General features: G+C 43.5%; 2 protein-coding genes across 3 annotated transcripts; one reads left to right on the forward strand and one right to left on the reverse strand.

The window, feature by feature from the left end:
* Positions 1 to 23484: 23484 nt before the first annotated feature.
* Positions 23485 to 140721, forward strand: SERINC3 (serine incorporator 3). The gene is made up of 10 exons (XM_086932557.1): positions 23485 to 23620; positions 53396 to 53557; positions 89290 to 89483; positions 103399 to 103478; positions 103696 to 103833; positions 114974 to 115143; positions 118647 to 118737; positions 126685 to 126853; positions 130135 to 130362; positions 137600 to 140721. Exons 1-10 carry the CDS (start codon positions 23582 to 23584, stop codon positions 137736 to 137738), a joined length of 1410 nt encoding a protein of 469 aa, XP_086788683.1. The 5' UTR covers positions 23485 to 23581; the 3' UTR covers positions 137739 to 140721.
* Positions 140722 to 159559: 18838 nt separating this feature from the next.
* Positions 159560 to 223474, reverse strand: TTPAL (alpha tocopherol transfer protein like). 2 transcript variants are annotated; one of them, XM_086932559.1, is made up of 5 exons: positions 223453 to 223474; positions 194299 to 194751; positions 179965 to 180158; positions 178349 to 178459; positions 159560 to 162346 (listed from the first exon to the last, which is right to left on the reverse strand). In XM_086932559.1, the coding sequence occupies exons 2-5, from the start codon at positions 194735 to 194737 to the stop codon at positions 162071 to 162073; spliced, it is 1020 nt and encodes a 339-aa protein (XP_086788685.1). In that variant the 5' UTR covers positions 194738 to 194751; positions 223453 to 223474; the 3' UTR covers positions 159560 to 162070. The 2 variants fall into 2 exon arrangements, with proteins under 2 accessions (XP_086788685.1, XP_086788684.1); XM_086932558.1 differs by lacking the exon at positions 223453 to 223474 and adding an exon at positions 223284 to 223381.
* Between the last annotated feature and the right edge of the window lie 64884 nt (positions 223475 to 288358).

The raw sequence follows: 288358 nt of genomic DNA on the forward strand, positions 1-288358 counted from the left end.
ACTCCTTACTGCTTACTATCAGAACCACAGCTTATTATATGGAGTTCCGCAAACTGTTGAAAACCTGGCTGTTTTCACAAGCCTTTGCTGAGTGAGTAGTTCTTCCTTTACATCTGTCCTTAGCGCCAAGAAACCGCCTGGTCATCGTGCGCTCAATGAATTCCTTTCAACTTCAACTTCAATGATGGCTCTTATCTGGCTGCAAGCACAGAGGCACTGCATTTTGGTTCCATGCTACTTTTAATCGTCACAAAGGAAAATAAATTCTCACTCTTTCAGCCCTTTATGAGCTGCGAAAGAGTTACCTATTGATAGCTAGGAAGAAGGAGCTACAGCATGGTAGGAGCCCTGCACAATGTCGTTTATGGGGCACTTTCATCTATTAAGAAGGACATCCAGGCTCTTGCAGAGAAACAGCCCTGAATGTGTTAATGAATACCATGCTGTGGACCTCTCCTGGGAGTACGACCATGTGTTTATTTCTTCCATTATGTAAGTTTCCGAGTGTTGATGTATTGTCGGATCAGTGGACAGATGCCAGGGATGCCATGATATGCCCAGGATCACACAGTTTCTTAACAAAGTAGACTCGAGACTATAGCACACTGCTACTTAATGCAAGGGCTATACATTTACCATCATGTTGCATTTTGCTGAATATACCTTGATAGGGGCACTTCTTCCCTCCTGCAGATACTACACAGGCCTTTTTTCAACACCGCTTTTGCATTGACTCTAAAAACTCCCAATCTTGCCAAAAAAGGAGCAGAGAAATAAATTAAACAAGCATTTGCAATGCAATCGGTCTCGCATTTTGCAAAGTTAGAGCTATTGGTGTTGTAAACGGTAATGTTTTTTACTTATCTTTTTTGTTTGCAGTGGAGTATTCATTTAGAAAATAAGTGCACGCTGTACCAAACAAGCGCATTGACCGAAAAAGGGCTTTAATTAAATGAGATTGCCACACAGATTTTTTTTTTAATTTGTTTTTATTGTTGCAGTTAAGTATCTCAGTACAGCATAAACAGTCCGCCGACGTGGCCTCAACATTCAGCCACGAACAGCTATGTGTGCAACTTTTTCTTGCTATATGAAACTGGTACACATCAACATGACCTCGGTGAATCAGTGCATTATAATCATGTACAGGCTCCTGCAGGCTGAGCGGTGATGGGACGGTATCGCCATAGGGGCGATAAATAAGATCAGATGGGCACTCTCATGCCGCAACAGCGCCGGTTCTGGATCTGTACTGTGCACATAACAGTGGTACCAGTGAACAGGGGGGTAACAGAACTGTGGGAGGGAAGCATGTAGGCGCTAGCAGGGTCTAAGTAGGGGGATGATGGCGGCGGGTGTCGAGGGGGGGGGGGGGAAAAGAAGCCCGCGGGTGGCCGGACATGCGAGAGGTCGCCTAGGACGTAGGGGGTTATCGGGGTCCGACTCTGGGGTGACTCACTTCAGGTGAAGGCTACCGGTCTTCTTGGGTGGGGGGAGGGGAAGGGTCAGGCGGGTCACCAGCCTGCGTGGACTGGCGGAAGCTGTGGAGGAGCATGGCCCATTCCATGGAGATGGGAAGTTTGCGCGCACCCTTGGCTTCTTCTTCCCTTAAAGCGTCTTCCTCCGCTGCCGCCCATTTGCTAACCGCCCCCTTCCATTGTGCTATGGGGGGACCCTCTGGGGATCGCCAGCGCATGGTTATACATCTATTGGCTAGTAGGAGCGCTAAGGACACGAAGCGCCTCTGCACCGGTTCACGCTTAGAGATGTGGAGGATGCCTAATGCACTGGACTCCCAGGTGGCTAGTGTAGTGAGACCCGTGAGTTCCCGTAGTGTGTTGTGTACCCCCTGCCAGAAAGGTTGAAGATTGGGACAGTCCCAGAACATGTGTCGGAAGTTCGCAGCCGGGAAACAGCATCTGGGGCACAGGAATGGCGTGGAGGGGTAGAACGTCTGTAATCGCGCTGGGGTAAGATATGCCCTGTGTAATATATAATATTGAATATTTTTGAAGCGGGCGTTCCTAGAGACGCGTTTAGGGGCCTCGAGAGAGATTGCCACACAGATAATGGTGGAAAGTAATAACCCTCTGTAAAATATATGATCCTTGGTCAGTAGCAAAGCCAGTTTTAACCCGGTCAAAACATGAAAGTGTCGATCTAATGCCATTTTGATTTTGTGGTTTTACATAGTGCAAACTCTTTACATGAGTACTAGTTGCTTTACTCATTCCTCAGACCCTCCAGAATAGTGTGGCATTAGTTAGGGAATTCTGCAGCACACTATTTCATTTGTTTCGCCAATTTCGCGGCATCTCGTCTTAGTGACATTCAATATTGTGGAGCTCTGGAGCATTCCCATATAACCCCATCAGTGTACAACTACTGCCACAGTCTTGTGCTCACCCTGTCTGCACATTTAAATACTGTCAATGTGGTGCAATGTCCTCCTTTGCGCTAAGTGACAGTGTGCATATGTTGACTTTCCTTCCAGAATTTAAAGTATATGCCCATTCTTAGTATTATGAAAGTTGCTGCTCAGTAACTGCTATTCAAACTTGTAAACTTAGCCATACCTTGCATTTGCCTTCCAAGTCAGTCTGAATGATGGTGGAAGTTATGCGTTAAATGCTTACTCATCAAGATTCAGTATGGATTCAGTTACACTTCGAAACTTCTGGATACTCTTTTCCTGCTCTTTATACACGTAGTATTGATTTACTAACAGAGGTACTAGTCTGTCTGTAAAATAACTGCAATAGTATAGAAAGAAAATGCATTCCTTGACTTACATTGCCCCGTTGAATATTGTCAGAGGCAGGTATAAGGCACAGCGTCTCTGAAGCTGCATTAAAAATACGCTATGTTGGGGTCGTGTCTGGAGTGGTGTTTGTTCGCTGTGAGCATTGCTATTGGGTTTAGCCCCCCCAGGATGTTCCTTTCGAGTATTATCCACTCCGGTATGTGGTCCTGCGTGTTGGTAATCCTTGTTTAGCTAGGCAGGCTGTCTGCATTACTACTGTACTGTATTAGAAAATCTTCTAAATAAAAACTTTTTGAAAAAAAATAAAAAATACGCTATGTTAAATGTTTTTGCCACTTTCCTCCTGGAAGTACAGCTCATGTTTTTAGAGGATCGATACACAAATCCTTGCTAAGATGCTGACTGGGTAGCAACTCAATATAGAGCTACTTCACGATGAACATAGGGCACAAGTTCAAATCCCCCAACTTGTCCCATTTAGGGAGGGGGTGAGTATGTTGCCCTAGAGTTTTGTTGCATTGCTGCGTGTTTAATGTGGTTCACCAAACAGATGAATTGCTACAGTACCCTAAAGCAAAATAAATAAATAAAGAAATTGAGATCTGCTTAAACCAGGCAATGAAGCAACTTAAAATCTCCGCATGCCAAATACCACTGCCATGAAATTATTGTAATCTGAAACAGCCCCACTGGTGCTTTGCATCACCTACAATTCAACAATCAGACAGGTGCAGGTGTGTAACTCAGAACAATGCTGGTGCACAGGTTCATGCGACTGTCACTGTTTAATCACCAGGAGTCCCAATGCCCTTAGGTGTCAGGGGAGGTGAGCAGTGCTCAGCACCAAACTCTAATCTAGCAAGTGTCTCTCCAGCAGCGAGAGCAGACGTGCCTCTATTAACAGCAGCCTAGGAAGAGCCGGCAGCACGGCACCCACAGCATCGCAAAGCTTCAGCCTCCTGCACAGACTACCTTAACCAGCTCAGTGCCATGCACAGAGCAGTGAAACCCATTGCACTTCAAGGTGGGCTGGCCATGCTGACGAAAATCCCATATACAGGCACAGCGGGAGTGAAACTGCAGCTGAGCAGCTGCCACAATTAACCCACTGAAGTTAGGGCACATTGGTCCTTGGCTCTCCAACATTACCTCATGATCAAACCCACCCCACCCTCATCAGCCCACGGCTCTGCGAGATCATCACGACTGAAAATGAAGAATATTGCTGTGCTGCTCTCCTCCGTTTCACTGCCACTGTTGCCGGGACCAGGTCCAATGTGTCGAATAAGCACAATCACTTTCAAGAACCTACCCGAAACAAGTAAGGCCTATATAAAACAAGTTAAAAAAGAATGTGCAATTATTACTAACGCCGCAGTCCTTTACTGTAATACAGTTTAATTTATGATTGTGGGGCACATGTGAACTTGCAAGAGATTCTTAAAAACGTGCTCTCTGCGTCCCCAGAGCACAAAACCCATCAGTATTTTATATACTTCCCAAAACTTGCTGGCTGCATCGGGAAATTCTTTCATGTCTGAAATATTTCTTCGTTGGAATCTTGCCCGTGAGTCACAGCAGAGAGAGGTTTCACAGCAACAACGGGGAAATATTGGTTGACGATAGGCTCGGCAACAAAAACAAGAATGGACCAGACAGAAAAGCTGAGTCCGGTGTGGTTTGAATAGTCACCTGTGTGCCGGAGTTTACAGAGATAGAGTTAGGAATATCCTATGGTCCATCCCCAAGTTAACAGGTGCGAGCGGATGAAAACTGTAGTTAGGCGCCGCTGCTTCCATACTACACAGAAGTTACTTTCGGATCAACAGCCAACAGAAAGCAAGATAAGAACAGCAATGCCACAGTTAAACGAATCGCAAGCGGTATGACAAATTGCACGGAGTTTCACCCAACATACAGATTACTTTAGGTCTCACTGAGACAGCGCATGCAGCTCATGCGCTGCCAAGGCGAGACTTAAAAAGGAAATGCTAAGAGCACCCAGCATGGCAAGATAAGAGGACAAGATTAAAAACTGTGTCTCCTGGTTATACTTTTCCAACTAATCCAACAAACCACACTGACATGGCAGTCAGATATTGACAGCAAGACTGAGGTTATACCTGTCTGAGAGAAATGTCACTGTGTTGTGGACGTTGCCAAGCTTTTAAATACCGGCCTTGATTTACTAACCTTCCACGTAGCACAACGCTGCAAGGCAACTTGCTGCTCTGCATTGCGTGAAATGATAGAGATCAGAAATATGCCACATCTACTAAGATATGGCACACTTCTCCTCTCTTATAGTGTTTACTGCACTTCAGCTAGCTTAACACCAACACAGGCGCCCTTGCACCAGGGTTGCCTGCCTCCAAGGGTAACCTTCATGTACAAAATATGATGCCCAGACACAATGTAATTTTTTCCCAGTTTGAATGCGTGCTGCACAGTGCAGCATGCATGCAAAGTCAGAAAAGGAAGGAAAATGAAAATACTTCTCCTTCGGTGCGCCAACTTGAAAAGGGCGTCGTTTTCTCATGCTAAACCTAATCTACTTTATTTAGTAAATTGGGTTTAGCGTGAGAAACCTTGGGTGGTTTCACATATATCTGTACATATAAATAGAAAGCAGTTTTAAAAGTGATCTGGAGGTGATCTATGAGTGACTAACGTTTAAAGTAAACATATACAGAAAGTCATGTTACAAATGAATCGATTAAATTTTGATTTCAGTCCTGTTTAGTATCAGGTCCAGGCCTTTGCAGACTCTATGAATAACATCTAATGGCCAATTCTTCTCTGGAAAATGTATTAACCCTAGGTTGAGTTATCGGACTGCTTTCCACCAGTGCCTGAGAGCAGCCTTGTTTTCAGTCTTGAGCTGCAACATGCTTTACTGCTTCAGCTGGAGAGGAAGGAAAAGGTCTATAGCTGCAATTTAAAGATGTGTCAGAGCACATGGAGAGCAACAGGTAGTTCTCCTCAGAAGTTTCTCTTGCTGGCTAGCAGCGTTTTTTGCTTCTTATGGGGTTTCTTGTATGCTGTTTTTTGGGGGCTCAGCCACCCGCTTCTTATGGGGTTTCTTGTATGCTGTTTTTTGGGGGCTCAGCCACCTGCCCAAGCAGCCGCAATGCGGTCTAGAGTAGATTAGTAAAATGAAAAACATTCTTCATGGTCTCAGTCACTGACGCTGACAACACTGTGAAGTCCGGTAAGCATGCACACAGTACGTTGCCACTGAGGCCCCAAGTGGACTATATGATACCAATTCCACATTCTCTCTCTCCCTGCAGCCAGCACTGCAATAAGAAAAACAATGTTTAATTTGCCCACCACTTAGTTCATAGTTGTAGCTCAGTTCTTATTGGGGAACGCGTTATTCAGTAATGCTGTCAAAGGTGGATGTATTCGCCTAAACGTTAACATATGGTGCTAGAATACACACAAGGTAATTCACCAACTCGAGGTTCTAAAGTTTGCAGTGGCGATAGCAAGCCAGGCGTAATACCATTCCCTGTGTATGGCTTACAGTATTGTCTTTCCTCAATAGGTAGCCGGTAACTTTCCGAGAAAGAATATCACACGCTTTCCTAAAATTAACTCAATTTGATTGTGACTGTTATACTTTGACTGACAGTAGCTTATGGTTTTACCTAATGTTTTTGTTCTGTAGTTATTCTTTTTCCCCTTGGCAGCGTGACTCTCCACTGGTGATGACTGGCTCACCGTTGTCTCCTGACTGCATGATGCAGCGCTGCACTCTCCCTCGCCCAGTGGACTCGAGTTGGCCACCCTGGACTGCTTGGACATAATTCATCAGCGTGGCCAATAATATAGCTCCTGTGCCGCCTTACAAAGCGGGCAACCTGGACAAGTCTGAGCCTCATCATGCTTTACACATCGTGCTTTTGGACTTGGTGCATTTCTTTTAGGTAACACGTAAGTTAAAAATCTCTGCTTAGCCTCGTGGGCCGCCCAGCTGGTATTTTGCTTCTTCTTTTTGTCTGTGCATCCAGATATATAATATAACAAGTAACATTACACCTACAGCAGTGAAATCTTATGATGTTACCACCATTGGAGTCTTGTGCTTCTCTAAACTCGAAGTGTACTTGCCTGTATAACCAATTCATGTCAAGGCGTGTGCATCCAAATTGCAAACCTGTCTTGAGATTCTTAACATGGTGCTGTATGTGTGGAAATGCATTGTCTTTTCACTTTTTTAAGCAAAAGTTTGGAGTGATATTTGGCGATGCACCTACATGCGCAGTCTGGTTCCTGCCGTGGTTGGAGCGGACAGAGACCCTATACAGAGGAAAATAATTAAAGGGAACATTGGTTGGCATGTATGTCTAAACTTATCTCTTAAAACATACATGCAAACATTTCAGAAAAGGAAAGTGGCAGATTTTTCAAAAATAATCGGGAAAATGCATTTCTCCAATTGACTTTAGGTGAGTCCTGAATGTGGTTTACTGTCATGGATGGGACAAAACATGAATCTACCTTTTTACCTTACCTGTCAGGAGCACCGAGTAAATGCTATGGCAGGCAGAGAGAGCATGACAAAAAGTATTCACTGGCCTGCAGGAGCATATTTCTGCCAGTGAATAGTATGAGTCTACAGAACAAGGGGACCCGTAAAGGTAGCGAGGGACCTCGGGTAATTTATATGTTTTAGAGCTAACAAAGGTCCTAAGCTTTTGGTAGATATGACATATAGTAATAAACACAGACTTACGATCAAGGCTATGTATCTTTTCTCCAACGTCCAGCCGGACAAGGAGATTTTTATTTTGAAGATTTAGTAAGTATGTACAAGATTTAAGAAGTGGAGCAAGCCACTTTTAACTGGGCACAAGCCTGTACCGAGTCAGAGGAAAAGGAAGAGCAATACATGGGGGAGAAAAAGAATAGAATAGCAGGCAAACAAGGTGGAGAAAAGCGGTGGCTTATAGTACAATGAAGTATTACATAAGCTCAAAAACCGACAGTAACTGCAACACGTATTACAAGATTGAAAAAGGAAGCAGAACTGCACAAACTGTCGATGTTACGTTTCGATCCCTATCTCAAAAAATTAAATTGGGATCATCTTCAGGACTACAGTGAACATTTTGCCTGAGTCTATTTTAAAACAAGCCGGTATCCTTCACGGAGGTGCATTCAAGGTGTTGGGGGACCAGGCGATTGGATGCATCAGTCCATCTGGGGCGCCAGGCGAGTAAGCGAGGGCTGCCTCCTGACGCTCCTGGGATATATAGCGTGGTTCAGGTAGGGCAATAGTGAGTTATCTTGAACATGTGGACTGAGGCGAATTGTGCCGCCTGGCGTTGCGTAGTCCCGCACAATGGGGGGAACGTTCCGTGATAGGAGCGCCGTCGGGTAGCAAATGGGTCCCAGATTCAGCGAGCAATGGAATTCGAATCACATGGTGCCTTGCATTATTGGTCATCATTTCCAATGAGTACAATAGTCGCAATTATTTGTCCTCGTGCTCGACACCGGATGATGTGGCAAGGCATACCTCACTATGGCCAACAAACAAGACAGTGAGTTTTGCGCAATAGAAAGACATAACAATAAACCAATAAACTTGCTGGCAGCAGCAGGCAACCGGGCGGTGTTTCCCCAAGAGATCCTTGAGCAGGGGGCAGGGATCAACCTTGTGCATGGGGGAAGCTCTCTCAGCCTTTGAGAGAGGTGGCATCACACATGGGTTGGGAGGACGTGTAGTGCATGCGCAAGGCGGTTAGTGTTAGCAACTCAAGCTGCATCTTGTCAAGTTATATCTATATTTAGAGTCCCAAAAATACATTATGCGACTCACAGTCAGCCTGCTCATCAACATCCTCAGATATTTTTCTGTGCATACAGTGTTTCAACACACACAAAGTGTCCGCAAAGTGATAATACATGCCAATGAGGAGTATAAGTTCCCCTGTTTTTTATTTAGATCTCCTTTCGTGTCTCGGAATGTTGGCATGTATAGTGTCCACATACACCCTGTCCTGCCAAGTATCACGCATCAGGCGTTAGACTAACATATTTCTGTGTGCTACTCCACATTTTCACACTGAAATGCATTGTCATGCATGTCTGTTGTGTCTGTCACTGAGTGGCAGCGCCTCTAGTTCGCTGCTGGCAGTTGCCCGCCCTTGGTGTGCACTGCGGGCGCTGTGCTACTACAGGCCTTGAGGCTCCCATTGTGAATTAAGGCAGGCTTACACTCAACTGCAGACCAGTGCTACAAATATATAATTCATAATTGTGATCATCCCCCACACCATGCTCTGACTGACAGCCTGACGGTGACATCATCGGGTACTGTCTAATGACTAGTACCGAGACAGCCGTACAGTCAGATACCTATACCTGGTGCTGTGGGGGACGTCACATCATGCTGGAGCGGTAAGGCGGTTCTGGGCTGGCAGGTTTTGGAGCAGCACTGCCGTGTAGCTCAGTCAGCGATTACTAACTTTATCCCCGGCTGCCCCGCAATTATTACAGCCCACTCGAGGGAGACCAACTAAGTCTGTGACCCGGGTTGCAGGGCCAAGCAGTCGCCAAGACAGTCTCACTGGATGGCCCCGCCTGGGAACTGGAGACAGCCAGAACATTGCGGAGGTACCGGATCGGTGCTGGGCTGCAAACCTCAATTGCTGCCTCCCATGGTGTCTCGCCACCTTGCCTCTACGAGCTCAACCTGCCTGCAGCCAGCCCTAGCAGACCAGAGCCCACCCGCCTGCACCACAGTCCAGACTGACACAGACTCATCTGAGTCCGGGCCGCGGCCCAAGACAGTAAGTTCAAGCCATTGTGAGTCTCTTATGTGTTTGTTTGTAAGAGAGTAATGATGCCAATGCCAGCGTGTGATCACATCAGGCAGCTACAGCTGGTGCTTGCGGGTTTTAAAGTTGTTACTCTAGGAGGTTGACATAGGAGGATGGATCCAATCGACCGGCGAGATTGATTTCAGGAATAAGTGTTATGACTATGTGGCACTACCATGGAGAATGTTTTGAAAAAATGTGTTACTGACAGCCCCGCCGGGCAACTGGAGCCAGTTCATGTTGTTCTTGTGATCTCTCTGGCATTGGCCGTCCCCGTGCCCTGTTGGATCGGGTCACTCACTTGATGTCAGAGGCACCGTATCTTGATGCTCTCCTGATTTTGCCGGCAAGGAGGGGGGCCCCAGCACAAAAGCTGATGTTGTGTTTCCTTTAAATTAATTGTATACCTCGTGCCTCTGCACGAGGAATGTATTTTGTATTGCTACACACTATTTTGATTCAATTGTAAATTCCATTCTTTGGTTGTTCTTCCTGACAACTAGTATTCGTATTTGCGGTTAGCCAGGGAGAAGGACTGAAGAAGGCTTATTCTGTTATTGTTCATTACTTAGAATAAATCCTTAATCAACCGGATTTTGGTGTCCATTACTTAACAAAATTGGTGACGATTTGAACATCGACATCAAGAACCCACAAATATTTTTTTTTATGCATTTCTGATTTTCTCTGGAATTTGTATTTTTAAATTCTTTTTCTTTGGATTTGATCCTGTGGATTACTGGTGATTTTCTACAAGTGCTCATCTTCGTGGTAAGATTTTGCTACAAAAGAAGTTTTTTCTTTTAAATTTTACTTACTTTTTCGTCAAGCATTCTTCAAACTTGGATTACAGTGCGAGCCGATAGAATCAACTGTAATCGTCAGCATTACTGTGCCCTGATGCGCATTGTTTGTCATTACGCATGCGCTCTTCATCATCAGAGGTCACGTACGATGGTAATTACGTGCCACCATTTTGAATTCCTCAAGTATCGCAAAGCTTGCATAAAAAAAGAACTTCAAGCAGTAACACTTGATCAATTTCATTCGAGGAAAGTGCATTTTTTTCCTCCCATCAGTAAGACTTCCTTTACCTGTTTGAAAATTCAGCATTTCGCAATGGTACTGTTTTTATTTATTTAAAATAGTACAGTTGTCTGCTCAGATATATATATATATATATATATATTCCTTCTACTTCTTTCTTTCATTTTGTTGTTTTGTCTTATTATATTTCAATATGGCAACACAACAGAATTTTACCATTCAACCTCCTCAACCTTTTTGGTCTTCAGGAACTGAGCCCTTCATAAAATGGTTGGAATGGAAAGCTTATTTTTTAAACTTTATTAAAGATATTGACTTGGATAATAAAATGTCGGCAGATAGGAAAAAACACTTTTCTTATATTCTATTGGCCCAGCAGAATTAAAAGCTTATGATCGTATGCAAAAAGGAACTGTAAGTGGAGACATTAATGAATTTCTTGCCATACTGAAAGACTTTGATAACCACTTTGCACCCAAAGTTTGCATTGGAATAAGAAGATATAAATTCTTTCATAGGAAGCAAGAGTCCAATGAGACTATTGATGATTACGAATCAGCTCTTAGACTTATTGCTGATGACTGCAAATTTGATCATTTGGAAGACCAGTTAATAAGAGATCAGGTCGCTATGCACACCAGGGACTCGTCTATCCAAGATCGTTTATGGATAAATGGTGATTCAGATTTGAAAGATATTTTAGCTCTTGTAAGAAAAGCAGAACTTTCTAGCTGCAGTGCGAAAGCTTTAAAAAGTGATGATAAAGCAGATGATAAAACTGACATTACAGTCAGCAAAATTAAGGATAAATCTGCTGACAAGAACAAGAAATGTAACTCTAAGTCGTTAAAACACGATTCATCAAAAAAGAATGGAAAGAATGAAAATTTAAAATGTTATCTCTGTGGTAGTAGTTCACATTTACCGTCTAGCAAATGTTGTCCTGCTTTAAAACAAAAATGCTCAAATTACAATATTGTTGGCCATTATGCTAAAGTGTGTCACAGAAAAAAGTCTGTAAAAGTGAAATGTGTTGATGACGAGACTACCTCAGAAGAGGAAGATCATTTAGTCAAGAAGCTCTCTTCGCATACAATCACAGATACTGAAAACACTAATAATAGTGATTATGAGTCTAGGGAGTTATTCTTGTTAAATATTATTGATAAGAAAGGGGACAACAAAAAGAAACCATTGTGTTTTTTATCTTTAGGAGCTGTTATTGTTCAAATATATGCAGACTCTGAATCTCCGTACACTATAGTGAATGAAGAGGTTTGGAAAAGTAAATTTGCAAATAAAGTAGGCAATGAATTACTTCCTCCTGATATTCATCCAGAAGGATTTTCAGGAGAAAAGATAGATATGGTAGGATATCGATCTCTTCTCTTTAGATTCAAAGGAAGGCAATCATTTGGCAAATTATATGTGTTAAAAAAGGGTCCTTCAGTACTTGGGTGGAAAGATCAAGGCAACCTTGGTATGATACTTAACCCAAATAGTGATGATCTTGGCATGTTTGTAGATGACAATACAGATTTCTGCAAGAAAATTTTGAATTCATTTCCGAAGGTTTTCAGTAAGGACATTGGTAAGTTAAATGATTTTAAACACCAAATAGTGTTGAAACCTGATGCTTGTCAATTCACAAAGTTAGGAGCATACCTATTTTATTGAGAAAGGAAGTGGATCTTGAACTTGAAAAACTTGTTAAAGATGACATAATTGAACCAATTGAATCGTCACAATGGATTTCTCCGATTGTTGTCGCACGTCGCAGCAATGGTAAGTTGAGGCTGTTTATTAATCTGAGACATTTAAATAACAATGTAGTTGTAGATAAGTTTCCTTTACCAGAGATTTCTGAAATGCTGAGCCTAATCAAAGATGCTAATTGGTTTTCCACAATAGATTTATCTGCGGCCTATCATCGAATTTCTCTCAGTGATGACAGTAAACCATTGACAGCTTTCATAACTCCTTCAGGGTGTTTTCAGTACAAACGTTTACCTTTCGGTCTCGCCTCTGCTGCAGCGATTTTCCAAAGAATAATGCATCAACTTTTTAGTAAGTTTGATAAGGTACGTTGTTTCCAGGATGACATCCTAATTTTTAGAAAGGAAAAACAAGAACATGATGGTATCCTCAAAGAGGTTTTAGGTATTCTGGAACAAAAGGGTTTGACTGTTGAACCCACAAAATGTAAATTTGCAGTGAAGTCTATTACGTATTTAGGACATGTCATCAGTGGAGAGGGGGTCTCTACTAATCCTGCTCTAGTAGATTCAGTGTTGAATGCTCTTCATCCAAAAAAATGAGGATGACGTGCGTTCTTTTGTTGGATTTGTAGAGTTTTACTCAAAATTTGTGTGGAATTTTTCAAGTAAAATTTTTAACATACATCAGTTACTTAAAAACAAAACCAAGTTTATTTGGTCTGTGGAATGCAGTAAAGAATTTGAAAACATTAAGAAGGAAATTTCCGATGCACCAGCCTTAAGTGCTTTTGACCCTGAACTCGAGAACTATATCACTGTAGATGCTAGTAACAACGGATTGGGTGGTGTATTTTCTCAAGTAAATCAAGAAGGGAAATAATTCATTATTGCTTATGCCTCTCGTGCTCTTTCACCCACTGAGGAGAAGTTCTCAGTAATTGGGAAAGAAACATTAGCTTGTATCTGGTCTCTTGAACATTTCAGAGTATTTGTTTGGGGTAGACCGTGCATTCTTAGGACAGACCATAACCTTTTGGTAAGATTGTTGACCACAGAAGGAGTATTCAATGCTTCTCCTAGAATTGATAGAATGTCCTTAAGATTACAAGATTACATCTACAAAACTGTTTATGTCCCTGGTAAGGAAAATGTGATGGCAGATTTTTTATCACGAATGCCAATTAATCTGACATACAGTTCTGATCATGCATGGAAGAATATTCAAGTTGCATTAGTTCATGAACAGGGATTACCCAACATTGATAAAAATGAATGGGAAAAGTTTTGTAAGGAGGATGGTGTATTACAAAAAAATGTTTTTTTTGTTACCAATGGTTGGCCCTCCAAATGCAGTTTACCCGATGATTTTAGACAATTGCGGGAAGTCCGTAATTAACTTACCATATCAAATGGAAATATCATGAGAAATGATAAAGTTATTCCTCCGACTAAACTTAGAGAAACTATAGTTAAATTGTGTCAAGAAGGCCACGGTGGTATAGTTAAAACAAAGCAAACAATAAAAGAGTGAAGATTGGATCGATGACAGTTCTAGGTGGTTATGGCGCTTTTACACTATGTAGGCAAATTTTGTCATCCTTACCCACTAATAATCCGCAGATTTTAAGTATATGAACACAATCCTATCACACCAACCAGAATTATTAAACAAACAGGTTATTCAATATTTCAATACACAGCATTAATACACGTTGAGTCGAAATTATGGTTCATTTAATTTTAGGTTTTCTCCAAGTCCAGCCAACACGTGTTTCGTCGAATGGGCAGGAACCCACGACTTCGTCAGGGCTGGGAAAAAAACATACAATATAGAGGATATTGGAATTGTGAGATACACTATCTCAAGTTCATTATTTTTACATGAGTTAGTTACGATTGCCTAAAAAAGCAAGTGAGAGATAACATTGTTTCATGTATATCTCTGGTCATTTGAGAAGTGTTCGGGGAAAGTAGAGGAGGTGGGAGAGTGTAGTTTACTCCCATAGATAAAGTGTGAAAATCTCTCATGTTCGAGAGATAGAGATATGCCCCACAGTCTGTGGAATTTGTTATTAAATTTGTTGTGCTTAATTCACCAGCATAGTGCTATCCCAAGTGTCTAATTTTCACTATTGTGCATCATTCAGTGATTTCTATAAGTGCTAGTGCCGGATCTATTTTTCCGTCTGTGTCCATGTTCGTGGATCAATTGGTGATCGTGATTTATTAGAGGCTGAGTGTATATACTCAGGCTTACCTGATATCGTTAATTCGTGAGCTTTTATGCCTGGAATATCCAAATTATGGTGTGACATTTAGTATTTTATTATGCGGTCAACATTACAATACGGTGAATTTAAAATAACTAAGTATACCAGCTCCGGAACATACCTTCTAGCTGGTTATACTTCCGGCCCAGCCTCACATGGCATGGGTGATGGTCTATTATTTGACCTCGCTCTTTGTGTTCTTCGGGCTCTATAAATGCACATAAAAAGAGTATCTATCTTTTGTGAAGCTGTCATATACATGAGTAATTCCTATCTCTTGTCAATATAAATTGGTAAAGGTAACGAGCTTACCCACTGATAAGCCCAATGTGTGTTCTCCGTGTAATATATATATTGTTTCCAGATCCTGAATTGGAGATATCTGGAATCGGTATTCCTCCAGTAATATTTTATGCAGGAATCAGTCTCAACCCCGCTGTTAAGGGTAAGAAAATAAGGCTAATTAGGCATTGGAAACGTGTATATTTTCCCGAAGTTTTAGTTCGTATCTATCTTAGCCTCCGATTGTTTCTAATCGGTTCGAATCTCACCTTCCGTATTCGAAGTCCAGGGGAAAGATATTTACTCCATATGCAGCACGTTCTTCCTTGTTTTGGAAATCCGCGTCTCTGACCCGGAGGTAGATATACCCCGGGTTATTATTCCTGCATGCACGCTAGAACTATCACATTTTCTATTGTATCCTATTCGGCCATATTGGAATGGTGTTTATTGCATCCAAACGCATCACCATATTCGTGTATATGAGGATTATCGGTATTCTTAAACCTTATTCAGTCCACTATGACTTGAAGTAATTAAATATTCATCCTAAAGACATGTTTAGGATTATTGCAGTATTTATGGATTTAATGTTTTTTTAAATCTGTTATATTTCGATCGGCCTTTCATTCATTTCGTTGAAAGTTAATGATGCTCATAGATCTTGTTAATTCTGGTGATAGCCAAGGTGATTGTATATTTATCCTAAGATTACGATAGGATTTATAGTGTTAGTATGATTATTACAAAGGTGCTCGTTACCCGGTGATATAAAGTTTCAACTGTGGGGCCAAGTACATGTAAATCAGTGCAAAGTACATACATTGTTGATTTGTATACAAATAATCATGTCATATATATTCAGCATTGTAGGTAAATATTAACACATGTCGTTAATATTGTAAGAGCATTTTGTCAGGTCAGGTATTCTTATAAAAATCATCTACAGGGTACATTCATTTGTATATTGCTCTATAATTGTATACAGTATAGTTCCATTTAGTCTATAGATACATATCAGATCAGATACTGTATTTCAGTTACCCAGATAATAATGCAGTTCCTGATCAGAGTTCATACCGTACTCTACCGCACGCATGATTAATATCCATGATGCTTCTCTGCGTCTCAAGGCCAATTCCCTATTCCCCCCTCTGGAGTCATTTTTTACCTGATCTATTGCACAAAACCCCATGGTTTTGTTCCTGCCTTGTTTAGGACATTGATTAATATGTGTAGCTGTATTATATCTTGCATCTTGATGTTTTATAGCTCTTACATGTTCAAAGATCCTTTCTTTAAGGGGTCGTTTTGTACTTCCTATGTAGAAGCTGCCACATTTGCAAGTGATCATATAGATAACAAAGCAACTGTTACAGTTAAGTAACTCTTTGATTGTAAATTCTCTACCCATGTAGTTACGAAAAGTCTTAGTTTTATTCATTGCCATGGGACATAGTTTGCATGTTCCACATTTGTGGAATCCAATACTTTTTTGTGTCAACCAATCAGGAGCTGTCTTGGACCTTGTTGGGTAGGTTGGACTTACCCACAATTTTATATTTCTCCCTTTTCTGTATGTTATAAGGGGATGCTTGGTGATATGTTGGTTTAGGGATTTATCATTATTTAGAATCCACCAATGTTTCTCCATGCTGTTTCTTAGTGTGATCGCTGCATCATCATAGTTTGTTATTAATCTGATTTTGGTGTTTGTAGTGTCTTCTCTCTGTTTGTCGCGTAGAGTTGCTTCTCTAGGTGTACTGTCTATTCTGTGCTCAGCTTTGGTAATGATATCTGTATTGTACCCTCTAGATCTAAACCTTATTCTCATGTTGTTTTTGCATTCATAAAAGTCATCGTCTTTACTACAGTTCCTTCTTGCTCGAGTTCATTCACCAAAGGGAATGGATTGGATCTGATGTCTGGGATGTGCACTACCAGCATGTAAAAGAGCATTGCATGATGTCGGTTTTCTGTATAATTTGCTCTGTATTTTGTTGTCCTCTATGAATAATGATAGATCTAGAAACTCTATTTGTGTTTTGCTTATAGAGTGTGTTAGGTGTATACCCATCCTATTCGAGTTCAAATATTCACAGAATTGCATAAGATTGTCCATGTCTCCAGCCCAGATTAAAAGACAGTCGTCAATGTAGCGACCCCAATATATGATGTGTTCACTCCATTTTGTGCCCTCAGGGCCCCAGATCCACTCCTCCTCGAACCTGCCCATGAAGAGGTTCGCATATGAAGGAGAAAACCTGGAGCCCATGGCTACTCCTTGCTTCTGTCGGTACCATGTGGTCTCAAATAGAAAAACATTATTCTGTAATATCAAGTTCATCATGTCGATCAACATCTCAGTGTGAGCCCACTGGGATGCTGGCCTTTTGTTAAGAAATTTTCTGGCTGCTAAGAGACCCAAGACTGTTCTAATGTTTGTATATAGGGAGGTGACGTCTAAGCTTGCCATAATCATACCATCCTCCCATATAACATCCGAAAGTATACTTAAGATGTGCTTAGTATCCTTAATGTATGCTGGCAGATTTCGTACCAATGGTTGTAGGAAATTGTCTACATATTGAGACAATCTCTCAGTGGGGCCCCCTATACTGGAGATAATAAGTCTTCTTGGTGGACATTGGGCGTTTTTGTGTATTTTGGGCAAAGTATATATGCAGGGGAATCTCGGTTTATCTACTTTTAGATATGTTAGTTCTTCCCTGCTGATGAGACCCTCCTGCCACCATTTATCCAAATGTGTGTTGATGTTAGTTAATAATTGTCCCATTGGATTTCCTGTCAGTTTCTCATAACAAGTTTCATCTCTCAATTGTGTGAGTATTTCAGTATTATAGTCTACTGTATTCATTACCACGATGTTACCATCTTATCCGCCTCCTTGATGGTAACATCGGGTAAATTGCACAGTTCAAAAAGTGCCTTACGTTCGTCCTTGTTTAGGTTGTCCGAAAACTTCCTATATTTGGTGTTGTGTTTTAAGTGGTTGTATAGGTCTTCAGTGACTAATTTGTGAAACATATCAACGCTGTTACCACTAGGTAAAGTCGGGGTCCATCGTGACTTGTTGTGTAAACCACTAGAGATGGTAGTGTCAGGTTCTATATCGTGATCATATAGCAATTCATCTATAGACATATGGTCTCTGTCATCATCTACTATAGATAATAGTATTTCACAATCTCTGATCTCCTGAATCGTTGGTATTGTACGAGTCACACTTACAGGTTCTGTTTCTATGCTTTTATTCATTTTTTGCATACAGTCAAAATGTTTCTTCAATTTTAATTTTCTGGTAAATTTAAATAAGTCCACCATGGATTTGTGAATATCCCCCTGTTCTTTAGGGCAGAAACCCATACCCTGTTCCAGTACAGTAATCATATCCGGTGATAATGTTTTGTCACTGAGATTCACCACTTGCACACCCTTGTAGTCATTTACATTATCTGTTATTTCCTCCAAGATCTCAATCTCATTCCCTGTCTTCCTGCGTTTGGATCCCCCTCTTTTTCCCCTCCTTGTCCTTTTGTTATATTTGCCTTTTGTCTTGATTGATCCCTGTCTCCCCGTTTCTTTCTTTTCACCTCCCTTAAAAAGGCACTACATTGTGCGGTGTCATCAGATGAGATTCCCTCATTTTCACTTGGAAGGGTCTCCAGAGATGTCGATACAGAACTTGCTGGGGTTAGGTTCTGAGCTTGTTCTGTAGTACCCTTTGTACCTTTGTCTATCAGATGATCGTATTTTCGTGCATAGGTGAAGACCCTACCCTGTTTATAATCTATCTCATCTCTCTTAATCTTACGAGCTTTACGTTGTTTTATCTCAGTCTGATGTTTCTCTAATATCCCTTTTAAAATTTCATAGTTTTTTTCAGTGGCTTCTGGGAGGTTGAGTTCCTTAATTTCCAGTTCTAATTGTGCGATTTCCCCCTGAAGTTTTTTAACCACATCGATGCTAGGCATTTTCCCCTGCTGTGCTGGGGAAGATCCAAAACAATGGTTTCATGACGAGCTCAGCTCGTCATCAGTGTACCAGCAGTATACTGCATGACGAGCTGAGCTCGTCATGAGTGTTGAAGGTGTTAACTTTACGAGATGCATTCTCAATCAAAATGTTCATCAAATTATTCGAATTGGAAATCAGCTCCTTTTCCCAGGCCAACAGGAGATCCTCATCAAGATCGTCATAAGTCGGTAATATTTGTGAGCGGAGCCCCCTAGGAACTCTCTTAAGACGTACATATTGTTCTAAGGTAGCTCCATCCCACCATTTCGAATTCTCAGCTATTTTTAATTTCTCTAGTCTGATAAATTTTTCTCTTAATCCTTCATTTTTCTTATTAACATTCCCACTTGCTAAAGAGGTTGTGACTGTCTCACCTCTTGCTAGACTGTCAAAAAGCTCTGCTGCTTCTTTGCCTCTATCCATTACGTTTGCTATGATATGTATATATCTATGCCTCTGTAGCTGCCCCACCAATCTGAAAGTTATGAAGATTGGATCGATGACAGTTCTAGGTGGTTATGGCGCTTTTACACTATGTAGGCAAATTTTGTCAGAAACACAATGTTAATCTATATTGTTGGGTGCCTAGGTATGGGTTGCCATCCTTACCCACTAATAATCCGCAGATTTTAAGTATATGAACACAATCCTATCACACCAACCAGAATTATTAAACAAACAGGTTATTCAATATTTCAATACACAGCATTAATACACGTTGAGTCGAAATTATGGTTCATTTAATTTTAGGTTTTCTCCAAGTCCAGCCAACACGTGTTTCGTCGAATGGGCAGGAACCCACGACTTCGTCAGGGCTGGGAAAAAAACATACAATATAGAGGATATTGGAATTGCGAGATACACTATCTCAAGTTCATTATTTTTACATGAGTTAGTTACGATTGCCTAAAAAAGCAAGTGAGAGATAACATTGTTTCATGTATATCTCTGGTCATTTGAGACGTGTTCGGGGAAAGTAGAGGAGGTGGGAGAGTGTAGTGTACTCCCATAGATAAAGTGTGAAAATCTCTCATGTTCGAGAGATAGAGATATGCCCCACAGTCTGTGGAATTTGTTATCAAATTCGTTGTGCTTAATTCACCAGCATAGTGCTATCCCAAGTGTCTAATTTTCACTATTGTGCATCATTCAGTGATTTCTATAAGTGCTAGCGCCGGATCTATTTTTTCGTCTGTGTCCATGTTCGTGGATCAATTGGTGATCGTGATTTATTATAGGCTGAGTGTATATACTCAGGCTTACCTGATATCGTTAATTCGTGAGCTTTTATGCCTGGAATATCCAAATTATGGTGTGACATTTAGTATTTTATTATGCGGTCAACATTACAATACGGTGAATTTAAAATAATAAGTATACCAGCTCCGGAACATACCTTCTAGCTGGTTATATAAATAATAATAAAAGAGTGGTACTGGTGGCCAGGAATGGATTTATTTATTCAGAGGTTTATTAGAAATTGTGTCTGGTGTGCTAACTCAGATAAAACTCTTGTTACTCTCAAACCTCCTATGGCTGAACCAATAATTACAAGATCACCATTGCATACTGTGGCCATTGATATAATGGGACCTATTGGCTCTCAGAACAAATATGTATTAACTGTGATTGATCTTTTCTCAAGGTGGCCTGTTCTGAAAATTGTTGAGAAAGTTAACTCTGAGGAAGTTATTAGATTTCTGGACTGTGTTTTTGTTGGAGAGGGACTTCCTGCTCTACTTTTTAGTGACAATGGTGTCCAATTTACTTCTAAAATTGCTAAGGAATATTTTGATACGGTGGGAATAAGGCATCGTACTACATGTTTATACAACCCAAGTGGGAATGGCATGATTGAACGTTTCAACAGAGTTTTAAAAAATGCTATACAATCTGCCATCAGTAATAACTGTGATTGGGAATTGCAGTTTTTCAAGTCAATTTGGATGTATAGAACTTCTCCACATGACGTTTCAGGAGTGTCACCATTTGAAGTCATGAGAGGGAGACCTGTTCGTACTAAATGTTATCAAGAATGGATGTTTAATGTTCACAAACCTGGTGTACCCATAGATGTTTTAAGGTCTAGAATTGAGAACAAACACCTTAAAAGCAAAGAGGTGTATGACCTGAAACATAATGTCAAATCTTGTGACGTTAGAGTGGGTACTTGGGTTAAAGTCAAGAAACCTTGGAAATAACCCATCGCACAAAGGCACAAAAGTATAGGGTAAATGACCCATTGTACATTACAAACTAAAGAGTGGGTACACAGCCCAATGTGCCTCTCAAACACAGACCAAAACGTGGGTACACTGTCCAATCGCGCTTTTAAAACTGAAAAGTGAGTACACTGCCCAATGCGCATTTCAAACACAGGCCAAAATATGGGTACACTGCCCATCACGCATTTTTAAGTACAAAAGTGGGTACTTTTGTGCCTTTGTGCAATGGGGTTGTCTACCCTATACAGTTACTGAGGTGAGCAGAATAGAGTGAGTGCTTGGGTATTTTCATCTCCCTGTTGCCCTTCACTGTCTCAGCCCTGCACTATTTCCTCTATTGTGCGGTGTGTAGAGACGTGGTTGGGTGTTGTACTTTTTGGGTGTTACACCTTTTGGGTGATATACCTTTTGGTGTCTCTTTTCTCAGCCTTGAGTTACGCTACTGCCTTGCACCTTTTACTCACATTACATTTTCTGTTTCTATTCCGTTTCTCTTTTTCCTTCACTCTTATGATGCTATACTAAAATGTTTTACATGCAATGTTTCAATTATTGCTATTAATTGGGTATTTTTCCAAGGGAAGGGGGTGTGCTACCTTGTCTGTTTGCACTGTTTCACCCTCCCCTCACTCTAGTCACTTTCCACTACATATTCTTTCTTTCTTCCCTGTCACTGTACGTTCATTCTTTCTCTGATATTTATTGTGCGCAAAGTTGCAAGTATCATCATTTGTACGTTCTTGTTGCAATGTTGCAAATTATTGTTGTTTATTGTGTCCAAGGGAAGGGGATGTGTTATACCTTGATTCCTACAAGTGCATCTCCTCCTTAGGTGCTCAGCCAGAATGCATGTGATGACTGTGTGGAATGTTAGAATGCCTGATGACAGCAAGAGAGAGTGGAATGTTAGTGTGCCTGCTTGTGTGAAGAGAATGACAGTTGAAGAGAGTGGGCTGAGCAGCAACCATGCTGCTCCTGGTGGGATCTCCATAAGACCTCTATGAAACCTGTAACATACTACTGAACTATCCAATAAACCTTCTACTTGAAATATACCTCCTGGCTACCTCTGGTCATCTTTGAAATTTACCTTACAACATTCTTCCTGACAACCAGCATTCGTATTTGCGGTTAGCCAGGGAGAAAGACTGAAGGAGGCTTATTCTGTTGTTGTTCATTACTTAGAATTATTCCTTAATCAACCGGATTTTGGTATCCATTACTTAAAAGCTGGCAATCTGAGCTTTGTTTTTCTGTGGGCCTGGCACAGTAGGTACCAGAGGAGTGTGTTGTTGGGACCTCACACATCCTGTTTGGGCCGTGCCCCATAAGGCAGAGATGCCCTGGATGGAGTGATGCTCTAAGCAACATCTTTAATTACGAGAAAGGAGCCAGGGGGCCTAGTCCCAGTCACCAAAGGCTGGAAACAATGATTTTCCCGGCCTGCCCTGCAACACAGATGTCCAGGCAGGTCTGTGATGTTTTTGTGCCTCAGTTGGAGCCTCACATATCCCGTTTGGGCCAGGTCCCATGTTATTTATCTGTTTACCTCATCCTCATTGCTTGATTTTGCTCATTGTCGTAGAAATGTTACTCTTAATTACACTGAAATTATGAAAATGTCACACATAGCAATTTGAAACCTTGGTAGCTATGGATTTAATCACCTGCTAGAATCATCGCACAAAATAAGCTACTTTTCATGGACAAATGTTATCATAATGCACTTAACATTTTAAGACTTTATTCATAACAAATTCGTACGTATTGGTAAATTGGGACTATCAACCTTTAGCATCTCTGAAATGCAAGTTTCTTTAGAACTTGTAGTGTTTATTTCGCAACAAAGCAGAACTAAATTCCCCAATCCAAAAGGGCATCACCGTCTTCACACGAAGCCTAATGACGTCCTATTATTGCAGTACCTTAACTGAGCTTATTGTGAAAGAATATACTGCGAATTTTGTTAACTTTTATAGATGACCATCAATAAAACGCAAGCTACAGAGGACTTACATGTAGCAAATATTTTCAAAAATGTAATCAAAATATTTATGTTTGTGCTTTAAAATATAGAACCAAATTTAAAATTACATTTCCTTGATTACAACTTACATTTAGAAATCACAATCTAGCACACACTTGAAAATTATATATTCCTTTTTAAAATTACCGAACGTGTATCGAAATCTACTATGTAATTTGAAGATGGCGTTCAGCTAAACAGGAAAATGACGTCCCGTCTGGGACATTCCTCGAAAGGGCATTGTCCCTCTTCTGTGTCTACACAGCACGGAAGGGTTTGTCGACATTGTGACGGCGTCAGCTGGGGCTAGTGACAGGCGTCGCCGCAGCTCCTCGTACAGAGTAAACAAAGAGCCTTCCAGTCTGATCCGGGGCAGCCATGGGGGCTATATTGGGTATCTGCTCCGTTGCCAGCTGGGTAAGAAACATTCTGCTAAAAGAGGGAGAAGTGAGAGTGTGCCAAATGTAGAGACCGCCTTCCCTAGAAGGGCTACAGGTGTTTACACTACAGAGAAATCATTATATCTTGCGTGGGTAACTTGATTTCAGTACGATCTCGGACTATGCAATGTACAATTTCTCTGTAAATTTCACAAACTAGCTTTCCAATAGTGGTAACTATAAGCAGGGCGGCACCGGATTCCAGATTTTTCTTCGCCAGAGAGAGAGAGAGTACCGGACATGACCCCAGAGCAGCTTCCTTGGGATGGGCACTCATTTAGCGAGGTTGGGATGAGCTGTCCACTCAATTTTCTTGCTGTTTTTTTTCTCATGTACTGTACCATCACAGACCTATAGGACGGTCAAACCGCCCATTAGAAACCAGTGAACAGCAGGGTCTTCCTTAACCTTCCCAGCTGTTGTTTAGGAAATAGGAAACACTTCTTTCTATGTAGTTTGCATAACGAGGGCTCCGTCCTCCTCCCTCTCTTTACTCTTCCATAGATTTCACAGAACTCGAAGAGCACAAGGGCGGGCACCTACCATTAATTAACAGTTTGCCACCTGTATTGCTAAGTAGAGACCTTCTCCCATTTGGGAAATGGAAACATATACTTTTTTGGTCTTTCCTTATCATCTTGTGAGATCTAATGTATCTGAAAGCATTTCATTGTCTCAAGCACAACATCACTCGTTTGGCGAACGTTGCCTGTACAAAAGCGCATAATATATCCTAATAATCAAAACGACTCAGTAAAGTTCACAACATTATTCATTTTAATATTTTCTTTGTGCATCTGGTTGGGTCATCTGCTTTAAAAATAATTTCTCCCATGATTGTGAAATCGTCTCAAACATACAAAGACTACTTCCGCCTGAATTTCTCATTGCAGTGTAGTTTAAGGTTATATTACAGTATTGGTTGTTTTTATTCACATAACTCCTCTTCGCATAATAATTATATGACAGTGTTGAATACATTAAGCACACACAATGCTGGCCGGCCTACAGAGTAATCATAGTACCTGTTTAGTACTTGATTTCAACAATCAGCTACTATACCGTGACAGATTAAACTTTGAAGAGAACATGCTAGTGCCCAGCACCACTTGTCATGCATTTTTTTTTGCTTTCGTTTTAGCTGCGATGTGTTTGTTGTAATCTGAGATTTATGCAGTGGTTGTTTGATTATGTGTCATGTTTGTGAAATACATAGCCATGTTTAAAATGTTGTGACTTAAGGAGCTTACAATTCAATTGACTATTTCTATAGTACAAAACAAACAGACTTGTTTCTTATTTTAGTTGATATTATAACGAGACCAGATGGAAATCATTATCAACCCCATATAAATTATTTGTTCATTTATGAATTACATTTTTGTTCAGCTAGAAAGCAGTTTTTTTAACTTAAACAAGTTAAGGCTAATAGCTGTGTTGATATGGAAAAGTTCCCGGCATAGTAATGGACATGCACTTCTACCCTAAGTGCCCCAGCTGCATGAATATCTGGTTCCCTGGTTCTGATTTTTAGTAATTGCCGAACATGTACCATGTATGTATGCCATGACCTAGACCTGTCTCACAGTGAAGTGGTCTTGTTAGACCAGGAGGGGTGCACCATGCGCCATCCTGGGAGTGGTAGATGGCTTCTGCCCTCACCTGGAGTTGTGTCAAGTGTACTGTGATTGCAACATACCATTTTGTGTTTCCCAGGAACCAGTAGTGTGAACAGTCCTTTTTACCCGTGCCACTGGAGTGATGCCCAACAACCTACTCAAGTAAAGTTCCTTGGCTGTGTACTTAACTCATCCTTGCTCCTCTTGGATTGTGGGTAGTGCTGGACAGTGCATAATACTTGCATCGTCGTGCTAGGATGTGTGGCACTGTCGATGGTACATAACATGGAGGCTTTTGGGTTCCATTGAGAAAGCCCTGGGCCTGGGGTGGCTAATGAAAGTGAGGATTGCAATCCCCAGATTGTAGATGTAGATTGCTGACATCTCTGATGACTAAGGTAGGAACACACACACTGGAGGAAGGGGAGCAGGGCACCCTCGCTGCACATCAAAGCTATATTTGATTCCAGGAAGAATTACTGGTCAGTGGGACCTGGACTCATTGTTAGGTAGATTGCGAGACTGATGAGGTTAATACAGCGGACCAGGGAATCTTGATCGACAGGAAGGCTTAGGCCTTTTTTACCTTTTTGAAGCATATTTCAGTGGAGGATGAGTTGTGGGTCATTAAGGTTTGAGTCATTTTGACAAAGGACAGGAAAGAGGAGAGAGCACGTCCAAAAGAGCTTGCACACAAACCAAATTTTAAAGGGTCAGACTCTAAACAACATATCTGTCTGGATTTGGACTATAAAGGAGAGAGACTTTGTTCAACAGCACTGTTCATCAGGAGAAAGTAGGTCATCAAAGCGTCAATGTACTGCAACCTGAGCAGAGGACCAAGGTCTACTAGTGGCAAACTGAGAGGCGCCTGGTCCATGAGGGGCCAGTGTTGCTAGAAAACTATCTGCTCTCTGGCGGGAGGCGGTAACGCACATCAGGGTTAATGTGAAGTTGTGGCCGGTCGCCCGAAACTGGAGACAGAGTTGGGGCCATCATCCATGTCCAGGACTCGTGTATACTGGGGGCGGGGGCACTGGTACTGTTGTGGAAATTGCTTGTTGCTCCTGAACCTGCTGTGTCCGTCCTTTGTTGCAACTGAGACTGTAGGTGTCCGTGACCCATGTATGCTAGAGTCAGGCCACCACGACTGTTAGGCCCATCAATCTGTGCATCCAACGACATTGTGGACATTACCTGTTCCTGTGACCTCTGTATGCCAAGAGGGAGCTTCTTGGACAATTGTGGCTGTCACCCATGTCGCAGGAGTTTGTATAACTGGAGGAGGGACTCGGATGCAAGGTCAGAAGTGGTTCTGCAGCACTACCCCATCTCCAACAATTTACTGGCTGCAACCGCGAAATTCCTGCCACGTGCCTCAGTCCACTTAGCACACAGGAGGATTCGGTGCGAGCTCCATGTAGCTGGAACGTAGAAAGACATGCCCCGGATTTTTAAGACTGTGATTGGGTGAGTCTGGTGCAGGGCTGCAGGCTTGGGTTAACGCCTGTTGAGCTGCAACTTTCCAGGCCAAAGCCACACTTTGATGCTCCTCTGTAGTGCGGCCAGTACCCGTGGAGTTACTTCTGCCAGAGACATGTTGGTAAGCTTGGAGAAGAAGAGAAGGAGTGGACCCACAGGGGAAACACGACCCAGATCAGTGCTAAGGCTTTAGCTTATAGAGACATTCTGTGTGACTTATTAAGTGTGCTATGATTGCATGCAGAAGAAATACTGTTTTCCTTACCAAAATAAAGTATTGGACTTAACTGTTTTTATTGGGGGCACTGTGGGTATTCTGAGTTATGAACATACGCATACCTACACTTACCTTCCACTGAGGAGCCTTGGACTACTTGAACCACGCCACTACCGAGTTTTGTGGGCTAAAGGGCCCCATAGTAAGCCAAGCCCTGGGAAAGCAGGACCCACATGCCACAACCTTCACTGATGATCTCCGTGACCCCTGCTCACCCCATGACCTTTTGAAAGGATTTCTGACAAGCAGATTATAATTCAACAGTACATGTAAATAAACCAATATGTAGTGGCAAGAATGTAACACACACATAAAGATCGTACATGGGTATTAAATGCTGGAATAACTGCTTTAATATGAATTAGTGACTTTCAGGTTACACACAATCCGTGGAGTTAGCTTTGTTGGGTTATAGAGGTGTTGTGATTTGAAACCCTCAAAATTATATGAACACAATGTTATATTACCTCTTTCTGGCGATTCACATTTTGGAAGATAATACATTCCATCTGTTTTTTAAAGAACTTCCTTCTCTTAGGGCAGTAGGAAAATAATAACCACCGACCTGGGAGAGATGTTTTTAAAACCACCCACCTCACCATACCACAGATTAACTCTTCCTCTACTTCTAAAACACTGATTATAAACATTCATAAGCAACCCTTCTTGTCTAACTCTATAGCTAGGATGCCATAATTACACTGTTCCAATTAGGAAGGCCTCTGATGCATATGTAGTCAATATACGCCATCCTTGCTCTCATAACTATGTCTGTAGGACCTATAAATCGAATTGCAGCAGCACCAATACCTAGTATGTATGGTCATATATTTGGTGGACTTTCAGTGTTCTGGCAACTCTTATTTGTTTTGTACCCCCGGACAACAATACCACGTCGTCCCTCTTCCTTATCAAGCGCATTTCACAATAACAGGTGTGCTAAGCTTCTGTCGTGGAGGTAGCCTGTGAGGCTGCAAAGCAGAGCAAGCAGGGGAGGGTCTCGTAGAAACAGCCCATGGGCGGATTTGCAACAGATCAGCATGGAGACCGCACTGGCCTGCCATTGACCCTAGCATGGTAATTATATGCAGGGCCCCTCTTTGGATCTCAGAGATAAAAGAACAAAACTAAACCCTTCTTATTCAGTAATCTAGTGTGGCAAAAGTCAAAAGCAAATATTGCAATGATGATAAATGCATAGAAACAAAAAAGTAAGACCCAACAAAATAAAAAAAAACTTTATAACAGAATCCTGTTATATTTTAAGCTGTGAGAATATTGTACCCAGACCCACATATCTTTGCTATGATGTTTCTGTGACCTCAACCCTAGCCTTTTTTTCCAAGTCCATTAGTTGAGGAACCCTATTTAGCACTAATCCCTCAGAATCCCTCCAACATGGTAGTATTAATTTCTAGGTATAAGGAAACAGTGGGCTTTTTATAATGTATTTAATGTGTTACACTGTTTATGCAAAGCATAAAGCTTTTTCCCTCATCCTCTCCTCTGTCCTGTGGAACTATACAAAATTAAATTCTAAGATGGCCAGCCAAAACTGTTGGCTTTGCATATTTTATTGCAAATTAACAAGCATTAGCAAAGCCAGTAGTTGGCAAACAGCAAGCACTGACAAAGCAAGACTGATTGGTTTTGGCAATGCTTACTTAATTTGGGAAGCTTTAGTTTCATTCTTAACCAAGAGTGGTGATCGTTCCAAATAAATCTGTTGTCTTTCTATAAATTAGTACTTTGGCATTGCCCTGATCATGCTAATGACAACAATGTTGTACTTCTTGGGCATTGAGTCTTCCCATACCTATTATTGTGCTGTCTCTCCAAAGAGGGCAACGTCGTGTATTTGTGAGAATAATGCCATTCTGGAAAGGTTGTCTGAAGGCTGTACATGTTTACTAAGAGGGCATTCCTTTTGAAGTCTATGGAGAGAGCTGACTTGGTGGAGCCGGACAAGGAGTTACTTGTATTTCATTGCACACTACTGCAGTTGCTGTAATCTGACTGTGCGTATGAGCTTCCTCGGGCATTAATTTCCTCTTGTTTGTAGCGTTTTCTTTAGACCAGTGCATGTGTGTATCAGTGTCTGTTCCTTAAGCTGTCCATCTATCCTCTGGTCTCCATGTGCATGTGTCTAAAGGTTTCTCGCCATGTCCGTGCTCTACCATGTCATCCAGCACCTCAGTGTGTGGCTAAGTTTCAACATTTGTCTATGTCCCTTCATCTGTTGCTATGTATTTTAAGGCTTACTAACTAGGGAACTAGCTTACTAACTAGGGAAAATGCGAGATTAAAAAAACAATTTACCTCCGTTCTGAATCCACTGATGTTCCTGTCAGAAGTGTCTTCGGACGATTCTAAGCATAAGCTCTTTTTCAATTATAAAAACGTCTTGATAATGGAGTTCATGCAATCTTCTCTATAGTTTTAAGGGACGTTACCACCAAATGAGACTGATAACCTCGAAATTATCATTATTCATGTAGGCACTACCAAAATATAAACCTATGTCCTCGATAAAGGAACATGCTTCAGTGTCCACTGAAACACTTTAATACGATTACAAAAAGATCAATGCAGTGCTAATCATTCATAAGCTTTTTTAGATGCTTTTAATGCTTCCACTAAGAACTGAATCAACTCTAAGTGCGGCCTCGGCTAGAGACTCTAAGAGGATGATGTTGAAAGAGAGAATGGAGGTGTGACAGAGCGCAGTCGGTGACAGATAGCTGTAATTGGAAAGAGACAATGAGAGAAGTGACCTGGTTTTCTGGTTGGGCTCACTAAGGAAGAATACCAGACTTGCTACCCTTGGAATAGTTTCCAGGGTGTCAGCCTGTGGGGAAGTTGATGGATTTGGGGCTTAGAAAAGGCAGGGCCCAGGAGAGAGAGCGAGGGCTGAATTCACTGGAGCACTGCCTCAAGCTGAGCAACCACAACTATCTAACCCAAAAACACAAAGATATCTGGCTGCGGCGCTGCCCATGTGCTGGTGAGTTGAAACACTTGAATTGGACCATAACTGTGCATAGCTTTATCTCTGTAAGGTTTTCCACCTCACCTCATTGTTGTTCACCATGTGATGAATTCTGTTTAGAGTGCTGATAACCTGTGGTGGATGTAGGCATAGTATGAAATGGGCAGTATGGGATACATAAGTACTGCATGTAACTCAGATGCTAGAAACTGAATCTTCTGGTGGGTATGTAGGAGAGGGCTACCGGAATGAGTGAGAGCAGAATCAAGATTGATTGATAATTTAGAAAACATAATTGAAAACAGGCTTTGAAATGAAATGGCAGCTTTTCTTGGCTAGGGAAGAAGCAGATGACTGTTAAGCGTTTGGAAACCCAGTAGGTTTGATGGTCGCAGACAAAATCTTAGTAAACAAGCATTGACAGCCTGTAGAGCTTGCCTTTTCGACTATTGGTTTTGTCAGTGCCTTTTGTTGATGATGTGTAGCATGAGCAAAAAAACGGCACAATGATGTGAACTCCTACATTCTGGAGTATTCATCATTTATTGGTCATGTCAATGTCTGTATCCATGTATTTGTAATGACATATGCAAACACATGCATCCCAAAGCATTTAGGTGCACAAGTAACAATGCAGGAGTCATTTTATTTTCCGTTCCAAGATGGCAGATACCATATGCAGCACTAAATAAAAATTGCATTTATACTGGTGTGAAAGAACGTTTTGAAATCTGAGCAGTCCACTAGTAAATTACAGGAGGAGAGGGTTAGGGAGAAGTCAATGAGGGATTGAAGAATCAATGTGAAGTGGGCACGGGTGCAAGTGAGGAGCTTCAGGTGGGGGCAGGATGGGAAAATAAAAAATAAAAGCCGGGGTGTACATATGGAGTGGAAAGGAAGAGGGAGCAGTGGTCTTGGAGGTTGGACACACAAGACAGAGAGCAGGAAAACATTTGAAATGTCATGGAGTGCTTAAAGAGTGCTTATAAGCAACATAGACAACTAGGGTTGGAACCAACACAACAGAAAAAAAAGAAAAATAGTACCTTCATAATAGAGATAGCAGCAGAAGGACACAACAAAATGAATAACTCAGTGCTTGGTCCATTCTCCACACAAAAGAAGAGGAAGTGAAACTGACGCACACTGGCCAACTAGGAGGCAGCAAATAAGAGTGACAATGAAGCCAACGAAAGGTAAGCAAGGAGCAGGCTCCACCCCTTATACTAAACAATATCTCTCGCAAGCTACAGTGCATGCGCGCTGTCTTGGGGAGACCTAAAAAAGTGTCCTCTGATTGTGAGCAGTGTAAAGATAAACTTTTATCCATTTAGACAAATGGTAAATATGTTATGCTCCATGGGAGATGCAAATACAAGAACAGGAAGGAAAGCATTTACATAAGAAGTAAGCAAATGAGAGTGGAAAGAAAGCCAACCAATGGTAAGTAAAGGGCTAGCTCTAAGTTTACTGTAAGTTTGTGGCGTGGTACACAAGATTTCTTTTGACAACAGTGAGACCTACAAAGAATACAATATTTAAGACCAGGCAGTCTTCATTATAGCCCTTGTTTTGTTGCTATGAAAAAAGATGTTGCCCTACCTTCTTTTTTTAAGAAGCCACTAGGAGGGAAGTGCAGGCATGGGAAGCAATGAGCGCACATGAGAGGAAGATACAAGTAGGCAATGTGAAAAGGAGAGATGGGCGGGAATGAGATGTGAGAGGGTGACATATGAGGTGAAAAAGAAATGCAGAGGTGATGAAGAAAATGGCGAAAGTGAGATATGCGAGGATGTTGGGCGAGCAGCAGTGAACGAGAGGGCAGTAGTTGTAGGATAATCCTGCAGGCTGTTTAATGCAAGCACTTGAGTGGAGATGGAAGTGTCACTAGCAATAGATGATATATGAATACTGCACTGGCTGACCAAAAACATAAAAAAACAAGCATTTACAATGCAATGGTCTCAGACTTATTAAAGGTAGAGCTATTGGCATTGCTCATGACATTTTTTTCATTTTTTTTTCAAACATAAATAAATGGTATTGTCATTTACAATGGCAATAGGTGAGCATTAGAGAGTAGTAGAGAGTAATCGCGGACACAGAGCCACAAACACACAGAGCCACACACACACACAGAGCCCCCCACACACACACACAGAGCCCCCCCACACACACACAGAGCCCCACGCACACACACAGAGCCCCACCCACACACACAGAGCCCCACACACACAGAGCCCCCCACACACACACAGCGAGCTACACACACACACACACAGCGAACCACACACACACAGCGAGCCACACACAGACAGAGCCCCACACACACAGACAGAGCCCCACACACACACACAGAGCCCCCCACACACACAGAGCCCCCCACACACACAGAGCCCCCCCCACACACACAGAGCCCCCCCACACACCGAGCCCCCCCCACACACACAGAACCCCCCCCCACACACACAGAGCCACCCACACAGACACACAAAGCCACCCACACAGAGCCACCCACACAGAGCCACCCACACACAGGATGACAACACTGCTGCCTACTTCAGTGCAGTTCTATATCTCGAACCCTAGCACTATTTCAGCTTGTGGCAGCGCACCAAAACCTTGGGCTCCTTTCATCAATTAAGTCGCCCACTGTTACCACAAAGGGTGATTAAAGGAAGGATGCAGGATTGCACACCAGGCAGTGGGCGCGCGCGGAAGAAGCGAATTGGCAATAAAATGCACAGCATCAACTAATGGTAAACATTCTTACATTTGGCACAAGTGGATAAACATGTCTCACTCCCGTTCTATCTGCAGTATTGCAAGCCCTTTCGTGACAGTAATACCATCGTGCATTAAAAAGTAGCTAGATAATAATGCTAATGAACCCAACGTGGCACACGATACTCAATAACATGTTAAGATAAAGCAGTCGACCTAACCACGTGATGTGGTCCTCACATGCCACATAATTCCTGTAGTCCATGCCACAAACGCCCTCATGCTACAATCCTCAGTGTTGTTCATATAAACTTATTAGCAAGTCGTGCCTTCTTTTCCTTATGCAGCACATTACTTCATCGTCACCTATCAATGAAAGTATCATCAGACTCTCCCCTTAAACGATAGCGGATAACAAACTTTACTAACAGGCATGCATACACAGATTTCAAGTTTGTGCTAGGCAAATGCTGACCTGGCCGTTTACACACAGCATTCTTCTTTCTCTCATTACTAACCTAAACAAAATGGGCAGCGTACAAGCAAGCATAATATTGTGCTTTCAAGGCAGACAGGAGATTGAGCTCTGTGGACATCTCTATTGGCAGGGGGCGTCACCCTGAGGCTGCATTGCTGTCGCTTACCTTGCTGTCGTCCATAGGGCCCTGAACTCTGCGCTGCTACGGCAGCTGCCGTCTATAAACTTCCCACTCACAGCCGCTGAGTGCACCTGCACAGACCCACTTTGAATGTTCCAGAAGCCTGCCGGCCCCTGCCTCTAAACCGTGCGAAGTCCTTCTTCTCTCTTTAAAAGAATACCCCTGCTGTTTGTTTACAATCTGACACAGCAAGAAAATATGTCCGGCAGGAAGCAGGATGCGCGCAGGTAATTCTGGGAGTGTGAGTCTTTTCTCTCTTCACTAAAGTAGAACGAACATGAGGGGCGTAGTTTTGAACTGCAACTCCCAGCAGCCAGCCAGAGAAAAGCGGAAACCAGCGGTGGCTGGGAACGTTAGTTCCCTAATGCTCTGTATTCTATATTGCGAGTAGGCAGATAGAGAGAGGGCTCACGCTTGCTTCAAAGAACGGCACAACACTTGGCCAAAGCTCCCCCGCTCTAGCCGTTGGAATTTGATTGGGAGGGCTCTTGATAATTCCTCATAAGTTAATTAAAACATGCAAGTGTTTTAAATATCATCATTCTTTCCAGCTGTCAGAAGCTTTCCGTTTGTCATACACATAGCTCAATTCACGGTCAGCGAGGGTTGCTAAGTTTTCACGGGGCGGACACGGGAAGGGGCTGAAGTGAAACGGGGGCTGGCATGGGAAGGGGCTGAAGCACCACCATTTGAGCCAATGCGCTGCCAAATAATTAAATAAAGAAGCCACGGAAGGCTTAATAACCGCCACCACGTTTCTCCGAGGCGAAGCAAGAATGCCTCGGAGAAACCAGCGTCATTTTCAGATTCGGGGGCATGGTTTTCGTTCTCTCCTCTTCCCATTGGCTGGAAGGTAAAATTCCAGCCAATGGGAAGAGGAGAGAAAGAAAACAAGTAAGAAGGTAAAAAACACTCCCCGAATCCGAAAAAGACGGGGCTTGAACGGAGTGACGTCCCTCTCCTCCAATGGCTGGCCTCCGTTTAGGAAGCCAGCCAATGGAGAAGAGGGGCGGGTTCAAGCCCCCTAACTAAAAAACATTAAATCTTCGGACCGAACTGCGCAAGGGCAGCCTACGGTCCTCGACCTAAAAAGTTGCAAATTACTTCCTGAAAGTAGTTGGTTAAAGAAATCCAGTGGTTGAAAGGAATGGCGCCACAACTCACTTTATTCATATTGAAAGCAGTATGTCAGGTTGCTTGCTGTGCTATCAAACCGGAGACATTAGAATACGCCCAAAAATACACAAATGCTTATTCTTGCATTTGTGCTTGGATCTATATGACCTCTTCAGTCGTAAGGCTTAGGAAAGTCCATATTGTGCTGCAGGCTTTAAAATCCATCTCTAGCAAAATGGCCCTTTGTGCACAGGCTTCTACTCACCTCTTTAGGTTCCAGGGCTATGGCAAGTTTTCAGGATGGTTGATCACTTGCCGTCATTGTGGCAGTTGCATAGCTATCACTGGTGCAGCATGTGCTGCGTCACCGGGGCCCAGAAGTGTGATGGACCAACTGCAGCCAAATTATGTTTTTTTCTAACCTTCGTACTGGGCTAAAGGTGGAGCCATTTTCCCTGTTTGCAGGGCCCTTGTCACCCCGGATACACTACTAGGTTCTAGAATGGACAAGGATTTTTAGAGAGTCAGAAATTACAAGTACAGTTTGATTCAGGAATGGCCAAGAGATATTATAATTTCAATATATTTCGGATATTCTGTCCATGATTCGGAGAATGAAAATGATGTTGCTTTGGCAAAAAAAAAGAAAACAATCTTTGCTATGCGTAAATTATACTCTCTTGCTTTCTACTTTAGATACCACATTGGGCATTAGTGGTATGCTTGTTCTCAGAATAGAATCATTTGCCTTCAGCCATATGTGGTTTTGGTGTTGGGTTCTGGAATGCCTCACTGCATCATCCTAAAAACGTGGTGGTATCCTTCATGGTGTATGAATACTAGATCCAAAAGGTGATTGTTTTGGTGTTTTCACTTGTCTAGAGCTGGACATGGCAACTGTATGTTATAGGAGAACATTCACATCGAGTACCAAATATATACTCACATGGCTACACAGTGTGTATCTTTTTTGTGAATTCTCTGGTTTATGTATGACAAGTGATACTTCTCAACTTAAAATGTCTATACAAGATCTGCGGTCGTGGGTCAAGTACCTTCCAAAAATGCTTGGGTATGGTGCATAGCTGCCAAAGTTTCAGATTGCTATGTGTGACATTTTCATAATTTCAGTGTAATTATGAGTGACATTTTAAAAACAAGCATTTACAATGCAATGGTTTTGCCTTTGTTAAAGTTAGAGCGATTGGCATTGCTCTTGACATTATTTATTATTTTTTTTTTAACATAAATAAATGGCATTGTCATTTACAATGCCACTAGCTTTATCTCTCGCAAATGACACACACCAACACCCACAGAGAGCCCCCCCAACACACATAGAGCCCCCCACACACACACACCCACACAGAGCCCCCCCACACACACAGCCACACAAAGCCCCCCACACACACCCACACAGAGCCCCCCCACACACACCTTCTGGCCCATTATCTTTTCTCCTCATCAAAATAACTGCCACACCCCTTTCTTTGTTCTGAAAATGGTAGGTAGCAAGCCATTTCAAATCTAGGGGGCTGTGGCCTAAAGAGAACTTTCTGAGGGCATGGAAAGAACAGCAGTCTCCTTTTTCATGGATGAGCATTCCCTAGCTCGGTTCTTATGCTCCACCTGTCTTTCTTTGATACTTCCTCCATTCTTTCCATAGTGTCAACAGTGGGTCAATATGCTTTGTCCTTTCTTTCCATAGCATCATGGCCGCTGTTGGATTCGATACCAAGTACAATGCAACGGTTTTGCCTTTGACAAAGTTAGAGCTATTGGCACTTTAAATGACAAATTGTTTATTTATGTGTTAGTTTTGAAAACAGATACATAAATGGCATGGTCATTTACAATGCCAATAGCTTAATCTTTTGCAAATGCGAGACCTATTGCATTTGCACCCACACCCCCACACACACTTACAGCCACACGCACACAGAGCCACACACAGAGCCCACCCTCACACACACACAGCCCTACACACAAACAGCATCACACACACACAGCATCACACACACACACACAGCATCACACACACACAGCATCACACACACACAGCATCACACACACACACACAGCATCACACACACACACACAGCATCACACACACACACACACAGCATCACACACACACACAGCATCACAGGGGAGCAAAGAATTATGTGACAGTGGAGCAACGAATTATGTGACAGGGGATCACATACAACAACGTGAACCAGGTTAAAGAAGATGTCAGGAGCTAAGGCACATAACCCCAACTAGCCCTTCGGTTCTCAAAAACAGTATTCAGAGGCTCGGTACCTCTTCTCACAGAGAAAACACTATCTGCACTCACTGTATCAGCTTCCTGGGTTTAGGGCATGACTCAAAGGCAACGGTGAGTTGTCAAACTCATGAAGGAGAGTCACATGGGGACAAATTCTGTAAGAGTGACAGATAAAAACAAACATGTGCCTCGAATCAGAACCGCACATTCGTCAAAGCCAGGATGGCAAACCCAGGTTCCCTAAAGGGGTAATCATTATTTCATTTTCCCTGGGTATCCCTCAAGTCCTGAGCGCTACTTACCAAACAGTTCACCCAAACTCGCTGGTAATAGCTGGTTTCACTGTTCCACAATCTCTAGTTATCAACTGGGAACTCTCAAAACTCAGCCCGCTGAGATCCGTGTACTTGTGTCGCAATCAGGAATCAAAATCTAAAACAACAAGCTTCAACTAATACAGAGACAGACTCGCATGCATACCACAGTCCACAACAGAGTCCGTTACACTCAGACAGAAAGACAACCTCACAAACACCTGGAAGCATGGTTTGTGCACACAGCATAAGGAACAATGCAGCCCAACATGCTCGCAAGAGTATATGAAGAAATTAAATGACACATGTAGCCAGACAAGAAGCGACAAACCGACAAACAAGATCAGTAGACCCGAGTACACCACAACTCGTTCACACGATAGACCCAAAATTGCCGCACACAATATATACATAAATTCTTGCGCACATTATAAGATAGGTAAAATAAGTATCCTGGTAAACGGACAACAGGCCAACCCGCACATCGCCAAGCACAACCTTGGGCTCAGGGAAATACTTCATGCCAGGTACCGACAGAAAACGGCACAGAGACACGCGATCGGACAGGCACACAAAAACACGAAGAGGCAGACACACACTGGGAAAGGCACAAAGTCAAGGAAAGACAGGCAAGGAGAAACGCCAACAAACGGACACAGAAATATAAAATCAAGCAGGCACAATCCACAAACTGGCACATAGAGACACATTCCGACAGTCATACAAATAAAAGGACAGACACATAGAGACACTGCAACAGAATACACATACAGCAGCAAATACACAAAGATGGACAAAGAACTGCTCGTATAGTTAGTTAACTCCTGGGAAGCCCATGATACTAATATAAGAACGGAGTGCCCTGCCTTCCCTTAGATTGTGGAGAACAGCAAGTGAATTTTTAGTTCAGTGATCTCAAAGACAGGAAGACCAAAAGAGAGAGGACATTGACCTACATCACACGAGGAGAATGAGCGTATCACTCGTATCCGAGTTAATCCAGGCAGTGCTTTATGGAACTTGCAACGATGTATCTTCCTCTTAGAAAATGCGAGATGTTACTCAACGCCAACTATTCTGCGAGAGTCTTTGAAGCGCTGCGTTCAGTAGGTGATAAGGATCTCTTGAGTGGAATGCAGCAGAAGCAAGAGCCCTGCGCCGCCCATAGGGCCCTCTCCAGGCCGCTAACAATGGCACTGTGTCCGCGCACTCCACAGAAGGGCGTACGCGAGGACAGCCAAGCCTCGGGGTCAAGGCAGGAATTTGACAAGGACGTGCCGCACACTCCCGGCCATGGCAACAACTTGGATTCTGGATGCGCACTGTTCATTCTGGTCCACACGACAAGAGGCAGCTCCATTATTTCTACTAGTATCAGGATTTTGGGATATCCCATACGGACAACCAAACACAATCACTCTGGGGCATGACTCAGGTGCATATTGCCGTCCAAAAGGTAGCGTGATCTACGCCAGAGGTGTTTGCAGTACGGCAAAAAATTATCAGACCAAGGGCGAAGGTTGGAACAGAGCCAACACTTTCACTTGCACATTCTAGGTTCCCAATGCGAACAGAAGTTTTAAAGTAGATAGAAAAGCATTTCCTACAGCAAAAAGTGAATGCGTGCTGCATAGTGCTGCATTCAGTCATACAGAGAGCCTGAAATTGGACACGAGGAATTGGCAGCCGGTCTTCTAGAAGTCAACGCTCTCAGAGCGAAGTTCAATATTTGATGATGTTCGTGTTGCTTGTCGGTGCTGTTGCCTTGTTCAACCTCTTGGCACATTGGCTGAAGTGTTTGCAAAGTATGGAGAGGTCTCAAATTACTATCAAAACGAGTTGAATACCAAATACACAAACAAAAAACAGGTGCTGCTCCATTCCTGCCAGTAAATAATGCAACCAACCCACTTAAATAGGTGTGGTTTGGCTGTGCGCATACCTGTGAAGGGTATGTTCTTAGTGGCACTTAGATGTTTTTTATTGTGACATTTCCCTTGTACGTACCTCAAGTGTCCCAGTCCTTGGTGTTCTATTGAGAATACGTAGCTACACCCACTTTACCCTTTTTGTCTGTGGAGACCACATTTACTACGAACGGACACACGGGGAGCGGGAGGGGGGTACGGGGTCGGGAACGGACACACGGGTAGCGGGAGGGAGCCTCCCCTAGCCCCAAATAAAACAAATCGACTCACCTGCACCTTGCGACGGCGGCAATCTCTTGGCCACTTCTCCGGTCTCCCTCTTCGGCATTGGAGACCGGCAACGTCGACGGCGGCAATCTCTTGGGCACTTCTCCGGTCTCCCTCTTCGGCATGGGAGACCGGCAACGTCCTCCGCTTCTCCCGGGGCTCCGAGCCCCGCGTGGGCCGCCATACTTCTTGCCGTCTTCCTTCTTCCCCCGGGCTGCGGGGGGGGGCGGGCACTTCCGGCCGGCCGCGCTAGGATTGGCCGGCCGGCTAGTCACTTCCGGATCGCCGCGGGCAGCGCGGCGGCCCGTCTCTAGCTCAGGCAGGAGGGCGGCGAAGTTTCCCGAGGAGTGGGCTCCCTCCTTGCAGATGCGCTCGTGTGCAGTGTACTCAGTCCTGATGCAGTGCAGTGTGTTTTGTGCAGTCACTGGATGCGCCACTCTCAGGGCGAGCCTCCGATGGTGGCAAAGCTGCGGCCAATCGCAGCGCGGCTCCAGCGATGACGCTGCGGCTCGAGAACCACTCGTAGCGCGGCGGCACTGAGGGGGCTCGACCGCCTCAGCCAATGGGAGGGCAGCTCCTTCGTTCTTGCTCTCCGCGGCCCCGGCGAGGTATAAAGAACAAATATATCAGGAAGCCGAGGTCATATGTTGAAAGCTGGTATTTATTTAAAGTTAAGTAATTGAGCAGTACTCTACACGAGGTCCTAAAGTTATTCTCGGCCCCGGGCAGCGGCGGCAATCAGGGAGGCAGCGTTTGCACCGTAGTAGGAGGCGGCAGAGCGCTCGGGGTGCCACTAGTGCCTTACCAGATTCGGGGGCGTTCCCGAGGGCTTTTGGCTGACGTAGCGTGACGTCGCCAAAAGCCAAAAATTCTCGGGAACGCCCCCGAATCTGGTCCTGCATTGACGGGCAGGCCAGTCTTCCAATGGATAGCCTCCATTTATGGAGCTAACCAATGGTTGACGGGGGCGGATTCCAAACCCTATACTATACTCATTAGTTTTTTCTAGCGAATGCTTACTTCGTAAGCATTGGCTAGGCAAAACCTAACTATGAGTGATATTCTCTTGTGAGCAAAGTCAAGCAATGAAGACGAGGGAAAAATATAAATAACAGAAATTACACTAGTTTGAACAATGAAAAACTCTAAGAAGATCATCTTAAAACTGCTGCAAAGCACCTGAAATTGAAGGGCACTAACCTAGTGCCCTTTTAACCTGATTGTACTGGTAAACAAATGTGTAATCATGATATTAAACATTAACAAGTCTTTCACAGGCAGTACTTTAGTAACACCAGTTGCAATGCACCAATGATGACAGTGGCTCCAAGTCTACCTCACCCACACCCAAAATGAGTTCGAGTAGTGCGGTAACGCACTAGCTGAAACTACAGTGAGGAGACAGACTGCGTGATTGTAGTTTAAGGGCAGGCAGGCAGGCAGGCAGGCAGCTTAGTTACTAAACGTGCTCTAAATAACACCATATTTATTTTAACTACACAGATCTCTTGTACTCTCAAATAAAACTGCAGACTGGTTAAAAGCTTACAGGCAAGGGTGGACTTCCTTTTCCTCTTTACATTGCATCAAAAATGACTCCATTCACGATCTGTGTATTTTTTACATTTTCATGAAAGGAATACCTTTGTGATAAGAGTACAACTCTTAGATTTAAAGATGCAAATTAGGTGGCCAGTGGTCAAATGAAGTGGACTTGTGTTTTAGCACTCTACTCCTGACTCCCAGAATCAGCATCCCCACAGTGCTGTGCGCCCCAAACATCACAACTGAGGGGTAAAGCTTGAATGAATACCACATATGCAGATTTGTGAAGCACTGCCCACTGTTTTTCTGTAGCTGTGAAAATTAGCCCTGGAGTATTCCAGAACTTGGTACGGCAGATGACATTTTGGGCAGGCCACGGGTGGACAGAGAGGAGATCTACCCATATTCTGTGGTCACCTAACAGGAGCTTCACTAGAGGGCAGCCGGAGGAGTCAGATGGACCGCAGAACAATGCAGTGTCCAAGTGAGGGGGCCCTGGAGGATACAAGATCTGACGATCTCATGACTGCGCACCAGCCGAAAAAGTACATTCTAAGCATAGAAAGTCAGTGCAACTAAGAGATGATTACTGTCTGTTCAGGTACTTCTCTGCAGTTGGGCCTCGTGGTGGCTGGCCCGCTAGGACTGGAGGAGACTGCCGTGGCAACCAACACAGCATGTTTCTGGCACACAATCTGCTTCACAGGACTCTGACGACAGGACTCTGCTGCTGAACCACTCTGACGGCCCGGGCTGGCGTAGTTCATATTCAGCAGCCTGACTGCTGGTGCCAGTGGGGTCCGCCGGGTCTATGAGATCAATACCGCCGTGGTGGTGGTGCAAGTGACCACTTGCTCAGCCATTGTGCCCACAGGGGTTCCAGCGGCCACGGCGGACCGTAACTGAGCCGCACAGCTGTGCAGCACTGCATGCAGTCTCCCCCCCGGTGCCCGATCATCATGCGGCGGCTTGCTGACTGACCCTGAGTGACTGCCAGCAGGTGGTCGATCATGCTGTGCCGGCGTCCCGCCGATCCAACAACACGGCTGGGCCGGATTTTAATACAAATTATTGCCCCTCTTGCGCAGGCCTAGGAGCATCGCATGACTCAGACATTCTCAGAAGTAAGACTGTCTAAGGGACGCCGCGCGGACCGGACGACACAGCTGCAACTCCTCCAGTCGAGTCCCTGGTCCAGTCACGCCGCTTCTGTTCACCGACTTCACTCATACTGCCTCACTTCCTGTTCCAGGAGGATGTGAGGCCGGATTTCAGGCAGCAGCCAGGCAGATTGTTAGTAACATTGTAGCAAGCACTTAGTCGGAGAGAGGCAGAGCAGATCTTTAACTGTTGAGCTGCTGCTGCCGGCATTGAATGAAGTCTGCTGTGGCCCGGAGAACACGCTGTTAGGGCCGGCGCGCGCTCGCACCTGTCGTCAAGTGGGCAGCCATGTGGTCAGTGGCAAAATGCGTGATAATGCATTTCAGTGCGGTGATGCGGGAACACCACACTGAAATGCGTTAGCGTCACACCTGATGGGTGATACTTGGCAGGCCTGATGGTGCAATTGCAGACTTCTGCTTTATGTCTGATTCTGATTGTCTCCTATGTTCCTCCTGCAGTCAAAAGCCATGCTCCTAACCACTGAGTGAATCACAACATCAGTTTGATTAAACACTTTAACACAGCTACAGATGCATGCAGATCTAGGCTGACCTGCTTCCGCCCACCTAATGTGGTGTTCGTCCCGTGGTCTTGGATCACAGTACAAACATATGCAATCAGTAATTCAGTAGACCTTCCACTTCGATATTACACGGGCAGATTGTTTTCTAAGTAATCACCATACGGATTCACAACTTCCAGATGGCACAGGCATGTTATCCAAAACTCCAGAGACCCTCCTTCTGTTCTCTTCGAGCATAAAGGCAAAGCCAACTAGTTTCACTGGAATCAAGGATGGTAGCAGTGAATGAATTCAGTAGAACAGCAATTAGCAGAAGTCCATGGGACAGCAAAAGCAGCTGCCTGCTTCTGATGTGTCTGAAAGTACTTAGTTTCTGTTTGTCAGATTGTGACAGAAATAAGGAGCCTGCACTGCACATGATCACTTTATTGATTTGGTCCTAAACTACTAACTTGTACCGGTTGGGGTTATGGGGTACCAGAGCTTCAGTTATATTATTTGGTTGCCCAGTGCAGCTATGCGCAGACGTGGTACCATCCAGATGCCATATCTCAGACCGGAATCCGATCTAGTCCTCCCTGAAACTCTGGCTACCATCTTTCCTACAGGCCTACCCAGAGACCCTAAAGATATCCAAACTGTGTCTATCACCAGCTGGGCATGGGAGAAATTGAGGCAAATAACGAATACACCCACCCTCTACTCTTCCTCGCTTCCTCTCCCAAACGCTATATGGTTGCCAATTACAGGCAAAAAAAGTATTCAACGTACATGCACTAAATTTCAGTTTACTAAGTTGGGCGACCTATTTCCAGAGGGGCATGTGTTCGAGTCTGACAACGAGACCCAATTCCCTGACTCAACATTTATGGACAAGTTCATTTTATTGCATATACGGTCAGCATTACGTACTATCTCCCCGGATTTCCCTCTTGAACCTCCTTCTTTCCTTCCACTCACTATGGTGATAGACAGTGATAAGGGTATACATGTCATATCCAAACTTTACAAGACCTGCTCTGACATTATCCCTCTTAATGACGCAAAGATCCGTGGAGACTGGAAAGCAGACTTTGGGAACCAAATTACAGTTTTAGGAGGCGTTCTTGCGCCGGAATGCCTATTTCTGGCGCAGGGCTTTACAACGTGACGCATCTCTCAGATGTGATATGCGCCGCTACCATCGAGACGCAAGCGAGGAGCTCGACCGTTTGCGCCACATCGCCGATCCTCTACTGCCGAGAACCCCCGAATCTGAAGATCGGAGTGTAAAAAACTTCAACCATTGGAAGCCCCGGCTCCAGAACAGATGTTTGTGTGCTACCGGCCTTGAAAGAAACTGAACTCCAGGATCGTGCCCAACTTAGGAACCTTCTGGAACTTACTTGTTAGCTCTCCAGAGCAGAGCGCCTTTCCTCGATACCAGTTGAGATTCCTTTTCCAGTGCCTCTTACCTTGTTTCCGGCGTCTGGCGGATCACAGCCTTTCAGCCGGTTGGATTCTTGTCCCCTCCCTCTATTCCTTGTTCCTTTTTCGCCCTGATGAAGGTGTAGCCCCGGCTGGGGCAAAACACACTGAAACGTGCGTTGGCGTTTTTCGTGAAGGGGAAGCTGGATGATACCTACCCCTATCCCCCTTGCCATGATGAGCTGTACTATTCTGTCTCAGGACCATCTTGTGGCGTTTCTCTATTCTCTGCCTTTGTGAATGTGGTGAATTGTGTGATTGAGATATGGAGTTGTGTGTTGAGTGTTGGTAACATGTGAAGGACTGAAAGTGTAGTATGAAAGAGGAGTGTGGGATTGGATATTTTGAAATACCCTGGTCTTGATGCACTGACCTGTATTATGTTAAGTACCTTATCCTTTTGAAATAATTCTTAAAAATTAATAAAACGTTATATTTTTGTACTACTTGGCGTTACTGACCTTCCCTGCACTTAAATTGCTCCTGTGATAGTGAGTGTGTTTTTCTAAGGACCCCTCTTTGGGGCCTTGTTTCATTAGTCGGGGCAGGTAGTTCTTGTTGTAGGCATCTCTCAGATGCATCATGTTTTCAATACCCTGTACAATGGCGCCTCTTTTGCGCCGCCGCTGCGTCACAAAATTGACGCAAAAGAGTCGTAAAAGAGGCTCAAGGGGCTTGTAAATCTGCCCCTTAATGTCCCGCTCAGAGCTCGTCAGTTTGTAATAGAAAGTACGCTTTTTTGTCAAACTTTCTTAATTGAGTTTTTCCTAGGGCACAGCGTTACACAAAGGTAATAATACACAACAAGAGTGTCAAAGGTAAACATTAGAATGCCAATAGTACATACAGTTTCCACTATGTAATGACATTTTCCTTGTAAACAGATATTTCAGTGAAAGCGCTGTCATCAAATGTTCCGTCTCAATGAATCATAACAGTTGCCCAACAAAAATCTCCCCCCCCCCCCCCCGAAAACCCTAAACTATAAACCATGAGTAAGGATAACGGTGCTGTGTACTGTGGTGAGTGTGGATAAACCAGGTAGAAGGAAGCCTCTCTATAGGACTGCGGGTACCTACAGGGTCTCCAGCAGCACTCCTATGGTATTATATCTGAAAATGGAAGAAATTTTAATCGCAAACAGAAGAACTAAATAGTGAACAAATGCAATTTGTGAATACAGGGTGCTACCCCTGGTATAGATCTGTATGGTGCTACACCACAACACTCCCAGTATTTTTTCTCACCCAGTTACAGTCGCTAAGAGCCCTTTGGCAGAGGCTTGAATTGGGCACAGGTGCAGATTACATTCCACACAGGTTTGGATGCTCATTCATTTTGCTTTTTCTTAAACCCAGTCACTTCTCCTACACAGCCAGGCAGATTTCTTTCCTCCCTTGGCCAGCAGGAGGGCGGGTGGGCGGATAGGAGGGCAGGTGGGCTTTTCAGGCAGGCAGGCAGTAAGAGAGAGCATGAGCTCTGTCAGCAGAAAATGCAGACTTCAGGTGTTGTCCTCTCACCTCTGGTATGCTGGCTGTTAGGTGGACCATAACCCTTGTCACACAGCAGTCCTTCAAGTACTCTGCAGAGCATTTCTTTACTTGTTCATGAAGGTCTTGGAATTTGAACTACTAAGAAGGGTAGTTTGGGTTTCATTTTTATACACCTGTTCCGTACCAGTGATGTCGATCCAGTGTCTCAACCTTTAGAATCGGTTTGGGTTTGTTCTCTTTTCAAGTGTCCTTCTCAGGCTGCTCTCCAGTCACAGCCTCTGTATAAAGTGATGCTTTTCACAGGACTCAGGACTGGGGAGGTCTTCAAGCAAGAGCACCCACAACATTGACATAATGAAGTGTGAGTTTTTTGCCCCAGTCTACCAATGGCTTTTCTAAAACTGTAATCGGGGAGAGGCAAAAGCACAGGCATGACCTAAAATGTCCTCACCTTGAACTACAAACAGCAGTCCCATCCTTTATGCCTTTCTTCAATCAAATGGCCATGCTCTGGAAGAACTAATCAGCAGCGCTTTGCTAACAACAACTTCATGGAATTTCAAAAAGTACCCTGTCTGCTCCCTTCTTACTTCATTGTCTGGATCTGCACCCTCCAACCACAGGTATGCAGGCAATACACTTCCACTGACTGGGGACACTAAATCCTCCTCCTCTTCCTCTACTAACTTTAGTACCCTAGTTAAAACACGCAGAAAGCCTTACTTCCAAACATGTACCACACACACTTGACTTACACACAGAATGCCATCTCGAGGTTCGGGGTTTCACTTAACAAAGGAACTTTACACAAGAGGGTCCGTACAGCAGACTTTCAGTGACACAGATAAAAAGGACAGCCAACCATAAGATCGGTAAACGCTGTTGGTTCCCACCACCCGTTTTAAGTGCTAAACCGAGGACGGGAACACTAGTCCTTGATCCAGTATGAGGACCTGCTGAGTGTATCCCTCCAAGTCACAGGACAGGGCCTGGGCATCACATTGTCAGGCTTTGACCTAGACCTCTGCACACACATTACAGTGATTCCAGGGCCAAAATTGAAGTTAGGATACCAGTTTCACATGCACCCAGAGCAGGGGTACATGCTAGCCAGCTTTGCAGGGGACATTCCCATTCCAACACTGAGTCGTAATTTTTCTGCTTGGCACTCCTTAGATCATTTGACTTCAAAGTGCCACACTGCAGAAATAGAATATTTAGCAATAATACTAATAAGCAGGGAATAAGGGTAACTATTGTTGTTGTGCTCTGGAAGATTGTAGACGGTTTCTCCTGATGGGATGGGTATCAGCAGAGACACCAAAGGAACAAGCATTGGCATAGCCATTAGGTCTCTCGCTTTTGGGACCTTCTAAGTATTTAGTTCTGCAGCACAAAATCCTTGGTGCAACAACACCAACTCTTGCGTGGCTAAACACTTATAAGGTCCCAAAGGCGAGACCTATTGTCTATGCCAATGCTTGTTATGTTTTTGTTCTTGGGGGAAACCGGGCTAGTGCCAGAAGGGTCAAGGGTGAGTGGCAGGTAGGTGAGGAGTGAATGCCAGGAGGGACAAGGGTGACTGTCAGGCCATGGGGGTGAAGGGTGAGTGCCAGAGAGGTGAGGAGTGAGTGGGAGGGGAAGGGTGAGTGCCGAGAAGGGGGAAGTATGATTGTCAGGGGTGAGGGGTAGCTGCTAGGCCAGGGAGGTGAAGGGCTAGTGCCACGGAGGTGAAGGTTGAGTGCCAGGTCAGGGGGATGAAGGGTGAGTGCCAGGGAGATGAAGGTTGAGTGCCATGGAGGTGAGACGTAAGAGTCAGGAAAGTCAAGGGTGAGTGCCAGGGAGGAGAAGGGTGAGTGCAAGGGGTGAAGGGTAGCTGCCAGGCCAGGGGGATGAAGGACTCGTGCCATGGAGGTGAAGGGTGAGTGCCAAGGGGGCGAGTAGTGAAAACCTGGAGGCACATGGGTGAGTGTCAGGGAGGTGACAGTTGAGTGTCAGGCAGAATCAATGCTGAGTGCCAGGTGCGAGGAGTGACTGCCAGGTCTGAGGGGTGAAGGCTGAGTGCCAGGGAGGTGAGGGGTGAGTGACAGACTGCAAACAGTAGTGAGCTGGGTCTAGAAGGAGGTGCAGAGATCATCACCCGGTGTGTGCCAGGCTGGGACGCACCAGTGCCAGGCCAAACTTGGGTTGATGCAAGAACCTCTGAAAGGCGGCTGCCAGGTCACTCGAAACCTTAGTACAGGAGTGGGGTGTGCAGGCAATAGTAACATCTTCAAACAAGAAACTATTCAAAATCCTGAATACTCCACTTTATGGTCTTGCAACCTTATGTGGAAAATAATTAGCAAATGAATGGGCTTCCGTAGCGGTTGTGGTGTGTGGTTGTGTGTGTGTGGTGTGGGCGGTTGTGTTTGTGTGTGTGGTTGTGTGTGTGGTTGCGTGTGTGGTTGCGTATGTGGTTGTGTGTGGTTGTGTGTGGTGTGTTTGTGGTTGTTGGCTTGTGGTGTTTTGGTGTGTGGGTGTGGTTGTGTGTGTGTGTGTGTGGTGTGTGGGCGGGTGTGGTTGCGTGTGTGGTGTGTGTGTGTGTGGTTGTGGGTGTGTTTGTGTGTGTGTGGGTGTGGTTGTGTGTGTGTGTGCGTACTGTAATCCATGCAAGTTGCTTGTTGGGAGCAATTAAATTAGGCCAGATACCAATTTGTATAGTTGGTAGGCATTGACGAGCAGAGTAAATACGTGGTCGTGCACGGAAGAGACTACAAAGTTTGAGACCAATAATTTCATTCATAAAGCTAATAATAAAAAGACTATTTTGATGCAACTCGAAAAAGTTTGCACACCATTGTAATTTACATTTGGATTCAAACTAAAGTGAAAGTGATCTGACGGAGGCAGAGGGGAAAGCACGGGAAATAAAAACAAGCAACTTAATGACCTGTGACGGAGGAAATAGATGGTGGCTGCGCGCATGCACGCTTGCGTGAACGCAAGTGAGTAGCCAGCCAGTAGCACTTTGAAAACTCACCTACGAAATGTCTCGGCCAGAGTAGCGCATGCGGTGGATTAGGCAAGACCTAAAAACGGCCATTTGGGAAGAGAAAGTAAAATTGAGGGATAAGTGAATGATGGCAGAAGCTGAGACTTGAGCCAGAAGAGAAGTGATTGGGATATCTAGAAAGTTAATTGGAGTAAGTAGGGAAGGCTGGTGTGCAGTGTGACCAAATACCTCATTAAAATGGCTCCAAGACTGCGTACTTGTCGCAATAAGAAAGTTTAAGGAAGCACCAAAAGGCATATAAAGTAGCTGGATAAATCAGCAAAGCGTCCATTGAAATAGATGCTATAAAGAAAATAGGCAAGGAACGAGGACAAAGAAAATAAAAAAACTCAAGACGGTTAGATCGAAAAAAATATCAGCATTCAGGGGAACTGACGAAATGACATTTAAAGTGGGATGTATCATATTTTCCTAATGGGGAAAGAATATTGTCTTCTTGTGCGCTCGAGGCAAATTAGCCATACCTGCTGAAATAAAAAAAATTGGCACCATTGCTCTACCTGTAGCTCTACAATAGGCCTGTTGTGCGTTTTAGACTACATAGGAATTCCCTTCCATCGCCTCCCTGCCTTTTGACTGGGATGTGAGCTGTGGACTTCTTTGATTTGAAAAAGGACCCGGGTTTCTAAAAGAAAAGCGAATTACTTCAAAACTAGGTCGCAGTTCACATTAACTTGTGACGGGTTTGTGAATCTGTTTTTCCCTTGATAATTAAGCATTTCATGTTTTTGGCAGTTTACAGAGATTTTTTTGTTTGCTACTGCTACTTCTTGAGCTGATTTTGTTAGGAATCAGAATAAAACCCAAGTTGATGAATCGCTTCATGAAGTTGAAATCTTTAATCAGTTTAGTTCATTAGTTGTTCATTACTTTTCCACTTGTGTTAAATGTATTTTTTGATGGAAGTTAATCAGAATCTAAATTAAATTTCTAAATGAGGCAAAGTCACCAAGTTTGGTATCCGAATACCATACCATGCAGGTCAGCTATAACAGTCTATTGCAATGTAGTGTCAGAGAAAAAACACAGGTTATGTACCTAGTGATTTTATTCAATTTTTTAAAATATGCGGTGTAATAAATTAACGCTATGTAAGCTTCTGGGCTTTTTGGAGTTCTGTCGAACCCAAACCTACAGGAGAGAAGGATATGAGAAGGGGATGGAATTAATGGTGGAGAGCACAGAGGTAGGGTCAAGGAGTGTGTTCATCTTCCAGACACAGCATTGGCACATGCAACAACTTGGAGAGAACAAGAGATAAGGGGAGAGGTTGAGGGCTACAATGGAACACCCTGGATTACGGAGACAAGGAAGGGTTTCTAAACCCATATACGAAGAGACGGGAAAAGGAAGTAGTTAGGAGCAATGATTAGAAGGCTGGGGTGATAGGTTAGTGCATGCAATGTGCATGCTACCAGCTTTGTTATTTGAAGACATGGATCTAAAGCAAAGCTCTGGTGTGGGTGGGTTGAGTTTAGGAGAGAAATGTGGATATTCCATCGGCCAGAGAAAGCGCTCAAACCTTGGAAGCTAATATAGAGGCCAGTGAGGCCACCAAGTCTGACATATAATTTGTAGGCAAACAGGTTGTGGTGCCCTACCACCTTCCTTCTCCTAGTGTTGGTAGACTCGTTCTTCCTCGTCCTAATGGATAAATTGTGGTCAGGCTTATTGGAATACATACAAGATCTAATAGATAATGTGCCTAAAGAAAGACCTAGGATGTTTTGTAGATGGAAGGGTTCTGTGGGGCTCTAGATCCAACCCTAATAGGTCTATGTGGTGGCTGCTAGACCCAAAGTCAGCAGCAGCAAACTGATAAATCCAGATGGGCAGAGTCGGAAGAGCCCTATGCAAGTGAAAGGGCAGCTTGGAGAAATATACTAAAGCCTGGGTCTAACACACTCTCACCCCGATACACTACTTCTTCATAAGCTCAGGCCCTGTCAAAACATGTGTCGAGTATATCTGTAGTGGGCAAGCCTCTAATATAACATGCATCCCTGTGTCCCAATCTATGAAGCACATGGAAGGATGCTAGCAACCACCTTATAGACCTTATCCCTCATCAAGGATGGGCTCGGAATGAGAATGGACATTAAACTTGAAGGGGATGGTACATTTGACCTCCGAAGTATAAGTAATTGTCAGAATTAATGGAAAGGATAAAAGAAGAGGGACTAACACAGAACTAAAAAGACAGTGCCTCTTGAGGTTATTAGAGCAGGGAAAATGTTGATATTTGCATACAGGGCCTAGGTAGGTGAGGTTGCTTTCTGTCCTTTTATCCAAAGATAAGGGTAAATGGAATAATGTAGATATTAAGTACACAGTAGTGATATTAGACTAGTTGTCACAGTGAGACAGAAAGCATTGGACAAGTACTACATTAGACATTAGATTTTATTTACAGTTAGAAAGTGCTGATCTTCACTATGGTGAATGTATTGGGAAAACGTATTGGAAAGGTAGTCTGTTGATGCACCATGAATAGATTTGAAGACTAGTGTTGGAAGTTTGTACCGGGCTCCTTCCTGATCAGAAATCCAGTCTGCTCCATTGTGATAGTGATGTTTTGTTAAGTGCTCTTTAACCCACGAGGGTATCATGACGATAGTGTGAATTAGGATGTTTCTGGGGAGAGTGTATAAATCTCTGAAAATCTCCTTTAGGGCAGTTGCCAAAGAGACTGAATATTTGTTGAGGAGGAGATCACATTATTGAAATGATCCAATTTGCTGATCAGTGAGTGTTTTGGCTTTATGGAGGGGATATGATGACAGATTTGATTTGATATTTAGCTGCTGATGAAAGATTTCAAACAGTTGGTTGGGTTGGAGAGAATGTAGCGGCTTCCTTCAGATAGAGTGAACGTCAGTATGTCCAGAGGAAAGTAGCTAGAGCAAAGTGTAGAGGTAGTCATAGGATGAATTAAAGTAAAAGGCCTCTGTCTTAAATAAGTTCAGCCTGAGGAAATTGAGGGCTACCCAGTGAAGAATAGTAGTAAGACAGTCATTTACATGTGATTGTACAAAGGGTGACAACTTTGGGAAAGAGAAGATGTTCTTGACGTCTGCATATATAGGATGTTGGAAAAGAGAGATGTTGTCACTAGGGGAAGTAGTACAATTAGCAAAAAGGAAAGGACCCAAAACGTAACCTGTGGGACTCCAACTGGTAATGGAGTGGGAGTTGAATTTTGGATTACCTCAACAGAGATGGACCATTGTAGGAGGTAGGATGAAAACCAAATGCGAGTAGAGCCTGAATTGCCACAGGCCCTTAAAGCACAAAGTATATTTAGGGTCCACAGTTTTGAAAGATGCAGCTAGATCAAGTACTGGTAGGGGGGATGATAGGGGGTTGTGGTGGGCTGAGGTGATGAATTTGACTAGGTGTGTGACGGCTCTTTCAGTGTTGTAGAGAGAACAGAAGCCCTATTGGAAGGGATTGAACAGATTGGTAGAATAGAGATAGAAAGTTTAGACAGTAAGGCAATGTATTCAAGTAGTTTACAAAAGTAATTTGAGACATTGGGCGATGAAGGGGAATGTGGGATCTGCTGCCGTATAAAATATGAGAGATCGGTTCTGAATAAGAGTGGACGGTTGAATATTGTGGTCAGACAGAGGAGCACTTTGGTTGTCAAAACAAGAGGTTTTTTGGTTTGAGGACTGAAAATATTATATGGGGTGTATCTGCATGTTCTTCATAGAGTTTGATTCCAAAATGTAAGTGGAGAGACTCTAGGATGTGCCTCAAGCTGAGATGCAAAGCAAAGTTGGAGGTGAAGACCCATGTCACTGATGCAGGATTAAAATATGCATGTCAGTACTGCAGGACAGTAACCACAAGAGGCCACATAGGTGATGATAGTGGATTATAGGAAAACAATCAATATAAAACCTTTTCATTGTGCAAAAGCAGGTCTAACTTTAATAACCATGAATATACGTTTTCATCGCATAGTAAAACAAATCTGGCTATCCAAGGAAGATTGGACTAAGGAGAAATGGAAGTATTACAGGCAAGTCGAGGCATCTTTTAAGATCGGTATTTCTTTCAGAGACACTGGGCTGTTGTGAAATATCTTTTCTTCTCAGAACTAACCACTCTCAGCTGACTAGTACAGTCCTGTCCAGGTTAAACCAAATGAGTATTATATGTAAATAAAAAGTATTTTATCTCACAACAATAAGTACTCGATCAAAATGGTTAGCATCTTATGCCAGCGCAGTCCACATGCTTAGTACCTAATTAAGGCATTGGTGGTTTGATTTGTATGATCTACTGGCGTCTGTCTACTGCACGTTGGAAAATAATCTTGTGCAAGTGGGTTAGATGTCACTAGCAGGAGGAATGACTTTTACCTTAGACTTCCACATTAAGGTAAACGTTGACATTTTTTCTCAATTGCTAGGTTGGTAACTGAGTGTTTAGGAATTTTTGATACACTAAGGGGTCGATTATGAGTTTTGACGGTGCAGGAGCGGGCGGTACACCAGCGTCGCGCCCCCGCACCACTGAGACTTGCTGCCGCCTGCCAGGTTACAACTTTAAACCTATAAGTATTGACATACATTTGGCCATATAATACCGAACCTTGTATGGTCCGAAACATATGTTTACCAAACTGTGGTGGTCTGGTGAATTTGTTTTTGCAGCTAATGAATGGCACTGCCCTGTCCAATGTTAACCGTTGAACTGTAGAAAAGTAACGTCTAGTTGCAGTGTTGTTCTTTAAAGACTAGTTGTGATGCCATATTCTGGTTTGTAACAAAGTAAATCTATTTCAAACAAATGCTCTTTTGTGAAGATTTGAGAAAGATTCGATCAACATTTAAATGTGTGTTTTTTCCAGGTGCCATGCCTATGCAGTGGTGCTGCATGCTTACTGTGCAGATGTTGTCCCAACACCAACAATTCCACTGTAACTCGATTGGTCTATGCCTTTCTTCTTCTCCTTGGCACGCTTGTCTCTTGTATAATGTTGGCACCAGGAATAGGAGAACAACTGAAAAAGGTACTACCATAATTGTTTTTTACAACTTTGAAATAATGTGCATCTTATAAGCCACCACAACATGTTTTTATTTCACGTTATGTTTTCCTTTGCTTCTGTTAGTGGTTCTAACTGCCCATGTTTCTTGCCAAAGAAGATCCCAGAATAGCAACAGTTGCCTCTTTTAGATATATCTGTCGCTATAATTTCTGAGTCTGTTTTATGTATGCAAACATATAACAAAGCTACTTTGCAACACACATGTGCTTCACTATTGTGCTGTCATTATGTTAATCAACAGTAATCAAAATATGTGTACCTAGGTAACCCACAGTAATACATGGAGAGTTACAAGGCAAGGAACGTCCAATGTTGGCCCAAGACAATTGAAGCCTCTACAGATTTTTAGGATAACTCACGACTGTATGAATAATTCCCATGTACTTTAACTGTATGTAAACATATCCCGTGAGATATGCTGCGTGTCTAGCATGAATCTCCTTAGTTATACCACATGGCCTAAACTCTATGTAAACCTTTTATAAGCACTATTACCCAACTGGCGTGACACTTATTGAATAAACATTGGCAAGGAGAAATTCTTGAGGAAGGATTCAGAACTAGTACCCTTTAGATTAGACACTGAACGTTGTCAAAGTTGTAATAACCTGCTGAACAATGTGTTAACCTACTGAATTATATAACTTAATAGCTTACATATTCACTGGACTATTTTATGATAAAATGGAAAAAGATTGCCTGTGTAAGTTGATCTAATTCTTTCTTTATATGGTTGAATTAATTCAGTTCATATAGCTATGTATAATTAAGTTATTCAAAGCACATCCAAAAGGTTAAAAAAAAGTTAGTGCCACACATTACTTCCTCTTCAGTTTCTTTATTTGACAATATTTTCTAGAAGGGACAATTTATCAAGCCTGAGTTTTGTAAAGATGCCACACAGGGGTATGTTTTCTAAAGTGGAAGGTAACGATGTTATCTACTGACTTTGTTTCTGAAAACAGTTTGTTTTTCAACTTACAGACTCCTAATTCAATCATAACCTCCTCATACAGACGTTTGTAAGTCCTCACAGGGCCTTGTTGTTTAATTATTTATTTTGGGCCTAGTCTATGTAGTTGAAATTCTCTCAGATATCTGAAATGATCACCCACTTTGCCTGTGCAAAGAGTACTTAAAAGGTACATATTAGTATGAATATCCCAAATGCTGTCTGCTACAGAATATTTACAAATAAGAATGTTATCAAAGGTCATTTCTAAGTGGTAGTGGCACAACACAGTCCACCTAACGGTTTTCCATATCATTTTGTGCTATTAGAATTATTAGTTGAATTTAGGAAGTTCCCAGGCCTTTGTGTAGTGTACTTATTTGGCATTTGATTGCATAAGTCTCCTTATAGGAATTCTACTATAACTTCTTCCAGATACACTGCTCCTTCTACAAGCTAACACTGTTTGCAACTTGTGCTTCTTTGCAAATGAAGCACTCTTCAGAGTAAATCTAGAGAATGTTTTTACTCCATTTTTTAAATTAAAAATGAGATGCTCACATTGTGACTGCCATGGAACACTATTTATTCCCCGTGCTTTGGAAATGACCATAGCAGCTATCATGAAAGTGTAATCCAGAGGCATATTACCACTGAGACCTCGATCTCCAGAAGCAGCACTCAATTCACTATATTTATTTCTTTAGTGGTACATACTGTATTTTTTTATTCTTGTAATGTAAAACAAGTGATCATTTTTGCGAAGAAGAGTTTGTATAATATGTAAAAGACATGTAGAATAGTGGAAGGACAGAGTGAAGAATGATATGGGAGGCATATTGTTTTGTAATGGTACAATTGTGTCTTTGTGGAACTCTTTCCAATTTGAGGAAATAGGTTTAAATACTTTGAAATTTCTCATAGGTAACTTTTTAAATAAATACATTTAAATAATTGCTTACAATGCATAAACAAAAATTAAATAAGTAAGTGACCTTAAGCGACACCATTCTCCATAAAAATATCATTATTTTACTGTTTGTGAAGGACCCTTCGTTTGGGAAATATTTAAAAGCCATCTTCAGTCTGTGTCTTTCTGTCAGTCCAAATGTTGGGGAATTTTCTATTTGCAAAAACATTTCCAGCAAGATATTGGCAGGCAGGAAAAGAATATGGCTCGGTGATCAGGAACATTCCAGGAGAGACCATTTAGAGTGTGCTACTAAAGGCTTAGGGCAGCTGCTGTCCCACGTCCATGCTTTTGGAGTCCACTTTTAACAGCATTCCTTCCTCTCCCAAAGATTCAAGAAAATGGTGGAGAACCTTGGCACCACAATTGGCTATCAGTGATCGCTTTGTATTTATTCTGGTGGTGGACAAAACCCAGATGGAAGCCATTTTGTTTCCACACCAAATCCATGGTGACCGATGTCCCTCTGCTGGGAATTATAACTCATGTTGACCAACTTCTGGTACCGGAGCTGTGGTTCTAAAAGGAGACACTGTGTCGCATAAACATGTTGATGACAGATATCTTGAGAGAAAGATCATTCCCAAACCCCCTCCTTCTCAAACTCCAACATAGTTCTCTTTTCTAGTCTGTTTCCCTTTTGGATTTAGAGATCCGGAGCTCAAAATCTAGAAGTCCACTTTCAGGTCCATGTATTTGTCAAGTTTTTTTTTTCATCTTTCCTGGAAAGCAGCATTCCTAGTTACCCTTACTTCAGCATCCAGGGTTACTGCGAAACAAGCCCCGTGTTCCAGTAAACCTTACACTGTGTGCACTATAAATAAGGTTGAGAATCCATCCACTATTTACCATTAATCTGATTTTTGGTTTCCCAATAAATCAAAGTATATTGCTTACGATGTTTTTGCAACATTCATTTTCACCAAATGAAAAATAATTATCTCTCTGTACCCTTGATTCAAAGGGGCATTTTTGTTCTTGGCTATTATTCCAACATTCCATCCTTCACTTCTTCGTTTTCTCCTGTCTGACATCTAGACAAGACTATTAGATAGGAAAATTAGAAAATACTAAACATTGTTTATTTATGGCATAATTTGTACAGGATTAGCAACATCCTAGCAGTCTATAGTTGCTGGATTGCATGTTTCATAGTAGTCTTTTATCAAAAGCTTAAATCCCTTTCTGGAAGGCCTAGTACCCATTCTACTGGGAGAATCATAGCTATGTTCTTGCTTGGACTGATCTGGTTGTAGAAATGTGTATTGTATTTACTAGGCGTTCAGCTCATACCTTTTCAATGCACTACTGCTGTATACGGAGTCAAGAAACTGTCCCCTCTTGGTGCAGGGCTTTTCTTTTAATCCAGTTTGTTTAGCTGGCTGTAAATCCTTCTCTTATCACCCTTTTCCAGTTTATTGTTCTCGTTTCCAACTTTGGTATGATGGCCATAACGGTCTGTTCTAGTCAATGTTCGTGTGTTACCCTGAAGAGTCCATGGCGAAGAGGAGACAGGTACTTCATGGATTGTTGACCAGACTGTCTGGGATAACAGAGAGGGAAAGATGGTCACTTTTGAGATAGCAATGCTTGTTCCAAGCTTCTGATTGAACTGACTCTCAATTAATGTAGCGCTGTCTGAGATTGGCCAGTCCGTGCGCGAAGCTATGCTGCTTACATGCTCATCTTCTGTCATGTTTTTCTTATAGAAAGGGGGGATTAAAAGTGCTTCTGGGGCTACTTTCTCTAAATTCTTCTTTTTGAGAAATTTGGATGGCTGTCTTTGAAAAAATAAACTAAAATGTACCTTAGACATGCATGTTAGAAACGAGGAAAGTTTTTCTTGTCAAGTCAAGTATTGTGAGATCTCGCACCTTAGCAGAGGTATTGTATTGTCTGTTTATAAAACGAATGAACATTCTGGAGATTTATAAGTAGGTACCTTTCCTTTTGCTGCCCCCACTAAGTGAATGGGGTGAGGGAGCTTGTGTAAGGGACAAAATAGAATGAATGCACTGGTCTGTTTTTGTACTGACATCAGTAAGTTAATTGACTGTCATATTGGAAGGAATTTGCATACAGTGTGCCACATCCATTCAACCGCATACGAAGCCAAATAAAATAAGGCTGCTTAAAAAAGAAAGCCAGACAGTTGAGTACACACATACCTTTAATTATTAGGCGTTCACGGGACACATCTGCTGGACAATCTAAAATATGACATGAGACTGAATGTGGACTGCAGAGTTCTCACCCCATTATCGCAGCTTCCTTGAGCTTGTTTTGCAGTGAGCAGGGAATTTCCCATGTATGACTCACCAGCTGGCACAAGAGCAGTTTCAGGCGAACGTGGATTCGGGTTTATTTCGGCTGCCTCAAGCAATCGGGATTCCATTGTGAATTTGAAGGATTTGGAAAGTACACCCTACAAGTGATCGGCAGTTTACATGTAAAAGCAAAATAAACTAGGACTTATAAATCAAAGGTTTCTTTTTTTTTACAGTAAAGAAACCAAGTCGTAAATTGATATAAGGTGTGTTGGGAATGTGTGCAGAGCGGGATTCTTGGTCTTTACGAGCTTTAAAATTACCGGGTCAGATTCTCCTTTTAAACAACACGGCAACAGGGCACTAGGGCAGGGGTGTTTTGTAGCGTAAGTAAACGGCATTCTCGGGTTTCCAAGTGCCAGTAGCGTTCATACTCCATGCCAGATATTTAGGTCTTGGTAACAGCTTTTGTTGTTTGTTGACCAGCCTGTTGTTTCCAATTAATTAAGTATATAACCTGTGCTCTGGGTCAGCCTCTTGCTCATTATTGGATGGCCTCTATATTCTTGTGGTTGTCCCACCCAGGAGAATATTGGTCTCGCAGTGTTCCGATTGGATGGCTTGTATCATTCAACTGCTTATAAGAGAGGACTATTTTTCTTTTGGAGCGCTCCATGGAGTGTGTTTCCTTTCTCTCTCCCTCTTTCCCCTCCCCCCCCCCCCGCAAGCCTTTTTTGCATCCCCTACAGCATGGGTACTCACAAACCTTCTCTCAGGGCCGAAATTTACAGTGTGGTTTGTGGCCAAGGGCTGCACCGGTGGGGGCGGGGTAAGAAGGGGAGGGGGCGGGGCTAGAGCAAGAAATAACCTTGGACCATGAGGTTGAACACAGCCCCCTGCAGTGGACGCATTCGTCCACTGAGCCACTAGGCCCGGCATACACATATCTCTCTCTATCTCTTTATCCCTCTCTCTCTCTCTCTCTCTCTCTCTCTGTCTCCCTCCCTCTCCCTCCCTACCTCTCTCCCTCCCTCTCTCTTCCTCTCTCTCTGTCTCCCTCCCTCTCTCTCCCTCCCTCCCTCTGTTTGTCTCCCTCCCTCTGTTTATCTCCTTCCTAGTCTCCCTGCGTCCGTCTCCCTATTTCTCCCTCGGTCGGTCTCCCTCCTCTTCCCTCCCTCTGTCTCCCTCCTTCTTTCTCCTTCCGTCTGTGTCCCTCCCTCTGTCTCACTACTTCTGTCTCTCTCTCTTTCTCTCTCTCTCTCTCTCTCTCTCTCTCTCTCTCTCTCTCTCTCTCTGTCTCTCTCTCACTCTCTCTGTCTCCCTCCCTCTCTCTGTGTCCCTCCCTCTCTGTCTCCCTCCCTCTCTCTCCCTGTCTGTCTCCCTCTCCCTCTCTCTCGCTCTCATCCTCTGTCTGTCTTTCTCCTCCCTCTGTCTCCCTCCCTCTGTGCCCCTCTGTCTCCTTCAGTCTGTCTCCCCGTCTCCCTCCTCACTCCCTCTGTCTGCCTCCCTCTGTCTCCCTCCCTCTGTCCCCCTCTGTCTCCTCCGTCTCCCTGCGTCTGTCTCCCTCTGTTTCCCTCCTGCCTCCCTCTGTCTCCCTCCCTCTGTCTCCCTGTCTCTCTGTCTGTCCCTGCCTCTATCTTTGTCTCCATCACTCTCTGTCTCAGTCTGCCTCAGTCTGTCTCTGCCTCAGTCTGTCTCTGCCTCATTCTGTCTCTGCCTCAGTCTGCCTCTGCCTCTATCTGCCTCGGCTTCTATCTTTGTCTCTGTCTGTCTCTATCTGTCTCGGCCTCTATCTTTGTCTCTGTCTGTCTCTATCTGTCTCTGCCTCTATCTGTCTCTGTCTGTCCCGGTCTCTATCTGTCTCTGCCTCTGTCTGTCCATGTCTGTTTGTCTCTATCTGTCTCTTTGTCTATATCTGTATGTGTGTCTCTACCTGTCTCTGCCTCTATCTGTTACCTCTATCTGTCTCTGTGTCTTTATCAGTCTCTTTCCAAACAGGAAGCTTCCCAAAACGCCCTTTTAAAAGTCAGCTGGGAAAGCGCTTACAGCTGATTTTTTAAAGGGCCTTTTGGGAAGCTTTCTGAAGGTGCCCTTATGTCACAGAGGCAGGTAGTAAACACAGAAGATGACCACAGGAGCATACGTAGAGAATACTATGTTCGAGGCATATGGGCTGCAGATGGTACATTATGAATAGATCGCCATCTGGTGTTGGGCTCGGATGATTGCACTTTGTTTTTCTCTTGGAGAGTCTTTTGTATCTTGGTAACTCCTCCCTTGGTTGGTAGTGCGCATGGGCATCGGCTCCATCCTTAGATTGTTTTTTTCCGCCATCGGGTTCGGATGAGGATTGAGACGCTCCAGATCAACTTCAGAAAAAAGTGATTTATCGGCGCGTATTCCCTTTCCAATTCGACAGTATTGTTATCAAACGCGTTTCATTTCCATTCCGGCGCGTTGCGAATTCAACATCGAAGAAAAAACTTTGATCTACGTCGACGAACAGGAGGCCTTTCTCGACGCAGTCAAGCCCGGAGTCCATGGAAAGGACTCCAATCAAAAAATGTCCAACGTGTGGTGCTAAGTTCCCACACAAGGACCTCCATGAGGTGTGCAACCTCTGTCTATCGCCTGAACACGAATCCAGGGACTGCGAAGCCTGCGCAGCATTCTCCTCCAAGCTAACGATTAGAAATCGTCGGGCTAGAAGACACGAGGTTTCCAGAATGCAGTCGGAGGCGATCCCGGAGCTGTTCGGAGACGAGCAACTTGAGGAAGAAGAGGATCATGAGGATCAGTCTGGGTCGGAAGAGGACCAGTCGGATGTCGAAGAACTCAACGTGCAACAAACCGTGAGTGACGACGTCCCCTTACCAAAAAACCGACCCCGTGTGGTAACGACCCCGCCTTCGAGCCCGGTCAAACCGTAGAAAAAAGTTTCCGACGCCCCGCCCTCGGGCCCGGCAACGAAACCGAAACTGAAACCGAAACACTCGGCCTCCCACCATTTCGGATCCGAGAAACGGTCGACATCGACTTCGACACCGAAGCTTCATACAAGGGAAAGCTCGGCATCGAAACCCAGGAAGTCGGAATCGAGTAGACACTCGGTGCCGAAAACACCGAACATTGACGATCGAAAACATAAGCACCTTTCGGAACCAAGGCCTTCGGTACCGATTCAGGAGCAACAGACAGATCCCAAACAAAAGATTTTGTTTATCGATCCGCAAACTGGCAAAGTAGTGACGAAGAAGAGAAAGAATGAACAGACAGAAGATAAATCTCTTCCTTCAAAAAAGAGAACACTGGGGACAAATACAACTCCTCCTGCTTCTCCTCGACCTAAAGTCACACCCTCTTCTCCTATTCCTCACACTATGCCAAATATTCCTACACCTTCCACACCAAGACCATCTACACCTCAGTCTGATGTAGACAGTGATCCAGGGGAGGGAGAACCTCAAGGGGATGATGAAACCATCCCAGATGAGGATGACCCATGGGAAAATTATAACGTAGGGTCAGATGAGGACAACAACCCAGAGTTATATCCCTCAAAGCCTTCACCACCTGATGATAACACAGGGTTTGTACAGCTCATTAATAGGGCAGCAAAATATCATAAAGTAGATATACATACAGAACCTCAAATAGAGGATTTCCTGTTAGAGACGCTACCTAATGCACAAAGAACATCAGGTACTCTTCCTATGCTGAAGGGTCTTCTCAGTCACACAGAAGAAATATTCAAAGACCCAGTGAGGGCTAGGGTGTTAAACCCAAGAATTGATAAAAAATATAAGGCGGCTCCAAAGGATCCAATATTTTTCAAAGGGCAGGTACCTCTGGACTCGCTTGTAGTTTCAAACGCTCGTAAAAGAGCAAACTCATTATCTACAGGAGAGGCTCCTCCACCTGATAAAGAGTCAAAATTAATAGATGCATCAGGCAAGAGAGTAGCATCACAAGCGGCAAATAGCTGGCGTATAGCCAATACACAGGCACTACTTGCACGTTATGACAGGGCACATTATGATGAATTAGAAAAACTCATCACACATCTCCCCAAAGAACATCAGAAAAAGGCAGATCAGTTAATACAGGAAGGTAAAATAATAACTAATACTTCCATTAAGTGCGCCCTAGACGCAGCAGACACTGCAGCAAGATCCATCAACACCAGTGCCATGTTAAGGAGACATGCATGGCTTAGAATCTCAGGATTCAAACAGGAAGTACAAACGTCCTTATTGAACCAACCCTTTGATCAAAAGACACTTTTTGGTTCAAGCACAGATGAGACCTTAGAAAAAATGAAAAAAGATACAGAAACGGCGAAGTCAATGGGAGCATTGCAACAGCCAACACAAAGAGGTTCCTTTCGTAGATCCACCTATAGAGGGGGATCAAAAAATACAGGAACAAATCAGCAATCCACCTCTTTCACACCTACATCACCCAAAGGTAATTCAAGAGGTAATTACAGGGGTAACAACAACAAAGGTAGAGGCCGCGGAAATAATAACAACCGCAACGCCTCAACCCCAAAACAGTGACTTCATAGAACTCCCCCCAGACCACATAACACCGGTCGGGGGACGTCTATCACAGTTCCTACCTGTCTGGGAAAACATCACATCAGACAAGTGGGTGAGACAGATTATCCAACATGGTTATTGCCTGGAACTCACAGCTACCCCACCAAACATCCCCCCCAAACAGCGTCCAATGAGTCAAGATCATCTGACATTGTTAAAAGAAGAAGTACTAGCACTTCTACAAAAGCATGCAATAGAGAAGGTCCCAAAAAATCAACAAGGGACAGGAGTATACTCTCTATACTTCCTAATCCCCCAAAAAGACGGGTCCCTAAGACCAATCTTGGACCTCAGACCTCTCAATGCTTACATAAATTCGGAACATTTCCACATGGTCACGCTCCAACAGGTACTCCCTTTACTGAAGAAAGGGGACTTTCTTTCTACACTGGATCTAAAAGACGCTTACTTTCATATCCCAATTCACAAAGCCCACAGAAAATACCTAAGGTTTGTAGTGGAAGGACAACACTATCAATTCAAAGTCCTTCCGTTCGGGGTCACAACGGCACCAAGAGTGTTCACAAAATGCCTAGCTGTGGTGGCAGCACACCTAAGAAGACAACAAATACATGTCTTCCCCTACTTGGACGATTGGCTAATAAAGGCCAAGTCACAAGAAGAATGTCTTCACAACACACAGAAGACAATTCAATTGCTGCACCACCTAGGGTTTACGGTGAGCTACAAAAAATCACACCTGCAACCAAACAAGATTCAGCAATACCTGGGGGCTACTATAGACACAGAAAAGGCAATAGCATACCCCAATCCGATCAGGATACAAACAATGGTCGGGTTAATACAAAGATTTCAACCACAACACTCACTACCAGCACGAGTGTTTATGCAACTGTTAGGCATGATGTCCTCCTGCATACTGCTAATACCACATGCCAGGCTACAAATGCGTCCACTACAGGAGTGTCTAGCGACACAGTGGAATCAGGCTCAAGGTCAGATTACAGATCTGGTGTTGGTAGACGACCGGACGCATCGCTCTCTGAAGTGGTGGAACACAAAAAACATTTCCAAAGGACGGTCGTTCCTAGAACCAATTCCACAAGTGATAATAACAGCGGACGCATCGCTCTCCGGATGGGGAGCGCATATGGACAAATACACAGTGCAGGGGAAGTGGAGTGTGCAGCAAAAGAAACTGCACATCAACTACCTGGAACTATTAGCAGTATTTCTAGCACTAAAGGCTTTCCAAATTCAAATAACAAGCAAGGCAGTCCTGATCAGAACAGACAACATGACTGCAATGTATTATATTCAAAAACAGGGGGGGACACACTCTCTCCAACTATCCAAACTAGCACAGGACATTTGGAGATGGGCCATTCCTCAAAAGATTTATCTGTTAGCAGAACACCTACCAGGAGTTCAAAATCAGATAGCAGACATCCTAAGCAGACAGTCAGAACAAGTACACGAATGGGAGCTGCACGACCAAATACTGCAGCCATTCTTCCAGAGATGGGGGCAACCAGAGATAGATCTGTTTGCCAATCATCAGAACGCAAAATGCAAAAACTTCGCATCCAGGTACCCACACCAACGGTCCCAGGGCAATGCACTATGGATAAATTGGTTCAACAAATTTGCTTACGCTTTCCCTCCTCTCCCACTAATTCTGTTAGTGGTTCGGAAACTGCAGCAACACTCAATGACAATGATACTAGTGGCACCCACGTGGGCAAGACAGCCGTGGTTCACCACGCTACTACAACTCTCACAGGTGCCACATCAAAAACTAAGATTATTACCCATGCATCTTACACAGAACCATGGAGAAATAATGCACCCAGATCCCAAAAAATTGAACCTAGCGATCTGGCTCCTGAGGTCATAGAGTTTGGATATTTAGATTTACCACCAGAATGTATGGAAATCATTAAACAAGCAAGACGTCCTACCACCAGAGCATGCTATGCAGCAAAATGGAAGAGGTTTGCTATACACTGTAACAGTAAGCACATCAACCCTCTGGACGCATCCACTAAACAAATCATTTGCTATTTACTACACTTGCAGCAATGTAACTTAGCATATACCTCTATCAGAGTTCATCTCGCAGCTATAGCGGCGTACCTACAAAACAGGCAACATCTTTCCCTGTTTAAAGTACCAGCAATTAAAGCTTTCATGGAGGGACTCAGAAGAGTCATTCCACCAAGACGACCACCTTCCCCAGTCTGGAATCTCAACATAGTACTTACCAGACTAATGGGGCCACCCTTTTAACCTATGCATAGGTGTGAAATACAATTCCTCACATGGAAGGTGGCCTTCCTCATAGCTATCACGTCACTTACAAGAGTAAGTGAGTTGCAGGCTTTTACGATTCAAGAACCATTCATGCAGTTACACCAAAATAAAGTGGTTCTTAGAACAAACTCAAAATTCTTACCAAAGGTAATTTCGGCATTCCACATCAATCAGTCAGTGGAATTACCGGTTTTCTTTCCAAAACCACAAACAGTAGCGGAAAGAGCCCTACATACATTGGATGTTAGAAGGGCAATATTGTACTATATAGAAAGAACACAAACTTTCAGAAAGACAAAACAGCTATTTGTTGCGTTTTCTCCTACACATAAGGGCAATCCCATCTCTAAAGCGGGCATTGCCAGATGGATTGTAAAATGCATTCAAATATGCTACTTTAAAGCAAAGAGAACATTAACTGTTCCTCCTAGAGCTCACTCTACACCTAAACTAGGAGCATCTATGGCATTTTTGGGAAACATTCCACTAGATGACATATGCAAAGCAGCTACCTGGGTTACACCGCACACCTTCACAAAACACTATTGTGTAGATGTGCACACAACACAACAAGCTAGAGTGGGACAAGCTGTATTAAAAACTTTATTTCAGGCAGTTGCAACAGACACGGGCAACCACCGCTAGGGAGAGAACTGCTGTATAGTCTATTCATAATGTACCATCTGCAGCCCATATGCCTCGAACGGAATATGCTACTTACCAGTATGCATCTGTTCTTGGCATAGAGGGCTGCAGAGTGGTACATGCCCTCCCAGCCTCCCCGGAAACCTGTGTCTGTTCCAACATTATCTTATTTAGATACACTTACATGGGCATTCTTATCTGTATTCTATCATACTACTCCATCTAACCCTACTATGGCAAAACAATCTTAGGATGGAGCCGATGCCCATGCGCACTACCAACCAAGGGAGGAGTCACCAAGATACAAAAGACTCTCCAAGAGAAAAACAAAGTGCAATCATCCGAGCCCAACACCAGATGGCGATCTATTCATAATGTACCACTCTGCAGCCCTCTATGCCAAGAACAGATGCATACTGGTAAGTAGCATATTCCTTAATACGTATTCACTACGTATGCTCCTGTGGTAATCTTTTGTGTTTACTACCGGCCATAGAAACTGCAAGCCAAGGTCCGCGGGCCGCCAGTGAAGGCATGTAGGGCCGCTGGCGTCCCGCAGGCCGTACTATGAGTACCAGTACCCTACAGCCTGCTCCCTGCTAGTTATTTCTTTTGTTTTTCCTTGCTCTCTAGTTTTTCTCTTCACCTCATCCACTCAATTGCTTGGCTCCTCCCCATTTATAGATATGCCACTCCTCACCCTTGACCCTCCCACTGTTATTTGATTTTTAAATGAGGACCTGGCAGCTGCACAATGCTGCCTTGCTGCCAGCATCCTTTCTTTATGATTCCCATTTACTGCCTAATGATGGTTTATATTTTTTAACTTACTGTTCTAACCTAGTCGCCTGCAATATTATAACAGTAAATTAAAAATGGCCACCATGTATCTTGACACTAATGAACTCGGGCATTATGATGTATGCATAAATTGCACATTCATCAATACACATTGCATAGCACCGTTGGTTGGGTTTTGTTTAGAAATAATTTGGCATTTTATAGCCACAACCTATTGGCTTTGCTTATGTTTTTTTCTTTCCATTCAGTTTTTTTGTGTCTCTATTTATCCCAATATAATATGAGAACTACAAGTCTAAGAATGTAAACAATAAACCTCCCTTGAATGAGCTACTCGAGTATGGACCTCTGAAACCAGAGAGCTCTTCATGAATGAGAGAAGACGACACTGATAAAGATGTGTATTCTCTAGAATAAAATACGGAAAGAGAGAAAACAGTGCAGCGTATAGTGGAGAATAACTTGTTTTTGTGGGTTTACTCACTCGCAGAGTGAAGTGTTCTGGGAAAACTATAACTATTCTGATAGAAACTCCATTCTTTACTAAAATGATACCTGCAGCATAGAAACCCAGATGCAGGACAATACACATGCCAAACCCCTTAAGCTGTCCGTCAAAAAACATTAAAATCCACATACCTGAGCCTAGTCCACTTTTATGTCTATATTCTTTAGTTTACAGACCATGTTCGGTACTGCAATCCGGTACAAATTCTGAAGCCTTTGATATATGACTATTTACTGTGCTAGGTGAGCAGCAATCGTGATAACATTTGTTTAATTACAAGAGAAGCTTAGCAGAGCAAAGCAGACAAAGGTCATCGAGCAGGAACAACCAGTAGTACCCGCTCTCCTCCAGCTTCCACACAGGAGGATCTCTTCCTCGTTCCATCGGAGGAACAGTTGATCTTCAGTCAGGTTCTGCTCTATGTTCAAAGCTTATTTTCTGCTTATTAAGAGATTGTAATGCGTCATGGTGTGGAGTCCAGCTCACGGATGTTAACAATGGGGCATTCCTCAGGTTTGGGAAGACTGGTACAGAAGCAAACAGAAATATCAGACCTCACCAAGGAGGCCAAGTGGGAACAAACTTATTAGACATTCCTTTCCTCATAGCTGGGCTGATTCGTCCTGTTTTCTGCAGAATTAGCTGGTGTGGATCATCTGCATCCTGCATAATGGCTAGAAATGGAACACGTGTGTGTATGAGTGAGACTGGTTGCAGTATTTTTCCTACGTACCGTGAAAGACAACAAACCTCTAATTGCAGATTCACAATTAATGCACCGTTTTAACTGAATGCTTGTTACAAATGCTTTCCTATTCCATCATCGACCTTGCTGTTCTACCAATCCTATTTGAAATTTCTTTGTAACAATTAGCAGAAGAGCCAGCTGTAGAGTTATGCAGAACTTGGACTTGTATGTCAAACTCTGTAGAAATAGAGGAAAAACCTCCAAATCAAATATGCCTGGTTACATACAGCTCACTTCCAGCAGGCTCTGCCATATATATGATAGAAACACTGGAAGGCTATGAATTGCTGAGCAACAAACATTGAATATTATATTACTCCCATGCGACCAGATCAATCCTTTAGGATCCTCTGATATTTTAGTACCATACATACCTCTTCCACTTCCTGTGTGATTGATTGTATCTTCTTTGATGTTGCACTGTAACATGTATATCTTCCGTCTTGTATCGTTCCTTCAATTGTACTTCATAAAAATGTATTATGTGTTCAGGTTGTATGCTGTCTGTTATTATAGCTACCTCCTTACTGCAATATTTCCACATTGTATTTGGACAGCAAGGTAGGACCTGACTTTTGAAAGAGTTTTTATGTTGCTGGAAATTTGTAAACCATCTTGTTGAGGTTTTCATCTGGTGTGTTAAGATGCCATGATTTAATTTTGATAATATAAATCTTCTTAGACCTTTACTCCTCATCACACACTCCTGTTTATTGTAAACAAGCCAATTTCCTTTTACTTTGTAAGTTTATTGCTTAGTAAAAGTTTTTTCGATGTTTTGGAGAGAAGACGTTCTTACCATTTAGCTACTAATTTCAGCCTCCCGAAGTATTGAATAATATCTTATGCGAACTTTACCCCTCAAAACATTTTTGTATTTTATAGATGCCCTACCTTTAACATGCAGTTGGTGCCTTTGACAAAACATTTTACATTTCTTCTTACAGTTGAGCGTTTTTAATAGCATTCCTACCAGGCCCATGACCTAGTCCACCTTCTTGGTGTTCTGCAGAGGTTGACGCAGTTACCTTCTTGAATATATTTACTCGCCTGACTGGATCCTAACACCTCTGTTGGAGTTTAGATGGATCACATCATGAACGCCTTTCCTATCCCTTCTCTCATGTGAGTTTACCCCAGACTGATATGACTGTGACTGTGGCGGTAGCTGGGTAGCGTTTTGTGGTATCTGCCCCCCAAATAACATATGCATATAGCCCATCTGTCCCAGCACCTCCTTGTCAATCCGGAAAGTGGGGTCTGCCAGCGGCAAGTATGCCCATTTGTTGACAATCTGCACTTGTGCAGTCTCATAATACTTTTGTACATTTGGGAGCGCAATACCCCTCTCAAAGACCGATCTCCACAATGTAGACATTTTTATATGTGCTGGGCCGTCTAACCAGTGGAGGGACCACAACAAAGCGTCCTTAGCTTGGAAAAGGTTTCTGCAATGCCAAATGGACTTTTCTGCATTATGTAGGTGAACTTCAGTAACGTAATCATTTTACCACAAAATTCAGAGCGGGTGGCCCTCCAGTGTTTTATGTCTCCCTCCAGTCTTCGCAGAAGGGAGCCCACATTGTCCGTGTAGTGCATACCACCCTCCCGCGAGACAACATTATTTATTTATTTATTTAATTTATTTATTTATTTTGCGGGTTTGTAGAGCGCTTGAATAAACTCCCAAGGGAGTATCTCCGCGCTATCTGACTGCTGAACCTGCAGGAGATCGAATTCCCTGGCTCCAATCTAGTTATTAAACTGTGTGGTTAGACCTGGAACAAGAACGTCTTCAGCTTTTTTCTGAAGGCCAGATGGTTTTCAAGCTGCCTAAGCTGGAGAGGGAGACCATTCCATATCCTCGGTCCCCTCACAGACAGAGCCTTACCCCCTTGCCTTACCCGCTTGATCCTAGGAATCGTGAGAAGCATTTGGTCACTGGACCGTAGAGCACGAGAAGGAACATACGGCACAAACTTGTCTGCCAGATAGGAGGGACCCAAACCATGAAGTCCTTTGTGGACCGTACAACAGATCTTAAAAACAACTCTCTGACGGATGGAAAGCCAATGAAGCCTGGCAAGTAGAGGTTTTGAAGGTGTTCTCGGAGGGGCATTTAGAACCAACCTGGCTGCGGTGTTCTGCACAACCTGTAACCTATCCAGATCCTCCTCATTAGCTGACAGCAAGAGACCATTACAATAGTCGAGACGGCTGATAACCAACGCCTGGACCAGGGTCTTTCTGATGGTGTCTGGAAGCAATGGAAAGACTCTGCGCAGCAATCCAATGGTCCGAAAGCAAGATCCAACAATGTTGGTAACATGCTGCTTCAAGCTGAGTTCTTGTTCCAGACGTACCCCTAGGTTCTTGACTATCTGCTTAGGCTCGGGGACTGGGCCTAGATCTAAAGGCCACCAGTCAGGAGCCCAGCAGATCTTAGCCTCACCGAAAAGCATAACCTCTGTCTTTGAAACATTGCACTGCAACATTTTCAAAGACATCCACTGGGAAACTGCTCTCATCCCCTCAGAGAAAGAATGTAATACCTCTGGAGTAAGATGGTCAAAGGGAAAGAGCAGCTGGGTATCGTCAGCTATGACACTGGGCAAAAACCAAAGGCTCTCAGGATATTAGCCAGGGGGGCCACATAGATGTTGAATAATGTAGGGCTCAAACAGGAGCCCTGTGGCACCCCCTTAGTAATCCTGGTCTCCTCGGATCGGAAATTGCCCATGGTGACGCATTGGGTCCGATCCGAAAGAAAGCTCTTTAGCCAAGCCAGTGCCATGCCCCCTAGTCCACTCCCAGTCAGACGCTCGACCAAAATCTCATGTGAGATGGTGTCAAAAGCTGCCGATAAATCTAGCAGCACCAGGACAGCTGATGTTCCTTTGTCCTGGAGCATGCGTAGATCATCGGTAATCGACAGCAACGCTGTTTCCGTGCTGTATTTTGGTCTAAAGCCCGACTGAGATGGATCTTAAAGTTTCATACCTATGCCTTACTACCAGAGGACTGCTAATATAATTCAACACTCCATAACATATTACGGGTGAACCGATCTGTTGTAAGTAAGAAAAGGCAGGTTGATAATGTTTAATATTCCCAGGCCATAAAATTGGGAGTAAAAATCTAACGCACCAGGATTTATAAGGTTGTGCAAAATAGCATTAAGTGGACTGTGCTTTGGTTAGATGAATTATTGCAAGGGCATTTAGGGAGAGACCTAAATCAGGTGCCCCGTGCAGGACATGCAAACAAAAGTGTACAGTGCTCAGTCACAACCTTGTAAGATAAAATGTATATTGTGGGATACATATTAGTGCAAGATATCGTAATCATTTGGAATGAGTAATAACAGGTTGTACGTTTTTTGCCTTCTTTGCACAAACATCAATCAATCAATCAATCAATCAAGGAATTTGTAGAGCGAGCTACTCACCCGTTAGGGTCTCAAGGCGCTGAGGGGGGTCGAAACTGCTCGAACAACCAGGTCTTGAGTTGCTTCCTGAAGGCGAGATGGTCCTGTGCCAGCCGGAGGTGGGTGGGGAGGGAGTTCCATGTCTTGGCTGCCAGGTAGGAGAAGGAACTTCCTCCGGCGTTGGTTTTGCGAATCCGTGGGACGGTGGTGAGGGCGAGGCTGGCGGAGCGGAGCTGGCGGGTAGGCGTGGAGAATGCGAGGCGGTTGTTGAGGTACCTGGGGCCCGCCTCATGGAGAGCCTTGTGTGCGTGGGTGAGGAGTCTGAATGTGATTCTCTTGCTGACGGGGAGCCAGTGCAGGTTCTTCAGATGGGCAGAGATGTGGCTGTGGCGGGGGATGTCCAAGATGAGTCTTGCCGAGGCGTTCTGGACGCGCTGTAGTCTTTTCTGGAGCTTGGCTGTGGTCCCGGTGTAGAGGGTGTTTCTGTAGTCCAGGCGGCTGGTGACGAGGGCCTGGGTGACCGTCTTCCTGGTTGCGGTGGGGATCCATCGGAAGATTTTTTGGAGCATGCGCAGGGTGTTGAAACAGGACGATGAGACAGCGTTGACTTGCTTGGTCATCGTGAGGGAAGAGTCCAGGATGAAGCCCAGGTTGCGTGCGTGGTCCGTTGGCTTGGGTGCGGTGCCCAGGGCAGGTGGCCACCAGGAGTCGTCCCAGGTGGAGGGCGAGGGTCCGAGGATGAGGACTTCCGTTTTGTCAGAGTTCAGCTTCAGACGGCTGAGCTTCATCCATTCCGCGACGTCCTTCATTTCTTCCTGGAGGCTGGCTCTGGCGGGGTCGTTGGTGAGGGAGAGTATCAGCTGTGTGTCGTCAGCGTAGGAGATGATGTTGAGGTTGTGTTTGCGTGCGATGGCTGCGAGGGGGCTCATGTAGACGTTGAAGAGGGTGGGGCTGAGCGAGGATCCTTGTGGGACGCCACAAATGACTTCGGTAGCTGCTGACTGGAACGGGGGGAGGCGGACTCTCTGGGTTCTGCCGGCGAGGAACGAGGTGATTCATTCTAAGGCTGCGCCTTGGATTCCGGTGTCGCTGAGGCGTTGTATCAGGGTGCGGTGGCATACCGTGTCGAAGGCTGCTGAGAGGTCCAGGAGGATGAGTGCGGCGGTTTCCCCGTTGTCAAGCATAGACCTAATGTCGTCGGTAGCTGCGATGAGGGCGGTCTCGGTGCTGTGGTTGGCTCGAAAGCCGGACTGTGACGGGTCGAGGGATCCGTTTGTCTCGAGGAAGGCGGAGAGTTGTTTGTTGAACGTCTTCTCGATGACTTTGGCAGGAAAAGGGAGGAGCGAGATGGGTCGGAAGTTCTTGAGGTCCGTGGGGTCCGCGGTGGGTTTTTTCAGGAGGGCGCTGAGTTTGGCATGCTTCCTGCTCTCTGGGAAGGTGGCTGATGCGAAGGAGCTGTTGATGACAACGCGGAGTTGGGGTGCGATGATGGAGTCGGCTTTGTTGAAGATGTGGTGTGGGCATGGGTTGGTAGGGGAGCCGGAGAGGATGGTGTTCATGGTGCGTGCGATGTCTTCGGTGCTGACCGGGTTCCAGGTGCGGAGGGTGGCGGTTGGGTGCGTTGGTTTGGTGGTTGGGTCGTTGGTCTGTGCGCCGAAGCTGTTGTGTATGTTGGTGATCTTGCGGTGAAAGAACGAGGCGAGTGAGTCGCAGAGGTCTTGCGAGGGTGTGATGTCGTTGTTGCTGGCGCTGGGGTTGGAGAGCTCTTTGACAATGCTGAAGAGTTCCTTGCTGTTGTGGGTGTTGTTGTCCAGGCGCTGTTTGTAGGTGGTTCTCTTGGCGGTCCGGATCAGTTGGTGGTGCTTGCGGGTGGCGTTCTTGAGGCTGTCATGTTCTCTGTTGTCTGGTTCTGGCGCCAGGATTTCTCCAGGGAGCGGCATGTTTTCTTGGAGTTAATGAGGTCGTCCGTGAACCATGAGGCTTCCTTGCTGTGGGGCCCGCTCGGTGGTTTCGTCAGTGGTGCGAGTTCGTTGGCGCAGTCGGTGATCCATTGTACGAGGTTGCGAGCTGCTTCGGTGGGGTCCGTCGTGATGGTGGGAGGGTTCTGGCTGAGGGAGGTGATGAGCTGGTCGGCGGTGATCTTGCTCCAGCTTCTGCGGGGGGCTTTTTGCGGGTGGTGGTGGATAGTGGTTTTCTTGAAGGTGAAGTGGACGCAGCTGTGGTCTGTCTAGTGGAGTCCTGTGGAGTGGCTGAAGGAAATGTGCTTGCTGGAGGAGAAGACCGGGTCAAGCGTGTGGCCGGCGTAGTGGGTGGGGGTGTTCACCAGTTGCTTGAGTCCGAGGTTTGCGAGGTTGTCCAGCAGGGTGGTGGTATTGCTGTTGTTGTTCTCCAGGTGGAAGTTGAGGTCTCCTAGGAGGATGTAGTCTGGGGAGGCGAGGGCGTGCGGGCTTGCGAAGTCTGCGATGGCTTCGCTGAATTGAGTGCGTGGGCCTGGGGGTCTGTAGATTAGGGTGCCTCTGAGGGTAGTCTTGGGGTCGGTGTGAATCTGGAAGTGCAGGTGTTCGGCGGTGGTGAGGGTGTCGTCTGAGTTGGTGGTGATGCGGATGGTGTTTCTGTGGACGATGGTGATGCCTCCTCCGGTTTGGTTGATGCGGTCCTTCCGGGTGATCTTGTAGAGCAGTGGTCAAAATACAGGGTTTTCACTCGTTCTTTAGACATAGCAGAAATCAAAACTGGGTTAGTAAATAAGTCCATAACACTTACTGGTTCAAAAGTCTACATAATATGTCAGTGTTAAGCAATCATTTAATACCTGCCTCGAGAAGTTTGCTTTTGGGGTGCTTCAAATCCTGAGCCATAACATTAAGGGGGCAAGATGGACAGTGTCGGCTAGATAGTTCAAACCCAATTTTGCATGGCCTATAAAAGTAGATACAGAACGGGGTATTGATAGAAGGTGACTGGAAAATCTATTTTCTATATTCTGAAGTGATCTATATTTGCATATCCCCAAACACAAGTGCCATAAAGTCCCACAGGAATACATTTACTTTTATATATTTGAGTAAACTCCTTCATTGGCTTGGCGCCTAGCCTAGACGAAAAGTGAAAGACTGCTTCCATGGCTTCTTGTATTTGTTGTGATCTAATTTTGAGTACATGGGCCCAGTTTGAGCAACTGTCGAAAGGTATCCCCAAGTCGTTAAAAACGGGACTCTATCCACTTGGACCCCTCTGATCAAGTGGCTCCTGCCTTTGTGTACTTGACCCAATGACCATTGAAAAAGATTTAGGCCCACATGCATCAAGCTATTTAGGAATCGCAAACGGTGCGATTTGGTAAAATCGTCCGTTTGTGATTCCTAAATAGGTTTCTGGGATGCATCAAGCATTTTTGGTGAAATCTCTATTTTTAGCGAATTCCAAAAATGCGATTGCTTTTAAGGAATCGCAAAATTGCGATTCCTTAAAAGCAATGCATGATTAATTTTAAAATTGCGAATTCGCAAATCTGGGGTGCAAATTACCACGAGGTTGAACCTCGTGGTAATTTGCGAAAAAGTGTTAAAATGCTCTAATTTGCATTTTAAAACACTGTCTAGTTACAGACACACATGTCCTTAGGACATGTGTGTTTGAAACATGCACTTCAAAATAAATTTCAGGGGTGCAGGGGGGGGGGGGGGTCCAAAGGACCCCCCCTGCACCCATGGAATGCATCAACATTTTGCGAATTCTAATTTGCGAATTCGCAATTCCCATTGATTCCTATGGGCCTTTTGGCCCATAGGAATCAATGGGAATTGCGAAATCGCAAATTGGAATTCGCATAATATTTGCGATTCGGTAAAAATTGCGATTTTTACCGAATCGCAAATATTATGCAATTTTAATCATGCATCCAGTTTTGCGATTCCTTATTTGCGATTCGGTAAAAATCGCAAATTAGGAATCGCAAAAACGGACTTTGATACATGTGGCCGTTAGAGTAGTGAACTCTTAAATCTAAATCGTGCATAAAGAAAGTAAAAGACTCTAAGAGTAACTGTAACCCATTAGCTGTTTTTGCAGTTAGATCGGCATAGCTCGAATTAAGGATGATATGCAACATGTAGTCTACCAATCTGCGGCATATCCTTCCTTTTGTTGATTAGGTCGGTGTTCAAACCATTTATGTAGATTAAAGATAAAGGTGCCAAGATGCAACTCTGACATACCCCTCTGTTAGAAATAATTTGTGTGATACATTCCCCATTCTGAGTGTAGTGTGTTTTAACAGTAGTATGACAATGCAAGCATCTAAGCAAGATAACAAGGACCACTCCTACAGCCTCTAGCATACTCCATAATTTGGAATTATTTGTTTTATCCAATGTGCAGGAGAGGTCCATTAATGCCAAATGTAGCGCTCCTCTCCTATCTATAACGTATTTTCCAGTAATGAGCGATCAATTAAGACATTGCTCGACTGTGTGTATCCCGGCCTGGAAACCAAATTGGACTAAGGAAATAACTTTATTAGTGTCTGCCCAAGCTTCTAGTCGAGAAAGAAGGACCGTCACCAAAAAGTTAGAAGTTGAATCCGTAACAAGTTTGGTCTATAACAACTACGTTGGGTTCCCTCCCCTTTCTTGTAAATGGGCATGATAACAGCCTCCTTCCAAGATGGAGCCCTTGATTGATGTTAGGAGGACATTGGTGATTAAAGGCGCCCACAGGTCTATATTGCCCTTAAAGAGACCCACCTGTACACCATCAGGACCAAGAGCATTGCCCACAGGACTGTTTTTTTTATTGCGGTAGACACTTCTTTAACCTCTATTGGAAGATTCAAGACTACATCTGCTACAGAGTCTGTAGAAACCTTTTGAATTGCCTCTATTTTTAGAGACATTGTCTGAATCAAACACATTAGAGAAATAGGTTATCCAAGAATCAGCCAAAATTAAGCTTTATACCTTAGGGGTATTGTAGTTAGTGAAGAAAGGGCGATTCACAACTTCCCGGAACCTGCTCTGGTAATTTAACCTCGCAGCAGCTTCCAAATCGCCCCAGGTCTCTCACCTAATTTTTTCCTTCCTAAGAATGAGGGCTCCTGTATAGGCCCTTCTAGCAAATTTCACTTGTTCCTTATCTCTAGGGATAACTCTGTGCCTCTTTAGGTTTTTGATGAGCAGCAGAGAATGCAGTATCAAACCATATACATGTTGGAGAGCGCTTCTTAAATTTTCTAACTAACACATTTGAGACACCCTGGTGCAAAAAAGACATATCCGTTAATACCCAATAATGAATCCACTTTGGTGGATAATCATAACTGAAGGGCAGCCTCATCAGTCTGAATTAGCTCTTGAGTTAAAGGTTCAGGATTACGTTTGCCCCTATTTAGCCTTAAGTCTTTATTGTCTGAGAAATTTAAATCTCCAAGCTCATTTAATTTATTGCTTTTACCTCGCTTCAAATTGAGTACTAAGGAAAGTGAGTTATGGTCACTTGCACAGTCAGGATTAATTAAAAAAATCAAGAATAAAGACTTAGAAATCTTCAGAAATTGTCATAAAATCAATGGTTTTACCTTTACAATTTCCAAGCTATGTTGAAAGTAGCAATCTAGACTCAGGAACCAGATCCATTACAAACGATAGTATGATTTTTAATGAGAATCCCATTTAGGGTTTCCCCATAAGGGGAATAATTGAAATGGGAAATGTGTTCTCCATTCCTATCCATCAGACCATAGACAGACTGTCCGCTAAATTTGCAGGCACTAATAATAAAATCACCTACCCACAAAATTGATATCGTACATTGTATCTTTGAGACGAAAGTCAAAATAAACTCATCAAGCTAATCAACAACCTCAGTACCCCTGTGTTAAAAGAATATTGGTCTAAAAGTTAATCAAAATCACATTCAAAGAATCCTATAAGGTTAAAAGTAAACTTTGAGACCAAGCGGAACAACGTATTTCTTTAACCTTCATAGGTGACAAATATACTGACACTATTACTGCCAACCCCGCTCTCACCAGCCCAGCTGTAGAGAGAATTGCTGGATTACAGTAAGTATGAAACCCTTCAACTGCACAGTGATCAATCATCCAAGTTTCTTGAAGGCATATTACTTCATATTTATTTACAGAAGTTAGCCAGTCTGGATTATTACGCAAGCAGCGGTTCCAAGAACGTAAATAAATGACAGTCCCCAAGCGGGACCCACCTAGGGAATTGTGTTGCCAATCATGTCATTTAGATGTAAGGACACAGCAAAGCAACATGTAACGTTTGACCTTGTTAAGCCACACCTCTTCCCAATTTCCCATGCAGGCTTCTGTAAAACCAGACCATCTAAAGAATTAAGGGCCACAAAACGGTCTATTTTTTCAATGTTAAAACCTCTTGGAAGTAACGTTCCCACAGGTGGCTCATGGACAATATTTGGATGACCCAGCATATATGGCTTATAAAAGAACCCCAGTAGAAGAGCCTGGATGCCATCCAAATGATTGAGCAGGTGACTGAGTCGATTCAGCAGAAGTTGAACCACCCTGGGCTTTCTGAAGTTCACCATTACACAATCACCATTCAGACTTTGAGTCATATTTTACCCATTTAACTTTCCTATCTAGGAGGACTTCGTTATACAAATCATCAGATCAACCAGAACATTTCCTCAGGCAAAAACGGCCTTTGATTTTAAATCAGGGTCCTATAAAATTCTTTTCCACTGCCAAATAAGGCACATTTCTTTAAATCAATACATGGGGGTACAGGCTTGTTGTAAATGGAGGTGTACATTGTTTTCAGTGCCACTTGTGCCCCCCATTTGGCTTGCTAGGAAGAGGGTGGGATATAACACAATCGTTCAATTTATTGTCAGGTTGGAAACTCGATTTTTGAAAATCGCCTAATAATGGCTGGGTGGCTTTGATGAAGTCGGCGGTCGTGCAGTTTTTGTGACCAACAATCCCGGCGTTTATAGCGTTGTCAATAGAAGAATTACAATAAAGGCAATGATTATTAAATATTTGAATTTAAAGTTTATACTCAATTTTGTTCAGATGGCCCTGCATGTCCGAACAAAGCCTCTGTAACATTGTTTCCAATTTGTTAAAAATAAGTACAAAAATCATGGTCTAAGGCTTGAAGAACAGATGAACTGATGCTAGCATTATCAGAAAATGATGTTATGAAATATATGCAGTAGTGTTACCTTTTAGGCAATGTACCTATTTGAGTAGAAAAGAGGCCAAGCGGTACAAGTTTGCAGAAATCCAATGAAGATGATGAATTTGACCTGGTGGTCATTTCTGAACAATTCATGCCTCTGAGCATCAGAAGAGACGGGGGAAGGCTGTGCTGTTGGCATGCACTTCTGGAAAAAACGCCAGTACCTCAGCATACTCCTGAGATGTCCTAGAATAGATTACTGTAGGAGTTTATCCTTGCAGTGTTGTCTCTGCTCCGCTGGCAGGCAGCCATGTGCAGAAATTCACAAAGAAAATCTACAGTTGACCTTCTTTCAGCACTGTTGTTTTGCTTTCTTTGTTGGAATCGAGGTTGGATGCGAACTGTGCGCTGTTAAGCTTTTAAAGAAACCTTCATCTATTACTGTTGTGCCACACCTGCCGGATGCAACAAGTCTGCCTCTCCCTGACTCATCCCAAACCTTTCAGACTCCAGTTGACTCCCGAAAAGGCTTTTCAGACACCTTTGGCTTTCTATCCAATTCCTCCAACTAACAGGCACATGTGTCCACCACTCTCAATAACATCTCACATCTTCCATTTAATAATTCACTTCAAGTAGTCTATTTCTATTCAAAATTCTGGAATAAATGCATGACATCTCAAGAGCACAAGAATTCTAAAAAGAAAAGGAAACCTATACTGCCTCATTTACCTCTCAACTGTGATTCCAGAGTAGTATTCTACTTGCCATAAAGCACGTTCATGGCACATCGGGAAAATGATTAATAAGTGCTATATAAATACATATTACAATTACGACTGCATTTCCTCTCTCAAGCTCTTGTTCCTCGACTTTCAAATTAGTATTTTATTGAAGTAACCAGAGCCAACTGTCCCGCTTCTCCCATGTATCCACTCTCCTTATATTGTGTCTCTACTCTGATAATATATGGATACTTCCCGATGCCTGCCGTATGTTCTTCTTGGTAAGGTTTGGCACCTTGCCTCACTCTAACTCATACACATGCCCCACATCCACGAAAGCAAAACTGGAGGTTGCTCACTATCCTACATTGCAGAAAAGACTTCCCTGAACTCATCAGAGCCTCGTGCTCACTTATTGAGTTCCGCAAGAAGTTGTCTCTTCATATAAACCCCTTGGTACCACATTCCTACACCCCTTGGCCAAGCGCCTGGATACCCGCTCGAATGAATAGTGTGCTATACAATACAAATCAATATAACATAACAAGGGGTAGTGGGAATCGGGGTCAGTGATGAGCTGGAATTGGTTGTCCAGAAACTAGCCCAATCAGATGGGGTTTCACCAAACACACATATCCCTTGGCATGGGGGTATCCTCAAGTCACCGGGGCCTCTGGAATCACCAGGCAGACATGGTCTCATTGCTAGTAACCTGATTCACCAGCAGGTATATGGTTTTCATCCACTCTGTAGAGGTTAATGGCTGAACCAGGGTGGAGTTTAGGGTTGCCTTGGTTATTTATGCCCTTTTGGTAGGAGCATCAAGCAGCATATGTTTGTTTTTAACGTTTCATGGGAGTCGGGACTAGCCGGACTCTGGCTCCTCCCCTGATGATGCTTGGAATACAGATTCATTGAAGTAGAGTGTGGGCCGTCTTCTGCCCCTGGTGGCCGCATTTTGTATGAAGAACCGTGGGGCATCTCTCAGACCAATTGGCAATGTATAATACTAGTGGTGTACTTTCCCCAGCCTAAATACAGGGACCTTCGGTGTTACTGCAGTACTGAAGTGTGAAAGTAAGCATCCTACAAATTCATAGACAGTCATCATTCAGGACAGATTTCCAATATCGGAGTCAAATGATCTTCTTGAACTTCAGCATAGGCAGGAATATAGTTACATTGTGTAAGTGAATGAAAGATACCTTTTTTACATTTAAGGTGATAGTGACAATAGTGTCCATGTCCTCTAGTTCTCCTAAAAGGACAAAGGAGAAGGAAAAGGACCTCCTGCAGAAGTAGTTAGGATGCTGTTGGAGTACAGGTGGACAGGATTGGTGTGAGCATGGAAGCTGTAAAACACTCTTTTTTTTCTCCGTTGAGGTGACTAATGCATCATTAAAAACATTGTCTTGGGTTAATGGAGAAATGTGTCAAACCCCTGAGTTTAACCAGATGAATGTGGAAGTTAACTGGTTAAGACACTGGGACTCCTTGGTGTCTGTTAAGCTGTGGAAATTATCTGGTGCTTCCTTCTGAAGCATCTCTTCTTCTACTGTAGGTTGCACCCTAAGGAAGAGGTGACACTTGCAGGTGGTTTGGAGTGAATAGATAGTTACCCTTCAAACAAATGACAGGTTTTCCCTTGGTAGTGGGACCATAGTGCTTGGAGAGTATTATGCAATTTTGACATAACTGTGCCTACCTTATACAGCTAAAGGTCATTGTCTACGGAGTGATAGAAAAACATTATTCTCATTAAAGGTGAAGTCAAAGATTGAAACATGCTGGACAAACTGGGGTTTAATGCCTTGGCAGCATTAATGGTAATGTTTTGTCGTTTATAGTTTGGGAGCAAGTGTGAATACCTGTCATGCCCCATGGCACAGTTGCTGCCCATCACTGGGATGTATGGCATTGCCATTAGCCTATCTAAGGGAGAGACCACCTAACTGGTAATTCTCCAGCATTGAATCTTTCATAGATTCACATGCTTGTATCTTCCCTGTCGTCATTGTTGAGTAGTTAGAAAAGAAGTACCATAGAAGTACACAGAAACCACCAAAAAAAAGAAAAACTTTGACATTCGTCAGCATCTTTATGTAGGTCCAAACTTTGACCAATCAGAGACCAGCCCTAGACCTCAACTCCCCAGTCAGAGCCACCAGACCTCAGATTTCTCACTCCACATCGTGTGTAAGGCAGTCTCCCTGAGCTCTGCTCAGTTTGTCAGTGAGTGAACTTTTGACCCTGCTTGAATTCATCTTAAGGTATTGTCTTTCTATCCTTCTTTACTTCAAAGATGTCTGAGAGTTCTAAGAAGAGGCTTTTCGGGCCCTGCAGATCCTGTGGGAAGGCAAGGCTTTTTTCTGAAGATCTACACAAAGACTGCCTTTATTGCCTTTACCCTAAATATACTGTCAGATTCAAAAGGCGATCTCCCCAGGAATAGACGTTAGGTCCCAATACCCTCAAACCAAAATCAGCGATAGCTGTGAACATCTGTCTCAGAATGTTGCCTGAGGGGAAGTGGAAGACAAAATAAGAGAGACTGACTCTGGATACTGGTGCTTCTTCTGGATTTCTATTCTTGTATAATTCCTGAAATAAACAAACATCAATAACATTTTTCCCTAATCTCCTTCTGAATAGTTTTTGTTTATTTTATTTATAATTATCTTTTACCTCTTAGTGCCAGATATTTAGCCTCTCTCTTATATGTTCTGTTATTAATTTGATTTGATCAGTTGGTAAGAACCTATATGATATCACAGAGGAAGATTGTGATTGGGGAACTTAGTTCTTTACTGAAAACTCTATTTAACTGCTTGCATTGCAAAATAAACTTCTGATGAAATTATCTCCGTTCTTGTTTAGTTCAAACAATGTCTTTTCTTTTCTCGCACTTAAAGAGTTATGACTGACAGTCTTTCTAAGCCTTTATGCTGTTCTATAACTTCACCAAGAATAAGCGCTAAGATAACGACTGATGAAATTATTTCTGTCCTCAGTTTGTACAAACAATGTCTTTTCTTTTCTTGAACTCGAAGAGTTATGACTGACAGTCTTTCTAACCTTTGCGCAGTTCTATAACTTCGCCAGGAATAAGTGCTGTTCAACAGAATCACTGCTTCATCAAATGCTGCTGATTCAAGACACTTGCAGAAATAAAGAGAAATATAAACACTCTTACTTCTTAGGTTGAGAGGGCTTCTCTTCACAGAAAGCGCTTCTTCTCTCACCACCGCAAATGTCCAAAGTGAGCCTTCCTCATCAAATTCACATGCACCACAGGAAGACTTGCTGACTGGAACAAGTCCTGTAAAATAAACAGAAGGTGCACATTAAGAAATACTCTGGTGTAGACCACGAAAATGTAACTCCGAAACGTCCCTCATGAAGTCAAGGCAAGAACTCTAGGTACACACAATTACTCCTCAGCAAAACAATAGCACCCTGCTGGGAAACGTCCGTTCACTGTTTTTTTCTTCAGTTGAAGTGCGCTGTGCGAAACCCGCGCAGGCGCATTATACACAAAGAGAGTCTCGAATCACTGAACCACTAGACCGAGAACTCTCTAAGGACGTGTGGCATCGGCCTAAATAGGAAGTGGAAGAAACTCTTAGTCCAAGTAAAATGGACTTGAGAGTTGTCTTCCAAGCAGGGTCCAATTTAATCCAACGCGGATATTTCAATGGGGACAATTTCTCAGTAAGACACTGTTATTTCACTGTCTCAATGTAAGTGCAAGACAGGGGCGTCATGACACACGCAGCCAAGGACTGTAAATACTGTAGAACCTTTTCAGCAAAAACTCTAAAGGATAGAGAGGCCAGATTGTTGTTATGGCTCCAGAAAATGAAATCAAAATCAGACTCTGGATCTGATGTTGAAGAGAGCCCTGGCCCATCCTCAATTGTGAGAAAGCGTAACAACGAGGGTTCTACCTCATTAAAGGCTGGTTTAAAGAAATTAAAGGCAGAGAAATTCTCCACTGCCGATAAAACAGCCATTCAGCCTGAATCAGGCCTGAAGAAATCCTTTACTGCCTCTCTGTCTGTCACACCTCTTAAACAGGCTTCGTCAACGGAAAAAGCACAGTCGACAGACCTGTCGTCGAGAACTTCCTCTAAATCTCCGACTTCCATGGCGACTACTGCATCGTTGACGGTCGTGGTGACAGCATCGTTGATGAACACGGTGATGACTATTTCATAGTCGATGACGAACACAGTGTCGACGATTGCATCTACAACTTCGTCAACGGGAACACTGTCAATGAGGGCGTCGACGGCCGTGTCGACAGGCGCTTCGTCGACGGCAGGTTTCAAATCAACCTCTTGGCCAGTATCGACGATGATCACTATGAGGCGTCTACCGTCGTCGACGGTTGTCGACGGTTCAAAAACACGATACTAAAAGTCTACATTTGGTTCCAAAATCTCCTGGATTGTCACCTTTACCCAAGATTCCACCATTGCTCCCCTCTCACCTTTTTGTTATGGAGGAATCAGGGGTGAAAGTCTTTTTGGCCCCGCTTACAGCCCCTCACAGCTCAGAGTTAAATGCCAGGACACTGATAAGGAAGAGGAAGCTCAAGTACAATCAGAATATATGGAAGGGGATTATTCATTCTAGGGTCGCTCTCCGGCCCAACGTTACGACTCTTTCCAAGAGCACTATCCTTATGAGGCTTAAGAAGAGCGTCAGGAGGTTCGGAGAGATTCCATGCTGGTGCCAGGCTTCCTGGTCACAGACCTTAGGAATATGTTGAATGACTATTAGTAATGTCATCCGGACTCTCACGCCCCGGTTCCTTTGATGCCCCGCAGTCCGGATATTCAAGTAGCTCCGCCTCCACCAGTGGTTATTCTGTTGCCTCTTGCGCAGGTTGAGAGACAGGCTCCTCAATGCATTACAATCCAGGATGATTACATCAAGAGTGAAGCAGACGATCAACCCGAGGAAGTTTAGCTCACTCAGGGTCCGGACCTACTCGGTCAAGAATGGGATGATTATGTGGCTACATCTTCGCTGTCGCCTTCCCCTCCTATGGCGGTTTCCCCCCGGGAGATATTGGGGGCTTCCATGAAGTACTCGAGAGAGCCTCTAGAAGATTTGATTTGCCTGTGGTGCAAACGGAATGTTTTCTTCACGATTTTAAGGATGCAACAAAGAAATCGGTTCGATCCATTTCGATTGTGCATTACATTTGGAGTGAAGGTTTGAAGATCATGAAGAACCCAGCCTCCATTCCTGCTGTGTTACAGAGGATGGAAAATAAATACAAGGCATCTGATTCTGCTCCAGCATGTTTAATTGGCCATCCTCGTCTGGATTCAGTATTAATGCAAGCTACCCAGAGGCGTTCCAGGAATATGTCATCTCCTTGTTCGGTGCCTCCAGACAGGGAAGGCCAACGCCTTGACAGCATCGGCAAACGCTTCGCTACTATGGCTGCTACTGCTATCAAGGCCTCTAACGCCTTAGCAATTTTGGGAAGGTACGACCGTCCATTATGGTCAGATCTGGCTCATCTACTCGAATACCTTCCAGAGGATAAAAAGAAATAAGCGAAGGACCTCCTGCAGGAGGGTGCTAGAGCATCTTCGGAGGTGATTGATTCTGCAATGGATTTCTATTGCTTTCAGGCAAATGGCAGGTGCAGCAGTTCCTCGTAGACCTGACTGGCTTAGGCCGATGTCCTTCCGCCCTGAAGTTCTATCAAAAGTTCTGGATATGCTCTTTGCTGGGGAAAATCTTTTTGGAAAGCATGTAGACTAGGAGCTACAGGGCATCAAAAAGGATACTGATATTGCACGTTCCTTGGGCACATTGCAACAAAGGCGTTTTCACTCCTTTCGTAGGGGTAGAGATCAGTTCCAGGAAAGACCGTCATACCAGTCATACAGATATCAACTATATGGTCAACAGAGTTTCAGACCACAATATGGAGGACAGCAACAGCAACAATTTTGTGCCTCCAATCTGTCCTACAACCAGCAATCAGCTAGACGCAAGCCTGCAGGACGAGGAAAATCGCATTATTCTTCAAGACGTCAGTGACGTTTGTCTTCCGCCAGCCACATCATCTCATTTTCAACCTCTATGGTCCCATCAGCTCTCTTCATTTCTAAATCAATGGCAAGCCATCACAAAGGACAAATGGGTGCTGGACATCATCCAACACCGCCACACCCTAGAATTTGTCCACAAGCCTCCTAGAACTCCACCTCCAAGAAAAATGCATCATCATCATTTGTCCTTGTTAAGACAAGAAATTTCGACTCTCCTAAAGAAAAGGGCGATAGAGAAGGTGCCTTTCGGACAATGAGGGATGGGCTTTTATTTCAATTTCTTGCTAATAATGAAAAAATGCAGGAAATGGAGACAGGTCATGGACCTCAGGCAGCTAAACAAATACATCAAGAAGCAGTCGTTCAGAATGTTGTCCCTTCAAGAGATTCTCTTATTAATAAACAAGGGAGATTTTCTAGCATCCCTCAATCTCTTGGACGCATACTTTCACATCCCCGTTCATGCAAAGTATTGCCAATTCGTAAGGTTCGAGGTGGCTGGGGATCACTACCAGTTCAAGGTTTTGCCATTCAGCCTTCGCTCAGCTCCCAGAGTTTTCACGAAATGTATGGCCCTAGTAGCAGCTTTTCTGAGAAGGCAGGGACACCAGGTTTACCCCTACCTGGACGACTGGCTAGTGAAAGGAGCTACATTTCACTCTACCAAAAAATCTATGCAGGCTTGTCAGCGGCTCTTCAAGTCTCTGGGGTTACAACGCAGCGTGGAGAAGTCACAATTGATTCCAAGCCAGAAGCGTATTTTTCTAGGGGCGTTTCTGAACACAAAGTCGATGAAGGCGTTTCCCACTTCAGAACAGAAGCTCAAGATAATGAGCTTAGCATCCCTTCTAAGCGCCAGAGAGTCCACTTTTGTGAGAGTATTCAAGTCCTTACTGGGGAGGCTGTCATCATGCATCCTGTTGATTCTGAATTGTCAGCTGCACATGAGGCCTCTCCAGGAGCAGTTAGACATGCAGTGGGTGCAGGCGCATGACTCATTTGAGGACATCATATGTCTCTCCCAGATAATGAAACAGGCTCTGTTTTGTTGGTAAAAAGAAAGCAATATCTGTTCAAGCCTCTCGTTTAAACCAGCACAGCCTCATTATAGTATGACAATGGACGCTTCAATGAATGGTGGGGGGCGCATCTCCAGGAATTGCAAAGCCTCGGAAAATGGTCCGTTCAAGAAATATTTTTACACATCAATCTTTTGGAGCTGAGGGCAGTTTTTCTGGGACTGAAAGCTTTTCTTACCAGAATCCAGGGATATTCTGTTCTGGTAAGAACATAAGGAGCTGATGGACGGAGCGCTGAAACTTTTCAGACACTCACCCCCAGTCACAGATCTGGGTTAAATCCATCATCATTCTTTAGCTCACTTTGCCACCCCAGTTCAGACACAGCTAAATGTAAATCAGTCTTGACCCTGTGCCTCATGGGAACAGTCCAGCCCAAACTGCCAAGCCATGTCTTCTCTGGACCGGAAACAAGTATCCTGGGACAGGTAAGAACAGACAACACCACAACAATGTTCTATCTTGCCAAAAAAGGGGTCACCAGGTCTCTCACGTTATCAGAACAGGCCCAAGAGTTTCTGGATGTGGCTAATACAACACAACATAACATTGCAAATAGAGCATGTTCCGGGCGTGGACAACGATTGGGCCGATTTTCTAAGCAGAACCATTTTCCATTGTCATGAATGGGAGTTAAAAATGGACCAGCTGAGACGCGTCTTCAAACTGTGGGGCACTCCAAAACTGGATCTTTTCGCAACAGAAAGCAACAGGAAGTGCGACACGTTCGCCAGCAGGTTTCCTCAGAAAAACTCTTGGGGGAACGTTCTGCCAATGAAGTGGACGGGGACGTTCGCCTATGCGTTCCCACCGTTTCCCCTCATCCCAAGAGTATTGAGCAAGATGAAGAAAGAACCATCCCATCAAATTCTCATAGCTTGAGGATGACCGAGGCAGTTTTGGTACACGGAGCTACGTCTGAGCTCGATTTATCCGCATATTCTCTTTCCTCCACTATCAAACCTACTCTCAATGAATAACGGTCAAATTCTTCATCCTCAAATAAAATCTCTAAGTTTGCCAGCTTGGAACCTCATGACTTTGAATTCACAGATTGTCATCACTCCGGATTGCAGGTCCATCCTCCAGCGGGCTAGAGCTGCTTCCACTGATCATATGCTGCAAAATGGAAGAGATTCTGCCATTGGTGCGAGGAGAAAGATTTGCATCCTTTGCTCTCAACCCCACAACAGGTTTAGCCTAACCTATTTCAGTTAGCTAAATCAAAATTGGCTCACTCAAAGTACACTTGGCGGCAATTTTCAGGTTTGGCAGGGAACAAGGAGAACTCTCTTTGTGGCCAACAAGAATTGTTAAGGAATTTATGAAAGGCCTCTTCAGGGTTTTCCCACCCTTAAAGCGCCATGCAGTCCCATGTTAATTAAACACAGTGCTAGCCCAATTGATGAAATCGCCTTTCGAGCCCATACACAAGGCTGATTTAAAATATGTTTCATGGAAAAAACTCTCATTTTAGCCATCACATCAGCTAGAAGAATCAGTGAAATTTAGGCTTTCACAGTAGCTGCACCGTTCCTTCAATTCAGACAAGACAAGCTTTTATTGAGAACAAATCCTCAATATTTTCCTAAAGTTCCAACTTCTTTTCATATGAATGAACCAGTTGTGTTCACCACGTACTTTGGGAATCCTTCAACTGCAGCTGAAAGAGCATTGCACTCTTTGGATGTAAAGCGCTGCATCAAGTTCTACATTCAAAGAACTAAGACTTTCAGAAAATCAGATCAGCTATTGGTGTCCTTTACTTCGCCAAGGAAGGGCCAAGCCCTTTCAAAGAACAATATTGCACATTAGATCTCCTCGGCAATTGATTACTGCCATAACAAGGCAGGAAAACCTCTCTCTGCAAAAGTGTCTGCACACTCCACAAGGAACATGGCACCCTTTACATCCTAGTTTGCCGGTGTATCGCTTCCAGACATTTGTAAAGCGGCAACGTGGTCTAACGCGCATGCATTCACTAAGCATTACTGCCTAGACTCTGCATGGAAAGCTGTGGGTCAAGCTGTCCTGAGATATCTGTTTGCTTAAGGTATAGTCTTTCCTATCCATCCATCACTTCTATTTGTCTTGTGTGTTTGGTTTTAACAGATTTATTTGCTGTTTAATGATTTACTTGGATTTCATGATTCATATGTATTGTTATGTTTAAATATGTTCACTTTTATTGCATATGAAGGTCTTCCCTAGTCGCAAATTTAGGGAATTACACTGCTAACTACTCTGATACAAGCATGTGAATCTATGAAAGATTCAATGCTTGAGAAAAAACGAGTTACTTACCTGTACACTGTGGTTCTCCAGTATTGATATCTTTCATAGATTCACATGCGGCCCTCCCTTCTCCCCGTCTAGGCTTGCCACTTCTGATCTCATGTTACTTCTTAAACTTTGCACACTTGTGCACAAAATCTGAGATCTGGTGGCTCTGACAGGGTAGTTGAGGTCTAGGGATGGTCTCTGATTGGTCAAAGTTTGGACCTACATAAAGATGCTGACGAATGCCAAAGTTTTACTTTCCTTTTGGTGGTTTGTATGTACTTCTATGGAACTTCTTTTTTAACTACCACAATACTCCCACCATGATGACGGTGAAGATACAAGCATGTGAATCTATGAAAGATATCAATACTGGAGAACCACACTGTACAAGTAAGTAACTTGTTTTTTTTACACATATTTCTAGAGACAATTGATCACCTTGTCCATGCTGTAGGATAACTTTACCCTTCAGTAACTTTGGTCTCCTGCCTGTTCAGCCTGCCCCATCTGCAGTTTGCAGTCCCCATCAGCCCATCAGTGTTTTATAATTATCATTTTTATACTTTCAAGCATCCCCTTTTTTTTGAATTATACATCAGTCATTCAAATATAATTGATGAATATGAAATGCACTTTTATTCATTTTTGCAGCGTGATAATCAAGTCTGCCTGAATGTAATCATGTTATTCCATATGAATGGAGTTCTCTGTTCCAATACTTGTTTTCAAACTATGAACACGATTTCATGGAAGCTAGTGATTTAACTTCTTGTTTGTCATTGTTAAGCAATGGGAATGTTTTCACAGAATGTAAGAAAGTGAGAAATTGAAAGATTCTTTTTCTGCTAATTGTTTATTTTTAAATAATACAGCAATGGTCAGGCATGTTATAAAAGCTAAGAACACAGTGTGAGAGGTAGAGAGGGACTTCGTACCAGAGAACTGGGTCCGAAGCCATACTGAATTGTCTCGCCTCTGTCTTGATGAAGGCTAACGGAGACACACATAGCGTTCATTCTGCATGTTTATCTGTCTTCTGTCTGTCGATGCAGATGAGAATAGCACACCCTGCTTTTATACTTTAACAATTTTTCTTTATTTGCAGTAATCCTAAAATATTTTTGAGCCAGTCACCACAGTGGTACTAATATGAAGTGTTTGTTACAGATACCTGGCTTTTGTGAAAATGGATTTGGCACCAGTTTACCACATGTGGACGGATATGTAAACTGCGATGTGCTGGTTGGATACAAAGCTGTGTATCGAGTCAGCTTTGCAATGGCAATATTCTTCTTTCTTTTTGCTATACTGATGCTAAACGTCAAAAGCAGCAAGGACCCACGCGCTCCAGTGCACAATGGGTATGTATAGTGGACATTGTGGTTTCATTGGAATGCATACAGTTATGGTTGGTTCTTTACACACAAATAATTGCACATCATTTAAATAAAAAAAAACAAATATGGTTTAGTAGAGATACTCCCTGACATCACTGTTGGGGCTTGGCGGTGAGGGAAGGTCTCATTTCAGTGGTATTCTCCACACACCACTTTTATTTATAAAAACTAGTTGTTTGCTGCTTGCATCTACATTTTGTGGTTTCCATTGCTGCCCTGCCCCTTGCAATTGGGACACATTTAATACTGGTGAGGGTAATGGCATACCTGCTGGAGGTATCCTAAATCGTCAAAGAGCATTGGCTCGCCCATTATTATCTATGACTGTAAAATCAAGAAATACTCGTACATCCGTTAATCCCACCTTCTATGATTTTTTGTTTTTAAATCCTATATGTGTCAGCTGATATATCTTTCTTTTCTGTTGCTCGGCATTGACATCACTGAAAAGTCTTGAATCAGATGTCCCTCTTTGGTCTTTGAGTTAAAATAGTATTTACGTTTTAGATCTCATTTCATTTCAAAAAATCTTTATTTCGATCACAGATCATAAAAGAGACATAACATTTATACACAATTTAAAAACGGATTAAACACTGTGTGATCCAATGGTAAAACTTTATAAAACAAGAGGTATTGTAAGAATAGAATATAACTTTCAGGGAGGCTATTATACAAGTCTATTGACCACTCGGCTTCGAGTGAACCACATGGCAGTTAAAAATTTCGAGAGGGCAAAAACTACAATGGGAGAGAGATCTGACTTTAAAACTCTATAAGCAGGTTGAAAGGATCTCAATTTGACATAAACTTCAATACTAGGTCTTACCACGTTAAATCATTGTCAAGAAAATATATTCCTTTCTTGGCCACAGATAGTCCGTTTACGTGATAAAAGTGTTCAACATTTTTGACTTGACTAAGAAAGGAAGTTCCACATCCTGAATGTATCAACCCCTATCAGGCTGTTAACATGCAGATCGACATGCAGACAGACATTTTACCTGTCCAGACAATGGGATGGCTATTATTTTAATAATTGCAAATTAAATTCTGACGATTGATGCAAGGGTGGCCACTGAGGAAGGTTCAGATTATTTTAGTCCAGCGTCCTTTTATTGCTGACCTATTTTTAAAGATTGCGGATTTCAAAGTATGAACACTTATTCTTTTCATTGTCTCTTTGAAACTCCAGATCAGCAGTACTAGATTCCAGTACATACACAGAACAGTGCTCTGGTGTAAGCCAAGGCAAAACAGCATTTAGCGTTATAGAATAGAAAACATTGTGGGATAGGTGTTTGTGTAGTGTATTTTGCAATCATCCCGGATTGGCGATGAGATGTAATGCCAGCTACACTGTTCACTGGGCATTTGGAAATGGGGCTTAAGGCTGCCTGCAGAACATGGCTATTACTTGGTCACAAGCCAGGACCTTGAGATCAACCAAGTTATACTATCCAGCAACAAAAATTCAGACAATAAAAATGTGTGGGCAAAACTTTTCTTTGCAGGACCAAACCTAAATGGTTCTGAATGTATGAGAAAGTTCTTGTAAGCACACCGAAGTAAGACAGTTTAGACACTTACAGGTACATGCATCATTGGAGCCATTTGCGATTCCTTAATTGCGAAAATTAAGGAATCGCAATTAAGGAATCGCAATTGGCAATGCATCAAAAAATCGCAAATTTATTAGCGATTCCTTATTTTTCCTTAATTGCGATTCACATTTTGCGAATCGCAATTAAGGAAAACGTTCCCATTGATTCCTTTGGGCCAAAAGGCCCATAGGAATCAATGGGAAGACATTAACATTTTGTGATTTTCATTTTATTGATGACTAAGTTATGAATCAAAGTGCTAGTAGAGGGAAAAATGAGGGCTAAAATGCACTCCATGATTTCTGTTGTCACCAGGGAAGGATATCTCATAGAGATATACATCCGCAGATTACTTAGACGTTTGAATTTCCCAGGAGTCAGACTGGATCCGGATGATTTTTCTTTGAGCAATAATACCCTTGCACGCCGGGAGGTGGTGTGGGTCTGCTCCGCGTCCATGTCGGAAGTGACGTCCGCATCACCTATATACGTGCCACCTTAGCGTCCGTTTTTTTCTTTCCGTGCCAGTCAAGCACTGATCTGTGAAGAGAGCTACCCTCTCTCACTTTTTAACATGATTTTTTAAACTGTTTGTCGACCCCTTTTTGGTGTGTAGGAGTCATGTGGAGAGACTTCAGTTTTCAAGCCGTTCGGCGCCTGGCACTGTGAGATATCTGTGACAGACCTGCTTTTGGTTTGTGAGGACTGGAGCGCAACAATGACTCCAACTACCAGGCCATGGCTCTGAATGTTTTGAGGTAGCGGTGCCTAAAGCTGTTTGTGGCCTGGCAGTTGATACCGGGTTAACGTCTCCTTGGCGGACACGGTCCCAATTGAGATGAAGGTCTGGGCACTGTTCCAGGAGTCCCAAATCCTCCTCATCCCACTCGAAATCGTCAGGTCATTCAGGTAAGAGGCACAAAAATACTACGCTTGCTGCCTGTCCATCGGTCGACGTGATAGAGGAGCCTTGGCGGTCAAGACCTCATTCTCTGGAACCTGCGCCTGGGTCAGCTCTGCGCCTACCCACTTTTCCGGGAATGACCCCTGCTCAAATTAAAGATTTTAATGAGGCCATGCACCTCATTTTGAGAATCATGACCCCTTCGGCTCGCCTTAGGGCCCCATGACGTCAGAGGGGGGCCATCTGGTTCTGCCCCGGTGGCTCGGGCGCCAATGTCCCTCATGGATCCGGACTGGCGCTGTTCGTGCCGTTGTGACCTAACCTGGCACCGACCCCCCCCCCCCCCCCTCTGATGCTCCCGACACCTCCGGCACTCACTGGTGGCATCAACCCCATTCTGATTCCAGATGACCCAGAGCCGGTACTGTATCAACTGACAGTTGGGACAAGAAAACGGAGCAAGAAAACTTTTTCTGTCGCCAGTCTTGCATTGCGGTCAGTGAACACCCCATGCTTATTGGGCTGTTAATCCCCCATCTGTGGGAAGTGGTTGCGCAAGTGCTGCCACAGGTTCCAGAGGAGGCCCGGGCCATCCTTTCCCAAACATTGTCAGATGGGGAGATGCATCTTCAGTCTGCCTTTCGCCCCTTATGTGGGTATGGAAGGGGCTTCCAGCCACGCCAGCCATGTCCCAGCCACCAAGCTGTGCATGTTCCACAACCCTTGCGCGGCCAAGGGTGCGGTTTTTTAGGACTACGTGGGTCAGGCGGCCAGAGCTCCAGTCAAGCCACAACCCTCACACTTCAGCTGCTAAAATCTTAGTCTTGCTCTGCCAGGCCATGGGCATCCAGTTGGTGGCAGGATCAGCCATCGCCTCCGCCACTGACAAACAATTACATTGGACAGGGGGATCCTTAAAACAGTCCGAAGGGGCTACTCCTTCCCCTTCGAGACCACCTCTCCCTCCATGCCTCCATCCTACAACCAGCTGATGGAGGATCATTTAATTTTGCTTCAGGAGGAAGTCTTGACTGACTTGGCAAAATGAGCCATAGAGAGGCTTCTGGCGTTAGAAGTAACATGTGGTTGTTATTCCTGCTAATTTCTGGTTCTGAAAAACAGCAATGACATTCATCCCATCCTAGACCTACGAGCCCTCGGCTACTGCTTCAAAAACGAAAAATGTAAATCCGATAGAGCCATGTAGCTGCAGATTCCTTACCTTTGAACTTTCAGGCATCTGGCTGGATCCGGAAGATTTTTGATAGCAGTAGCCCTGCGTGCTGGTCAGTTATTTTCTTTCTGCGCCAGCCAGTGCAGATCCGTTGATGAGAACTAAATCTTGTAATTTGTTTAGATTTTTGTTCGACTTTTTGTTGACTCCTTTTGGTGTGTAGGAATGTCTAATAAGAAGACCTTGGGGTTCAAACTTTGCGGCGCCTGTCACTGCGCCATATCGATTACGGACCCCCACCTTGTATGCTCGGGTGCCTGGAGGCTTTGAGGGAGTGGTCCCTGAAGCGGCCGCGTACGGCGCCACTGAGGTCTCATCGCCTATCTTGTTCCCGCCCGAGAGGAAGGCCTGAGCACTGCTCTGGAGGGTCGAAGTCCTCATCTTTGAGGTCATCACTGTCAGGTAATAGGCACCATAAAAAACACAAGAAGATGAAGCGTGCTTAGACTTCGTCCCATCCGTCACGTGACGGGACAGAGGAACCTCGGCGTTCTGTGGAGCAGGTGCTTGGGTTGGCTAAACATTTCCGTGAGTGACCCCCACCCAGCTAAAGGCGTTCTATGATGCCATGTATGTCATATTTGGGTGGCCTGGAGCACCTTTGGGCCCCACATGTTCTGATGAAGGAGATCCCGTGGGTTCCACGCCCCCGGCCTCCTATTGGACCTGTCCACGGGTCCAGACCGACGCAGGTCGTATCCCAAGGGCTGATGCTGAGGTCCTTGGTGTCGCGGGCACCTCTGCAATCGTCATTCCGGATCACACAGTAGTGGTCAGGCGTCCACCGACGCCGAGACTGCCACCGATGGAGCTGAACGGCTCTATGCCGTTCAACCTGACCTATTCTGAAAGGTTAGGAATGGATGAGGAGGATTAGGAGGGGTAGAAGGATCCCTTAGAAATCCAGCAACCTCTAAATCTGGACTGGTATGAGGACATAGGTGATGCCAGTAAACTGGACACCTCTCCAGATTCTGGCATGCTGTCTCCCCCTAACCTTGCTACGGAGGAGGGGGCTTCATTTGCAATGGTGGTGCATAGGGCTGCGGAAATCCTGGACCTGCAGCTTCCTACGGTGGCAGTCCAGACTTACATCTTGACAGAGGCCCTGCAGCCTAGGGTCTTCTCTTCAGAACTCTTGCTGCCTTTCAACAAGGCCTTGAAGGATGTTGTTCTGGGCAACCGGCCCAAACCCAGGACAGGGGCTCCTGTGAACAGAACGATTGCCCGTTGCCATTGCCCTGCACTGGGCAACCTACCCATCCTACTCCACAAAGCCTGATGGTCCAAGCTTCTACTTTCCGTGGTGCGTTCCCTTCTCCATCCCCAGAAAGGGAATCCAAAAGGCTGGAAACCTGCAGTAAGAAGATCTTTTCTTATGCCAACCTGGCATTGCAGTCTGGGAATACCGCATGCCTTTTGACCAGTTATTCCCATTTGATATGGGATACGGTTGCGCAGGTGCTGCCCAGAGTCTCCTAGAAGGACCGGATTCTGCTCTACCAAGCTATTTCTAACTGGAGAAATGGAGCAAAGTTTGCCATGTGCTGTGGTTTGGACACAACAGACTCGCTAGGCAGAGTGATTCCGTCCACGGTGGCAATACGGTGCCACGCCTGGTAGAGGACGTCTGGATTTTCATGTGCTGTCCAAGCTAATCTTATGGACATGCCCTTTGATGACTTCCTTCTCTTCAGAGACCAAGCTGATGCAGTGCTTGAGTGTTTTAAGGCTACTGCCAATTCCTAAGGCCTCACCACGTCATCCCGGCCTGTGTCTGCTTTTCACTCCTTTCGTAGCTACGGAAGGGGTTCCCAACTGCACCAATCCTATTCAAGCCAGATTGTCCACAAGCTCAGGAACCTCTCTGGGGCCGTGGATGCGGTTCACCCTAACCCCAAGGATCGGGTGGCCAGAAGTTGTGCCACACCACACTCCCCTCCTCCACCGCAAAACCTTCCTAGTCCGATCCCCCGAGAACATGCACGGCCAATTGGTGGCAGGATAGGCCATCACCTCACCACTGGTGGGACATCAGCTCGGACAGGTGGATGTTCCAAATAGTCTGAAAGGAGTAGCCCTACTCTTTTCCCATCGAGACTACCACTCCATCCATGCCTCCAACTTACAATCGGCTGACAGAGGATCACCTTGCCCTACTCCGCAAGGAAGTCACAACTCTCTTGGCCAAGGGAGCTGGAGAGAGGGTAACTGGGGCAGAAATAGGCTGTGGTTGTTACTCCTCCTATTTTCTGGTTCCAAAGAAGGACAGAGGCTATCCTCGACCTCGGAGCCCTCAACTACTACCTCAAAAAGGAGAAATTCAAGATGCTCACCCTCGCTCAGGCCATGTCTACCGTGGACCCGGGAAACTGGATGGTAGCGTTGGACCTGCAGGACTCCTATTTCCATATCCCCGTCCTGCCTGCCCATTGCCACTATCTGCGGTTTAAGGTGGGCCTCAAGCCATTTCAGTTTGCCGTGCTCCCCTTTGGCCTTACCAGTGTCCCTCGGGTTTTCACAAAGGTGATGGCGGTAATCGCAGCCCAACTGCGAAGGTCAGGGGTGCCAGTCTTCCCCTATCTCAACGACTGGTTGTTGAAGGTGGGCTCATCCCAAGCAGTCGTCTCCCACCTCCGGTCTACAGCGAACCTCCTGCACTCCTCTGGGGTTCACTATTAACATGCCGAAGTCACACCTGACTCCCTCTCCGATGCTCCCTTTCATCCGAGAAATTCTAACACAGTGCATTTTTGGACTGAGCCTCCTGAGCAGCGGGTCCAGGATATACAGGTTATGATACTGATGTTTCATCCTCTATCCTGAATTTCGGTGAGGATGATTCTGAGGCTGTTGGCCTCATGACATCTTGCATGGCCTGCATCCTGCTTGTTGACTTTGCAAGAGGGCACATGTGGTCTCTACAGTGGGACCTGAAGTTCCAATGCGCACAGCATCAGGGAAATCTAACTGAACTTGTTCAGATATCCGAGGGCACTGTGAAAGAACTGCAGTGGTGGCTAACAAACCGGGATTGGGTCAGATCCCTCTCCCTTCCCCACCCATATCTCACAGTAGTGATGGATGCATCTCTTCTGGGATGGGGGCCATCTGGGGGAGGTGGAGATCAGAGGACTATGGTTTCTGGCGGAAACCAGGCTCCATATCAACCTGTTGGAGCTTTGGCGATCCGATTGGCACTGAAAGTCTTTTAACCATCCATCAAGGGAAGGCTAGTTCAGGTTTTCACAGACAACACTACCACCATGTGGTGCTGCAACAAGCAGGGCGGTGTGGGGTCGTGGACCCTCTTTCAAGAAGCCCTGTGTCTCTAAACTTGGCAGGAACAACAGGACATCTGTCCGGTTCTCTGAATGCCAGAGCAGACAAACTCAGCCGCCAGTCCCTTGCGGATCACGAGTGACGTCTCCCTCTGGAGGTAGTATAAGGACTCTTTCAGCAGGGTTAGTGCCTTGGTTAGATCTGTTCGCCCCCGATGAGAATGCACAATGTCAGCAGTTTTATGCTTTGGAGTTACCAAGGCAGATTTCGCTATGGCGAAGCTTTTCGTCACAAGTGGAGCTCAGGCCTCCTGTATGCCTTTCTGCCCATACCACTCCTGCCCAGAGTGCTCAAGAAGATCAGGAGTGAACGGGCACAAGTGGTTCTTGTGGCCCTGGACTGGGTAAAGGAGAGCCTGATATCCCAAACTTCTGGTAATTAGCAATGATCCTCCGATCAGGCTGTCCCTTCGGGAGGATCTTCTGTTGCAGCAACAGGGAAGGTTCCTTCACTCGAACATGTCCACTCTCCGCCTCCTTGCGTGGAGATTGAGGGGCAATAGTTGACAGCCTTTGACCTTCCTCCCAAAGTTATTCTGGCAGCCAGGCGTCCCTCCACGAAGTCGGTGTACGCCTGCCGGTGGAGCAAATTTTGTAAATATTGTACAGAACGGTCTGTTGACCCCTTGTCTGCCTCTCTGTCAGATATCCTTCTATTCGTTCTTTCTTTGGCCCCGCAGGGCTCTGCTCTGGGCACTCTGAAGAGCTTCATTTCAACCCTATCTGCTTTTCTCTGGCTACCAGATCAGCCATCACTCGTTGTCTCCTTTTGTGCAGAGATTTTTGAAGGGGTTAAACCACTTGTTTTATCCTTCTCATTTTATTATGCCCCAGTGTGACCTTAATTTGGTCCTTACCTTCTTGATGTGTGCAACATTTAAGCCTCTGCACAGTTGTCCCCTCCGGCTGCTCACTATCAAAACAGCCTTTTTAGTGGCAATAACATCTGCCAGGAGGGTAAGCGAACTTCAGGTACTGTCACCCAAGCATCCTTTACACACACAATAACCCTAATATTAAAAAGGGGAGGGAACAAGAGGCTATTGGGCAGTGAGGGTGAGCTGGCCTCCAAGTGACATGTAACACACAATAAGAAACTACCCTGACTCTGTGTCCGACTCTTTAAGGATGCTCCTACGATCTGTCCTCGTTGCTTCCCGGCTGGACTCAGCGGGGAAGCTACGAGGACAGATCGAAGGAGCATCACGAGGGACGCACCTTGAGGCAAGTGTGACTGTAGGGGTCCAATTCCGCCCTTCCCATGGGACATTTCTACCCCTAATCCAGAGTTTTGAAGTCTCACAGTAGAGTTTGACAAAGGTCAACCTACTTAAGTGGATTTATCTTAGTCTTTTAGAGACTAGATAGGACCCCATTTTCTCTCCTGATGAATGCTATGGAACCTCCTGGACGAGACGCCAGACACATGTTGACGACACTGATGGGAATGGGGTACTAAACCCCCTAGCCCCCTCTCTCAATTTTAATATTGAGCAAATTTTGCACAATTTACTTTTTCATGTAGCTCACTCACTTTCCTAGCACGGGCCACCACTTAGTTGTAGAAGTGCCTCCCTGTCTCCAGGTGAAGGCCTGCTCTTTATCAAACACGGCTTTTAATGAGCGAGGACTGCTGATGATGAAGCATGACACCTGGTGGTGTATGAGGACAGTCCTTACAATTTTTTGAGATGCCCAACACCACAAAAGTAATTGGCATAGTGTGCCTCTATCTTCCTTAAAGAATCCGACACCTAGCCAGGGTAGTTTCTGTTGTGTGTTATCCAAGCATCCTTACCTGACCATCTTCAGGACAAAGTAGTGCCCTGCACTAGGGCATTTCTGCCTAAGGTTGTAACACCTTTCCATCTGGGACAGTTCGTTACCCCTCCCACTTTCTATGTACCGCCACATCTTTCGAAGGATTAGAAGCATCTCCACCATATGGACCCAAAAAGACCGTTCTCGTTCTACCTTGATCGCACAAACAAGTTCCGGGTGGATGACCAACTCTTTGTCGGGTACGCGGGAGCAAAGAAGGGGCGTGCTGTCCAGAAAAGGACCATTTATCGCAGGGTCATACCCTGCATGAAAATGTTACTCCTTAGCAAAGAAACAGCCTCCTGAAGGCCTTAAGGCCCATTCCACTAGTGGTAACGCAGCCACCATGGACCTCCAGTGTGGTGTTCCAATTGCTGATATCTGCCAAGCTGCCAAGTAGGCATCTCTGCACATGTTCGCCAGACACTCAGGTTCTCTGGGAGTGCCTGTTTGGCCACTCTGTCTTGCAAGATTTATTGGTTTAAAGCTTTTCATCAGACTCACCTCCTGGGAAGGTATTGCTTGGGTATCTCTTGAAAGGTAGGGAATCTGTGGCTAGATGTCTCTATCAGATTGACAAGTTACTTATCTTCAGTAACACCTTATCTGGTAGCGACATGATTTAGCCGCAGATTCCTTACGGACTCACCCATCCTCCCCGCTTTGTGGATTGGTTTTAGTGTCAGGGCTGTTCCCCTCCATGGCCCTAGTTGCTTTTAACACACCATAGTCATTCACTTCAAGGCTCCGCTCGTCTTACGTGGAAAGTTGTGAAAAGTACGTACGGCTGCGAGCCAGGGTGGCACCTATATAGACGACGTGGATGTCACAACGATGAAACCGATGCCTATGGTGTCACGCAGAGTCGACCGACACCACCTACCTGCACACAGGGGTACTGCTATCAAAAATCTTCCGACTCCAGCTTGACAGCTGGAAGTTCAAAGGTAAGGAATCTGCGGCTAGATCATGTCTCTATCAGATAAGGCATTACCGAAGGTAAGTAACTTGTCCAATTCTCACACTAGCTCAGGTCCTGTCTTACCTGGGCCCTGGAGACAGGAAGGTAGTGTTGGACTTGCAGAACGCTTATCTTTTACATTCCTGTTCTGCCTACCCATCGGACAGTGTACGGTAAGACACAAGCATTCGCTGGGGTTCACTATTAACGTGACAAAACCAAACCTAACACCCTCTCAGACGCTCCCTTTCATTCTAGCCATTCTTGACACAGTGCAGTTTGGGCTTATCCTCCCAAGCTGCGAGTCCAAGACATTCAATATGTGGGTTCTGCAGTGGGACCTGAAGTTCCTGTAGGCAAAGCACTAGGGGAAGCTCTCTGACATGGTCTAGATCTTGAAGGGAACTGAACGAGACCTGCAGTGGTGGCTAACGAACCGTGATTGGGACAGAGGCAGACCCCACTCCCTTCCCCAACCTGATCTCACAGTAGTGACAGAAGCTGCACTTAAGGGATGGGACAGACATCTAGGAGAGGGGGAGGTCAGAGGACTCTGGTCTCCGGCAGAATACGGACTCCACATCAACATAATGGAGCTCTGAGCAACCGGATTGGCATTGCAAGTCTTTCTACCTTCCATCAAAGGAAGGCTAGTTCAAGTGTTCACAGACAACACTACTGCCATGTGGTACTGCAACAAACACGGCAAACTAGAGTTGTGGACTCTTTGTCAAGAGGCCCTGCCTCTCTGGACATACCTGGAACAGCAGGGCATATCCCTGGTGGTTAAACATCAGGCGCCAGGGCAGACTAACTTGGATGTCGATGCCTAGTGGATCATGAATGGCATCTCCCTCTGGAGGTGGCATAAGGTCTCTTTCAGCAGCAGGGAGAGCCTTGGTTAGATCTGTTCTCTTCTGCAGAAAACATGCAATGTCAGCAGTTTTGCATTCTGGAGTTTCCAAAGCTGCTCTAGCTCAGAGACACTCTTTGTCTCGAGTGGAACTCAGGCCTCCTGTACGCCTTTCCGTCCATACCACTCCTGTCCAGAGTTCTCAAGAAGATCAGGAACGAATGGGCCCAAGTCATCCTTGCGGCTCCGGACTGGGCATGGAGAGTTCTGGTACCCGAGCTTCTTCAAATGAGCATCGATCCTCTGATCAGGTTGCCACTTCAGGGGGATCTTCTATTGCAGCAGCAGGGAAGTGTCCTCCACCCGAACCTGTCAACTCTATGCATTCTTGCGTGGAGATTGAGCTGTGGCAGTTGTTAACCACATGGCTGCTGCGGGGATTTTTGCCCTGTGCTGGAATTTCACTGATGCCATTTATTCATGACGAGCTCAGCTCGTCATCAGCACACGACACCCGTGGGTGATGACGAGCTGAGCTCGTCATCAGCAGCGAAAGGGTTAAGTTACCCATTACATAGATTCCTCAAAGGCCTTGTACATATGTTTCCACCTTCCCCCTTCATTATGCCTCAGTAGGATCTTAATTTGGTTCTCATCTTCCTCATGTGTGCTCCTTTCGAGTCCCTACATAATCGCCCCCTTCGGCTGCTCACTTTAAAAACAGCCCTTTTGGTGGTAGTCACCTCAGCCAGGAGGGTGAGCGAGCTGCAGGCCCCATCGTCCAAGCCTCCCTTTTTGACACTATTCACTGACAAACTTGTGCTTTGCACCAAGGATCCGTCCCGAAAGTGGTAACAACTTTTCATATGGGACAATCTGTCTCCTTGCCCACTTTCTACGCTCCTCCACATCCTGCTAAGGAAGAGGAGCGACTTCACACTCTGGACCCAGAGAGAGCGTTGTTCTACCATGACCGCACAAAAGAGTTTCGGGTGAACGACCAACTCTTCATGGGGTCTCTAGGTGCGAAGAAAGGTCGGGCAGTGCAGCCAAGGACAATCTCACATTGGGTCATTCTCTGCATCAAGATTTGCTACTCGTGGTGAAAAAACTGCCTCCTGAATGCTTAAAAGCTCGATCCACCAGAGCTAAATCTGCGACCATATCGTTAGCATGTGGAGTACTAGTCCTGGACATCTGCCAGGCAGCAATGTGGTATCCCTGCACACGTTCACCAAACACAACTGCTTGGACATTCCGGTCTGTATGGCCGGGCACTTAGCCCGTTTGGTCCTGCAGGACTTCTTAGTTTTTAATTTGTCTGCATCCCTCCATTGGGTTTTCGAAGGTAAGGATTCTGTGGCTAGATGTCTCTATCTGATGGACAAGTTACTTACCTTGGATAATGCCTTATCTGTTAGAGACATGATCTATACACAGATTCTTTACCAACCCACCCATACTCCCCGCAAAGGGGACAAGTTTCTAACATCAAGATTGTTCCCTTTCAGGGCTCTAGTTTTATAACACACTAGCAGCCCGCCCCGACGTTGTCCGGGAGCAATTAGGCTTCAGGGCCCCCTCCCGCCCCGCTTTTGTAACCTGCAGACGTCACTTTTTCCTCCTGTAATTTACTTTCGTGTCCCGTTCCGGCCTGGCCCGTCCCGTCCCCCGCCCGGCCCGTCCCGTCCCCCGCCCGGCCCGTCCCGTCCCCCGCCTGCCCCTACATGAGTGCCCTTACCTCCGCCGACGCTGCTCCCGCCTGTCCGCTCGCACCACCGCTCCTCCCCTGCGCCATGTCCGCCGCTCCTCCTCCGCCGCTGGTCCTCTGCTCCTGACGTCACCGCTCCTCCCCCGCGCCATGTCCGCCGCTCCTCGGACACCGCTCCTCCCCGTACTCCTAACGTGACCACGCACGTCGCGGCCGGCGCTACTTTTGAGGGACTACTTTTTTTTTTTTAATCTAAAATTTTAAATAACGTTTATTTTTTCTATTTATGTAGCCTATAACCATCTACACACCCTGCCGATTTCAACGGTGTATCGGGTGTGTAGATTGGCGCAGTGGTTCCCGAGTTTACCCGCCTCAAAGCCTGAAAGTTTCTGCTTTATTATAGTAGTATAGATAAATATCAGTACTCTTCATGGCTTCGTGCTTTTGGCGTGGAAAGTCGTAAAAAGTAACTGACGTCCTCGCGCTGAGGTGTCGGCTATGTAGTTAACGCGGATGTCACTTTTGGCTCAGAAGACGCTGACAATATCCAAACAACGCCACTTACTGGTATGCAGGGGTACTCCTCGAACAAGAAACTTCCGGATCCAGTCTGACGCCTGGGAAATTCAAAGGTAAGGAATCTGCGGCTAGATGTCTCTACCAGAGAAGGCGTTACTGAAGGTAAGTAACTTGTTCATTAACCCTGAGAAATAATATTGGAGAGTGATTGTTGTTGGGGACTATAACTAAAAGAATGTACACAATTTTTGGATTTGCGTCAGTTGAGGTTAATGCATTGTTAAGGTAATCTGTACTGAATTGCGTGAAGGCAAGTTTGGTATTTGTTGTTGGATATCTGTGGTGAGGAAAGGCAAGGAAATGGTGATTTATCTGTCTTTGACTAGAAAAAGCCAAAGGTAGTTCAGTGTGTTTTTGAGGAGACAAGAGCATCCCAAATGAGGATATCTCTGATATCCTCTGGTAGAGTAGAGGGCTTTCGTCTTCAGGTTCACTGTGACATGCAGCAGGAACGGTCCACTATCTTAGACGCGAAGCAGTCATTTCTATAGAAAGGAACAGTTTGGTCATAGAAGATCACTTGGTGGATAGATGTTTGTGGTAGGCTGTAATAACGTAGAGGGAAAGAAATGCTACTTTTTATGCCAAACTCAGCAGAAATTGTATTGTCTTTTTATGCTAGCAATGGCTAGTAATACCACTGATATTGCTGAGCAATGTAACCAGCCTTATTTTATTTGATAATGGTAAAGATTATCTTGAAGTCTAATCCTCAAAAGATTATTCTTTAAATTGTGTAGAGCCTTCACTTGATGAAACTTCTACATACATCATATGAGGCCAAGTTCCTGTACACATTTGATACAATGAAGACTATGATCATGCACAATGTTTGACTTCTGGTTTTTTTTTAATTCATTTTTAATAGGTTTTGGTTCTTCAAAATAGCTATCATAATTGGAGTCATGGTGGGAGCTTTCTACATTCCAGAAGGACCTTTCACAAGAGGTATTTTGTTGTGTGCTTTTCTTGGATAAATGTCATGTCTCCCATTTCCATATCTTTATTCTTCACTTGCAATTTGAATAAGAATTAAAAGATAAGTGTTCTGTTTAATTAACAGAGTTAGTATTTACACAGTACTTTATTAACAAAGCATCTTAAATATGTGATTAAAAGATGCGTGTGAAATGGTGCAATCACAAAACTTCTATTTTTTACCTAGCATGGTTTGCCATTGGAACTAGTGGAGCCTTCTGCTTCATTCTTATCCAGTTGGTCCTGTTGGTGGACTTTGCACATTCTTGGAATGAATCTTGGGTTGATCGAATGGAAGACGGCAACTCAAAGTGTTGGTATGCTGGTAAGTTCATTTCCGCAGTTATTTAAGCAATATGTAAGCTGCAAGAGAAAACACTAAACCCCATAAGTAAATTTTCTACAGTAAGAAAGACGTGCCTGTTTCAAACCAATGTATCAACAAGCTGTTTCAGATCACAAGCTGTTTGCACTGATTGCTGCATACTCAACTTCCAGCTCCTACGAGAATGACTCTTTTGTGGCTGTAGAATGGGAAAACCACCACTCAAAGTTTGCCCTTAATGTCATACAAGGTTGCCACAATGCACTAATTGACATGAGTTATGTAATCTATGCCTGATTTGTGGTTTGCAACGAAAAAAGCTTTTCGGTGCTCAACATTTCAAGTGCAGATGGACTGTGCATAAAAGTTGTGATCATGGGTGGGCATAAAACAGCACCATGCATTAGAAAGGGCTAGATAAAATAACTTTGGGGTCACATGAGGACATTGGTGCTGATGAAGATTTGACAATGCAACAAGAAGGAAGTTACCATCCAGATCTGCCATTAATGAATTGGTGTAGTTATTTGGCCCCTGAGTTCATAGATTTGGGTTTACCTTTCCTTGACAGTGCTGTGTACGAGTATTCTTGAGAAAGCTCAGCTCCCTACAACACAGTTGTGCTATGTGACAACATGGAAATGCTTTGGGGAACAAAGCACTGTAGTTCCCCTTATGTTTTCCTATAATAATGCAGGACTAGCCTTTACTTCAATTGATCATCATTTGTTGCCAATAGCCACCTATTTAAAAAACAGGCAATCTATTTTAGCTTAGAAAATTCCATTGCATTTCTCATAGCAGTTCCTTCCTTGCACAAAGTTAGTGAACTCGAAGTGCTGTCAGCAAAAAAATCTTTCATTCAAGTACACAAAGACATGTTAGTTGGATGTACATATCCATGGTTCCTTCCGAAGGTTGTTTCACCTTTTCACGTCAATCAGCAATGTCAGAGCTCTCGCAAAGCTAGAGCAAACATGAATTCTGCTCCCAGCTAGCAGGAACTCTGAAAATGCTCCTGCCAGCTGAGAGACGACTTTAGATCTGTTTCCCTGCTGCAGTGATGCAGGCGGGAAATACATTGTGATATACCTCCTGCACACAGGGATCGGGATTTTCAGCTGCTCCTTATGGGCAGGAGTAACTGGCTCCTGCTGGATGCGAGGAGCCGGATGGGACTGCAGGGAGCTTGGAGGCGCCGCTGCCTCCAAACAGGATATGGTGAGTGGCCTGGATGGGCACGAGTTACTTGAGCTATTTTATATATATATATATCCATATCCACAAATAGTTGCCTTTTTCGATCTATAAATAACACACTGAGGCCCATAATAGCTCCTTAGTGAGTTTTTATTCGGGTAGAATTTGCCGAATAAAAAACTCACTAAGGAGCGATTGTGGGCCTCAGCGTGCTGTTTATAGATTGAAAAAGACAACTGTTTGTGGATATATCGGGGGTGGCGAACCCTGCTGTGGCCCACCGTGATTAAGTAGGCGCTGGTCTCTTTCTCGACGATTTTGTGGATATATATATATTCAATCCAAACACAAGTTCTCTTCATGAAACTTGACACCGCAAATCCAGTTGCTTTTAGATTTTTATTCAACAAATGATTTAGACAGGATCCCCTGCCTTGCTCACACAATGAGCTCCACCACTTTCCTCTCTTTGTTCAGAGAGCGGGTCACATGATGTGATAAACATAGAAGACAGACTTCAGTAACACATTCAAATACATTTTTGTATACTTGAACAACATCCATTTACAAATGCAGCAGTTTGTTGCACAATCTTAGCTTCCATTCAAACTCTTATCAATTAATATCTCTAGTTAAACGTCAGTAATGAAATACAAATTTTGCTTTTCTTGTTCCATTCCTTATTTTTAACTTTTCATTTCCTTCGTTTTTTTATTATTAATACATTTTCTGTTTTTGTCTAAAACAAAAAAGTTACCTTCATGCTACTCAACATTTAGACCTGTGTTGAGACAATTCTTACACAAAACCATAATTTATACTTTTTATCTAATGGAAGGAGGGTCGGTAGTGCATGTGATTTTATCCTTTAGAGATGAACATGCATATCTTCCTCTGAGTGAAGGCCATGGGGAATCTTAGTATCCAACATTATTATATAATGGGATTCAAGTTGTCTCAATGTCACCTTGCGATTACCCCAACGTCTGCTTTTCGGGACTGAGTCTAAAACAAAATAGAAGAGTTCATTGGAATTCCCTCCTTGGACCTCGTTGATTTGCCTGGCCACAGGGCATGTCCTATCTTGCTTTTTCACCCCCCTCAAATGCTGGAGGATCCTCACGTGCACCATGTGTATCATGCTGCCCACATAAAATTTGGAGCATGTGCACTGGAGAATATATACTACATGGAAACTCCTACAATTAAAAATACGAGGGATTTTCCAAGGTTTCTGCAACAATGGCGATTTAATTTCCTTCTTGTTGATGCCATGTTGACAATCCTTATATTTAGACATTTGTAGAAACCTGGGTTTGCTTTGAGCCACCCTCTGTTTCCACCACCTCAGGACTACTCACTACCAGTTGTTGCCTCATAGATTTCGCCCTTCTAAAGGTTAGGAGCGTCTACGTGAGACTAAGCTGCCTAGCATGGGATCTTTTCTCACTAGATGCCAATGCCTATTCATACAATCTCTCACCTTTGCATGATAGGCATTGTATCCTGTTATCATTCTAATTTCATCCTTCTTGCTGACAGCGTGTCTGTCTCCTGAAATCTCTGAGAACAGGATTGATTCTCTTGGGATTCCCTCCACCTTTTTTAAGTCCTGGTTTAAAACTTGTTTACTGTATCCTCTCTCCGTAAATCTTTGAGTCAGTTCTGCCTGGGCTTCTTTTAGGGAGGATAACTCGCCACAATTCCTCTTTATATGAAAGTGTACTGCGTATGGTATGCTGTATTTCAGCTTTTGTGGATGAAAGCTATCCAAGGGTAAAATAGAATGTGTATGTGTGTGTGTATATGTATTATATGTATTATATGTATATGTATATATATATATATATATATATATATATATATTAGGTATATAGACGACCTATTCCTAGTCTGGAAAGGGACAGAGGCAAGTGCTCTGAACGTCATTAAGAAATTACAAACTAACAACCTCAATTTGAAGTTCACAAGTAACATCAGAGCCACCTCACTTAATTTCCTAGACTCACTATATTTGTTAAGAATGGGAGACTCCATTCGAACTTATATTGGAAACCCACAGCAGGAAACACGCTGCTCCACGCAGAAAGTTTCCATCCTACTAGCTTAGTTAGAAGCATACCATATGGTGAGAGCCTAAGGGCCATCCGAAATTGTAGTGATCAAGAGAACCTGGAGCAAGAACTTAAAATCTTAAACACTTGCTTAAGAGTCAGAGGTTATACCCAAGAAAACATCAGTAGTTGTATTAAAAAGGCAAAAAAGTGCAGTAGAGAAGACATTCTGTTCAACCAAACCAAACCCCAAGGTAAAAAGAAAACAGAGTCCAAGCAGGTCAGAATGATCACCACGTACAACAAACAACATAAAGAAGTGAGAAAGATCCTAAATAGACACTGGCATCTGATTGCCAATGATCCCATTCTTCAAGATCTTGTCCAAAAGAGACCAGCTATCACATTTAGTAAAGCTAGGTCTTTCAAACAGATGCTTGTCTCCAATTTGCTGCCCCCAAAACAAAAGCCAAAAGGAGGTGCTGCAAATTGGATAAAAAAGAAACCAGGGTTCATAAAATGTACAAAGTGTAAGGCCTGTAAGTTAGGGGTTAACATGCAAACATATGCAGTTGGCCTCTCCAAAAGAGTAAAACAAATTAGAGGCTTTTTTAACTGCAAGACAGATTATGCCGTTTACGTACTTCAGTGCCCATGTGGTCTGAGGTACGTGGGCAGCACAATTCATCCAGTGCATGCTAGAATTTTGCAGCACATGAGAGCCATCCGTAACGCTGACAAAACATACCCAGTGGCTCGACATTTCGAAGCAAAACATGACAAAAATGAAACAGGGCTCTGCTATTTTGTAATTGACTGTGTTCCAAAGAATGTTAGAGGCGGAGACAGACTAAAGAAATTAAGGCGCCTCAAATCAAGGTACATTTTGGAGCTCAATTCGAAGGCCCCGGGAGGACTTAATTTAGAAGAAGATCTGAGCACGCACTTGTAGTATGAGTAGTAAGGGCTGGTCCCAAGAGACTATTGTAATCATGTAAGAAAATGCAGAAAATGTAGAGAAAGCTGCAAAACCTCATTTGTAACTGTTTTATGTTTAAGTTTGCACTATCATGTCTGAGCACTATGTCTACACAACCAATGGGTATTCTACTGGGAGAAGGGTTTGAAAGAGTGGCTAACTGTCGCCCACTGGGGCAATACGTGATATAAACTGGTCTGGAAAGATGGTTAAAACCAACATCTGGCGTGTAGAGGCAGCACCCGCCCACTTGGGCTAGATCAGGCTACCAGCTAACATGCAGGTGCGCTACTCGCATATTAGCGCTAATAATTCATCAAATAAGTTGTATTGAAGCGGAGAAAAAAACTCTCCACTGCTTCGATCGCACTTGTTGGTTTATGCCCTGTCACATAACTAAGTGATAGGATCGCAGCGCCTGCATGAGAGTTGATATTCGTAAAACGTTGATAATTTGAAACGTTATTATTCCATGCTCTTCCACGCAATTGTAAGGATATTTAATCACTTGTGATTCCAGCAGTTTTGTAACAAAAGCCAATGCATGTGTTATTTACTTGTAAAAACTACAAGTCTTTTCTCACTCTCTTTCACCCAGTAGTTTTTGGTCACATGATTGTATTTGTTGCACACTGGTTAAAATGGCGATTGTAATGAATTGAAGCTTCGGTGAACAAGCCTGCTGGTCAGGCGAAACGCGTCCGAGGGCTGACTGAAAATAAATTTCTTTGGCCAACACACAGTCTCATCAACTTGTGGTTTTACTACTTGAGAGGTGGAGTGTTGTAAAGACCCGACTTCGGAGGTCTTTTTTTCGACGAGACACCCGCTGTTCTGGCAGGCGGCAGCTACATTCTAAAGTGCGGAGGAGTTGAAGCTGCACAAACTGCCGCCCCCCCCCCGAAACTGGATTGAGGAGGAGATCCCTCCGAAAGAAGCAAGGAGCAAGCCTGCCGCCGGCGGGAGTGACGGGTGTCGGAGGACTTGCGCTACGAGCAACGGTTGGCAGGTAGGAGACGTCCAGAGTTTCGGGAAGCGGGGGAGCCAGGGTACACCTAGAGACTTGAAGCATTGTCTTAAAGCACCTGGCGGTTGCTGGTCAGGAATGACGGTTCCGTGTCTATTTCCTAATTAATATGTCAGCCCAAGAACTTCAGGAGCGAGAGGAAGCTGCTCTCTCCATTTTCGACGATACAGGCGCAGCAAGCGCCAAACCGGCAATACGAGAAACAATTTCAAAAACACCTGATGTAACGGCAAGACTCAAGAGGCCAGAGAAACTTAAACGTGGAGAACTGTCGAAATGGTGGGAACAAAAATCCCTTCAACGTTATTTGGAAGTCAAGAGGATCCCCCGTGGCTTAAGGATTATGGTGGCGCCTACTTACGAAGAACCCGATCCCAACATGTTACGAGAATGGGTGAACAATAATCATGACTCATCCTGTAAAATGCTAGCAATCCTTATCAAATATGCCGAGTCCGATAGGGAGAAGATGCTAATTGAAATCGATCAAATCCAGCTTATGTTGGAGAAAGAGCCTGATCAGGAATCGATAAACAAGTTCAAGAAAGATATGAAGGAACGTCTTAACAAACTTGAACTAACGATAAAGGAAAGAAAAGCGCAAAAATGTCTGAGGGATAAGCGGGACTATGAACGGGGGCAAATATACACCTTTGCCAAGAAATTTGATACTATGCGCAAACAACGAATGAACCCTAAAGCCATCAGAACTGATCCCCAATCAGACCAGAGTAGCCTCCTCAGCTCAGAGGTAGATACAGATCTGGAGGAAGGACAAAGTAGATTGAATAAACAAGCGATTCCATCTGTGATAGACGAGTTCGCTTTTTTAGAAGAGGAGAGGAGATTCAACCTCAGACCCATGCGGAGAGTCAACTATGGCGGCAAACCAAAAGGAAGAGGCAGAGGAGCAGGAGGCGCAAAAGGAGAAAACAAAACCAACGTTGCGCCAGGCAAGGCCAACAAATAAATGTTGGTATGGAAGTTGAAAACGAAAAGGATACAACAATAATGAACTTACCAAACATCACCCTCACAACAAAAGAGGAAAAAATCTTGAAACTGGGCCTCTCTTTTTGCCCACCAGCAGACTTCAATTATGTGGACACACGAGTCGACACGTATACATTTGTAAGAAACCTCAAGCTTAAAAAGTTTTTTGCCTTGAATAAACACCACAAAAAATCTACGCCGAATATTCTCCATGATGATCAAAACATTAACAATAACCTATCGGTGGCCGATATGGACCTTCTACTCAACCTACAAAGTATCGACTCTCCAGCCCCCAGTGAGATGGATGAACTTTCTCAAGGTGCAAGCTACAATGCCGGAGAAACCTGTGAAGCAACAAGCAGTCAAGCGAGGATGATTGCAAAGGAGCAGGATGTCAACATCAATAAAACTGTATCCACAGACTGTAGACCAAGCTCGAAATTTACTCCATTGAGCTTACGTCACACAGTTGATATTTTTCATGAACTGGTTGTTAATGATTTAAAAAAATCTAGAAAAGTGCACAAGTGTACAACATAAAAATTTCACGCAGCAAGAAAAAGAGTATTCAGCGTTAATTACTAAACTGAAATCTGATCATAACTGTATAGTAAGAAATGCTGATAAAGGGGGAAATGTCGTTCTCTGGGATAGAGAGCAATACCTAAATGAGGCATATAAACAACTGAATAACCGCTGTAACTATGCTAAAATTACAGAAGCAGCCAGGAATAACCAATTTGAGCTATATAACAACCAATTACAGGAATGGTACAGACAGAGCCTTATTTCCCTTGAAGAACTGAAATTCTTGAAAATTGTTAACTCTGTCACACCAGTGTTTTACCTTATTCCTAAGGTACATAAGAGTGCAGTTAATCCCACAGGGCGCCCAATTATCTCTGCAATAGGGGGGGCGCTAGAAACTACACCCAAGTACATTGACTCATTCCTGTGCCCCTTAGTGAAACAACTCTCCTCAATTATCCAAGACTCCAGTGATTTCCTATGAAAAATCTATGATTTACCATGGGAGGAAGACCTTTTGCTGGTGACTATTGACGTCACAACGTTGTACTCCAGCATCAGGCATGAAGATGGCCTTCGAACTATTAAACATTTCCTGAAAGAGCGTTCAATTATTCTGTGGCTCCATACTCAAATGTTACTAACTATGGTATCGGTTTGTCTTAACAACAACTACTTTCTTTTCGATACCACCCTATATAAGCAGATCTGTGGAACCGCTATGGGCACCTACTTCGCCCCCAGCTATGCTAATTTGCATATGGGCTGGTGGGAGGAGCAGGTGGTCCTAGCGGAATTCCAGAAGGAATGGGAAGACAACATTCTCCATTGGAGTAGGTATATAGACGACCTATTCCTAGCCTGGAAAGGGACAGAGGCAAGTGCACAGAACCTAATAAAAAAATTACAAACTAACAACCTCAATTTGAAGTTCACAAGTAACATCAGTGCCACCTCACTTAATTTCCTAGACCTCACTATATTTGTTAAGAATGGGAGACTCCATTCGAACTTATATAGGAAACCCACAGCGGGAAACACTCTGCTTCACGCAGCAAGTTTCCATCCTACTAGCTTAGTTAGAAGCATACCGTATGGTGAAAGCCTAAGGGCCATCCGAAATTGTAGTGATCAAGAGAACCTGGAGCAAGAACTTAAAATCTTAAACACTCGCTTCAGAGCCAGAGGTTATACCCAAGAAAACATCAGTAGTTGTATTAAAAAGGCAAAAAAGTGCAGTAGAGAAGACATTTTGTTCAACCAAACCAAACCCCAAGGTAAAAAGAAAACCGAGTCCAAGCAGGTCAGAATGATCACCACGTACAACAAACAACATAAAAAAGTGAGCAAGATCCAAAATAGATACTGGCATCTGATTGCCAATGATCCCATTCTTCAATATCTTGTCCAAAAGAGACCAGCTATCACATTTAGGAAAGCTAGGTCTTTTAAACAGATGCTTGTCTCCAATATGCTGCCCCCAAAACAAAAGCCAAAAGGAGGTGCTGCAAATTGGTTAAAAAAGAAACCAAAAAAGAAACCAGGGTTCATAAAATGTACAAAGTGTAAGGCCTGTAAGTTAGGGATTAACATGCAAACATATGCAGTTGGCCTCTCCAAAAGAGTAAAACAAATTAGAGGCTTTTTTAACTGCAAGACAGATTATGCCGTTTACGTACTTCAATGCCCATGTGGTCTGAGGTACGTGGGCAGCACAATTCATCCAGTTCATGTTAGAATTTTGCAGCACATGAGAGACATCCGTAACGCTGACAAAACATACCCGGTGGCTCGACATTTCGAAGCAAAACATGACAAAAATGAAGCAGGGCTCTGCTATTTTGTAATTGATTGTGTTCCAAAGAATGTTAGAGGCGGAGACAGACTAAAGAAATTAAGGCGCCTCGAATCAAGGTACATTTTGGAGCTCAATTCGAAGTCCCCGGGAGGGCTTAATTTAGAAGAAGATCTGAGCATGCACTTGTAGTATGAGTAGTAAGGGCTGGTCCCAATAGACTATTGTAATCATGTAAGAAAATGCAGAAAATATAGAGAAAGCAGCAAAACCTAATTTTTAACTGTTTTATGTTTAAGTTTGCACTATCATGTCTGAGCACTATGTCTACACAACCAATTGGTATTCTACTGGGAGAAGGGTTTGAAAGAGTGGCTAACTGTCGCCCACTGGGGCAATACGTGATATAAACTGGTCTGGAAAGATGGTGAAAACCAACATCTGGCGTGTAGAGGCAGCACCCGCCCACTTGGGCTAGATCAGGCTACCAGCTAACATGCAGGTGCGCTACTCTCATATTAGCGCTAATAATTCATCAATAAAGTTGTATTGAAACGGAGAAAAAAACTCTCCACTGCTTCGATCGCACTTGTTGGTTTATGCCCTGTCACATAACTAAGTGATAGGATCGCAGCGCCTGCATGAGAGTTGATATTCGTAAAACGTTGATAATTTGAAACGTTAATATACCATGCCCTTCCTCGCAATTGTAAAGATATTTAATCACTTGTGATTTCAGCAGTTTTGTAACAAAAGCCAATGCATGTGTTATTTACTTGTAAAAAATACGAGTCTTTTCTCACTCTCTTTCACCCAGTAGTTTTTGGTCACATGATTGTACTTGTTGCACACTGGTTAAAATGGCGATTGTAATGAATTGAAGCTTCGGTGAACAAGCCTGCTGGTCAGGCGAAACACGTCCGAGGGCTGACTGAAAATAAATTTCTTTGGCCAGCACACAATCTTGTCAACTGTGTCTATATATATATTCGTGTGAACAAGAGCACGTGGATGCTCGAAACGCGTCGCTCGTGAAAGGTTGAAATAAAACTCTTACCTTTAGAAATTTTCTTCTCCAGTAGCTCTGAACAGCACCACACTTTTTACATTTTGAACGCTGTCTTTTCTACGTTTAGCTTATGGCGACTCAAATGCTGTACAGACAGCTCATGTTTCTAGAAAGGAAGGGTGGTCCAAAGGAGAATCCAAGGCTATATCAGTCTTCACGTAGTTTTTTGTAAGAGAGACACACTCAAAAAAACTCTGGACCTCTGGAGTTTTAAACAGTAAAGTCTTTAGGGGGATAGTGAGTGTGTTTACAGCAGTTTTTTGTGTTATTAGGCTGAATCCTTACTCATATAGATTGAGTCAAGAGTCCATTTTTGTGTAGAAAAAGGATCTTTATTGAATCCAGTAAAAACATGAACAGCCGACACGTGTTTCGTCCCCTATGGCGATTCGCGCCAGGGCTTTTTCAAGGCTATTTACATTTCAGTTTGCTCATTGCAGTTCTTCATCATTATTGTACTGGTATCCAACACACATCCGGTTTTTCAAAAATATAAATTTGTGAGGGGAAATCCCTGAGTTTCGTAGTCGGGAACCTGTAGGTCGTTCATTTCGCTTTCGCTCATGTACCTGATCATTCTGAACTTGCACAGCCTAGCCCCCGATTAGCCTTAGCCATTTGAAAGTGATCTAACAGTTGTATGAGTGTGTCTCAAACACTAATAAATAAAATCACTTTGCAGTATTGCTTGTTTAGGCAGCAACGCAACAAGAGGGTCTGAACTGCAAGGAAGCATAATCTTCATTTAAACTATACATACTCAAAGAAGAATGGGAATCTTCCAAGTCAGTATTATGTGATATATATAATCCCCATTGTTTCTTGTTTGTATTCTTTAACAGTGCATTGCTGAATGTTGCTGTGGAACAGAAACAGAATGTGCACATGAAATTTGTCATCATAGATCACATGGTTGAATATGTAGAAATTTATATTGTGCAGTGGAAGTTAGTCGTCAGTGAATTGAGAGCATTTTTTTGTGGACAACGACATGACCACCAACTTCCTACAAAAACTGCACCACACAAGTTTATGTGCTTTCCATCACTGGTAACTTTGCTCACACTATGGTCCTGCCACAATATGTCCGTGCACTATTACTTGCAATGGTTGGCAGGTACCACGCATAGTAGCCTACCCTGTAATGCTGGACACCTTATCTTTCCTTCCAATTCTCCAGTTTTGTCTTTTTTCAGCCTTCCAGGCCTGTTTCCATAGTCATTTAGGGATTGTGGACCATGAATTCCTCTATCTTATTGATCCATGTATTCCTCCTATCTCAAACTTGCATGTGATATCTGACCTATTTCTCTTCAGGGTTGCCTTATCTTTTAGATAAATGTGTAGATTCGTGTGGTGGTCTGTTTGAGTTTTTTGTTGAAAACGAATAGTTGATTGGGGTAGCACTTTAGAATATTGAAGGATGAAAGAAAACAAAATGAACCCACAATTTGTGACACTGTGTTAATTGTCATACTTTGTTTTGTTTCAGCACTTCTCTCTGCAACCGCTTTGAACTACATTTTATCTGGAATCGCTGTTGTGCTTTTCTACGTCTTCTACACAAAGCCTGAGGGATGCATTGAGAACAAGTTCTTCATCAGTTTTAATATGATCTTGTGCATAGCAGTGTCTATTGTCTCCATCTTACCAAAAATACAGGTACTGTGTTTATAAAAGTCTTTTTATTGTTTTCACATTTGTTTAATCTCTCTTCTCTCTCTCACACACATTTTGTCTCGCTCTCTTATTCAGAAGTAAGTGTGCACACACACTGCATTTCAGTCGATAAATTAACCCACAGAGCTAAGTTATTGAACTAAATAGCATAAAACTCAAGCAGTTATAGGCTACAACACTCATGTAAAATACTCTGGCTGCACATAAACCTTTCTACAACCTGTGCATCTACCGGACAGGGTCAGCCATGGCATTCTCGCAAAAATAAATTGAGAAAAAAACTCATCAAGTAGCACACCAAGCAAATTGAACAACCAAACTTCGAGAATTCTGACAGACATGACTTCAGGCAAGGAGTTTAGCAGAGCGAAAGCAATATTAAAAGCTCTGATCCAGAGCAACTTGTAGGCGCTAACGTAAAAACATAATAATTGAACTCCAATATCTCTAACCAATATTAGTGAAATGTTTACAACACACTTAAGACATTAAACATAACCTTTAAACCAGGTGCGTCTGAGCAGTGGGGCAAGGACAGGGCAGAGTCAACAGACGCCGGAATTGGTAAATAAAATAAATGAATATATAAAACAACTTACCTTTTCTCACCACATCGCCAAGTCGGGGATATGACGAGAGCAAGGTAAGGGGTTTTATTTTCTCCAGGTGCCAAACGGGTGCTTGGCTTTGATGAACGTGTGACTACAAGCCGTCACCCCCCGCTAGGATCCATGGTGTAAGGTTATCCTACACTTGATATTCATTCTGCTTTCAGGAACCCTGAAGGCACTACGGTAACCGCAAGTTAAGTGTTTTTTTTCTGTTGCCACAGGTTAGGGTAAGCCTTAGCGTGCATATACCACTGTGGCACTTGGTCCTGACGAAAGCCTCGCTACAGGCATTAGGAGGCTGAAACATGTAGACCACACATCACTTTTTAACCTAGGATGTAACTGGTCAATCTACCCAGTTCTAAACATCCACCTCACTGTTTTTACTCTTGCCTTATTTCTCCACCAATAAAGAGTTTTTTTCGATAAATAGAGGCAATCTTAATCCTTTGCACTATCAATTTCTCACCCCGACAGATCACCAAACCCGCTCCGCTGTAATCAGGCATCGTAGCACGCCAAGGAGACACTCTGCCTCTCTGGTGGGAACCCAATGATGAAGCATGTCACCAACCAGTTTGGTGAGTGAGCGTTCGTCTAGAAAGCAAAAGTGTTTCTTCTAATAAACAAGAGTGACTCCTCTTGCTAGCTCTTCATCTTTTGGCCTCACTCTTTTGTTGTTTATTTCTATTCTGTCATCTGTTGACTCTAAACGCCCCCAGCCCCACTCCCCCCACGCTCTGACCTGAACCAGCCGTGCCTGCTCTGAACTCTTTGGTGGGGAAACAAATGACCTGCAACAATTAGCTCTGTTTTTAGCCCGTTTACCGCGGCGATTATTTCGCCGCAGTGCGGGCGTTCCACGGAGTGGGCGGGGCTGTGTCGGCCGTTGCCCGTTCGCAGCACCAGCAAGGTAATGCTCGCTACGGCCAACGGCTGAATGGAGCATGGAGGGGGTTAATGACCCTTGTGAAAGTATAAAACTTCCCTCAAGAAACTTCTCTGCTCCAGTTGGATTTGTGAATCTAAATGCCAGTTCACATGCCAATACAGAGAACTTCAGAAAATCCTCTCAGAATTCTGTAACCCAGAATGTTTTAGGACCTGAATCCCTCACAGTCAGTTCCTCTGCAATTTATTTGGAGTGCACCTCTTCCTGAAAGCCCCTGGAACACTTCTGTAGAGCACCTCCTCCAACAGACTTCTCCTTCAGGTAGCTCCCTCCCCAAAATGTTCAGTTGTGCGGACAAAAATCTTGGACACTTTCAAACAACTCTCGCCCATTAATTTCAAAGTATTGCTCAAGGACAGTGACCTGCTTGCTCGCTTGCAGACACTTGTTCATTTCAGATGTTATAGGAGATTTTCTGGCCAAAACTGTGTCTGCCCCACCCAGAACTACTGCTAATGAATCACTAACCCCAGCCAGCTTTCTTAACAGGCTTTCCACTTGCCACATCATATTAATCATGAAGAAACAAAACCTCGATAGCCCATTGCTCTATAAACATTTGGTATAAAATAGCCTGTTCTCGCACAGTTTTCAGAGGAATGAAGTATGCCTTGAACTAGTTTGTGGAACAGTTTAAAGCAATTAAGTCTCTGCTCGTTTATTACTGTACCTGCCAACGATCTTCTGTTGAGAGGATGAAGAATGAAAGATCTTCAAATTCTTGAAAGTACTTTGTACACAACTTCTGGTCGTCCGCAAGGTTTGATCTTCTTTTTTCAGTGCGTTGGTGGTTCTTTTTCTATGATCCGACGGTCGTGCTCTGTATATCTCTGCTGGCAGTAAGAAACATTCAGAATCACTTGGAATTCAGTAATTTGAGAACAGATGATCCATTTCCAAGAGCAACTCTAAATAATCTGCTGCCTGTTCCCATAAAGTAGGGTTTAACGCACATACAGAAATGGTAAGTGTACACAAATGTTTGACTGTATCTCACTCTTCTTCACTTCATGTCACGCATGGGCACATTACAAGGGTACAGCGTTACCAAAACTCCTCCCATATTAAGAACTCACACTTTACCATCCAACCTCAATAAACGAAGTAGGTTCTTGCTTGTCTACCCAGAAGGATTTTGTGGTCTCATAAGTGGTAGGAACCACTCTACAAATGCTACCACAATAAAATATTGAAATTTGTCAAAGAGAAAATGGGAATTAACCAGCAGCAGTGAAAGATTTCTCCCAGGTGTAATCATTAATGTTGGTCATTGATGTTCTAAAACCGGTCTGGATTTTGTATGCACAGCACTAACCTACAATGAATATAGATGACCATAAACAATGTGCCCTGAAAAACCTACTCTCAGGATTGTGCTGTACAGTGGGTAATGAAAGCCATTACGATGAATTGTAAAGGACTATCAAAAGAAGACATACTGATCACGACAGTGATGCTATTCAATTATCAGTGTTCCCTGCTATCAGAAACAATCTTGTTAACTGTAGAAATTGATTTCCCCAAAATCTAGATGGGGAGAGATACTGCACTCTGTATTAGGTTAATACTGCTTACTCATGTTTGATTATGTAGCAATGCATTTACTCATATTAGGTCTTGTTTAGAGGATGACAGATTTACTAAGAAATTGTCAAATTAGTAACTAAATACCTTTGGAGGGGTATTGGATTTTACAAAAGAGTGAACAACGATCTTTTTAGCCTTTAAAACGTATACAGGAAAAAGTCGGCTGCTGCAAATTCAAAAAACAGTTTTCTAGAGGAATGTGTATGTGATGAACATGTTACTTCTGTTTAGCAGGTTTACTAAAGAATACTAATAACACTTGTAAATATTGAAATATTATGGCATAGTTGTATTGTTCTATTTATTACCTTCTTGCATTCCCTCTGTTTTCTTAGGAACACCAGCCTCGGTCTGGTCTTCTTCAGTCCTCCGTCATCACTCTATACACTATGTACCTCACCTGGTCTGCGATGTCCAATGAACCTGGTAAGTATTCTTTGGCTACACGTATAACAAAATAATTTGAGATTTTCTTGTTATCTATCCATAGTCTCTTTATGGTACACAATGACCTAAGCTGCATAACCCATTCATTGATTTGGCACCATAGAAACAGCCATTGGTTAGATCCCATCTGTTGCCAACTTAAATATATTCCAAAATAAGCACGGGTCATATACTTCAAGAGTCTATTGATTTGGTCATGAGCCATCAGAAGCAAGAGAGAGGGACCCATTACATTATATTTTTTTCTGTAGCTTTTAGCCATTCTATAAAAAAATGCTATGAAATATGGTAACTGGCTACGAAGTCTGAAAACATGTTGAAATAGTAAATTTTTCAACATCAAAAACTCAGTTTAAATTTTGGTGCAGAGGCCGCCTTTTCCCAAATTAACCTAGCCTGTGTCAGTATTTGTTTAGCTCTGGCAGGGTTAGTGGTTTCTTCTTTTTTCTTCTAGCAAAAACAATTGCTGTAATCACACATCAAGAAATTACAATTTGTACAAGTTATCAAACCTTTGCTCTCTCTTCGTTCAAGCCCTTTCTTCCAGATGATTAACTTTAGTGTGCAGCTGTTTTTTTGTTCTCATTTTGATGAGGCACTGGCCATCTGACTGGACGCCAAGAAGGCCTTTGTTGTTGAATTGGGCTATCTGTTTAGGACTATTGAGAAACCGGGACCTGGCACACAAACATATTTTCAAAAGTCAGGTGATTGTATCAGAACTTATTGGCCCTAGTGAACTTTGGGTGGGTTGCAACCTGTCCCGATTGGACAAGGGACCTTCCAGAGTTCCTTGCTTTCGCCTTGATTTTTCTCCTTGCATTGGAACCTCATCCCTAGCACACAGTGGTGTGATGAAATCTTTCCAGTATGCAGACAATGTCCTGCTAACTCTACTCAACCCTGAGGCATCTCTCACTTCTCTAATATCGAATGAACATGCAGTTTTCAGCTTTTTCTGATTTCAAAATTAACTGAGGCAAATCTGATGCCCTAATCCAGTCTAAGTAAACACCTGGTGAAGTGGACATTGAAGTTCCTGAAGTATTTGGTTGGCAATGTTGTAAATCATAACCAGAATACCTTCTTTCTGAGGACCCAGAATTTTAGCACACAATGGAAACACCGTATTCTACCTCTGTGAAGTAGGATCAGGGTTTTCAAAATTGTCATCGCACACAGATGTAACTACATATTCAGCATGCCACCCTTATTGATTCATAGATCCAAATTGCTGGAGATTGACTCACCCATCAGATCTTTAATGTGGGATGGTACTTATCTGAGATTGATCCTTAGGAAATGCTATGCAAATACCACTATGGGTGGCGGAAAGCTGCTGATTTGCTCTCTTAATATTTGGCCCATAACCCTGCTTCCTAGGCCTGGTATCGCCCCAGTCCCTCTTCTACCTAACCAGAGGGCGTATGACACAGACTGCTGTCTCCACCTCCTGTCCTACTCTGACATCCTTTAACAGCACCACTATTAATGCCAGCCATCAAACTGGAAACATGCTCACAAAAAGATGGGAAATTACCCGTATGTACACACCATAGCACAGATATATGGCGTAATGTGGGTTTCCAACTCTGCAGTAAGCCAATCCCCTAGGGGCAGTGCAAAGCAAAGGATCTCCTATAGATCAATTGTTCACTCAGTGGACCCACAAATCCTTTGACCTCTGTAAGGTTGAATTCGCCTTAAACGAGTTGTTTTGTTTGCAAAATTGGCAATTGCTGCACTGACTGCATAGAAATGCAAGCCACCAGATTACAGCACTATCAGACACCCCTGTCCAGAAATACCTCATTAGCTGGGCATCCATCCGGGTGTGGTGTCTGATATATACTATGCGCTCATAGATCAATTTTTTTCAAACAGGACCTTACATGAAAATAGACAGTTCAAGCATTCCATGTTGAACACATTCTCCTGATGACTGGTCTCTATTTACAGAAACCCGCAACAAGTACTTCAGGTTACAATTTCTGTTTTACAAGATCTTACATAAGTGGTATTGGTCCATCAGGAAGTTACATAAAGTGGGCCTGCTTCCCCCTCTCTTGGTGTTGTGGCTGGTCTAACTGTGACCTGATACATATACTGTGGCACTGGCCCACTACTGGCGCAACATCTGGATTTTAATCTTTTCAGCCTGTGACGGCCCCAGTACCTGAAACTGCTTACCTGAATCTCCAGCTTGATATAATTGACTTGCCACTCTTACCCCCAACCACAAGCGCAGATGAATAGCTATGTTGGGTCCAAACTCTGCAGTCTCTGTCACTGGCGGCAGCAGTCCAATCAGAGAAAAGCAAACAGACGACTGAACTGTCATATGTTGCACCATAATTACAGGTGATCTTTAAATCAAGTATCTGCTAGAAGTTTTAGACCTGATATGGAGTGATGGTTCTCCACATCAATAATTTAACATACTGTGACTCTGAAAGGTCCTTTCTCTGGCCTCTCTCTGAGGCAATGGGAGGGGGCCAACTCCCTGCTAGTAATCCTAGTTCTCTTTGACCCTTTCCCTGTGAGATACACAATTTTATGAACCCCCTCCCCACACACAGCCACTCCCATGTGCTTAATGGCAGTTCCGTGTATGTATTCAGATTGTATGGGTCTATGTCTTTTGTTTATTTTTACTCTATATAGTAACATGATGTTGGGTATTTACTGATGTCTCTCCTAAACCCCTTACTCTTTTAGTGGTTGGCTTTGTGTTATCATTATAATTTATACTCTCACCCAAGATATTCTAGATTCTGTCTTTTCATATCATGTTATTTGAAAATGTTCAAGAAAGAATTGTAAAAAAAAGAAACACGCACACAACACAGAACTTAAGAAATAAATGATATGGGGGCTGAAGGAAGGTTAGAAAATACTTTGAACTAGATTGCAAAGATCATAGATAATGCCAAAATGTAGTAACATTCAAACACGATGCACAAAAAGTAAAAGTCACTGTAAGTGGAAACCGCTAACAAGCCTAGTTGTTATAGATGTTGAAGTGTGACTTGGAAGACAAAATAAAAGTTAAAGACAAGCATTGTGAAGTAGTTGAAGAGGATTGATTACGTATTTGAGCAAGCCCACATATAAAGATGAGTGATAATTAAATTCAATAGAGAAATCATCCTCTAAAGTAAGAAGTGTCAGGTTTTAATTACTGTTACAAATTGCAGTGCAGAGTCCAAAAGGAGAGTTAAATACAATGCCCAAGTGTTGCAAACAGAAGAAGAATAAGGAATATCAGTGGAAGAATAAGAAATATCAGTGGAGGAATAAGGGATTGTCAGTGGATCTGAATAGGAAGAGTGAGCAGGAAAGGAAAATATCGCTGTTTTATTGGGATCTAGTTTAAGGAAAGGTGAGGCAATCCATATTTTCATATCCTCTGGAACATTGAGATACTTTCCTGGATAGATCTAGAGAAGAAAGAAATGGAGAGCAGCATAACATGAGATTAATGTGCAGAAACAGTGTAAAACAACAAATTAGTATATTTAGAGAAAAATGATGGGAACCCTAGATTGAATGCTTTGGGATCACATATTAGACCAGTTGATGTACATCCAACAACTCTTTCCAAGAGATGGATGAGGAGCCCCCAGAGAGATGGGACAAAAACCAGCTAAGAACAGTGTCCCTATTACATGAAGAAAAAAGAGACGCCAGAAAATAAATTGCCACTGTGTTAAAGGCAGTGGCAGGGTCTAAACAAATCGGAATATATGGTTGCTTGTTACCAGAATATATGATTGCTTGTTATGGTAAGAGATAAGGAGAAAATTAGAGCTAGAGATCTGAGCAGTTTCTTTGGAATAACCATGGAAACCATGTTGAGCAAGCGATAGTGTGATTATAAAGGAAGGATACAATTGGTCGGGGAACAATATAATCTAACTTTAGAAAGAAATGTGTTTGAAATTAGAATGATCATTTGGGTACAAAGAATTTTTTTCAAAGGGGAAAAAAGGTGCTGACTTAACCCCTTCGCCACGGCACGAATTTCACCGCGGCCCGGGGGGGGGGGGGGGGGGGGGGGGGGGGGGGGTGGGTGGAGTTGAGCGCGGCGCTTCCGTTCCGTCACCGCCCTGCACGCTCATGCTGCGTGGGTGGAGTGGCAGCCGCATGACGGAACCACGCTGTCATGAGCACACGCCGCCCGTGGCTCATGGCGGCGCGGTTCCGTCATGCGCACCCAAGGGGTTAAAAGAAGAAGGGAAGATTACAGAAGAAAGAGAGAGCCAGATCAGCTGGGATACTAAGTGTAAGCAGCAGTTTTACCAGTATGAATTGTAGAGGATCTGAAGGTGAAACAGTGGGCTTGGCAACATGAAGAAGGTCCAAGACCAAGGGAGTCCGAAGCAGTAGAAGACATGATTAGCAGGGGTCATTGATCTGTCTTGAAGAACTACATAAGCAGGTACTTGGTTTGAGCAGAAGTGAATAACGGCTGAATATTTATGTTTAAGGTAACATAGATAGTGAAGTCATCTGCAAAATGTGTACAAGAGAAGGTTCAGGAGCAGCAGAAGAGAGTAAATGATTAAGTGTCTCAAATAACTGTCAATTATGATGAGACTGATAATGAATAAGGCCTTGAAAATTGATTGCTTGTCAAGCCAAAAAGCGTACTTTCCATGGGTGGCAAAGAAACAAGATAAAAGCAGATTTACCCTTCCGCCATAAGTACTCACAGTAGACTGAGAAAAGCAGAGAAGATAGCTCTTCGATGAACAATGTGTTGAGGAAATCTTTGAGCGTGTTTTCAAGCTTTTAGCATGGCAAAAGAGTCAAGTGAATTAGATAAGGAGCAGGAAAGCCATCTTTTCTATGTGGTTACCTTGTATTTTCCAGCTTTTGCTCGATTATATGTAATGCTACAGTTAGAACTCCCCTAACCAGTAGTGTGTGTGCTACACCTTTAAACACAGTTAAATTGGTATATTCCTAATTGGTATATTTAACTTATTTATAAGTCTCTAGTATGTGGTTCAAAATTTTCATAATTGTACCATCCACTCAAGTGACAGTGTAAAACCTGGCTTCAGGCCTTCCATTGTAGCTTGACTGTGGAAGACACACACTGCAAATCGACCTGCCAAAATAAACCCTTTTGACAGGTAAAAACCTCCCTTTTAAATATTAATATGGCAACCATATGTAGGCCTTTTAGCCCACTAGGCAGGGTGCATGGTATTTAAACATAGGGCATGTAGAAATTTAATGTTAACATCCTTTCAGTGACTAGCACCTAAAATCTATTTTTCACTGACAGGCCTCCTAGCTGTCCTATGTAGAAAACCAGAATACAGATTCCTAATACTGTATCTCAGGAATGGGACTGGTTATGAAAATAATGAAACAACTCTTTTTTTAAACCTGTTTTTATTGTATTTGGTACAAAAATGAGGCACAATGTGACAGTACATTTGATTGCGTTACATCGGAGCTGGGTCCCTCCCACTCTAGAACCACCACAATAACTGCAAATATTTCACTAATTATATGGAATATATCGTACATTAAAAAGTAAATTACACAACCAGACAAACTATAAGTGAGCAGCGGCAGAAAACCACCCTAAACACTCACATCACCCAGAGGTGTGGTCAGTAGGGAAAAAGATCCTTTGGGTGTGGCAAAAAGGACCGTAGGGTGGGGACGGGATGGACACTGAAACTCCGGTGTGCGAGCAGGTACACTCAAGGATCACTAGTTTCACTAGTTATTAAAAATGTAAGTCCAATCTTTAATAAATATTAAGGAAAAGTAACTTATGTGAAGTTCCCCACAGCTAAATTTACAGTTGCTCTCCCACTTCTGTTAGCGTGTAATTATAATTTGGTTAGGTGTGAAAAAGTTCTGAAGTGCAAAAATAATTGGCTGTCCTGAATGGGCAGCAATGAGTCCCCTGAATCTACCAAACTTTGCAGGTTTGGGGGCTGTAAGTATCCTTTTTGACATTACTGTGTCAAATCCAGCTTGAAAGGCAAATCCTGCTTGACCAGTCTACTGGTTTTTGGGGTATAGCACTGGGGGGTACACTTGAAAGGAAGGGAAATGGCTGCCAGCATCTGGGTTCTGAAGGACCTGCTTTGTCCCATCATGCGTCTATTGCAGGGTTTTTACATATAACACTGGAAGTACACTTGAAAGAAAGGTAAACAGGATGTAAAAACAAATATTGTGTATCCACTGTCTGTTTCCTGGAAACCGTTGCTTTATTCTACCAGACTGTTTCTTCGTTAATTTTGGGTACATTGGCTGTCACAACATGGATTTTATTGTTAGAAGTGGGAGGACACAAGAATAACAGAATACACTGCACATAACACCCCCACCTCTCGGAGCCCAAGTTTAGTGTGGCTGAAGATGTTTGCTATCATGAAAATGCCCAAAGGGGGTAAGGTTGACCCCAGCAACTTTTACCCCATTGGTTAGGGTGAACCAAGGAGTCATTCCCATGCACTAGCTTGTGCCAGACATACATTTCACGCCTCCAGGCACCCACTTCAGAAAACTACTGGACCATCATTAAATGAATTGAACTTACAATGTCTGAGTTTGGCAAGTCTCTCCACAACTTTATCAATGATTTCACCAACTTTCTGATGTTTCTTGTTGAAGATATATTGTTCATAATCAACATTTGGCATTGAAGTTTGCTACATTTTCTTTATGGCTTCTTTTACACCATTACCAGCAAATTTTTTTTAGATACTTAGGGGCAGATTTATGTTAACTGGTGCATCCCCAGGGATGCGCCAGTTAATGTGCGCCACAGTGCGCCACAGCTCCGCCACCCATGGTGCGCCGCATTTACAATGCGGCGCACCATGGGGCCAAAACGGCACAGATGCGTGACGCATCTGTGCCGTAAAGGTTGCGCATTGCTGGAGTTGCGTCGCAAGCACGACGCAGCTCCAGCAAGGCTCGGGGGGGGGGGGCCCCATCTTCACAATGCTGTGTCAAGACCTACGCCTGTTTCAAGCAGGCGCAGGGTTTTGACGCAGCATTGGCCTGAAAGTGACTGAGTGAAATCTTATAGATTTCACTCAGCCACTTTTAGGAGGCGTTCCTGCGCAGGAACGCCCCCCCCTGCGCAGGAACGCCTCCTTATGGTGCAGGGCTTTACAACGTGACGCATCTCCTAGATGCGTCACGTTGTGAATAGGGCGCATTGTTTGCGCCGCCGTTGAGTCAAATAAAGTGACACAATTGCGGAGCAAAGAGGCGCAAGGGCCTCATAAATCTGCCCCTTAATATTATTTTTGTTATTAGTCTCTGCAAGTGCATCAAGGAAATCATCAAATGTCTCCATTAAAGCAGTCTATCTATCTAATATTTAGCTATTTGGTAGTATCGAACAATAGTGGTGGTTTCAGGAAAGCGGCATTGTTGTAGCCATTTCTGGGAGCGTCTGACATTGAGGGTGGAGCCCTTGCCACACTGTCTGCTAGGACCTGCTTCATTCAATTGAAGCAAGTTGCCTGTAATGCTCACTTCATTACCAAATGTGTACATTTCTGTATTTTTTTTCCCTGTAATATAGGCCAGGGTTAACAAACAGTCATAATCCATTTTCCACCCCAATATGTGAGATATTAAATGGGCCATCCATTGCAGAGAAAAAGGGAGTTCCCTTTACCCAGTTCTGCGTCACTAGGGCACCACCAATAGGCTTTCTAGAATGTTGCTTTGTTTGATGGCGTATGACTAGGTTTTGAGATCTGTGTGACATCATTCACCAGAGAGGCTCCTCAAACTCTTTGTTTGCGATCAGACCTTCCAAAGGTAATATACTGCTTTACTCTAAAGAAATAGAATGCTTATTACTACAAGTCATATTTTAAAACGTAGTGTGTGTATTAAGATGTTCTCATATTTTATATGTTCTCTTTTTAGAACGGAGCTGTAACCCAAGCCTGTTAAACCTGATTACGCAAACAACTGTGCCAAAAGCTAATGGAAGTGGCATAGAGCCTACTGTTTTCCCCCCCAAATCCATGCAGTGGTGGGATGCTCAAAATATTGTTGGGCTTATCATTTTTGTCCTCTGTATTTTGTACTCAAGGTAAGAACGTAGTTGGTTGGAGAAGAATGAAGCAGATGCCATGGTAGTGTATTTCCTGTAAATATAGAACACACTGTGTTCTTCTTACAGATATAAAATTATTGTTGATTTATACAGCCTTATTGTATGTTGCTAGCACACTTTACAGTAATCTTAAATCAATGTAGTAGCCGATCTCAATGATTGGGGAAATGTTTTTTCTGCAGTTAAAGTTTTGAAGGTAGTGCGTCTTCTTCTGCGGGGTCTCCCAACAGAGGTAATCTGTTTTCCTTCTAATCGTTTTCTTTAACACCCTTGTAACCCAATCTTGCTTTACTTCTCCAGTGTACCATCACTTTCACTTGGGCTAAATAATGTACAGCATTTGTACTCGGTGCTACCATACAGACTGCTTTGGTATACCTTCGTGCTATAATGTTTCTTTAACTTCTGTTAACAAAATAATAGTATACTGCAGGATTTCAGGATCTCAGCTGTTTCTTGTCAATCTGTCAGTTTCCTTGTACTGCACCTCATATTGAATTTCCTTTAAGGACTTGAGTTTATATTTTCACCTTATTGTTTGTACCAACAATGTTAAACGATATCTCTTGGGAATGCTGTGCAAAATGTCAAAGGCAGGTGTTTGGATCCATTGACTTCATTGGGAAGGCAGGGAAATAAATTGAGGAATGTTGCGCGGATTATGCAGACTTTGTGCAAGGCAAGGTATGGTTGAAATACCACTTGAAAAAACACACAAAAATTACAAAAGCACAACTTGTTACATATTTTGAACAAAGGTACATGTTATCACCACTGATGTTTAATTTGTAATAGTCCAGGACCAGATGATGGCTGTTCGGCCTTGTAGCTTGTCCTCGTAAGATGTGCCAATTGGAAGGTTTTCAATAGGAAGAGGAGGAGAAGGGCATGTAATTCTTCAGCATTGGCCATGAAGCCAATTCCGTTGCCAATTGAGTGAGGGTTAGAGTGGTTATGGTGGTGATAGTAGATTTTGTTCTGCAGATTAAAAATTGGTCTGTACCAAGAGATCATGTGTGTGAGGTCTGGAGGACCTATTCCTTACAAGCACTTGAAGAATTCTGCTAGCAATTGATAGATTGCTCTGCAGGTGACAGAGAGCCATCCATGCTGTTGTTGAAATATGGATGTAGGTTTCTGTGTCGATTGGATTGACAGTGGAGCACAAGATAAAGTAGGTAACATTGTCTCTGGGTGCAATTGCATATCAGTGGAGGCTAACAAAGAGACTTTTACAGTAATGGATTTGCTGGTTACTAGAACCTTGCATTGCCTGAGAGAATGTTGAGAGAGGGGTTGGATTTTGCAGCTATTCACCACTCTTATATGGCCGGTGTGGCAGAAATTACCTTTTCCAGATTATTGGTGAGTGAAAAGCACACCGCTATTTCTACAACAGGGTATAGTGTACAGATGGTGAGTGAGTCTAGTAAGACCATCTGGGTGACGTTAGCATGGAGGTGATAGGAGAAGCTGAATAAGGAATGATTAGACAAAGAGTACAGGGAGTGAAGAAATGATAATGAGAACTGAGCATTGGGTGATGTTAACAGGAATGGGAGTTCGAGGAGAATGAGAAGATAACCGGGACATTGAAAAGCAATAATTGCTAGGTAGAAGGAAAACTATTTCAGTGTCCTGTCGGCAGTGCAGTTAGGTGGTCAACAGCTGCAGATGCTGCTAAGAGGCCTGGTAGTATGAAAATAAAGGATAAACCCAAGTAATAATGTTGCACACATGGCAAAGTGCTATCTCAATCGAATAAAGTGCCCAGAAGGTGCAATAGAAAGGGTTGGTTAGTCAAAATATTTTAAAGACTAAATGTAATTTAGATACTGGACACTAATAAAAGAGGTTAGAGGGGCTCGGCAGAGAGTTGTTTTATTAGAAGCTACAGTGGAACAGAAGTCTCATGGATAAAGGCTAAGGGGAATGGACTAATGAAATAGAAAAGCCAGGTAATAGAGAACTCCGGAGGTGAGGTAGTTTATTTATTTGGGGGTTATTAGGGTCTGTAATTGTAAAAGATGGAGTGGTGGTCAGTAACTAAAGTGAACAATTCTGCAGTAGTTTAAAACAGGGAGATGCACAGGATGAGAGGGAATTCCAAGAGTTGTGTGGCAGAGGTAGGCTGAGAGCTGTGTGAAGAGGGTTTCTCACGATAGTGATTTTCAAGCTAAAGTAGGCAATATTAATAGGTATGAAAAACAACAAAGTGATGGCTTTTAAAGGGAGCGTTGGATAAAGTGTGAGAGCAGGGTGTGACAAGCATTTGAAATGTGATCACTTGATGAAAATAATGGCAAGTTTGTTTAGTGTAGACGAGCCATTGTGAATTTGGAGATGGCTATCTTGTTATTTAAGTGTTTTGGGATTTGGGTATTTCTTCAATTGTAGAGGTGAATGCAAGGTTTTGCCTTAGATTATGAATATATAAAGGAGGTCTCTTGGCATGAACGTGAGGGTAAGTGCAGTCTAATACTTGATGACATGGCATTGGAAGTGTCATAGGAAGTTACATTAAGGTGTTAGGTTAGATTAGGAAGTAAAATTGAGTTGTGAGACTAGGTTGTGATGGACCTGGTTAAGGTAATCTGAAATGGGGTTGATCATATGTATGGTGATAGCCGTATTTGTTGCAGGTCTAGATTATTGGGAACATTGGCAAATGTGTACTGTAGCCTGTTCAGAGGATGGAGGGGAGCATGAATATCATATTAAATATTCACATTAGATCAAAGGAGTTTTGATAAGTGACTGAGTGGAGAGAAGTCGGGCAATGTTTATGTATTGCTGGTTGTGTTTTAGGTTGCGGTTTAGCTCCACTAATATTATGAGTAGAGTATTGGGTGGAAGCAGATCTAGGGTGGATTATAGATTATCATAGAATACACCAATGTGGCCTGTTTGCAATAGAATGTCTGAAAGTGCCCTTTAAAAATGAGCAGTTCTAGTTAGGGAGGTGGATTTAGAGGAGGTGTCCAGTGGATGATCATGTTTGATTCATTAAGGCTAAATCTCACTTTTATGACCATGTAGGATAAGTGAAGTACATGTATGATAGTTGCAAGGTCTGTGTCGATGGGCACTGCTGCAAAGGCAGCAGATCTAATTTAGTAGTGCTATACATTTACAAAATGAATACTGACATTATTAGCCTGTATTTACAATTGTTTCCAAATCTTACTTTTATATTTTATATTTTGATTTTAGCATTGCAACTAAAATGTTAATATTCTATTATTTTCCCAATGTAGTATCCGCTCTTCAAATAACAGTCAGGTGAATAAGTTAACTTTATCTGCCAGCGACGCTGTCATACTGGATGATGGTGTTGGAGGAGCCAGTGGAGATGGGGAAGATGGAGGTGTGCGCCGTGCGGTGGACAATGAAAAAGATGCTGTCCAGTACAGTTATTCTTTCTTCCATTTTATGCTGTTTCTCGCATCACTATATATCATGATGACCCTTACCAATTGGTACAGGTGAGTCAAAACTGCTCAATCATCCTATAAGTTGCCATATTTATCACTAGTACATCGCTAAACACGTCTGAAGATTGGAGTCATAAATGTTAATTCATTTTCTTCCTTTATTTTTTGTAGTATAGTGGCTCACTTGAATGGTCACACAACCTTGCTTAAAAGTATGATAGTGTGTGTTTTTATTTAGGTCTGCAGGAAATCCCAGAACACAAAATGTGATTCTGAATCTGATATTGTTAGACATTTCCGAGCTTCTCTTCATCATGAAAAGTTTAAAAGAAATTCACAGGAAGAGACTACAGGCACTGACTAAATTGTACATTAATCCCAAATTGTAACCACAATTCTCTCACGGGAATATGTGGTATATTTTCGTACCTCCAATGCTGCTTTCTGTCCGGTCATATATTCCACACGTTTCAGGTACTAAAATGCTTGTACACTACTGAGCACTTCTGTCAGCCATGGAACCCATCTTAAACATATTGTTGCTTCCTGGGATAGCTGGAGTCATACGTGTTTGAATCAACAAAATGTCACCTTTGCGTAGGTTCGCTCAGCATTGATTTTTGACACCTTTGCAGAAAAGATCTCTCCACTGTGTCTTCCTCATGTTGTTCAACTTGGCATACTAGGCAAAAATCGCAAACCTTTTGTGTGTACCTAAGCACAACTTATGTGCACAAAAAAATGAGAGAGCATTCTCTGCACTGATTCACATATTCTGGACTGGCAGAATTTTACCCTCACAATTGGGATGTGCAGATGTGGAAATTCTGCCATTATTATTGTATTGGACAGGTTTGATAGCATTACTGGGTGGTCCCAGCTGAAAAAGTAGTGAACACCCTTCAACTCTTACATTTGGGGGTATCGATATAACTCTTAGAGGTGGTTTGACACCCTAGAAATACATGCTGAATAGCTCCTGTCACATGCAGAAGTGTTTTTACAAGTGAGATCGTGAAAGAACACCCCTCATATATGGCAAAAGTACAGGCAACGGTATATTTTGCTTGGAGAGAAAAAAAAGTTGAATGTGCTCATGCACGTTTCTCTCTCATTTGCATATGTAGAAAAGTCCAGAAGTACTTCGGTGATTTTTTTCCCCTCTGAATATACTAGCATCAAGCTATGGGTAAAAACGAGCCCAGATTGGGACAAAAAATATACAATGGCACCTCAAAGAAAGAGCCCGCGTTTGTGTGTTGTGCTACTAGCTTAACACGTCTAAACACCTCACCCTCCTTGTTGCAGTATCCCATAGACGGGTATTGCCCATGAGAACTTGCACCAGCCTCTCTTTGATGGTTAGCAGAAAGGCCATCAACGACAGGGGAATTGCCCTCAACTCCAGCAAATCAATATGGAGGCGGGTCTTCACTGGAGACTAGAGTTGTCTGAACTCCACCTACCTCAGATGGACTCCCCATTTCCCAAACTGACATGCCAGTCTCCACCGGTAACTCTGGGTGGGCTAGGGATAGATATTTGACCCGGGCCAATTGCGGTTGAGCAGCCACCACTGCAGATGTCTGTAGTCTCCTCTGAAACCTGGATGGAATCTTAACAGGTTCCCCTGGTTCTGGCCCTACTGAGACTTGAGATCCCATTGTAGAGCTTGCATGTGCCACCTGGCATGGTCAGTGAACAGGATGCAGGAGGGCAGTAGATCAAGAAGCCTCAAAGCCTTTGTCACAAATGTCCTGGACTTGTTCATCTGGGGGCAAGGCACGTAAGGGAAGCTACTGCAGAAAAGTCAGATGTGAGAACCTCAATGATATCAGGAGATTTGCTGTCATCTGGAGGTGGTCTGCGACTGCCTGGCAGGTCCCACCTGCAACTGCCTATCATAGAGGTAGAAGACTGGTACCTTAAACGATGGGTAGCAACCACCACCATCCCTTTTGTGAAGATCTGAGGGGCACTGGTGAGGCCGAAAGCGAGCATGAAAGTACTCATGGCCCATCTTCAACCACAGCTAGCACCTGTGGCCTGTTCAGGAATATGAAATTAGGCATTAAGCAGGTCCAACACCACTATCCAGGCAGGACCCACCTGTCCGATTATGCACATAGTGACTTCAACAATAGATACATATTGGAAACAGTCACAGTAAAAAATACACCTTCTGCTCCACATAAATTCAAACGAGCCACTTTAGAGTCAAGATGTACAAGTCGACGACGTTTCGATCCTAACTAAAATTGGGGGATCATCAATAGGACACACGAGTGTTGCCTGAGAGGAAGCCTGCACAAGATGGAAAAAGGGAGGAGGTGGGGGAGAGGGGAGAAAAATGGAAGCAGGGGCGTTAAAAAAGGGCCAAAAGTCAAAACAAATTCGGAAAAAAGGAGAGCAGAAAAAAGGAAAAAATTAGAAAGGTTAAATTGGTACCGAATAGGGCCGATGGAACAAGGCACCAGTATGAAGTGCATATACATTCAAGATGTGAGTGAGGCATCAGAAAACTGGGTGCCAATTTGCCCCTTGAGATAAGGACCAGCAGAGTGTTATTTAAATTGCACACATAGAAAGTAAAGAGGCAGTGAGCGACAAGTGAATCAAATACTGAATAAGTATGAATATTGAGGCCGAAGCTCCACAGGCATGAGCCTGATACCGCTCAAAATAAAGTGGCAACCTAAGGAAGACCGAAAACTGTTACAAGTGTGACGTGACTAAAATGTGGCCAATGTCGCCAACAGGGTGAGGGTGCAAATCGACACTGCAAATTATGAAAATCGCGGGAGAAGGAATAACCAACCGCCTACAATCAAGGATCCCTGTAACGGAGCCCTGATGCGGAAAAAGCCAATGATGGGTCTGAAGGCGACATAAGGAAAAGGGAATTCAAGCGGATAAATAATGCTACGGGCGTTACAGGTGAGAAAGCAGAACTGCCTTACCATGAAAACGCGCAGTAGCATGATGTGGAGGAGCCCTTCGGAAACTTGGAAGCGCAGAGGAGGTGCAATTACTCTACGTACACGATATTGAACCAACCTGGCGTCCAGCGAATGCGCATCGGAGCACAAGGAAATGCTAATAGGTGTATCAGGAAAGCCAATGAAGGTTGGGGATGGGCACCATGATGGACAACCACAATGAAGGAAACTAGTAAGGAAGGGTAGTGTGTAGTGCATAGCCACAAATTTACAGATGAAAGGAAAGTAGCACAAAGAATACAGCGTGAAGAAAAATAAGGGGACCTATGAGGAATAAATCACTTGAAGTGAGGCATAAGATCATTGTTAAAAATGAAAGTATACATTAAACAAAGATCAGGGAAAATAAACAATGGGCAACCAATAGGATCGATACATGGATTTCAAATGCATAAGGATACGTAGCGTACAGTGAAATTATCTTCATTACCATAACTTACTCTATCAATTAGATAATGCAGGATCTGCTGATATTCACAACAAAAATAAAAAATACACATTTAAAAAGAGACAGAATGAAGTACTCATATGAGGCAAGTTATAGGATGTAAACCCCCACTTCACATATCCAAAAATATAATGCAGTTTATGACCTTTAAGAGGAAATCACATTCTAAAAAATCTGATAAATTAACCATATGCAATAAATGTGAATTAGTTTATACTGTCTCTGGAACATCAAGTAAGGTAGCAGTATCATCCAAAAAGGAATCAGTGTTGGTGAGAGTCTGATCTCTGCTGGTGCCAAAAAAAACCTGGAAGAAAAAAAGAGAAGGCCGTAGAAGTGGGATTCCCAGATTAAATCAAGTTAGTCCAATCCTCAGTTCTGTTGAGTCCAGTGTGTAGGCTATTAGTCCGTAATATCCATCTCAGTTTCTCTTTGTTGAGGATAGTACTGATGTCTGTACTGCATGGTGGTGGTTTGATCACATTGTTGACTTACCATTTTAAGTCGTCCTCTGTGTGTCCTTGATCTGTGAAATGCTCCACCAGTGGTGCATTCGGTGCCTTACATCTGAGTCGGCTTCGATGTTGACAGATCTGGATTCTGATCTTTTCAGTTGTTTGGCCTATATACATTAGGTTACAGGGACGCAAGATAGCATACATAACATTGGTGGTGTTATAATTTGAGAATTGGCTCAACGTTATGTGGATGTTTCTGGAAGTAAACTCTTTGGTTTTGATTGTCAGATGGCTAACACTGCAACCTCCACATTTAAAATGCCCCACCAGAGATGGTAAGCCCCACATATCCGTAAGGGTTTGAGCTTTTTTTTTGGTGGGAAGGGCCGCTTTAACCAAGTGGTCTCTAATGTTTTTGTGGAAGGCAAATAGAGGGCGTTCTAATATCATGTGGCCAGCATTGAGAATTGGCCAGTGTTTTAAAATGTATTTCTTGACCTGGTTAGCGACAGGAGAGAAGGTAGTCACGCATACTAAGCGGTCATTTTCTGTTTTAGACTTGGGTGTCAAGAGTGCTTCACGTGGACAATACCAAGCTCTTTTCAATGACCTTCTGACAAGTTTGTGAGGATAAACCCCTGATCTTGAGTTTGTAGGACAAATTGTTGGCTTCATGAAAGTCGTCCGGTTTGAAAGAATTCCTTCTTATGCGTAGGAATTGTGAGAATTGTTAGGAGTCTCTTAATGCACGTGTGTGGTGGCTGTTGTAAGAGAGTAAGGTGTTTCTCTCAGTGGGTTTCCGAAATAATGTAGTGTATAATTTTCCTTCGTGGGGTTTGATAATTAGGTCCAGAAAAGCTATCTTGAATTTACTGTTCGTTATGGTAAACCATTACAGTGGGCATTTAACCAGTCATGGAGCATGATCAATATAGTTTCAAAGCCCTGCCAAATCATGAAAATATAGTTGATATATCTCTTCCACAGTATGATTTTCGACAAGAATTGGTTGGCTTTAGAAAAGATGTTATTGGTTTCAAGCCAGTCCATATACAATATCGCTAAATTGGAAGCAAAAATTGACCCCCTGGATGTTCCTTTGTTTTGTTGGAAAAAAGTCCCATGAAATGTAACAAAACTGTGAGTTACACAAATCTTGAGCAGCTGAAGAATAAATGGTGTAGGGACCAAGTGTGGGTGAGTCCTAGAGTCAAGAATATCTTGCATGACATTGATTCCTTCCTCTTAAGGGATATTGGTATACAGAGATTCGATATCCAAGGTGCACAATATGCAATTGTCAGGATCAAATGCTACATCTTCAAATAGGTTGATCATGTCCATCATATCCTTAATATAGCATTGTGTGTTAGGAACAAAGCCTTTGATAAAGCTGTCCACATAATGTCCATGTGATTCCAAAATAAAGCCACACTATAGGACGTCCTGGCGGGGCATCTGTGTTTTTGTGTATTTTGGGAAGCGTGTAAATCACGGGTGTCCTTGGGGATTTTGGATTGAGATAAAGGAATTAGTTTTGGCTGAGGAAACCCTCTGACTTGCCTGCCTCTGTGATATTGAGAATGAGTTCTTGAATCTCACCGGTGGGGTCGATCCTAGTCTCTTGTTATGGTCTGTATTGGGCAGTTGCCTTAAGGTCTCTTTCCTATATGTGTCAGTGTCATGGAGGACAATACCTCTGCCCTTATCTGCTGGCTTAATAATCACAATGTTAACCAGTTTCAATCCCATGAGGGTATCCTTCTCCTGCAGAGGTAGGTTGTATGGAATAAACTTGTGTTTCTGTTCCAGTCCCAATACCGCCTTTGGATAAGTTTATCAAAGGTATAGACTTCAGCAGGAATGCTGCTTTGAGGGGGTGAGAATGTAGAAGGGGGACGGAATGGAGTATAGGCGGTATTGGTTGTTGTACGTTTATCTTGGTAAAAAGACATGTAGGGGAATCTTTCTAAAAAACCACAATAGATCAGCTTGAAGTTCCAAAAGTTAGGATTAACGGTGGGAACAAAGGAGAGGCCTTTACTTAACCCCTTCCCTGCTCATGACGAGCTCAGCTCGTCAAGAGGCACAGTGGAGCTGTGCTTATGACGAGCTGACCTTGTCATGAACAAGTATAGATCTTACTTTCCAGCACAGGAGGGGAAAACCACTAGCAGCCAAGGTGTTAATAAAGATATTTCCTGTTTAGATAGTTGATAATGGCAGAGGTTCAAGATGGGTATTGTCTTATGGTCTGACATGTCTAGGGTGCTGGAAGCAGGCAAACTATTTGTGGTTACCATTGGTAATATTTTTGTCTTGTCTGCCGGTCTCCCGGTACACAGAAGGGACATGTCAAAGGACATGTCCATTAGGGATGCCAAGACGCCCATGTAGAAGCCTGTGTATCTCATCCAGGAGTTGCGCAGAAGCAACACACGTTTCATTAGCCTGTATGAGACAGTCTGTGGTATATAGGCCTGATCGAATAACAAACTTGGTTATCCTGACTTGTTTGGGCCAAAGAAGCTCATAAATCTTTGGAACTGCCTTGAGACTTCACCAAATGGGACCTGCATGGAGTCCAACAATGCTTTGTCATGTAAAAGTTTACTTTATGCTTCAAATGGCTTTTGAATTTATCTGGGTTCAGTCATTGCAGGCCTTGGAGTTGTGTGCCAAACCCAAACCAGGGGCAGACCTTGTGGGTATCTGTCACAGACATCTGTTTGTGACAGTGCTTACAAGGTTTGAATCCTGTAGTTTTAAGAGTGTGCTATGTTCCCTTGCACACTGGAAAAGTGTAATAGAATTACCAGAGAAAACATCTGTACAAGGAATGAAGAAAAAGAGCAGATCTCCTGATCCGCATCTGAAGGTATGGAAAGAAAGGAACTGACGTCAACGTGCATGGGTGACATTTATATGCAGCTGCTTTTGTTACTTCTGTAGTGAAACTAAGCCTGCACAGATTCGGAAAGCTTCACGTACTGGCTCACAGGAGCACTGCTTTGAGTTTTCGGATCCAGTGTGGCGCCTTGGGGTATACGAAGTATCCATCAGAAAGTGTTCTGTGGGGATATACTATGATATGTTCTACACCTAACCTTTCCAACTTGGGCCTTTTCTCTCTCCTCATAGCAGAATGAGATTAACAGAAAGGCTTTCAATGAGCTGACACCAAATTTTTGATTTGTTGCTTTTGAATAAGTCCAACACTGTTGCAACAATTTCCTACCACATTTCGCTGCCATTCAAAAATGTGAAGAAAAGTGGAGCTGTATAGGGTTAGCAGGACTGTAAACGTGTCGTTGTTGCTAGTTTTAGTTGCATTTGATTTCTTTTCTCCCTCCTCACTTCTTAATGTTATTTTCATTTTATAGCCCTGATGCAGACTTTAAGACTATGACAAGCAAGTGGCCAGCAGTTTGGGTCAAAATCACCTCGACTTGGGTATGCCTTCTGCTGTATGTTTGGACCCTGGCAGCGCCAGCCATTCTGACCAATCGCGAGTTCAGTTAAACATTCCTCGTTCATCAGATCACATTCCCTTTCTTCAATTGATAAGTGAAATCTTCACACATTACTTAAGTCGGTTAAAAATGGAGAAAGTTGTGTGGATTCCTCTGAGCATTGTGCAACGTGCAGATTGTAACGTTCTATGAGTGCTAGACCAAATAATGCTTAATGTTGTAAAGCCATGTTAAGTTGTGTTGCACTTTGTAAGACTATATGATCTCTCTATATATATATATCTATATATATCTATCTATATACAGTTTTGTTTTTCATCCGCCATAGTAGCACTATTTGCTTAGAAAGAAAATTGCCATGGTTCATTAACTTATGTTTTAAATGTTGCTCAATGTAAACATATACATTATATTTAATTTTACCTTTATTTTACCATTATTGAAGAAAAGTGAGTATGGTAGCTTACAAATTTGGATTCTCTTTTAGAGTCACAGATTTTGCCAAAATGTGCTGCACAATCATTGTAACACTTAATATATGTCCCTGTGTCTAGAATTAGACTCGCTTGATATTTGGAATGTGCCGAACATGTACATTGTTTTGGCCCACTTTTATTAGGATTGGCCTAACATTGCAACTGTCTGCAAGACCAATTATTACCAATACTCTAAAAATGACATACAGAGGCTTTGGCTCCATTCAGGGCAGTATTACTCTTCCACCTCCATGCTATCAGTTGATTAGTGTATCATTGCACCTTCCAATAAACTTTTGCACTAGAGTATATACAGAATGCAATCCTTCTGACTACATTTTCTCCCAGCTTTGTTAAAACCAAGAGGGTAGGCTTTACTGTGATAAATCCCATTGGTATGTAATACATGTAAACAGCATTTGTGAAAGCCTGTGTTTATATACATTGGCACAAAGCCAGGCATTTTGACCTTGGCCAATGCACATGCTTTTATTTTTGGAAGCAGCAAATGTTATTTCAAAGCAGGGGCTTCTCCCTTTCTATAGCGATTGTCTTTTTCAATTAAACGTTTCTCTTAGTAGCACGCATTATATAAATGACTTTCTGCATTACACATTCTGTTTTAAACCCAAACAACATATAAGCACGTATGCAAGCAGGTTTACTTGTGACATAGAGAAAGTAGTATTTCTTGATAATACACTGTTCTATTAAACTGTCTGCATGTATTTAAAGGAGGCAGTTTGATGCCCCAATAAATATACTTATTTCAACTACAATAAATTAATATATTATATATATGTATATATATATTTCGTTCTTGCACTTGTCATTTCACAAACAGGAGTGATTTGGGGATACGCAATTCATGGAAACAGCATTCTCATGAATTCCAAATTTCATCCAAAATGGAAGTCTTGAAAATCATTTCTTCATTCTGATTAACAAGTTGCTAAGCATGACAATCACTTTGACTAATCAATACAAGCTATGTAGTTTAATTAAGCCACATTAGTGAGCACTACACCCACGAAAAGTAATACAAGTAGATATACCCTCACAAATAGCTCTCCCTTGATCATTTTTGCTGTTTTTGACTAAAGCCAACCAATGGTATACTCCAGTGTTCAACTTACTCCTTTTCATATACATTTATCTGCTTGAATAATAAATATTTTTCTTGTGATAAAACATGTAATTAAAAAATATGTATATGGTGGCTGAAGAGTGCATTACTGTGTAATTGTGCCATCTCTGTATTTTTGTTTGGATTATTAGGTCACCAGAAACCCTTGGTGGCATTACATTGCTGTTTTTTTCAGAAAATATATGTTTGAAAAATAATTACCATTTGTGAAATAAGATTAATTGACTAGGTGCACAAAACTTCTCCTAGAAATCTTACATTGACATTGCATCCTATTGATTAAAAGATGTTAACTTACAGGGACCATTTTTAAGTTAGCTTACATTCTTGAGAACCAACAGTCCCCATTGATTTAGAGATCTGCTGAATATTACGCATCGCAGATTCCAAATGTGTGTCAATTTAACAGCTTGAAGATAGTGGACTTAAACCAACTGGCTTTTGTCTGATTCATGCAGAACTGTGGTTACCTAGATTTTGTTTCGGTCCTTACTGAACAAAGGTGGATAAGCCTTATTTAAAACAAAGAAAGTGCTGGAGTCCATTTTAGCTGCCTTGGAGCTGCAAAAAGCCTTAATTTGTTTGTGACAAAATTTTAATTTACTTTACAAACTTGCATTTGCAGTCAACATCTTGGACACATCCTACAGCTTTGTGAATGTTTTCTTTGCAAAAAAAGCTGTTATTCCTTTATATAGTGCTATGAAAAGAATATGTTTAAATGTTTCGAAACTAAACTTTAGATATTTAAACCGTCAGGAAACTTTTAATTTGCTCAATGAACCTCAAATGCACATATCCATAAACAGCTGATTAGGGTTGGAGAGTTATTCCTTGTTTTGTGGTCTCGAATTCTCTTGTGAAATGTAAAATGAAAAACATAATTTCTGTAGCTTATTACATCTAATTTCCACCAAGTTTTATTACTTGTACATATTTTTTTGTCTCACTAGAACAGCACACAATATATTTTCAAATTGTGCAAATTTTTCAGCGAGCCCTCAGCCATTCCAGTCACGAATGTAAACCCTATTTCAAAGTGGTGCACACCACCCTGCTGGTTGAAGTCTGCTCCCCAAGACAAGAAACCTTAACAGTTACTAAAGAAATGCTACATTTAGGACTTTCACCTTGCCATTGAGAATGCAGCCATTTTTCTTTTATCACTACCTAATTTTCTTGCTGCTTGAAGATTTTGAGCTGTAGGCCTGTTTTCGTAAGTTGCACAGCTGCCTTGACAGGGCAAGCATATAAATGTTGTTTAAAGTCTACTGTACTTATTTACCAATGAAGTAATTTCCATATGATGTATCCCTAATGAAGATGTTGCGACATTGTGTTTGTGTCGTGTGCATCAAGCACTTATCTGGTTTACACTGTAAAGATTTCATAAAGAGATTTTAGCATAATTGTGCCTCGTGTTTTTCATTTTGCAACACCTGTAAGGGGGGTCACATGTATTGGAATAATTTGCAGAAACACGGTTGAAGTCTCTGTAAAATGATGACAAAAGCGCTCTTCGATCGTCCCTATGCAAACACGTGACTGTCTTTTGGTTCTATATGGAAGTTGACGCACTGGGTATATTGCTTACGCACTGCACAACACCCTGTGATTCGATGTGTCTTAAATGGTCTCTCTCATGCAAATTTTTGTTCTATAAAGGACTGGACAGTGATCAACACCAGCATTACATACGCGGATACCGAAGTAATAGTAGGTATTGTTTTGCTCAGTTTGCCTAGACAGGTGAAAATCCATAAATGGGTGTGATGAAGCTCACATTGAGCCTCAACACTGCTTTGTGTGCTATAGGCCATAAAAGGTCTGTTCAAAGAGCACGCACTCACCAGAATGTAAGATATTTTTGTTAGACACAGCCTGACCCATTCAATATTGGGCTAGTAAAGAAGATAACAAGGCAGTAAATATGGAACAGGCAGGTGTGGCGATGAGAGAGCTGATTGAGTGGCCTTTTGAGGTGGGCGGGGTGAGAGAAGAAGTGTGTGATATTCACTAGTGCTAGGCAAGGGCAGTAACGAGGAAGAAGAATGTGGTTTGGTTCCTTTCCTCACTGTAGCGATAAGACTTCTTCTGCTTGATTAACAGGTCGGTTCACCCAATTAGGCATTGGCATGATTGCCTTGCGATGCAGTTAACCGAAAAACATTAGAGAATGGGTAGCATGGTGGCAGAGGAATTCTGAGTTGACTTTGACTCCTCCCAGGGCCCTGTTCCAAATACAGATAGCAATGCGTGGCATGGAAGGGCCAACTTCTCGTTTACGAGCGAATCAAACAAAAAAGAATTGTCAAATACTGAACTCATTCTTTGTGACTCTTAACCTCAAACTAATAGGTTTTGCCTAGACCACTTCAACGGGAACTTTTACTTCAAATTTATTATTCGGGCAGGAGCAAAAAAACGAAGGTAAAACATATGTAACAAGCATTAGCAAAGCCAATTGGTCTGGCCGTATTTGTCAAAAATGTTTCTGGTGCAATGGTTTTACTTATGCTTTTCTTTGAAACCCTATATCAGATAAATTAAAAGTTTAAAAAGACAAAATGGTGCAGCCTAAACGAGGTGGCTTTATGCTTACAATAAAAGTAATATATATATATATATATATATATATTCACTGAAAAAACCATAGGTTATAGACCATATATAGTTAGGAATTCGCATTTACAAAACCTTATTTTACTCACACAAAACCATTGAAATTCCATATATAGTTAGTTGCACTAACTATATATCGCGCACCCGCAATCCACTGCTGATGATGTCACATATTACATCATTCATGACATGGTCAGTGACATCACTGATGACATCACTGATGACATCACTGATGACATCTCATTTGACATTACTGATCACATCACTGATGATATCATTCATGTGATAATACGATGAACCTCTTCAGACTCTAATATAACCTTAGATACAATCAGTGTAAACAGACACTCACAGACTGTCACTCATCCATGGAGTTACTCACACACCTAGTCAGTCATGCAAAGAATCAATCACACCTCCATTTCCTCAACTATACAGTTATACAAACTTTACTTATTCAAACATATACTAACACATATTTACTCTCTTATACAATCCCTGATACAAGTTCACAATGATCCATACAGCCACTCACACATTCACTGGCTCTTATGCACAGTTATTTATATATGTCAACTCTCACATGTACTGTGTTTTACATATGTACTTACTTTAACATGTAGCACTGAGATATCCATTCACTCACCAATACACTCATGCACACAGTCAACCGCCCATACAGCTGTTTCCACATGCACTTTTGAAACCATACATCTAGTGAATCAACTGCTCACACATCTATGCACAGAGTCATACACCTCCCAGCCACCCACACACACACTCAGTCTCCCATACAAATACTTGGGCAACCAATCAATAACCCATATAGTTACTCATATAGCTACTTATCAACACATGCAACAGTTTACAGAACAACAGACATAATGATGCACAAATTAAGACAGTTTAGTCACTAACCCATGCACTCAGTGAGACACATTTAATCACTCACTCATACAGTCAGTCATGCACCTACTAAATCCTTCATCCAGACACTTATACATCCACTCATTCTTCAATATGTAAGACATATTTTAACTTTACAGAAACATACAGTCACTGGATGTTGTCATCAGTGATGTCATCAGTGATGTCATTTGAGATGTCATCAGTGATGTCATCAGTGATGTCACTGACCATGTCATGAATGATGTAATATGTGACATCATCAGCAGTGGATTGCGGGTGCGCGATATATAGTTAGTGCAACTAACTATATGTGGAATTTCAATGGTTTTGTGTGAGTAAAATAAGGTTTTGTAAATGCGAATTCCTAACTATATATGGTCTATAACCTATGGTTTTTTCAGCGAATTTTCAAGGTTTTGTAAATGCTAATTCCTAACTATATATGGTCTATAACCTATGGTTTTTTCAGTGAATTTTCAAGGTTTTGTAAATGCTAATTCCTAACTATATATGGTCTATAACCTATGGTTTTTTCAGTGAATATATATATATACATACATATATAAACATATATCATCTGTATATCTATATAAATACAAACATAAATGCATGCATACATATACTTACATGCATGTTATTTACATGAAAGTTGAAAAAACACTAATAAAAGCAAAGCTAAAAAGCCACCTCATTACAAACAGAATGGCTTTAACTTAAACGAGGGCGAGATCTATTGCATTTTCAATGCTTGTTTACTTTGGTTCCATCAAGAAGGCATTCAGATGTGTCACACATTTGCCATAAATTCTGAATGTTAGCACTCTAGTTGCACATTAGATCACTGTAGTAAAGCTACTGCTCACCAGGGACGTCTGCTGCTGGTATTCAAAGTGCATGTTTCAGTCTGCATGTCAGAATTTTTTTAATGAAATAGAAGAGGATTTGAGAAGTCACTCAAAATGATCCCTAATTTTTCTTTCTGAAGCACTAATCATACTTTCTATGGCAAAATTAACCCCCTCATGTTGTTCCTTTTTAAATTGAGTGTTTTCAGACTTACCACTTCATTCCAATCAAGATGGCTTCTGGTGTGCCATACTTTTGTCATAAGTAAGACTGTTAGCGCTCTATTTGTTCTTTAGAACACTCTGGGACATTCTGTCATTGGGCTATACTTGGGGTACATCTGGGTGATATTTGGGCTACATTTAGGCTCTTTTGTCTCTGGTGGCCATCTTGGGAGACTGTATGTCAGAATTTTTTAATGAAATTGAAGAGGGTTTGAGAAGTCACTCAAAATGTGCCCTAATTTTTCTTTCTGCAGCACTAATCATAATTCATATGGCAAAATATACCCCCTCATTTTGTTCCTTTTTAAATTAAATGTTTTAAGAGTTACCACTTTACTCCAATCAAGATGGCTTCAGGTGTGCCATACCTTTGTAATAAGTAGGACTGTTAGCGCTCTAGTTGTTCTTTAGAACACTCTGGGACATTCTGTCATTGGGCTATACTTGGGCTACATCTGGGTGATATTTGGGCTACATTTGGGCTCTTTTGTCTCTGGTGGCCATTTTGGGAGACTGCATGTCAGACTTTTTTAATGAAATAGAAGAGGATTTGAAAAGTCACTCAAAATGTGCCCTAATTTTTCTTTCTGCAGCACTAATAATACCTTCTATTGCATAATATACCCCCTCATTTTGTTCCTTTTTAAATTAAATGTTTTAAGAGTTACCACTTTATTCCCATCACGATGGCTCCAGGTGTGCTATACCTTTGTAATAAGTAGGACTGTTAGCGCTCTAGTTGTTCTTTAGAACACTCTGGGACATTCTGTCATTGGGCTATACTTTGGCTACATCTGGGTGATATTTGGGCTACATTTGGGCTCTTTTGTCTCTGGTGGCCATTTTGGGAGACTGCATGTCAGAATGTTTTAATGAAATAGAAAAGGATTTGAGAAGTCACTCAAAATGTGCCCTCATTTTTCATTCTGCAGCACTAATCATACTTTCTATGGCAAAATATACCCCCTCATGTTGTTTCTTTTTAAATTAAATGTTTTAAGAGTTACCACTTTATTCCAATCAAGATGGCTTCAGGTGTGCCATACCTTTGTAATAAGTAGGACTGTTAGCGCTCTAGTTGTTCTTTAGAACACTCTGGGACATTCTGTCATTGGGCTATACTTTGGCTACATCTGGGTGATATTTGGGCTACATTTGGACTCTTTTGTCTCTGGTGGCCATTTTGGGAGACTGCATGTCAGAATGTTTTAATGAAATAGAAAAGGATTTGAGAAGTCACTCAAAATGTGCCCTCATTTTTCATTCTGCAGCACTAATCATACTTTCTATGGCAAAATATACCCCCTCATGTTGTTTCTTTTTAAATTAAATGTTTTAAGAGTTACCACTTTATTCCAATCAAGATGGCTTCAGGTGTGCCATACCTTTGTAATAAGTAGGACTGTTAGCGCTCTAGTTGTTCTTTAGAACACTCTGGGACATTCTGTCATTGGGCTATACTTGGGCTACATCTGGGTGATATTTGGGGCTACATTTGGGCTCTTTTGTCTCTGGTGGCCATTTTGGGAGACTGCATGTCAGAATGTTTTAATGAAATAGAAAAGGATTTGATAAGTCACTCAAAATGTGCCCTAATATTTCATTCTGCAGCACTAATCATACTTTCTATGGCAAAATATACCCCCTCATGTTGTTTATTTTTAAATTAAATGTTTTAAGAGTTACCACTTTATTCCAATCAAGATGGCTTCAGGTGTGCCATACCTTTGTAATAAGTAGGACTGTTAGCGCTCTAGTTGTTCTTTAGAACACTCTAGGAGGCTGCAGTAGAACACAAAGGAATCAACTGACAGTCTCTGTCCTTGTTGGATGTACATGTTTTACTGAGAATGTCAGACTTCATTTTCACATGACTGAGAAAGATAATGTGAATTTACAGAAAATATGCTTTCAGTTTAGCTTATAGATCCCCTTCCAAACCACTGTGGGAAAATCATGAGATATTAGTTTTCTTTCAAACAATATTCATGATATCACAGCAGAAGGTTTTTTCACATGGTAAAATCACCTTAGAACCCACCACAATTCCTAAAACGAGTATGGTACCATCAACAAATGATTTATAATGTAACTAAAGTCCTAAAACCCTCTATTAACTACAATGCTTTTTAATGAGGTGCTATCATGTATATTGGTCCCAAGATGGCTGCCAACACTTCTTGGATGAAGTGCTGACAGCCAATCAGATCAGATGTGTGGTTAGGCTCCACCCAGATATATATCTTTTTTTGAACCTAAATTACTCAAAATCCACTGGAGCACATATATTGAGACCTAGCAAAGGCACATCGGGCTAACAGTCCCTACAATTTTGCCAAGTTTCGTGCAAATCCATTCAGCCGTTCGAGCTAAAAGTGAGGCCAACCGCCCTATGGAAATTAACATGGGAAAAACGCGTTTTGGGACCCCCCTTTTTTCTCGGCCCCCCCTTGATGAAACCCCCCCAAATTGTCAGGGGCTGCTCAGAAACAAAATGTTCCATTTTCCTGAAAATTTCAGCCAATTCCGTCCACAAACGCCAAAGTTATTAGACATAGAATTTTCAAAAATCCCATAGAGAAAAAATCCTAACTATATATACCTACTGGCGACCGCCAGTAGGTAATATAAATAACCAAATCTCTTTCGCAAAGTGTACCTCTGCCTTCTTGTGACGGCGGGCTTTCGGCTAGGTTGCAAGCCTTTGTATTCCAGCACAGTATCCTCACCAATACGTAAGAAAAGACGCCGAGCCCCAATTTTCAGTGAAGCAGTTTATTCCTTAGACAGCAGTGACAAACATCACCCATGATGTTTGTCACTGCTGTCTAAGGAATAAACTGCTTCACTGAAAATTGGGGCTCGGCGTCTTTTCTTACGTATTGGTGAGGATTCTGTGCAGGAATATATATATATATATATATATATATATATATATATATATATATATATATTGACCCAGACTTTGCCAATGCTCGTTCTATGGAAGGGTGTCGCGTTTTTAATGAGAAACTTGCTAAAAACAAACCGAATAATTGGAACAATGATGCACAAGATGCCTTTTTACCAGTACCTTAAATACGCCTATAAGGAATGTCAATTCCCCGGGCAAGAACTTTGTGTTTGTTGTTTTACTCAGAAATGGGTGGACGGACATCCGTTGGTGGAGGGTGCGACTGTGGTAATCAGATTGGAGGCCCCTGTAGCTCTGTGGGACCCAAAGGCGCAATGGAGTGAGTCTGATTAACACCAGAGATTTGCAGCATGGTCTCCTTGACTGACTGCTATGCGATGCAGAGGTCAATGACACCCCGAGGAACTCAGAGTGTGCTGGGACATGCTGAGGATTCTGCTCTGGACCTTGGGATATCCAAGTGTTGAGATGATTTTTCTTGACACCCTTGCACCTGTGGTAGAGTAAGATCTGACATTAGCATTGGTGGCGCCTGCTACAAGAATCTTTGTTGGTGCACCACATTTGCGATCCCCGCGACAACCTTTTTGACGGATTCCCTCACTACTGCTCTCTGATGATGCCCCTTCTTTTCCCTTAGCACCTCTCAGATGTATTTATTGTATAGTGCTACTCATCCCAATGTAGACAGTTTGCACGCTTTACATCACAAATATATTATACAGTGACAATGGGTAATACAGGTGTATGTATATCAATGTATAGGAAATGTTACTTAAGACAATGAGAACTAGAAGGTGTAGGAGTACAGGTAGACATTATATATTAAGACTGGTCTGGAGAAACAAAGAGGAAGGCTTGTTTTTATAATGCGCAGTAACCAAAGTTGCTGTGCTGCTTTGCATGAAAAGAAGAGAGAGCACAACAGCACCTTATCTACTAAGATATGTTCTCTCCTCTAGTGCTGACAGACCGTAGGCTTCCTGGTGCCAGTGCACACACCTTTTCACCATAGTGGAAGGGTGTTTGTGTGATGTCAAATTTAGGTTTTATAATTTCAGCACAAAATTCTATGCTTTCACAAAGTTGAACACTGACACTTTATTTGTGCCGTACAGTGCAGCACATGTGTAAAGTTGGAAAGGTTAAATCTTTTCTCCAACTTTACACCTTCCTCTGAGACGTAATCTTTTTATGTCAGTCCCTTTCTACTAAATTTAAGATAGGGCTTAGTGTCAAAATCCATTGGTGAGTGCACCAGGATGTCAATTTACCAGCCATGATATGCCTCCTTGATGTAAAGTAACACCTAGTGCTACTTCCTGTTACTTTAGGGCAACGCAATTCATGATTCGCACTGGAAAGTAAACCCCAAAACAACACTTTGCCCTTGTATTGCATTACAGATTTAAACCTGGTGCATAGTATTAGTAGATCCGTCCCATAAATGTAACAATGATTGGGGTGCCTTACTAATAAAAAATTATATTGCTACGCAAAGGAACCATTTTGCCAGCAACCTTAGAATAAAGAAAGACTGAGGGGAAAAAATAATAAGGTTCTAAACAAAGGCCTCTCAATGTGCTTGCAGCACTTTGATGCCAGTGCATTGCTCAATGTGCTATATTAGAAGTATTGCTACTCAAGAACTTTAAGTAATAAAAGGATTTATGTGACAAAAGCAACAACTCATTGAGCCATATACCTTAACTTATTGATCTACATGTAACCCATTGTGCTTTGCAGTTGGAACAGTAACCCTCTACACGCTATGCCATGGGTCAAAACTTAAACTAAACATATCACAGATCTAGACCTCAAGTGCATTAACCAGTTACCATGCTGTTGTAATGATTCCCTAAAAAATGCCCCGTACAGAAAGATCTATGCAGGCTGCTCTTATTACGGTTTAGTCTGTCATGCAGACAGAGCCACCTCCACTTCAGCACCCAGTGCGGTGGCACTGGTAGCACCACACTAAAGCCGACACTTGGTAAGGGAAGTCCTGGTTTGGCTTCTTGTGTTTGCACTTGGTCGTCAACTTTGACTTTCTCTGAAGACTTCGAGGAGAATGTGGACCAGTCTTGGGAATGGCCTCCTGACTGGGACCAATTACGTTTGGGTGCCTGACGGCAAACTTCTTGCATGAGTCCTGACCGGATCCCATGAACCAAAGTCATACCTTATGGAGATCTGTGACTGGCATCTGCTTCTTGGAGGATCTACAAAGTTTGAAGCTGGCAGTTTTTTTAGAGAGGACATTGGTTCCCTAGCACACTAATCATTATGAAAATAATCTTAGGTTGACAAAAGTTGGGAACGGAGCTCCAGATCCATTTAGAAAGGCACAGAAAGTAAGGAATTGACATTAGGGCACAAGTGTGTTGCTTATATGGCGCACCACCCAGTCATTTTCGAGGCAGTTCGAAGCTGTATGACAACACTATTCTGGGACATGGGAGATCTGCTAGTGAACCTCTCCGGATTGAGTCTAGCACCTGTGGCTATTCAAAACATGAGGAATCTGTGTTTTAAAATATCCATTAGATATTTACCTTTCTAACAGTTTCCCTCTGATTTGAGGATTGTCCTCTCATTCTTATATAAACTAGTGAAAATCTTCATAAAGTTGTCAACTGATGTTGTTTGTATGTCGAGACCTAAAATTCCTACATTTTCCAGACGAAGTGATGATTTTGACATCCACTGAAGACAGCTTGAATAAACTGCCAACAGCATTTGGATTAATTTTCCACACGTGAGTTGTAGTTTGAAATGTTGCAAATCCAAGCTTATTGTGGCAGGCTAGCATTAGAGTCCTGATGAAAACTTTGTTAACACCTTATCTAGTATAGGCTATAGAGCTGTAGATTCCTTACCTTAGAATATCCTCAGGCATCAGACGGGATCCAGAACTTACATGAGAAGTACCCCTGACCGCCGGCAGGTGGTGTCGTTTGCCTGGCATCTCCGGAGTCATCCACGCCAGAAGTGACCTGCGTTGTGCCTATATAGGCTCCACCCAGCGCACTGAGCAATGAAGAATACTGGCCAAAGAGAACACTGACTACTTGTGTGTGAAACTAGGGCCCTGGAAGGGGAACAGCCCTGTTCCTAGAAATCCATTTGCAGAGCAGGGAGGGTGGGTGGGTTTGTAAGGAATCTACCGCTTGACAGTCTGTCTACCAGATAAAGCATTATCAAAAGTAAGTAACTTGTTCATCTGATAGACTTCTCAACACAGATTCCTTACCTTAATATAAATACTCAAACAATACCTCCCTGGAGGAGGATCTGCAAACAATTTCACACCAAGTAGTAGTGCTTGGTGAACGTGTGCAGAGACGCCCATGCTGCTGCCTTGCGGATATCAAGGACTGGAACTCTGCATGCTAACACTGTTGTCGCATTCTTGGCTCTGGTAGGATGAGCACGCAAGCCCTCGAGGGTTGCTTCTTATCCAAGGCATTTCAGCACAGCACAGCACAATCCATCGAGAGGTGGTCCGTTTCTGCACAGCCTTTCCCGTCTTCGCTTGGACATACCCCACGAAGAGTTGGTGGTCCACCCAGAACTCATTTGTGCTGTCAAGGTCGACCAATGCTTTTTTTGGGTCCTCTCAGTGGAGTCGCTCCCCTTTCTAGAGGGATGTGGCGGAGCGTAAAAGGTAGGCAGGGTGAATGACTGCCCTACATTAATGGGAGTGAAGACTTTTGGCAGGAAGGAGGCTTTAGTGTGAAAAACCAGCTTGTCTGCGAAGATGTTCAGGTATGGAGGCTTAGATGACAAAGCCTGAAACTCACTGACCCTCTGGGCAGATATTATTGCCACTAGGAAGGCCATCTTGATGGTAAGGATCCTGAGAGGACAATTGTGAGGTGGCTCAAAGGGAGCACACGTCAGAAAATTGAGTACAAGATTAAGTTACTACCGAGGGAGGACGATGCGTGAAGGTGAAACGTGTTGCAAGCTTTTTAAAAACCTATTCAAAACTGATCTGGCAACCTCAGAATGGATGAGATAGCCGAAAGATAGACCTTTAACGTGCCTAGTGCAGAGCACTGCTGGGTAAGAGAATTAATAAACAGAAGCACCTGTGAAAGGAGTGTCAGAAAGAAGTGCACACCATGTTACAAACATGCCTCAACGGCCGGCATATACCATTCTGGTGGAGGGATGCCTGGTTACCAAGATAACATTGCAGACTTCGGGCGGAAGGTCAAAAGGTGTCAACTGTTGCTGCTCAATTTCCATGCATGAAGGTGGAGCATTGGCTGGTTCGGGTGGAGAACTCTCCCCTGCTGCTGCGACAGAAGATCTTCCTGAAGAGGCAGCCTGATTAGGACCGATGGCCATGCTGAGCAGTTCGGGATACCAAACTCTCCGAGTCTAGTCCGGAACCACAAGCATTACTTTGGCCTGGTTGTTCCGGATCTTATTGAGAACTCTGGGCAGGAGTGGTATGGGCAGAACTCCACTCGAGACGAAAAGCACCTCCCTGCAAGAGCTGCCTTGGAAATTCCAGTGTGCAAAACTGCTGACAGTGCGTGTTCTTGGCAATGGAGAACAGATCAAATCCAGTGGTGAAAGAGACCTTGCACCACCTCTAGATAGAGACGCCACTTGTGTTCTGCTAGACATCTACGACTGAGTTTGTCTGCCCTGGCGTTCAAAGAGCCTGCCAGGTGTAGAACCACCTGACATTCCAGCCATGTTCAATGACGCAGGGTCATAGGGTCCACGAGCCCACCCTGACCTGTTTCTTGCAATATCACATGTCGGTGGTGGTGTCAGTGTACACCTGCACTAGCCTTCCCTTGATGGAGGGTAGAAAGGCTTTCAGTGCCAGCTTCAGAAGGTTTATGTAGAGTCCGGAGACCAGAGGACTCTGATCTCCACTTCTCGTACATGGCTGCCTCACCCCAGGAGTGACGCATCTGTCACTACTGTCAGATCTGGTTGGGGGAGGTAGAGGGGTCTGCTGCTGACCTAATTTTGGTTTGTTAACCACCACTGCAAATCTTTTGTAGTTTTCACCAAGATCTGGACCATGTCAAAGAGATTCCCCTGATGCTGCAACCATTGGAATATCAGGTCTCCCTGCAGAGCCCGCATATGCGGGCATGTGTCACAAGCAGGATGCATGAGGCCCAGCATCCTCATAGTCGGTCTCACCAAAACCCAGGATAAAGGCTGAAACATCGGTATTGTAGTCTGAATATCCTAGACTCACCATTCAGGAGGAAAAGCTCAAAACTGCACTATGTCCAGAACAGCTCTGAAGAAAGGGTGCATCTGAGAGGGAGTGAGATGGGACTTTGGCTTGTTGATAGTAATCCCCAGCAAGTGCAGGAGGTCTGCCATAGTTTGGTGGTGGGAGACGACTGCCTGGGCCAATCCTGCCTTAAACAGCCAGTCATTGAGATAGGGGAAGACTGATGCTCAAGGGCCTGTGTGTGACTCTGCTATCCTTGAGTCCGCATTGTTTTGCAAGAGACAGTGGCCGTCATAGGGCCTGCCCATAAGCAAAGCTTGGACATCCCCTGAAAAGCCAGTCATCCTGAGACAGACGTGGCTCCATAAGGCCACTCCCTAGAGAGTTGGTCATGTCCTTCCCATATAGCATCGTGAATATAGCTGCATCGCTACTGCCTGCCATAGCTTGCGAGAGTAGAATCCAGGCCTCCTCTGGAACTATGAGCAACACCTGCACAACCAAATCCCATAGTGCATGGGAGTAACAGCCCAAAAGGGACGCAGTGTTCACAGACCGCAGTGCCAGGCTGGTGGTAGAAAATATTTTCTTGCCTAAGGTGTCTGCCTTTTGAATTCTCTATCCAGTCGGGTGGTAGAGAATGCACCAGAATTTACACGGGACTTGGGCCCACAGAAATAGGGTTCAGGCTCTGGCGTGGAGGGCATGGCTCCATTTGGCGTCTGTCAATGCCCCATCCGCTCCGTGTCAGAATAGGGGGCGAGAATGGGGATGACGCTGCATCTGCATTAGTGCCCCTCCCAAACCTGCAGGGCCTAATGAATCGCCATCGTGGACGAGCGCCAAATATATAAAACTCTTTAAATAAATAAAATATGAGGTGCATGGCCTCATAGAATTTGTAGAGTTGGATGGGGGTTACTCTGACTCCTGAAAAACTCGGGGAGGCGCGGAGCTGGGTCAGCCACAGGCTCTACCGTGGAGCCAGACCTCGAATGATGACACTCCCTTGTATTGTTGGATGACTTCAATGGACGGGGCCAAGTTGAAGACCTCTTTGACTTCCTACTTTTTTTTCTTTTTGTGGGGCTTAATGGAAGACAACTTTGAGTGTGACGAAATCTAGGACTCCGCGACTGTTCCAGGGACCTTTCCCTTGACTGTGCTAGGGACCTTTAAAGCATCTCACCTTGAGTGCCAAGGAGCTTGAGGGATCACTCCCTCTAGGTCTTGGGGTGCATGGCGCAGCGCAGAATTGAATTGAGTACTTGTTTAGCGCAATACCACTCCCAAAGGAGCAGCCAGGCGCTGATGCGGTCTTCACGTCATGGTCATGCTCAAGGCATCAGAGCCAAACAAGATGTGGGTCCTTCAACATCTGTCGGTGACAGGCGCCGTAGGGCTTGAGCTGGTTTTCCTAGTGGACATCCCTGTCACACGAGGAGAAAGATTCTCAAAAAAGTATGTCAAAAGTCATAAAAGGGTCAGTCAAAAAATTACTGGAGGTAGCTCTCTCTGGATCTGCGTTGACTGGCACGGAAAGAAAACAACTGGCGTCAGTGAGCTGGGATATCGCCTATTTAGGCATTGTGCACGTCACTTCCGACACGGACGGCAGGACGTGGAGACAAACCAAGCCACCTACCAGCGTACAGGGGTACTGCTCACAAAAACTTTCCGGATCCAGTCTAACACCTCATGATAATTCTAAGGTAAGGACTTTGCAGCTACAAGTCTCTATCAGGTTTACAAAGACATTTTTCAGACTTAAGACAGAGTATTGTGAACAAACCCGATTTACAGAACCATTGCCCTAATCTAAGACAGTTTTATTAAATCAGGTCCATCCGTTTTACAAATGCTTTAAGCCAAGAAAGACATTCTTAAGAGTCTTACTATTTGCCAGGGAAAAACCCTTTGTGAATTACGCCCTATTTGTAATACAAGCCGTACACATTTAAAAGAGATGAATCACGCTAGAATTACTACCTCCTGCTCCCTATTTTGACATACTAAATTTGGGATTTAATATTTCTCTTAGTGGTACCACATAAATTGTGAAAGTTGTACACTGTCTGAAGTTGTAGCTTGTATCTGTACTGAATATGGGGCCAGGGGGAGCAATACCCATTTTATCTGCATTCAGAGGGAAAGCTATCGAGTGAGGAAGATAAATGGGAGGTCCTTTGAAGAGTACACTCAGTGCAGTCTAGCCAGATGAGAGAGAAAGACTTCAAAAGGAACTCCATAGGGTTTCATATTTTGTTTGAAACGTTTTTGACTATCCAACTCGAGCAGGTTCTGGTATGGAGGAGCTGGAAGTTCTGCACCTTTTCTACTTGCTGAAACTCTGGATAAAAAAAAAAACAGATTGGGAGTTTGCACACTTCGGTGTGGAATATATGAGATCCAAGTAGCTGGGTCTTGGGGTTGCGTTTACTTTCAGGTTGTCACCAGGCATGACCTTATGCGAGCTTCCTTCAATGGAAACCTATCTTAAAAAAAGCGTTATTGGTGGGAATTTAGAGCACGATCAATACGATTTGAAAAAGATAATTTGCAAATGTATTTTTAAAGCCACACCCCAGCTGTGATCTGGCCTGCTTCAAACAATAACACATTCAACATTCTGCCATTGTTTGTTTCCACTTTCAACCAAGGGCACATTGGGATAATTATCGCGATTGCTTGGTTAGAGACAAAAATTTATCGCCGACCTGCGGCGATTTTTATCGCAGATAAACCTTGGTATTACCAAGGTTTATCGCAAATGCGATAAAAATCGGCCGCAATGCATGAATATCGCGGAAAAGTCAGCGATATTCATGCATTACCGAGCTAATGCTCTTAGCCATATTATCCACCTACCATTGGATAACATGGCTAAGAACTGCTCGGGGCAGGTGTTAGCTTTCGGAGATATTCGCGCTTAGCGCGAATATCTCCAAAAGTTGGTAATAGGAGATAGCGATGTTAGCGACTGTTTCCAGTCACTAACATCTTGGCACGCCCACTTTGCATGTCATTAGTGATAAATTTCTCTGACATGCAAAGTGGGGCCCAAGATGGTCGCTACCTCCTACTAACTGTCGCTAACTGGTGTTAGCTACAGCTAGGTAATAGGGAGATACTTTTATCTCCACTTTCTTGGCTTTTAAACCCAAAAAAGCAGAGATAAACCCCCTTGATAATATGCCCCAGGGTTCGAGTCTCGGTAACGACGCTAAATATCCTGTGATTCTGGCTGGGTGCTCTACCTCGGACCTGGAGGAACTGGGTCGAGTCTTGGTAACGACGCTAAACATCCTGTGATTCTGGACAAATCACTTAATCTCCCCGTGCCTGACAAAAATGAATGTGTGTCCTCATGTAACGTAACTAGTGCTATGTAAAGCGCTCCGATACCCGATTCGGGTCAAGTTCACGTTACATAAAACTGCAAAAATAAAAAATGAAAAAATAAGTGTGTGGAATTCTCAGATTGAAGGGGCAGTAGTGAACACATGCATAGGTTCGTGCAGCCGGACTACAGGAAAGACTGATGGGTGACTCCAGAGTAACAGCCTACAGTACTGCAAACCGTTGAGGAAAAAAATGTATCCGACTCCAGGTACTTCTATTAACAAAGGGGGCAGTAGCCTGCTGTGAAAAATGTTTTGTGATTCCATGGAAAGTGTTTTCATGAGTTGCATCCTTTCACTGAGGGGATCAAATAACTCATTTTTGTACCCATTACTGCATTGTTTCATTTTTTAGCAAACTGTGATGCGTGTAATTGTTCCTCATCACTCGTGTTCTGCTCTCTCACATTCTCTCTATTCCCCACATGCTCTTTGTACTCACAAGTGACTGGAATTAGCTAATATTAGGGTGACTTCTTCCACCACATATAGGAATGTGTTTAGAGCCATAATAAGTACTATTATCACAACTTAGCATACTTATGGAGGACATGAGCAAAAATGGATAGTTACGATAGTGACTAGGCAAATGTATGGGGAGGCTACAGCGTCTCTGATCCGGCCAGCTGAAAACAAAAGCAGAGTCAAACGTTTAGTTTATATCAACCAAAGACTCACAGGCATCTGCTCTGCTCATCGTTCTCTAGAATCTGGGTCTGAATGGACGGTGGTGGACCCCAGAGAGAAGTCAAGTGGTTGCATAAGGTACTGCACCCTGATTACAGGACGGACATATGTCTGACTGCAGAGTCTTCCAGTAAGCCTAAGGTACTTCACCCTGCTTCAGAAAACACCTCTCTAGTTACAACTTAAGCTGTCTGCAGCCTGCTATGGACAAGATTAATCTCCGACAACTACGACTTCAAATGAACGTACTAAGGTACTACAGGCTGCTCTGGAAAAAGATTTGTGTCTGAATCCTGGGAAAGTGTTTCGATTGTATTAGTTGCATCCTTCATCTGCTGAGAAATGTATTTTTCGTTGTGCACATTGCTATATCAATTTCCTTTTAGCAGACGGTAGAGTATGTTGTTATTTCTGACTTCAGGGACACCTAGTAATGAGCAAGGGTACTGTAATTTGTGCCTGACTATGAGAAGTGATTTGATTTCCTACGTGAAATCCTTCTTCTGCCAACATCAAGCAACTGTTGATCTTTGTGCACACTGATATATATATATTTTTTTTAGATCTAAGGGGAGGCGGTGGCCACCTGTGTGACATCACTGACCTCTAGTGAGAGTCTAGGGTACTGCGCCTGCTAAGGAAAAGATTGTGTCTGACTCCTGTGACATCTTGTAACGCCGAAGGTACTATACCTACTAAGGACAAGCATTGGCATAGCCAATAGGTCTTGCTTTTGGGACCTTGTAAGTATTTGGGGGTATATTATCAAGAACGGTGATAACGGGCTTAATAATATGCCCTTGTGAATTCCCATAGAAGCTCAGGTCAACACCAGAACCTGGGCTACTATGGGAATTCACAAGGACATATTATCAAGCCTATTATCCCCACTTTCGCGGCAGTTTCCTGCCGCTAACACGATAATTTTATCGCCGTTCTTGATAATATACCCCTTAGTTATACAGCACAATATCCCTGGTGCAACAACATTAACTGTTGCATGGCTAAACACTTATAAGGTCCCAAAGGCGAGACCTATTGGCTATGCCAATGCTTGTTTAGGACTTATGCCCTGCTTGTAAGTGGAGACAAAGTGGGCGTGCTGGTGAAGAACGCACAGCAAGACGCACTTATAGACAAACACACGTTGTGTAAGGCTTGTGAAGCTCATGCTCGCAGCAGAGCGTAGAGAATGAGCTTGTGACCCGAGACAGATATTGCGCACTTCTGAAAAGTGAGCACTTAAGAATCTATTATGTGGTGCTGGCATACTCCAGGGCCATGTCATACGAAATAATGCCTTTAAGCGGAGGGCAGACGTGGCCCCCCGCGGATTACGTCGCCGCTGAAAGGCGTTTATGTATTCTGCACGGATAAGTCTGCAATAATGGCGCACAAGCGAGATACCTCATTTGTAATGAATGTGAGCTGCACAACAACGTTGCGCAGACACAGCTCAGGGGTCCGTGTTATTTCTAATGAGGCAAGTGCCAAGTCCTAGGTTGGTGGGCACGCGGCCAACATCCAGACTGCAGGAGTGACGTCGCCCAGAGCCCTTGTCAGACTTGTCTGCCATTGTAGAATTCAACAAAAATATTTTTCTATTCGGTTCTACCCACCCCTTTAAACTCCCCCCAAAAATCCAGATTTCGTCCCTGAGAAGCACCACATAGGATGGAGAACTGCGCTGTTTGTATTGGCTTTTCCGTTGCGCTTTCCGTGGGTATTACGTGACAAGACACCAGGGCACCCCCTCTCGCCCTGCAAGCATTCTGATATCGTGAAATTTAACAATAGTAACAGAGGTCCGGAGTTTGGATACGGGATCAGTGAGCGGCCCGACAGTTGTTCTATTGAAAAATCACAGCACGCTAGCTGCCAACGTTCCAAATTAGGACTGAAGCGGTTATTTTATTATTATTATTTTGAGGCACAGCGAGGATTCCGGGTGCTGCTTTTTCTATAAGGTAGTTAACATTTAGAGGACACTTTAGAACTTGTCGAAAAGAATACGTTAAAGAGCATCACCTAAAGTGTAAGCACTGCAAATCAAAGGCACATCTTACAACTTGTTCATCAAAAATGTTTATTTCGGATTCAATAACCCATAAAACACAGAGCAGCAAATTAAAAGATATCAAAACAATTGATACAATGTAAAAGCGATAGATGCCATCAGACACAGACAGGATGTCAGTACCACCAACATAACAAGCATTGGCCGCACGGCCGTGAAAGCGACGCGGCCATGAAAGTGATCGAGGTGCGTGCGTGTATGAGTGCTGCAAGTTAAACAAGCATTGGTAGAAAGAAAAGGGACAGTTAGCACCAAGGTGGAGATGAAGGTGAGAGAGGGGAAGGAAGCAGATGCCTCGAGGGGCGGTGGGGTCAGGGTGACGAGAAAGGCACGCGCCTCCTGCTGAAGGAAAAACAAGCTGCAAGACGTGCTCTGTGGTGGTCGAGGGGGAGGAGCAGGAGCATTGGAGCGAAGCCCGCCCACTAAATGTCTCGCCAGCGCAGTGTATGCGCTGGCTTAGGCGAGAACTAAAAAGACTAATTTCTGAGAACGGGTCGTAAAGAAGCGACCGAAAATACTGCAGCTTTCTACAGAAAGAATGTTTACCTGACTCTAGGGACCTCTAGTAATTACCTGCGTTACTAAGGTAATGTGACTTGCTACAAAGAGGATTTGTGTCTGACCCTAGGGGTTGGGTTTTGATTGGATGGGTTGTATCCTTTTACTACTGACATCAGAAAATTACTTTCCATTTTCCACATCACCATTCGGATTTTAGCAGATGTCAGAAACTGACTGCCTTGCTTTCAGGGACCACAAATACCCTAAGGTATTGCAGTCTGCTAAGAAGATTTGTTTGTACTAAATGCCTTCTTTGACACCGCATTTCTGGTCTCTCCGGTGTTACAGATCCTTCCTCCCCCTGCTTCCTCTCTATGTCACTGTTTCCTATCTTATCATCGTGTAACCTCTATTCTGCCAACTAGGTATACCTTCGGGTCAAGTTCGCGCTACATAAAACTCTTTAAATAAATAAATCTTTTTCCCTGCGTGAAAGTCTTGTGATAAAAGAAAAAGTCTGGGTCCACAAAAATGAGTGCTGGTGGTGGGTTACTAACCACAGCCATGACGCGAATGAGTGAAAGGGAGGGATGCCGATTGACCAGGGAGGACTAAGATTTGAGAAGTCAAACAAAGATGGACTCAAACTTCCATTGTATGATAAATGTTGGGGATGATTCGGGCAGACACTAAAATGAACGGTATACACAATAAACTGCTCAGCGCAACACTGCCTGTCCTGATCTTCGTTTATCACACATGCACATAGCTCAGCAAGCCCTACAAACAATGGAGACAAAGATATCCATAAACACAATATAAAATTTCAATAATAATTCGCACTGAAACTTTGAATAAGACCAACTCTGTTTTGAGCAATTATTCTTCGAGCTTTTTATTCATTTCCAAATAGAATTTGAACCGTATTTTTTTTTACCCAAATAAACACAATATATATCTTGCTGTGTAAGCACCAGAGACCTTCCAAACTAAAATCAAGCTGCATTTACACGAGTAATCAGATGTTGGTGCAACAAGGTAAAGTGCCCACAGAAATATAAATCACAGATATACAACATTTTGCACATAATCCCTTTAATTTAGTAGATAAAATATTTATTAATAAAAGGTTAAACTGTTCCAGTTGATCAAGTAAGATTTACCCTAAAAAGCATTGATTATTACGAAACCAATAAGCGCCCTTGCTCCCTTTCTCAAACGCAGACATCCATTTTTTCCCTTTCTTAGTTAACGTTTCAGAGCCCGCAAACAGCTCAGTTTTTCAAATCATAATTATACCCTCAAGGCTATAGAAATCTTGGTGCTGCTGGTCGCTTGTGTTACCAATATGTGGGAATCTTTTGCCACCTTGTGGCGGCTTAAAACCCGCAAAACAACCTCTGACTGAGTAGTTATGAAAATGTCTTTCTGTCTTGCAACTTATAGGATGCTACAGGCTGGACCCCAAAGGGATAGAAAGTCCATGCTTTAAGAGACCTGGAGTTGAGTAGTAGGAAACATTTGCCACAGCTCGCCTTCTACTCCCTCTCAGCTCGTGTGAATAAATTACTCCAGCACAAAATGAGCATGTATCTAACTGCAAGAGGGCCACACCAGAAGACGCCAATTACCAGAGGCATCTGCCTAAACTGAACATCTATTAAGAAGAAAGCCCGGTGCAGTGCTCACAGAAATGAGTTGTATATTACAAGCAAATCCAAAATTACGCTAAAATATCAACTTTACCATTTTATCCATGACACTCATTCTAGGCTCTGGGAACCAACCTCAAACTCAAGGCACTGCACCAGTGAACAGGTTAATATAGCTCAAGACCATATTGAAACAGCCCTCCCTCACTTGACACTAAGCAGACACACACTAATGTAACCACTAAGGCTGGACTACAGATGCATCCCTTTCTAGAGGCCTAGGCCAAGTGAATTCGGAGGAAAACACTACTTACTACAGTTGTTACTGCTGCATGGTGTGCTTTCAAACCTTTCAAAGTCAAAACGTGTAGCAGGTAATGCTTGCCAGAATCTTAAGAGTTTAAATTGGCAACATGTATTTTTACTGCTTTATTTTGAAAACGAGAAGTATTATGTATTTTTTAGCGACTACAGCAAAAATAAAGAACGTATGCAATTGTTCTTAGTATGGCCCACTGTAGTTTAAATCACCTTCAATATTGCGTTGCAATACTTCCACAAGGTATCCAGGATAAGGGTGCACTGTGTAAAAAAATAAAATAAAGTCTAATACAATTCTTTAAACTCATCACCAACAAGAAATTAATATAGCATACATTCACAAAGCTGGACAATGAAAATACCCAAAAATATATATTTCTTTCAATAGCTGAGCAAATAAATATATTATCCCACAGTGGGAAAAAAACAGTAATTGTTCTAGAAAAGATTAGCGGTGCTTCATATAAAAAAATTAAATAAAAACATTACAAAAAAAACTTGAAATCAAAGCCGTCCTACACTCTAACCCTGTAAGTTTATCTGAGGTAATCGGTACGGACTAGGCTCTCGCTCTGAATAGGTTATTGTGCAATCATGAAAATTGGCAAATTGGGGTGGATTTATATTTGTACCCATGTGAAACTGACATTTTACTGTCTATGTGCTAGGGTTCTTGAATACTCTTTGGGTACATTCAAATAGTAGCTGCAACCTTACATTCTGCTTTCGAACACTTTGATACAAATTCACATTTTAATTCTCAAGTAGTAAAACATACAAACATTGAAACCCTTATAATACTAATACTCTTTTATAACAGGAAACAACATGAGGTTTATTACTGCACTGAGATTTTTTTTGTTTGACCATATGAATATATTTTTCATTTGTTCACAAACTTGCAGGTTGCTCTATCTTGCAATACTTAGTTTCCTACTGACATATACAGGTCTTCTGCTTCTGTCAGGCACTGCCGCCTCCGTCTAAAGTGTGTTTACTGTCGTGAGGAAGCTGTTTTGCGGTCACTATTGAAAACAGACAGGAATGCACAATCCTAATTCCAGAAAAAAATAAAATCTGGTTCTAGGTGTTTTACTTGAAGACACAGGTAACCTCGGTATCGATGTTAAACCGAGTTCTCTTGTTTCAATTGCTCATAACTAGAAGTGGAAATCAGAGTTAAGCAAGTGCCACTTGAGTCGAGCGGCCTTGTTTACTACACTTCTCACATTTATGCAGCTTACAATACTTCACTGGTGTGCTTGTTTGTGCTTCTCAATACAGTTGTTTGAGTGATATATTACTCGGAATGCAGGTTTTAAAGATTGAATCTGTCGTTGAACCAGGTCTACCGTAAATTTGTTCTTGCTAGTTTAATGCCGCATCCAACTAATAACAGTAATACAGCTGGGATTTCACTCCTCGAAGAGTGTCTTCACACTGAGCTTCGGATATCTCGCTTTCGCTTAAAATCCCACACACAGAGGCGTCACCCAGGGGGCTTGGTTGGCAGAACTGTTCAATAAATTCATTTTCCGAGGACAGCAGGGTCTCGTTCCAGGTGCTTATGTCCAAAATCCCAGCAGTGCCTCCGTACAGGGAAGGAAGGATGTCCCGGGGAATATTTCTGTGCATGGAGTTCAGGTCCGACCCATGAAGGAAAAACTAGGTAGAGAGGCACAAAAAAGTATTAAAGCCATACTTTCTTGATCAAGGGAGAAATATACAAAACTGTAAAAAAATATTCATAACTTTTAATGAAACAAGGGAGTAACTAAAAGAAGTATTGAGCAACTAAAGTACAAACAACACCACATACACCGGATCTATTCATTACAAGCAACGCAAATGCCTTATCTTTTAATTAAAGGTAAAGATTAAACTTTTTTTTTGTTATTTAAAGTATCTTTACAGTTCCCAGGTTTGTGTACAGATTACTTTGTTTTAAATCGAGTCAGTTTTCACTCTGCCTAGGAGCTATATTTTCTTCTTAATGTTTCCACATTTGAAATCCTGTTTTATTGTGTTGTATTTTGCCATGACAGACTGAATTAGAAAATTCAACGAGAACAACCACTGGCAAAGCCAATAGGTTTCACTTAAGCGAGAGCTATTAGCTTTGCCAATATATTGTAGCCATGTTGTACAGTAGCGTAAAGTGGAGTGGCTTACATTCTAGTGGTGTGGAGTCGACTGGCGTAGAGTGCAGTGGCAGAGTGGAGTGGCACAGAGTAAAGTGGAGTAGATAGTAGTGGCATGGAGTGGGTAGACTAGGGTGGCGTAGACAGGCATGGAGTGGAGCAAAGAGAGGTATGGAGTAGCGTAGAGTGAAGTGGCACTGTGTGGGGTGGGGTAGAGTTGCACAATGGCACGGCGTTGTGTGGTACTGTGTAGTGAAGTAACAGTAGGGTGGGATAGAGTAGAGGGGCTAGTGATGAGTGCAGTGGCATAAAGTGCAGTGTGGCACAAAGTGCAGAGTAGTGTGGTGTAGAGTGCAGAAGAATAGAATAGAGTGGTGCAGAGTAGAGCGCAGTGGCGTAGAGTAGAATGGTGCGGAATAGGGTGGCTACAGTGCAGTGGTACAGAGTAGAGTGGTGAAGAATGCAGAGGCACAGAGTAGTTTAGAGTGCTTTAGATTGCAGTGGCATAGAATAGCACAGAGTAGAGTGACAGACTGCAGTGACGTGGAGTAGAGTGCAGTTGCATAGACTGCAGTGGTGTAGAATGCAGGTGGCCTAGAGTAGAGTGGTGCAGAGTAGTGTGTCTTAGACTGAAGTAGCATAGAGTGGTACAGAGAAGAGTAAAGTGGTGTAGAGTGATACAGAGTAGGGTGCAGGGGCCTAGAGTGTTGCTGAGTAGAGTGCAGTGGCCTAGAGTGGTACAGAGTAGGGTGCAGAGGTATACAGTAGAGTGGCAAAAAGTGCAGTGCAATAGAATAGTGCAGAGTACAGTGGCATAGAGTAGAGTGTTGCATAGGGTGCAGTAAAGTGCAGTGGCATACATAAGGGGTTGGGAGAGGATCGAAGCAACATGGAATGGGGGGGCAGGTGGGAGGCAATAAAACCTACATTGCTGGGATTTGGGAGATGGACTGAAAACACAAGCACTCACATGGAGTGCTTAAACACAGAAAAAAGTAGCTCCAAAAACAGGAGCAGTGGATGGACAGATGGGACTTGGTCCATGCTCCAGGAGAGGGCAAAATACAAGAAAAGCACATGATGCCACCATGCAGTGACAAACTGGAGTGAAGCAAATGAGAGCAACGCTGAAGCTACAAAATGGTAAGCTATGGATGGGCTGTCAGCCCACTATATATTTTTTTTTAAAAGCCTGTCAGAGACAGCGCATGCACCGTCTAGGCGAAACCCAGAAACGACTGCAAATGTTTTCCATGTAAATGTTTTCATTTTGACTTTAATGATAGAAGTTTATATCATTAAAATAAAAATATTTATATTTGTGTGTGTGTATATATATATATATATATATATATATATATATATATATATGCCACGATTCTCCTTCCCAAAGAAAAGAGCAGAGACCCAAGGGGAAACAGTTGGAGGCATTTATTTTGTGGTGAGTGGCGGATGCATTTCTGGCCGGTGATAGCCTTCGTCAGCGCCCAAAGCCTCCTCGAGAGATGCAGCACTTTGCTGGTGGGTCCCGCCCCTGTCTTATGGACCTGTTGTAGCAAGTCAGCACCGCCCCTAAGTTCCTGATGCAGCTCACCTGTGTAGTACCCAGTTGGTGAAGGGAAACTACACGTCCCAGAATCCCTGTTGGTAGGTTCCTGGAGGCATTGCTGGGGGGATGAAGTAACAATGTACTCCTTGTGCATGCGTGCGGGAAGCAAAGTGTGACCCCAAAATAAAAAACCAAAATGTGATGATTTTCTAAAAAGCAGCTTTGCAGTCCACAGAACAACACCTCCTCAGCTCCCCTGAACCGCTTCAGCCACGAAGTCCAGGGATACATGCGGCAGGGACTGCAGTGAAATCACACGCTGCCCATTGCTGAGTGTATATAAGTAACCTGGATCTCTTCAATTCAAATGGTAACATCTAATTAGAGGAGAAGAATGTCTGTCCTTCAGGAAGCTAGCTGCTTCCATTTACCAGCATGCCTTCTACTGGCAGTTGCCTCACAGGGTTACGTCTTTTTGAGGGGCTCACATTGATTTAACGATCATAGATGTGATTGCTGTTCAAAAGAAGAGATAGGGAAGATAGGACAGTTTTTTCTTGACTTTATTGAAAATCCCCAGAATGTAGAATTATGATAATAAAGATTCTATTAAGTGGAATAAAATGTTAGTTAAGATCCATAAACGTAGAACAGAAAAGTTAGCTTGCCTCAGAAGGTCTGCAATCTGTAAACAAACTGTAAACATCTGTGATAGGAAATGATGTTAACCTGAACAGATTTTGTTTTTGGAGCAGCCTAACCAACTATCTTACCAGCTCTAGAGTCTGTGTTTAAGCAATCATGCTTGTGAATGAATGGTTGGATTTCCACCAAGCTGCTTTACAAATATCTAACACTAGGAGAATCCTCAACTAGAGGTACCTGCTGAAGCTTCCTCATCGTCCGGGACTATGTAATAGCTAGCGAAACCTGCCTTTCTTGAGAGATGCTTTAATGATGTCATATGTAGCAGGTCAAAAATTAAGAGAGCCAGCAATTTAAAAAAATCCAGATTGAGCCATGATGGAGGAAAAGGTTGCCATCCATGAGAGCATGTTTTCTGTATCCCTTCTAAAATGTCTGAAGACCGGTATCATTATGAAAGGTCTTTGAGAAGGACTTTCCTGCAAGCTGTAATGACTGTTAAATGCAACTAGATGAAAGCAAATTATGAATTTGGCTGAGAAGATGTAGAATGAAGACATTCTTTTGACAGAATACTGGATCATAGTTGTAATGCTTGCACCACAAATAAAACCATTTCCACCTAAAAGCCTAAACTGTCCTTTTATGCTGTCATAGAGGCCTGATGAAATAGCAGTACTGCACAACCTCAAGAGTCATGCTTTCAAACTAAGGACATCTGGCCTTGCATCCTGGATAGCAGACTCAGTTTGCATGGAGGTATCTTGAATAGCCTTTGGCATTGGTGAAGATGATCTGGAAATCATGCTGCCTTGCCTAATTAGAGAGAACAAGATTCATATGGTCACTGGAGTATTTCAGCTTCACTAAAAAGGATGCAGTAAGGGGAATTGAAGGAAAAGCAGAAAGGACCTTCTCCAACGAATCAATGAAAGTGGCACTGCACAACAATCCTAGTTTCAATAAGCTCCAAGCTAAGTTTCAACATTTTGTATCTGTGTTTTTATAAACAAGATGATCCAAGAAAACCCTCAATCTTTGAAATGTCTCTTAGTATTGTGGTTTTCACACAGAATCTGCTGAGAGCGTCCTGGGGGTGCTAAATACTCAGGTGAAGGACTGATTCCTCATCAAGATCCTTTACATGATTGTTTCAAGTTCAAGAAAGTGTCCTGGATCTGGTGCCACCATGATTTGGATGCATTTTAATTGAAATTCTGATTGTGGTCAGAGAAGGCAGGAAGGCCTCAAGGGCTAGAAGGATTGCTCTCGGTTTTAGGATAATGATGCAATGCAGATGCTCCTTGCCCGACCACATTTCTTGTAATGTCAGATTCTGTGATGGAGATCCACATCCTAATACGGACGCATCTGTTAAAAAGGTCAGCAAAGGAAGATTCTGATGAAAGTAGGCACCATTGGCAAGACTGATGCTCTTGCATTACCATGGAGAGAAAGGCAAAATCTGTCTTCCCATGGAAACCACATGTCCTCCAAGACTGTTGTAAAACTGCTATATGAGGCCTTGCGTTTGGAACAATGAGAATGATGGACAATGTCAACAGCTGAAACACTTATTGCCAGAATTGGAAACTTCTGAAAGATGGAAGGTAGTTTCTACTCTGAAGAAGCCATGTGTCCTTTTTTTCCTTAAAGATGGAGTCTAGATCTGAGTCTGTTCTGGAAACTATGTTGATTTAGAGAAAATGGACCTGAAGACCCAAAAGATGCAGCAGAGCGATTGTTGTGTTGAAGTTTTGTTGGGTCTTTTCCTGATTTCCTGAGAGAGATCAACTAACCATTGAGATATGGGAAATGAAGAATTTCTTTCTGATCTGAAAAGCTGAAACTACTGACAAGCAAAAGGAAGATGTCTGAGGTGCGACATCCATTTGCATAACAGTGTATTGATGGTGTGAGCTCCCTACTATGAACCTCAGAAATATCTGGTGTTTTTTCACCACTGGAATGAGGAAGTATGCATCTTTCTTGAGGTGCTTAGATAGACAGCCAATAAATAAAAATTTTCTCTGTGATCCTTTATTGGCTGGTTTCAGGTCCATGACTGGTCTGAACTGTCTTTCGAGGCCATTTTTTGCAAGTCAAGAAATATCTTGACTAAATGCTTTCCGCTTTTAGAGGTGAGAATAGGCTCTATGATCCACCTCAGCAGTAGTAAAGCAGATTAATTTCTCAGCAATTTTAGGTGGTGTTTGGGTGGAGGTTTCAGAGGAACATCCACTGAAGAGGAAAACAGGCGAGATGAAATCCTATTTGACTGGGTCTTTTTTTAATATGAACAGTGCTGTTTTGGTCTAGCTCTAAAAGATTGAAACCTCAACCTGGATTGATAACAGAAGTCATGGACAATAAATTGGGATTAGCTCTAAAAGATTGGAACCTCAACCTGGATTGATAACAGAAGTCATGGACATTAAATTGGGATTGTAGGAGTAAATTCTTCTGTTGTTTCACCTTCATTCTTAATACACTGCATTGCATAATCAAATGGGGACTAAAAAGAACTGAATGTAAGTAGGGATGGTTTGTTATTTTAAAGTGAGCATCAGACTTCAGATATGTTAAATGCAACCATTAGAATCTTCTTAAAGAAAAACCCAAAGAGAACTCCGAAATGACTAACTATGCAGAATCTATAAAGACACCAGTGAGAGGAGTTGATACAAGCAAATCTTCCAGTAAGATTGTCCTTAAATTCTGTCTATGTTCTTTAGAGTGATAGTCTGAAAGGTTCTGCAGACTTTCCTACTGTGGCTTATACAACCTCCCTAAGAGAGATACTGCACGTTTATCTTGAAAGCGGTTGCTGCTATACCACGCACTCTCTTGTGTCCTGCATCCATACTTTTACTTTCTTTGTCAGGATCGACAGAAATCTCAGGCGTAGAAGTGTGATTTTTTTCTGACTGCAGACACAATCACCAAGTCATCTTGTTCTGGTTGTTTGTACTTCTCGGCGTGCGTCAATGTGGCAACAGCAGATGTGACAGGATGTGTTACTTCTGCAAATCAGGTAACAAAAGGGATGAGGCGGACCTTGTGAATGTGTAACAGAGTTAAGTTGAACCTCTGCTTAAACATTTACTGAAACTGTTTCTTGCAGCAAGAGATCATGAAACATGATGATGTCATCTATAAGTGATGTTCTTGATGGTGAATAAACTGGCAAACTACTGGATTTTGAAATCAAATTATCATGTCTTACTGGAGGAGTCCTCTACCTCTTGCGTTTATGCGAATGCAGATCCAAGGGTTCTTCTGCTGTTGAAACTGCAGAAGACCAAGAACCTTCATGGGAGGCAGAGTTCTGGGTGGGGGTTTGGGGGTATAAAACTAGTGGAATAGGCAATATATATACAGATGGATTTGGAAGCTATAGTTGGACATGGTCCAGGTGATCTGGTGGGGTAGCCACCCGCAGGGGCTTTAGTACCACTGTATCTGAAAATGATGAGGAACACAGGACTATGAGTTTTGTCGGAATGTATGAAGAATTAGAATATGTCGATCGCAGTAACACTGACTAATGGAAGTTGAGGCCATCAGCATTGAGGGTGTTGACGTCCAATGGCATGATTTTAAGAAAGCGTATGCCTAACTTTAACAATAAGTGCCTATTGTGCTTTAATGCTAACCCTACGGTTAAGACGTCATTAATGGCAAGCAAGTTGGAATGATACCGGTCTTCAATGTGGCAAAGTATGACATTGGCAGAGAATCTCAGGAATGATGGCAGTGACCCAAGCGGCAGTGATGGTGAGGCCACTTCTTCCTTAGATGTCGCTTTGCAAGAGTCTTTTGGAGGGGATGATACTGTTGTAGTTGAAGAGACACCTTCCCTGGCTATGCTGTGTTACTGTTACCTCCTAAACTCCGAGTATTTAATAACATTTCTGAGGTGAATATCTTCTTCAGAGCGCTCTTGGATTTTTCTTTTAAACAGAATTACCAACCTTTGATGGTATGTAAAGGCGGTACTCAGACCGCACAGAAATTATGTGGATCAGAGCCCGTCTTAGTCCCCTTAAGGAGTGTTAATATAGAAATAATGACAACATGTTAAGAATCCAGAGAACTCTCCTTCTGAAGACTGGAAATAATTTAAACATGTAAACAGAGTGAGGCAGGGAACAGTGAGGAGAAAAGCATCACTAAAAAGGTGAGAAATCCATGGAAGTGTACAGAGATTCTACTCACACGAGCCAAAACAACTGAGTCTTTGAGACAACCACCAGAGCACAGAATGATGGGATATGGACACCACTGGCACCCTAAGGGGTCAATAGATGTTAAGCATTCCTTTACATGCTGCCCATCCACCAACGTTTCTTTCATATTTTACTCCATATGGGCCAAGGTGTGATGCAGAGATGTTTAAGAAAAAAGGGGATACTTTGAAAAAAAATGGCCTGTGTAGGCTATGTTTACATTTAAACATTTTTAGACTTTGACCTCATCTAAACAGAGATGTTATTATTTAAAATTAAAGTGTTTCAGGATCCCTGCAAAGAGCTTGGAATATTCTGTCTATGACGCGATAAAGAATAACCATGTCAAAAATTCCCCAAATGCTTAGATACATTTTCAAAAAGTATTTTTTATGTGGGCTACCAGGTTTATGTGTGATATCATAAAATGTACACCTTAGATCACTCAACATTCAGGTTGCAGCTAGGTCAGGCTACCAATACAGATTTAGAGGGAAGACTGAAACGTTTCTCATTGTATGCGGATAATATTCTATTGTATTTCAACAATGGAAAGTAGAACTTAGAAAACTGTTGTACATCTGGCTAAAAGATAATTGATAAACATCTTAAATACGCTCAGGAGTATTCAGATACATCAGGGGCGGCTCTAGGTTCATGGCGGCACTGGGCAGGGAGCGAAGGTAGGGGGCCCAGGAAGAGTGGACCCCCCCCCCCCCCCCGACCCCCTCTGAGCTCAGGAAGGGGGTCAGGGTGTTTGGAAGTGGAACAGAGCCGGAGGCCGCCCAATCCCTGCCACTGGGGGCACCACGCAAATATGTATCCATCCTCAGAGGATTATTATATTAAGGATATATATTGGCGTGGCGGCCCCTGGGGTTGGCGGCTCTGTGCAGGTGCACAGCTTGCACATGCCTAAGGCCGGCCCTGGATACATGTGGTGATTACCCCACTGCAATAGGCCTCAAATGTCTTGAAGGGCCTTGCCTGAGCATTATTTGAAGAGCAGAGACTTAGAACAGTTGACGGTGGAATGGCACTACCAGTGTAAATGTTACCTCTTAATCCCCTGCAGAGTGCTTATCCTCAATATCCTTGAGCTTTCTGAATACAACAAAAAAAATACTAAGTGCTTTTAAATGGACTTGCTGTCCACTAATAAAGATGTCAAAAGCATTGTAACCCTTTCCCATGAGGAAGCGGTCTTACTCTAAGCTACACTAAAGGTGGCTTTAATGGGCAGAATTTCACCCGTAGTAATGGAAGACAATTGTATTTAATGCTTTTATAGGAACTTCTTCCCACACACCACAACCAATGTGAATGATATGATACGAGACGCTCAAAGGCATTTACACTTCAAGACCAAAGCACTATGCAATACCTATAGGCAAACATAGTTCTCCCTGGCATGTCTACTCACTCAGCATTTTAAGAAGGAGGGTGTGTCCTACAACATAACGGAGATCTGTATGATGCAAAAATGTTTGCAATATTTGAGCAGGGACAGCAGAAATGCAGAAACCACCAACCAGGAAGTTCAACCTCTACCAGTAAGTAAACATCGTCTACACAATCTCCCATCCACAAATAATGGCAAAAGGTGTGGCACTCAAGCTAAAGATAGTCTTCAATAATCTAATTAAAGTGTACAGCTTCCTAAAAGCACAAACAAATCCACTGTGTTTGGAAACGAGTGGACAAAAGATCTGGAATTGAGGAAACAGAGGACAATTGGGCAGAGTACCTGCAGGAAAACTGGGGCATTATTCCCATATCCAGTCCGAAAATGCTGCTACTACATTCCTCCTGTTGGATACTTCTAATCGCAGATTCTCACCTTGTGATTATTCCATCGGTTATCAGAATGAATCTGGAAACTTTGAAGCGGTACTCCTGTGTACCGGTAGGTGACGTCCTGCAACTTCACGCCAATATCGTTCTAATCAAAACAGGATGAGTGGAGCTGCATTTATTTATTTATTGGGCATTTATAAAGCGCAAACTGTCGCTCTGAAAGGAGCATCCTGGCGCTATAGGACATAGGGTGAGTACGGTAAGGAGGCACTAGATTGAATATCCAAGTTTTAAGTCTCTTCCAGAAGAGGGACTCGGTGGGCAACATTCTCAGGGCATTAGGCACGGCATTCCACGCTTTGGAGGCCAGAACATTAAGTGTTTTGCCACCTTTCCTTTTAAGAAGAAATTTCGGGGTATTCGCAAGTTGCTGTCCTGCTGAACTTAATACTCTGGTAGGGTTATAGCGAGTAAATCTATTTATTAAGTACTTGGGTCCAATATTGTTTAGTGCTCTAAAAATGGTCAATAAGATTTTAAAAAGAATTCTTTTATGAATCAGGAGCCAATGCAGGGTTCTAAGCGCTGCAGATGCTGAGGATTTTCTGGGCAGTTTGAGAACCAGCGGTGCGGCTGCGTGTTGAACACTCGAACACCCAGATTCCTTGCCGACTCGACCGCAGTAGGCGGGGAGTAGTGCCCTCAGGCCACCATTTGCTAGGACAAAACTCAGTTTTCCCTATGGGCAACATTTCCGTTTTGCTTGAGTTACATTTAAGGTGGTTGTTATCCATCCACCTAAAGATCTCAGTCAAGCAAATTTGGAAATTTAATTTGGCACTAGTAGAATTTTTTTCCAAGAAAACAATCAATTGCGTGTCATCGGCGTATGAAGTAACGCATATACCATATGACTCGATAAGGGAAATGAGGGGCATCATATATATATATATATATATATTTTAAAAAGGAGAGGACTCAGAATCGAGCCCTGGGGTACTCCTGCATTGATTTTTTTTTCCTTAGAGAGAAAAGAGCCCAGTGATATAACTTGGGTTCTTTCTGAAAGGAACGAACTGATCCAGTCAAGGGCGTTTTCAGTAATGCCATTGTCTCTCAATCTGTCGATGAGTATGTTGTGGGAGATGGTATCGAACGCCGCCGATAGGATGTGGAGAAGTGTGGCTCACTGGTTAGAGCAGGCAGACCCTGAAGCAGAGGTCAGACCCGGGACCAGGGTTCAATTCCCGAAGCGGCAGGGTCTTGAGCTCAAATGTCCATGGACTCGATAATTCTCGCTTCGGTGCCTGACCTAATCATGGGTTCACACTCTGCAACTCTGGGCACTAAGCTTGCTTAATCTCCACAACGCCCCCCCCCCCGCGGCGGGATGCCTGGCTTTCACCTTGGGGATGCCCTGTAGGGGCTATCTCACAGGGAAAAACCAGGACGGGTTCCCAAGGCAAGCGCGGAGATACCCCTTCGGGGGTCGATTCTGGCGCTATATAAGAAATATAATAATAATAATAAGTAATATCAAGACGGCGTCCTTTCCCTCATCTTGCAAGAATTTAATGTAATAGGTCAATTCCATAAGAGCCGTGTCCGAGTGCTTAGGACGGAACCCGGATTGTTGATGATGCAAGATATTATTCAGCTCCACGAAATTAGAGAGTTCTTGGTGTTCTATGGCTTCCGTTATCTTACCAAGAATTGGTAAGAGAGATGGGGCGTAGGTTCGATAGGTCAACTGGGTTTTTATTTGGCTTCTTCATTAGTGGTTTGACCATAGCTTTTTTCCAGTCTTTAGGTACAATACCTGAGCTCAGGGAATCATTTACAATTCTATTGATGTGGGGGTTTACGGTATCAACAATTTGATGAAGAATGAGGGGAGGACATGAATCCAAGGGCGACCCTTATTTACAGGATAAGATAGCATCCCTAGTACGGGCAAAAGTGGCCGGCCTAAACCTTGTGAGGGGTTCATATGACATGGTCGAAGTGTCATTAATTTCCTTTATGTTAGATAAGGTTGATTGTGGGAAGTTATCCTGAATGCAGCTTATTTTTTCCTCAAAATAGTCCGCGATCTGGTCGCAAAGCACCTGGGAAGGAGGGATTTCCATTTGAAGCATTTTGGGATGGGTAAAAGATTTCACAATCCCAAACACAGTTTTTTATTTTTTTTGTGCTTCGAAAATCTTTGCTGTGTAGTAGTTTTTCTTGGCTGTTTTTATGCTTGCAAAGTATTCATTTCTTTTTTTTACAAAGAGATTGTTTGCTATGGGATCATAGTCCTTTCTCCACTTCCTCTCGCTTTTCCTGCACTGGAGGTGAATTTCCGAAAGAGCTGACATGTACCAAGGAGCACTCATCTTCTTGATTTTGCCATATTTCCTAAGACGTTTAGGGGGCGCTAAATCATAGTACTGGACTGCATCCATAAGTGAAAATTTAAGGAATCGTGCTCCACATTCAAACACCACCCATAAATGCGGAGGTCAGTTCCTTGCTTTCCGCTTCGTCACATACAGATTCTGAGCTTCTCCTTGGACTTAAAGACCCAGTTTCCCTCAATTAATGTACTAGTGGGCGAGGGAAGGAAAATGCCACTCCCAAGATAAAGGAGTTCGAGCCATGTACGTACTGTTGCAAACCGATATCCATATCAGTCTCTAACGTAGTGCGTCTTTGGTGCCTGGTGTTGGAGCACGACTCCTGTACCCGAGGTGAGTGTCCCTCACATGAATCTGAAGACCATATGGGATCGCAAGACCAACTATTTAGTCTCCACACATAAGAAGAATTCATACCACAATTGGTAGAAAGGAAGGTCCTGTTCTTGCAAGTCATCCCCAAGGCAGATAATTGTCGCATTTGAAGTCTTCAAGACAAGTCAAAGAAAAAGCATAAGAAGTCAAAGCAGAAATCTGCCTCTTTCCACCACTCTCAGACTACCAAACAAAAAAAAGGGTGTGAGGGCAGTAACTTGCCTCCTGATCTTTCTCCCGATCTCCATCAAAGCCAATTCTGAGTTTAGCTGCGATGAACTCCAAAATCCTAAGTCCAGTAGCGACGTTGCAGTGAGTTGAGGCCTTCAGAGAGGCTGTGCGGTGCATTTTTCGCATTTACAGGTTTCTTCTGGCATGTGTTTGGGCCGCAAGGATCCTAAGCGGCCTCCAGTTGAACATCCATTGGTGACCATCAGCACCATCTGTGCCCCTGAAACCATAGGGTGCAGCAGTGACTCTGGTGCTGAATTCAGTCCTGTCCTGGTTCCCTTTGCATCAACGCTGATGCCAATGGCACAGATGTCCCCAACGCCGAGGGAAAATTTGCTGCCCATTGTGCTATCTGACTGAGCAGAATCCACTGCAACCTCGATTAAGCCTGGCTCTGACCAGTAAGAAGCCAATGGGCAATCCTTCAGATTCTGAAACAGTGCCCTTAACACGCGGCACAGCACAATCTTTTTGGCAGGGACTCATATAATGACAATGATGAACAGGCTAATTATATTCCCAGTACAATGAGGAAAACCGGTATGAAGAACACCAAAGTGCATGTGGTCTTAAAACTTCTCCAGATATTGCCCTTGTGTCTTGCCATTTCCTGCTACTGAGGAAAGCACCTCCTTCGCAAAAGTCTTATACCTACAGCTCCCAGACTAATGTTTTGACTGAGGTACTTCAGCTTGGTCAGTTCTCTACACATCCTCTAAAGCCATTTAATGATGCCCTCAAGGATACTCTTTTGGCACTTGGGTGAAACCATGTTCTGATCAAACTGTTAATACGCAGGTTACCATCATCCTGCACAAGGTGGCCTAGTCTTTCTTATACAACATCCAACTCAGTGAGTTTGGTGGTGCTGGCCACCAACCCCAACCCCTGCCTCACCACTTCCTGATTGTAAGTCAAAATGAACGGAGACTTTTTGAAAGCAGATTTTCTCAGCTACAAGTCTTGCTATGGGGTCAGTCAACGCTATGTGTCTCCTAAGCTACTACTCCTTTGAGACACGGTGGCACACGCTTTACCAGCAGTTCCTGGCGACCTTTGAGCATCTCTCAATCAAGCGATTATGCAAAGTAGCAATGCAGACAAATTCATAATACGTTCTGGCTTGGACATGACCGACTGCTTAGGTTGAGCAATTGATACCAGGGTGGAACTTTGGCACTACATCTGGATTAGATCTATGGACTTCTAAGGGGATATGCAAACATCCTTGATGGACATGCCAATTGACAGCTCCATCCTTTTTGGCAGCAAAGCCAATTCAGCCTTAGAGCGGATTAAGGAGAGCAGGACCACGGCACGTACCTTGGGTCTTCTGCTACCACCAGATGATTCCACCAACAGTTGCACCCTCTCCATGGCTATGGACAGGTTTTTAGTTTTGCCAACTCCACATCCTCCACCAGCCCAGCTGGTCTTTCATCCATTTCATGGCTGAGATCATAAAATTGAAAGACAACGCCCATGATAGCAGGGAGAAAATGTAGCTCAGTCCAGCCCTCCTCTATTAGCACCTGCAAAACTGGACCACAGCCACCCTGTGGAGGTAGGATGCGATATTTTCTCCAAAGATGGCTAGATCATCCCTTCAGACAAGTGGGTCCTTGTACATTGGGGTTACAACCTCTAATTTCTTTTTAACCCGCTGCACCTTCCACCACCATCAGTGCAACTGACTGAGTCAAACCTATCATGCTTGCAGCATGAAATGCAGGCTCTTTTGACCGAAGGGGACCGTAGACAGAGTCCAGCCTTTAAAGAAGGAACTGGGTGTCACTCCTGCTACTTCTTTCTGCTGTAGAAGCATGAAGGACTTTCCCTTACTTTAGATCTTCACACTATCAACACCTTTCTTAAAGAGGATAAATTCAAGATGCTCTCGCTAGATCCTGTCTGCTGCACAGCCAGGTGACAGGATGGTGGTGTTGGACCTGCAGGACGTTTATTTCCATATTCCCATTATGCAGGCCCAGAAGCACTACCTGCCGTTCATCATGGGATAGGAGCATTATTGGTTTTCAGTGCATCCTTTTGGCCTAACCAGTGCCCCCTGGGTGTTACCGAAAGTGATGGCAGTGGTTGCAACACACCATTGGAGGTTAAGGATATCAGTCTTCCTCTACCTAGATGACTAGCAGCCGAAGGCAAGGCTCGGCCCCAACAATTATCAACCACCTTCAGATGACGGTGAACTTCCTAACATCACTGGGATTTACCATCAACATGGCGAAGTCACATATGACTGGTTTGCAGATGCTCCAATTTATACACACTGTTTTGTATAAGGTGCTGTTTCATGCCTTTCAGCTGGACTGGAGAATCCAGAATATTTGAGCTATGATACCAATATTTCAGCCTTCTGTCCTGGAGCTCAGTATGGATGAGTGAGGCTACTAGGATTGTTGGCTTCCTGCTGACCAAACACACCAGGTATGGACTCTGCAGTGGGACTTCAAGTCCCAGTGAAACATCACCAAGGAATATGGCCGATTGTATCCAATTTTTCAAAGGAGACAGCAAAGGTTCTGCAGTAGCGGCCCTGGAAAGTGATTTGGTCAGTGGCAGACCCATCTCCCTTCCGGATGCATCCATTCAGGGTTCCCTGTTAAGCTGGACCAGAGCTTCCAGTATGCTGAAAGTGGTCACACCTTTTCATGCCGGGCAGGCTAACAACCTACTGGCATTCTTTGCCCAACCTCATGCTTCTACAAAGTAAGAGAGATTTCATCCTTTGGACCTCAAGAGGGCACTAAGCTTTTACATTGATTGCACCAAAGAACTTTGTGTGGATGATCAGTTATTTGGGTTTCTCCAGGGCAAAAAGGAGCAAGACAGTGCAAAATCCAGTTATCTCCCAATGGAATGTTATCTGCACTTGTGATAAGCAACCTCAACAAGAGCCAAAGCACCTCCCACCTTGCTGGCATGTAGAGCGCCTCTCCTAGTTATTTGTAAGGTGGCTATGTGGGATAGAGTACATACATTACAAAGCCTTACTGCCTTGACAGTCATGTCTGTCGAGAGTGGCATTTATGTCGGCTCGGTCCAGTAGGACTTTTTGGTCTGACCCAGCTCAAAGACCTCACCACCTGGAGAGGTACTGCTAATGTATTGTATCTATTCACAAGGCAGGGAATATGAGGTTAAAAGTATCCATCAGAAGAACAAGTTACTTCCCTCCAGTAACCCTTTTTTTACTGGTAATACTCTATCTAACCACAGATTCCTCGCCAGCTCCTCGTTCTGTGGAATGGTCTGCTTTTCCATCTAAAAAGGTCCCAATTTAGAGATCTCCACTTTGCTCATGCCAATCTGCTGATGAGCTCCGCATCTGAGCATGTGGATAGTCTATGAAATCAACTGATGCCAGCACATGGGTGGCCCTTATATGCAGTTTTACTAGTCACTTTTGGAGCGAAACGTCAGAGTGGAGCCCCACAATGCCACCTACTGGCACGCAGGAGTACTGTTCTAAAGCTTCTGGATGCAGTCCGAGCTTTGGTCGAACATTCAAAAGATAAGGAATCTACAGTTAGATAGAGTATCCACCAGAGAGATTGACATCTAAGGTAAGTAACTTTATGTTCATTCACCACACCTACCTAACCCACAAGAAACTAAGCACTAACTGATCAAAAGTGAAAAACTGATACTCCAGCTCCTCACCGTTTAGTTGCTTCTGCCATGTGGCTTGAGAATTACCAAAAATCTAAGAACTTTGGAAAAAAGTCATATAGATGGTGTCAAAATTGATCCAGACCAATGGATGCAATCTTTGATGAGTCTGCAGGGGGTGGTTCCAGTAACACTTTAAAGAGAAGATCCAGTGCAACTCATGATGTCCATAAAAAAAACCTGCCCTACGCTAGCTAAATACCAGGTCCCCTACAAACTGCCTCAAGCTGATTGACATTGTGACCAACTCACATGCATGCCTCACAAACCTAAAACCATCCAAAATTATACAACCAAGCCGACCAATGTCAAGTCCAGTGATGCGCTCAGACACAATTGAAGTCGAGATCTAAATGTACCATAGACAATAGAACACTAAAAAAGATACCCTCACTTTTAATCACAATATGAACATGAGCCATGCTATCTACTGGAAATAGGACTTGAAGCATGGGTGATACCAATCTGAAATATACACAATAGCTGGACAAACACTACAAGCAATATAGATAGTTAAACAGTTGTAGAGCTGAATGGAGTACTGTAATGTCATCGCTTTTAAGCAGTAATGAATGGGTTAAAGAACTATATTTACATAAATGACTTACCCGATTTGCAATCTTCTCTTTTAGAAATGGCTTGAGGATTGCAAAAATTCCTTTAAATATTATAGGTTCATTTACGATGTTGACAGCTTTGATTCTAATGGGAAATCCATCCTGTTGCAAAAGAACAAACAACCGTTCTGAACATCAGCAATTTTCTGAGGCTATTTGGTCATCATGTTTGTGAATATTTGGTTTGGGAGCTAGGCCCACCCTTTCATTTCCACTCCCTGAAAATTAAACCACTTTATTTCTCATTTTGTACAGAGCGAGATAATACAGAACGAAGCCAGTGTGGGCTTTAAGATTTTTAGTTTCTCAAAGCCATGTAGTGCAGATTAGTTTGTAAGTAATTTAAATAAATCTTCTGTGCACCTTTCTGAAATGCACACACTGTTTTTGCACCGTTTCCAACGCCAGAGACTTCTGCCTGTAACAGATTGTGGATAGAATGGTAAAATAAAATATTATTTTGGTACCTGGATGAAAGTGTCGGCCTAATTCGACTTCATCACCCCGCATGATGTCCCTGAACATTGGTGCAGCTATTGAAACTGATGTTTTGGACATGTATGTAAATTAATGTAAATATATCAGTTAGGTGGGTGTTTCAAAAGGGGGTCACAGCAAGCGACGCAAATTCAATGAAGCAACATCAGGCACACGAAAGCAGCATGCATTTGTTAAGATAATAAAGAGCTGCGTGAATGGTAGATGTAAAACTATTTGTATAGCACATGGGAGATTATTCATAGAACCCAGAGTCGGCATCCTCAAGAATAGAAGCCAGGACCACAAGAGATTGCCCTGAGACTAGCCACGCACAAAGAAGCACCCCAACACTAGCATGTGTTTAGCATCAGGGCAGCATCCCTACATTCATAAGAGAGCAAACTACCCCAATGTCCACAAATAGGTTGCTAGTTAGAAGGCAGAACTATTGCGTTGCTTAATTCCCCAGGAATGCTGAATTAGATTTCGGCACGGGCTTAGAGGAAGCTGCAAGGGATGGTCCAAGTCTTTGTTTCGACTTAAGGCATGATATGAGTGACTAGACTAGTAACCCATAATGCATTGAGACAAAGACTGAGTCTCTGTTTTTAAACTACTCTGTGTTATTTGTGTCCTATGAAATTGTATGTGCTATCTACCTCTCGCAGCGCCTGGAGAAGCCATAGGATCACAAGAAAAAGAGCTGCACAAAGATGATGTCAGGCGGTCAACTTTCTTGAACAGCAGCATATATCTATTCTATATTCTATAGACTGTATGGGCATCCTTACCTTCCAAAAAGTGGTGGCGAGCATGCAGAGGCAGAAAACTATTTCAAGCTGTTTATCATATGGCTTTATTTAACTACGTCATCAAAGACAGATACAGTGCTCATCACAGAGAGCTTCTTCGACTTAGAACGTCGTTTTATCTCTAACCAACAGGACCACACTGGATTTGCAGATAGCCTCTTTTCTTGCTAGGATATATGGAAATTATTGTTTAAAGAAAAGAAGCATATGTGTTGTCTTTCAATCTGTATTCCCTCACTCGTTCTCTCGAATAGAAACAATGGACTGTAATACACAGGAAGCTGTAGAAACATTTTCCTTGCCTTTATGCCTTACCTGAAGAATTCCAATAGTTTTTTTGGCGAGGAAAGGGCCAAAATGAGATGCATGGGATAAACCAACTCCGCTGTAATCAGCAAGGATCACAATTCCATTCACTTGTGTCTCCTCAGATTGAATGAGTTTCTCCAGAGTCAGGTATATGGCACGGATATTCTCTGTTAATGGATAGGTACTTGGTACCCATTTACCTGGATTTTAAAATACAAAGGCTTATGGTTAAATAAACCGTTTCCACAAAATCATTAAATTAGGTTTTCTACAAAATCAAAAACATTTTACAGTGTGATCCTGCTCTCCCACTGCATGATGTAATCTCTTCTAATAACCTGTAAATTAATAGACTGGAAAAAGACGCCACTCCCTAAACCGAATTTGCTCATAGAACAGCCAGAGTTGAGAATCTAAGTTATATACACATTACCAAACATTCATACAAATGTATGTAACCTGCTTGCACCCCTGATTTCATTCGTGTGATAATCATTTGTTGAACCATTTTCCCAATATGCTGATGCATTCATTTCATTATTTATGCCAAAGATTAAATCTGAGACAGTATGGTTTTACAACTATTACTGAAAATCACCTTGCAGGCCAGTCACAAATATTCTGATGACAATTGATACGGAGAGCTACTAGAACAGTATCCTCCAAGGCGGGATACAGAAGTGAAAAAAGTGGTATTAAACAGGACACCGGAACCACAAAGTGCCATTTGAATGTATTGTTGATTCTGCCACTTTGGCACGGAAGAGAAAGGTCACCTTTTCTACCCAGAACCCACTGTTTCTGCCCTTCTAAAGATGACAGAATTCTATTTTAGGAGTACAGATCAGGCTGCTTACCCTAGAGGTGTGGCCCGCCTTCTGGGAGATGTACACCTCCTGCATACCTAAATTTCCCACCATACCCAAGTGCAAGCACATCTGTGGCAAGGGGAGGGCCCTCTCCTACTCAGAGGACAGCCCAAATGCATATACGAGGCAGTACAGCCTTTTAAGCTCACAGCTCTGATGTGCCATTTCACTAGCCTGCCTGAGGGGGAGGAGGTGTGACCTCCTTCCTGCTCAGCCCTTTATTCCGGACTCCTGGGAGTATGTATGTATGTATGTATAGGCATTTATATAGCGCACTACTTACCCGTAGGGTCCCAAGGCGCTTCGACCGCTGCGAAACCCTTCCTGGCTTCCCTGAGAGATGGTCCCTTAATGGGTATCTCCAGGGTGAGACCAGGCATCCCCGGCGGTCTGGTGGGGCCGTTAGTGAAGATGAGGCAAGCTAATGCCCAGAGTTGCCGAGTGTGATCGCTGATCAGAGTGGGCACCGAGGCGAGAGAATTATCGAGTCCGCTGACCCTGGTCCACACTGCCTGACAGAAGGTCAGAATCCTGTCTTGGCTGCAGCAGGTGTGGGAAAGTACAGGCCGGTTAGCCAGAGAACAGTGAAGCTGGGGCAAACAGGTGGGCAATTTTTAAAGGGCCAGAGGATAATATTTGGTTGGGTGTTTTAAATGGATCAATCAAAATACTCACACATCATATTTATGACAGAACAAAAACTATTAGTTTCTTGGGCCTACAAATAATGTACAATGAAAACAGTGTGTACACTTTTGTAAACCAAAAGCCAGAGGGGGACAATATTGTCTTGCAGTGCTTCAGTTACCATCCCACAATCTGAGGGATTATTTACTTTTTGGGTAATTCCTCAGATTGAAGAGAAATTGTACTAACAAGAATGATTACTTCTGGGAAGCAGATATGCTTGCTATGATCCTTAAAGAGGCTATCTGACAACCAAAAAGTCAGACCTCAAGTTAGTTTGTGTCAGCACCTTGGACACATTGAGCAACCAAATAAAGAATCAAATTGGCATCTGCAAAGCCACTCAGCAGTCTTATCCAATAGAGAAACCTCCGCGTGCAGTCAAGAAAGCTAAAGATGCTCACACACGTTTTGTGCATTTACACAAGGTAGATTATATAGCAACTTAATTAAGTACATTATACTGAGACTTTAATTGAGGTTTATAAGCTTTGAGGTAACTTCAAGCATGCCGTGCACAAATATGGTGAATTCGAAAAGATTCAAAACCATCACAGAGAATCGATCTAATGCCAACATACTCACTGTAAATCTAAAAACATAATACACTGTTTAAAATGTTATTCCCAACTAAATGTCGTTTGTTGGAAAAAGAACACCAGCAACTAGAAGGAGAACATTCTTATGCCAATCTAAAACTATTGCATTGCCAAAAAAACACAATTAGTTGACTTGGAAAAATTTCCAAACCACTCATAAACGCAGTGGTCCGGTGGAGAAGTGCTTAAATGAATTTAATGAATGGTTTTCACTTAGATTTAAATTAAGGCTTTTACTGTCCTCTTCTGCAGACTTCTGGTGACTTATCGCTTTGAGTTATATTGCTGCTGCGATAGGCACCATGTGTATAAAAGAAAATGGTTCAATGTGGACTCACAGATTCATATTAGTATGTTTTTCATTGTGAGGGAAACAATTACCAAAATATCACCTCATTGTAAAACACCCTGGCAAGTTGCCCCTAGTGTGTAGCTGGAATAATGTTACTCTTAACAGTCATACATTTTAGTACATCCTATGAATCACTGACTAACAAACAGATCGTAAGCAATCACACACTGAAAATTTGAAAAAGTTTTATATACAACAAACACATTCAATCAAGGAACAGCAGCAAAAACATGCCACTGAAATTTCTGAATGATCAGTACAGTAAATAATATTATGTTAGCATCCCCAGATCTCAGCGTATGGGTGTGGATGGTGTTTTTACCGGTAGTACTATTTAGAAGGTCATCATCAGGACTGAAGGAGATTGCAGAACATTGATGTTTGAAGACAAATCAGTGGAACTGCAATACTTAGGTTGGGTGTAAGAACTTATTGGTAGTAAATAAATGTAAATATAGATAAAGGTTACTAAACAAACATGAGGGTAACTGTGGCCTGTAAAGTTGCTAGCACATACATAATTTTCAGGAAAACAATATTAACACATCCACAGTAAAGTGTGCTAAATGGAACAAAAAAACTCTATGCCCCCCTGATAGTGCAAAGTAAATCAGAGACATTACCTGATATACAAAAAATATATGTTTTGGATGTCCAGAGCACCACCGATTAGATTGTAAATAGTCTGTAAATTAGACAGGACCATAATTGTAAGACAGACAAAAAAAAAAAAAAAATGAAAGCGTCAATTCCATTCGTTTTTATTCCAATTCTATGTCAGGACTGGAGGCGAGGATTATGCCTTCTTTCTTCACTTTTATTCCATTAGCAGCACGAAGACCAATCATGAACAGAGTCAATGTCCAATCAGGGGCAACTAGCCAAATATAGTCCTTTGCTAGTGTCAATTCGGGGGGGTTCTGTGGGAGGGGGAGGGGGGGGGGGGTTCTGGGAGTGGGGGGGGGACCTTCCGCTACTAGAGTACGCAGGAGGCCGTCGCCGGCGCAATGCAGTGTTTGATCTCTTCAGGGATTCAAACACCGCGCGCGCGTCTTTTGTTCAGAGGCCCCTGGTCTGAGGTTAAAGCCCGTGTAGGTTGTAGTGGCCGGGCGGATTTAATTACTGCATCTGCCGCGTTGCACATTATAATGCTCAACCGCCTGTGTGGCTGTTCTAAGGGTTGTGGAGTCTGTATATTTTTCTCTGTTATGCCTGGAGTGGGATCTTGTATTTGCCTGTCCTAGGCTGTATAGGGGACAAGGCCCAGACCAGTCAGCGCCCCTTTGTCAAGGGGGTGTGAGTGTTCTTTGCATCAGTTGCTGCCAGCAGTTGTCTCCTGGGGCTTGAACCCCTTTAATTGCGGTGTTGCCCTACCGCCCTTGAACTCAGCTGTCACCCAGCTTTTGTATTCATATGGCCCCTCCACAGGCCTGTAGAGTTGCCATTCCTGTGCCTTATCTCCATCTACATGAAGTCATGGAGTATTATGACAAATATCCTGAGGAGGATCCCCTTGCAGAGATGCCCTAGGGGGGATGCCTTTTAGGACGCTGTCGATTCCTCCATTTATCAAGCTGTTGGCCAGGCTCTCTCTCCTTTGGAAGACAGGCTTTCCCGCCAGATGAACGGCGCATTCTCGCGCCTTGAACAGATCATAGGGGCTCCCTCAACTCCAATAGCCCCTACTGTCTCTGTCCCGGTTGGTTCCGCTCCGGCTAAGTGGCTCTGGATACCAGGGGTGGATTCAGACGCTTTTGAGCGCCTATGTCAGGTTTTCCTTGACAGTCAGGCATTACAACCGACTGCAGCCCCCCCTCTCCTCCACCTCCGACCACCCAGCCAAAAGATACGGACACCGCTGGGGATACTGACACTGACCAAGGTCCCTCGGGGCCTTGGCTTCCCTCCCATCTGGCAGTTCCCCCTCCAGTCACCTCGGACATGTTGGATCCGAACGATATTGTTCATCCACGTTCTTCGGAGTGGGTCCCGGGGGAGAAGGTGGCAGTTTATGTGGGAGAGTACATCTGCCGACCTTTGGAAAAGGAGGCCCGTAATTGTTTGCGGGCAGAATGTCCCCGTCCTTCATTGGAGGGTAAAGTAGCCCTCACCCCGGAGATTGACCCCAGGATGCATACTTTCCTTCAGAAATGTATTTGTGATCCGAACAAAGGGATCGATAGGTCCTGGAGAGCTTGCCAGGACAAGCTTCTGGATGCCCTCGGCCCAGCTACAAAGATTTTGGATATGGCCGAGGAGGCCAAGGAGTCAGGCTCCACTATATCTCTTGAAATAGTCTCCAACTGGGCTCAAAGAGTCGTCATCTTCGTGGGCAATGCCAATTGTGCCCTCTCCACAGAGCGCCGCATGTCCCTTCTTATAAAGATTGACCCAAAGTTGGGTGACCTGGCAGACTCTGAAGCTGGGGCTGTGGCTCAAGGGGGTCTGTTTGGCGAGCCCTTAATGAAGATGCGCGGCAAATTTTTAAATACCTTCACTTCCCTTGATAGAGCGCAGTCTACAATCCGAAAGGTATTCCCCCGTGTTTTTCACGGGGCCCGCTGAGGCAGTGGTCGCTCGGCCGGTCGAAGTCACCAGCAGGGTAACCAGAAAGGCTCCCCTCAACAGCAGGACCAGTCCTGCTTTGGGAATTTCTATCCTACGAGAGGACGCAGAGTCAAAGGAAGAGGATTCCTGTTCGGCCTCTCGTCAGCACCTTGGTCTTTTACCAAAGTCCTCAAGCCGGTAGAGTTTTTGAGGGTCAGAGGGAATCAGGATGATTGTGTACTTGAACGATCTCCTCTTGATGGCTTTGTGCCCTCATCGCCTGGAGGCTCAGCTTCAGATGGCGGTAACCCTCCTCCAAAACCTAGGTTTTGTGATCAACAGGGAAAAGCCTCTTTTACAACTGACCTTACCGATGGTGAAGTCTGTGGAAATGAGAAATTCAAATCCTAGTCCTTAGAGCCCCGAGGACCACAAATAAGAACAATCTGTGAATATATTTCTTCCCACACAAAACTTCACAGTTAATATCCACACAATGATATGCAATGATAATCATGTAGCTGTGAGGAAAAGAAAGAATGTGAAAGAGAGAAAATCAGGTCCAAAGATAAGGTGAGATGGTATCACCATGAGAAGGAAAAAGGATCCTCAATAAATGCAGTCTACAGTTTATTGAAAAGGCACCTACAGCAGCTACAAGTGTATACACAGTTGTCGATAAAAGGTCAAAATACAAACCCAGAGCACAAACCCACAAAACAAGTCAATGAATTAGTAAATAGCATAAGGTTAGGGCGAGCTGAAACAGGAACCATGTGACACATGGTAAATTTACACCCCTCATTTCCAATTTGTACGTGGCATGAAGAAATAGACAAACAGTCTAAAGTCAAATTACGAAAGTGAGAATTCATAGTAGGTAATGGAACACCACACCGAAAGCCGTTAGGCATTTAAATGGTGAGGTGGCGAAACAAGGTCATGGTCGCATGCAGTTACTGTGTGCCGCAAACCCCACCATGTATTCAACCAAGCAATAACCGTACCTTGTCACACAAAGAGACGTCAATAACTTAAATATATATGTTCGTCCGTTTCAGCAACAGCCCTAATAGGCTTGTGTTTTTGTATTGGTGGACAATCCACTCAAAAAAAGGTGGATCATAAATGTGCAGAAAAACAAAAGGACAAAACAAGAGTTTTGATGTCAAGCCTCTCGAAGAAAGCCACGTCCGTTCCAAAAAAGCGAGAACTCACCAAAGCAGACACAACTCACCGGCTGTCCGTATCTAAGTCCGTGTGTTCATTTTCTGGGGGCCACTCAACGTGGCTCCTATTAAGTAAAGCTTAAAGTTATGCACTGGGCCATGAACATAGAAAAGGATGTCAAATTACCAAAAGGGCTCCATTGGCAAAGAAAAAACGAGCGCCATGTTAAAGTGGAGTCTTAAGTAGAATATATCCAATATTATCTGATCTCTTATTCCTAATATTATGCAGAGTAAGTGTAACAGCAATACATAAGTTTATGAATGATCACAAGTTAATTTAAAAATAACTTTAAGAATGAGTTCTGTACCAGTACATGTAGCGAGATACCATAGCTATAATATCACACTAAAATCGAGAGACAGTCTTAGAAAAAAACTTTTTCTACAGTGGGCATCCGATCTATGTGGTTGCCAGGAACTCACTAGCAATGCCTAGCCACCAAGAATATAGCAGATGACTATAGCCAGTCAATTAAAGAAAATTAGAAAGGAAAAATAAATTCAGCATAAAGTATAAAAGTGACATTAGTTCAAGTGAAAAGGAATATTGCCACAAGCCTATAGTACCCAATTAAGAATGTTGGATTTCATATTTATTTATCTCTTTGCCGCCGGGCTCTTTAAAAAATTCCTCCTTTTTCAAACTCTATGTGAAAATCACATGGTGGCTGTGGCAATATTCCTGTTCACTTTAACTAAGGTCACTTTATACTTTATGCTGAATTTATTTTTCCTTTCTAATTTTCTTTTCTTCACTGGCTATAGTTATCTGCAATGTTCTTGGTGGCTAAGCATTGCTTGTGAGTTCCTGGCAACAACAGAGATCTGATGCCCGCTATAGAAAAAAAAACAATTCTAGGACGGTCTCGCGTTTTGTGTGATATTATAGCTATGCTATCTTGCAACATGTACTGGTACAGAATTTATTCTTAAACTTATTTTTAAATTAATATGTGATCATTCATAAACTTATTTATTGCGGTTAAACTTACTCTGCGTAATATTGTGAACAAGAGATCAGATAATATTGGGTACACAAACTTAGACTCCTCTTTAACATGGCGCTCGTTTTTTCTTTGCCGATGGAGCCCTTTTGATCCTGTGACATTCTTTTCTATGTTCATGGCCCCGTGTATAACTTTAAGCTTTGCTTATTAAGAGCCACACTGGGTGGCCCCTAGAACACGTACACGCAGACTTAGATACGGATGACGAGTTCTCTCTGCTTTGGGGAGTTCTCGCTTTTTTGACCCCAACATGGCTCTCTTTGAGGCACATGACGATGAAACTCTTGTCATGTCCTTTTGTTTTTCTGCACATTTACGATACCCCTTTTTTTGTTTAGATTGTCCACCAATACGAAGACCAAAGCTTATTAGGGCTCTTGCTGGAACTGACGCACATATATATTTTTGTTATTGACTTCTCTCTGTGTGACAAGGTACGGTTATTGCTTTGTTAAAGAGCCAAAGACTAGCCCGTCTGCGCCCGTCCGCGACAGGACGTGGCTAGGGGCTGGGGGCTATGGCGGGCTCCATCAACCTCTCGGAGCCTCTTCATCGACCCGCTTACATGTATTCTAGTCAGACATTGCGGGATGTGGGCAGGTATGTTACCACTTTGTGTCCCCACAGGGCGGAGATTTGCGTGGAGGGACCATTTTCCTGCAATGAGTGTCATACACAATTTACTTGCAATGCTGTTATATCTTCTTGGCACCCTACTTTCGTCCCTACACAACATCTCAGCCCTTCTAACGATTCTTCCCTGAATTGTAAGAACCTTCTCTGTAATGTTCGCTCACTAGTGTCTCACGCAACTCAGATCTGGGATCTCATTACTTCTGAGGGCCCACATCTTTGTTTCTTAACTGAAACATGGCTTAAACCCCACACTGTTCCGGCCATTATAATGGGGGTGCCGCTAGGGTACAAAATAGTGAGGATGGACCGCCCCATTAAAACTGGTGGTGGGTTGGCCATCATTTTCAAACAAGATATGGAGGTGGTGGTCACCGAAACGGTGTGTAACCCGCAAATGGAGCTCCTGATCTTTACCATCAACCCGAATTCAAAGGAAACCAGAAAAGGTGCACTAGTTTACCGACCTCCAGGCCCTCTTGGGAATTTCTCCACTCAACTTGTGGAAGCGCTGGCCCCCCACATGCAGTTCAACTCTGACTTTATTGTGGTAGGGGACTTTAATGTCCATAGCGAAATAGCGACATGTGTAGAAGCACAGACACTCTTGGCTGATCTAGCCACGCTTGGTCTTAACCAAATGAATCAGGGACCCACACACATAGCCGGACACACCCTAGATCTTGTGCTATGCAACTACACCTCTATAAAATGTCTGCCTCCCACTTTAGTGGACTGGACTGACCACGCAATCATTGAAATTCACACCCGCCCTAATTATAAGGTCAAGGGCATCCAGAGGACTATGGCAGAAGTCAGAAGACCCTGGAATAAACTAACTGCGGAGGGTTTCAGGAGTAAATACACAGAGCCCAACTGGGATGAATGTGGAGACAACGTTTCCTCTGCATTATTCAAATTCAATGAAGCCTTAGCATTGACCATTAACCAGGTTGCTCCCTTGAGGAAATTTAAACCACGGCCTGCTCCTAAACAAGAAGTCTGGTTCACTGACGATCTTAGACAGTTAAAGCTAACTGCTAGGAAGTCAGAAAAACGCTGGAGGGCCACTCGCAAGGCAGAGGACAAAGAAACTCATAGGACCACATTAAAAGTCTACCATAAAGCTATTCGGGCTGCGCGGAAACATCATATTGCAGCCCAATTGTCAGCAGCCGGTAAAAATCCCAAAGTACTCTATCAGATCTTGCAAACCTTTATAAAACCCTCTGTCTGCGAAACGGATGGAATTGAGTCTCAGGAACTGTGCAATAACATCTCTCAGTTCTTTGTCAAAAAAATAGATGGCATTTACATGAAGATCTTAGCCACCAAATCCACCTCGAATACTATGAGCACCGCTGATAGCTTGGTCCAGTCTCATTTTAGTTCAATAGGAAATACGACCAGTAAGCTTGAAGTCTTCCCCCCAATATCTCTGGAGGAGATAACCACTCTTATCACCCAAACAAAGAGTGGGTGCCCTTCGGATATTATACCAGCACGGGTTATGGCTCTTCTTAGTGATGAGCTGGGTGCAGGTATTCAGCAGGTACTTAACCTTTCTCTGAGCACTGGGGAAGTTCCCCTAGGCTGGAAGCAAGCTTTGGTCAGACCCCTACGTAAAAATAATTCCATTCCCTGGACCGATCTGACAAACCTGAGACCCATCTCCCTCCTCCCTTTTTTAGGGAAGCTCGCCGAGAAGTTTGTAAATCGGCACCTATCTAAATATGTAGAAAGTGCGGGAGGACTTGACCCTTCACAATCGGGGTTTAGACCAAGGCACAGTACTGAGACCGCCTTGCTGTCCGTCGCTGATGATCTCCATATGCTACAGGATAAGGGTTATTCCGTTATCCTGGTGCTTCTAGATCTGTCAGCGGCGTTTGACACTGTGTCACATGATATCATGACCTCCAGACTCATTAACATCGGTCTGGGTGGCGAGGCGCTGGCCTGGCTAAGGAGCTTTTTCATCAAGCGCACTCAGAGAGTCATACTGGGCCCATACCAGTCAGAGGAGGTGGAGATCTCCAAGGGGGTGCCGCAGGGCTCCTGCTTGAGCCCAACACTTTTTAACATCTATGTGGCACCCCTAGCCAACATCATGAGATCCCACGGATTCATCCCTGTATCGTATGCAGACGATACTCAACTCCTCTTCCCCTTCAAAATCATGACTCCTGAGGTGCGCAACTCCTTTGCCCAGGGGATGAAAGAGGTGGCTCATTGGATGGCAGCAAACTTCCTTCAGTGTAACGTCTCAAAGACTGAGGTGATGCTTTTTGGAGAGGCCAAACGACTGTGGACTCCTGGCTGGTGGCCTCAAGACCTAGGTCCAGTCCCCGTGCCCAAAGGGGTGGTAAAAGATCTAGGAGTCAAACTGGATCAGGAGCTCCCCCTTAAACATCATACCAATCAAGTGGTATGCTCCTGTTTCCATGTTATTGGTCTTCTCCGAAGGGTTTTCCCCCGGTTACCTGATTCCACCAGGAAATCTCTAGTTCAGTCGCTTGTGTTGAGCAGACTGGACTATTGTAACGGTTTGCTGTTAGCCGCCAATGAGGGCATTATTAACAAACTCCAAGTCGTGCAGAACACGGCAGCACGCTTGGTTTTGAATGCCCCAGCACGTACACCCTCGAAACCATTGCTGAATCAACTGCATTGGCTCACTGTGAAACAGAGGGTGCTGTTTAAAACGTGCTGCATCATCCATAAATGTCTCATTGGTAAAGGTCCTGACTATCTAACAAAAAAATTTGTCCCTTACATCCCCTCGAGAACTTTGAGATCTGGTAATCAAGAGCTGTTATGTGTCTCCAGGTTCTGTAAGACCAGACAAGGAGGAAGGGCTCTGTCTGTAGCAGGACCAAAGCTTTGGAACGATCTTCCTTACGACATTAGAATCTGTAAGGAACATTTTCCTTTTAGGAAAAAATTTAAAACTTTTCTGTTCAACTATTAGTTCCATTTAGGCATTACTTAACCTTGATAGAGTAGGCCTTGGTCTCAGATGCTGCTAAAAGGCGCGGAGATACTCCTCAGGGAGTCGATTCCCAGCGCGTTATAAGTATGCAAATAAATAAATAAAATAAACCTGGTGAGATTTGTGGGACACGTTAACTGTATCTGACCATAGCCTTGTTTCACCGCCTCTCCGTTTAAATGCTCAACGGCTTCCGGTGTGGTGGTCCATTACCTAATATGAATTCTCACTTTTGTAAGACTGTCTGTTTCTTCATGCCACGTACGAAGTGGAAATGAGGGTGTAAATTTCACATGTGTCACATGGTTCCTGTTTCAACTTGCCCTAGACTTAAGCTGTTTACTAATTCATTGACTGGTTCTGTGGGTTTATGCTCTGGATTTGTATGTCTATCTTTTATTGACAACTGTGTATATGCTTGTTGCTGCTGTAGGTGCCTTTTCAATAAACTGTAGACTGCAATTATTGAGGATTGTTTTTCCAGGTCATGGTGATACCATCTCACCTTATTTTTGGACCTAACCGTCTCTCTATATCATTCTCCTTTTCCTTACAGCTACATGATTCTCATTGCATACCATTGCGTGGATATTAACTGTGAAGTTTTGTGTGGGAAGTAATATTTGCACAGATTGTTCTTACTTGTTGTCCTCCGGCTCCGAGGACTAGGATCTTAAGTTCTCATTTCCACGAATTTAGCCATCTGTGTTGACTACTTGTTGGAGGTAGCTTTATCGAGAACATTTTCCCACTAGCTCTTTTCACCCTGTTTTTGGGCTAAGGATTCTGTAACCACGGAGGGCTTTTGTGCCTTTTCTTCTCGTTTTGGTTGGGGTGCACATCACTTTTCGGTATAACTTTTCTTTCAAGTTTGTCCACAAGTTTCTCTACACATATTCTTTCTTTATCTTCACCTTGTTCACATACTCATACGTTTTTATTGGAATTTGTAGGTGCTTTTGAATTACATTTTTAAGCTTAGGATATTGTCAATGAACTTTTTATCTGTTGAATTTAATTCTTTTTTCAGGCTTGCCCTGGGATATTTGATGTTCTTTTGGATGATTCATCTAAAGATTACTATGTTTTTTAAACCATCATGTTCTCTGAATTGTTCTGAGTATACTCTTCTTTGTGCTAGCATTCGGTCATCTCATTTGGTGAAATGTACAATCTAAGAAAATCCATGTTTTGCTTAATTCTACGCGGTACAAAAGGGGGTGGTGATGGACGGAGCATCTGAATCAATCAAACACTGAGACCCAGTCAACAGATCTGGGTTTAATCCATCACCGTTTTTTAGCCCACTCTGCCACCCCAGTTCAGACATGGCCATATGCAAATCAGTCCGACCCTGTGCCTCATGGGAACAGTCCAGCCCGAACTGCCAAGCCATGCCTTCCCTGGACCGGAAACAAGCTTCCTAGGACCGGATTCTGGCATTACAGCAATCTTCAGCCAGGCTTGCTTGAATCCAGTGGCAAAGTGAGCAAGGGACTCACGTCTGAGCATATCCTGCCAACTTATGGCGAACAAAGCGGTACAAAAGGGGGTAGTGATGGACGGAGCATCTGAACCAATCAAACACTCACACCCAGTCACCAGATCTGGGTTTAATCCATCACCGTTCTTTAGCCCACTCTGCCACCCCAGTTCAGACATGGCCATATGCAATTCAGTCTGACCCTGTGCCTCATGGGAACAGTCCAGCCCGAATTGCCAAGCCATGCCTTCCCTGGACCTGTAACAAGCTTGCTAGGACCGGTTTCTGGCATTACAGCCGTCTTCAGCCAGACTTGCTTGAATTCTACAGCCTTGAAAATGTCATCAAATATGACGAAACATGTGCCGGCTGTTGTTCAAACTGAATTGTATAAAGAAATGGAATAAAAACTAATGGAATCGTTAATTTCTTTTAATTGTATAAAGAAATGGAATAAAAACTAACGGAATCGTTGATTTATTTTTTTTGTCTTACAATTATGGACCTGTTTAATTGACGGGCTATTTACAATCTAATCGGTGATGCTCTGGACATCCAATACATATAGATAAATGTTAACCCCTTGTGTGCGGTGCCAATTTTCGTCCTGTGCAGGCGATTTAGAGAGTGGGCGGGATTCGTACGGCCACCGACCGTCCTCCGTTTACGCCCACCATGAAGTATGATGGCCAGGGACCGTCCGAAGCACCGAAGGGGTTAACAGGGATTTGTGGATAGGGTTGGTGGGACTAATGAAAAAAGACTCTGCAAAGCGCGGTTCAGAAGAATCACTGAAAATCAAGCACATTATTATAATTTACATTTAGCTCCAACATGCACTGCTAGAGATTCACATAAATAAGTAAAAACATTTGAGATATGCTAGAAGTAATCATGTTAAAACCTGGAGCAATGTTTGCTACTGTGCTACGAGAAATCAATTAGACGACAGTGACAGTGACAGTGACACAGAATTTTATTTCTTGGACAGGACAGCTTAATTTGACATGGTGTTTGATATCTCATATTGCTGTTCTATGGCTACTTCTTACTAAAGAAGTTATTTAAAGCCATATCCACTACACCTATACTCTTTTTTTGCCTTCAGAACAGCTGCAATTATTTCAATCAAATACAATTCCCATAAAGAGGATGTGGACCTAAAAAGCACAAACCCTCAGAATTTCCTGTCAGCAAGAGAGGACTTCAAGGCTTCTACAGAGTTGTTGGATGATCCTAGATTAAGTCAAACAAATATAAAGTGTGTCTGAGAGCTTTGTGGGCTAACATGACTAATTCAAGAGGGATTCAATTAATAATATTTTGTTTAAGCAGTAGAATTTTACCAGTATAGGTGATTTATTTGACCACCGTGCAATGTATAAGAAGATTCATGAGACCGTTACATACTTAAAAGAAACATTGGCTCTGTGGTATTATAGCATGAAGGAGACACTAGGGAGCATAACAATAGTGAGTAATGGAGGTACTGTTAAAGAGTAGAGCACAGGTAACAAATGCATTGCCTAACATTAAGTGGTAAACATTGCCATCATCTTGGGTCACATGATGAGCCACTGACAACTGGCCTACCAAGAGTGGCAAATGATTCAACAAAACATTTTAGAGACAAGAGAATATGTTAATGGATAAACTGGCCCATGTTTTAACGGTGCAAGGAGGAAGATCAGATTCAAATTTAGCTGACAGCTGCTATATCTCATCAGCTTTGTGGATTTTTGAGGTAGTAAGTATGATTTCTTGGGACACTGAAGTCATTACACCACCAAAACAGTTTATATGTAGCCTATTTCCGGGGGCTGTCAGCTCCACGTTTTCTTGTAAAATAGGAGACTGGCAAATAGGAACAAACATTAATGTATGACTCAACAAATGCATTTCGTAATCCACCCCTACTCCTTTTCAAAGGGCTACCTACCTGGACGGATGCAGACGACCTGCTGTCCCTTGGTGTCTGATTGAGGCAGAACGGTTACAAATCCAGAGTCTAGAACAGCTTGGATTGCAGATGGTTTTAAATTGTTGAAAACTTCAGGCCAGCTCCTTCGACACTCGTAATAGTTTACTAGAAGCTGCAGGGCCTTATCATAGTCAAACTTCCTGGCTCGAAGAAATCTCAAAAGAAAAGCATCATCCACGCGAGTTGGGAGATTTGGATAATCTTTCCGGATCATGTCCCTGAGTGCCTGGGCATCACGTAACCTCCATTCTGGTTTTTCTTGCAGTTCTTCGCGTGCCTTTGCAACAAGTTCTGGAGTTAATGAGCACACATACGTTTGGTGTTTTGGTACCCCTTCACTTTCTGACTCTTTTTCTTCTAAGGTCTCACTTCCCAGCACACCATTTCCTTCAGCCATCAGACAGTGGAACACTAAAGCAAAAAAAAAAAAAAATACATCATTGATACAAATCATACAACACTGATAATGTTCTTATTACTGATAATACTCAACATCAAAAATAAACCAACGTTTTGAATGTAAACAAAAAATGTCCCCCAAGTGCCTTACACACTAGGTTAAAAGTTGTGCAACTGGTTTATAAAAGCAATATATCATTTACAAAGATTCTCTTACGAGTAAAGAGTCGCCTTCATGTAAAAAACAAAATTTTAAGTAGAAAAGGTTTTCATTAACTAATAAACTAATAAAAATGTAAAGGGTACTTTGGCGATTCTCAAAGCTTTCTAGTTTCCATTGGAGGTCTTCAACCACCTTTACTTGATCCGTTTTAAAAGATTGCCAGTCTGTCACTTCGTCTTCCACCCTGCTTGTCCTTTCCTCAACTTGTGAGACTCTCCCTTCAACCTCTTCCTGTTTTCTGCTTACTTTCCTTAGTGACGCTTGAAGTTTTTTTGTGTCTCTTTTTGCCCTTCTGCTCTCAGTTCTTGCCTCCTTCTGCATCTGTTTTAAAGTCCCAAACAACATTTCAAGGGTTACATTTTGTGTATTCTGCCCCCCCTCCTTTTCCGCTCCCTCCTGCTCGTTTTCCTTGTAGGTCTCTGAAGTAGCAGCATAGTCCCATGACAGTTTCTTAGTCATACTACTCCTTGATCCTCTACCATTTCTTTTCTTGCCACTGCCCAATCCTTTTCTCTTTTTCGTCGCAAATTCACTAGAACCCTTGCTAGTATCCGAATCAGAGGTGCGCTCAGTACTCTCCTCTTCCTCTGACTCCTCTGGCTCCTGTTCGCTAGCATTTGATGAATCTGATTCCTCATAGACCGAGAAAAACTCTGGAGAGCCTCCCCTCATACTTCTATCTATACTTTTAGTGTTTCTGCCAGTGTCATGACTCAGAAGCAGCCCTTTCTGCTCCGTTAAGCTCTGGGTGCTGCCCCAACTTGATCCTGCACCCTGTATAGGATTACTATGTGACTCTAACTCTACAGCCATCAGAGCATCCAACATCAGCAAATTATTTTGATTCTCTAGCGGGTTTGAAACATTCTCCTCGAGACTGTTGTTCTTACCAGCCTCCTTGTTCACCTTTCTGATTTCCGCAGCTTCTATGGCTTCTGCGTTATGCTCTGCACGCATTGAGCCGACTTCTGCAGCGCTCGGTGGTTGCCCAGCAACCAAGCCGCCTCCAACGCCTGCGTCCTCGCGGCCCGCCGATCCTGCTTCCGCGTTCACCTCCAATCCGTCTCCATGGACGCCGACAGCCGACACCGGCAGCGCTGCCCTCTCGACCAGCGGTTTCTCCTGGCGCCGATCGATTTCCTGGATCTCTATCCGTGGGATAGCTGATGATATTCTTGGCGTAAAAGACTCTGGTAGGGTCGCTTGCCGCTTTTGATCCTTCGCATGTGCTGTTTGTACTGTTTGTGCGCGCTGCGCTTTTCCTTCCATTGTTATCTCCTTCGCCGTTTTAGTTATTCCCGAGCGAGTCTCGGTACTTGCCTCGGATTTCTTTTCTTGTTTTCCAGTCTTCTTTGCTGCCACATTCTTTGAGGACCGGCTAGGGAGTTCCGCTGCTTTCTTCAGAGAGGTAGTTTTCGGAACAGCCCCCTCTCTCACTGCTGCGGCTGAGGCTTTAGTCGGTCCTGTGTTTGCCGACTTCTCTCTGTCTGCCTTAGCTCTTTGGGACATCTCGAAGGGCACTTTCACGGAGCTTATCGCACTTCTCCACCAAATCAGCCAGTTTAAAACTTTTTTTGATACTTTCTTTGCTGTGAGACCCCACAACCAGCCAGGGTTATAAAATATATCTGTCGGAGTACGTTGAACCTGGTTAACCAGACCCCACATCCCTGGATTCAGCAGTATTTCAGCATCAGTATTTCAGCATCTTCGGATGGGAGAGAGTGAGAGTGCGACTACTCTCTACAGAGCTACGGCGGCCATCTTGCCTTCTGCAGGGTGGAAGACGAAGTGACAGACTGGCAATCTTTTCAAACGGATCAAGTAAAGGTGGTTGAAGACCTCCAATGGAAACTAGAAAGCTTTGAGAATCGCCAAAGGAGGAACAATGTGAGACTTTTGGGGCTGGAGGAAGGAAAAGAGGGGCAGGACCCCAGAGGTTATGTGGTTAAGATTCTGGAAGAGGCCTTTCCCGAGTCGAAATGGCACTGGGATGTCGAAGTGCAGAGAGCACATAGGTACCCACTGTTCAAGAAAAATCGGGGAGGACAAGAGAAGGGGCTCCCAAGAGCAATGTTGGTTTTTCTAGGCAATTTTCTAGCAAGACAGGAAATAATAGATAAAGCTAGGCCTGACTCAAGGAAGATAGCTGACGGGAACACTTTTTTCTCCAGGCCAGACTTCTGCCACGTTACTGTGGAAAGAAGGTGGAAACTGAGGCAGATGATAGGGCCCTTCCAAAAGCAAGGGGCAGAAGCCTATCTATTGTTCCCGTCAAGGCTGAAGGTAATCAGGAAAGGTTATACCAGAATGTTTACTTCTGAGGTAAAAGCAGCAGAATATCTTGCAGAAATCTCGGAAGCTGGTAATGGTAAGGAGAGTAGAACTAGATCCAGAACCCCACCAAGGTCTCCCACGAGAACTCCACCAAAGACCCCGTAAGATGGCAAGATGATATTGATAAAGAGAGGTACTTAGTAAGACTTAACAGTGAGGAAACCAGGATGGGAGAGAGTAGCGATTCTACAGACTTCAGGGGGCTACACATAGGCCAGGATTGGCCTATTTGCCTGTAGCAAGGGGGGGGGTTCCTAAGGGGTGGGGGGTAAGGGGGGGAGAGGGGTGGGTGGTGGGGAGGGGAGACAAACACGTTGGTTTTGGGCACAAACGAGGTGAAGGAGTAAGAGACAGAAAAGATACACAAAAAGTTGCACGGGGTAAGGTACACAAGCGAACTCAAGGGGGGAAAAAATGTAGGTGAAATTTCAAAGATAATCATTAAAGCCTGTTGGTTCAAATGGAAATTTGAGATAGGAAGATTTGTGAAATATAATGACCTGTAGAGTAGTCTCAATAAATATATGTGGACTCAATGAGTTAAATAAGAGGTTAAAATCTGCTTCCTTGTTAAAATCGCTAAAACCGGACTTAGTGTGCCTTCAGGAAACACACATTGAGGGTACTAAGGCCTATTTATTTGATCAACTTGGCTTCAATGTTTTGGCAAAAACCAATCAGAATACCAAGACAAGAGGGGTGGTAATCTTGGGCAAAAGACAGGACACACTAGTCAAAAGGAAGTTGGAGGATCAATGGGGAAGATGGGTCATAGCAGAACTAACGTTTAGGGGAGAAACTTTTACGCTTGTCTCAGTGTATGGGTCTACTGGAGACGATCCAGATATTTTTCAATTTTTAGATGCGGAACTTGCACAGTGGCCAGAGCCTATTATTTTGTGTGGTGATCTGAATTTCCATGATGCAGATAGTAGTTTTTTAGATTCTAGCAGGAAATATACGGGAAGAAAAAAGAGAACTTACAGGGCCTTAGCGGATATGGCAAGGAATAATTCTCTAGAGGATCCATGGCCATATTGCCATCCGAATCTAGATGGGAGTACCTTTTTTTCAGCTCCCCACCAGATTTTAGTTAGGTTGGATTATTTTTTGATCACAAGAGGTTTGGTAAATGGGGTAAAGATAGTAAGAGAACCTAGGATCATTTCAGATCATAGCCCACTAGTGCTAACTGTAAATCTTGGGCAAAAGAGAAATATGGAGCCGACACAATGGACATTTGACAGAATGCTTCTCCAGGATCAAATGTATAGGGTAAAAATGTCTGATTGGATTAAGGAATTTTGGGAAATTAATAGAGGTACCTCAACACCAGGGATAGTGTGGGATGCTTGTAAAGCCGGAATAAGAGGAATGACCCTGAGCTATGTTATTACTGCACAGAAAAGGGAGAGGGAAAAAGTAGAGAGAGATAACGAATTAATTAGAGAGGCAGAGGAGGAACTTATGATGGCTATAAATGCGCACTCATCAATTGAGCAGATTTTATTGAAGTTAGTTCTTCTAAAAGCAGAGGTTATGGATGGGTTGGCAAAAAGGACAGTGGAGAAGTACACGGCTAATAAAGAGAAGGCGTATGAACTCAGTGAGAGAGTTGGTCACATATTAGCGGTACGAGCTAGACAAAGAGATGGGATGGCAGACATTAAGGAGATTAAAAATAACCAAGGAGTCAATGTTAAGGGAGCTGAACAGATCAGAGAGGTTTTTAGGCAGTTTTATATGACACTGTATCAATCAGAAGGAGATGGAGGAGAAGAGGACATAAGGGCTTACTTGGGGGAGATAGAGCCGTCAAAATTGGAGGAAGTAGACAGAAAAGAGCTGGAAGAGAAATTCAAGGTGGATGAACTGATTGAGGCCTTGAGTGAGCTGCCATCTGGGAAGGCCGCTGGCCCGGACCAGATCCCAGTTGAATTTTATAAAATCTTCCAATCCTCTCTGTTAGCAGATATGTATAATCTGATGCTGTTAGCACAATTGGGTGAGTCTGTTCCAAATTCTTGGGGTGGAGCAGACATCATTGTTATTCCAAAGAAAGGCAAACCGACAGATGTCCCGGGCTCCTACCGACCTATCACGTTAATGAACGCCGATGTTAAGGTGTTTTCCAAAATGTTAGCAAAAAGGTTATCCAGGAAAATTGAATCGTTGGTTATTCCCTCTCAGCATGGATTTGTCCCAGGCAAGGGAACAACCCACCACACTAGGTTAGTAATTACGGCATTTGATGTAGCAGATACTCTAGAAGACCCAATGGCAGCGGTGTTTCTCGACACTGAAAAAGCATTTGATAGGGTCTCATGGAGATATTTATGGGATGTTTTGAGGTGGCACGGTATAGGACCAGGATTTATAAAGGCTTTGCAGACATTATACATAAATCCGACGGCCAGAATAAGAATTAATAGAGGTTTCTCGGCTGCAGTTAACATTCAGAGAGGTACAAGGCAGGGCTGCCCCTCTTCTCCTCTGCTTTTTTCTCTATACCTTGACCCCTATATAAGAAAATTGGAAATTAATCAAGAGATATTACCATTAGTACTAAATGGTCGTAGGCTTAAATCATTAGCCTATGCGGATGACGTCGCTATCTTGACTCCAGAACCCTCAGTTGCCATTAGGGCAATTGAAGCAGAAGCCGAGAGGTTTGGTCAGTTCTCCGGATATAGTTTGAATACCACTAAAACACAAATAGTTAAAAATCAATGGGTAATTTGTAATGATGACAGAGTGGCGAATATGGCAACCTACCTAGGGGTACAAATGACAGCAGAAGTAAGTAAAATTGTGGAAAAGAACATGGATCCTTTGATTGTTCAAATGAAAAAAGATCTGGAAAGAATGAACAATTTACACCTGTCGTTAGTTGGATGTACAAATATAATCAAAATGATGATTTTACCCAAATTTTTGTATGTGTTTAGGGCTGTACCTTTGCTGATTGAAGCTAGCTGGTTTAATGGTATAGAGGCTATATGCAATAGGTTTATATGGGCCCAAGGTAAAACTCGGAGAGCCTATAGGTACATGACGCTTCCCAGAGAAAAAGGAGGATGGGGGGCACCTGATTTTCGTTTATATTACATGGCTACTGTGCTGCAATACATCCAAGGTCTTATTGGTGGAAACCCTGATGATGTAAGGCTCCAAAAGATGTCTACAGAGGTTTATGCTGTCGCGCTCGGGGCAAATACTGAGAACTGTTTTTTAAAATGTATTGACTATAGTTACTTTAAGAGGACTAAGTTCAAAACTGTAAAAGCGGCAGTGACGATCTGGAATGCATTCTTAAAGAAAGTAAAGATTGGGAGGTATAACAGGTATGTCTTATTATTTAGCAACAGGACACTCCCTAAGGAAATTTTTGCGGATCACACTATGGCAGAGTGGGCTCTAAGGGGGGTTACGCAAATTGGAGATCTATATTCACAGGATGGCTTTAAGCAATTCTCAGAGCTAAGAGACACATATGGTTTAGATAATAGGGGATTTTTCAAATATCTACAGGTTAGAAGCTTTCTGAACAACAAAGTTGGAGGACCAGCAGGTTTTAATAAAATAGAAATAATGGGGAAAATAAAATTGATGGGGGACTGCTCTATCAAATCCTTTTATGCAGCATTGGTGGAAAATAAGCAGGATGACTTAGTTAAATTTAGCAAGAAATGGGAGGATAAACTGGGAGTTGACAGTAGTTTGTTTTATGATTCTTTGAATTTGGGTTGTACGATACTATGTGCTGCCCCGCTGCAATCACAGCATTATAAAACATTGTATTCTTTGTACTTTACGCCAGCAAAGATTGCAAAATGGGGGGGGAAATCAAGGAATCAATTGTCCCAGATGTAATGAGTTGGAAGCAGATAGCGTACATATTTTTGCATCATGCCCCCAATTACGAACATTGATTAGTGAGATTGAGGGGTTTTTGGTAAGATCACTGGGTATTGAGATATCCCTTACGCCGGTTTGGATTATGCTAGGTGTGAATAATGAAGAGCAGGTTCACTATGCTGAATTTCTATTTGTAATAATGGCTGTCTATAGGCTCACAATTGCTAGGGCGTGGCTAGATAAAAGCCCTCCGAGCTTCCAAACCTGGCTGGCAAATACTCTGTATGCATATAATATAGAGGAAAAAATCTATGCTCGAAAGGGGAGAAGTGGAAGACGATTGGGGACAAGAATTTGGGAGCCAATATGTAAATGGAAAGAGAGGCAAAAAAGGAGTAATTAGGGGAGGGGGGCGGGAATATGTTGATGGTATCGGTATTTTTACTGCTTTCGGTTTTCATCTTTTTGATTTCTTGTGTTTACTTTGGAGTTTGCTTCTTATTATAGCTGAACTGGATAACGTGTATGCTTTTTCTATTGTATAATTTGTATCTTAGTTTTTAAGGCGGGAGTTTAAACAACGCAAAAAAATACAGTAATGGGCAAAATTGTGATATAAGTAATGCTCATAATGATATGTTCTAACGAAGAAAAATAAATAAAATAAAAATATAAAAAAAAAATTAAAAAAAAATGTAAAGGGTACTGCCTGAAGAACGAATGTCAAGATCACCTGCAAAAGGTCTCAAATCAAATATGCTCAAGAGAAGATCTTAAAGAAAAAAATACATGGTATTTTGTCATATATAAATTAGTTTTATAAGCATTTACTCAGAAGTACCATTTATTTTATGGTCAAGCATAATGTCCACTGAAGGTCAATTCATATGCTGCATTGATTTGCAGTGAGGCAGGTTGCTTGGTTTAGTGACAATTTTCAACTTTTTTCCAAAACCAGGAGAATTAGCGGACCTCTGCATCCCTTCGGCGCAACGTGAAGATGGGTGACATAATTAAGCATGGGTCCATTCTGCCAGTGAACAAGTTGTCAAATTGTAAACCAGACCTTAATTCTAACACACCTTGACTCTCATGTTAATCAGCCAGTTGTGACTCTAGTTCGTGATATTTCCGTGTTACATATGAAGCTCTTTATTGTCCTTGTGGCAAGATCTGTCCTACACAAATAACTTGAATACATAAATAAACAGATATGTTAAGTGACCTAAATGAGTGCTAAGTGTTGGCATTCAGACCATCTGTGTCTGAAGTCTCAGAGAGGATCCTCGTAACAGGAATGTATACAATGGGAGGTTATAAGGTAAAACACACAAGAATTATTATTATTATTAACGAGTTTTATATAGCGCCTGGTTACCCTTGGGCATCCCCGCGCTCAACCAGAAAGATACGCTACCACAATAGGCACAAGAACTAGACAGGGAAAAAGTTTTTAAAAGTTTGCGGAACCGTAGAAGACTCGTTTCCGAGCGTAAGTGCAGAGGGAGAGAGTTCCACAGGGTGGCCACGTTTATGGAGAACCTTCTGCCACCGGTTCTTGCCTTCCTCACCCTCCAAACCTGCAGCAGGTGTTGATCGTCAGAACGGAGAGAGCGGGAGGCCTTGTAAGGCTGAACCATATCCCCTAGGATAGGTGGGCCTTTCCCCTGCAGAATTTTGTGGGCGATACAGAGTGCCTTAAATTTCACCCTCTCTCTGACAGGGAGCCAATGTAACGCCTTCAGCGCAGGGCGAACGGACTGACACCTAGGAAGGCCCGTCAGGAGCCTGGCGGCCGCATTCTGCACTTGCTGCAGTTTATTCAGGGTGAATTCTGGAGCACCCAGAAATAACGCGTTGCTGAAATCCAACCGCGAGATGATAAGCCCCTGAATGAGTAACCTCCTAGAGGCCACTGGGAGGAGGGGTAGAATCTTTCGGGCTGATCGGAGCAGGCCAAAACACACGCCTGCGGTCTTTTTTGCGTGTGTTTTAAAGAAAAAGGTCCTGCTCGAGCCACACCCCCAGGCTCTTGATCTCCTGCTTGGGGGTGGGTACCGGTCCCAGGCAGTTGGGCCAGCTGCTAGGAGATAAAGATGGAGGGGAATTCCCCAGCAGCATCAGTTCCGTTTTGGAGCCGTTAAGCTTGAGAGCTGAGCTGCACATCCACGTGAAGATCTTATCCAAACACGAGTGCAGCCGGTCGGGTTGGTAAGCCGACTGGGAAAGGCCTACCACCAACTGAGTATCATCAGCATAGCTGATGATCTTGATACCCAGAGGCAGTACCACACTCTCCAGCGGGGCCATATAAACGTTGAATAAGGTAGGGCTCAACGATGAGCCCTGTGGCACACCACACTGGAGAGGTACTGAGGGTGATTTCTCATGGCCTTCCCACACCTCAAATGTCCGGCCTTCCAAAAAGGAAACGAACCACTTGAGGGCCATCCCAGAGACCCCCACCCCCGACAGCCGTTGGAGACGCACCTGATGGTCTACGGTGTCAAATGCAGCACTGAGGTCCAGGAGGATCACTGCCACCGATCCCCCTGAATCCAAAATGCTCCTAGCATTCTCCACGACTGCCAGCAGGGCAGTATCTGTCCCCTGACCGGGGCGGAAGCCCGTTTGGGAGTCGCCCATAAGGGAATTGGCCTCCAAAAAGCCTGATAGGCGACTATTCACCAGCTTCTCCGCCACCTTACTGAGGCCGGGGAGCAGGGAAATAGGCCTAAAGTTGGCAAGGTCGGCTGGGTCCAGGTTAGACTTCTTCAAAAGAGCCTTAACAACCGCTCCTTTCCAACTGGGGGGTACCACTCCTTGGGTGAGAGACAGGTTTATAAGGTCCGTCACTGGACCGCCGATGGTAGGGGCTACCTGCTTCAGATATTTCATAGGTGCAGGGTCTTTCGGAGAACCACTTTTCATGGTCGTCAGGACTGTGAGAACTTCCTCCACAGTGACAGGACCAAGAGAAACCAACTCTGCTGATCGCCCCCTTGGCTGAGGGCTTAAGCTACCACCGGAGGAGACGTCCTCGGATAGCCGGGGAAGAGATGCAAGGATGTTATCAATTTTAGTTTTAAAGAAGGAGGCCAGTTCTGAGCATTTCTCACGTGGGTCCTCGTGAATGACCTGAGGTTCGGGGGTTTTCAGGAGTTCTTTAATGACCCTAAATGATTCTTTTGAGGAGTTTGCCGCCGAGCCTATTCTCTCCTCAAAGAATCCAGATTTTGCTACCCGAATAGCAGATTTGTAGGTACTCAGAGCCGCCCGTTAATCTCTCCGGCTCGTTTCGCTCCAATCTTTCCTCCAGGTCCGCTCCAGCCTCTTGCAGCCCTTCCTCAATGTTCTCAGCTCAGATGTATACCAGGGCGCCGATCCCACTCTCTTCCCCCTGGTGAGTTGTTTCTTTTTGGGGAGGAGAGCATCCAACGAGTTAGTAAGCCAGATGTTTAAATTCTCATCTGCAACTAGCGGATTAGACCCAAGGGGAGGCCGAGACGCAAGAACTGACTTCCATTGATGTTTCCCATGCGAGATCGGTGCTGTGCTCACTCGTAATCTTTTAAATAATTTTACAATTTTCATTGAATGTAGTACCCGAGGACCTGTGGGGCCCAGTACGCTTATCTGCCAAGCCAGGCGAGGGGTCAAATGTCCTCATGCGGACCCTGCTCACCTCTACTGGCGCAACCCAGAGCTTCCACAGGCTCCCTTATTGCAGCGGAACTGGCCGCATGGGGGACTCACAGGTCCTCGGGAGGCCTCCTTGAAGCAGGCCTCGCTGACCCCCGAATCCCCTGCCCAAACTCACCCAGAGCAGGCAACAGCAGTTCAGCACCTGGCGGGGGCCTCAGGAGTCCTCCAGTTCAGAGCATCAACCAAGCTTGGCATGATCAGCTAAGGGGGCCACTGTCAGCCGTTGAAATTCCATTTTGACTGGGTCACGCCATACAGGCCTCGGGATGTACTTAGAGGTCCTGCAACATCTTTCAACCTGGATTTGCTCATTGTATATCTTTAGAAACATCAAAACATGTGCAGGTTGGTAGAGGCTCAGTTTTAAACGATCCAGCAAGAGGATTCCTCAAGATGTACGAGGAGGTCCATGAGAGCTATAAAAAGCGCCCGCCATCTTGGCCGCTCAGAAAATGCCCCTTAACTCTCACTTTCTTTTACAATTCAGGTTACCCATTTGGAACATTTGGATGAATGGGGTTTTGTAAAACAGTAAAATCCGTGCTGTATAGACTTCAAGCCCTAGTCTTCTTCTAGATACCTCTCAGAAACACCCCGAGTCTGTGGCCACAACATGCTTCAGTAGTGACTGCCCTGACATTCAAATCAACAGTAATACAACTGTTCATAAAAAGCAGAGTGCGAACCGTTCATCATGCAAAAAATGTAATTACAGTGGGTAAGCTTGGTAACCCTCAGAACCTGGATCACTACATATAAATGTACAAAGTGATTCTGTTGGGGGGAACCAATTTGTTTTTAACTTGTAAAAAAGGGGAACACAAGGATTCGCCCTCACGAGTTATACTTTGGCCACCCACAACACTCTATGTAAGAGAATCAAACTGTATTAGCCAATGTAATGCAAACAATTCCATTCATAAGGATGTTCCACAATTTGAAAAACGGTGCAGTGCTTGTGAAAGTGATGTCACAAATCCAACAAATAAACAACATGTTTTAACTCATAGAAAGACATTTTTGGAAGTCAGGTCTTCATCCTGACAAGAGATCGGAATACTCCCTCGACACCTCTAAATGGAGGGTGGAAGTGTGTGAGGCCTTAGTATGGATGGCAAACCGGGTTCCAAAAATTTATACTCATACAGGTCGAAACATCAACATTGGATTTCTATGAGCTTGATGTATATGGACTGCCTCTTGACAAAATAAGGAGGTTACTCTCTTCCTATTGACTGTATACAGAATCTTGCATTAGCTCCTTTTTTGTTTGTTAATACATATTGTTCTCTTACGTAGTGTTGTAGCTGATCAATGCTTAACTCGTGAAGTGGATTACTTGTGTTCTCCTTGTTCCCAAGTTCAGAAACACACATTGGTTCCCCGAAAGAATCACTTTGTAAATTTGCATTTAACTTTATCATGAAGCAACGCAAAAAGTGTCCCATTGGCCCTTTAATGAGTGCAGCTGGTCTAATCTGAATAGAAAGCTGCACTATAACTATAGCTACTTGGGTGTGATAATATCTAGTTCTCTATTACAGATGTCACAAGTCAAGTCAAAGAGTCAAGTCAAAGAATTTATATAGCGCACTACATACCCAGAGGGTCTCGAGGCGCTTAGGGAAGGGGGGAGGATTACTTGTCAAATATCCACGTTTTAAGTTGCTTTCTGAATGCTAGGTGGTTCTGGGTAAGGCGAAGGTAAGTGGGGAGTGAGTTCCATGTTTTAGCTGTCAGGTATGAGAAGGATCTACCTCCCATAGTGGTCTTGTTGATGCGGGGTACAGTGGCGAGGGCTTGGCTGGAAGAGCGTAGTTGGCGGGAGGGGGTGTAGAAGGACAGTCGAGAGTTGAGGCATTCTGGTCCGATGTCGTAGAATGATTTGTGTGCGTGGGTCAGCAGTCGGAAAGTGATCCTCTTATCGACGGGCAGCCAGTGGAGGTCTTTCAGGTGGCCAGAGATGTGTTCGTTACGCGGGATGTCTAGTATGATCCTGGCTGAGGCGTTTTGGATTCGTTGGAGTTTCTTCTGGATTTTAGCGGTAGTACCTGCGTAGAGGGTGTTCCCGTAGTCCAGTCGGCTCGTGACCAGAGCATGGGTGACTGTTTTTCTGGTTTCGGTGGGGATCCAGCGAAATGTTTTTTTGAGCATGCGAAGAATGTTGAAGCAGGATGAGGATACGGCACTGACTTGTCTGTTCATTGAGAGTGAAGAATCCAGGATAACGCCTAGGTTCCGTGCGTGGTCTGTCGGGATGGGTGCTTTTCCAAGGGCTTCTGGCCACCAAGAGTCGTCCCATGCAGAGGGGGATGTACCTAAGATGAGGACTTCTGTTTTATCTGAGTTCAGCTTCAGACGGCTGTGTTTCATCCATTCGGCAACTTCTTTCATTCCTTCGTGTAGGTTGGTTTTGGCGGTGCTGGGGTCATTGGTGAGAGAAAGGATCAGTTGGGTGTCATCCGCGTAGGAGATGATGTTGAGATTGTGTTGGCGAGCGATGGCCGCAAGGGGGCTCATGTATACGTTGAAGAGGGTGGGACTGAGTGAGGATCCTTGTGGTACGCCACAGATGACTTCAGTGGCCTCGGACTTGAATGGTGGAAGGCGGACTCTCTGGGTTCTTCCGGTGAGGAACGAGGTGATCCATTCAAGTGCTTTTCCTTGTATTCCGATGTTTCTGAGGCGTTGTAGAAGGGTGCTGTGGCAGACTGTGTCGAAGGCTGCAGAGAGGTCGAGGAGGATGAGGGCGACTGTGTCTCCATTGTCCAGTAGAGTTCGAATGTCGTCTGTTGCTGCGATGAGGGCGGTCTCAGTGCTGTGTTTTGCTCGGAAGCCAGATTGTGAGGAGTCGAGGGATTTGTTGGCTTCGAGGAAGGCGGCGAGTTGGTTGTTGACAGCTTTCTCGATGACTTTGGCCGGGAAAGGAAGGAGCGATATGGGGCGGTAATTTTTGAGTTCGGTGGGGTCCGCTGTGGGTTTTTTCAGAAGAGCGGTGAGTTCAGCGTGTTTCCAGCTCTCCGGGAAGGTGGCGGAGTTGAAGGAGCAGTTGATGACGTCTCGGAGGTGCGGTGCTATGACGGAGTCTGCTTTGTTGAAGATGTGGTGAGGACATGGGTCTGCGGGGGATCCTGAGTGGATGGAGTTCATCAGGCGGATGGTGTCCTCAGTGGAGATTGGGTTCCAGTCGTTGAGGGTGTTCAAGGGGGGAGAATGTCCAGCATAAGGTTGGGTGGGTTGGTCTCCGGGTTGGTTGTCGAAGCTGTTGTGGATGTCTGCAATTTTGTTGTGGAAGAATGAAGCCAGGGAGTCGCAGAGGGCTTGAGAGGGGGTGATGTCGTTGGAATTGGCCGAGGGGTTGGTAAATTCCTTGACGATGTTGAAAAGTTCCTTGCTGTTGTGGGCGTTGTTGTCTAGTCGATCCTTGAATGCTGTTTTCTTGGCTTTTCGGATTAGTTGGTGGTGTGTGCGGGTGGCGTTTTTGAAGGCGTCCTTGGTGCTAGTGGTTGGGTCTTTTTTCCAGGCCTTCTCAAGGGAGCGGCAGAGTTTTTTGGACTTCTTAAGATCATCGTTGAACCATGAGGCCTTCTTGCTGCCAGGTTTGCTTTGACGTTTTTTCAGTGGTGCTAGGATGTCGGCGGTGTTGGATAACCATAGGGTGAAGTTGGCGGCGGCTTGGTCTGGGTTAGAAGAGTGGGCTGGGGTGTTTAGAAGGAGCGATGAGGAGATCTGGTCGGTGGTGATTTTGTTCCAGTTTCTTTGCAGAGTTGGTTGGAGGTGGTTGGTGGGTTTCGGCTTGTTGTAGGTGAAGTGAACGCAGCTGTGGTCAGTCCAGAGGAGATCCGTAGTGTGGCTGAAGGAGACATGGTTGCTGGAGGTGAAGATGGGGTCGAGTGTGTGACCTGCGATGTGGGTGGGGGAGGTGACCAGTTGTTTAAGTCCGAGGTTGGCGAGGTTGTCCAAGAGGGTGGTGGTGTTGCGGTCGTTGTTCTTTTCAAGGTGAAAGTTGAGGTCTCCCAGAAGGATGTAATCTTTGGAGGGGAGCGCGTGTGGAGTGATGAAGTCCGTGATGTCTTCACTGAATTTGGCGTGGGGTCCTGGTGGCCTGTAAAGGAGGGTGCCTCTGAGTGTGGTCTTGGGGTTGATGTGGATCTGGAAGTGAAGGTGTTCTGAGTTGGCGAGGTTGACGTCAGAGCTGGTTGAGATGTGGATTGATTTTTTATGGACGATAGCGATTTGCAAAGTTCTCAGTGCAAGCAACCTGCTAAAGATGTTTGATAGTAAACTCAGGGGTTCATAAACTGAACACTTGTTGAGAGAACTTACATCTTAATAAATATATTCATGTACTGTCTTCAATCACTCAATAAGGAACTAATTGAATGTCATTTAATGTACTACCAATGGGTACTTATTAAACCTAAGAAGATTACCCCATTACGGACGAAACACTGGTACAACGCACATTGGCCAAATTTAACATCACGAAGATAGGTGATCTATATCTGAATGATCATATCCTCTCTATATCCTATGACACCCGGTTTCAGGACAGGTCTTTCATGGATGCCTTTATAATGCAAAGTATTCACACTCCCTACTTATCCGATTGCACCGGAACCTATGGACCCGCTGACGTTGATAATCGAGTGCGAGACGGTACCCATCTCATTTCCAAAATGTATAGGTCCTGCACTGGTATTTGACCGGGGTCAGGTGTTAAAGTGCGCACTGCATGGGAACGCGATCTTGGCCGTCCCATTACTGTCGATCAATGGGAAAAATGTTGCATGGTGACGAAGTATCCCTCAACAGCAGGTACAAACTCATTCACTTTAAATTCCTCCGCAGATTACACCATACGCCAGCTTGGTCACACTGAATTGATCCTTCCAGGCCGCACCACTGCCTGAAATGTTATGCCCACATGCGGACTTTGCCCATCTTACATGGACTTGTCCTAAACTACAGACATATTGGGAACAGGTGCATGTCACATTGGGTGCAATGACATCACTGATGCTTCTTTCCACGCCAAAAATTGCTCTCATGGGATACAAGGTCAACTTTCCCAAAAAGATCAGGAGGTTCACTGCTCTTGGGCTATTGTTAGCTAAACGGGAAATAGAGCTGCTATGGGGTAAACAAACTTCTCCTACTCTACAGGCTTGGCTGCGTAGCCTGGCATATTGTAATATAAATTGTGAAATATACGCTTCCCTCATGCCAAGTTCCCCACGCCCTAAAGATATATGGGGCCTGTACAGGGTGTATAATGAGGAGAGATGCCGAGAGTCAACCTCACAGGTTGAAAATGGCATAGAACCTCAGGCTATAGGATGACAGGCCATATTGTTAGACATGTGACTTATGTTATCTGAAGCACCCTTAGATTATTTTTGTTGCCTATGTTTGAATATTTTGATAAAGCGGACAAGTGGAAGAAAAAGACTAGAATTAATAACCAACTGAAATGTTGAAGATATTGATTGGACGGCCCGAGAGATAGGATAACACTGTTTTTGTTATTTTGAACATCCCTCCAGCTGTGATGCCTAATACTTTGATCTATATATTGCAAGTATGTGACTGAATTGCGACCACATTGGATATTGTTTGTTACTTAATGTGTAAGAAAATTGGAAAATTAAAAAAAAACCTAAGAAGATTAACACCTCAGGCGCTGCTGCTACTGGAATTTGGTATAACTCCTAATGATAGGACTGTCAATAAAACAGTCTTTTATCAACAACAAAAACAACCCACTTTATTCGGTTATTAAAAACCATAAAAAACGATACATAAGTCACACATAAAACACAATAAAATATCATATCCAAATTATCAAGGATGAGGGCGACAAAATATAGTATTGGAGGCTGTAAATCAGAATCTTGACTGTAAATAAAAAAGTTAAAACAGGGCATCATACTATAAATAAATCAGTGTAAAAAAGCAAGTGTGTAAAAATAAAAAATAAAAATATACATTGGATAGCAAAGGGGGGGCTTTTTTTCTTAGTCTGACAGCTGCGACGAAGTAGCTAGCAATATTAACAAGCATTTGCAATGCAATGGTCTCGGCATCATTAAAGGTAGAGCAATTGGCATTGCTTATGACATTTCTTTTTTTTCTTTAAATCATAAATAAATGGCATTGTCATTTACATTGCCAATACACACCACTCTGCACCTGCACTCACTGCTCTGCACACTCACTACTCTGCACACTCACTACTCTGCACTCACTACTCTGCACTCACTACTCTGCACTCACTACTCTGCACTCTGCACTCACTACTCTGCACTCTGCACTCACTACTCTGCACTCTGCACTCACTACTCTGCACTCTGCACTCACTACTCTGCACTCTGCACTCACTACTCTGCACTCTGCACTCACTACTCTGCACTCTGCACTCACTACTCTGCACTCACTACTCTGCACTCACTACTCTGCACTCTGCACTCACTACTCTGCACTCTGCACTCACTACTCTGCACTCACTACTCTGCACTCTGCACTCACTACTCTGCACTCACTACTCTGAACTCACTACTCTGCACTCTGCACTCACTACTCTGCACTCACTACTCTGCACTCACTACTCTGCACTCACTACTCTGCACTCACTACTCTGCACTAACTACTCTGCACTCACTACTCTGCACTCACTACTCTGCACTCACTACTCTGCACTCACTACTCTGCACTCACTACTCTGCACTCACTACTCTGCACTCACTACTCTGCACTCGCTACTCTGCACTCGCTACTCTGCACTCTGCACTCACTACTCTGCACTCACTACTCTGCACTCTGCACTCACTACTCTGCACTCACTACTCTGCACTCACTACTCTGCACTCACTACTCTGCACTCTGCACTCACTACTCTGCACTCTGCACTCACTACTCTGCACTCTGCACTCACTACTCTGCACTCTGCACTCACTACTCTGCACTCTGCACTCACTACTCTGCACTCACTACTCTGCACTCACTACTCTGCACTCACTACTCTGCACTCACTACTCTGCACTCACTACTCTGCACTCTGCACTCACTACTCTGCACTCACTACTCTGCACTCTGCACTCACTACTCTGCACTCACTACTCTGCACTCTGCACTCACTACTCTGCACTCACTACTCTGCACTCACTACTCTGCACTCACTACTCTGCACTCTGCACTCACTACTCTGCACTCACTACTCTGCACTCTGCACTCACTACTCTGCACTCTGCACTCACTACTCTGCACTCACTACTCTGCACTCACTACTCTGCACTCACTACTCTGCACTCACTACTCTGCACTCACTACTCTGCACTCACTACTCTGCACTCACTACTCTGCACTCACTAGTCTGCACTCACTAGTCTGCACTCTGCACTCACTACTCTGCACTCTGCACTCACTACTCTGCACTCTGCACTCACTACTCTGCACTCTGCACTCACTACTCTGCACTCTGCACTCACTACTCTGCACTCACTACTCTGCACTCACTACTCTGCACTCACTACTCTGCACTCTGCACTCACTACTCTGCACTCACTACTCTGCACTCTGCACTCACTACTCTGCACTCTGCACTCACTACTCTGCACTCACTACTCTGCACTCACTACTCTGCACTCACTACTCTGCATTACCACTCTGCACTCACTACTCTGCACTCACTACTCTGCACTCACTACTCTGCACTCACTACTCTGCACTCACTACTCTGCACTCACTACTCTGCACTCACTACTCTGCACTCACTGCTCTGCACTCACTGCTCTGCACTCACTGCTCTGGTCTCACTGCTCTGCACTCACTGCTCTGCACTCACTACTCTGCATTACCACTCTGCACTCACTACTCACTACTCTGCATTACCAGTTGGCTTAAGTTCACTTAAGTTATTAAAGATGAGCAAACAGGAAAGGAAATACCTAGGTACTTCTCATGGTGGCAGCGTGGTGGGGACGCTTGATCAGTTTATTCTTAGGGGACCTCTGTACCGAGCATCTGTTGTCTCTGGTCCAGTTATTAAATAGGAGATCTTCCCTAGGGACTATAGCTACAGCTCGCTCGCCAGCTCATCAAGATGTAATCATTATTATACCATCGACTAATATTGAGGTTGGCGTTGAAGTTCCATATCCCCTTGGAACACTAGAGGATTCCCCAAAATCGCCACTGACCCAAAGTAACATTACAGCCAGCGTCTCTACACGTGCATCTGCCACATCCCCAAATAAAAAAACCTCTACCAAATGATTAACTCTGGAACCGGCAGTAAAAAGGAAGCGGGGAGGAGGACCACAAAGGCCTTGTAGAGCCTTGTAGAGCAAAAGTGGCAAGGTCGAACAAAACCCGTGACAGTGTCTCACCCGAGGAGGGCAGTCCTATAATTAATGCCGATTTGGTTGATGGTGATACCAATTATGCAGCGGGAAATGGTATTAACTTGAACTGTGATTTAGAACAGTGGAAGACATTTGAGAGTATTTTAACTACCTTGCTATCTCCTATTACACAAAAACTAACCAAGATAGAGGAATGTTTGGACAATTACGAATCTCTGGTGAGGTCAAGGTTTGTTGTAAAAAGGGATAACATCTGCAATACACACACACTTGGATCGACAAGCTTTTATACCCAACGAGCTGCAAGCGAAACCTAACGTGGGGCGGGACTGAGAAAACGAAACCTATCGTGGGGCGGGACTTCCGTTTTGTGAAGCCCGCGCCCACGGAGTGCCTGGAGGAGCACCGAGGGAGAGCCCCGCGGTCGGAGGGCCTTTGACCGGTGAGCGGAGCGGAGGGGACGGGGGGGGGGGGGGGGAGAGAGAGAGAATGCCTGTATGTCTGCGTGTCCGGAGGGCCTTTGACCGGTGAGCGGAGCGGGGGGGGGGGGAGAGAATGCCTGTATGTCTGCGTGTGTGTGTGCGCGACGGCGGAGGGGTGGGGGGCGGGGTGCGACGGCGGAGGGGAGGGGTGCGACAACGGAGGGGTGGGGGGGGATGCTCGGTGCACGTGTGTGTGTGTGTGTATGCATGCGACGCTGGGTTCGCTGTATGTGTGGGTGCGTGCGTGCATGAGCGCTCGTGTGTGTCTGTCGCTGTTTCTGCGCATGCGCGTGTGGTGTAGCTGCTTCCCAGGAGACAGCAGCTGAGCGCGTTCGCGAGCGCGTGGCCAGCGGAAATCGCCTCCAGAGAGGCAAAGCGCGCGACAGACCCTGTCTCCTGGGAAGCATCGTCCCTGACATAAGATCTCGGCGGAGACGCGCTTACGCGCGTCTTTTAGCCGAGACCTAAAAATCTCCCATAGCTCATTAAGCAGTTGCAGATACGGTAAACCAGGTTTGACCCGAGTAAAGCCTTTCCCCTCAAGTATTGGAACAAGGAACATTCTACGAATATCATTATAGTGGTCACAGAACATAGTAAAATGCATTGTGTCCTGAGTCAAGAAATTGTCACAAGTACAAGGACCAAAGTCACTCGTCCTACACCAAACTTGCGAGTTACCCAGAAAAAAGTGAATTAGGTTAAAACGAAATCTGGTTAGAAGCAGGTGGTGAAATGGCTTTGTAACAACCCTCAGGTAAGGTTCATTCTCTGGATGAGTTTTTAACAGAAAATGAGCTTTAACTGAGGGTTTCATTAACTCAGTCTCCTCCCGCTCTGCCGACTTCAGGTTAGAAAAGAGTAATTTTATCCACGCCAAATCATCTTTTCTTATTTTATCAGTGAAATCAAATAGATCTGAACGTCCAAGCTGAGCTAGAATGTTCTTAACGTAAGCAAGCCATGGAATGTTAATCGCTCGGTCCAGGGTGACACATTCCCTAATAATCATATGGTTCAGTGTTAAAGAGCTATTTTTTGAGCCAACAAAGCACTGGGCCCAGCCTCAGCCCGTCTGCCACATAACCAACACCTAATTCTTGATGGATTGCAAAGGTAGGAGTTGATTGAGGGACAGACAAGAGGGAACGAAGAAATGTATTTTCGACTATCTGAATCCCCTCCATTGGCTTGTAGACCGAAATAGCCGAACTTAGTCTTTTATCATTTCCTTCAGTTGTCGAAGCTAAATACCATAGTGGTGCATCAGTGTACATTTTGGAACAGGGATCAAAATAGCAGTAGCAACCTTGACTCTACTGGGTATGGGAGAGCTATGCTAGCAAAATCTGGTTTGAAAGATGCTTGGGAGGAGAAATCTAACTCCAAAATAGGTACGAGTGCTGTAATAAAGGCTGCAATAGGTAACATATTTTTGAGGAAGATATTAATGCCCTTAGCCCCATGAACATGTGTCAATATTGTTACTCCAGATGTGCAGGTCTGTAAGTTCAACACGAACTGGTGCAATGCATGGCATCTAATGTGTCTTGGTGCTTTCTAAATTGTTGATTAAGACAAGTACTAGATATTGTGGTAAACATGAAAATTATACAAATTGGGCGTTTCCTATGTGGCTTACTGTCTGAGGCTGAATTACATAATTTGTGTATTTCTTTCAGTTCAGTAGACATTAGATCCAACTTTCTGACATCCAAAGCTGGATCTCCAAACGAAAGTTCCCATAGGGAAGTCAAATGTAAACAGGGGGTGATACACACCATGAAGTGAGACATTGTTTGTAGGATAGATAAGAAAGGAAATCATAATATAACAGGTGTGTGTGCATAAGATACTGCCCCACCCACATGCATCCCAATTCAGTACCAGTAGCTCTGAGCAGGGAAGTGAGTCGGGGAGAAATATCATCATCATAGTCACATCCCAGCCACATGGCCATGTGCAGAGATACAATAAAAACTAATCGGTAATGAGGAGGGGAGAGGGGCTATCTAATCAGTAAACAGGAGTGTTAGATCGCATCGGACTGGAGCGACTCCTCCCGGGCAGGCTCGCTGGAGACGCTGGTACAGACCCGGAGGCAGGAAGTGATTTGTAGAATGTCAGGGTCCGGGAGCTTGCTGAAAGAAATGGAGCTTGCCAATCGAATTTCAAATTTAGTCTTGCAGAGAACAACATTGTATATTTTATGACGAGGTCACAAAACCGATGTGCCTCAGTAAATTTGTGACAGGCCTCCTGAAAAGCTTCTGGGCCAGTCGGAGAACAGTGTCACAGTCCTAAAAATGTAGGAGACTTGCAATAATGAGTCTAGGGAGAGCCCCAGGAGAGGGGCGAGTACCAAGCAACCTGTGCACCCTTTTCACCAAGAATGCACATGAAAAGTTCTTACATTCCAAAAGTGAAACACGCAAGGGATCAATATAGGGTGCCATACGACCAGTGTTGGTGAATTCCGCAATACCCATAATGTAGATATTGTTGCGCTAAGAGTGTGCTTCTAGGTCCTCAATTTTCACATCAATGGCCAAAACCTGTTGTTCGGCTTGGCTACTCTCGTTCTAGTCAGTGTGGTCATACTGGAGGTCTAATTTCAGCTGTTCTGCTCTGTAAATCAGCACAATTTGCCTGTCCAAGTGCACCATGAGGCGAGTGGCCAAGGATAAGATCTTGGCATCGAGGGGCTCAGAGATAATGGTGGAGTCCCTGTAGAGAAGAGTGTTATAATCAAAGAGAAGCCTTTCCTGTTGTAGATTGCCCTTAACCATCATAACTATAACCAATCCAGTTACCCGGAAGTGGATACTGGGTAGAAGGGTGAACCCAATACTGTACATCTAGTGCTCAATTAAATGGAAGGAGTAGGCCAGGTGCAACCGTAATTCAGAAGACCTGGTCAGGACTAGATGTAGGCCATTGAGACTGGGAGGAGGTCATGAGATGCAGGAGAGGTGTGTGACACTAGTTCAATCCCCACAGTGCTCCCAGACCAGCAGGCACCACTTGTCCACTCCTTAGGTCACCTAGATGGCGTCTTCCCCCACAGTACCAGTCAACCCAGTGTTAGGCCCCCTGCTCAGAGCTGCCGCACGCGGCTGTAAGCAATAGGGCCAGGATCTTGGTGTCTTTTAAGGAAAAATATGTGGTGGTGGTGTAAAGGTGCTCCCAGTACACCAGATTTGTGGTGAACGCCCACCCGTCACGGGCGGGCAGGCAAAGGAGCCAGACTCAGGCACCCTGGCTGCCCTTCTCTGTCTAGCTCCAGTTTAGGCCGCAGTCACAGCAAGAGGCTGTGGGGATCGGATACACAGCAGCAGGTGGCCCCCAGGCAATGGAAGGGGTCAACTCTTCATTCCCTGCTGGGATGAAAGGGGTTTATCAGGGCAGTGTCTGACATCGCAGGAGCACTCTCTTCCATCGGAGCTTCGGTGGCGAAGCCCCCATGATCATTTTTTAGGCACTGCATTTTTAAGACACACGTAGTTAACTGAGTTATGATATATATATGAATTAAACTGGTGTTTTAAACCAGATGCAATAAACAATGAACTGATGGCTCGAATGTCCACAAACCGAGATTGTAAAATTTGCATTTTAAGTTTCCCATTTTGCCCCCAATAAGTAGGTTTTCCCTCCGGTTGAGAATCTATTGGGAAAGGGACACAATAGGGAAATGAAAGAAAGTTCATGGAGGTGAAGGGTGCAGAGCTAAGGGTGATACTATTCTATATCTTAGAAAATAGGAGACCATGTGCATGCCAGGAATATTTGAAATGCCGGTGCAAAATGTATGCCTGTTGGAAAAGTATTAAAATTGCATTTAAAAATACACCATTTTCCATCATTTAATCAAACTTTCTCAGAGTACGGCAATTCACAGAAACAATGCTCGGGAGAATCTGGCTCAATAAACCATTGAAGCATAAGAATGCCCATAACTAATTATAAAGTAAACAGACATTGAGATCCTAGAAGATACCTTGGTTTTTGTCCTATTGCTGATACATTCTATTGGTATGTAAACAGGGCAAGACGAGGGTACATGCAGGTAGGCGGCATCCACCCACTATTTTCACAGGGTAGACGCGGTCTACCCTACCAAGAAGTTGGGTTCATCTGAAATCAACTGGTCCGGGTGTAATTTTCAGGCACCGACACACATTCAGCAGAACTGTTTGCACATTGTCTCTTTGTTCTGAGCAGCAACATGCAGGTGGCAGGGGGGCTTGTTTATTTTAAATTCCAGCAGAGTCCCACACAAATTCCAAATTCAGGGGGCAATCAGACCTCCTTTCCTTGGCTTGGAGCTGTCTGGAGCCTCAAACAAAGATGCAAATTCAGTGGAGTGGAAACAAAAGTACATAGCTTGTTATTACCTCACAAGTACTTAAGAGTGTCATGATTTTGACTTTGTTTAGTTCCTGTATATAAGAGATATGCATGCATTGTAAGAATGTCAGATGTGTTGGTCTATCCCAGCATTTACTCAAATAACAATTTAAATGCCACTATTTGTTTTATTTCTTTTATAGAGCTACTTAGCCAAATGCAGGGTGTCGGATCACTTTACGTCACACATACACATTATACATTGACAATAAATCATATATGTGTGTAAGTTAATGAACAGTATGTGTTACATTAAACAGGGATGGTTACAGGGTGTAGAAGTCACATATTAGAAGGATTACAATTTATGAACTGCAAGTAACAAAAGGATCTGTGTCAAAAGTAGCAACCCACATACCTATCTACATAAAATAAAAATCAGTAATGCTCATGTTACATGGTGTGCTTTGCAGGAGACACATTAACCCTCTATGCTACTCTGAGTCAAAACTGTGACTAGACCAACACAGATCTCTCCAGCAAATGTGTTAACCTCCACAGTTATCCTACCATTACCACTTAAGCAGTGCAGATTTACAGACAAGTTTCTCAATGTTACCAGTTTCTTTGTGGAGGAGTTTTTAACAAATAAATGTCTAAATTGACATCCAGGTTTTGTGTTGGGTTGATTGCCTTTTTTAACACAACCCGGACATAAAATCTCATTTGTTAAATCTTGATATGTCCTTAAATGTACTCATAATGGATCTACTAAACTTATGAATGAGATCTTAGGATCTGATGTCACAGCCTGTGATACCACATGCGATATCACGAGCGTGATGACCCTTGCATACTGTTTAACAAGGTTAGACCCCCAGCTTCTTTTTAGGTCTTGCGAAGTCTAGCTTGAGAGATTTTATGTTTTAGAGTGTACTTCACTAACGAGGGTTGAGCCCCGCCCCTCTTCTCCATTGGCTGGCCTCCTAAACGGTTGCCAGCCATTGGAGAAGAGGTCCTAGTGACGTTCTCCTTTCTCGCTAAGCCCCAGACTGGCTTACTTGACTTACTTCTGCTGTAAAAGATGTGTTATCTTTATAGGGCCTGCCTCATAAAAATTAGAAACCTTTTACAGCAGAAGGAAGTCGGGGGAAGAGAAAGGCTACGTCAGTGTGGATTTGCATCTGTGGCACTTCTAGCCTCGGCTGTCTATTTTCTTTTCGTAGGTTTTCACGTGTGCTGCAGAGGGGAGGACTTGCAAGTACACTTTTTAATATCAAAAAACGAACTTTTGCTCACATCGGAACTAACATGCAATAATATAATACCCTGAAGTGGACTTTTGGTGGAAGTGCCTGTTTCACGTAATGTTCTTGCTTAGAATATCTGCACTGGGACACTGTTGGAGCACCAGGAAGAGAAGTGGAAGGGGCTGCACCTCCCCGACCCAGTGCCCGCGGAGGAGGCTTGCGCGTCGCTCCTACTTCCTGGGGCAGCCGGGCCACCTGCTCGACCTCTGCTCCTGCGCCGAGGCTGCCGCCAGGAGTGGGGCTCCCCGCCACCTCGGGTAGCATGGCCGACGGATCCCTCACCTGCCTGCTGGTCTGTCTGCTGTGTGCCACCGGCTCCCCCACGCCGGACCCCCAGGGCTTCTCCCCACAGCAGGACACCTGCTCATCGAGTCCCACTCAGCCAGTAGCGGCAACTGTTGCCGTAGTCTGGAAGCCCAGCGGTTAAGGGCTGGACTGATGCCTCATAACGCCGCCACTGCGGCGGGGTGCCTCTACCACACTTTACCCCCTAACAGAAATACGAGAAGCGTAATAAGGCTGGTAGGATGGCTCAGAAGGTTACGGGTTTGCGCAATGTCCGCAAAAGCTGTACGATCCAGGTATTCACCAGGATAACTCGTCACAAAAAAAAACAAAAAAAAAAAGAAGTAGCAGCCACAAAATGCTGGAGAAGTTTATTCTGGTAATTGAAACCAGGAATCCTAAATTAATTACAGAAAGTTCGCAGCTACAACATTAAGCATAGAAACTTTTGTAAGGCGGCTGTTTGCCTTGTCTTCCTGAGAGGTGACTGGTTAAGTCCATGAACATGTTAGGCAAGGTTTTGCCCAAGTAGAACAGTGGAAATGCACGTCTGTGCAGAGCTTTGAAGGGGGATGAAAAGCTACCATGTCATTACTGATGAACGGAGACAAGAGTAGCAACAGGGTCTGACTTCGAATTTATCCTGAAGAGAAGGGGAAAGACTGCCGGGGGGGGGGGGCGGCGGGGATATTCACTCCTGCACTACAGCAGACGCTATGCACAGCTAGAGGGTAGGAGAGGTTGGACGAAGCGTTTTTACCTTGTGCATAAATTAAGATATTGCCCCGTTTTGAACTTCTATAGGTAAATATAATTTTCACTGGAATATCACTGCGAGGACTGCTAGGAATCGTTCCTCAATTAAAAGGCATACAGTAGAATCCGCTTAATAATCACATCGACGTCTCGGCTCACGCAGCACTCAGGAGTAGGGGGCGCTCAGTAGTAGGGGGAAGCATGAGTAGAACTATAGTCTGTGCGAGCTGTAAATACATGACCAATCCTATCATTGCCATGACTCATGCTATGCAGCCCACAAAACATAATCCTGTTTATGTGCATATGGTTTCCGGATAGATGGACTGCTGGATATATATGAGGTCAAAAAGAGGCCTTTTTCGAGCAGGGGAGCCATGTCCGAGCCTCGCATGGGCGGCCCCTGGTGATTCTGGGCAAATCCTCTCATCCCCTATCCCCCCCCCCCCGCCCCCTGCTACGGCTGTTGTATGCCTGTGGGAAGGATAAATATGGCAGTGCAAAAGCGGTGCGCGCGGTAGAAATGCTGGGGGCTGAGCCGTGCTTCCATTTTGAGCTCGTTTCTCTGCTCTGACCCTCCTATGCTCGGTAGGGCAAAACGTAAAAAAAATTTTTTAAAAAAAGGGTAGAGCAAATTTGCTTGGACATAAGTAAATGCCAAGATGAATACAGTCTCTGTAGAGAGTGCAACTGATGAATGAAAACGTGTTTTTGGGTAGTAAGTCTCAACAACTCGCAAAGGAAGAGTGATGGGGATATGACGGGGCAATCGCTGTTTTGCTGTGGCGAAAGACATACGTTGTTATGGTGCATAGCTCTCAAGGCGTCAAGACCCAGAGCGAAAGGTGCGCGAGGACGGCCGGGTGGAGATCCCCAACCTGGACGGGCACGCCACGTCCATGCCGGACCAGCAGCAGCAGACCTCAGAGATCATCAGCTTCGCCGAGTCAGGTAGGGGGCCTCAGGGCGCTGCGTTCAGCACTGTTCCTTCACCACTGCTCACCGCCGGCTGCTCTGCATGATTCAGCACCCCCTCTCAAGATGTCCCTCGCCACTGCCCTCCACCCCCCACTATCTCAAGGTATTCACTGTCCTCCATCTCCCACCATCTCAAGGTATTCACTGTCTTCCATCTCCCACCATCTCAAAATATCCACCGCCACTGCTACCCATAATCCACTATTTCAAATATACCGTATTTCTCTTACTTCCACAATCAAAAGACCCCTACACACCTCCAAAACCATTATTTATAATCATCCTCTGCATAACATCTTTTGTCTATTCTTTAGTGATGACACAGAGTCTGTCATCATCCTGTGGCCCCCACCTTGTCAGACGATAGTCACTCTCTACCAATCACTCTCTACTACTCAGTCTCTACTACACAGTCTCTACTACACAGTCTCTACTACACTCTACTATACACTCTCGACTACTCAATATACTAGTCTCTACTACTCACTCTCTACTACACACATGCTACTACTCAATATACTACTCTCTACTACACACTCACTACTACTACACACTCACTACTATTCTCTACTCCTCACTCTATACTACACACTCTATACTACACACTCACTACTCTCTACTACACACTCGCTACTCTCTACTATTCTCTGCTAATCACTCTATACTACACACTCACTTCTCTGTACTACGAATACACACTCTCTACTACTCTCTAGTACACTTTACTTACCCGTCAGGATACTGAAATATTTCTGAACTAAGGATCAATTTTACAGTCATATATTCTAGTCAAAGTGCATGTTTTACAGACAAACAAAGAATATAACTGTTTGCGTATCTAAAATGTTTCTTGGAGAGAGCATAGTGGTCACATTTAAGCATCTAGGCCTCCTTTAGAATGGCATATATCTCAGAGAGTATAAAAACGGATAACCGCACAATTACCCCCCCCCCCCCACACTTCCATAGAGGATACCTGCACCTCTTCCTCTACCCCCTCACATTTAATAAAGTCAAACACCAGCACTATTGCTTTTCTTGTTAGAGGAATATGCATGCATCCTGTTGCATCTCGTCCTGCACCCCACAATTTTCTTGCACAAGCAGCAAAATGCAATACAATAGGACTCACATTGGCAAGAGATTAAGCTATTGCCATTATAGATGGCAATGCCATTTATTTATATGTTTTCAACACCAACACAAATAAAAAGTAGGACATTTACAATGCCAATAGCTCTAACTTTTGCAAAGGCGAGACCGTTGCATTGCAAATGCTTAAGACGTGTGCCCTGTATGTAAATTGAGTCGGCCACCAGTCGCATTTTCCTATCTCAATGTGCATGCTGCAGTGACAACTTTTTCGAGTCTTTCAAGCTTTTATCAAGCCCTTCCATACCCCCAGCATAACCTTCAATTTAGCCAAATTCGACTTGGGTCGCTTGTGCACTAGTATTCACCTCCGACAAACAAAATGTCTTCCGACACTCTGCAAAAGGTGTTCTTTCTCCAGCCACTTTAACGTGATCACCCCGTTAAACATCAGTCATTGCAGACAACAGGATGACAGGTACGATTCATGTCGTCTTCTCGCTCGATACCTAGTCTTCTTGGCTACAATGTTGTTCTTTCCTTTTCGAGTACTGTGTATTCTAGAACTTGTAGTCGGTGTGTCGTTTAATGAAACACCTGTCCTGAACGCACACCTGCACACTGGCTAACAGAAATTATTTGAATAAATTGTGCCATCCGAACGTGATAGGGTTAAATAATACGCGATATTACCTCGTCCTACTCAAGGACCTCTTCTATTCTGACCCGCTGTATCGCATGTCCATCCACAAAGTAGTGATAACCTGGCCTTATGCATGAGTGACTGCGGAAGTCGTGCACATACCCTGCATCTACCATTTGTCTAAACATCCCGCAACGATAGCCGACCCTCGTCCTAGCGTCATGTAAATTACAGGTTTGGAGAACAAGTCATCAGCATGCAAGCAGTAATCTCGCCACATCCAAGCTAACACTCCCAAATGACGCTAGAGGATACCGCGCCAGGGTCTTACCTCCCGCCACCCTCCGGAGGACCTTAAAATCCGATTGCCTGTTTTGTTTGACACAATGATTGAAGGGAATTTAAGGCAATCGGGTGGCTGTATTGCCCTGTTAATTCGGCGATTGGCTAGAATATAATGGCCCGCCTCCTTTCAACATGCGGAAGAAAGCGCTGCTGCTGCGTAGGGGAAAACATACCTTTCCCTTCCCGGAAGTGATTGTCCAGCGCGTAGCCGTCACCGTCGTTCCACGCTGTTGTTTATATGGTGCTCTAGTGTATGTCACATTGTCACCGGTGTTCGGTGGCGCAGTTTCCCTGTTAAACATTGACTTTCGCTAGAAGGAAAACAAAGCGTGTTCTCACCGATGTAGGGGCAGCGATGGGACACAGAGCGCCACGAGTCAGGTGCACGTTGCTTGGGCATTATCAAGCAAGCACTATCCTTCTGCTTCACGAGTTTCCTTGGCTGATGTATCGAGGTGATTATAACATACCGGTGGTTATTTTAACATACCTTCTTCAACCTATATTCATTTGGCGAATGCCACTTTTTCCATTATTTTATGTGTCGGGCGGGCAACTAGAGCCAAATTCCGGGCATGGGGGGGGGGGGGGTGAAAAATATTTCGGGGGGCTAATTCTTCCAACCATAGACAGTGGCTGTAAGAAGGGGTGGAAACACAACATAAAGCCTAATTTACAAGTAAATGGTCTTTAAAGACCTGTTAAGTACTCGGGTGCGGCTGCAATCAGATTGTTGCCAGCCCGCAAAGCTGTGTCAGCCCGGACTGACACACACGACAGGGGGGCTGAAGCCCTGTGAGCCCCATGGGTGTAGCGCGCCTGATATATGTCTACCTAAAGCTCTTCGTGCCTCCATAAAATAAAAAATTTGCGAACATTCGTGACAAGATTTTTCAATTCGATTAAGGACAACGGAGGCGAGGATTATGCTTCTCATTTTCTTTGCTTTAAAACAGCAGGAAAAAAAAAACAATATTTTTTATTAAACACATCATTAACTACAAATCCCATAAACACACTGTACTCTCTAACCATAGAGACTGTGCCTATATAATGTCCATCCGAGGCACATACGTCCCCTTTCTTTGCAAAACTGTAACATATAAGTCCAACATCTTCAACTTAATACTTTCTTGCACGCTGTCCGTGGTGCGAAACTTTCAGAAGAACCAGATAACCCGAAGAACCAACAGGAAAACTTCAGGTTTGCAGGACCAACCGTGCTTGGTAAACCAGGTGAAGGAACACCAACTTCGTAGAGGGAGATCATTCTCCGCTGAAACAGGAATCCAACAAATGTGATTCTCTTTGCCATTTGAATCTGGAACCAAAAGAGAGAATTGCATAATAACAATCGTCCCATAACTATGTGCCAACAGCAAATCCTACAACAAGGGATGGGGGGGGGGGGGGGGGGTCACAGGGGGTACAGGAACTATGCAAAATAATGCCATGAGAGTGTCATACAGACAGAAATCATACTTTCTTTCTTTCATTTATCCTTCTATAAAGACATAACTGCTGGGTGGGATAATCCTCGCTTCCGTTGTCCTTAATAGAACTGAAAATACTTGTCACGAATGTACGCTAATTTTTAATTCTATGTCAGGACCGGAGGCACCAACTATGCTTGTTCAAAGCTGAGCCACCACCGCCGATGCAACATCCCCAATAGGTTTGTAATAGAAAGATTTAAATGTAGATTCCGTGGACCAATCTGCCGTATTCATGATGTCAGAAAGGCTTACTCCCAATGAAAATGATTTAGACGCCATTGCGCCTCGAACAGAATGTGCGCCAAATTTAGATATATCAATGCCTGCTTCACTCATGAGCCAGCGAACCCATCTTGCCAAGGTAGCTGGAGTCACTGGTCTGAAAGGTTTCTGCAACGCAATAAACAATTGACCTTGCATATCAGAACGAAACTCAGAGGTACTTACCTCGTACGCCTTTAAACATTGTTCCACTCATAACTTGGGGATTATCTGGAAACATCGGATGAGACACCGAAGTAGAATTGCACTTGGTGGGTCTAGAGATAACAAAAGTGACTCCCTCTAATGTCTTTTATGATTTTTATATCGAAATAAAGACTTTAAAACCTGACCTGAATCCCTCTAAGGAAAACCGACGACCAGCCAGATCTAAAGCTCTGATGTTGGAAACTCGTCTGCAAGAAACTAAACATAGGGGCATAGCGAGCTTGGCTGAAGCTGTTTCTGTGATAAATACTTGTTCCCCGGCCAAGCTTCTAAGAACCGGAGAATCACTGAGACATCCCACAGGAAAAATATTTGGGGCATGATGGCCTGACCATCCTAATGCCTCTCAGCAGTTTACAAACCAAGGGGTGCTCCCCAACTGTTTTGCCATCAAGTTGAGAATGTCCCGCCGAAATCGCGGACCGAAAATTGTTCACTGTCCTATAGGCCGAACCTGAGGAAGCTAAGGAAGCTGGGAAATTCATGACCATTGAGACATCAGCTGTAGCAGGGTCGAACACACCAGCGACGCTACTTGTTCCATGCTGATGAATACCGTTTGTGGGTATTATCTGACTATGCCTGGTTGATGAACTCGGAAGCGTCCGCCGAAAGGCCTGGGGCGTGCCATCTGTCCCTGAAACTCGCCATTCCACGAGTGGCAACTGACCCGCGTCTATTAGAGGGTGAGGGGTCTTGTGAGGGTCCAGCAACAGATTCCATCTCTGGGGGAGGAGCACTGGTACAGCACAAGACATGCCCAACACCATCGGGACCCATACCTGTGCTCTCCACAGAGGAGTTACTAATACTAATTCCGCCCGTTGGCGCCTGGTCTGGGCCAGGACCCTGGTGATCATGACGAAAGGCGGAAAGGCATAACAGAGGGCTTTGGGCCACCTCGGAAGAAATGCATCCGAGGCCAGAGCCTCCGGGTCTGGACGCCAGCTGTAAAACTCCGGGAGCTGTTTGTTCAGACGTGACGCAAACAGATCCACCTGACAAGGACCCCATAAAATGTTCAGCATCCAAAAAACTCGAGGGTGTAACCACCAATCGCTGTAATCCTGTAGGTAACGGGAGTGCCAGTCAGCAACCTCGTTCTTGCGTCCCGGAAGGTATTCCGCCACTACCGACAGTCTGTGCTGTAGACAATAATGCCAAAAATCCATGGCAGTCTCCGCCAAAATACGGGACCTCGTACCTCCAAGCTTGTTCATGTACCGCAACGCCGATACTTTATCCATCCGCAACAGGATGCAGCAGTCTGTTTTCCGTGGGGAAAGACTGCGGATGGCGAACAAACCTGCCAGTAACTCCAGGCAGTTGATATGTAGAGAGAGCTCCTCAGGAGACCATCGGCCCCCTGTTGAGATCGGACCGCAGCGGGCACCCCAGGCCCAGCAGCTGGCGTCCAATTCTATCACTATCTCGGGTTTCGAGCCAAAGATGGCTAACTCATTCCACGACTCCATGTGCTCTAACCACCACAACATCTCCCACCTGGCGTCCTCTGAAAGAGGAACCTGTTCGGCATAACCGAGGTCTTTGCGGAGATGTTGGATCTTCAGGTGTTGGAGTGCGGGATAATGAAGGGGCCCCGGAAGACTACTTGGATCGACGAGGCCAGTAACCCCACTACTCGGGCAATGGACCTCAAGGACACAATCTGCCAGCTCACAACACAATCAACTTCAATTCTCTCTTGATCGCTCTGATCTTGTAAGAGGGTAGGAGCAGCTGACAGCTGCTGGAATCCACTTGAAAGCCCAGGAACTCTATGGATTGTTTAGGGATCAGGGCTGATTTCTGTGAGTTCACTACAAATCCGAGGCTCTGAAGTAGCTGAATGGACCAATCCAGATGAGTAACCGCCAGCTGAGGGGACTGCGCCATGATAATGATGTTGTCTAGATAGACGATCAGGCGCACCCCTCGCGCACGCAGGGACTCTACCACAGGACGGAGGAGTTTTGTGAAGCACCAGGGTGCCGACGAAAGTCAGAAGGGAAGGACGGTGTATTCGTAATAGACGCCGTGCCAGAGAAACTGAAGGAAACGACGATGCGGGCGTAAATGGGGACGGACGGATACGCGTCCTTCAGGTCCAACCGGAGCATCCAATCCCCTTCTTGCAGAAGATTGCATAGCAGGTGGACGCCCTCCATTTTGAAGTGGCGATAGACAATCCACCCATTGAACTCTTAGAGATTCAGGACCAACCTGGACCCTCCCCCTTTCTTCTCGACCTGGAATACATTGCTGAGGAAACCCTGGGGATGACATTGAGTAACCGCAATCGCCCCTTTCTGCAGGAGGGAGTCTATCTCTTCCGAGATAAAGGTCTAATCTTGTTGGGAAAAATTTAGAGGAAAAGGTCGGAGAGTTTGGGAAGGAGTCTAGTACATCTCTAGTTTGTACCTGTGCAATGTCTCCCAAGATCCAAGGATCTTGCGAGAGGGAGCGCCATTGATGCAGAAATGGTTGAACACGTCCCCCCAAAACCACTTCTGAATATCAAAAAAAGTCATGATCAACTCAATTCAATTCATAAACTTTATTCGATTGTTTGTAAAAAAACATCATAAAAGTATACAGATTAAAACATTACAAACATGGATTGTTACGAGAGGGGAAGAGCATATCATAACAAAGAATAATAAAACATGGACTAGCAGCAGTGGTTAAGATGGGCATTGTGTTAAAAAACCATACTTTTTCTTGCCGTAATAGATTTTAAAATGAAGGTTGCGGTAAAGAAACATAAATCTGGGGTGACAAGAGAGAATAAGAGTTTCATAGCATCACCTGTAGTAAACACAGAATATTTCTTGAACAATGGTTTGAGGTAGAAAATACGCAGGGATTTGTACAGTTGTCATGATCAACTCAAAAGGAGCCTACCACATTTCACCCTTACACAGGAGAGAGATAGGGCTAATTCACGCTCTCCTCTTAAATCTCCTTTATTTGAGGAGGGTGTATCTTGTACTATGATTGTTTGATCGATTTCTCTACATTAACCAACAGATGGGAGTTTACCCGTTGATGATCGCCGGTAGAAGATGATCGGATGAGTACTTGAACATCTGTTTATTTATAGATATTTATTATATATTTGTCTTATATTATTCATAATTATTTGATTTGTTCACCCTTACTCTTCCTTTTATTCCTTCCCTAAACATGACCCAAGGATAGTCCCTGTTAGAATTCCCAGAATCCCTGGTTGGCTGAGGTAGGTACTGTAGGCCAAACAGGGACCTGGAGTCCCAACGTTAGGGAAAAGACAGGTCGCCTCTAGAGATAGTCCCTGCTCCACCCCCTTAATAGCTTGACACGAGCAACCAGGCTTATCTTCAAGGCCAATGTGTAAAGTATTTGCAATTGCGCTCACAGCAATCCAACGATGACACCACAAATAGACTCCACACAAGTTTCATAGAAAAACAAGTGTATGTTTACAAAAAGAGATACGATGCGACCACACAATACGAAACCAGCATATGCATTGGGGTAATTCTCCCCCTGGCCTATTATTATTGAGCTAAATTAAACAATCCTACATAATCCTAATGTCGTAATATGCAGTTCATTATGCAAGGATCAGGTACTTCACAACATAAGAATAATGCAGATCATAATACGGCTATCTGGCGATTTGTACTGTCACTGTAATGAAATGCGTAAAGCAACAATGTGGTAAACTGCTATGCCCCCGTAATGCAATGCGTGCGGTCCCCTTTCAGGTACTCTGTCAGGAAAGAGCAATGCAACGTGTAATACAGTTATCGGCAGTTCGTTATGTGAAACAAATGCAATGCAGAACACATATATCCGGCAGTTCGGTATGCAACACTAATGCAACGTGTAATACTACAATCTGGCAGATTGTAATGCAGGACTAAGACAAGGTGTAACACATCTATCAGGCAGTTCGTTATGCAAACCTAGTGCAATGCATAACACTCCTATCAGGCAGTTCGTTAGGCAAACTAATGCAATGAGAAATACAACAAACAGGTAGTCCGTTGTGCAGGAATAAAGCAATGCGGTATACAATCATCAGATACTCCGGCAAGCAGGAGTAATGCAATACGTAAGTTACTCTGGCACCGCTCACGGTGCCTCCGGTGATCTCTCTGCCACTCGTGCTGGCTTGCGGTTAGTCTCCGGCCACAGTTACCCCACCACACGGGTAAGATAGAACACAGTAAAATGCAGCTTCGCACTCAGGCCCCTGCGCGCCACTCCATGGGCACATGGGCCTCAATCCGAGCCGAAGCAGAGGTTTGCGCTGCAGGACACAGAGAGCGGCTGAGAGCGTCTCCCTCCGCGCCTGCGCCCCAGGAGTCGACACACATTACCTGGGGGGCGTGAACCCACTCTCCTCATCCAGCGACTTGGACCTCTGATGCAATATCTCTGAATTTCTGGGCAATGGAAAGATCCCAGGCTGCACACTACACCCGCACTGAGAGTCAGCGAGACTCACAGGAACTTCGGGTGCACAATAACCAGACACCTCCTCACGAGGGTCTCAGGCTGCTCACGGCACACACATGCAGTGTCGCTGAGACACACTTGATCTTCTGGTGCCCACGATCACAAAGCACCACTTGCGCAGGTCTCAGCCGGTAGAAGGTACACGCACACAGCGTTGCTGAAACACACTTTATCTTCCGGTGCCCCGATCACAGGGCACCTCCAGAGTGGTTTCAGGCTGCAAACTGCACCCGCACCCAGCGTCGCTGAGACATACTTTATCTTCCGGTGCCCCCGATCACGGGGCACCGCCAGCGAGGGTCTCAGCTGCAAACAGCACACTCACACAGTGTCGCTGAGACACACTTGCTCTTCTGATGTACACAATCACGGGCCAATCCACACAAAAGTCTCAGGCTGCCCCCCAAGCTCACACACACTGTGTCGCTGAGACTTTCTTGGCTCCCTGGTACACACGTTTACAGGACGATCCTCTTGAAGGGCTCAGGCTAGACATAGCACAAGCACACAGCGTCTCTGAGTCTCGTTTGGAACTCCAGGTGCCCAAGATCACAGGGCACGACTTGCGAAGGTCTCAGGCTAGACAGAGCACATGCACCCACAGCGTATATGAGAGTCTTCTCTGGGAACTTTTGTGTTTCCCAACAAGCAGCCAGCTCACATCCAGCAGTCTCTTCAGTTGCTTCTTCCTTGGCAAAGGTTCCTCTTGATCCACGAAGCAGCTCCAGTCTTGTTCACACTTGATCAAGACATTATCCAAAGTTCAGGGGCTTTAGCTCGCATAGTTATCCCCACAATGGCTTTGAAGTCTTTGTGTTACAGGGGGCACTGACCCCTGCGCAAACCACTTCTGGGTGCCTCCCTACCAGTGACACCTTCTTCCTTTGATAATGGGGATCTGGATCTCAATCACTCAGCAGGAGATGGGACAATTGTTTTATAGCACCAGCACAGGCCTCTTCACCTCTAGGCCTACTCCTCCCCCTGCATGCTCCAGATGCAGGTCAGCCTGTGCTGTCTCACTTCCTCCCCTGTGTGAAGACATTCTCCAGATCCTATCGCTTTTAAATCCAGCCAGTCAATCTACAACCAGGCAGAGACACACAGAAATGTTTAAAGCACAAAAACCCAGCCACTTCTGAAAGAGTGGCTTACAAACACATAATGCAAAAACCATCTTTATAAAAAGATGTGTTATTGTAGGGTGAGTTCAGGCATACTAAACTTCACCTTTCCTTCTTAAGCCTTTGATGGGGGGTTTAGGGTGGCAGCGGAAGCGCTTCTGCTGCCATCCCCTGGGGTGTCATGTGGGTGGGCGCTCCACTGTGGCAGCACCTAGGCTTCCCCCGTGGGCCAGTGCCAGGACGTAATTGTTACTTACTCGGCCCAGCAACACAGCTGTCGAGGACGAATGTACCATGTTACCACGCGTACTTTTAGCACGCATACCATTACCACGGATTATTTACAACGCAGGTCATGTTACAACGGATACCATTACAACGCAATACACTACAACGCACATACTATTACAACGCATACCATTACAACGTAAGTATAGGTAAGTATATATATTTTATTTAAAAATATTTTTGTAATATTTAATTTAATAATTCATTATTATATTTAAAATAATTATTTTTTAAATATTTAATTTAATTATTTATTATTTAATCATTAAATATTTATATTAATGAAATTATTTTTAATTGTAAATTTTTTAAATATATATTAAAAATACCCCTGTACCCCAAAACCCAAACCCAGCCCTTAAACCTAAAAATACCCCTGTACCCCAAAACCCATACCCAACCCTAAAACCTAAAAATACCCCTGTACCCCAAAACCCAAACCCAGCCCTAAAACCTAAAAATACCCCTGTACCCCAAAACCCAAACCCAGCCCTAAAACCTAAAAATACCCCTGTACCCCAAAACCCAAACCCAACCCTAAAACCTAAAAATACCCCTGTACCCCAAAACCCAAACCCAGCCCTAAAACCTAAAAATACCCCTGTACCCCAAAACCCAAACCCAGCCATAAAACCTAAAAATACCCCTGTACCCCAAAACCCAAACCCAGCCCTAAAACCTAAAAATACCCCTGTACCCCACAACCCAAACCCAGCCCTAAAACCTAAAAATACCCCTGTACCCCAAAACCCAAACCCAGCCCTAAAACCTAAAAATACCCCTGTACCCCAAAACCCAAACCCAGCCCTAAACCTAAAAATACCCTGTACCCCAAAACCCAAACCCAGCCCTAAAACCTAAAAATACCCCTGTACCCCAAAACCCAAACCCAGCCCTAAAACCTAAAAATACCCCTGTACCCCAAAACCCAAACCCAGCCCTAAAACCTAAAAATACCCCTGTACACCAAAACCCAAACCCAGCCCTAAAACCTAAAAATACCCCTGTACCCCAAAACCCAAACCCAGCCCTAAAATTTAAAAATAGCCCTGTACCCCAAAACCCAAACCCAGCCCTAAAACCTAAAAATACCCCTGTACCCCCAAACCCAACCCTAAAACCTAAAAATACCCCTGTACCCCAAAACCCAAACCCAACCCTAAAACCTAAAAATACCCCTGTACCCCAAAACCCAAACCCAATACCCCAATACTTACCTTTAAACTTACCTAAATTTACGATGTAATGGTATGCGTTGTAATAGTACCTGCGTTGTAAAAAAATGCGTGGTAAAGGTATCCGTGGTAATGGATCCTGCGTGGTAATGGATCCGTGGTAACGGTACTGCGTGCTAAAAAATCCGTGGTAACAGTTACATACCGTCGAGGACGTACCATTATGTCCTTGGCACCGAAAGAGCTTATATGTATCTCCTAATATTTTTCTGTTGGTGTAGTGCCTTGTTATTTGGCTACTTAATTTGCTTAAACGCGACAGGCACCAAAATATGAGTGCATATTTGCCAGTTAAATAAACGTGGATATATTCAATTTTAAGTCTCCATTTATTCTCAAAACAAACATGGATAAATAAAAATAAGATAGCCAAAAATGAATATGGATTAATAAAGACAGAAATGTTAAAAAGATAAATACCATAAATCCGGGATCCCAACTCATGTTGTACTTTACAAATACAAGTTTTTTCTTGCATGACAATCCTAGATGTTAATAAATTAATGTTGCAAAAATAAAAGAGAAACCTGTAACACACAGCTTGCATAGATATCTCTACCACCTTCTTCCTCTTTCCTATTTCTGTCCTTAATTTATTCCTGTGAATATTTGTGGTTTTCTAGGGGACCATGCTTTGCCTCAGGGTGCAAGTTAACTCAGTCCTCAGCCTCCAGACATCATTAGGCTAGATAATTTTCATTTGTCTTGGGTACATAATAATTATTCTACCAAAATAGGGGTGTTACAACGTAATTGGTCGGTATACCTTGGCTTTATATTTAAAACAGCATACCACCAAACCCTTCTCTCTTTTTTAATTAACAGGAACATGGTAAATTAAGTATAAATGTATCCTACTTTACGCATGATACATTTCTATTAGGATATACAAAATGTCAGTAATTGAAAATAGAGAGGTTTATGTTGTCATGATTAAAGCAATAAGGTGACTCATTGTTACATGTAGGAGGAAGATGTTTGAGAATGTGTATAAAATGTGTACTGATGTTAGCTTTCTAGAGCACTAAACATAATTTCTATGTCATAATTAATTGCCTTATTTTGTTCATTCTAAAGAAAATTCAGTTTAGCCTTTTGTCTCTATCATAGACCAAACTTCCTTTTGAGAAATACAATGGGAAATCAATGTTTTGGGATTTCTTGACCCTCGTTCAGCACAAAAAAATTCCATGAAGGAGCCAACGTATATGAACCTTTTTGGAAAGTTTAATCCAGATACGTTGAACAGAGACAAAGTTATTAAGAAAACAAAAAATACCTTTTTGAAAGTCTGATCTAACTAATAACTCCTCAGTCAAAAGGAATTCCCCTATGGGCAACCTAATTCACCAAAACACATACATTCATACACATAATCATATCACCAGAACATAATACAACCACCATCAAAAGGCCCAAACTAAAAAAATACAAGTATTTTTTGGAGTATTAATAAAACATATAGAAAAGTAAAAAAAACAAAAACACTGTTTAGCAAATGTTGCAAACAGAAACCACACAAATTAATACATTACTGGGAGAACCTGCAAGAAAAATTGTTTCTAATCATCTAAACAGGCCCATACATCAGACAAAATTCATTATAATGACATTTGATTTTCGTATAAATGAATTTAACAATAATAACAAATGTCTTTCACAGTCTACAGTATGCCTGTTAACAGTAAGCGTTGACGCGTTTCGGTGGGTATTACTGCCTAAACACCACCTTCTTCAGGACAAAAGACGGTATCTCCAAGAGCATAATCAGAATCTGTACTTAAGCACACAAACAAAGACATAAAGAAGAATAAAACAATTAAAAAAAATCAATAAACCTTTGATAGGCAAAATGGTAAAACAGTGTTTATATCCTGGTGATACACCAAACAATCCTTTCACTCAACCTCATAGACAGAATCCTAAATTTAAAAGTTTGAAAAGGAGGGGACACATCCCTACTATCCCTCAAATTGTGCATACTAATCGCATCCCATGTGTATTAGAGCAACCCTTCCCTTATCAATCAGGCATCCAAAGATAATACCTAGGTACCTGTTCTTAATCCAAGATATCTATACAGTATCAGCTGTAAGTATCCTTTTGTAGTCAGATATAGAGGGGTTGTTAGACCTCTCTCTCAATCAGTCACCCCTGTTTCATTGGTGGGATATTCTGTAAGGAAAACCAAAATGACCTTCTTATATCAATACTCAATATTTAATCCCCACCGAGGTACTATCAATTTCAAGAACACTTAAACAGATATTACTTCTGAACCTCGTATTTCTCACACCAAAGTATAGAAGGAGATGGGGCCAATATATGCCTCTGTTGTAAAATATATAAAAAAATGTTTTAGTGCTTCTTACTTGTGTAAATAGACTATTATTAATAATAACCTATTCTATTTACCTTTCATTTAAAATCATAGACTCAGTTATCAGACCCCTTCCTCTCTTCCTTTTTGTGGAGTTTTAGATTATTATCTAGTTCCCTCCGATATTATTTTATTGTCTTAGCAATTTGCAATAGATCTGGAACGTAAAATGTAATATGGAGTTGTTATCGCTAAGGTTCCACCTATATTACTATGCCTCAAGCAATCTCTCTAGTAATTAAGAAAAAAACAGATATACATGCCCTGGAATCTAGACTGTAAATCTAAGATGTTATTGCTAAGGTTCTGTCTATACTACTCTCACTAAAGCATTCGCTCTACTCATTTAATGAATGTTTAACAAATATATTGTCTGTGGTATTGCAATATTATTACTATAGTTTTGCCCATACTAACTCGACTAAGGTGTCCTCTATATATATTTTAGTGAATTTCTAAATGAAAGTTTTATCTGTCAATCATTTATTACCATGTACAACGTTAGGAATAGGGAACCCCGCTTCTTAATCAAAGTTATCTTATGACTCAATCTCATTGTCAAAACAAGGTTCCTAGCCAACAAAATTATGATTAAATACCAGTATCGTTACAAAACAATGACAGTCTGAAATCCCTTGCAACTTCTAGACTAACATAACCCGGTCTATTTGAATCTACGAGTAGCTTCAAGGACTATGAACAGTTCGAGCCCTTCCTCTTCCCTTACTGACACTCAGAAATCAAGTTACGGGGTAGAAGGCGCCACTGTAAACGGGAATCTATTTTTCAACAGCTTTGCTGTAGATTTAAATATCCTACATTCGTGCATGTGATCCGTTACGTCACCTCCGCTCCGCCAATTGTGATCAATCTACGCAATCTTATTCCTTCTAGAAGTGTCGGCCATTTTAGCCTACCATATGTTCTTTAATAATATTCGGCTATCAATCGGAAAGGCTCTTATTTGTAAAGGTATTCCTGAACAATCAATTTTCCAACACCTTTAATAGTCAGATGAGCTATATGGACATTTATTTAAAAAGACGACCCATTATGTAGTTATATATTTTTTTATTTAAATACCGACCAAATATACAATATATAGATGAAAACGAATTTAGGAAGAGTATTATACTACTTCCTAATTTACTCTAATTCTCAGAGTTTATATTTTCATAACCAAACGCATTGTTAATTTTAACGAGGATGGCCACACAAGCTCGGCGGCCATCTTAGACTATTTTGGCTATAAAATAAAGGGCACTTAGTCGCATCCCAACATAGGTTTGATAAGTCACTGTAAACTTTGAGCAAATAGGACGAGATTGGTATGCACAATTCAAGGGATAGGAGGGATGTGTCCCCTACTTTTTAATCTTTTAAATTTAGGATTCTGTCTATGAAGTTGAGTGAAAGGATTGTTTTGTGTATCATCAGGATATAAACACTGTTTTACCGTTCTACCTATGTACTGTTAACTGTTTTTTAAAAATTGTTTTATTTTTCTTTATGTCTTTGTTTGTGTGCCTATGTACAGATTCTTATAATGCTCTGGGAGATATCGTCCTTTGTCCTGAAGAAGGTGGTGTTTAGGCAGTAATACCCACCGAAACGCGTCAACGCTTACAGTTATCAGGCATACTGTAGACCAGAGTTCTTCAAACTGTGGGGCGCGCCCCCCTGCGGGGGTGCGCACTCAACACTAAAATCTTACCTTTGTTGTCCTCGGTGTCGCAAGTCTTCACCCATTCAAATAGGAATTTCTTTCATTAAAGAACTCCCGGTGACAGAGGGTTGGAGGTTGGAGGGAGGGAGGGAGGGAGGGGAAATCATTGGGCACGACGCGCCCATGCTTTTGTTTGCGAAGTGCTAACTGTTCACCATCCCAGGAGGGGGTTAATATGTAGCGCTGGCATAGCTGCCAAGGTTTCAGATTGCTATGTGTGACATTCCAACTTCTATGAGTGACACTTTCTCGCGAACAAAAATCATGCAATGAACACAAAGGAAACTTCCAAGTATCAGAAATTGCAGCCATTTGAACAACAAAAAACTCCAAAAACTTTTTGAAACTGCTGTAGAGCACCAGAAATGGAAGGACACTAGTGGCAAATCGCACACCGGCACCCGTAGTCTAAAGAAAATACCTGAGCCTCAAGTGAAGTACCCAAGAAGGATGACTGCCTGATGAGATTACTGTCTGCAGAATTAAATGAAATCTGAGATCTTTTGCAGATGTAAACCTGAAGGATGACGAGCGGTACCGGGCGCCTGCAGATTTCTGTATCTCAGTTTATTATCATCTTATCTCATCTCATCTCAATCATTTGCAATGCGTGGTGCGCTCCACACTGTGAAGTAATGATGTTACAACAGATGAGAGTGGACAGTGGGCATCTGAAGAATGATGATGACGTGAGCCATAACGGACCCCCTTCCTTTCCTCCCCCTCCCCCAGCCGGGCCCCAGTGCCGAGAGAGCAGGGAGAGCGTGCTGGTAAAACTGTCAACCGTAGTCTGTGAAGATAAATCTAGTTAGTCAGGGCGGCCATGATAAGGATGAGGAGACAGAGCAGCCCTGAGGCCAGGCCTGCAGATTTGAAACTAAATTGATCGTGTGAGTCAGACTAAAATAATTTACCAGAGATGATCAGACTGTGTGTGTGTCCGAGGCAGCGCTAATGTCACACAAGCACTAATTAAACTGTGTACACTAAGTCTGCCTGGCGTGTAAACACTTAGGGGCAGATTTACAAGCCATTGCGCCTCATTTACGCTGCCGTTGCATCACTTTTGTGACGCAGCGGCGGCACAAATCCTGCACCATGGTGCGGGGTACTTACAACATGACGCATCTGGGAGATGCGTCACGTTGTAATGCCCTGCGCCACATGTAGGCGTTCCTGTGCAGCGGGGCATTCCGGCGCAGGAACGCCTCCTAAAAGTGGCTGAGTGAAATCTACAAGATTTCACTCAGTCACTTTTAGGCCCATGCTGCGTCAAAACCTTGCTCCTGCCCGAAGCAGGCGTAAGGATTGACGCAGCATTAACTAGATAGGGCCCCCAGAGCATTGCTGGAGCTGCGTCGCGCTTGCGACGCAACTCCAGCAATGCGCCACTTTTACGGCACAGATGCGTCACACATCTGTGCCGGTTTTACCCCATGGCGCGCCGCATTGTAAATGCGGTGCATCCATGAAGGCGGAGCTGTGGCGCACAATAACTGGTGCATCCCTGCTGATATGCAGGGATGCGCCAGTTATTGTAAATATGCCCCTTACTTAATGAACTGGAGTTGCTTCAGACTGCTACTGTCTCTGCGTTCCGGTCCGTCCGGTGGATGCGGCGTGATTCACACAGGGACCCGCGGCCGCACAGCACACTGCATCATGCACTCTTCTTCTCCCAGCAGAGTGACTCACGGACAAGTCCCCCGCCCAGCCGCACTTTGCGCCCGCGATGTCTGCAATGCCTCTGATGCGCAGCGGCACGGGCGCCCATGTGTCCTGTCAGTCATTGTAGTGTAGCAGGAGTGACTAAATCGGTCACTCACTTACTGCTCAGTCCGGCAACGCTGCTGGGTTTTATTAAATTTGTGTCACAGTCAGCAGTGGCAGCGTACGGAGGACAAGAATCTCAGTTTGAGTTCCCCGCCACTACTGAACTCTCCTCCTCTGGTCCAGGACATGACGAAGATGGGGCCCCCTGGTGTGCCACAGCGTTAGCAACCACTGCTGAGCCAGCCTGGGCAGGCCTCGCACCCGCTCTCGGTAATTGTCAGAGTGTGAATGTCACTCAGTGTGTCTGATGCGTCTGGTGTGTCTAAAAGCCGCGCAGCACGGGAAATATAAATGTTGCCAGCATGAGTCAGCTGTCGGATTTAATTTGTAGCCATACATTGTAACACTGTCAGCCATTCCAGAGCTGAGAGCAGACAAAATTACCTATTAACTTACTGCTCAGTGCCTGCAGCAAGTCTGCAGGGAGCAGCTGGCAGGCGCTGACGGCGCGCTCTGGCACCCTGCTTGCCAGAGTTTCAGAGTGGCAGAAATGCGTGACAATGCATTTCAGTGCGATGATGCGGAACACCGCACTGAAATGCGTTAGCGTCACACCTGATGCTTGATGCTTGTCAGGCCTGCGCTGAAATGCTTCAGCTGCAGTGGGATGCAGGACGTCTCCTCAGCTAAAACCGAAAGCAAAAGAAGAGACAGTCCTGTTCCTTTGCATTCGATTTCAAAGCAGAGGAGGCTCCTTGCCTCCCACTGTAGCTGAAATTAATGTTCCATAGCTGCCAAGGTTTAAGATTGCTTTGTGTGACACTTTTATAATTTCATTGTAATTATGAGTTACATTTCAACCACTGAGTGACACTTTTCTTGCGAGTAAAATCAAGCAGTAATGACGAGGGAAATGGATATAAATATTAGAAATGACACACATATTGGAGCAATAATTCAATGTATTCACTTGTATAAATTCTAGACCGCCTTGGCTGCAGAGTTTATGTGAGTTATCAGTTCTTTAAAAACAATTTCTCTAATATCAAAATTTGCATTGTGTTGCTTGGCTTTTTATTCCATAGGATAACTCTGTTATTTAATGACAGAATCATACATTGACTTGAAAGTCATAATTGGCTAAATATATTTACGAACAAGCTACCTGAGAGCTTCAGAATATTGAATGGCTTTTAAATGTAACATATTGTTTCCGATTGCCATGCTGCCACCGGCATTCCTATTTGATTATATTTTCCGAAATTCAAATGCTTTGTATGATCGTGGCGGTATTTAATTCACAGTTCTTCTTACCCCCATGCACAGTCCTCCTTCCTGTCACCTCACTCAGGTAAACTTCTGTGCCATCCTGCTAACTGCTACTTGGATCGCCGGTGGAAAAGGCCTAATGCCACTGTATATCGATTGGATAGTAAAGACTTTGGGCCTTGTAAAGTTATTTTCTGCCTCGTCGCCACTGTAGCAGACGCAGTGTCTCTACCATGCCGGCGGTAGCTGGGCCGCCAAATCTACAGTTGTCTTCTGTTAAACAGACACATACATACATGAGTAAAAAATACATCATGCCTGCAGGTCAGCCATGCCAGCATGGTGTTCTTGTCATCACTTGTGGCTCCTGACTGTAGGCCTCCCAAAGCAGAAGGTGGTGAGCCCATCCTAAACTAAAATCCCCCATGCTGTGGTAGTGCTCTTCCGTGGCATTGTACTTTTCTGCCCTACTACTAGTACTACACTAACCTAGACACATAGCTTAGAAAAACTGTAACAGCAATCTATTCACGGCAGCATCGGATAGGTGTTTAAAAAGATGTAATTGATAACTACAGTTTAGTTAATAGATATGGCCCGTGATATGTACGCGGCGGTCGATTATGTAGTGTACTAGATTTCAGAAATTTCTGTCAGGTGGTGGGGGGGCCCAACATCAAAAACAATTCTGCTGGGGGGCTCAACCTACAAAAGTTTGAAGACCTCTGCTGTAGATTGTGAAAGACATTTGTTATTGTTAAATTCATTTATACAAAAATCAAATTTCATTATAATGAATTTTGTCTGATGTATGGGCCGGTTTTGATGATTAGAAACAATTTTTCTTGCATGTTCTCCCAGTAATGTATTAATTTGTGTGGTTCCTGTTTGCAACCTTTGCTAAACAGTGTTTCTATATGTTTTATTAATACTGAAATAAAATACTTGTATTTTCTTAGTTTTGGCCTTTTGATTGTGGTGGTATTATGTTCTGGTGATATGATTATGTGTATGAATGTATGTGTTTTGGTGAATTATGTTGCCCAAGAGGGATTTCCTTTTGACTGAGGTCTATTTGGTGCCCTACTCCTTTGGTGGTAACGGAGCCCCTCTCATTCTTTTTTGAGCTAACTAATTTCTCCACCAGATATAGATCGATAGATAGATATACTTGCATAGATGTGTTCTTCATGAGCTCATCTTTCGATGAATTAAGGGGACATGTTTGATTGACCAGTGTATAAAATCCCTGTTGCAGTGTCATGCAGGACACATTCTAGTGTTCAAGAGTGTGATGTATTATATTGTACACCCACCCAGCACAGGCGTCACCGGTCAGGTGACTCTGCTAATAAAATAGGCTGGTTTTCCAGTACCATACTAGGTGGTGTCCGTATCCTTTATTCACAAGTATGTGGGCCTAGAGCCCACTACTTTACAAGACTATTAGATTGATCCCTGCGTGTAGGATGGCAGCAGCCTTCTAGGTGGTCATGGGGAAAGTGGAGCCTGCACACTTGCTCCCAGCACGAGAATGCCCAGGGCACAGGGGACTGATAGGGTCCACCTGCAGCTGCCTCACACCTCAACAAGCGTAAAAAAAAGGCAGCACTGCAGCCTGCCCCCCCAACCCCAAGGTGAGAGTGGGCCACCAGCAAGGCTGTGAACAGTGAATACAGCACCGCCCGTGCATGAGGTGCCTGAACACGGACAGCCGCTAAGGAGTTGAAGAGTCCTCGTTATGCCCACCCGAGACAACAGCCACGCAATAAGGCAAGGTGTGAGCAGGTTAGGCAAGAGGCTAGAGAAGTATCACCTGCGTGAGAAGGCTGAGGGCGAAGAGACTACAGAGAGCGAAGCTGCAGATGTGCCGCAGGCGGAAAATTAGTGGATCGGCCCCCACTCTATCCAGTGAGCGTCGCAACCTCCAAGATATGAGTCTGCCCTGCCGCACCAGAGTTATGCATTCCCCACACCTCTAATTGTGCAAAATCATGACACGTACCCAGTGCCTGAAAGTACTGCCTGCAGAATCGGAGAATGAAAGGCCGGCCTGCGGTGAATGGAGAGACTGCTCTGACCCGACTGTGCTCAGCAGAAGAGAATAGTGGCATAGTGAACAGTAGCTGCTCACCAAACGCCATATGGTGAAAACTGGCACTGCGGCTGGAGGAGTGAACAGTCAAAAAGCACCAAATTACAGGTAATGACAGTTAAGAGCCAGGAATGCCCCCAGTTACCTGAGCACAGCACAGTGCATGAGGAGGGTGCGGTGGCCTCGCAGGCAGCGTCGTAATCAACCCACTTGCAGGAAAGAAGGCCGCGCCTGCACCCTATTCTGAACCCATCTCAGCATCCCAACCACCAGTACTAGGAGGGCTGCTACAGCATTGGAAAGAGTGACTGCAGTGCAACCTATTGGCCCTTTGAGGTACTGCACTTGAGCAAAGTTAGCAACTGAGCATAGAAACTGCCCCAAATGAAGCAGATATTTGCACAAGATACATGCCACCTTGCATCTTTCTAGGACCCTGCAAAGCATATCTCATTGCCTTCCTAGCGAAGATCTTCTGCCAAGAGAGCTGCCAGGTGTACAGCAAAAACCATGGCTGTAAAGCCACATGCAGCCATGGGAAGTCTTGTATGAAAGACTTAGCACAGCCCCAATAGACTGCAAGCCCCAAGCAGCCGTAACCAAAAAGACTGGCAGAAGAGAGTGGAGCACGCCCCCTGCGGACTGACTAGTGGGCTGAATGGGAGAGACTGTGTACCCGAGTGAGAGAGCCCCAAGAAGCTCAAAGCTGCACAGCCAAAGCTGCCTAAAGTACAGTGATACCAAGAGCAGCTAAGCAGCAAAACCCAAGGCAGTGAGCCCACGAAAGGCGCAAGGAGAATGTGTGCTGTGTGTGCAACCCGCAGTGACTGTCTTGACGCCACCCATCCCAGTGGTGAAACCAACACCACCGCACACTAGAAAATGGGCACACCAAATGCCAGAATTGGGCACCCATGTAGAAAAACCAAGTGTCCAAAGTCTGAAGCCAGCACCCAGAAACTTGACAGCATGGGCAGGAGCATGGGAGATAGAGACTTCTCTGAAAAAAGAATAAATGTTTAACAGAAGAGGCTGCACAAGTCGACCACTCCAGCACTGAATGGCCACAATTGGCCCAGCATTGAGCATGTCACAGGAAGTACCCGACCCTGTCAAGAATGTCTGAACGGAGGCAGGAGCAAACACCGCAACGGCGCAGAATCGAGACACAAACGCTATGCCCTTGAGCAAAGGAGAGGGAAGAAAGGTAACCCTCCATCCAGGTAGAGAAGTGCCCCAGATATCCCTGAGGAGGGGATGGGGCCTGTGAGAGGCTCACGAGGAGGAGAAGTATATCTTACTTATAGGTCTACAGCAAAACACAGTCCTAAGAAAAGGACACGACCGGCGAGATGTCCATGCGGCGTAAACATGAGACCTGAGGCGTAACTCCACATCAGAGGGAGAATCCTGGTCAGAAGTATAAAAGAGTGTGGCAAGATGCCACATTGCGAATGAGGTGAGGATGAGAAGAAAGTGGCATGATGCAGCAGTGTGAACAACGCAACCACCACAACTGCGCAAGAGAAAAGGGAGAAGAGTGATAAGACTGAGTACTCATGCCACTACTGGAGAGGGTATCCATTAACACAAGCCAGTCACCAGGATGCAGAGACATCACTAGAGACAGCTTTGCGGGAGAACCAACTGTAAGCTACTAGCAAGAACGATCTACGTTCAGGCCCCATGTTTCACAGTGCGACTGCCCAATCCCCTCACTGGCTGCTAGGCATTGATGGCATCCCGGCTAGCAAATGCGCTCACCAAAAGATAACTGCAAGTGGCCTCAAAGTCCTGTCAGTCCTCATCACTCCAAGATATATCTCAAGCAAGATATCGCCACCTGTAGCCCAAGTGACCTTGGTTTTTTATGTGATGCCCAGCTCAACTTCTCAGGGCGGATCAATCAGTTGACATCAGCCTGTTACTTCTTCTTGAAAATGCCTCAGAAAATCCAACCCTTTCTACCTCTGGAGTTGAGGAAAACGGTTGTGGTGGCTCTTATTCTCCTGCCTAGACTATTAGGATGCCCTGTACTTAGACATTGACAAACGCCAGCTGTCTAAACTTCAATCCCTACAGAATGCGGTTGCACGTACCTTGCTAAACAAAAATATAGTCATATTTCTGGTGCCATTAGAAATCTACATTGGCTTCCAGTTAAGCAGCGAACTAAGTTTAAGGCACCATGCCTGGTTCTTAAAGCCCTATGTGGGGGGCCTAACGACTACCACAAATTATTCCAGTGGCATGCCCCACGCCTGATGTTAAGATCTGCCAATAAAGCTCAGGCCCACGTCCCTAGATTTAACAAGACCAGATGGGTAGGCAGATGTCTCTCTTTTATGGCATCTGAGCTCGGAATGAACTTCCACTCAATATTAGGCTTTCATCATCCAGGTCCCAGTTTTGGAGCCAGGTTAGAAACCTGGCTTTTCCCTCCCCAATAGCGATCAAGCACCTCCTGACCTCTGCATCTTCTTGCTTCCTCCAATGCCAAGACGACTCGGCATTCACACGTTTATAAGCCCTTTACTTACTTACTTACTTACTAGGTGTATAAGGTATTCATCATCATTACACAGGTGCATAACCAGAAACTTTTAGGGAGCATCGCACCACCAGAATGGATCCAATCTCCTGAAACATCTAGAGACCAACAAGGCATTGATGGCACTGTGGGAGACTTGCCACCCAGAAACTTTCTATGAGCCCGGTGAACTGAGACCTGTCAAAGAGAGCATGCTCGACCATTAAATCATCTACCCTTGGGGTTACACAAGGCTTGGCTGTGGCGCCATTGAGAGTTCCGTAGTGACCCTTTTCTGCAACCTAAGTAAGGCCCTGCACAGCTCATGCAGTCATGTGGTAATCCAGGTGCAAGGGCCTTAAGGATATTCCGGTGAGAGGGAATCTTGTCAAGAGAGATGTGTCTGCTGCAGCTCCCCCTTTTGTACCGCTTTTGGCCGCCATAAGTGTGGCAGGGTATGCTCAGACATGAGTCCCTTGCTCACTTTGCCACTGGATTCAAGCAAGCCGGGCTGAAGACGGCTGGAATGCCAAAAACCGGTCCTCGGAAGCTTGTTTCCGGTCCAGGGAAGACATGGATTGGCAGTTCGGGCTGGACTGTTCCCATGAGGCACAGGGTCAGACTGATTTGCATATAGCCATGTCTGAACTGGGGTGGCAGAGTGGGCTAAAGAATGGTGATGGATTAAACCCAGATCTTTTGACTGGGTGTGAGTGTTTGATTGATTCAGATGCTCCGTCCATCACCACCCCCTTTTGTACAGCTCAACAACAGGCACTGAGAAGCATGGAGGAGACTGGTCACCCGAAGACTATCTGAAATCCAGAGCACACACATCTGAGACACCATCCTTTGCAGTTGCATGAGCGACTTGGTTGGGGTTCTGTTGGCAGTACCTCAGCGACGCCTTTGCATGGCCTACGAGATGCCCCGCACTGTCCACACGGTCCCGGGGCAGCCTGGCAGAAAGGGCCTCAAGGAGACTCCTGTGAGAGGGGAGTCCAGCCAGGAGAGGCAAGTCTGATGCTGCACTACTCTGGGCACTGGGAAGCATCATCACCTTCAAGGAAGGCCCTCATCCACCAAGGTCATCCTCAAAATTTGCAGGTTTACTTTCACCAGAGCTGCATACTTTCAAGAAGATCTCCGAAATGGACTCCAGCACCGCCCCTGATATGCCTGCGTTGAACTGTGTATATAGTCTCCAGTACCGTGAGACCAGACCGGTCTGTACGACATTGCCGAAGTGGACTAAAATCCCCTGGCCATGCAGTCCAGAGATCCAGCACAGATAACCTGAAGAGACTCTGCGGTGCTGTGTTTTCCATAGGTTGGACTTTTGTTTGGTCCTTTTACATTAAAGTTTTGGAGTGATGTAGTTTTCCTGCAGGACATGTTCTAGTGTTCAAGAGTGTGATGCATTACACCATACACCCAGCACAGGCCTTACCGGTCAGGTGACCCTGCCAATAAAAGAGGCCGGGCGCACGTGTCCTGGGCCAGTTTTCCAGTAACATACTTAGTGCTGTCCGTCTCTTTTATTCACAAGTATGTAGACCTAAAGCCCACTTCTTTACACCTGTGAACCGCTGTGCTGCAAGGAGGACAGTGGAGACCAACATGAGTTGTGAAGATGTGATTTACAATACCGATGGGATCGGGCTTGAATCACCAACAAAAAGGCACTTTGTCTCTGCAATCATCCTGAGGTTGTAGATGCTACTGCTCCTGCTTCAGTGACATCATATGCATTTGAGAGTCTACAACATTAGCATAAAGATAACCTACAAATCAGTTAACACCATCGATGCTCATGGTATTCTGCTGCTGTGCTGCAGATTTCTAAATCCCATTGTTCATGACGAGCTGGGCTCGTCATCAGTGTTTGAGGAGGCTACACCATGACGAGCCCAGCTCGTCATCAGCCTCGAAGGGGTTAAATGGCTTCCCCCAGCTGGTTGCTCTGTCTGATCATACCTTGCTTGAGGTGGTTTCCTTGTGAATATTGTTGGTGCATTGCTTCCCTCTAGTGGACACGTTTCATACTAGACCCTTTTCGATTTTTGCTTTTGAATAAAAGATGCCTTTTTATTTATTTTTAACCAGTGGTCTGTTTTTTTAATGTACTTTGTGTTTATTAATATTATTATTTGTCCTCATTAACATGCACTCGTTTTACTTATACTTGTGGGACACATTACGTTTAAAAAAACTTCTTACATGTATTGGTTGCTGATCTGTTATACGCAGCACCACATACATTTTCTCTGAGGATGCTGTGCTGCTCAGAACAAGCCGCAGCACTGAGTCAAAAATGTTCTTATTGAGCTTTTTTATTTAGTGAAATCCTCCATGTGGGCAGTATTAGAACTCTGCTAGAGCTCGCATTAAGACTGTGGAATCTCTTGAAGCCTGCAACTGTTAGTTCTAATGCAGTCCTCCTCACAGTGGCCTCACAGTGGCTTTCATTATGGAGATCAAGAATGCTTGACCTTTATGTCTTGCTGGTGATTGTCTTGTCTTACCAATGATTAGCCAGTAATAGCAAGTGGGAGGGTACTCACGTCCTTATGTGTATGTGCATATATGAAGATATATTGGTCTACACTTCGTACGGGTATGGCAGTACTATTTGTATGTATGTCAACGCGTGCATACATATGTATTTATGTTATTTATGTATGTATTTTCTATGTCTGTGTATATTTCTAAAAATAAGTCTATGTATGCGCCCAAGATACATTGTTATGACTGAACATGTAACTATTATTACAAGCATGTACATATGAATTGGATGCATGGATTTAGGGATTTGTTTCTTGTGATGGAGCAAGGATTCGCACGTAACGCGACTTGCTCTCTTTCATGAACCTCGCCTTAAATCATAACTGTACTAACTCCGATTGTTTGTCATTTATTTGTATTTTCCCAACACACGGGTGTCCCTAGGAGGCTTGCCTATGTGTTTTTCATCGTAATCAAGCTTGCACATTAATGAAATGGCCGCTTTGCAGAAATCCAGTCTGCGCATGCGTCGGTCATACCCATGTGATGTGACGCACTCGCAATCTGGAGGGAAAAGTTTGCTCATGCGCAGTGGTGTTAAAATGGCCGCTTGTCACTAATCATGCTTCATGCTATCTTAAGCCGCTTTTGTCTATGCATCTTTTCTGCACTAACTCTTAATGCTATAAGTATTATAAAATAAGGGATTAAGAGTAGTTGGTCATGGTGTACCGTGTATTTATTTTATTCTGTGTTATTAATTTGTTTTCGCTTACTTTTCATGTACCCCGTAAATGAGGGCCTGGAAGTGGGGACGGGAACCATTTTGAAGCTGACGTATCCCTCATCACGTGATCAAAGATCTGGGACGTGCAGCAATGGAACCTGGCCAGTTGGCCATTGAAAAGGGGACTGTCCTTTCCAGGCGCACCTTTGCCCTTGAAGACCTGCTATTTTTACTCTGAAATGCGCAACAATGTTGCAAACCTTTTCTTCACTATTGTACTTTCCCACACGTATGCCTGGGAACCCAGATGCTAGGGGGAGGGTAATGTCACGTGAAATACGTAATAGAAATATAGGTGGTGACAAATGTCTTAAACCACCTCCCTTGACCAATCAGAAGATGGGACTTTGTCATTTTGCAACATTTATGGGTGGTCTTGGGGACTTAAAACTGTATAAATAGCCTAGCTTAGCTTAGAGAAATTGTCCGACTTGTCCGAGTAGCAGACCTGTCACTGACCCTACGAACTCTATAGGTGCCTGATACAGAGTGCTACGGAGCATTCTGCCTGAAACTTTCCACAAACTCCAAGGGGTGGAAATTAGTCCTAAGTGCTAAGCGAAGCACTTTGCTGGGAGATTCGAAAACCCAATCGGGGTTATTGGCGGATTCCGTGCAGAAGAGGGGGAACGCTGGCGTTGCATCCGATGCTGTGAGGGGTTGGTCGTGCCTTGGTGAACCCAGTCCTGACCAGACCTGAGGGGTATCCTGTTCTGACTGTCCATGAGCTGTACCTGCTCACCTTCTGGTATTTCCTGAATCCTTGAGGGTCCTTGTCCCGTTCTTTCCCAACTGACCCGTGGCCAGGGTTAGTCCTCATTCTCACTTAGGTAAATATTGGCATAGGTGTCTGTCTATACTATACTCTTAATTTTCCTCTTCTAATTAAAGCAAATCTTGCCTGTGATATTCTCCATATCTCCTTTGAATGTAATTTCATGCAAATGATTATTAGTGAATGTTCCACTTTTACCCTTCCCATAGGACATTGTTAAGCCCGACTGTTTATCTAGATTGTTCCACTTATTCCCTTTCCCTTAGTATGGTTGCCGTGAAGTTAGTAAAGATAGCATAAGGTTTAGGAATTAGTATAAAATTATTAGGTCACACATTAGGTCCTCCTCACGTCCTTGCCCTAGATTAAACTGTATTAGATAAATGTTCATTATGATTCATGCCCTATAGTGTTCCCTTTTACTCTATGATACTCACTTTAATCCATAGTTATATCCTGGTCCTGATACTAATCATTGATGTATTACTTTGCATTTGCCTACTTGTAATGGTATTTTCGTTCTAAACTTATACTATATAAAACCCTTAAAACCATCAAGGTGTCTGTGGTCATTATACATTAAAGCGATACTAAAGGTATTAAATGTGTAAAGTAGAATTTTCTCCCTTTTAGGAAAACCCTTATCACCTGTCCACTGCTAGCTCCTGATCCGTCAGGAGTAATGTGCCTGTGGTAAGTCAGGTACATGAGTGGTGTAAGAGTCACCCACCCGATTACTCATAGTAGCATGACAGAGGTTTCACCCGGTTCATGCAAAATACGGTCATCATATGCACGCCAGGGCCCAGTGCGTGGAAAATTTGGAAATCTAGTGAGCCGGGTGACCCGCGCGCTCTATCAGTAATTTCTGGTAAGCAGAGGAATGGTTAGGACTAGTAAGATAGGTAGATAAGATAGTTAGAAAATAAACCGTGAAAAATAAATGTGCTGCTAAAATTGTTTTTATATTGATTGTGTTACTTAATATTTTATTGCAAAAGAAATCGATTTCAAAATTGTTTCAAATGATTTTATATATGTATTGCTGCTAAATATTATATGTTTTGTTAACCAGTTGTGTGTGATTGTTGAGTGTTGTCCGAAATCCCCGGGGAATTGTATAACGGATGGTGAGTAGAATCCATCGCGTTCAGAGGTCATTTGTAGGGAGGAAAGGTTAGTGCATGGTTTAAGTGGAACTGGAAGCGCTAATTAGGTCTTTTTCGGAAAACTGTATGAATGAACGTAACGGGACTGCTGATAGAAACCTTGGTCTGATATCACCTAGTAAGGGTCACACTAAGGGAGTAATAGAGTCATCGGAGCTTGTATGATAGCAAAGGGAAACGCTGACGAACCCCAGGCTTAGTATATATCCCGGGAAGAAGTGGATGAGACTAGGTAATAGCAGGTTTTCTAATGCTTGCGTGAGGGTAGGCAAGAGAAGTCTATCCGAAGTGTATGAAAAGTAGACAGAAGTGGTTTACTTGCAGTAAAAGAAGAACTTTCTATCTCTTTAGAACACTCCTACACAATGGCGAATGTTACACGTTGTTGACTAAAATTAACAATAGCACCTTAGAGAAAATACAAAGTTTCCGTTACCTTGTAAAGGAGGGAGACAGTCGAAGGGCTGCTCTGACGTCAATTCGTGCCGCGCTGGTATTGGTTAAACCAGCGGGTGTGTAGTGAAGCCGAAATAGTAAGGGAGGGGTGAGTGCCGGAGCGTGAGAACGCGTCTCGCGAAAGGCCGCACACCCATTGGTCAGGAACTTTTGCAACCTCTGTACTGATTGGTTGTTGAGAAATTGGAGTCGCGCTAGCATTGGAAGCACAAACGAAGTAAAAAATTTCCGCACCGAGCTTATAGATTGTTACGAGCGGTGTATGTGGTACCCTGATTTTCTGCCTGATCCACGAAATCTAGGGTGTCATAAAGAGTTGATGAGCAAAGGCAGACCTCACAACATGTACGGAGGAAAGAGAAAAATGTCATTTGCCAGCAAAATAAAGAATTTCTTCAAAACTGACAAACCCGTACGAACTAGGGAGGGCGTGATCATTCCTCCGCCAGATACTCCAGCCTCTTTCATGATGTTAGAGAAAGGGTATCATACCTGTGTATGGTTAGAGAACTGGGTAAAGTACACTGCGGAGGATGGAGTTTTAGCTTTTCCCATTGATGGTACTTTTAACGGGAGAGTCCTATTTAACCTAAGGACTCGAATGAATGAATTACATCCCAGACCTAGATTAACTCAGTATGAAGCTTTAGAGGAATGGGAAATTGAGGCTCTAGAGCGAGACAGACCCCGAATGGACAAGGGAGTGACCCGATGGTATCCAAAAATGGTAAAGGAAACCAAGGAGCAGAAATTGAAACAGTGGAGACAAAATATGATGGTAGAAGGGTTATTCCCCATGTTCGGAGCTAATGAAATGATGGGAGGGAAGAAATGTACTGAGAAAACCCGACACATGATGCCCCTGGGTGAATCGGAAGATGAATTTTTAGAGGACTTATTTATGAAAGGTCCCCCGCCTTATAATGAAGACACCAGATCTCAAAGCTTAAATACTCCATTGAGACCTTCAGGAAGAAGAAGTACTAGTGAAGCCGATTCGACAGGGATAGAACAGAGAAGAGCGGGAGGAGAGGGATTTGGGAGACCCGACCCCGTGGTCCCGAATTACAACCCCTTTGGCGAGGAAAGACCAGTTTTATCCACTCCATCTGCTCCGAATATATATCCTTCTCTAGTACCCCAAATGATACAGGATCCCCCCATGAATCGAGTATTACACGAGCAGGAAAGAGAGGCCCTGAGAGGACAGCGGAATGATCTCATACATGCCATAGCTCAGATTAATCCAAATCCTGAAGCCCTGACGATTCCAGTAACCATTGGTCCAGTTTTTCCTCTATATGGGGACAGAATGAATACTCCAAAAACTCCAGTCATAACCCCGATGATGCCCCCGCCCAGAAGGGAACCACTCATTATTGACGACCAAACAAGTGAATGTGAGTCCATGGCTTCCTTGATGGATCTGCCTAATAGGGAACAAGGACCTAGTATGTCTCGAATGGGAACTCAGACTGGGAACAAAGACGTACTAATAGAGTCTTCATCAGGAACTCAAAGTGCGACAGTGGTAACTCCGGAGGAAATAGAAAGATGGACCAGAGAATTAGAAAAGGGAACCCCTCATCCAAAACCACTAGATATTTATAAACTAAGAATAGAGCTAGAGGAACTGAGCGCAGGGAATGTGGGTTTAGAACGATTGAATGTCCGGGAGGAAGATGAGTTGTTGTTCATGTGCAAACACCTTACTCGGAACGCAAAAATATACTATGACAAATTAATGGACACGGCTGTATGTATGGGAATACATATCAGCAGATCCAAGGTACTACAGAAATCCTATAGGGTAGAATTTTCAGACAAAGATCTAGAAAACCTGAATACCGCAGGGAAGAAGACGCAGATTAAAGAACTAATAAATTTAGCACAGAAATGGGGAGATCTAGACAAGTGGAAAGCCAGGTGGGCAAAGAAAAAGGAGGATAGCAAGGAGAGACCACGGACTGCTGAGTACGTCCTACAAGAAGCTGACAAACCAGAAAAATAATGTCCCATGAGAGAAGTCCCAGGGGGAAAATATGTCCATGTCCCTTGGTCCAGACAAGATATAGTATCATTTACCAATGACTTTCCAAAATTACGGGAGAAACCAGTCGATTGGTACCGACAGGTCGAACGCTTCATAAAAGTTCAGAAATGTCTTCTGAAAGACCTGGATGGTTTTTTCGACATTGTGGTGCCTGTAGATTTATGGACCGAATGCAAAATTGAAATCGATTGGCCCAATGAGGAGTACGAGAGAAACTCTGAAACTGGAGCTCCCTCACCTGAAGTAATGAGAAAGTATGATCAAGTCATACAATACCTAAAGAAAAAGGTACCTGCAAAGGAAACTGATTGGACCCGTATAGATAGAACTACCCAAGAGCGTGATGAATCAGTCCACTCCTTTTATGAAAGGTTACTACAGGTGTTCAAAACTTACAGTGGAATCGATAATGTGGACATGAAGGATATGACCCATTTCAGTTATCGATTCGTGTTAGGATTGAGACCTGAAATATCCCAGTGGATTAGAGATAACAAAATCAGTTGGCAAGGGAAACCCATTGATGATGTTCTCAAATATGCCAAATACTGCGAAGATGAGATCGAGAACAAAAAGAAAGCCCTAAAGGAGAAGGTGATGTGGGCTCAGGTGAAATTAGCTGAACAACAAGAAAAACAGTTAAGTAAAATGACTAACAGTAATAATGCTCCAAATCCGAATGCTGGGGGTGGAGGCAGGCCCCGGGTAAAAATGAGTAGAGAAGAGGCTATGGGAAAATTCCCCTGTCACGGATGTGGTCAGATGGGGCATTGGAGAGATAAATGTCCGCACATACAGGCTGATAATGCCCCGTAAATGGTTTAAATCCACAGGTGCAGAAAGAGGGGATCCGAAAGACCCAACAGCAGGTAAATCAACCCCCGGTGCCACGCGCTCCTAGACAGAATTATAGGAATCAGGGTCAACAGAATGAAAGGGTCGAAGTGTGGGAAGGAGAGAATGAAAGAAATGCACCCATTCCACAGTACCTGTTAAATGATACTTTTCTCTGTGATGATCAATACTGATGGGGCCTGAGAGGGGAGGACAAGGAGTGCGTGCTTGGCGCCTCCTTACCGGTAGACCAGACTGGACCATACATTGAAGGAAAGGTTGAAGGGACAGATGTCACCTTTCTGTTGGACACTGGTGCTACCCGTTCCACTGTGAGAACAGCGGATGTTCCTAACCTACCCCTCTCGGGAGAAGCTATCCAAGTAGTGGGAGTTTCAAATCAGATAATCAGTACTCCGGTAACAGAACCTATGGAAATTTCCATAGGAAATTTCAAGGAAATGCACAGATTTGTGGTCTGTGATTCCAGTCCCGTAAACCTATTAGGACGAGATTTGTTGTGCAAAATGCGTTGCACCATCTTTTGCTCACCAAATGGTGTTGAAATCCAGACCCCAGATGAAGATGGCCTATATAAATTAATGTTACTAAGGCCCGACACAGAAATTAAGCCCATGTCCATTGAAAGTCTACCTGAAGAACTCCAATCGAGCGTAATACCTGAAGTTTGGGATTTTACTGGAAAAGATGTAGGTTTAATGGCAAATGTAGACCCAGTTAAAATAGCTATAAAAGCAAATGCTGTATACCCAAATACCAAACAGTATAAAATGAGTGCAGAAGTGAAAGAAGGAGTCGCAAGGGAATTAAACAGATTGCTCAAAGCAAACATCATTCAGGAAGTGATGGGTAGTCCCTGTAATTCACCCATACTTGGAATTAAGAAGCCTAGCGGAAAGTATAGGGTAGTGCAGGACCTGCGCAAGGTAAACCAAATTGTAGTACCTTGCTGTCCCATAGTGCCTAACCCCGCAGTAATACTGTATCAGATTCCTTGGAATGCGGAATGGTTCACTGTCATAGACCTGTGCCATGCATTCTTTTCCATCCCATTGCATCCAGAAAGCAAATTCCTTTTCAGTTTTGAATTCAACAGCCAGGTCTATGTCTGGAATCGTGTCCCCCAGGGGTACACCGAAAGTCCATCGATTTTCAACCAGATTCTAAAGAAATGTCTTGAATCCTTAGTACTGCCTAAAGAGTCTGTCCTGGTACAGTACATAGATGACCTGCTGGTAGCATCTAGAAGTCAAGACGACTGTGTCACTGATACCATTGCCTTGCTGAATCACCTAGGAAAAGGAGGACATAAGGTCTCACCAGACAAATTACAGTTCTGCAAGAACTCAGTAAAATATCTGGGGCACCAGATAGAGAAAGGGATCCGGAAAGTCACTACAGAAAGAATTAAAATAATTCGAGAAATGTCACTACCAGTGACTCAGAAAGAAGTAAGAATGTTCCTAGGGGTTGTTGGGTACTGCAGACAGTGGATCGTGGGTTTCGCGGCTATAGCTAAACCCTTGATTAACATGACAAAGAAAGGAGCGGAAGACCCAGTTTGTTGGAATGATAAATGCATGACTGCTTGGGTAACATTGCGAAATTGTCTGTGCACAGCTCCTGCATTAGGAATGCCCGACTATTCCAAGAACTTTGAACTGTTCTGTGACACGAGAGACAATTGTGCACTCTCGGTCTTAACCCAGGAACATGGTCTGATTAGACGTCCCGTGGCCTACTTTTCGGCCGCCCTAGATCCAGTGGCTGCTGGATTACCTGGGTGCCTGAAAGCAGTAGCTGCTACCTGTACAAGCCTAGAGCAGAGTGAGAACATTGTGATGGGACATCCTGTCACTGTATTTGTTCCACATTCAGTTGTGATCTTGCTCACCCGAACCAAGACACAGTATCTCACCCCTAGTCGGCTGACTAAGTATGAGAGGATTCTCATTGGTGCAGAAAATGTAATAATCTCCCGATGTAATATTCTAAACCCTGCCACTCTATTGCCCCTTCCCATTGATGTAGAGGCAGGAGATGAAATTGAGCATAGCTGCATAGACTTGACTGAATTTAGCACAAAACCCCGTCCTGATATCAGAGAAGTGGCCTTGGTTGATGAAGACCTCAAAATGTTTGTGGATGGTTCATGCTTGAGACATGAGAATGGAGGTTTGAGTGCTGCCTATGCTGTAGTCACATTGGAAAGAACCCTGGAAGCTTCCTATCTTTGCGAAGTTAAATCTGCTCAAGTAGCGGAGCTCATTGCTCTAACAAGAGCTTGTAAAATAGGGAAAAACAAAAGAGTAACTGTTTATACTGACAGTCAGTACTGTTATGGGGTTGTTCATGACTTCGGCCAGCTACGGTTGCAAAGAGAATTCATGACTTCCTCAGGTTCTCCTATCCGAAATGGAAAACCAGTACAAAACTTACTAGAAGCCATCCAATTGCCCAAAGAATTGGCTGTGGTCAAGTGTGCGGCTCACCGATCTGGAAATGACGAGGTGACAGCCGGAAACAGATATGCTGACCAAATTGCCCAGTACTGCGCCCGACACAAAATGTCCCTCCTAATTAAATTATGGGGAGGTGAAAGCAGCTGCCAACTGATGTTGTTTGAAAGATTGGGAACATGGGATGAATTGAGAGAACTACAACAGACAACAGACAGGGAAGAAAGGAACAGGTGGAGGCAGGATGAATGTCGACCAAGGAAAGAGGATGGTGTTGTGGTCCACGCGACTGGTATGCCTGTACTACCTGAACGACTGGTTACCGCAATGGCACGGATAATACATGAACCAACACATATTGGGAGGGATGCCATGTGCCGAATGTTTGAGAAGGTGTTCTACAGTCCAAAATTCAGGAGCACAGCAGACAAACTTTGTCAGAGGTGTTTAGTGTGTCAACAGTTCAATGCAGGAAAGAAGACAGTTGTGGAACAAAGTACCATTGGGAGAGCAGAAGGTCCCTTCATTAGGATGCAGGCAGACTTCATAACAATGCCCCTGTGCAAAGGATATAGATATGTCCTGGTCATAGTTTGCTTGTTTTCCCGGTGGGTGGAGGCTTACCCAGCAAAGAAGAATGATGCCCTGACTGTAGCTAAATTATTACTTAGGGAACTGATACCACGCTTTGGAATTCCAGAGACAATTGAAACAGACCAAGGTGGACATTTTTCAAACGAGGTCCTAAAGGAACTCTGCAGAGCATTTAAAATGGAACAAAGGCTGCACTGTGCCTATCATCCAGAGGCTTCTGGGATAGTCGAGCAGATAAACGGCACTCTCAAGTCTAGGCTGGCAAAACTGTGTGACTCCACAAAAATGAATTGGATAGAAGCTTTGCCCATGGTGCTGATGAGCTTGAGAAGTATTCCAAACAGAAAAACAGGCCTGAGCCCCCATGAAGTGCTGATGGGAAGAGTGATGCGACAGGCATGGGTACCTGGACACAAACTGCTAAGTATTTCTGATGATATGGTGCTAGAGTACTGCAGGCAGTTGGGTGACCAAGTGCGTTCTATCTCTCACCAGATTGGAGAGACTGCTGTCGAATGGCCTACAACTCCAGCACACAATCTGAGACCAGGTGATTGGGTGGTGTTAAAGAAACACACCCGGACGAGTTGCCTTGGACCGAAGTGGGGCAGGCCTCGACAAGTGATCCTTGTCACCACAACTGCTGTGAAGTGTGCTGGCGTACCAAAGTGGATCCATGCAAGTCACACGAAGAAGGTGACTGGAGAAAACGCGACTGAAGCCGGAGGTAGACCAGCTGAGGAGACTCCAGAAGAGGGTCCGGATCCCGCTGACATCGAACTACCAGGCACAAGTCAAGAAGTTGAATGGTTTCCTGCTGATGACCAAGTTCTTGATCCAATAAGAACCAGAAAATACTCTTACCTAGGTAGTGAGTGGGACAGTGCAGGTGAGTCAGAACAAGAAGGAGAAGGTCAGATCATCAAAGCCATCATAAAATCTGATCAGGGAATAGGCCAAGTAGGGACAGAACAAGACATCGACACTCCTCCTGAGACAGAGGAGACTGGAAAGGGACAGATAGTAGTCAAAGCAGAAGTTCATGCGGAAGAAAATCAAGAGATCGAAGAGCATGAACAGGATCAGTTAGAAATAGATGAACGTGTTCAGGAAGAAGAGTCTAGTGAATCACTCACAAACGAAGATCATATACAATCTAAACCTGAACTAGGTCAGATTAAGGACCAGGCGGAAGAAATAGATGAAAGACCTGGAACTAGTCAGACAGGAAGGGAAAAAGACACTGCTGAAGCAATAGTGCGGCCAAGAAGAGAAAATAAAAGAGCTCACGAGGAAGGTCAAGTCTCCTCGACCACTAAAAAGATCGAAAAGAAGGATGAACCCCGATATGTAAAAAGACTAAGAATAAGAATAAAAACAGTCGAAGAAAAACTAAAGGACCGAAAAAGGGCTGAAAGTGAAGGAAAAGAAGCCCGAGGAAAGTTCATCCGAAAGGGCAGCAGAGTAAAGAAACAGAACAAACTGTATCGGAGCCCTGAATGGACTTATTTGGTGTTGGAAGAAATTGATGAGCCCGAAGCCTGTGGCAAAAGTGACGAAGAGCCAATTGCTAATCGGAGTTCTGACGAAGACCCTCCTTGAGGTGAAGCGAAGTAAAACCTCTGCTGAAAAGAAACAAAGAGGGGTTGAGAAAGCCACCTGTAAGATAAAATGTCTGATTCAAATGTCACTGGAAGGTCCAGATTTAGCTGTTGCAGAACTTGCTGTAAAATATGCATCTGTAATATAGTACTAATGATAGTGATATGGATAGGATTAACAGTGTTTATACCTTTTATGATAAGCAAAGACCCTAACATATATCCTACGGACACGATGACGCCAGACGCAGAAGTTGTACATACTGAAGAAACACCACGAAGAGTAGAAAGACGAGACAATTCAGTGAGTCTGAGACATACACGACCTGACTTAGAAGCATCAGATGAGGGTGAACTACATTATCACCAAATGAAGAACAGGACACACTTAAATGTTTTCGCTAATCTTTTAGTGCACTATGTAGAAGCTATGGAAATAGAAGATTGCTATGTCTGCATGATGCTACCTACTTCAGTAGCTGAAGGCGTGACATACCACCATTTACCCCTGACCTATGGAATCTCCTGTAGTATTCTAGCTAGCTTGTTCTATAGAAGCACTTTACAATACTATTACTCAAACACTGACGTTATCTTTTCAGAACTTCCTATTAGAGGGAATCTGAACCTTGTACATACACTTGGTGGAGTGACTCGCTACATGGGGGAATATTTCCTGACTATAGGTGACATAGACTTAAATGAAGCTAGAAAAGCTAACTTGACTTGTTCTTTACATGCACAAGAGAAAATGTTCTTGAAAATGGCAGAGAAGAGAAGGGAAAAGTTTCAGAAAAAGGCAAATGACGAGAAGGACAGAACACCTAGATGGGCAGAAAACATGGATAACACCTCACAAGGCGAAGTTACTCCTGCTCTGTTGCTGGATTTTGAACGGAAAGGGAAACTCTGTCTTCATAGAGAAAAGACTAGTTATTATAACAATGTATTCATTGGTTTCAGCGAGTGTGAACATAATTACAAGGTAATTGGAGGTTGGGGTTTCAAAAATGGGTCAGAACCTGTGTTTCCAGGAATTTATTATATATGTGGAAACAAGGCGTATTTCAAATTGCCGGATCACTGGTATGGAAGCTGCTACTTTGGCATTGTCTTTCCGAAAATATACCATGTGAACAATGCAGCTGGAAGCAATGAGATTACTAATGGCTTAGTGCGTAGCAAACGTGAAAGTGTAGGAGAAATTATAGGTGATATTTTTAGTGCACTGATACCTGGAATGGGGGTAGTTCTGAATACTCATAGAATCTGCAAATTATCTACAGTAGTGGATCGGTTATCTACTGACACTGCTGCTGGATTCCTGATGATCAATACCGAAATGGTTGCGATCAGATCAATGGTTTTACAGAATCGCCTTGCTCTTGATACCTTATTGGCAAAAGAGGGCGGAGTCTGCAGGATGCTGAGGGCACAACATTGTTGCACTTACATTCATGATAAAAGTGTCGAAATTAAAAGATATATAAGAAATATTACTAATTTGGAAAAAGAACTCAAACCATTAGAGGTTGACAGTGCCTGGAAGAGGCTGACTGATGGTCTCTCCTCTGTAGGTAATTGGTTTTCTAGCTTAGGTAGAAGTCTTTTATGGAAAATACTGATGCCAATAGTTGGAATAGGTGTGATTGTTCTGATCATATTCATCTGTTGCAAATGCCAGAAATGCAGAAAATATATAGTGAATAAAAGAGGGAAGCGAAAGGCTGAAGAATGAGAATTAGAAGAATTAAGAAACCAGATATATAAGAAAATAAAGAACAATCATACACACAGAGAGGCGGAGAGAAAGCTCAAGAATAAGTTCACTGAGGTTGAGATGGATGAATTGGATGAATGAAGTTGGCATCTGTTTTCATGTGTAGTGATGATAGTAAATATCATCAAAGAGGGGATTGATGGAGCAAGGATTCGCACGTAACGCGACTTGCTCTCTTTCATGAACCTCGCCTTAAATCATAACTGTACTAACTCCGATTGTTTGTCATTTATTTGTATTTTCCCAACACACGGGTGTCCCTAGGAGGCTTGCCTATGTGTTTTTCATCGTAATCAAGCTTGCACATTAATGAAATGGCCGCTTTGCAGAAATCCAGTCTGCGCATGCGTCGGTCATACCCATGTGATGTGACGCACTCGCAATCTGGAGGGAAAAGTTCGCTCATGCGCAGTGGTGTTAAAATGGCCGCTTGTCACTAATCATGCTTCATGCTATCTTAAGCCGCTTTTGTCTATGCATCTTTTCTGCACTAACTCTTAATGCTATAAGTATTATAAAATAAGGGATTAAGAGTAGTTGGTCATGGTGTACCGTGTATTTATTTTATTCTGTGTTATTAATTTGTTTTCGCTTACTTTTCATGTACCCCGTAAATGAGGGCCTGGAAGTGGGGACGGGAACCATTTTGAAGCTGACGTATCCCTCATCACGTGATCAAAGATCTGGGACGTGCAGCAATGGAACCTGGCCAGTTGGCCATTGAAAAGGGGACTGTCCTTTCCAGGCGCACCTTTGCCCTTGAAGACCTGCTATTTTTACTCTGAAATGCGCAACAATGTTGCAAACCTTTTCTTCACTATTGTACTTTCCCACACGTATGCCTGGGAACCCAGATGCTAGGGGGAGGGTAATGTCATGTGAAATACGTAATAGAAATATAGGTGGTGACAAATGTCTTAAACCACCTCCCTTGACCAATCAGAAGATGGGACTTTGTCATTTTGCAACATTTATGGGTGGTCTTGGGGACTTAAAACTGTATAAATAGCCTAGCTTAGCTTAGAGAAATTGTCCGACTTGTCCGAGTAGCAGACCTGTCACTGACCCTACGAACTCTATAGGTGCCTGATACAGAGTGCTACGGAGCATTCTGCCTGAAACTTTCCACAAACTCCAAGGGGTGGAAATTAGTCCTAAGTGCTAAGCGAAGCACTTTGCTGGGAGATTCGAAAACCCAATCGGGGTTATTGGCGGATTCCGTGCAGAAGAGGGGGTAACGCTGGCGTTGCATCCGATGCTGTGAGGGGTTGGTCGTGCCTTGGTGAACCCAGTCCTGACCCAGACCTGAGGGGTATCCTGTTCTGACTGTCCATGAGCTGTACCTGCTCACCTTCTGGTATTTCCTGAATCCTTGAGGGTCCTTGTCCCGTTCTTTCCCAACTGACCCGTGGCCAGGGTTAGTCCTCATTCTCACTTAGGTAAATATTGGCATAGGTGTCTGTCTATACTATACTCTTAATTTTCCTCTTCTAATTAAAGCAAATCTTACCTGTGATATTCTCCATATCTCCTTTGAATGTAATTTCATGCAAATGATTATTAGTGAATGTTCCACTTTTACCCTTCCCATAGGACATTGTTAAGCCCGACTGTTTATCTAGATTGTTCCACTTATTCCCTTTCCCTTAGTATGGTTGCCGTGAAGTTAGTAAAGATAGCATAAGGTTTAGGAATTAGTATAAAATTATTAGGTCACACATTAGGTCCTCCTCACGTCCTTGCCCTAGATTAAACTGTATTAGATAAATGTTCATTATGATTCATGCCCTATAGTGTTCCCTTTTACTCTATGATACTCACTTTAATCCATAGTTATATCCTGGTCCTGATACTAATTATTGATGTATTACTTTGCATTTGCCTACTTGTAATGGCATTTTCGTTCTAAACTTATACTATATAAAACCCTTAAAACCATCAAGGTGTCTGTGGTCATTATACATTAAAGCGATACTAAAGGTATTAAATGTGTAAAGTAGAATTTTCTCCCTTTTAGGAAAACCCTTATCACCTGTCCACTGCTAGCTCCTGATCCGTCAGGAGTAATGTGCCTGTGGTAAGTCAGGTACATGAATAGTGAGTGGTGTAAGAGTCACCCACCGATTACTCATAGTAGCGTGACAGAGGTTTCACCCGGTTCATGCAAAATACGGTCATCATATGCACGCCAGGGCCCAGTGCGTGGAAAATTTGGAAATCTAGTGAGCCGGGTGACCCGCGCGCTCTATCACTTGTACATCAATAGTAACACCTTAGCTGCTTCGAACGTTCAGCACACAGTGCTGAACGTTCTAATAACGAGCGCTGGCCCGTCGGCCAACGGTCGTGCGCAGCACTGGGGAGGTAGCGCTTGTGACGACCGTTGGCCGACGGCAGCGCTTAAGGGGTTAATGATTATAATGCTTATTTGTGTACATGATGTGTATTATTATGCACATAGTAATTAGAACTAGAAGTGTGAGTATGTCTATAAACATGGAAATATGTATTTTTTTGTTTTAGTTATGGTAAAAAAGAGAAAACGTCTGTATATCAAAATAAATGTATATCTGTTGCATTACATATATATGTATGTCGACAAAGGCAATCTATTGCTGAAACGCGTCCATGAGAATTTTCGCTGCAGCCAAGCATTAAAATTTGATCAACACGCTTACTGAGTGCTGAACTTCCTTACAGTAAGGAGTAGGAGTTTTGTGGATATATGTATGCCATAGTACAAAACAAATACATCTTATTTACATAACATAATTGGAGGAGCACACTTATATGTCTTATGCCTCTTTTCAGTGAAAACACATTTCACAATATGTCAATCTGATTATAAGAAATTATGAAAAATATTTATATGTAAAAATACTACATATGGCTCTGTGCGTGTGTGTGGGTATATATATATATATATATATATATATATATACATATATATATATATATATATATATATATATATATATATATATATATATATATATATATATATATATATATATATATATATGTATATATATATATATATATATTCACTGAAAAAAACATAGGTTTTACAGACGTTATAGTTATGAATTAGCATTTAAAAAACCTTGTAAATTCACTAAAAAAAACATAGGTTTCAGGGACGTTATAGTTAGTTGAACATTTGACTCATATAAAACCAGAGAAATTCACCTGTTATAGTAAGTTGAGCTAACTATAACTTGCGCGCCCGCAATGCACTGGTGATGACGTCACATATTACATCACTCATAACATGATCAGTGACATCACTGATGACATCACTGATGACATCTTAAATGGCATCACTGATGACATCACTGATGACACCATCCAGTGAATGTGTGTTTCTGGAAGGTTTAAATAATTTTCATATATATCTATGCCAAGGTGTATTGAAGAATGAGTGGATTTACAAGTGTCTGAATGGATTATTTAGTAGGTGCGTGACTGACTGTATAAGTGAGTGATTGAACGTGTCTTATTGAATACATGGGTTAGTGACTAAACTGTGTAAAAGTCTGTATTAGTCTCATAGTTGGTGTGTAAGCGACTGCATGGGTTGGTGAGTAGCTACATGAGTGTCTATATGGGTTATTGATTTGTTGTCTGAGTATCTGTATGGCTGCCTGAGTGTCTGTGTGGGTGGGTGGCAGGGTGTGTGACTGTGCATATATGTCTGAGTGGTTGATTCACTGGTTGTATGGATTCAAATCTCTATCTCGCAAGGGCGGTATGGGTGAGTTAGTGTGTATATGGGTGTCTTGGTGAGTGAATGAATGTCTCAGTGGTATATGTGTAAGTAACTACATATGTTTTAAGGCAGTTTATGTGAGTGTTAGAATGTATAAATGACTATACGTGAGAGTAGGTTATTTGAAGAGTGTGTGTATCAATGAGTGTCTGCTTGTATCAGTGATTGTATAAGACAGTAAGTATGTGTTAGTATCTGCATAAATAAGTGATGTGGTGTGTATAAATAATGGAGTTGGTGTGTATAACTATACATGAGTAAATTGGAATGTGATTGATTCTTTGCATGACTGACTAGCTGTGTGAGTAACTCTATGGATGAGCAGCGGAGTGTTACTGTATGTATAAGTGTATGATTGCATATTATAGTACTGTGTTGATGAGTAACTGCATGTATAAGTGACTGGATGTGTGTACAGACCTAGAAAATAGTGGCTGGTATGTAGTATCTGGCATTGTTGTGTGTATGGTTTCAAAAATAGTAGTCTGTATTTTAGAGTGCGTGTATCAAACTTTATATTAGGGCATCAGTATATACATCAGAATTTCACGTGGATGATGTCATCAGTGATGTCATCAGTGATGTCATTTGAGATGTCATCAGTGATGTCACTGACCATGTCATGAGTGATGTAATATGTGACGTCATCACCAGTGCATTACGGGCGCGCGAGTTATAGTTAGCTCAACTAACTATAACAGGCAAATTTCTCTGGTTTTATATGAGTGAAATGTTCAACTTACTATAACGTCCCTAAAATCTATGTTTTTTTAGGGAATTTCTAAGGTTTTTTAAATGCTAATTCCTAACTATAATGTCTGTAAAATCTATGTTTTTTTTCAATGAATTTCAAAGGTTTTTTAAATTTTAATTTCATATTTTAATGTTTATAAAACCTGTATTTTTTCTATTATATTTTTAAATATTTTGGAACTCATATCTTCCCCCAAAAATATGTATTTCTTTTTTTTGTTTTTTTGAGAAAACTGCACACCCATACCAGTAGCGTACCAAGCTCCATAACCACGCAAATCTGATCCACCATATTGCTAAACTCGTAAATGATGCGCATTTCGTATCCGACGGATTGTGACATTGCGTCCCGCGGAACATCATATACGCATGAAATTGCCCCAGCTGCTACTTTGGCATCCGACGGGTATGCAGTACCAAGCCACGCATTATATCATGTACGTATGGGATTGCGCCCACTGCGCGTTGCGTATGCGATGAGTGCACGCCGCCAGGCCCTGTGTTACGTCACAGACGTATGGTGTCACACCAGTTCCGCCATTCGCTCTTGTTTTTTTGGATCAAAATTATATGTAAATAACTGTTAAAAGTATATGACAGCTAGCGATAATCTAAAATATTTTAAACATTTATATATTTTTAACTGTAATAAACTTATAAATATATTTTCTCAAAATCGCATTGGGTGAGGACTCCTTCCACGCTCGGTACGTGATTGTCATGTGACCTTGAAAAAAAGCAATTGATTAGTTCATAACAGTTCCCATTGTAACAGTTGGAAGACCTCACCCATTTTAGTCATTCTCTCAACAGCGTTTGATGAGAAACACCACTTCACCTTAAGCAACTTTTTTGAAAAGTTTTTTTTCTGTGTACACATATCTTATACTACACACAACATGCAACCATCATCTTGATCAATATTCATGGTCTGTACTTTAGGCCTTCGATGTGTGATGGCCATGCATCTCAAACGTTACATCAAAAAACAAATGTGTGTTACACGATGCCCCTGGTGTGTGTTCACATTCTTGTGCTGCCTTTCAGCCTGGCTATTGGTGGCTCTTAGGAGTATCATCTGCCACAGGCAGAGTGCACATCCTAGGTCACATGTGACAAACAGTAATGTGTAGATTTGTATTGCTGTACTCTCTGTTGTCAGGCTTTGCCAATATAGTAGTGTGTCATGTGTGAGACTTTCAGATTCACGTTTGACATACATTGCTTGACTGTAATGAGGTGTATCACTGTGTATGACGTAGCCTCAATGCTGATCGTCCCTCCATCCAAGCACATTCACATGTGTACGCTTCGCGATAGCAACACTTTCAATAATACCGCGCACCATTGACATGCGTGTCTGCGCATATCCACAACCTTGACAACGACATGTAATGTTCACCATTCAATCTTTTCGAACAGCACCTCACTAGCGATAGTTGCCGCCCTCCCGATACAAGCTACATTATTATAAATTTTATAAATTGCGCATTCTGCAACGTCAAAACTGCAAAAGAAACATACATAACTACACTTCCTGGCCAGGCAGGAACTGACCAACGCCCAAAAATCCGGAACAATTATTCACACCCTACGCTGGCCTGGCGTACAAAAGCCCAGCCCACTTTGCGAACATATAAATAGGATAACGACGACGCCACATGTCTCAGTTCTTCCACACTGCCTCAGGTGATATGGCGGCATCCACCTCGCATATCACAATGCGTAATAAAAAAAGAAGGGATCCATGAGGAGTACACCATCCTGACAATCAACACTGTTTCTAAATTGTGAACCCTACTGCCCATCGTGCTTCCAAAGGGATTCATGAGGTGTACACCAACCTGCAATCAACACTACAACTGAATTGTGAACACTGCTGCCCATAGTGTGTGCATACACAACAATGACAGCAGGTGAGCAGTTGGACCTGGGTGCACAGGGGCTGCAATGGAGTGCGGTGCTGCGGGAGGGGTGGGGTGCATCAGCCTGAGTGCACAGGTGCGAACAAGCGATGTTACGGTGCGTAATGATGGGATTTCTGACCTCATTCAATCACATGTCTGTCTCATTTTAAGGACCTGCTGGACCGTACTGTAGGCCTGAGCCAGCGGGCAGCGCTGCCCTACAGACACGTGGCGTTGGCTTTTAGGGCACTGTAGTGAGCTCATTACTAAGTGTACATGCACACAGGCTTCCGCCACTGCATTTACACGTGCACATTATACAACTGCGAACAAGCAGTAAAGTTAGGACTCCTAACTTTAGGACTCCTAAATGCCTTCTGTGAATACAGAAAGTCTTAAAGTTAGGTTTTTTCTCAGTTTAGGAGTAGTAAAGTTAGGAATCCTAATTTTAGGACTCCTAAATTGAGAAAAATCCTAGCTTTAAGACTTTCGGTATTCACAGAAGGCATTTAGGAGTCCTAAAGTTAGGACTTCTAACTTCTGCGAATACCAAAATGAGTAAGTGCCTTCTGTGAATACCAAAATGAGTAAGTGCCTTCTGTGAATACCAAAATGGTACTAAGTTTAGGATTTTGTCTTAAGTTAGTTCTGTGAATCGGGCCCCAAGTGTATTGTTGTGCACACCAACTCCTCTTTGAACCATGACTACCACTAACAGTTGGTAGATCGTACTTCAAAAATGAAGGATGCACTCAACTGGTGTTTTCTATTAAGCTTGAAATAAACCTTCATTTACCTCAAGACATTTCCACCATTAAATAATTTCTCCCTTTTCAGACACTGAATTGACTGAAAATGTGCGGAGCTGGTGCTCACCCCGTCATGATGCCCTCGGCATTCTGACGCCTTCCATCGTGGTATCAAGACACCGTCCCCGACCAAAGACCTGCTCTCCCACCCTAGAAAGGTACCCCGGACTCGGAGCTTGCACCAACACGTCGTTGGACACACCAATGGTGACAGGTGAGCATTGAAGCCTTGGTGCACATGACCTACAATTGAGCACAGTGTGGGGGCAGGTGCTGGCTTGCATCACCCTGGGTACACAGGTGCAGGCAATCGATGTTACTGTAGCTAATAATGTAATCTCTGGTCTCATTCATATGTTTTATTTTAAGGACTTGCTCGACCACACTCTTTCTCGCAGACCCCAGCGTCCTAGACAAACGGGTGACGGGACGTAACCACTGAGGGCTGGGTGCAATAGGCCGATGCTCTGTCTCCTCCTCTCTCTGTTCTTATGACTCTCCCTCCCCTTCTCCCTTCCACCCACTCCCTCTCCCTCCCATTCTCACTATCTTCCTTTCATTCGGACTACCTTTCTTTTCCTCTTCCACATAGCACACATACTTATGATTCATTTTTGTCTTTCAGGTTTTGTACGCTGCTACCGCAGGAGTCCCACCCACGTATTTCATGTTAAACTGTTGTTTGTTCTAATAAACTTGCGTTTCCATTTATTTGTGTTGTTTTAATAAAGATGATTTTTTTTCCAATAAATAAGTGAGTGTATAGGTCTTCTTTTTCTGACAACACTTGTCTGTAGTTTATTGTGAAAATCGTCGTTTATAGGAGGTTTAGAGAGAAAACATTTATAATTTAGCAGTGCACCTACCAAATATAAGCCAATAGACTATTTCATAAATTAAGCCTGCGTAATTCTACAACTGCAAGGGTTCTATGCATGTATCACTTTATAACACACTAGCAGCCCGTCCCGACGTTGTCCGGGTATAAATTGCTGCCGGCCAGTAGTATATTGTTTTGTAGGATTTAGTTTTGATAGCATTTCTTATCTGTCACAGGCCTGTGAAACTTTCCGATTCACAGTGCACTGCTGATGCACTAAAGAGTGCGCGTTCAGTAGTGTGTGAACTCGAGTTTCCCTACTTTCTTTTTCTTGCAATATTATATAGCGCAAACTCGACAACATGGCATGAGCACAATTTACATTACAGAAGAACACATTCATTTGTGGTAGGCACGGGTAGGCAAAGCGATTTGCCTGGAATCACAAGATGTTGAGCTGATGCCGAGATTCGAACGTAGCTCCCCAGCTCTAAAGTTCGCTATTCTAGAACTTGTGGCGGGAGGTGTGTCTAAAAGTGTATGTCGGTGCTGGCCATCAATGAGAGACCTGTGCATTTTTCAAATGGGTGGTGAAAAAATATGAGTATGTTGCTGGAGATGTGGGCCGCCGTACCGCCAATGTACTTACCGGGGGAGGGTAAACACCCATTATTCCGCAACTTTCTTTCCGCATACCATCACTCCGCATACTTTCATTACAAAAGTACCATGACTCCGGAATGCCATTATAACGCATGGCATTACATTTTATATGCTTTTACCATGCATACATTTACACCGAAATTCGTTGTAAATGCATGAATGGTAAAAGCATGTTTTTTTAAATGTTTGGATAAGGTAAATATGGGTATAGGGGTATATGTTTTGGGGTACTGAGGTATATGTTTTGGGGTGTTTGGGTATTTTAAGGGTTCAGATATAGTTTTGGGTTATTGGGTACAGGGGCCGTTTTAGGGTTTAGGGATCGGTATGGGTTTTGGGGTACAGGGGTATTTTTAGGATTCAGGGCTAGGTTTGGGTTTTGGGGTATAGGGGTATTTTTAGGGTTCAGGGTTAGGTTTGGGTTTTGGGGTACAGGGGTATTTTAAGGGTTCAGGGCTAGGTTTGGAATTTGGGGTACAGGGGTATTTTTAGGGTTCAGGGCTAGGTTTGGGGTTTGTGGTACAGGGGTATTTTACGGTTCAGGGGTAGCTTTGGGTTTTGGGGTACAGGGTTATTTTTAGGGTTCAGGGCTAGGTTTGGGTTTTGGGGTACAGGGGTATTTTAGGGTTCAGGGGTAGGTTTGGGTTTTGGGGTACAGGGGTATTTTACAGTTCAGGGCTAGGTTTAGGTTTTGTGGTACAGGGGTATATTAGGGTTCAGGGGTAGGTTTGGGTTTTGGGGTACAGGGGTATTTTTAGTTTTCAGGGGTAGTTTTGGGTTTTGGGGTACAGGGGTATTTTAAGGGTTCAGGGCTAGGTTTGGGTTGTGGGGTACAGAGGTATTTTAGGGTTCAGAGGTAGGTTTGGGTTTTGGGGTACAGTGGTATTTCTAGGGTTCAGGGCTAGGTTTGGGGTACAGGGGTATTTTTAGGGTTCAGGGCTAGGTTTGGGTTTTGAGGTACAGGGGTATTTATAGGGTTCAGGGCTAGGTTTGGGTTTTGGGGTACAGGGGTATTTTTAGGGTTTAGGGATAGGTTTGGGTTTTGGGATACAGGGTATATTTATAGGGTTAAGATGGATTAGTGTTTAAGGGTGTTGGGGTATTTTAAGGAGTACGGGTGGGTTATGATTATGGGGTGCAGGGGTATTTAAGGGAGCTGGGTGGGATTAGCACACAATATGAGACATGGCATGAAGGGCGGAACGTACCACACGCCCCCAGCACACGCCCACAGCACAACGCAGACACGCCCACAAGGGACTACTTTGCTGGCACAGTTCTTTTACCTTTTAAATGTATATGGTGGGCGTCTGCATATGTATATATATATATAAAATATATATATATATATATATATATATATATATATATATATATATATATATATATATATATATATATATATATATAGACCTGATAAGTTTACAAGGTGAGAGTACTCAAATGTCAGCAAGTGATATGAACCAGGCCTCAATGGGGGCCGGTTTCACGGAGTTTAAAGCAAAATCTACTTTTTGTCCAGTAATGGTCAAGGATAACATAGACTAATATCATGATTTGGTGACTACAGACATTAAAAAGCTACAGCACAAGGTGATTAAATGTTCTCACCTTTTAACATAAGTGACCCCAGAAGTGGGGATTGGTGGCCCACGGAGCATGTGGGCAAGTTCATTAAAGAGTGGATTAGGAAACGATTAGACAAAGACGTGAAGCGTGTGTTAAAGGTAGAGTGTTCCTAACCATTGATTGAGGAGAAGTTATGCATGACACCAAACTTAGATCAAGAGTTGATAAGTTTTCTATTCAGGTTAGGTAGAGATCCTAGAAAAGGGTTAGAAAAATTGCTAAAGAATTACAAAGATATCTTTTTTTTATGTCTTGGGACCTTTAGCAAGGATTATAGATATGGTGGAGGAGGCACATGTTAATTTAGGTTCCTCTGGATATGTAACTACTCAGGGGTTTTATTAGGAAATGCAAACACAGGTTTGCTATAGGACAGAAGAAAGGCAATTCTGATGAAGAAAAGTCCTAAGCTTGGGGACATGTTTCATAAAGAGCCAAGTGAAGATTCAAAGGGTTTACTCTTTGGTGACGAGCTTGTAAAAAGTGTAGGAAAGTACGTCTTCACTTTCACAGCCTTGGACAAGGCTCAATCAAATGTGACAAAGGTGTTTGAAAATAGTTGTTTTGCAGGGGCTAGTAGAAGAGAACTCACTGCTAGCCGGGGCATGGCGCGGTCCCAATATTATACTCAGGACAGAAGTTCAAGTAACTTCTATCCGAATCGAGGAAGGTCAGGAAGGTCTGGTAGAGGAAGATCGTTCAGAGGATGAGGTTAGACTTCAGGAGGACAAGGTGAGCATGGAGACTATTCCTGTTTTTTCCCAAGGAAGAGTAGGCGGTCGCTTAAGGTAGTTCTTGGCAGTATGGAGAAAGATAACTCAGGATCCGTGGGTGTTACAGAAAGTAGAGTGTTATGTAATAGAGTTCATGGAAGCTCCAGTTCAAGGGAAGGAACCAAGAGAGCTGACAGTGAGCGAGGAATGAAAGGAAATAGTGGACGGAGAGATAGTTTCTATGTTACAGAAAGGGGCAGTGAGGCGTCAAGTAGAAAGAGAAAGGTGTTTTGTGAGCACATTTTTTTTGGTAGAAAAAAGAGAATTGTTGGAGACCAGTGATCAGCCTCAGAGATTTGAACAAATATTTAATGTGCAGGCATTTCAACATGGAGGGTATTCATTGTCTGAGGGATTTTCTTGATGAAGAACTATTGGATGGTAAAGTCAGACTTAAAAGATGCGTACTTTACAATTCCTATGGACATAGAGAGTTGAGGTATTTACAGTTCTATTGGACAATTTCAGTGCCTTCCTTTTGGGCTCTCTTCAGCACCTTGATGCTTTACCAAGGTTATGAGGGTAGTATTGGCTTATTTTCAAGAAAGAGGAGTACAGATAATTGTATATTAGGACGACATTCTGATTATGTCTCAGCGTGTGGTAGAATTGAAGGAGGAATTAAAGAATGTGATTGGAATGTTAGAATCGTTAGGTTTTATAATAAACAGAGAAAAATCAATTTTGGAACCGGGCAGAGAACTAGAATTCTTGGGTTTTCTTGTAGAAACTGAGAAATAAATGTTTCAGCTTCCAGAAAGGAGTGTGAAGATGATAAGGAAGGGATTAAGTCTAGTTTTGAAGAAATAGTCTTTAACATTGAGACATTTGGCTCGTGTGATAAGATTGTTGTCTTCCTCTAGCAAGGCAATTTTTCCAGGTCCTTTACATTATCGTTCTTTGCAGAGAATGATAGGAGAGGCTCTGAGGAAAGGTCTGTGGTGGGAAACATCCTTTACAACGTAACTGGTACAACACGGTACCGTTACGACGCAGCTTTAACAACGAAAGTCGTTACAACGACTTTCGCTGGAGGGCGCTCTAGGATAGGGGATAGTTTAATTTACTATCCAACACCTTCCCTACTATCCACAGGGACTGGTGTTGGAATAGTAAATTAAACTATTCACTATCAGCGCCCCCCCCCCCCAACGCAAGTCGTTGTAACAACTTGCGTTGTGAAAACGGTGTCGTAAAGGGACACGTTGTAACAGTACGCGTTGTACCGCCATACATCCGTCTGTGGTATGGGGACAAATTAATAATGAATTCAAAGGCAAAAGAGGAGTTGTTATGGTGGTTGCGCAATATGGAAGCTTTTAATAGAAGAGCAATTTTTGGCTGTGCCCCAAATTTTGTTTTAGAGTTGGATGCAAGTCATAGAGGTTGGGGAGCTCATTTGGGAGCCTTAGCAACAGGGGGCATGTGGACACAGGAAGAAAGAGTGAAGCATATAAATTGTCTGGAATTAACAGATGGATTGTATGCGTGAAAGAGTTTCAAAAGAGAATTACCAGGACAAACTGTTTTGATGAAGATGGATTACAGCGACTGGAAGCTAGATCAAAAGACATTTGGGAGAATAAACAAGGTTTGGGGCCCATTTGAGGTGGATTTGTTTTCAAGCAGATTGACAAATCAGCTAGCGACTTACTACAGGTGGTTACCGGATCCAGGGGTAAGTGCTGTGGATGCATCCCTACAAATTTAGAAAGGGAGTTTCCTCCTTTTGCAATGTTGCAGAGAGTACTGTTGAAAGTGAGAGAGGAGAAATGTCAGATAGAGTTTTTGACTCCTTTTTGGGTTTCCCAGGTTTTGTTTCCAGTAGTGCTGGAACTGGCATGTGTGGTACCTTATTTGATTCAAGCAGAGGAAGGCATTTTAAGGAATGGGGATGGAGAAGAACATCCTTTGGTGCACAGTGGGGTGCTGAACCTTCTTGTTTTTAAGGTATCATGAGACACAGAAGTATGCAGGTAGTTTCAAGCAGGGCTTCAGAGCTACTGGAGGAATCTTGGGCTCCAGGGACAAAGAGGAATATGGAGAATTTAGAACAGTTGGTGCATGGAAAGAAGTTTGAATTCCGTCAAAGCTCGTGTGGTAGAGGTTGCAAATTGTTTAGGGGAAATGTTTGAGGAAGGTTAGAGTTACATGACTCTAAATTGTTATAGATCTGCAGTGTCGGCAGGTCATGCACAGCTAGATAGGAGATCAATAGGAAGACATTTATTGGTTTGTAGGATTATGAAAAGTATGAGATTTCAAAGGCTTTTCACGATATTATGTGCTGTGAGATGTGGATTTAATATTGAGGACATTTGTAGAGTGGCTGGCAAATAGGTTTTTGGATGATGAAAAGATAACATAGAAACTGGCAACTCTTTTATGTTTGGCTTCATGCAGGAGATGTTCAGATGTTAAAAGCATTGGAGGTAAGTAATAGACTGGAGGTAAGTAATAGGTTGTATGGTCCAGAAGGAGGTCATTTTGACCATGCCGAGTCCATTTTTTATCCTAGGTTTACAGGTAATCCGAAATTGTGTGTGGTTAAATGTTTGATGGAATATAAGAGAACAATGAGGGAATATAGACCTATGGTGAAAAATAGTTATGGATTTCATATGTAGGACCGCATAAAGCGGTAAGTTCGGCGACCATTGCTAGGTGGGTAAAGGGTGTTATGAAGGAAGTAAGAATAGATATTAATCAGTATAAATCACATTCTTTGAGAGATGTGATATCAAGTAACGGTGGACGGTTGGAGGAGATCTTAAAGGCGGTGGATTGGTCAAATGCTGGTACTTTTGCTAGACATTATTTCAGACCAATAACACATGTATCAAATATGGTGTTGAAGAAATTCCAACGTGCATAATGGCAGCCTCCGGTCTTGAAATGAAATTGCGATTCTCCAAATGAAATGCAAGAGAATCAAGATTTCATATTTTTTCATATTTCAAATGTATTTTATTTTTAGTTGGGGCACATGAATACATTATTATTCAAACAATCGTTCCGAGAGATTCTGTGGAAAACTATACAATAGAATAAGAATTTATAAATTTTGTACCATCATTACTCTCATGTATAGAAGACATTTTTTCAATTCATTATTACTCTTTTTAAGAAGTAATTCTTACATTGGAAGATAGAAAACAAAAAAGAGGGCACAGAAAAAAATAAAGAAAGAAAGAAAACACCCCTGCAGGCTATAGCAGCATTATTTTTATATACAAAATTTAAGTTCGCTATTATTTCAGGGGTCCCCAACCTCCTACTTCCACCGATAAATTGGAGCCCATATTGTTTTACCCTACTTTTTGTCTTTCCAACCTTTTCTTTCATAAATTCCTTTCTCCAAATTCAAAGTGAATAGAAGGAGAGCAAGCCATTGTGAAAAAGATGGGGCCACTGGATCTAACCAGGCTGCAGCAATACAGATCTTAGCCACTGCCATTGCCCCAAAAATAAAATATGGTTGAGCACCATCAGATCCTGTGCTACTGACTCCCAGTAACATCACTTCCGGAGTTAAGGCCACATTAACCTTCAGGGTTAGCTCTAAAATCTGTTCTATACTTTTTCTAAGCACGTCCAGCTGCGGACAAGTTGAAAACGTGTGTATCACATCTGCACAAGCAGTTTTACAGCGTGGACAACAGACACCTACAGACCCACCCCATTGTGCTATTTTATCAGGTATACAATACAAGTCTAAGATCGTTTTGAAGTGTTGCGCCTGTAACTTTGATGAACAGATTATACTATGTCCTTTGTCTAAGAAATCAAGAAAGCCGGATCCTTTTATCCCGAGCCTTTGATCCCATTTTTCCACCTGTCTCTCTAAATCGTCAGGCTGCATGGCGATCAGCTCCCTATAAATTCTGCTAATAGTACAAACGGCTTCATTCCTCAGACTATCAATCGTGGTATTCTTAGCCAACTCAGTTGGACCCCCTGTTTTCTTCCCCAGATAACTACATATCTGTAGGTATTTAAAACAATATTTCCTATCTACCCTATATCTATCCTATAGCTCTGAAAATGGCCTGAGTCCAACTGCATTAACTAAGTCCCCCACTACGCCGACCCCGAAATCTTTCCATCGTTTCATTATATAATCATGAAAAACTGTTGATAATACTGAGTTCTTATATAAGGGGATATAGTAATGTATTCTGCCTATCCCGTCTTTCTTTATATCGTCTTCCACACCTGCCCTGCTGCCAATAAGGTCCTGAATCTTACTTTCTTATAGTAACTCATATGCCCATATAAATCTATTTACCAATCCATCCAACTTTTTGAACCATACTGTCTCAAATATCAACCGTATTGATCTAAAAAAAAAAAAAACTTTAGGTAAAACAATCATTTTCAGCACATTACAAAGACCTATCAATGATAAGTGAAGATTATTCAGCCGGGCAAAATCCTGTGATCCCTTCTGAATGACCGGGGCAAGTTTCAGCTCAACAATTTCCTCAACATTGAATGAAATATTCACTCCTAAATACATTTCCGACTGCACGACCCGGGAGTCATTTAGTCTGAGAAATTGATTAATTACGATTTGAGTTTTATGCTGATTAAGAGAATACCCTGATATTTTACCAAAGGTCAGTGTTTCTTTCGCAATTTCAGCCAGAGCTGTTTCTGGTATTGATAGAGTAACCGCTAAGTTGTCTGCATAGCCTAAGATCTTGGTATCCATCCCACAACTGATTATAGGCTTTATCCTGGAGTTAGCATCAATTCTGCGAATCAAGGGGTCAATATAGCATGCAAATAATAACGGAGACGGGGGCAGCCCTACCTTGTCCCCGTTTTTACCTTAAATTCCTCCGTTTGTCCTCCCACCAACACCAGTTTGGCTATGGGAGCAGCATATAATGCTCCTAAAGCTTTTATAAAAGCCATTCCAACTCCCAGCTGTTCAAGGACCGCCCACAGAAAGTCCCAGGAGGCCCTATCAAATGCTTTCTCTGCATCCAAAAGAATAAGTGCCATAGGGTCTCCTGAGACTGATGCCGCGTCAAAGAACGTGATGACTCTTCTAACGTGATCTGTAGTGCCCCTCCCAGGTATGAATCTGTGCTGTCTAGGCGAGATAACTCGACCGAGGACAGAGCTCAAGCAATTTGCCAGGACCATTGAGTATATTTTGGTGTCTGTGTTCATCAGCGTGATCGGCTGATAAGAACCTAGATCCGTGGCTGGCTTCCCCTTCTTCAAGAATACCACTAAACTGGCTTGTGCCCAAGATTCAGGGGGTGGCTCCTCCACTTGTCCCCAACAGAGCATATTTGAGAAATCTTACTCAAAAACGGACCAGAAAATGTTCATTAAACTCGAGTGGAATTCAGTCTGGACCTGCCGCTTTCCCTGCTGCAAGCTCACTAAGTGCTTTAAATATTTCATCACTCGAAAAAGCAGCAGGCAAGAGATTCTTGGTCTTCCAAGGAGGATTCCTCCAGACTACAAGCATCTCGATACTCCTTAATTATATCATCTGCAATATCCTCCCTAGTTTCCTCAGAATTGTATAGTTTCATGTAAAACCTACAGAATTCTTCTTGGATTCCCTGAGCTGTTGTCACCAAATTCCCATGCTCATTCTTTATTGAGATTATCTTGTTCTGTACATTCTTCTGTCTAGTTCAAATTGCTAATATGTGCTCTGATCGCTCGCTACACTCATAACATTCCTCCTTTCATGTCAAATATTTCTCAGTGACCTTAGCTACCATCACACCCCCTATTGCTGCTTTAGCTAAGGCAAGCTTATTCATTATACCCTCAATACTATTTCCAGACTCTATTGCCCTGACTAAATCCTCTTCCGCTACTCTCAATACTTGGAATAATTCAATTAAATGTTGGTGTTGATTTCTAGAGCGGCGTCAGCGAAAACTTAGTGTCTCTACACGGATGTCTGCCTTAAGAGCATCCCACACGTTGCCAGTTTGAGCACTCCCTCTATTATATCCCATGAATTCTTCTATCCATTTTTTCATATGGTTGATACACCCCTCATCCACTAACAGTCCCCTTTCAAAAGTCCAGTTCTGTTGTGCCCTCTCACCCCTAATCTGTAATATCTCCAAGACTAGAGGACTATGATCTGACGTTATTCGAGGAAATTTTTTGATGCAGCATTTCGAAATTAGGCCCTGAGAAACAATAAAATAATCCAGTCGGGCCAGTGTGCCGTGAGGAGCCGAAAAATAAGTACTTCCAGAGTCAGATTCTGCCATTTTTAACTCTCTCCATGTGTCTAATAATCCATTCCCTTCAGCTAAGTGGGACAGAGCCCTATAAACCCTGGGCTTTTGGCCTTTGTATAATCCCGGGGTGCCACCCCAGCACAACCTAATCCTGTTGATGTTCAAATCCCCACACATTATAATGGGGGTCAGTCATCCAGCTTGTTCTGAATTCAAAAAGTCAAAAACCTTGAGGTCGTCCCCAGTTGTCCCGTATAGTGAACACAGGGTAAATGAAAAAGTATACGTATGTAACTCTGCCATGACCCACCGCCCACATTTATCACCCAATTGTTTCTTGCAAACAATCTCTTTTCCCTGGGTTAAGATGGCGAATACCCTAGTTCTAGTGCCCTGTGAAGTGTGTACTATAAGGTTATACCCTAGTTGATCTAAAACTTTTTTTTCTATTCCCATAATGTGCGTCTCCTGGAGACAATCAATATCAGACTGCAGCATTTTCAAATCTTCCGCCACCCTGCGTCATTTTGTAGGGTCATGTAAACCACAGATATTAACCAAGGTTATTCTTAAGTTTGCCATGATATTTTTTTTATTCTTTCTGTGTCTTGGAAAAACCACTTCCCTCCATTAATTACAGCCTTCTTATTCTTCTTTTCCCATAATCTGGTTTCAACTTTTATCTGAAATCTCCCTAGTGTTTGTTGTGACCCATTACCTCCCCTGCCCATCCATCCCTCCCTTCCCCCTCCCCTCTCACCAAAGATTCCCCTTTTCCCTTCCCTGAGCCCCTCCCTCCTCCTGCCCAATTAGTGAGACAAACAGACCTTGTGAGGTCTTGAGTGATGGCACCCGTGTCCCGATGCCTTCATTAATCTACACAAAGCCTCTCTTCACTACTTTGTTATATCCCTTTCCCTTTCATCATACCAATGATACATTTGTTCTGTTACTCTCATACAGTCTCTACTTCCGTATATCATCCAAATACTCTTTTGTCTTAATTTCTGATGTAAAGATTCTGACTTTGTTATTGTATATTGTTTTCAAAAGTGCTGGATATAAAAGATGTGCCTCTACCCCCTGCGCTTGACATGGTTGGATCATCTGGCGTAAGCGCTTGCGCCTTTCAACAGTCACATGACAAAAGTCAGGTTGAGCGAAAAATGTCTATCCGTCGTGTGAACGTTTAGAGTCCAGGCGAGCTTTGTGGAATACAGCCTCTGCCTGGAATTTTTGAGCATGAGAGGATGGCGGTGTACTCGTTGGACTTCTGTGTCCCAGTTCTACTGTTGGAGCTCGGGAAAGGCCCCCTTCAGTAGTTTTAGGACATAGGCTCTTATGTCTCTTCCCTCTATACCTTCTTCAATGCCAAGGATCCTTCGATTGTTGCGTCTCGGCCAGTTTTCATAATCTTCTAATTTCCATTGGATGTTCGTTATCTGTGTACCCTGGGCTTCAGTTTGATCTTGTCTTTTTGCTGCCTCATTCTCTAATCCGGCGGTACGTTCTTCCACAGCTACAATCCTTTCACCCATTTCGGTACAGGCTTTCACGACCTTTCTGACCTTACCGTGTAGCTTTATTGTTGCCAGATGATCTCGCTGTGTCTCTACCTAGTGATTTTTAATCAATTCATAGATAAATCTCAGGGTCGGCTCCTCAGAATCCAGACTGCTATGTCCTTTTCTGCCTGCCGACATGGGTTCCTTATATTTCTTTTACGTGGCAGAATATTCTCACTTTAAGGAAATGCTTCCTTGCTTCTTCGGGCCCTCCCTGTCTTGTCCCTGGGATGCCCGCTCCTTACGTTACCTGGAGTTTCTTTTCCTACAAACTACCGTATCAAGCCCATCCGTCTGTCTACCAGGATGAGAGAAAGAGAATATAAAGACACTCTCGGCATCAGAAACAACCATGCTTACCACACTTGTGTCTGACTTATCAGTCAAGGAAAAAAACTTGTTCCTTGAATCCAGGGACTCCTCAAAGGACCTGTGGCTTGCGACCCGTTTTATCAAAGTCTTTGTCTCCAGCTCGATCCTTCTTGAGGGTAGATGATCAACAGCCTTGGGTGGGGCCACAGTCTACTCTACAGTCTGGGGTACTTCCTCCCATGGAATAGCGCCCTGCTCTTGTCCAACCCCTGTGCCTTCGACTGCCCCTGTCGAAGAGATTTCATTTTCTATATTGTGGTCCAATTGTTTGATTCTGGCCTGTCCCTCTTATTATTTACACCATTTTTAGGGATCAAGTCCTTGCATTGAATTGTGGAGTGATGCTCTGCTTCCTAATCCCCTCCTATCTCAGTGATGATGCTCTATGTCCATCAGGGGCTGCCGCAGGGAAGAACTCGGTTATTGTCTGCTGGAGGGGAGATCCATTTTTGCCCCTCTTTCTTCCCCAGCATTACTCTTGTTCGGATTGGCTTCCATATACTTGCTTACTTAAAGAACAGTTTTTGACCCCCCCATAGATGATGGGCTTTGGGCCCTTGGAGCATGAGGGGGGGCATGCCGGTGTAAGTATCACAGTGACGGCCACTGAAGCTGATTGTCCAGCTTCTCTATTCCGGTCTCGGGTAGAGAGAACAGATTTGGGAGGCATAATCAATTTGGTGCCTTTCCCTGCCGAGAGCCACCTGTGCCGTACTGCGATCACAGCCAGGAGCACAGCAGCGGCTCAATTGGAGATAGCGACCTGCTCTATTGAAGTCCTCAGCGCCGCCAGAACCATCTGTGAGCCGCCTGCCACACGGACCGCGTATTCACTTCCATGGTCCAGATACACAAAACTAGCACTGTGCGCCTTCACCAATGCAGGCTGGGTATTTTGAGTGCTCCGCACCGCCTCAATCAACAGCATCGTGCAGCGGGAGATTCGGAGACCGCAGCGGTCTCTCACAGGTACACCATCTTGTTTAGGAGAATCAATATTTCATTAAAGACACGGAGGCTAACATTATCCCTGCCACCATGACCCTTTTAAAATAAAAATAAAAAAGAGGAAGTGCTTAATAACAGGGAAAAGAGGGATTTTTTTGTACATTGCATTAAGTCAAGTTACAGGGAGTATGTTTTATTAAGTGAGTAATTTAATTTTTTTAAATCAATATTGTAATGGGCAATTTTGCAAATATCTTGGCATGTCTTATATTTCATGTTGGTGACAGCTTGTTGTTTTCTGTAGCTTCTTTGTAAAGAGGACAGAAGGACGAAAGGAGGAAGATAAGAAGAAAGAAGGGGAAATGGAAGAAATGTAATGCTGCATTTAAAGGGGAAGAGTGTTCTATGGATGGCTTATTTGTGGCCTCTGGAGTTCTAAGTCTAGATTGGTAAGCTGAGTGTTCTTTAAAGGTGCTGCAGTGGAGTGGCATTAAAAGTTATAATGCATAATTTTATCCTCTGTGTCTTTAATGAAATCTTGATTATCTTTGCATTTCATTCCGAGAATCACAAGCCTCCCATGAACATTACCTGACCACAATGATCTATTGATTGCAACTCCTGAAGTTCCTTTGGACGTTGAGTTTCTTGTGAAATTCAAGAACTGATAGGGAAAAAAATGTCCTCTACAACTCAATAGATATAGAAGGAAGGAGAAATTCTGGGGCAGGCATAACAAGAAAAAAAAAATGAAACAGAATATGAGACAAATAAAGATAACTACCTGGAATGTGAATGGGCTACGCACCAAGAGTAGGCAGGGGAAGATCTTTGAATACCTTAAATCATGTGATAGTGAGATCATAATCCTGCAAGAAACTCACTTGTTAAAGAAAGAATGGGAGGAAGTAGTGAAAAATATGAACTGGTTGGATTCATATATATGTCCGGACCAAGAATGTGTTATCAAGGGGGTAGCTATATTATTTAAGAAATCTCTGAGGGCAAGGATAGAGTCTTCAGTAGTAGATCATAAAGTAAGGTGGGTAATAGCTAACATTAGATTACTTAACAAAACCCTCTCTGTGGTTGGCTATTACGGTCCAAATTTGGATGACCCTTCTCCCCTTCAAACACTATATTCCAATCTGATCACAACATCATTATAGGTGGAGATTTTAATATTATACCAGACCCCAAAGTTGACAGATACCCAAAGGGGAAACAAACTAACCTCCCGAAAATGAGAGAATGGCTGAAAATTTATAAAAGGGATTTGAACTTAATAGACATTTGGAAAAAGAAGGGTGATGGTCAAGAGAAGTTCTCTTTTAAGAACAAGAAGTTAGAGATACAGTCTAGGATTGACTTCTTCTTAATAGATCAGAGCCTACTGGAAAATACCTTAAAAGTAGCCCATCTCCCTGCTCACCTTTCAGATCACTCAGCATTACAAATGATAGTCGTATTAGAGGATATAGTGAAACCTTCAAGGTGGACGATGGATCGCTCAATTCTTTTAAATTCTGAGATTGTCAACCAACTCAGGGAAGAGACAAAACATTTTTTTGAGATCAATAATGAAGGGACACCAACACACATAGTTTGGGATACATATAAAGCGGTGATTAGGGGCACTCTGTTAAAACCTAGCCTCCCATAAATCAAGAGAGCTTAAAAAAAATACAAAATATAGAAGAAAACATCATATCATTAGACCAGCAAATATTTACAGATCCAAAAGAGCCAGTCTTGGAAGCAGAGAGACTTAATCTAAAAAATAGGCTCTCAGAAATTTTAGAAGATGAATTGAAAGAAAGATGGGAATGTAGTAAGCTGGCACATTACGAATATGGGGAGGGTTGCGGAAAATTACTGACTTGGAAAATAAGAACAGATAGGTCTAGAAACAAAATCCTATTTATAGACCCAAGTAACCCAACACATAATGGAGCAGAAGAAGATACTATAAAGCAAGAATTCTTAGCCTTTTTTGGTGATCTTAATTCTGAAGACTGTAATCCATCTAAGGAAGAGATTGACATATTCCTAGAGGCTCAAAATATTCCAAAACTAACTCAAGAAGAGAAAGATAAATTAAATTCAGAAATTGGAAATCTAGAAGTTGAGGAAGTTATTAGAAACTTAAAAAAAGGTAAGGCTGCTGGTCCGGACGCCCTTCCAAATGAGCTTTATATTAAATTAAAGGATACTCTTGCCATCCCCCTTACTACTCTCTTTAACAAAGTTTTTCTTGAAAACCACAATCCTCCTGACTCTTGGAATGACGCAACGATTTCTATCCTCCTAAAACCGGGTAAAGACTCTAAGAAATGCGAATCCTATCGTCCTATATCCATCTTAAATTGCGACTACAACATTTTTACCCAACTAATGGCAAAAAGACTTGCTTGTGTGATTGGTTCCCTAATTGACTCTAATCAAAAAGGCTTTGTGACAGGTAGAAATTTGCATGATTTAACTCACAAGCTCATTGGAGCTATAGACATTGCTATCTGCGAGAAGCTGCCCCTCTCTATAATCACTATCGATGCAGCAAAAGCATTTGATAGAGTCAATTGGTTCTACCTGAGTGAAGTATTAAAAAAAATTGACTTAGGAACTAACATCTTGAATATGGTTAAAAACATCTACAATACTCCGTAGGCTAGACTATTAATCAATGGGGAGCTAACGGATCAATTTTTAATACAAAGAGGTACTCGCCAGGGATGCCCCCTATCCCGCTGTTATTCAACTTATATATGGAACCAGCAGCAGAGTGTCTTAGGAACATCTAGCCATTGCCCCCTTTTCACATCAAGGTTGGCATAAAAAAGTAGCACTATATGCAGATGACCTAATGATATTTACATCTCATCTTCAAGAAGCTCTTGAAGCAACAGAAGAGACTCTAATTAACTTTGGGAAATCTCGGGTTATCAAATCAACAAATCTAAAACAACGACTATGACTTGGAACGAGGTCTTCTTGAGCCCATATAACAAAGAAAAAATCAGATACCTGGGTATTGACGTAGTTAAAGATATAAATAAAGTTCCACAGATTAAATTCCATAGAGTCCAGGTTGAAGTTAAAAGATTGCTGAAAGTATGGCGTAGTCTGCCATTGTCTATATTGGGTAAATCAAACATCCTTAAAATGTCAGTCTTACCGAAGTTTACGTTCATCTTCGGAGCCATCCCGCTTGGGTTCAACAGAGAGTCTATTAAGAAAATCCAGGGAGAGTTATCAAGTTTCATTTGGTCATCGAAAAAAAACAGAATTGCTTGGACTAAAATAAGGAGAAGAAAAAACCAGGGTGGATTAGCAACCCCAGACATTTTAGAATACTGTAGAGCTTTCCAATTTAAAAATAACAGAATATTGTTAGGTCCATATGAAAATTATCCATTATATATGCAAATAATGACAAATAACACCAGTCACTTCCTCTTTAAATTCGGTCACCTGAAATTTTTCAAAAAAGTTAAGCTGAAGACTCTAAGAGCAGCTGCAAAATTATGGTACTGCATCAGGTCGACTGTGAATATCCCTCTTCACAGCGATAAAGCCCCTATTTGGGACTCACCTAGTACTACGGAATGTCTTAAAGATTCTTTGTCGCTCCCGCTAAAATCAGCAGGAGTTGTAGTATGGGGGCAAATTCTATACCAGAATAAAATCTTAGACTGGGAAACATTAAATGAAATCACAAACTTTTTTCTAGCTATGTTTAAATATTATCAACTCTCAAGTTGGGCAAAATCAGTTAAGGAAACCAGAACAGGCAATACAACCCTAGAAAGCAAAATGTTGGAGAAGCCTTTCAAGAAAGAGATATCATTCTGGTACTGGGCCCTCATAACATCAGGGGAGGAAGAATTTCGGATTCTGGAGAGAATTTGGGGGAAAGATCTGCCAACGCTGGATACAAACCTCTTATGGCAAGTATCTATGAGCAAATACTGGTCAATAGTAACTTCTGCAGCTTTAAAAAGAAATCACTTATATACAACCCACAGGGCTTATTGGACGCCGGAAAAACTATCAAAATTCAGCGGGTCTACGGTGAAGTCCTGTCCAAAATGCGGCTTACCGAAGGCCAATGACCTGCATATGTTCTGGCAGTGCCCCCATCTCGAGGACTTCTGGAAGGCGGTGGGTAAGACCATAGAAGAGGTTTTGGGAAAACAGCTAACAGTGAGTATGAAGGTGGTCTTTTTTGGGGTGTCCGGGTCTACATCAGCAAACAGATTAACAAAACGGGAAGAGAGTCTGGTGTTTCTTTTAATTTTATTAGCCAGAAGAGAGATATGTGTAAAATGGATCATACCAATAGCTCCACTTCAGGAGGAGTGGCTATCTTCAGTGCTTAGAACCTATAATTAAGATTAAAAAAAGAAACCATTTTCAAAAAAATTTGCTTTCTGGGAACTGTGGGAAAATCACTTTCAGGGTATATAAGTTAAGAATGTCTGATTGTTTATTGTGTTCTTCCTCCTGGTTTTGTCTTCTTTATAAGTACGTCCTATGATTAAGTGCAAGCAACAGATAATAGGATTGAAGGCCTATTAGAGTAGCCATGATGCCTAGCTCAACCCACCCAGAATTAAAACCTTCTACAATAGTAATGGGAAGTAAGGGACCCCCAAATTTTTTCCCATATGGTCCACATACGGTGATAGGTACAGGTTACGTTTCGAAGGGAAAAAAAGGGGTAACCCCGATAAACCCTTACTATAAGTGATGCACAATGAGGACTAAAAAAAAAAAAAAAAAAAAATCAAGAACTGACGAGGCAGCTCTGATGTACAGTGGCAGATCATTCCAGGCCTCAGGAGTAGGCATGGCTTCCGGATCTGGTTCTACATATGCTGAGGTGTTTACAAGTAGGAGTCCTGCTGAGCGGAGGAGCCTGGTAGGTTTTACAAAGTTTATGCTGTTGTTGAGGTACATGGGGCCCATTTTGTGTAAGGCTTTGTATGTGTACATTATTAGTTTTAAGAACATTTGTTTGTGGTTTGGGAGCCAGCAGAGCTCTTTGAGGTGCGGGTGGATGTAGGTGTGGGATGAGAGGTTGAGGGTACCCTTGCTGGTCTCTGGTGAGTTGCACTGTTTTCCTTGTTTACTTGGCTAGTGGATGAAGAGCTGACAGAGCGCAGTTTAAGTATACAATTGACACAGGGGGAATTAGTGCTATATGATAGTCTTGGATTATCACCACTAAAGGTCTGAGTAAAAGGGTTCACCATGCTTCATAATTTGGAATCACACACCTCAATTTTCTTACCCAATGGGATATTTAGAAAGGTAGTATTGTGCCAGGCCTGCTGTCCAAGGCATGGCATCAGGTTGTAACTTGTGAACCTTTGTAGGTGTAGGAAGGTGTGAGAAGCACACCCCACTCTCTTTACAGTGCACTTTTATTCCTCCCTGTAAACAAGGGGTGTTTTGGTTATGTTTTGTTGTGTCTAACAGAGGGCGGATGCACCCTGAATGCTTTGCTTTTATTTAGTGGCATATGGCTACACTTGCTAGTACCGGTAATCTCACAGTAGAATATTGAGGCTTGACACAGTTTTCCAGGTGAATTACTGTGTGTGAACCTTGGACTCTGCATGATATACTAGGATCCTAATAAACTCCCCGTCCAGAGGAGCACCTTTTACTGGCTGGTGGCTGGCAGCAGGCAGCACTCATGGCCGAGTGAGTGAAAGCTGCGTGCCACTGTTGGGGAGCAGGACACCATCATACCCAATGCAGGGTTGGTTAGGAGGTTCCAGTCTTTATTGCAACCCACACTAGGGGAAGGGGGTTTTCCATAGTGTCTGAGGTGCATTTCATAAGAGCAAGGCACTAAGATATTGAAATTACCAGTTTATCTTATTCTGAACGGTTGTTAGAGGATGCTTTGGAGGAAAAGATAAACAGCCTGATTCATCAAGCCGAAATCGGCTCGCAAAGGGCCAGATTCTGAGAATCTGGCCCTTTGCGAGCTCTATTTTTGCATTTGGGATTCATAATCCCAAATGCAAAAACCGGTAATAGCGATGTCGCAATTTTGCGAGAAATTACATTTAAGGAATCTCTATTTGAGATTCCTTAAATGCAATTCATCATCCATTAAACAATTGCGAATTCGCAATTTCGGCCCGCTATTTACAGCGAGGTCAAACCTTGTGGTAAATAGCGAAAACTTAGAAAAATGCTTTTAAAAGCATTTTTCTAAGTTGCAGTTGCATGTTGCACACACACATGTCCTTTGGACATGTGTGTGCGCAACAACTGTTCAAATTTTCATTTAAGGGGTGCTACAGGGTGTCCTTTGGACACCCCTAGCACCCTTTAAATCGCTATCTTATTTGCGATTATGGGGTGAATGGGGAGGGGGGTGGGGGCGATTATAGGAATGAATGGGGAGTTATTCCTTATTTGCGATTAGCAATTTGCTAATCGCAAATAAGGAGTGTGTAGGAATCGCAAATCTTTTTGCGATTCCTACATGAATCCCGTTTTGCGAGTCTGGAATAGCGATTCCTTATGAATCGCTAATATAGACTCGCAAAACGGGTCTATGATGAATCAGGCTGTTAGTCCCAATGAGCCTAGAGCAAAGTATTCCCAATAGTTGTTCAGTTCATTGTGAGCATTCTAATAATTAGGCCTCACACAGAGTCATTGACCAAATTTGTAGGAATAGTAAAACACGCTCTTTCAGGAGACAGTGCCTGCAAGTTGTTCCCACTGAATCACAATAATGGCGTTAAAATGTATAGTGTTGGGGGAAGAGTGTTTCCCATCATAAAACGGTCTTTGTATGACAGAGGCTCGCATGTCGGCACCATGCATGCCTCTACAACGCCGTCCTAACTACGAATGTGCCTAAACCACGCATTCCTTTACCATGCATGCTTTTACCATGCATGCCTTTACCATGCAATTGCGTGGTGAGGGCATGATTGGTAAAGGGATATGCATGGTAAAGATTACCCCAACCCCAACCCAGTCTCCCCACCCTAAGCCCTAAAATCCTATCCCCCTACCTCGCTCCCCACCCTGAGGCCTAAGACCTACCCCTGTCCTTAAAACTACCCCTTCCCAAACCCCCACCCTGAGGCTTAAAATCCTAGCCCCTACCAAAAACGACCCCAAACCCAGCCCCCTTCACTCTGAGCCCTAAAACGTACACGCACTGTCCTTAAAACTACCCCTACCCCTTCCACTACCCTGAGGTCTAAAACCCTGCCTCCAATTAACAAAACAACCTCGACCCCCGTGCCCTGAGCCCTAAAACCGACCCCAACTCTAAAAACTCCCCCCAACCCAGCCCCAGCCCTTAAAAGTACCCCGACCCTCTCCCCTCTCCCTGCCCTGAGCCCTAAAACTCTGCCCCATTATAAAAAATTACACCTACCCCCGCCCTGAGTCCTAAAACCGACACCCACCTCTAAAAACTCCCCCACCCAGTCCCATCCTTAAAACTACCCCGACCCCCTCCTCCCCCTGCTCTGAGCCCTAAAACCCTGCCCCCTTCCAAAAACGACATGAGCCCTAACACCAACCCCAGCCCTGAAAACTACCTCCGCCCCAAAACCAGGCCACAGCCCCACTTACCTGCCCGCGTCTGGAGCTTCCTGTTCCAACGCTTCCTCTTCTTCCCTCCGCCCATCTGAACACTACAGCACTATCTATGCGTGGTTAAGGACGATACGTGGTTCAGGCACGCGTGGTTACACTTACGGGGAAACGGCGTGTGTGGCTCTGCCCGCGTTGTAAAGGCTGTTTCCCCAAAACAGCAATCCTACTAATAGCAGAATTCAGGCTAAGCAAAATAAACTTGCAAGTATGGCTAATCGCATATACTGATATTGGAGTGCCTCTCCCAATTCAAACCCACACATCAGGAAGTGATCTTGGGGAACAAATGTGAGGAGAAATAGCCAATGCCTTGAAGTTTGAATCCACTGGAGTCAATGTAGTGCCTTGTCAAAGCCTGTGGGAGGTAAAGGAAATTAGACTCCTAACCAACCCTCATGTGTTCCAACATAAATCAAACAAATTAAAAAATATCTGAATAGTGTACATGCAACCGAATGTGTGGTGGACATAATTTGTTATTGAACGTCAGTGATTGGTGATTATGAGAGGAAGGCTGCTAACCATTCTTTTCAGTAAGAATTATAAGCCAGATGTAGGTCGACATTTACCGACCGGTAACGGCCGATTCGGCCGTTACCGACCGGTAAATGGCTATTCTAGATGTAGGTGGCCTATTTTACCGATTCGGTAAATTTACCGAATCGGTATTATTAACGATTCAGTAATTTTGAGATGTAGGTGGGACTCTTCTGAGTCCCACAGGCCTTACTGAATCGGTATTTTACCACACAATCCAATTGGGTGGTAAAATACCGATTCCAGGTGTGCATGCACACCTATGGCATGTGACAGACAGACATGCCCTTAGGGCATGTCTGTGTGCCACATGTCCTACATGCCTGAAATCGGGGTGCTAGAGGGTGTCAAAGTGACACCCCCTGCACCCTTGCAACATTCGGTATTTGATTCGGTAAAGCCCATTGATTCCTATGGGCTTCAATGCCCATAGGAATCAATGGGCATTACCGAATCGGTATTTACCGATTCGGTAAATACCGATTCTTACAGAATCGGTAATTCAATTACCATTTCTATCTACATCTCCCCCCT

The sequence above is a fragment of the Lissotriton vulgaris genome, chromosome 7 (genome assembly GCF_964263255.1).
Source record: "Lissotriton vulgaris chromosome 7, aLisVul1.2, whole genome shotgun sequence".
In the NCBI taxonomy this organism is placed as follows: Eukaryota; Metazoa; Chordata; class Amphibia; order Caudata; family Salamandridae; genus Lissotriton; species Lissotriton vulgaris.

Excerpts from the sequence above, each read along its gene's own strand:
- SERINC3 (XM_086932557.1), top strand. The coding sequence starts at position 23,582 with ATGGGGGCTATATTGGGTATCTGCTCCGTTGCCAGCTGG. Across the intron at positions 115,144-118,646 it reads CCATCTTACCAAAAATACAG|GAACACCAGCCTCGGTCTGG; the intron begins GTACTGTGTTTA and ends CTGTTTTCTTAG. Across the intron at positions 130,363-137,599 it reads ACCCTTACCAATTGGTACAG|CCCTGATGCAGACTTTAAGA; the intron begins GTGAGTCAAAAC and ends TTCATTTTATAG.
- TTPAL (XM_086932558.1), bottom strand. Across the intron at positions 180,159-194,298 it reads GGTCGTCTGCATCCGTCCAG|GTAAATGGGTACCAAGTACC; the intron begins GTAGGTAGCCCT and ends TTTAAAATCCAG. Across the intron at positions 162,347-178,348 it reads AAGAGAAGATTGCAAATCGG|TTTTTCCTTCATGGGTCGGA; the intron begins GTAAGTCATTTA and ends CTCTCTACCTAG.